Source organism: Passer domesticus, chromosome 3, assembly GCF_036417665.1.
Source record: "Passer domesticus isolate bPasDom1 chromosome 3, bPasDom1.hap1, whole genome shotgun sequence".
NCBI classification, from domain to species: Eukaryota; Metazoa; Chordata; class Aves; order Passeriformes; family Passeridae; genus Passer; species Passer domesticus.
Genome location: NC_087476.1, coordinates 56066705 through 56354767, shown reverse-complemented (window position 1 = coordinate 56354767; position 288063 = coordinate 56066705). Strand labels below are relative to the sequence as shown.

The 288063-nt window shown below is 38.5% G+C and overlaps 1 protein-coding gene across 7 annotated transcripts; it reads right to left on the bottom strand.

The window, feature by feature from the left end:
* Nucleotides 1-96034: 96034 nt before the first annotated feature.
* Nucleotides 96035-236368, bottom strand: EYA4 (EYA transcriptional coactivator and phosphatase 4). Of its 7 annotated transcripts, none has more exons than XM_064413226.1 (19): nt 236049-236368; nt 218422-218523; nt 161630-161679; nt 141153-141277; nt 134953-135030; nt 129248-129314; nt 127174-127316; nt 126888-127031; nt 125963-126042; nt 125392-125572; nt 119731-119867; nt 118227-118310; nt 110250-110339; nt 104172-104230; nt 103903-104063; nt 101733-101847; nt 99940-100061; nt 98571-98671; nt 96035-96996 (listed from the first exon to the last, which is right to left on the bottom strand). In XM_064413226.1, exons 2-19 carry the CDS (start codon nt 218452-218454, stop codon nt 96916-96918), a joined length of 1851 nt encoding a protein of 616 aa, XP_064269296.1. In that variant the 5' UTR covers nt 218455-218523; nt 236049-236368; the 3' UTR covers nt 96035-96915. The 7 variants fall into 7 exon arrangements, with proteins under 7 accessions (XP_064269296.1, XP_064269293.1, XP_064269297.1 ...); XM_064413223.1 differs by having other exon boundaries at nt 134953-135045; nt 236049-236367; XM_064413227.1 differs by lacking the exon at nt 98571-98671 and adding an exon at nt 98711-98811 and having other exon boundaries at nt 125410-125572; nt 134953-135045; nt 236049-236367.
* Nucleotides 236369-288063: the final 51695 nt, after the last annotated feature.

Here is a 288063-nt window from a genome sequence, read left to right as displayed (position 1 = left end):
GTTTGCTTCCTAGCAAATGTATAAGTTACAGGTATGTTGAAAACTTTTCTTACTGTTGCGCTCAGTTGCTTCTGACAGAAAACACACAAACTGCAAAGAGATTTCAATTCTCATTTAGTTAGAAGTTTTGGTGTCGGTTTCAAAGGAAGCAGGAGGAAATGCAAATGTGAAGGACTGTTCATAGGGCAAAATCTACACAGATTGTAAGAAAGTATGGTGCAGGCATGGACATAATTTTCACTCTATAGATGTGAAATGCCTGTCACTAAAAACACTTTCTGACTGGTACTCTCTGCAATATTCTATGAAAAAAAATGGGCTTAGCCATTGTCCTTTCTATATACAAAATTCAACGTTACAGCAGTTCCAAAGGGAGATGGCTGGAGAGGTAAATGCATTGGGTGCCTGGTTTGTAAAACCCCTGAAAACTAGTGTTTAGAAGGTGAGATGTGGACCTCAGTCTGGACACACCTTCTCCATTTCAGCAGCTTTCCCAAACTGCATGTCAGCCGCTGACCTGTTCCTGCAGTTCTAGGTCCTGTCACAACTGGTGGCATCATGATTGCAATAATTTCTGGAAAATGTCACAGCAGATGCTAGAAACAGAGAGAATTACCAGGTGAAATGTGTATATTCATTGATTTGTTCCTCACAGCTTGGTCCTGGCAATCTCTTGTATAGAATGAATGGAAAAAATCATTGCTGAGGATCTTTGGATTTAAGGTCTGTGATGCCCCTCTACTCACAGCCCAAAGTGAGCAGCACTTTTGGCTTGCTCAGAGGAATATTTCTGTAAAATGTAACAGAGGCTGCTCTAATTTACAGCTGTCTGCACACTTCTTAGCAACCACCAGGCAGGCCTGCTAGCTTTCCCATATGTTTTTCTTCCTCCTTGCAGTCCAGCACTTGGCAGAAACTAAGGCTTAAAGAAAGGGAATGGCTTGGAGTGATCCTATTCAGAGTCAGTTTGCTTCCCCTCAAGCAAGCAGCCTAGAAAGCTCAAAGGAGAAAGGAAGGCTAATAACAGTAACAGCTTGGTCTGGTGAGATTGGTGTGATAAATACCTGCAAAATTGCAGTAAATACTGAGAGCCAAGAAAAATAGTGCTGATGTTGTACAAAATGAAGAATCCTTTGGACATAAGGAGTGATGGAAGCACAGGAGGCTGTGGACCATTTTGTTTGGAGAGGCACAAATCATGTACTAAAATACCTGCTAGACATAAACTCTAGCAACAGTTTTAAAATGCCAGCTATTCAATGATTTTGTAGTGACTTTCAAGGGTGAGTATAATTAGTTCTGTAAGAAGAGAAAATGATGTAAGGAAACATTATGCTGAAGTACAGCCTTCAGTGACTGGGGCTGGATACCTCTGCTAACTCAACGTTATTGGTTTAGAAACAAATAAATCTTTAGATTTTCCTGTGAAGAGGTGAAAAAACAGCTAGAAATTATTGGAATATATTTTGTGTAGTGTGAAAAAGACAAAGAATTTATTTTTTCACTTTAAAACATCCCTGACTTCAGGAATTTTGTCTTGATTACTTCAGGTGTAGTTTATTTTATTATAGATGAATATGAAGATTGCTGAAAGAAATCTTATGGGAATGCTTATTATTGTCTTATCATCTAAGTACTTTGAATCCAAGCAGTCTGGAATCAAATGAACAGCCAAAAATTTATGTGCTTCCTCTGACTTTTCAAGTTCAGTATGCCTGATATTTTGTGGAATATTAATACATTGATTAAAAAACCAAATCTAATAGTTTTACAGTTTCCCAGCTTCCTGTACTTCTTTTCTAAGCAGCTACTGCTGCTGTCTAGTTCAACACAAAATTCTAGGAACAAACAAAATCTCTCAATCAAATGCAAAGCTAAACACTGCAATCTGTTTCAAGAAAAGGAGAGAAATCCATGAGGGGATCCTCATCAGCAATGGTTTTTAAGGACCTTGTTGAAGAAGCAAGTGTGGAATGAAACAGATGTAAATTAACCTGTACTTAGGCAACGGAATGTTCCAGATGATATCTAGAGAACCCATGATTCTTTAAATAATTTTTATCATTCTAGAATATAAATGGAAAATTAGATTGTAGTTTTTAAAAAAGTATAATAAATTCTAGGGTTTGATAGCATAGGTAAAAATCTGCTTGGAGACACACCATGGTGGTATATTGAATGTGGTTTTTGATTTTTTGAAATAGCTGCTGAAAAGAACTTTTCACTTGATGTTTTATATAATGACCTTGTTGCCACCTTCATTAAGTCCTCTGGCACTTCTCCAGAGGATTAACCTATGGTAATCAAAAACAGCAGAAGCCTGTCACTCAGGCTTTGCTGCTCCTTACCAGGTGCTTGCAAGATGAGCAGCATTGCAACAAAGTCTGAAAACCTCTCAAATTTGGATACGGAAGCTGTGCTAAAACACAGCTTTAGAGAATTTTATATGCCATAAGAGTAAGTGAACAGCCCTCAGCATTTTTTGAGTGAGAGTTCAAGTCATATCAAATCAGAGGAGCCATCCAGAGAGGATGCACTGGCTATTAGCAAAAGGGAGTTAACAAGTGATGAAGTCAGGAATGTGCTGATGTCTTTAAGCTGAATGAGGGGGATAAAGTGTGGGAAGTCACAGCTTTCTAAAGACAAAGCCACTGTTGGGTTAATTAATTGGGGTGGGATGTTGGCACATTGCAGAGAGGAAAGGAGCTTCATTTGGTACATGTTCTAAGTTCTGAGCAGCAGTTACAAAGGACTGTGGAGCTAGAGGAAGGAGAGAAGTGTTTGGTACAGTTCAAACAGGCAGGAAGCCAAAAAACTTGTCAGATATTTGTGAAAATAGGTTGCAGCTGCTAAGGCTAGGAGGGCTTCACGGTGTAAGCAGCACTCTGGGATTTAGGGAGAGCCCACACGGACTGTCCCCACGATTTCTGACAATGCTCTGTCTGCCACACGTCAGATTTCACAAGGGGGGACTGGGTTTGATAAAATGAAATGCCACACAGCAGGCTTCCCACAGTGTGGCATCTCCTTCTGGCCTGACAGTGCCAGGTGAAGGACTCAGATTTCTTTTGAAGAAAAAGAGTATGTGCCTGTTCCTCTGTGCTTGCAGAATATGAATCTTCTCCCTGATATTTGTCTCTACAGCAACATCCAAGCAAGGAGTTTGCCTTTAATGGCAAATCAAAAGAGTTAATGTCACTGCAAGCAATTTGCCCTGATACCAAGAAGTAGTGGCCATTCAACTTACCCTCAAGAAACTTTAAAAGGCTTGGTGCTTGTTTTCCTTTCAGTACCATACTCTTTCTCATTCTTCCTCTTCCCATGTTCCTTTGTAAACTTTACACTGATAAACTTTATCTCAGAGCTTAAGTTTCCTGCTAACTTTGGGGGAGGAAAAGATAGTATTTCCAAAACTAATTTCTCTGACTGCCTAAATACAGATTTAAAAATTTACATGTCCGCAGGATTGATCATATTAACCATCCTAAATATATGATGTACTCTCCACCTCTAGAAAGAATACTCCTTTGTTTTGGGGAAAAGGGTAATTTTTTGAGACAAGACAAAAAATCACCAAGATTTTGAGGGGGAAGGGGGTGGGGTGTCTTCAGCTTGCATAATATCTGTTAGCAAAAGACTTGCTAAGGGCAGGACTTTGAATTTTAACAATTTTATATAATAATCCTTATAACTTTTAATGTACTCTTTTTTGGTATTTTTAGGTGCTTTAAGATGAAAATACTGTTTTGTGGAAGTTTCAGTGTGTTGACCTGGCCTCAGGTAAGCACCACTATAGCACAGGTTTTAGCTTTCTCCTCTCAAAAATGACTGTTTGTTTTTAAGAGGAAGAAGGAAAAGAAAGGAAGAGTGATGGTTTGTTTCTGTTGTTTTACCCTCATCTTAGTCTACAATATTAAAGTAAAGCAGTATCATGCTTATAGAAATATTGGCATCTGCTTACAACTTTCATAGGTTGTACAAGGCTGGAGTCAGTGTTTATTATAATGGTTATGCCCATCCTAAGGCTTTCCATCATCCCGTGAAATTGGAACAAAGTGTGCTGAAGGTAAAGGAAAGGATCCTCTTTTCCTGCTTTAAAATACAGAAAAAGCACAAAATGAATCAAAGGGACAGTTGCACTTCACTGTGTTTCAGTGCTCACATATTGCAACTGTTTATTAATATTTTATAATATCCTAAATATAAGTCAGGAACTTTAAAGGCTGTGGAGATGAATTCTCATACTGGTGCCTCAGCTGGAATGTATCACAATACCTGATTTACTCCAGCTGAAGATTCCCAGTTTTGGATGAGGCTCAGATGTTTCACCTCAACCCTGTGTTTGGCCCTGAGAGCTACTTTGTACATTTATAAACTTATCTAAATGTGACTAATGACATTTCCACATGCCCATCAATGCATGTTTTCCTTCTCTCTTTCAAACCTGCTTAAAGTGAGAGACAAAAATCCAGGAGAAGGACTGCCTGCCTTTTTTATCTAGCCTGCCAAGGGGCACAGACAGGAGAATGTAGATGGAGCTCCTCCTCCCACTTTCAGGACAGAAAATTAAGGCAGATCTAGATGGAGAAGCAGAAGAAAGTGAAAAGGTTTTTTTTTCCTTCCCTCCTTTCCTTATTCCTCTTCCCTTTTTAAAACATCTAGTCTCCTTGAACTGAAGGACTGATGTTTTTATCTCCATTTTTCCCTCCACTCCATCATGCAAAGAGTTATTCCAAAATCACTTGGCAGCTGTAAGACAAGCTATTTCCTAACCCTCAAAATAACTTTTGTTTTGAATAGTTCCCAACTCCTTAAAAATGCATCCATATGTATGCGTGTTTTGCATGGGAAAGAAAACTTATAGAAGTAAATATTCATGGTTAATGATTGTTAAAATCCTGCTACAATTATTATTAAATTTGGGCTTGTTCTGTATGGAAAGTTCTAGGTGTTAATCAGTATGAATTTGTGATGTACACTGTGTAAGCACCAAGGAAAGAGGCAGTCCTAATCCCAAATTTCTGCCATCTAGACAGAAAGGGTGTGAGTCTGTTAGACCCCCAAGTTCAAAACAGGGAAGGAAATTTTTTCCTTGCTACAGTCTGAAAAGGCCTTTTAAACAATTTTTGGCTACTAGCCACATAAACAGAAACAGCAAGGCTGGCATACACAATACAAAATAAAACCATGGGGGTTCAGTTTGCCCAGTTTTGCTTGACAGCCTCACTTCACTAGCTAGCTGAGGGTCAGTGCATGTTGTTGAACACTTCTGTTACCTTTCATCTGCTCACAGGCTGCCTGAGCATAGACTTGCCAGGACTTTTCTTCCTAGCAGTGCTCCATAGTAAGCTCAATAACTTCTTTTACACTGTGGTTGTAACCATCCTTGTCATTTTCATAAAAACAGAGACAACTTTGGTATTCCTCTCTGAAAATTCACTAGGGGCATTGCAGCAGGAGAAATTATACCAGTAAAATAGACCTTGGACAAGAAAAGACATCTATATTTGGTGAAAATCAGGGAGTAGCAAATAAGGCTGGCCTTTTTTTGCATCTGGACCTAGCATTTCTTGTCTTTTCCAAAGCACAAAAAAGTATGGATAACCCTCCCAACATTTCCACTGTAAAAAGCATCTCTCTTCTTCAGGGCATTAAGTGGAGAGATTTCTTGCAGGAGAATGAATGATGCAATAATAATAAAAAAAAAATATTTAGAAATTGCTTATTTCTCAACAGTTATCATATTTTTCTTCTTAAACTAACTCTTCCTGCCTAAAGAGACCCTGGGGATTCCCAGCCTTCCTTCCCCTTCGAAATGGAGCTGTGAAGAGCTGTTGTTTCTCTCCTTCCCCTGGGTTTGTTGATGTCTGAGGCCTATCACCCTCTTCCTTTTTGTGAAAGCTGAAGAATTTGAAAAACTCTACACTACACAAGGAAAGAGAAAGGCTTCCATGTGTATCAGCGTCCTCTTCACAAGCATATTTTAAAAAAATTCCTTTGTTGCTGATTTCAGCAGATCTCCAGCCTACAGATAATTTGTTTCTAATTAGCTCTTCCCAATTCACTAATAAATAAAATATACACCTCTTATGAAAATGCTAATGACTTGATAAGGCCAATTCAAAGGAAGAAGCAAAAGAAGGTAGAGTTCATTAAGAAAATACAAGGCCAGGAAAAAGAGTATAGAGATCAGCAAGTATTTGACTGTGATGCACCATTAGACTGGAAAAGTTGAACCACTTAACCTCTGGAGGACTTTTCCAACATGAATTTATCCCATGATCCTAAAAATAATGGACTTTCTCATCCTGCAAGATTGCCTCCAAAATAAAATGCCCATTTAATGTCTGTTTTTTCCCCTGTAGTTCTCAGAAGTCAGCACCTCTGCTTGCTCTTTTCTTGTCTTTCCAGCACTGGAATTACAGCAGTAAAACCAATCCCCTCTCTGCACATAACTTGGGCAAGGATTGGATACTTAAGGAAGATAACAGATTTGATGAAGAAATTCAGAAACGCAAAACTGACAAATGAAATAAACAAGTTTATCGTATTTCCTGTATGAAAGCATAAAGGGGAAAGTTTCAAAGGAAACAACTTTCAAGTGACAGAACATGTAAGAACATGTGATTTAAATGAGTTTACAAAGTAAGATTTAAATACAGGCTTTTAAGTTGGCTGGATGATCTCTACTCAGTTCTTTAAAGATCCTGAACTGTTTTGTTCAATGACAGAAATGGTTTAACTTTATTAATAATTTTATTATGTTAGTTAAACAAACCAAAACATAATGAAATAGATAAAAAGAACAAAAAGAAAACCTCAACAACTTAAATCCATCAACACCCAGCAAAGAAGCCCCAGACTATCACTCGGTCTGGGTCATTAAAGCTAACATCAAAATAAATTAGGAATTAAGCAATGCAGCTATCAAATTAAGACCAGGCCTATTATCAGTCTTCCTTCTTTGAACTCCTTTTTGGTTATGATGATTTTGCCTCCTGGAACTGCATCAAGCAGTGGGATCACACAACAGACACCAGGAGAGCAGACTTGACAAGCCAGTTGTGGTAACTTGCCTCTTGCAGAAGCTGTCTTTTCAGAGCTCCATGGACTACTAACACAAACCATAAAAATGGTCCTATTTCAGCTCTTGTAAATTTGTTAAATATTTCTTACCGAAGAGAAAGGACCACGAAGCTCAAGAGATGAGGCATGAAAAGGCAGCAGCGCCGTGTGAAGGACAGGCTGGCCTTTCTCTCTCCAGTGAATGTTTAGGATTATTTCAAATGGGGGCACGTTTTGGCTGTGGTCATAGGTCCTTTCCAGTTCAGGTAGATGGGATCTGCCCTTGCTGTTCCCCAGCTGCTTGTCACCATTCTTCTGCTAGTATATAGGCTTCTTTCAGGTGTTCTGATGACTCACTGTGTGTGAGCAGTTGCCATGAAATGGGCTAAATAAGCAATCACACAGATGTGAAATGACCCATTTTATTTTGTCTGTCCAAAGTAGTTCTGGGTGAGGAGTGGGCCCTAGACAGTTTGCCATTCCTTGTGTAGGACTGAGCACTTGAAGCAGTGGGGTGACGGCGAGGATTTGGGACTGGCGAGGCTGGAGCAGTCATCTGTGTAGGGAACAGCTGAAGCTGTTCTGAAGCTGAAGGAGGAGTGTCCGCAGTATAATCTTTTGTGATGGGGAATTTGACCCTCATACAGACCTGTAGCAATTCCAAAACAAAAATTCAAGTATTTCAAAAGACTGGGAGATTTCCCAGCTAGAGATAAATCAATGGCTAAAAAGAAATCCAGAAGACAAAACAAAAAAGAAGGAAAAATATGCAGTTCATGAACTCCAGCTTTCACAGCCATCAAAACTCTCTTAGAATATATCCTGGTATTCTATTCAAAAAAGAGACAGTGCTGGCAAGTTCTTTCTACTAGTGGACTCACCACAAGCTAAAAAAGCTTTGGTAGATGTAGGCACAGTCTCTTTATTGACATCCTGAACTTCTTTTCCCCAGGATGCCTGTGGAGAGATAGAGTGACAGCAAAACTCCTGACTAAGGGGCTCCTTGGTCTCTCCTTAATCTCTTGCAAACAGCTCTCAGTGTGCTTGGTCCTATCTGCCTCCAGACCTATGAACAATGTGCAAGCTCTGCAACTTTCTCTAGCTGGCTTCAGATGTGGTTCCCTTGGTTATTGCCTATTTTGGGCAAATTTCTACTAAACCAAAATTTTGGAAAATATCCTATTTTTGTGTTAGAGCATATATGTCTGGGATCTTCTCCTCCAAACAGCAGAAATGTCGACACAGAACACCCGCATTCCTGTAGAAGCCAAGATGGCTTTATCTGAGTGACAAGGTCCAGGGATGATAGTATGTTGCCAGGTTATGTAAGGTCCAGTTCACATATCCAATTAAAAAGAGGGCTTTTGTCAACAACTGACCACTTAATGTTCATTTATCAGTGAAGATATAAATTAACGAACCAGAGAGCTGACAATCATCTTTCCATTTGGAAGGCACGTAGCACTGGACAGCCGTTCTTCTGGAATCTGTCTCAGTACAGAAATGCTACTTTAAAATTTCTGAGATGAAATGCAGTTAAGCAGTAAATTTATCTCACCCTGGTGTATCATTGCTCTCACCATGTGTAATGTTCATTTCCTCTCCTGGAACCCTGATGTGCAGCAGCAGGTTACACAGCCCTGGCTTCTGTGAACCCATTGGCCTCACTTAGGATACATGTCTTCATTTTCAACAATGTTGTCATGTTTCTTCCTAATCCAGGCCACTGTGTCTGCTTCTTAACTAACAGGAGGTATTTCCTCAGGACAGTTCTTGTCTTCATTAGTATGTTTGCTGGTTTATCTCAGACCTGCCAAAATAAAGAATGCATAATAAATTTCAGAATAAAAGCCCTGGACTTTTTAAAACTTCATCGTTACAATGGAGAAGTAATGTCCAAGTTTTTGACCTCTTCTGTTCCCTTTTGGAGGCACAGTCTGAACATGCCAAGAACTGGAACCAAAACAGCCATTAACTAATTAAGATTTATTAACTACAGTCCATGAATGAACTCAGAAGAGACACCTCCTGTGCCTGTCTTCCCCACCGGGTGCTACACTTCTGTTGTGAGCCCAAAAACTGAATGAGTCAGGGCAAAATATAGCCCTCAGCAGTCTCAGTAAAGGGGCAAGTCCCAAGACCCATGTGAGTAGCATGACAGCCAGCATTCAGTCTTTCAAATGCTAAAGCTGTTACAGTCACATCATATCATAAAAAAGCTCTGCTGAAACAAGTTTAAAACCCTCAATGGGAAAGCACAGGAACTGGGACATAGAGGGCTTCAAGGAGAAATTTTTAAAATGAGCTGTGGCAGCTCAGTCCTGTAGTCCTTTTCTAAAACCCACTCATCTCATAGCCAACGGAAATGTCACCTGAGGGAGGACTGTACGCTCCAGTCTGACATCAGCAGCGTTCTTGGTATTTATAGTCCTGTAAATTATGGATATGCAGCCATTTATCTTTCCTGGAGTAGATTCAAACGTGGTGTGAGCTCACTGGGATTACAGCTGGGTAGACTTGGCCCTTTTTCTCTTATACAGATCTTACTCCAGAAAAGCACTTAACTCTTAGGGGAAGAATAATCTGATTATTTGTGCTGGAACCTTCATGTTTGAATCTAGGCATGTATTAGACTTAAAGGGACCTCAGCAAGGATGTGATTTGTCAGCTTATTCTCACTGATGAATAAAAATATATTTTTTCCTGATTGCATCTGAAACTTTCAGCTTTGTATATAACCATTTTCTTTCTGTTTTATACTGATACTAGCATGCAAGGGCAGCTAGATGTCTCACTAGAACAAACTTTTCCTTTCCCAACCAGGATCAGCTAGAGTCTCTTAGTTATTAACTGTATTCTCCCCTCAAATTACAGAACATATTAAAAAAAATCAGAGAGAGAGCTTCTTGAATGGCATCACAAATAAGTGACACTGCTCCTCCTCTGTGTAGCTTGTTCTGAAAAATTATACATAGGGTAAAACCACCTATTGTCATTTGCATTGTTGGATTGTTTCAGTCCATTTTGTAAAGCATTTACCACAAGAAAGTGAAAATCTCTTGAAACAGAGAGCAGTCACTGTTTTCTGTGAAATTCCACCCACTCATGATTTTTGTCAGAATATCTTCGCTGAAAAAGAACTGGCATTTTCCATCTTTCTATTGACTATAATCAGTATTGCATCAGGTTTTAGTAGAGGGTGAAATTATGTTACTACTTTACAAGCCAGCCAGCATGATCTTATTGACCTTTAAGAAATATATATGTGAGCATTAAACAGCCTAACAACCCTGAGAAGTGGTTTCACCCCCAGAGAGTCACGCTCTAGGATGGATAATGAATAAAGAGCTTATCAGAATCTTTGTAACATATTAGAAACATTCTCCAGATTACCCATAAAATTCATTAGAGACTAGTGACCCGTGCTGAAGTCTGATAAGACAGAAGCTCAAGAAAGAGTTGAGAAAAACATGATCCATCAGAGTCATGGAAATCAAGGGTTTGGAGTAGAAGTATATAAGTCTAAGTGTATAGATAGGGAACATTGCTATTTGGAAAAGATAACGAAAGAGCAAAAAAAGGAACAGGAAAAAAGTCTTAGTTCTTAATGCTGCAAATATCCAAGGTGAGAGCTTCAGCACTGAATTGTATAGTTTGTTGGCCATATCTTTGTTGATAAGTACAAGAGGGTCAGGAATCCAAGCATTAAGTACAGACTTGTGTCTGCCCTGCTCAGGGCTCACCCCACCCCTTGCTGGGGGGTGATGGGCACACAGCATAACAATTCTGTGAATCCCCTATGGCCCTAAAATACAAATGTCCTTTTCTAAATGCTTTTTCATTTCAGGTGTCCAAAATATTGTCATGGACACCTAACTGGTGCTTTAGAGTGTGAAAGGGAGCGCAGGCATGATATAACCTGAGGTGTTTGGGAGTGGACTGAATAGACGGCAAAATGTACCAGTGCACAGCCCAGGAGAAAGACCTCTGGAGCAGTTTAAAACCAAAGTGAGGGAATGGGAAAGCAATGAATCAATATGTATGATCAAGGACCTGTCTTGGCCTTGTGTCCAGCTATTGGTAGCTCATAAACTGGTCATTCTTTCAGAGACCTCTCATATTTGAGTGGTTTGCGATAAGCTGTAAGTTTAGATCTCTAACTAAGAAACAAGCCAAGAGGGTTATGTTTCTATAGAGTAACTCTGCCACCACAGAAGGGGGAACATTTGCATTCACCAGCCAGCATGTACCTGAGTGGGACTGCCTTGGGATCAATTGGAATACAGCATTTTTACATGGAATATTAGGTATGGACCTAAATGTTAGGCAGATGGTCAAGGCAGAGGGCAAGACTGCCCTCTTGAAATAAAGAAAGAGAGGGGTCTTGGGCAGGAGCTCTTAAAAGAAATTCAGTATCTCTCCATGATGTCAATGGAAGATGAAAAATTTATTAGCAGTAGTTATAGAAGTGTATGTCTGGAAACACATGTAAATGCCAAGAAAGAAAGCTTGTAATTGTAAAATGCATGAAAAAGTAGAAGCTGCAAAGAGATCATTAAAAGCACAAAATGATACTGCTTATATATAACTGTAAAATAAACATAAAAGTGCCTAATTATAGGATTTAAAGTTATCAGCTGGAAAAAAGAAGAGTAATTTTCCTGCTCTGCATTTAAGTTAGGAAGAAAATTCATCTTGGAATCATTAGTGGTGGTTAGAATTGCTGTATTTCGTGAGGAATTATCAACTCTGATAACTAGATGATATTGCCTTATATGCTTTGAGGCCTCTGAGCCTCAAAAATACATTTGACTTTCAAATTAATCTTTGTCACAGTAAGAATCATTTTGGTTAGCATTAATGAAAGCTTATTACAAGCTACCCTTAGAACTGGGATTTTGGTGACAATGCCAGACTGCACAATACAGGTAGTGAAAACAGATGCTTGGCGTCATTAAGAAGCAACAAAATTACACAGAAGTAAGATCCAGATGCAATTTCAAAACCAAGCGTGGTCATGCTTGTGGAAAACTGAAAGTAAAAGAACCCCCATCTAATCAAAATTTTACTTACAGATTCTTCCCCCTGCTTTTTATTATGTTTCTACCAGTGGTGCTGACTGGACATAGGGGTGCAGTATCTTTCATCTGAAATAAATGTTTTTCAGCAGTGTTGCTAGTGTTAGACTAAATGACAAAATTTTATTTCTGTTTCCCACTTTTCATCCAGAGAGTGAGTGAGCCTTTAAGGTATTAATGATTTTATTAATCTCTAGAGTTTCTCTTCTGCTCTAAGTAGACCTTCTTCCTTAGAAAGTATCATTTTTGAGAAACAGACATAGAGTAATAGAATCATAGAATAATTTGGGTTGGAGATGACCTAAAAGCTCGTCTAGTTCCAACCCTTTTGCCATGGACAGGGACACTTTCCACTAGACCAGGTTGCTCAAAGCCCCATCCAACCTGGCCTTGAACATTTCCAGGAATGGAGTATCCACAGCTTCTCTAGGCAACCTATGCCAGTGTCTCACTAGCCTCACAATAAAGGATTTCTTCCTGATATCTAATCTAAAGCTGCACGTGCACCAAACCAAAATAAGCCAGAACTATCACAGAAACCACCAGTCCTGAATCGTCCTGTCCCTGCTGCTTGATTAAAAAAAAAAAATTATTCGTTTTCTCTTGCATCTTTGGAACAAAAGCTGGAGATGTTCTTGGGGCATGAAAGAGTAGAACAGGACTTTCTGGTTTATTTTCAGCTGTGACCTCTGCTAATGTTGGCTCAAAATGCTTAAGTGAATATAAAATAAAGGCCTTGGTTTTAGTCTGCTCTGTTAGAAACTAAATCCATATCTGCCTGAGTATATGGAAGTTTAAAACATTCACTTGAGGCATCTTGACTTGTTTTTTTCCTCCTTCCTTATCACAAATGCATTCACTAAATGAAAGGGCACACTTTTGCTGCCAGTTTTCACAGTTATGATTCAATTTTCACAGTTATGATTCAATTTTCACACAGCTTCCAGTGGAAATCCCGGACTCATCTCCGTGGACATGAAGTAAACAATGTTTGCCTCAGTGTCTTGCAAAGCTAAGTGGTTAATGCATTTAAGCAATGGCTTTGGAGTTAGAATTAATTCTCACCTTCTCCACAAACACATATCTGTAATTCAGTACAGGCACCATCACTAAGTGCAGGGAAACCTTTGATTTAAGGGGAAAAAAAATTAATAAGAGTTATTGATGAGCAACATGACAACTCTTTCAGTGCTATTTAATTTATTTTATAGAATCAAAGAATGTGAAGGGTTGTAAGAGACCTTAAAGATCATCCAGTCCCACCCCCCCTAGTATGGGCAGGGACACCTCCCACTAGACCAATTTGCTCAAGGCTTTATCCAACCTGGCTTTGAGCACTGCTAGGGTTGGGGCATCCACAACCTCCCTGGTCAACTTGTTCTAGTGTCTCACCACCCTCAAATGAAGAACTTCTTCCTAATACCTAACCCAAACTTTCCCTCTTTCAATTTGTACCTGTTACTCCTTGTCCTATCTCTCCAGTTCCTGACAAAGAGTGCCCCTCTGGCTTTCCTGTAGGACCCTTCAGATACTGGACGACTGCTATCAGGTTTCCAGGCAGCCTTTCCTCCCAACTTTCTCAGCCTGTCTTTGTAGAAGAGGTGCTCAGTACTTTTACCAGCTTTATGTCCCTTCTCTGGACTTGCTCCAAGAGTTCCATGACCTTCTTGTGCTGGGGACATCAGAACTGTATACAGTACTCCAGGTATATCAGCTTGAGGTTTATCAGAGAGAAATTTATCAGCTTGAGAGAGAAACCAGGGATATTGATCAGCTTAAGAAAAGCTATTTGGCTAAATTTATATCTCTAAGCTAAATTCAGGCTGTGATGTAAGCAAATATATTGGCTTATTGATTTCATATTTCTTACACTGCTCAGGTTTTGGTGTACAAAATATGTTTTTCTAATGTTGAAAGAAACAAAGTACATAATTTTTAGTTCATAATTGTCTGATTATTGTTTTGGCATAAACATTAGTAAGAAAAAATATTGCATAACACAATATAATATAAATATACTGGCCAAGCTATGTGTTGCTTTCTTAAATTGAAGTTCCTTATGTGAATCCCTATCCACTAACAGAAATGGGAGGAATCTTTTGACTAGAAGAGAGACAGAACTTATTCCTGATGTTCTTAAATTATTATTCCTATGAGCAGATGAAATGTGATCTTTAAAGTGTTTTACTTATCAGGATATCGATACTGCAGTTTTTCAATCTGTTTTGTGTCCAGATTTCTGAGTTTGAATCCTGCTAAAATTTCATGGCATGCAGACAGCAAACAGCCAGGACCCAGCCCCTGGGTTCAATCGTTCAATCTGTATAGCAGGTTATCCCACACACAGCTGCACTGACACAGCAGTAAGAGTTCCAAAACCTAATCCAAATGAGATTTCTGGATATTTTATGGACATTAACTAATTTGATCCTCCCATTTCTTTAATTGTTTCCAAATTTAAATAATTATATTTGTGCTCATTTCACTCTTAAAATCTGTGTTCTGGGAATTGTATTTTTTGAACTCTTGCAGAATTTTCTAAATCTTTCAAAAAACTGCCAGAACCCTAAGTCAAAATTCCCCCATGCCACAGCTGCGTGCCGTGACTTCATGGCAATCCAGCCTGTTTCCAGGCTGAGGGCATAACACTGACAGACATTTTGCTAGAAGTTAACCTCTCTTTCCCCAGTGCCTCTGGCATTCATTCCAGATGACAGACAGATGCAAAACGGCTTCAAACTTGTTTTATTCTCAGTCACTGGAGGACAGTTCTTGGGATTTGCACAGATGACCTCTCTTGAGTTGAGAACATCTGAGGTCCAAACTGCAACAGCCAAGGACAGGTTTTTAGCCATTGCTGGAGACTAATGAGTACTTTTCAGAGCACCTTTTTACACCAGGTGCTGTAGACCCTCCATCTGGCTACAAAAGGACTGTTACATTACCCAGAGCAGTTCCGGTGCTGTACAGTAACCACACCAGGTGAGGTCCATGAAGAGAATGTTCAACTCCAATGGTATGATCTGTTTAGAGCCTTAAAAGATGCAGCTGTACAGCTTGCAGTTCTGGAATTAGTACAAGTAAACTGTAGGGCACCTCTGTATTGACTGCAAGAGGAGCAGAGATCCTTAACTTTTTCATTTTAATAAGTATAAAGCAAATTATAAACAGTAAAGAGATATTGAGGTACTTTCATAATTGAGAAACTCAATAGTCTCAAGAGTCACGAGTCCTGATACAAATGTACATCACTCCCTGCAATCTGCTGCCCCTGCAGCACAGCTTCTTGATCCAGCCCACCACAAACATGTGCTTAACACTGAGAAACAGTGGAGTTTGCATATTGTTGTTGCGCCTATTACAGGAGCTGCAAGATAATGATTTAGTACCATAACTGACATTCATTTGTGGCGTATAAAAGGCCATTTCTTATCCTCTGTTCCCTGAAGGGCACGACCACACCTGAGCCTGATGTAATGCGTGCCCTGTTTTGTGAGAAAATACTGGTGAACTCCGTTCAAAATTCAGATAAGTGTCATTCTTTTTGAAAAAATTTACCTCTATTTTGGTCTAGAGATTTTCTAGTAACCTGTTTTTCAGGGCAATAGCAAACATGAGACTGGTAGCAGAGATTTGACTGAGGTCCCAGCCACTTGTAAAGTTTTCTGGAGGTTCTCTCCAATATGCCATGAACTATCCTTTTTTTCTGTCACATATACTCAGTCACATTTACATTTGGGTACAGTACAGGCCAGTATACTAACACAAGTAATTTCAAATTACAGCTCTTAGTCTTTTCTGGCTCTATAGTATAAGTTCCAATGCAAAATGTACAGAACACCCACGTAACCCATGGCTTTTAGATCTCAAAGTAAATGTTTTCACATAATCATGGATTGCATCCAAGCAAATGTCTGTAAGATGACATTTCTGGAAGCTTTTGCATCTTTACATTATATTTAGTTTACACAATATACTGTACAATTGGAAAAAGTGGCCATATGAGCCAGACCAACATTTGACCTCTTGTAGAGTGCCTTTGAGAACAGGCTATTTCTCTACCCTCCTCTACGCTAACACCTTTTACATCAGACAATTTCCAAATCAGGAATTTCTTTGAAGTTTCTGGTCTTTCTTCCATAGTTTACTTTTCAAAACATCACAAGGCTAGTGGAATTCATGTATTCATATGCTGGGGGCCCCCATGCAACCCAGCCTGGATCTGAGTTACCCTCTCTTCTTTACACCCACCTTCTTTTCCTCTCTTTGTGAAGCAGTCCTGTTCCAGTCTGATTCACTGGAAGTCCTCAGGGTTTGTGGGTGGAGCTGAAATTTGGATCTCCTGGCCCTATCATCACGCAGCCTTTGTCCTTCAGGTATTATCCACTGTTTCTCAACACAGCTCAGCACAGCCATTGTGCTGGAGCACCTTTGGTGTTAAGGGAGACAGGATGCTTGTCCCTGTAAAGGCCCACAAATCTACAAAAAAAAAGATCCAAAAAACATTTAGGGGAAGGGAACCAACACACTTCTACTGGAAATGTATCGAAGGACAAAATTCAGCGCTTTCTATCATCTATCTGGCTTTCTAATACTATACATGCTGTTTCCAGGGCTTCTGTGAAAATAGTCAGTGAGCTGTGCTCTCTGTGGGAATGGCTGCAAGGAGGGCATAACAAGGGGAAATAATTTCCTTTGGAGTGTTTTCGAGTATCCCATGAAGCCTGATCCAAGCCCCACTGCAGGCATTGGCAGGCCTGCCGGAGAGACTTTAATACTCATTGCATCAGGCTTCAGCCTACTCACATGTCAGCAAAATTTTTTTCATGTTGCTACAGCAGTTACGGAAATTGCTGTGGTGCCATCTGGGAAGAAGGAGAAGAACATTTTCATTTCCTGAGCATAGGTAAAGGGACTTTTTTTGCTTATGAAAATCCAAGACGCAGTTATGCACACATAACTGAAACCACAGCTTAAGATTTAAACTTTTATCTTTTGTTTTTAATTTTTCCCATATTTCTCAAATATATAATTTAGTGAGAAGAATCAAAGAGATGGGGCAGAGATCTCTGACATTTTCAGTTGTTTGGTTTTTTTTTCAGTGCAGTACTCCCTGGCTTGCAGAAAACAAAATGTCTGTCTGATAGGAACCGTGACTTTAGATTAAAGGAAGGAGAAACATAAAAGGTGGATGAGACAGCAAATTGCAAATATGAGGTGTGTGACAAGCAAAGGAGTTAGCTTTCTAAGGAATAAGCTGACTATAGGACTTTTCAGAAGAAGGTTATGAGGGCGGCGTGTAAAATATTTTTTCTTGGTTTCTATGTCAGATATTCATGCATGTAACATTTGTTTATGCCTGCAAGCTGATTCTTATTAAAATTAAATTTACCTTCCAGTGTCAATCCTTATTTTGTCCTCTATCTTTTCAGTGCCAGACTCAGCTATTCCCTGCAGAATGTCTTGTGGGACAAGGTCCCAAGGTATCAGTCATTCCAGGAATGGCTCACAGCAGGAAGAGTTGTGCTATGAAGCAGGTTCTTCAATGTCCCATAAAGATAAGGCATCAGCCTCCTCCTCAGAAACTGCATAACACAGTTTATTTTCTCAACCAAATCAACTATTTCCATGAAAGATGAATTTGTGTGTATGTGTGTGTGAGGCTGCTGCTTGTTCTATATTTGTTACAGTTGGTGAAGAGGTTCAGTAGCTAAGGGCAGGGGCAGAGACACACTCACATGCATCCCCAGGGTGTTTAAGACCAGGCTGGACAGAGCTTTGAGCAACCTAGGCTGGTGGAAGGTGTCCTTGTCCGTGGCAGGAGGGTTGGAACTGGATAATCTTTAAGGTCCCTTCCAACCCAAACCGTTCTATGATACTATGATTCACAGAAAAGCAATTTGTGGTGTGATGTTGGAAACAATTTTATTAGAAAAACTGGGAAAAAATGGACTTTGTTGCCTACAACTAGAGATCTAGTACAGCTTACATCAAATAACTTCACTCTAGCAAGAAGGGTAGATTCAGACAAAAATCATGCTGTGTCTCTTCTTCAGTAAACATTCAAATTTAATAATTGTACAAAAATTTTAGATACACAAACCAGAAAATATTTCAAAGAGAACACCACTAAGCAATGTCTTAGTCAGGAGAGGGCTTTTAAGAAGATGGGGTATTTATATGCTGTCCTATATACTGATAAAGCTGTATGATTTCATGCACAATAACTGCTCTATGCTATATCACAATTACCAGAGTGGGGGATGTGGAGCTTCTCATCAAATCATTTTGTGTAAGTGTACATTTAACAGGAAAATAAGATAGTTAACAACCTTTAAAAGAGGTTTAAGTATGTTAAAGTAATGCATGTCTTTAAAAACTTCAGGAGTGGGTTCTTTATGGGAAACTGAGAATTTAAAAAGAAATGTTTGGAGTAAAGTCAAAATATTATGAGCAGTGCTCTGCACTAATGACACATATCAGCAGTATTTGTAACCAGAAGAACAATGTGATAAATTTTAATCGCTAGGGACCAGGCTTTGTGGGAAGTGCCTAATACACAGGCATCCTTTATAGGTTTCCAGTTATGACCTATGTCTGAAAGACATTTTAATGATAACTACGGAAAGTAGATGGATTGTCTTCCCGGAGTGTTGAAGGTCCTGTTTGTTGTCATCCGCAGCTTCTATAAAGACCAGAGATTTTCAAAGGTACTCTTCTGTCCTGCTATCAGCACGCAATACCACAAGGATGGGACTATCTAAGATAAAACACGCCAGAGACATGTAGTCCTCAGGATTTCCTGTGGGAGTCTGACCAAAAGAAGGCAATATTAATAAATATAAATTCTGGAACATTATTATCACCAGAGCTGTGTCATGCAGCTTACCCTTGAATTCTTATAACCTCTCTAGTTTTCTCAGGCAGTTCAAGTATTTAACTGCAACTGGTCAGAGTGTTAGACCTCCCCACTGGGACAATGTTTTCAATTACATTAAAGGCTCAAAGCCTTTGATAGACATGCCAAAGCAAGGAGTTTAGCTTGCTGAACATTTTAACTCTTTGAACTAATGTGGGATCTGGGAGTCCCCATACTCCTGGACCTTGAAAATAGATGCTTAAAAAATAGATGTGATCTGGAAGAAGATTAGTGCCAAAAATCTGTAACAGTCCTCCCTTTGAGGATGCTGTTGCCTCTTTTTATTTTCATTTTCTTGGAAATGGTAGTTAGAGGGAGTATAACAAACAAATAGTTTTTCTTGAGGAGGATGAATTACACCAGTGAAGTCCCAGTCAACCAAAACTTTCTCTAAATATCTGAAGATTTCACCTATTTTTTTAAATCTTCAGAACTATTTTTTGTTTCTGTGCTCATCACCAGGGCATTTCTCAGCAGACAAGCAAGGATACCAGTGCTTGGTGGTTAGCCTCCTGCTCCTAGAAGGAAAAAAAAAAAACAAATGAAGGAGAAGGCAAAAAAGGCTTAAAATACACTGATCTTGTGGGATGTTTTTTTTTCCCAAATCCTGGTATGCCATTCAGCATAGTGTGCAATACCATTTTGCTTACAGGAACCTCTGGAACACCTTTTCAAGTTTTACTTTTCAGAAATTCTTCTCAGTCATTCAGATTACACAACTCTGGGTATCTCTGCCTCTATATATTAACACTCAGGTTTTTATAAAGAGACAGTTGTTTCAGAAACTCAGGCAAACATTAGCTCTGTTACAGTCCTGCCTTATATATTGATTTGTTATTAACATGTGGACAGTGGGGGTTCTGTGACCTCGAATGCTTCAGGATGGTTTCCACTGACTCCCACTATCTGCACTTCCCTTCTAATGCAGAACAAATCAGGAAAGGCAAGAAACAAAAAGTAGTCCACATCAAGTCATGCTACCTCAGTGGAACAGTAGCTTCTGAACAGAAAACAGCTTAAAAGACAGCTGTGAGTGGGTGGATCACACTCTAAATTGTATCTCAGCTTTGATGGGAATATCTTTCTTCATAACTTACTAGAAAAGAGCTGATTAAATATCTGCACAAGTATATTTGCAACAGACTTTGTCCTACTAATAACAAATGGGAAGTTAGATCCTTCCTTTCAGACAGTGTGATATTTTTGCTGTTCAAATCAGAATATGCTATTCTTTTTGATGAAAAGAGCAGTGGAAAGCAACTAAAAGCATAGCTCTAAAATAAATACAATACACATCAATGCTTTCAGAAATGAGCTTTCATGGTTTTTGCTTTGACAAAGTTCCTATGAACTCTACAAAACATAAACAATACCTCATTATGAAACACTGTTATTTCAAAGCTGACATCACATCTGACTCAAAGTGTGCTTTTTTGATTGGGATTAAATTCAGTTTATTTAAAAATTTTAGAATAACTCCTTAGTTATCTAGAACACAAGATAAACATAACAGACATAACATTTATCTTACAAATAAAAATGCTGATAAATATAAATTAGATAGTTAAGAAATTTCTTTCTTTCTTTCTTTCTTTCTTTCTTTCTTTCTTTCTTTCTTTCTTTCTTTCTTTCTTTCTTTCTTTCTTTCTTTCTTTCTTTCTTCCTTTCTTCCTTTCTTCCTTTCTTCCTTTCTTTCTTCCTTTCTTTCTTCCTTTCTTTCTTCCTTTCTTTCTTCCTTTCTTTCTTCCTTTCTTCCTTTCTTCCTTTCTTCCTTTCTTTCTTTCCATATGGGAGCACTTTTTGCATGTAATTTTCACTATTATGCATGTTAAGATGATCAAATCTCACCTGCTTATATGGGTTTTTTACATTTCAGAGAGGGAAAGATAATGTGGAAGAATATAATCACACCCACATGCCTAAAAAATCAAATTCTGACCTATACATGAGAAACATTTGGCATTGACTACCTTTCAGAATAGCTTGGGAAAGTTCATTTTAGATTGCTAAGAGCAGTGCTGTCATGAACATATCATCTGTCTTTAGGTGATGGTTAAAAATGTGCAAATCACCAAAGCCAGTTATTGGTTAGGCCCAGTCCAGCTAGTAGCTCTGGCTATCTTATTAGAGTCCTGCTTATATTCATGCATGGATTTACCCTGCAAATTAGGAAAAGTGTTGTGGTGGGCAAAAAGAACTCCTTATAACCCACACATTAAACAAACCCACACATTATACAATGAGGAACAAAAGCTATCACCTCTGGGGCTAGATTTGTATTTCTGGATTTGTTCAAGGTTTCTTAATCTGTGCTATGGAATCCTAGCACTGTCAAACACCAAAAATCAATGTACAGTCTGAGATAATAAGACTCAGAAAATTTGCTCCCTGAATTGGGGTAACATGAACCCTGCACTTTCAGGTGTGGTATGGCACGATGGTAAAGATTTCCAAATTACATAACTAACATACTCCAGGAATCCTCACATCTCACCTCATTTAATTAGTTAGATGCTACGTTAATCAAATACCAGTGTGTGTTTGCTGTAGTCTCTGAGTTACTAATAAAATCCTTAAGATAAAGCAAAAATGATGTGAGAAGAAGTCAATGCTTTATAGCCATAGCGAAATGTTTGCTTCACTGTTTGGGCAATTAAAAGTTGTTAAATCCCAGGTTGCCTCAAAGACCCATTCAAATGGTTCCTCCCAGGAAAGTCTAACTGAATGTGAATTGCTTAGTGAATCCCCAAAAAAGATCTATATTCTAAGTATATTCTGATGACTTGAGAAAGAAGGGAAGAAATTTTAAAGCATGTAAGCAGCATATTGAGACTAAGAAATTAAATTAATGATAATCTCAAGCAGCCAAATTTGTCGTTAAGTTCCCCTGGTTTTGAGAGCATCACCAGCCTGTGAGTAAACACGGCTAATTTAGCACCCAGTTCTCATGCTCTTGATTCAGACTGAAGTTGTTTTTTGATATGCCAAAATATACTGGTTGTTTTTTCTTTCTATAAATACTAAAAATTGAGTAAAAAGAGCCTTTACTTTCAGGGTATTTAAGATTATAATTCAGAAAAGACTACTCATAGCAACCCATAGATCTTTACCTTTCTCCACTTTGCTGTACATACTGAAGCATGGAACTAGGCAGTGAGGGGTTAAATAATAGTGGTGCAGATGCAGCTGGACCGTGTTACACTAAAAGGACCAGCTAATGGGCATAAAGGAGGATTAGAAAAAGGAAATAGATGAAACTGCATTGAATGCTGGCAGGGAAAGTCTGGGTTTTTGTTTAGGGGCAGGGACTCTTGTTTAGGCTTTTTTATGAACCTCAGATAATAAAGGGAGTTTGCATTTGTTTGTTGGCTGCTCTCTGTGCTTATTTTTTTTCAAATATTTTGAAATTCCAGAAGACTATAAGAGATAAAGTTGTGAAGGTTTATTGACAAATGGATTCTGAAGTGTTTAAATATGAAGATGCATCTTTGAATGTAGGGTTTCCTGGGTCAAAGGGGTTAGTTTGATGGAGTATTATACTAGCCTGGGGTTGACATATCTTTCAGCAGAAAAATGGTGGAGAAAGAAAATAGAAGATATCAAGAGTGGAATTATGCTTGTAGGAGGTTCAAGCTCTTGCTCTCTCTTCTGTGTGCTTTCTTGCACCTGGCAGTGTTTTAACAGCATGTAGGTAACCATCTACCTTCTCAGATGCTGATCTGCACTTGAATTTTCTTGGGGGAAACTTAGCAAGCAGTTGAATCAAAGAATCCCTGCATCACATTCTCCTTTTTCATGGGAAAGTAGAAGCCTGATGGGAACATGTATCTTTGTTAGTTTACAGAGTCACATAATCACAGAATTGTCTGAGTTGGAAGGGACCCAGAAGGATCATTGGGTCCAATTCTTAAGTGAATTCAGTTTTTGTTTGGATGGGGCGAGAAATGGGGAGAAAGCTAACATGTGGATACATGAACATTATTTCAGCAGTCTGCTCATCCAAAGTGTGCCTATAATCATTCTTACAAGTATTAACTGGTTTGAAGAAACCCAGAACTGTTGAGGCATATCAGTACGACAGAGGAATGGAGATGCTCTTAACCCATTTTGATCCAGGCTAGTTCAGGCCCTGCTAGATGCTCGCAAGGGGAATAGTCAAAGCTTCTGTGTACATGCTTCTACTCAGCTGGGCTTTGCAGCTCATTTGTTTGTGGCTCTAACTAGACTTGCTGTCCAACTAAAAGTGGTGCCTGATTATGGTGGTCTTGCCCATCCTGCTATTCCTCAGATTTAAAGTAATGCTGTGTTGCTGGCACAACACAGCATTTTTTTCCCCCAAAGATAGTTCTATATCAGATTTACCAGCATGAAAAATTTGCAGGTTTTCAACGTCCTCAAAAAAACACAAAAACCACACCAAACTCTCAAACTCCTGGAGGATTTTTTTTCTCTTGCCCTTTGTCTTTCATCACAAAGAGGAATAATCTCTGCATTCTTGTTGAGGTTGATATAACTTTCAGACCCAGATTCATAATGTCTTATCTCCTAGAGAGTTTCTGACTGCAGGTGCAGGTAGATAATAACTGTGCAAATCCAGTCCTTGGGAAGAATCCCTACAATGAGTTGAACTTCATCCACCACCACCATCCCCTCCAGGGTGGCTGGGAGTGGTCTCCAACATAATGGCTTCCAAGTAATACCCAAGATGAGAGAAAAGGGGTAACATCTGTGTCAGGCCCCTGCAAATGGCCAGGGACAGACAACAGACCAGACTTGTGTCTGCAGGAATGGTGCCTGGCACTGATTTACTGACTCAGATCTTGCCACACAAGTGGGGACACAGACTGCAGAGTCCTCACGCCCTTTGTCCGTATAGTTCTGGTATTATATACCCTGCACAGGGGTGTAACTTGGGGCAAGCAAATTCAGTGTAAATGAGACTGACTTGCCTCAGCCTCTCCCTTGCAGCAGAAACAGCATCTGCTATTGCTCTATGCTTTAAAATTCTGGATTTATGGATCCTGTCTTTGGCAAGGTCACCGAGATTGAAGGGACTGAGACAGACCAAGCCTCTGCAGGCAGCTACCTGCTTGTGGCAGGCTAACATGAACAGTTACAGCTGACTGAAGTCCTGGACTCACGCACATTGGCTTATTGCAGTTTGTGAGAGGTGAGAGTAATGAGCCTATGCTTTAAATCCATCTGGAGTTTATATCCAAATTCCCTCTTACTCTGATAACTCAGTATTTATTACAGTCCTAACAGACCTCCTGTTCTGTGGCTTCTTCCTGGAATATCATGAGTCTACATAATGTTGCTGTCAGGGGGATGTTCTCCTCCTCTACCTCAGTAACTCTCAGTCCTTCTCTAGCTCACTCTTTGGGACTGCACTTACCGTTTTCCCACAGGACAGCATTTAATTGCTCCTTGATTGACCTTATGCCTTGTCCCAACAACTTTGCCCCTGAGGTCATTTTACCAATTCATTATTCTTGGTGGAAGAGAAAAAAAAGTCCTTTTTAATGTCTAAGCTTCTCTCCCTATTATTGCAGAGTTAATTACAAGAGAATGATTTAGTTATTTATGACCACCTTTTAAATATCAGGTAGCAAAATGTTCCCTGAAAATAATGGCTTCAGAATACCTCCACTGCTTTCTGCTTAGAAACTCTATCTTTCATATCCAGAAATAGGTTAAACATGATTTTTTGGACAGAGATTTGAATATTGTGCTGGATCATTCAGACTTTCCATCATTCCTATTGCACCATTTGCTGTAAAAGCAACAGGTTAGTAGAGCCAATTCAAATCTGTGATCTTTGCATAAACAATAATTGTGCTTTTTGGGACAACACATCTTAAAAGGTTCAGAAAACTTGCTAATCAATCACAGAGATGACTCATGCTTATAAGTACTCTCCTGAAATCAGGTGATGCTGATAAACATACTCTAAGAATGTTTATTAACAAGCCATTAAAGGAAAAAAAAATAGTCCTGGCTATAGAAATCATTTAATCATTTCCACATGAGTTATTCTCCATAAAGCCAGAGTCACCTATCTTCCCTTTTCCTACACTCCAACCCTGTCCCCTAGCTTGGGGGTTTGGTGGGGGGGGGAATTAGACTGTCTTGCTGTTCCAGTAGTCCATTAGCCCTTCATAAGACATTCATAAAAGAAGCACAGAACTTTGTGTGGTCAGAGCAAACCACCTGCAATGTTTATATATTTATTTTATGTGCAGTTTGTTTTATCCAGTGCTAATGTTCATTTGTCTGGTGAGTTGGCACCCCTCTTTCATTTGAGGAAGTTTCTTCTGACTTGGCTCATTTGTGCAGCTTTCCTTTTACAAATAGTCACTTGTCGGAAGTTTCAAGGCAGTATTTGTAAAAGATCTTCAAAATAATGATGAATGGTTAAAATGAGCATTAAAAAATAAATAAGTTCAGTAACTATTTATCAAGATTACAAACTAGAAGTGCATTTCCTCCAGCTAATATGTGGAACACTTCACCCTGGCACAGATAAATCATGAATCAGCCAAGGGGTTAGTTAGGGCTTCCAGTTTCTATTAGGTCAGCTTACTAAGGGCTGGATTTCTGAAGAAGTAAGGGGTTATTTCTTTTTTAAGTTGTGATAATTAACCTCGGGGTTGCAAAAAGTGGCAGAAAAAAAGTGTATTTTAACTTTTGTCCCAGTAAAACAGGATCTGAAACTCTTCTTACAGAATATTTTCTCTCTGTTGGTGAGAAAAATACCCACAAAAATACCCACAAAAAGAAAGGAAGAAGGATTTTTCTCAAGTGAAGGGCTATGATCTGTAAGAAAAAGCCTTTCCTGTGAGCAAGTGAAGGGGGTGGAGATTTGCGCTAAAATAAACAACAAAGTCGGGTCTTGTGTTGGATGTACTGACAAGGTTGCAGGCACTGGCTTTAAAATGTTTCATCCCGAGTATCCAGTGTCTCCCAGAAGGACGAGCAGTAGGAGGAAGTGTGAGGTTAAGAATTCAGGGAGATTGGATAGATAGTCGAAAGCCTTGGGTAGACAGTCTGAAATTCATTACGAGCGTGTATCCCGGGGGTCACCACAAACATCCTATAAACATCAGTGAACTTTTCTGCAGTCCAGAGCTCCAGGAGCAAGCGTGGTGAGTCATGAGATGTCTCCTCCTCTGAACATGTGTACCCGGGGGGACAAAGAAGGAGATAATGATGGGTGCTCTCTGAAGGGATTAGAAGTATAGATTTCTAATCTATTTTTAAATGTCTCTAAACTGACCAGCCAATGTGATCTGACTTTCCAAATGTTGAGAGCACTCTTTAAATCATGCCTCTGCTAAGTCAGGCTGATGAATACCTCTCAAGAAGAATAATCAGCACTGAAATTTCTACACATGTCTTGGTAATCTGGCAGAAATACGTATCTATGCACATCTACACTAATACCCTTTTAATGGTTAGGAGTGAGGGGAAAACACATGAATTCAAAGAAATAAAAAAAAATCTGGAGTAAAAGAAGGGTCATAGTAAAAAGTCAAAGCGAAAGGATTTTGCACTTCAGTACATGCTTTAATTACTGTGTCCTATCCTATTCAGAAGGATTTGCAGAGTGACTCAGTGAAAAAGGAATTAAGTGCCCTAAGATCTTACAGTGAGGCTATCCAGTGGTGTAAGCCGACATCCTCTCGAGTAACAGAGTTTATGTGCAAATCCTGGATTGAGCATACATGACATCTTTGATTCTGAACACCTGCTTCAGCTTCCCTTCAAAGAGCTTTGGGTGGTTCAACTTTCTCTTGCCATTTTTTGTAACATTTTTCATTTGCATAAGCGTGTTACAAGTTTAAAAAAAACCAGTTATGGCTCAGTGCTGTAGCAGCAAAATAAATATAAATGGAAGAAATATATTCTAAAAATGTTCTGTAGTCCATGTTGCACATAACCTTCAAACCACTGAGCTTTAGCCTTGAAGAACTTTGCATAAAATTAATTCTGCTGAGTGCAGTGGGACAACTTAATCTCTGAAAATGGTGTAAAATGTCTAGCACGTGAGTGAGTGACTGTAGGGTTTGGGTCTGATATCAGAGACCTCTTCTGCACCAACAAACCCAAAAAGCTCTAAGTACATTCGTATTGCATTTTGCTCAGGTCTGAATTGCATGCCACTTAGATTATTCCTCTTGCAACAGTCTGCCAATTTGTTGTAATCTTGTACAGACTTTTCATCTGAAAGTTCATTTTTGCAAGTACAAGATGTGGGAGCTAAGATGATATATTGAGGCATATAAGTAATCAGGAAAAAATGCAGTTCAGCCCATGTATTCTTTGGAAATATGTATAAATATTTACAAATTACAGAGTTAAATCCAACTCATTTTGTAAATGAAGGGATATTCTGCATTTTTATGGGAAACATCAAAATCCAGGAAGCATGGGAGCAAAAGACATAAAGTCTTTTCCAAGGGACATTCATAAACTCTCATAAAATCAAACATCATGCAGACTGCAACCTTTCTCCTATTTTCATTGTGTGCACGCCTACGCATCCGTGCATTTGTGGAAGCAACTTTCATACAAAAACTTTTTTTTTCTTTTTTGCATCTACCAATTACTTTGTAAACAGCTTAAAGAGATTGGTAGGGACTGCTCTGTAAAAATGATAGCACATCTGCAGCACAGGCAGTTAAAGTCAACAATTAATTAATTGTTAAGGGCTCTGTTCATCCAAACGTTTGGCTCTGTATTTACTGGATGATTCATAGCTTGTGATCCCTAGTTTCCAGAGAACTCAGTCTGGTCCTCCATTTCAACCCTTCCCCTGCTCCCCGTTTACACCCTTCCCTGCCCACACCCAACTACAGAGAGCCACAAACACGGTTCCTTACAGAGTTAACAGGGCTTTATGGCAAACAGCTCGCCCAGAACTCCACCCACTGAGTGTATTCAGCAACCACAGGCTGCTGAAGCCTACCAGAGAGAGAGCCCTCCTTTCCTGGTGTCAGTAATTCACAAGTATTTACAAAACAAGGCACACACACACACACAGAGGCACGTGGAATCATCTTTTGTGTAGCTTGTTTTTGGTCGGTTAGACTTTAATCCCTCAGTGTAAAGCAGTGCCAGCTGGTTGTAGCAAACAGATTTTACACCAACCTGTATGAAGTTGTGCTGCGGTCAAGAGAGGCTCTGGCAGTCTGGGAGGCACTTTGTGTCCCAGCTTGGTTCTGAGCCTCCAGATAAGGGATGTCATAGTGATTTGCTTGAGTTGCCTCCCAGGGAAAGATCTGCTATCTTCCAGTGCATAAAGGACAAAGAGAGACCATTATGTTTACAGTGAATCAAATATATTCAAAACCCATAGTTCTTAGGGAATCTTAAATTCTTAAGGGAAGGTCTTCCTTAAATAAGGAGTGCCAAAAAATTGCAGCAAGAATAACTAGAGTTAAAATGTTATTTGCTCATTAATATTTTTATTATTACTAACTTGCAAAGCTCCCCTGGAGTATAATAGCAGAGCATTAAACGTGTCTAGCAAAATAACAAGTACCTATCACTGAATAATTAAAGTTGTCACTGAAGAAACAAAATGTAAAACCATAAACAAACCTTGAACAAACAAGAAATAGTCAATGCATGATGATAAAGGGAACCAAAACATCTCAAATCTTTGCCAGAAAGCATCTACAGATGTGTTCTGATGTATGATAAGAAGAAATAACATTTTGGAGTCACAGGCCCTCAGTGAGGCTCCTGCCTTCCAGCGTGGTTAAGTCACAGGGAGGTGCAGCCAGCTTTGCTCCCGCTGTGGGTCTCAACAGGCCTCCTGGTGAATTATTCAGATTTTTGAGGGCTATTTCTGGTGTGTGGGACAGAGTCTGATTCAGCTTCACAAATGAAGTGACAAAAGGAAAGCTGTACTAATTGCTGCCTCCTTGAGGCACTCCCTTCATTCTCAGATCCAGGCTGCTTCTAAAGGCAGCCACATCACAGAGCCCAAACTTTGCTTGAGTAATCCAGTTTAGACATCACTGATGGGAAGGGACTCATTGTTTTGGTATCTTTTCATCTTGAATTTCCAAAAGGGAAATTTCCAGAAAGTCAAGTGAAAAGACAGATTACTACTATTTTGTAGTTGGAAAAGTTATTCTCACCCTTTCTTCAGATACAGTCTTTCTGGCTCATCTTGCAATTTACTAGTTTGCTAGTTTAAATATAACGTGAACATCCACAGGTAATGGCCAGCTGCCATTAATCCAGGCATTTTACTAAAAGTTTCCATAACTTAGCAATAGTCACTTCATAAGGCATTACCTAAATCCAAAATCTAATTGCTTCAGAATCAGATGACAAGTTGGTAAGTGAGGATTCACTGCAATTATATAAAAAAAAAATTAAAAAAAACCAAAAAGGAAATCAGAAAAAAAAGGTAAGACATCTTGTTTGATTCATGAGACACTGATAGAGCTGACTGTGGTTGTTCTACCTTTTCCACTGTATCTGCACAGTTTTCCTTATGTCAGGACACACAAGAAGTCACTTTAAAATAAAAAAATACCTGGCTGACTGCTGAAAAGATCATTTGTCAAGAGAAGAATGCTGTGGAGGGAAACTCTGACCTCTAAACCTGCAACAACAACAAAAGCCAGTGTTTTAAAAAGTTATTTTGAAGCCTAAATAAACCTTGACAGACTCCCCTTAAACTTCTTTTACAGTGATTAATTTCCAGCTAGGGAAATATTGACTCTGAGAGAAAATGAAAATATTTCCATCTTCTTTCTAACAGTGCATTATAAGATCATTTGACCTACTAGATAGAGTGGAAAATCACTATCTGTCTTGATGTTATTAGATGGATCAGGTTTCACATCTCTCTCCCTCTGTTTTCCTTTGCTTCCCCTGTATCAGCGTGTCGTCTTCCCGTCTCTCTCCCCTTCAGTCTGGCTTGAGGAGGCAGAGCCCTTGGTGCTTAGTGGCAGGGTGGCTGCCTTTTTTGTGGGATGATCGTGAAGATACAAGGGCCAGTCAGAGGCTCATGGAATGCCATGAGGAAAAAAATCCACCTTGCCCAAAATATTAAATGTATATGGTTACTCACTTTTGTTCTGATTATGTTTCCTCTCCCCGTGTGGAGGAGTTGTCCTTTTCAAGAATCAGAGCCATTTGTCACATCACCCACACACCCTCCCCATTTCCACACAGAACTCCCCTTATGGGTTTGGCTAGATGCTGTAAATTACATAGGAATCTTCCAGAGGGCTTTTGATCATAATGTCTATGCATATATGTATAGTGCAGCCTCAGATTTATTAGGAGGGTAAATAAATTTTAGTCACCAGCCCCAAAAATTCCTTTTTAACTACCTTGAAATGTGACAAATACCCAATTAATTGTGTGGCAATACTGCCTCCATCATACTCAGTTGGGCTCTAAAGTGCTTTTGCTGACCTCTAAAAACTGAGGGAAGGAGGAGCAGGGTGCACCAGCCAGAGATGGAGAGAGAAGCAGGCGCTGTGGCAGAAAAGCTCCATTGTTTGTTGTATGCCCCATTGAAAGTTTTCTTCAGGAGGGAGCTTAAAATACATTTCTAAAGTGACTAAAGCCATTGCTCCAAAAGCTTTGGCAGCCTTTGTGCATATCCTATTACTTGCTTGGCCCCAGAGACAGCAGGACATAGAGCATCTTCTAGAAAAAAAATATATGTTTGATCCTAGCTGTTTCTAACAGAATTAGCCAATTCAAACAAGATTAATAATAATAATAATAAAAAATCTAGCTCAGATCTCTGTGTCAAAGAGACACAGAGAAAACATCAGTCAACCGCATGGAATATCCTTCAAAGTGTCCTTGGAAGGATGTGAAATGTAAGTTGCCCATAGCTCTTACTTCCGTAAAAGTGGCTGTAAATGACTGTGTGCCACTGCCCTGAGGATTTGCCTTGTCACTCTTCCTTCCTGCACCAAACCTCTGGATGGAAAGAGTTACTTGATTTTTCATGAATCTGGAGAAAAACTGAACTTAAAGATTCTTGTTAAGGCAGCAGACTCAGTACAGATACTTGAATAATACATTCACCTCTCCACAGCACCCAAAATTAGCACCCAGCTGAATTCATGTGTAGGTAATTACACAGAAAAAGAAATATTCTTCTGTTAGAGAATCCTTACACAGGGTGAGGTGCTGAGTTCTTATCACAGCAAAGCTTCTTGATGTTCACTTCTTCTCAGAGTCAGGTCATTAAGATAGGTCCTATTCTTTAAAATCTTTTCTTTAGAGGACTTTTTTATTGGGGACCAATGTAACAGCCTGTTCCTAGGCACTCTCACCCAAAATATATGATAAAATTGCATGGTTATGGCTCCTTTAAAATATTTTCCTTTGATTTTCTATAGATTATAATGGCACATTTTCTGTATTTTTATCATGACTTACAATACTTAGCCAAAGGAAGAATCTTTGCAATCTGAAGTATTTGAGTTGAAAGTTGTAACTATCAGCCAAAAGGTGAAGACCCAAAGCCTGCATTACTGAGAACTTCTTGGTCCATTGATTGCAGTGCTCTTGTGCCAATTTACAGACCATAGTCTGCAGATGCCAAATCAGTTAAGTAAAAGCTGAATTAAATTAAAAATTTGCACTTTCCTGACATATATAAATATGTATTAAAAATCAACCGACAGCTTCTGAAGATTTGGCTGTACACTGCATAAGGATATGTACATGGAGAGTTAATGAACTTGTCAAGACTGAGTAAATATTTGTTTATAATTGCAAGTAGGGCCCAAGCCAAGTATTTTTTAGGTCTATTAGGCAGACTGAGTTCACAGCAGAAATGTTGTGTAGGACTGTTCTTCTCATCCCTCCACTTCCACTGTGCTCACTTCCCTCACTTTGGGGTTCTCCAAAGGTTGTTTCAGAAGATTCTCTTCTCTTTATCTTTGAATTCTTATAAGTTGCAGGTAGCACCTGTCATAATTTTCCTTTGAAGATAGAAGTAGTCAAGCCTCAAAGAAAGCACTGTCAGTGCTAGGATCTGCTGTGACCTCCATAAAAAAATCCATAAAATCTCTCTTGCCACCAGCTGTCGCTCCACCAGCTTTCTTGTTTGAAGCCTTGTATGAATGTGGACTTCTAATGTTTTCATGAACCAGAAAATGCATGGGCCTTCAGGTCTCATCTTGATTCACTTTAAAGATTTCTCATTCACTTTTACAAGGATAAATAGAGGTTCTTTTCTTACTGAGTTTTCCACTTTTCCAGTTTTCCTGAAGAAAGGACCAGAGACTTCTATAGGAGTTTGGGCTAGCACCTACTACTCTGCAGTGGATCATCTCAGTGCACCTCCTGTTTGTCCTGACATGGATTAGCCAGGGGCAGAAATGTTTTACCCAAAACCAGCTACCACAGAGTCATCTGTTTTCTGGGACAGGCTTTCCCTATAAATATAAAAGCTGCCTGGCAATACTGTCCCTAGTAGTGCTTTCAAGATGAGACAGATGAATAAGGGCAGGGAGGTCTTGCCAAACTTCCGGGAATCCAGAAGGAAAAGAAGTTTCATATGTGATAAGGAAATTAGGGCATGTCTGCTACAATTTACCACTCTGCCTCATTGGAGAGGGGAGCAAGGAGTGGTTAAACCAGAAGGAACAATGTGTATGAGGAAATACTCAAAGCCGGATGCTGAGCTGGCAGAAACCAGCAGAGGACCACTGGAAGAAACTAATTGATTGATATCAAGCTTGGATGCACAATTAGGATGGAGTTTTCAGAGCTGAGATTCACTATTGAAAATTGTCAGTTTTGTGGGGGCAGGGGGAAGAAGGCCTGCCAAATAATTCATGGAAGAACTTGTGCTCTGAGCAGAGCCAAACTATGCACATGTTCAGCAGTTTCAGATGAGCCAAATTCTGGAACTCTACATCTCCCACTTGCAAACATCAAAATGCAGCAATGATGCTTTTCATTATCTTTCCACCTCAAAATCTGACTTTTTGGTAAAAAAGTGAATTACCTGATAGGACCACTCAGCAAGACAGATATTCTTTTTTGGCAGCAGGATGCTGCTGCTTCTGGGCCCCTTGTAAGACCCAAACCATTTCTTTAGTGAAGATGTCGCACTCCTTCATAAGTCTGGCTGTGTTTGTGTATTGTTAACACAGCTGTATAGCTGCAGTAAGCACTTGATGAAGAAAAGTAAAAGTAGACATCTCTCATGCATGTGTATTGCCATTACATGAACATTAAAATAATCTTTCTTGTTGATTTTTATTCATATTTTGCTGGAAGTAATAATAAGTGGTTTTCATTTGGTTGTTAGAAAAGGACCTCCTATAGCTGGAGAAAAAGAGAAGATTATCTTCAGCAGTACTGAAGGTATATTTCAAAGGCAGACACAGAAGCCACATACTGGCCAGGATTTACTGCCCTGTCTTAAAAACTTGCTGCCTTCTTTCCCTTTTCTCTCCACATCTTCCTTCCATTCTTCTTCTGTCTTTACATCTTTTCCACTTCCTATTCTTCACAGCCAGCTTCCTTCCTTGGCCACCTTCATTTCATGTATGTAGACCCATCACACTAAAAAAAGTGTGACTTCCCTTAAGGTACCTAAAAGCCATACTCCGATGTTTGCAACCTACAGAACATTTTCTTTCCAAGAGCAGAGTGTAGTTTCGATTCCTTCCTCTTTCATAGGCAGCTTTCAGAGAGAAACTTTATTGCACCTTCAGATCTGCACCTGTAGAAGATGGTATCAGAAGGTACCAAAATTCCTTTTGCCAGCCCGTTTATCACAAACCCCTTACAAGCACACGCACCTTCTGTGCACTGTGTTTTTTGGAAAACTTCTCTATGTTTTGTTGTATTATTACTCCTATTGGCACTATTACAGGTATTATGCAGTGCAGCCAAGGGCCCCAAACAGAAATTCAATAATAAGAGCTTTTTTTTTAGTAGACACTGCATAGATAAAAATCAAAATGCAAAATACTGTAACTCTTCATCTGCGCAAAAACAAGAGAAATAGCATGAAGCAGTAACAAAGAAAATAGGTTTTTCATAAATTATAATAATTGCCCTTCTTTTCTGATCACTCCTGTTGCGATATGTAAGCATTCTGGCATGAGCAAGAGTGAAAAAGGATTTAATGAAGAAAACCTCAAGCTGTTAAAAGTGATGCTGGATATATAGCAGGAAAGGTGAGGAACAGTGCAGCCAACTTCATATGTTTCTGGTGCTACTAAGGTTGCTTAAAGAGACTGTGTTGACAATAATAACAGTAATAATACTCTTATTTTCTCCCACTTCCTTATAGTTTAAACTGAAACCTAATAATGATGGAAGTGTTGGAGTCCCAACAGTGGCATCATGTGCTATCAAGGGCACATTTCCATTCTGGAGTTGAGGATGTCCACTGGCACAGCAACAGGTTCTCCCAGGCAGGGCAGCAAGAGACATGAGCGACAGGACAAAGCAGAAGGAGAAAGTGTGGCATTGTGGAGCTCCCTGACAACCCACTCTGCTTAGGGAAGGAGGATGTATGCCAAGGGGAAGGACAAAGGGAGGCTGAGTAGAGAAGAGGAAGATAAGATTTTCTGCCTCCCGTTGGTAGAACAGGGGAAAGTAGAAGGGGCAGATGTAGAAGAGGAAGAAGAAAAAGCCAGGGAATGTCACAGAGGAGGCATAAAGTTAAGAACAGGACAGATTTTACAAAAAGGGAAACTGTGAGCCTGGAAGTCAATCATGCTTGAGAAGACCATTACCCTGGCTGCTCTCTCATGCCCACAGGCATGAGCCCACAGTCATCAGCATTTTCTATTCCTCTGAAGCAGGTCCTCTGGCAAGGCCTCTATTTACTACCTTCTAAACCCATAAGGAACCTGAACTATGTCATTTCTACTCGCTAATTTAACCACACTAAGTTCACAGAAAGCATTTTGTAAGAGGGACGTGACCTGGCTTGTTAGCACCACATGTTGTAAGATAGAGAAAAGGATCTTTCATACTTCAGAAGTCTTGTTTCTCAATTGCTGGTCTCTCACTTTTTAACTTCTTTGCCGTTTTGAATGGATTTCAAAACAAATCAACAGACACATAGAGTCTTTGGTTATTTTTGGCCAGAGTTGGATAAATGAATAGTCCAGAAAGTTTCTGACATCGTGCCAAATGTCTATGTGCCTAAAGTTTAAGAGTCATGTTTTCCAGGAAACCTTGAAGTTTGCCGAGATTTATGCTTTTGATATTGTCATCCATTACTGTATTCAAAGGAGTTGTCTGCATAAAGGTTGATAGAGGGCAGTCAAACCTTTTGCACTGAACAAATTATATCATTAGGTGTCTGCTTGTGGGTCAACTTGTTCTCAAGCCCCAAAAACTAAACACAGCTGAGTTCTAAATCCCCTGACAAATGAAGGCTGTGAGCAAGGATCATGAATAACATATGGCAAATGGAATTTCCAAACACCACACTGCCATACAATATACACCTGATAAATGGTTGTCTACAGTGATGCTGTTGAAAAAGGCACTTGATGCAAGCCTCATGCATGGCAGAGAAACATTAACAGAATTCTGCAAGATATTTCAAAGCTGGCAAGAGACTTATATGAATGTGTTGTCTCGTCTTCCCTTCCCCAAGTAAGGACAACATCCTTGTTTTCTTGTACATAGGAACAAAGAGAGGTATTAATTTGACTTGTCATGCCTGAAGCCTGTGGGACAAGGAGTGTTTAAAAAAGAACAAAGACAGGATTATGATAGGGAGAAGAAAGAAAAAGACAAGATGAAGAAAAGGACAGCAAAATATTACTCAAGAGTAACTTTTAGGTGCATTTGCAGCTGCAAAATTTAAAAGATTGCATGGCATTTTCCTAGATGTACTGAAACTAATTTTGTCCAACTAAATAAAAATGTGAACACAAGAATCACTTTCCCTGATAATCTAAAATGCAGCCAACTCTTGGGCAGACATGAAATTAGATAGCACACAAAAATCACTGGTTTTATAAACAGTGTGGGATGCTGCATCTAGACCCACCTGGGCATATCACAGCCCCAAAATCAAAATGCACCACAAGAATTTGGCCAGGACCCCAGAGCAGTGTGCAGAAAGGGATAAGGTAGGCTATTGATTATAGGCAGGCGGTTAAAATAGATAGTTTGTTATTTTTCTAGTTGTTTTGGGTTTTTTTAGCAGGAGGGAGGGAATTTTTTTGGGGTATGTTTCTTTGATTTTGTTTTGGTAGTAATTTATAGAGTTGTTCATAACATTGGTATCCTTTGAAAATTGATCTTTATATATTTTTATGTGTTTTGTTTGTTTGTTACTGCTGGCTTGAGGTGCTACTTACTCTGAATGAGATTCAGAAAAGAATAGTTATAATAGTAATAATATAAATGCTTAAAAGGTGTTATTTTCAGAAGATGTGTAAAAAATTAATAATTTTTTATTGAATTAGACTAATTTTTTTTAGCTTAGAAAATAAGTAGAAGGATAACTGGGATGTTCCATTTTCAAGGTTTCTCAGCACTTTCTTTGAAGTTTTCTTTAAAGCATGAACTAAATATAATTAGAAAGTGATTAAGCAGTATCAGGGACAGAAAGTAGTGGGTACATGCATTCAAATTATTTTTTAGATGCATATAATTTTCAATTTTTCATTATAGTGATAAAATCAGAAAACAGTAATTAATTTGCATTGATTCTAAATTATCTTTTTTTAAAAAAAAATTGTCTATATCTTTAGAAGGAAATCTCTCACCTTATTAATAGCACAGGGAAACACATGGATTTAGTTCTAAGTTTCTTCCAGTTTTTCATGTAAACATTTGCATAAGTACAAATGAGAAAGTTGCACAAGGCAAAAGTGGTAGTGAAGGGGAAGAGAATAGCTTTTCTTTTAGCCAAAATTGCCACCAGGAAAGCAGGAAAAGGCCACGTACCCACGGATTGCCCGTGTCAATTACAACTGGCCACTTAACTGATGTTAATGGGTTAAACCAGCGGTCAGACAGCAAGAGTCACCATCACCGTGAGACCGAAGTTACCACTGCTCTGGCTGATAGGTGTCAAGTTCAACTCTCACAGATTGCCCAGTGTGGTCTCAGAGCCAAATTTTCAGATGTTCATCCATGCACAGAATAATGCACATGTCACTCAGGGCCTGTGCTTGCTCAGACAACACCTCCATTAAGACTTCAGAAGAGAGATTTTCCTGCCTAGAGGTCATGTGGAGTCTGTTGGCAGACTGGTGTGTAGTTCAGGGCATGGCTAAGTGCAGCACCATTCACAAAAGGCAATGTGTTAAGGTAACGGTTTAAGAATCACTAATTCATGAATCTAAGTCTGATAATTATTTTTATTGCCACTGCTTTTACAGTTTCAACTAAAATGTATGGATGTGCAAGTCAGAATTGCTTGGGGAAATGATACATTAGTCTAGATTATGTAGGAAGTCAGATTAGATGATTGCAACACTTCCTTCATGACAGAAAAATTCATGACACTATTAGATGTTTTGTTAAATTGGAGTCCAAGTGATAAGCAAAATTAATAGATTTCTGTATTTCCCTGGGTGGTCTGTCCATAACATGGGAATATTTGTGTTTCTGTGCTCTGATCTGCTTGTAGATGCAATATATATGTGTGTGTATGAACGTAATGCTGATAAATAAATAACCTGATTCTCAGACTGATTACTTAAAAGCCCCATAGAAGATTGAGAAAATGTTCTTTACCTACTGATTTTGTGCATAAAGTAACTCTTAATCAAACTAGCCATTCTAGAGAACAAAACAGTCCCTAGCATTTCAGCGGGACTGTCTGCATGAGTAAACCTTTGCAGGAGTGGTCTCTAGATGTTGCTTAGAGTTGCAAAGAAGCTTAAGTGCTGAACATGTCTTCTGTGGATGTTTCTTTTTAGCCTGCTTCTGGCTCTGTACCATCATGATTTTGTTGCAGGAAACATCTATGCTAAACATCACTGTCAATTCCGAGACAAGAGACACATTCAAAAGCACATGGAAGCTTTTTTTGTTACCATAAGTTGCCCGCAGAGGGTCCATTCATTCTGTTTGCTTGTTCCACTGTGTAATAGCTCAACTCAAGTATCAACAAGATAAGCTTTTAAAAGCAGAATATTCCCAGCTGTTGCGGTCAGGCAGCAGCAGCAGGTTCCTATCTGAGGACAGCAGAGCAGCGCAGTGCACTCGCAGCGATGGCAGTGTGGAGGGGAAGCATGTGTTCTCTGTACACAGTAGCGAAGGGTCCAATAGACAGCAATTAGCACCAGCAGAATGAAGATGAACGGTCATATACATAACCTTAATAAAAATGTCACAGAAGAGAAATCTCACACCATATGGATCCATGCTGAACTTTTTTTTTATCTTTTTTTTTTTTTAGGAGCAAGACAGCTTCATTTCTTTATAGTCTTTTTGCATTAGTTTCTCCCCCTAGTTTTTTGCAGCCTTCTTCCTCCCTAAGCATTATGCAGATGCCAATTCATGCAATAACAAAGAAAAATAGATTTTTATTTCTGCATTTTTAAATACACACTTAATTTGAGATTTTCATCAAAAGTATCTTCTGCTCAACCTTAACAACCTGAGTAGGTTACTTGAATGTCAGTAGATCCCATTTCCACTCACCTTTGAAAAAAATTTGCAAGGTTTTTATTGCTGCTGAATTATTGTATCTTGACGGTGGGTATTGCTTGTTCTCCGGTCTTCTACTTGTGTTTTGGACATAGCAAAGACTATAAGTTTTATCAATACAATCATCACTGTTACAAATAATAGTTTGTAAAAAAATTTAGCAGAAGTCTTTGAAGTACAAAGCTGCCTTTATGCCATCCTGGGGGTGTCATTTCTGTTTTCCACCTTGAGGTAAAAATCCATAGGCCAGAAGGAAAAATGATCAAGGAGTGCTGGAGTAGGAAGCAAATATTTTCCCAGAGGATCAAATAAGAGTTTTGTGCTTATTCTTTTCAAGTCATGTCTTTGTCTTTCCCTGATTAAAACAGAATATTACTGATGTTTTACAAGCTCTATTTGAGGTCTGACAGAAATATTTTGATACTTTCTGCCTTTTATCTACTCCCAGTAATAAGACTTCTGCCTTTAATATATAGCTGTGAATTTTGTTTATATCTTTAACAGAAGATAGGGATGGATGGGACCTTCTGAGGTTTTCTAACCATCCCCTTGCAGGACATGGGATTGACTGTTCATAGGTGGAGATGTTTGTTTGAAGGTCTTCTGTGAAGAAGATTTCTCTATCTCCATCTTTCTTCTCCAGGCAAATAAAGGTGACCACTGTCCTCTTTCTAAAACAATAATATTACCAGAATACTGAGGGGTATCAGTCTCCCATTTTGCAAGTGAGCCTCATCTCTTTTTGTTATGTCTATATGGAAATCAGGTTAAGCCTTTCCTCTTGGTGACATCCCCTTGCATGCTTACAGACTGTAGTCATGTCTCCCTCTGTCTTCTCTAGATTAAGCAAATTCCTTTCATGCCACATCCTCTGCATCCTCAGTAATGCCTTTTAGGCTTCTGATTATTCAATTTGCTCACCTCTGGATTCTCTCTTTATTTGATTTGTAGTCTTGAAGCACAATGCCCATAATTATGGGCTGAGGTGTGACAGGAGGGTTATTTTACAAGTCTTGAAGACTACATTTCTGCAGGAGCATCACATCTTTTTTTCAATAGACAAGAACAAACTTGTGGTATCCTAGTTCCATTGGTTCGTCAAGAAAAAGCTTGACATGGCAATAGAATGACTGATCATGACTTGGAAGCATTCAGAAGACAGAATTTGTGGGAAATACCTCAATTTTACACAGAATTCAGTCCTTCCAATACTTAAGTTATATGAACTATTTTACCTATGGGAGCATGCCCATTGAAATGAATGACCATGCTCATGTGTAAAAAATTTTATTGCATGATAGTGATTGAAGGATTGGGACCAAGATATTTCAGAGAAAACACAATGGAAAACTCCAAATGGGAGTCTGGATTTCCCTTGCCTCTTGTGCCACTGCTTTTCTGTTAATCTGGTGTAGTATTTCTATGGACAGATAGACCTCATCCAGTCCTTGGAAGATTTCTTGCAAGAAAGGAAATCTAGCAACTCTTTATTTACAGAATGAAAACATTATTACCTCAAGGAACAAAACAAAACTCAGAAATACCCACAGGACTACAAGTGTAGAAAAATGTTAGTATGAAATCTCATCTTCCCCCTAGTCCCCCTAGTTTAGTCTTAGTGATGACAGCAATCCACTTACAGCACGCACTAAGACATGTCTATCTTCATTTAACTGTGCTCACTTGTGGTCACACTGCCATACTCTCTATGCAGATGGGAAATGGACGCATGCTTACAAAAAAGTGTCTTTAACAATTTTAAACTGAGTGAATAATTAATCATTTTGAGCTCAAAATCCATAGAAGTTTCTCTCCCTTCTCCAACCCCTTTTTGCACATTCCCTCTATGATCTGAACATTAACGCTTGGGGACTATTGACTTGACATGATTCAGAGGTGGCTGGTTTGCATCAATATTTCTAAAATCCTTCTTATTATCTTGCATATGTCAAATTGTGATAAGAAGAAAGAAGGATGAAGCTATTTATAATTCAGAATGACTGATACCAAAAGGTATTTAAAATCAAATCACAGTATGTCAAAGTTTACTTTTAAATAAGCTTAAACAAAAGACACAGTTTGAAAACAATTAGTAAATCTGACAAAATTAACTTTGACCTTACAATCTTATAAATGCCAGCACAGCTTTTCTTCCAATGTCAGTGTGTGCCTGTGTGTGTATTTTCAGCAGTGCAGTAATTTCACAGCAAAGAGCCATACTGAGACTTAACTCTCAGGCAAGAATTATGCTTCCTTGCTCAGGAGCTCCCCTTGGGGAAATGCGCTATTTCACTGCTCCCTTAAGCTGGAAATCCATGTGTACAGACAAGTCAGATTAGTGCTTAATTTTTTTCATTATTTCTGGTAAGCAGACATTTTCTCCCAGCCCAGCCTTTCAGTCACCTCCACTTCTCAGCTCACAGGGGGGTTCTTTTTGTTTTTCTTTTTTCTAATTTTCCTTAGTCTTCCTCAAAAAAACCCCAAAACAACCAAGTGAAAATATAGTCTCTGCCATGCATCCAGCCTGGGAATGGAAAATGTAAAGACACAAAAAAATGTGTGGGTGAGCTTGTAAGCCTGCTAAGCCAGAAGACAATTCCCTTTTACCCTTAGTTTACCAGTCCATCCATCAGGGCCGTAATGCCAGCTAATGCCTATATTTTCTTCTTTTTGTCCAGATTATCTGCAGAATTCCCTGAACAGAACAGTTTGCATGTCCACCCTCTAGAAGGAGACAGTCTTTTCTGTAGTCTGAGAACACCTAGAAGCCTGTTCTGTATCTCAGCTGACCTTCACAGTTTTTTTCTTACCAAGTTAATTCCTTGTCCAGCCACCAGGCAGCAAATCCAGTGTCTTCCTGGCATTTTAGGGGTCTCAGTTTTTAGGGATCTGGACTACTGGATAATGCACATTTTTGCCTTCTGTGGTTCTGGGCAGCTGTTTGTGTGTTATTGAGTAAATTCTAAGCCCAAGGACTGAGTTCATGCACCTGGCAGTTTGTTTCAGTCCTGTCTTCCAACTTCAAGCCAGCTACACAAAGAAGATGTGGGGTGACAACCCAGAGGGTCACCTGAATGAACTCCTCAGTGGAGGACATGGAGCCTAGATCCCTGCCCCTAAAGTGGCACATTTCAGCACCCAGGGCTTGACAAAGCCCAACAGCTATAGGTGAAATTTCTAGATGGTCTATGGAGCATCATGGCTGCACTGGGGTAAATAGTGCCCATGGAGTAACTGCAAGGGAGTCACTTAATAAGGGAAGACCAAGAGATGTTATTTACCTGGTATTTCTGTAACAGACAACAACTATATCCAAATTGGACAGACAGGGATCTGAAGGATGAACTATTCAGCCTCTAAGAAATTGTCTAGATGGATGCAGCCAGAGAGTTGTGGTCAATGGCTCCATTTCCAGATGGGGGCTGGTGAGAAGCAGTGCTGCTCAGGGCTCTGCATTGGAACTGGTTCTTTTTAATATCTTTAATATCTATGATGCAGACAGTGAGACTGAGTGCACCTTCAGCAAGTTTGCAGATGACACAAAGCCGAGTGCTTCAGCTGACATAACAGAATGGGATGCCATCCAGAGGGACCTGGACAAGTTTGAAAAGTGGGCCCATGAGAATCTCATGAAGTTCAACAAATCCAGGTACAAGGTGCTGCATTTAGGTCAGGGCAATCCCAGATGTGAGCACAGAATGGAAAAAGAAACCATTGAGAGAAGCCCTGTAGAGAAGGACTTGGGAGTTCTAGTGGATGGAAAATTGGACAGGGAGGTTTGCTTTAATCTCAGATGCTACGAAGAAATTCTTAGAGATGAAGGTGGTAAGACACTGGAACAGGTTGTCCAGAGAAGTTGCGGGTGCCTCATTCCTTCAAGGCCAGGTTGGATGAGGCCCTGAGCAACCAGATCTAGCAGGTGGAATCCCTGCTAGATCATGTCAGGGGGATTGGAACTAGATGATCTTTAAGGTCCCTTCCAAGCCAAACTGTTCTATGATTCCATGATTGTATTCCTCTTACGTTCTTTCATCCAGAACCAAAAGACATTCTGTCAGTAGATTTTTACTGAGCTAATACAGACTTAAAATAACTTTTCCTATGCAGAGGAATCTACCACCCATCTTTCTCCACTCTTACACATATTCCCTCTTTGCACACTGGGGTACACCAAGCATCTGGCGGTTGAGCTGTCTGCTGTCTGTCCACAGATGTCTTTTTCAGCATCTTCCTAACATTTTGAAGTGTATTCCTTGATTGTCACCCCTCCCTGGACATGCTGGTGGGATTACAGATGATGTGTGGACATAATTTTTCCATTGCTGGCAAACAAAATTTTAATACTCCCACTTCAGTAGTCTAAGAACTCAGTTTCGAATATGGCATGCAATTCATGAAATCCATCAGAACAAAATGCCAATTTTGATTTGCAATTGCTTAAAAACCTACACTTTTATAAACTTTCCTTTAGTCCTGCTGGCAATTATATTCCTGATCTCTTTAGAAAGTAGGCTTCTATGCAAGTTTTAGAAAAAAAATTCAATGTACTGTTTTAAAAATTTTATAAATCAAATAAAGAGTTGACCAATTAATTTAAAATTAATTATACTTTGCTTTCAGTCCAAAACTATGTTTGTGCTACTACTGTCACTACTACATAGTGACAGTCACTTATTAATGCTTTTGTTGCAAGTGTGATACCTCCTGGCTCTATTTATTTTCAGAAGACAGCTCCAGAATATGGGCTTTCATTTACAAGCAAAAAAAAAAAGTCACTATAGCACTAAAAATGATTTTGAGAACCTAAATCAAAGTCTAATGGGTTGCCTTCTATAGCCTGGAGACAATGTAGAATTACAGCCACACTGTGTGAATCACTTCATTCATCTCTGTCTTTGCTTTGACTTGCTCGTTGTTATTTATTTACATACTATGGGCCAGACTCTCTCCAGTGCCAGAGCTCCACTCAGCACAGTTTGGAGATGGGTCATAAGGAAGTCATTAGAACTCTCTCCAGTTTTGTGAGCACTCCTGGTCTCTGCACAATTTCCCTGTTTGCCAGGCAGTCCTATGTCACATCTCAAGTGAGGCTCCTAATGGTGCATTAATTTCAATGTGACTTATGGGTATGCAAAATCCGTGGCACGTGCTTTGGGTCCTGGCATATACAGTTGTAAATAAAAGTCATCTGACTTTTTGATCTTTACAGGTAAGTTTTCCGAACCTTCTCGGTGCTTGTGTGTGACCAAAAATGGCTGCACGACCATTTTTGATGAAGATACTCAATCCAAATAAATAGGGAATTATATGCAGCCACCAATGATGGAAAACAAGTCACAGCTTGGTTTGTTCAATACCTGGGGCAATTGATCTGGAGGCTTTCAGGAACTTCTGTATAACACAAAAATCACTTGGAACAAGGAGACTTTGGAAGGTCCTTCCCAAGTGAAAAGATTAAAAATTATGGCAAGGTGGATATCACTACTGGAAACCATTTTGTTTCCTTTCACTTGGCATCAAGCACCACTGCCCATATTTTTCCCATCTGTGGGATGTTTGGAGAAGAGCATGGAGAGCTGCTGCTGCATTCTGAGCTCATCCCACCCGCTTCAGGCACTCCAGATAGGTGTCTGGTCGCTGTAGATGCTCTCTGTAATTGGAGAAGAAACATATCTCCAGAGAGTGTCTGGCCACTTGAGATCATCACCTACTTTAAAGAGAGCTGAAAACAACTTGGATCCTAACACATGGATTTCTGTGAAGTGTCTAAGGTTAAGTGAACAGCTTTTTAACTATTTATCTTCACATATGAGTACTCTTATGGAAAGATAATGATAGTTTTCCCTCGATGAATTCCTTTGTGAATTAACTTGAATGTTTATTGACTTGAGACTTGATTGTTTATTGTCCCAAAAATTGTTCTTGCAACACTCCTGTTCAGTGACAGGACCTAATGGACAGATAGGGAACTAAGGCCCCAGGGGTGGAAACATAAGTTTCCATGCACCTTCAGGGCCTAGCATGAAATGAGTCCAAATTTTTCTTACTCTTTTTTTCTTTTCTCCTTTCTGTCACAGCAGAGTTCCCTCTGACTGAAATTTTTCAGTGCACCTGTAGCTAGACCTGCAGTGTCTCCTCAAACATCTCTGCGCTAGAGGCTAGGGCAGAAACCATGCACTTCCAGCAACTGTGTGTGAAGCTGATCTCTCAGGGGTACAGTGCCTCAGTCAAACACAGCTCAAGTAAACCAAGGGACTGCTTGCCAGGTGATGGGGGTAGTGATAAAGATAGAGAGATGCTCATGTACACACGTATGGACCTGTGCCCACCCATGCACTTGCCAAGCAGTCTCATTTACTCAGAAAGTCTTGCTAAGACACTACCATGTATTTAGCAACCTGTTACAAGCACAGATTCCGTAGCTGGAGTTTCCTGGACCATTGTATCACTAGCATTTTTTACTTTATGACTGCTTGATACAGGTGCAGTTTTAAAAGTCCTTTTATGAATTTCAGTTATGGAAGTGTTCTTACATCAGATTTCAAAACCTCTGAAATATCTCAATGTAGTTTTATGTGTATCTGATTTTTTCATGGAGTATACTTACTTATTTGTGTAAACAGAGGGTTAGACAGAACTTTTTGCTTTATATTTTCCTTGTGGACTACTATTAGCAGAAGACAAGACAAGTGCTTTGCCAGTGGGATCTAAGGCATTAGGACTGTAAAACTCAGTTTGCTTAGGTTCTCCCCACCTGCCGAAGTCTTCACCTCTTCTCTGCCACTCCCCTTCCTCCAGGTGCTCTTCTTTCTCCTGCACATCTTGCATCCACCATTCAGTTTCATTCTGTACATCTGCCCAATCGAGAACCCTCAGACCTTCCTATATCTTCCCAGTTTCTTTTCCTAAATAGTCCTTGTGCACTGTGCCAACCCCTGACTTCCCCCCGCATTCCTAACCAATTTTCTGTTCATTGAATCTCAGGCTACCCTTCCAAGATCCACGTCCAGTCTTCCTGTGACAGTGAGAGCCCAGGGGACTGAGTGTCACCCTACAAATCTGGATCCCACCTGCTGCTCAGGTCATACCAGTCATGGAGCAGCGTTGCTGGGCAAGGTCCTGATATTACTGGGTAAGATGCAGGGATCAGCTGGTCTGTACCGACCATTTCTTCTGTGAATAGGTCATAGAATGATGGAAACATAGAATTACTTGTGTTGGAAAAGACCCCAAGATCATCAAGTCCTACCTTCAACCAGACATAATTAGTGAGAATTAATTTCTGAGAGAATTTTAGCTGCTAAAATCCAGCTCTATGCTCAGTACACTTAGTCTGATTTTTCAAGGCAGTAGAATCTTGTTAGAAAATGATTCATGCTTGATCAGCACAAAGGACCCCTTCCCTACCAAGCCTGGATGCTTCCTGGAAAGTAAGGGGGCATTTGGAGAAGTAACCCTCTAAGAAAAACACATCAATCCTAGGATGAAATTGAAACCTTGTCAGGCAACGTCCATAAACTTGAAATTTCATATTAGATTAGTAATGCAGAATTCATGTTCAGGCGCTTCACCTTATTTTAACCATCTCACCCAGATACCCATTCCTATGGCCAAAGAGGAGAAATTGATTCCTCCAGAGAGTTATTAATCCCAGCTCTAGTGAGCAAACAAGTTAATCCCCCAGCCCAGCACAGGCAGTTCTGCCACAGAAGCCTGAGCCAGGTACATTTCTTTTTGTGGTAACACTTACCCTAGAAACTTCAGTAAAGAGAGATGAATGTGAAAGTGTTTCTCAGGCTTACTCTTCCCGAAGGAAAATTGCACCTAGCAGAGCTGCTGTCTCAGAAGCTGTGTCAGTCGCCACCAGCCCTGCAATGCAGCTCATGCAAATCACCCATGGCTGGGTGATCCTGTAGGTATCATTAATATTTTTGAAGAACTGTTTCCTAAGCTGTGAGAGAAACATATCTGCTGCCTGGGTTGCCTCCTGGATTGTAAATCATATGGTAACCCCACGTAAATGCCTTATAGAGCTTTTAATGAACTGCACCCCATAGGTGAAAGCCAACAGTAATATTAGAAATGGTGTTTATTTTATAGCCTAGAAACTGCATTTTAAATGGTAGTCTAGGTTTATATGACAGTTCTATTAAATATAAAATAGACCAAAGAAAGCCCTTTACATCTGCTTTTATCTGTGTCTAAATGGCATGCCCAGCTCTGCAATTCCTCAAATGAGACATTTTTAGAACTTTATTTATGTTACAGCCATAACAAACTAGCAACTAGAAAACTATAATGGGCACAAACGGCTAATAAAAATGAGATTGCTGAAAAATACTTCTTAATAGCAATTTACAAAGGATCCTGATAGAACTGAGGCTGCATTTCCCTGGAAGTTTGCCACTGCTGTAATCACAGCCATTTGGCAACAGGTACTCCCCCTCTTCCATCTTCTGTGACCATTTCTCTGAGAATGCTGAAATCCAAGTACCCTGAGGTTATTCCCCCACCCCTGCCTTTAGGCGGTGGTGCCTACTAATCCATAGACATCCTCAGGGAATTCCCTTTTCTCCCCTCCCACCGCGCAGCCACCGTGCAGAGGCTCACCTGGGGGAAGAGACATCTTAAGGGCTGTGTCACTTGCTCAGTGGGGAGCAGGGCAGCAAGGCACAATCTCTCCCAGGTGTGCAGAGTGCCCTGTTTCCTCCTGAGACCTGCATCACTTTTCTGCTGAACTGATATGTTTATACAAGCTGGCTAAGATGAGCAGGTCAAACGTTTTGTTTACAGACTGAAAACTATTTTGCCCCAAGCTCAGTAACAGGTCCCCAGGCAAAAGATTGGAGTTGAACTCATCTCTTCTGCAGGGCAAGTTTTGTGGGATTTTGACAATATCCATGTGGCCATTTGTGTGTTGTTAGGAGGAAACTTCCTACCACCCAAGAAAAAGAGGCCTTCTTCCAGATGTGCACTTGTCTGCAGCAGACCTTCTCACTAGGCAAGGGAGGCAAGGGCAGGACGGAATGTTCAAGTAAAGGTCAAAGTCCTTGATCTAATTGCAGGTAGTGATGAATACCCTTGAATATAAATTGATGTCTTGACCAGTTCAGCATTGTATCTATGTAAGGAGCAAAGTTCTTCCTAATGAGATTTTATAATACACAGACAAGAGCAAAATTTAGAAAAAAAATCAAAAAGTTTTGAATTAGCAGGGGCTGAAAACACTATATAGTCCATTAGAAAGAGAATGGTGATATTAAGGTAAAAAAATTGCATTATGTCAACTAAGACATACACTGGAAATTGGGTGTTCATGACACTCAGGCTTACGGAGTGAGAGATTGTTCAAACCCCGGGCAAAGCAAGATTTAAAACAATGTGGGAAGCCACTTACCCAGCCTCTTCAGTATTCCTACCAGAAGCACTAGAAATAACACCCACGTACAAGGAATTTCAACCCAGCTCCCCCCGATCGGACTCACTTCTTTCTGCAGTCTTGCACTCTTAACTCATCCATCATGCTTGCTCCTAGTTTACTTTACTAGCAATGAAAGCTATACATTATGTCCTTACAAATTCTCTTTTTGCCCCAAACAGATTCAGCAGGAAAGTCTGAACTATCTGAGACTGGTGTTATGTACAAAATAGAGCAGACAGAGGTACAAAAGGAACTTTGAAAATACAGGTACAGGTACACATGCAGTATGCACACAGGTTCAGGTATAAATGCAAGTGATAGATATTTGGTACACTGTGAGGCTGCATTATTGCTGGGATGTGCAAAAACTCAATTTATTACAGCTCTGGGGCTGTCAGCATGCATAGCTACCCTTCACACAGACCACCTTTGGATTTTGCACTGAAAATGAAAAAATTGACCAAAGACTAAACAAAGAGAGAAAACTAGCTATTAAACTACAAACAAAATTGTGGCAGCAAAAGTGGTAGCATCTGTTTAGGACTGGGCTAGATGCTAGATGTGGTTAAGCCTCAGCTGTGGGTAGCAGAGCTTCCACTCTAAATGCAGGCAAACCTTTTCCTTCTTCTCTTGTTCTTTTTGTTTTGTTGTTGTTGATGTTGTTGTTTTGTTTTGTTCTGAGAACTAAGGAAATTAACACATGTATTTCCCCTAAAAATATTTAGCTAATGTGAGCACTAATATAGTTTCATAGTCTGTTGACTGATCCATCAACATAGACCCCAGTTTATTTGAACTGATCCTAAGAGAATTACCAAAAAAGAAAGGATAAGCAAAATTTTGTTTTTTTCATTCTCCAGGGTAGCTGATAAGAATACTTCTGTAAGCAAGATAAGTAAGATCTGACCCAAAGAAACACATTTGGCAAATTCATGAAAACCGGAAAGTCAGTAGTAGTTATTGAGAAATCATAGTCATGTTTTTAAGTTGTCCTGCTGAGGATTGCCTTTAACCACATCTCCCCTCCCCTTTCTGTCTCCCCCTTCTCCCAGACTTTTGTCCCAAGTAGTTAATTGTGAGTAAAATGTTTGTACTGGGTAGACATCAAAGGCACGGATTTTAGAAATTTGATTTTATATAACGCAAGAACCCTGAACTTCAGAAAAAGTTCATTTCGTCAACTATCACTAATCATCTGTGAACCTGGTGCTCTACCAACTAAAACACTGTATTATGAATAATGGATTTTCCCCACATCTGAAGTGTAAGAGTAATTGCAAATATGAATACAGGCAGTGATCATGCTTTGCGTGATTCTCTTTTCTGCTTTGGAACAAAAAGTGCAGAAATGAGCTGATACCTCTGCTTTGGGAAACAGGTAGCCTGCACAGTCAAAAATGTAAAGGAAACCCTCAGTAAAAGTCTGGGCTTTTGGGTTTTTTTTGCACATGTGTTCCAGCTGTTATTTTTTTGAATCTTCCTCTTCCACTGTTCTTCATCTTCAAAGTCTCACTCAAATTATGTCATTGAAAGCAGAGAAGAAAGGCCATTCTCTCCCATTTCTGTGGCAAAAAGGGTGCTAACACTTTAGGGAATGAGCCTTTGGTATGACTGGAATATTTTCATTTTTACTTGAATTGGTGTGATTAGAACATGGGAGGTTGACCTTGAGCTGGGAACTGCTGCATTCCTGCTGCCTTCAGCAATGCAGAACAGCCACTTGGTGACAGGGAAACGAGATGCATTTGGAAGCATCCACCCCTGCCTGAGGAGAGCTATCCTCCTTCTTTTTCAGCAGAAGAAACATTTTCTTCAAATGCCAAGGATACATACAGAGCATAAGAATTCACCGCCTCATAAAATTGTGTTTAGGACAATAGTAGACAAATCCAACATCTCAAAATCATTAGAATGGGAACCCAGAAAAGCAATTTTAATTAAATTAAAATTAATAGGGCCATACATCATTAATAAGTGAAAAGATAGTGGTACAAGACTTCTGAAAAAGGAACAGTAGTGATTTAAAATAAAAATATCATAAGATATTGGAGTAATATTTTCTATGTGTAAAGAGTTATCTCTTTCTTGGATAACAGAAGTAAGAAAAATCAGTAGTGCAAGAAGGAAAATAAGTCAGTACTACAGAAAGGAACATATTGCTCCGTTCTTATCCGTGACAAGCTGTTTTTCAAATGAAAGCCAAACAAAAACTGGTCCTAGAAACATAAAGGCATATTTCACAGTAAAACCAAAGGAAAATTCATGTATCTCCTGTAGGGATACCCCATGACTATCAGAAATGAATGGCAAAATTAGGTACTTGCCATGCCACATGAGGATGTCAAACTTCTCTCTGCAAGAATGGGAATTTTATTGGTGACAAATTGCATTAATTCTGTCATATGCTCTAATTTCATATACATCAGTATTTTACCTTTAATATCAGCCAGAACACATCTCCTGTGAATGTGTATCTACATGAAGAAAATTACACTCTTCATTCATTTCCCAAGTCACAATTTTGTTTGCATTGCTTTCCTGATCAGCTCTGGAGTGTGTGCTTGGTTATCTTCTACAGATTCAGACATCTATATAACATTCCAGTTCAAAGCAAGAGACTGGAGTGAGAGATTTTTGGATTAATAGTTGTCACTTTTGTTTTGTGATGTTTTTCCATTCTGAAAGTATTCATGTAGAATGTACATCAATATTTTCAAACTGGGGTCCAATTTCTAGATCCCAGAAATTTCTCTCATGGAAATATGGATGCTTACATAGATAGCTCAAGCTGCTCCTGTGTGGTATAGGTTTGGTTTTCATACCTACAGTAACTTTGTTCCCTACAATTCTTCAAGAATTTTCTCATTTCATGTAAAAACCCACTCTTGCATTAGTAATAAACAAACCTCAAAGGATCCAGATTGCATTTATTTGAGTTTGAATATATACCAGAACTTTTTGTGTCTAAATTTCTTGAGGGAAAAACTAGGTTGTCTCTTATTAATTGGTTGAGAAACATTAGGGGAAATTGCATCAGTCTTGTCTTCATTTTCTTTACTACAAAATGGAGTAAAAAATATTTCTCTGTCACTTGAAGGTCATGAAAGATTGCAGAGACTGGGTTATCCTACCCTGCACTTCTGAATTGCTTCCAGTCATCTTATTTTTAGAAACTAGAATTAGAATAAGAATATTTTCATGTGTATGCAACAATTTAGACAAACTCCCTTCACCATTTCAAGGTTATTGAAAAGAGTTAGACATGTAGATCTTAGGTTGACCATTAAAAGCATTAGGGATTAACCAAGCCATTGTCTGAGCACATTACCAAAAAAAAGAGAATGAGCATATTAGCATGAATTTTATTTTAAACTCTTAAAGAGGATACAAGCTGTAACCACTTCAAGTGATACAGAATGAAAATGGTCTCTAAGTCCTTCCTTCTTCTGAAACTGCACTTATACTGAAAATGTATAAACATGTATGTTGTTTACAATATATGCAAGTCAACCAATTTCTCTCCTAGGAGATCATGGCTTATTTAAGGTCAGGAAAAAGTTGTCGGGGAAAATAAAAAAATGCAGCCTAGAAAGAGCAATTCTCTCCACCTGCATTTATGCAGTTGAAGTTAGGTTTAATCTCTTCTGATTCAAAGCACTCTTTCTAACTCCTACGTTGAAACTAGTGGGTGCATTGGTCACTCACTAGGCACCATAAAGCTGTCCTGTGAGCTTGGTTCTGCTGTGCACTTCAGGGAGGGCCTTTAGGGCTGCATGTTAAATCCTAAACACAACTTTTTTAAAAGATCTGGCTTTTTCACATAAGCACAAATAAGCCTTCTCAGAGCTGGTAGCAGTTGGCCTTTCCTGGATGCCCAAATGATGTTCTTTCAAATTCCAGCTTAGGTTTCCACTGGCTTACAGCTGAATCCCATAGGATTGTTTGGCTGAATATGATTTGAGCTCCAGCAGAGTGCTTGTTGGCTCATGCTTCCACTCACTTTACCTCTGTCAAACCTCTCATGACTATTTGTCTTCTAAGCAATCCAGATGCTGCATGACCATCCCTGCAGGGCAATGGTGTCACCAGCTGAGGCTCACAGCCTAACTCTGACTGACTGCACGGGCATTGTCAGATTGTCAGCATCTTCTGCTTCTCACCACTTCACTTTTTCACTAATGGTTTAAAAAAAAAAAAAAAAAAAAAAAGGTCTTGGTGACTAGCTGGATAGCCGGCGAAGATAATAAAGATATGAACTCTTACCTCTCCTCCCAAAAGATGCAAACTAAACCACCCATTGATCTGGGAGGAACTCATTCGAAAGCCAAACCCAAGTGTTTACACATCAAGTAAAACATCTGCAAGTGACTTCAGCTATAATACATGATGGGAGGGTTTTCTGTGTCCCAGATAGCCCTGAGTTCAACTTTCACCAAAAAATCAAGGATTGCTCCTGGGTGAGAACCACCACCTCCACTTGAGTAACTGGAGGCATCAGGGGTTCGGGGCTCATGCACTGAGGTGTTCTTCTCAGTTTATGCAAAAAGGCCCTGATGTCCTCTGCATCACTGAGCAATATTCTCTCAAGCAGTGGCTTTCCATATTTTTAGAGTTTTAGAAAGTAGTGTTGAAGGTAAAATGGCTGTGTACAGAGAAAGATTATATTCCAATAATCACTTCAAAGAGAATGGGGGGGGGGGAAGGCATGTTTCTAATTTCTATACAAAAACAAAGGAAGTAATTTCTTTCAAGGTTTTTTATTTGTTTTTTTCAAATTGCACAGTGCTCAACTTTTAAAATAATAATCATTCTTGACAGCCATTTAATAATTGTTAGTGATCTATAGCTTTATTATAAAGTACTCATCTAATGATGTATTTCCTTTACCCTAAGGGCCAAGTACAAAGCAGGGAAATTATCTCGGTGATACTTTTAATAACTTCCTGTGGGATTGCAAACTCTGGCTGAAGCTGTCTCTGCAAAAGAGTTAATCATGTAATTTCACAGATTAGACAACACAGGGTTACTAATGAGAAACTTCAGTTCAGTGATAAACTCTTTTTTTTTCCAAGAATATTTTGAGAGGCCTGTAACCTTTGGCTGACACCCAACGAGGCTATTAGTTTAACCATGGGATGCACTACCAAATGTACAAGAGTCAGCAGAACTTTTCCTTCTGAAAATTGCTTGTAACTTTCTGTGAAGAAGCCTTTGAAAACCCAGAAAGAGTAGACAGAAGGGAAAAATCAGGCAACAAGGGGCTGACTTATTGGCTTCCGATAACTGGCATGGCTTCAGCTTCCAGTTTCTTTTCAACAATGTCCGCTCACTATAGCAACCCCAGATCCCATTTAAATGTCATGCTGCCCTCTGTTCTATAAACATGTATCATCCATCACTAAATATTTAGATCTGAATTGTTGGAGCTGAGTTCTGTGCCAGGGGTAAGGGGATTAATTCCTTTCAAGGCCCTCACATGATGGATTTTTCACTGAAGTAAACATCCGAGAAGAGCTCACACTACGGCCATAAAATATATAAATAAAGTTTAAAGTTTAATTAAGTCAACATTATTTAAAGTGGTTGTCATATTTTATGGTGAACTCTCTGTGTTTATTTTGTATGACTCCTCATAAATAGTCTCTCCCTTTCAGACAAAAGGCACGGCTGGGTTAAAGTTAAGGGTCCCATGCATGGTACGGGAAGGAGGATCTACCGGGCTGGGGGGATCCAAAATGCTCCATATCGGGTCCTCTGCTATCTCGTGTCTCCCTAATGAGCTGAGATGTTGTGCAGACACAGGAAAAGCATGGTGGAGTTTACAGCAGACGTGACACAGGGAAGTCCTTTGAGTGGCTATCTGGGCTTGGCGGACGGAGAGCCTCCGCCAGCCCAGTCCAAAGGCTGCTGCTGTTGGGCGGGCAGGCAGCAGGGAAGGAAATGGGGCTAGGAGGGGGCAGGTCAAGAGGGGCAATCCCCCCTCCTCCACCAGCAAAGGGATTGTTCCGTGTGCTGGGAGAAAGCTGGCATTGCTCACCTCCCTAAACAAGTCCCTCAACCCAATAAGGTGTATGTCCAAGAGGAAAATTGTATTATGGCATTATGTGGCCAAATCCTTTGTAATGCAAAAAGTAATTTTAAAGGTAAAAGAAAATACGTGGAAAAATTCATTGAAGTGATTGTTAATCAATGCTGTCCTGTAGGGAGGTCTTGTAATGCCCTGATAAGGATTCCTAGATAATTAGATAAGCACCCAGTGAGAAAGGCTGAACCAAATGCCTGAGCTCCAGGTCAAACCTGGGGAAAACTTACATTCAACTTCTGCGTTTCCTCAACTGCCATGGGCTGCTCCTGCCCTTGGTCTCTGCCTCTGCTGCCCTTCTTTATGTCATCTATGCCTTACATCCTGGTTAAGTGACTTGCTATTAGAACAAACACAGAACTGTTGTGAGATGCTCATATGTATGCAGGACGTGCTGTGTAAGTTTGAGGCCTCTTTTTTTCTCTTTTTCTCAGGATTTTTTCTATCTGTAGAAAGGGACTGCATCTATCTCTGAAAGGGGACTACAAACATTGCCAAGACAGTAGACTTCAACGACAGAACTAGTAGCAGAGGTATTAGCTGTGGTTTGTCGCTGTTTTTCTGTTACACTGAGAACAAGGCATTTGATATTTCTTATTCTCACTAATGAAACTGCAATAACAGTATTTTTTCTTGTTTAACCTGTGTCAACTGTAAAGTTTTTGTGACAGGGCTTGTCTTTTACACTGTGTATGCAGCGCTCACACCAAAAATGGCCAGTCTGGAAATAGTCACCTATGGCTGCTATCATGCTGCAAACGTGCAGAAGAGCGTATTCCCCCTTTTGATTCCAGTTAGTTCTCCCTGAGCTATATTTTTTCAAATGTGTAAGAAGAGACAGAAAAAAATGTTGGTGAATGTTATTCCTGTCTCTATGTGCGCTCATTTTTCTGGTACCTATTTATGAAATAAATATGTGCATGTGTATGCATGTCTGCATATATACATGCACACATACACCTTATTAATTCTCAAATACCCACATTTTACCTATGAACATGGACACTTTCACTCCAAGTTAAAAGCACAGGTCATGCAGTGTTTGTGAGGGGAAATGCAAGGCATGTTCTGTCCAGGCAGAACACATGCAGAAACACAGACTAAACTGAACTGAATTTATCAGACAGTTAATTCTCTTTCTAGCAAATGAAGCCACATGATGAAAGATCCCTCTGCTTTCATTCTGTATCAGTACTCATTATGTTGCCCCAAAATCTTTAGCATTAGGTAACATGATCATGCTGAAGGTAGTAAGAAATTTAATGAGGTCTTAATCTGCATGACAGGTTAAAAGCTATGAGAGTTTCTAAGGCTCTATGTGGTATAAATGGAGTGCAAACTAATATTATTTGATAAGATAGGAAGAGGCCCAGCTGAAGGGAAAATATTTCCCTACAGGCTTTGGACTTTGGTAAGAACTTAAATTGTTAAAAGTGAAAAGATACAAAGAGAAGGAAAGAAAAAGAAAAGAAAGAAAGAAAAGAAAAGAAAGAAAAAGAAAGAAAGAAAGAAAGAAAGAAAGAAAGAAAGAAAGAAAGAAAGAAAGAAAGAAAGAAAGAAAGAAAGAAAGAAAGAAAGAAAGAAAGAAAGAAAGAAAGAAAGAAATGAACTTCAAAGTACAAAAAAGAAATGTCATCATTCCAGAGCAAGCAAACCTTTTTGAAAAAAAAATATAGAGATGGAAAAATGTTTAATTTGAACTTCATTTACAAGCAGTAAGGATTTGTTTGAAAAACAGTTAAGGAGTGTAACTAAAAAGGTTGTTAGTGGCCAAAAGTCACTATTGCTACTTTTAATGGCATGGAGGGAAATTCAGCCTGTGCAAAGAACTAGCACTAAACTTGTTCATTTGGTAAGTTCTGTCCCTGTGTTTGTCAGCCAGAAAAAGTGGCTCAGAGGGCCTGAGACTTTCTGAGCTGCCAGAATTGGGAAATGGGAGGCATATTTGATCGCACCAGCATTTGTCACACAAGATATTTATTGCAATATGCAATGATATTCATGTCTCATAACGTCTGTTGCACTTCCCTTGAGGAGGTTCCCATTGGTGGGGGATGAAATCACCACCCTGGGGCTCAGGCACTGGAAAAGTCCTACAGAAAGCACTAAGCAGGGCTGGCATGCAGGCATTGTTTTAGCCTCACTGCCTGACGTCAGGATGGATTTAGATCCTAACCTACTGGCTGCACTCCTGACAAGCTGCATTTTAATACATCACTCTGCCTTCCAAAGGTCAACCAGATAAGCCATCCATAAAATGCACTATTAGCGTTAAATTCCTCTCTTCTCAACTTGTCCCCCCACCTATGGTGTCAGCTGCTTTGGCAAATAGCAAATAGCACAGCAAAGGCATGGTGTCTCTCCTGCTGTTAGTTTTGCATGTATGAATGTAAAAAGTCTGTCACTTCGTTTATATCCCCAAGTACCTTGAAAGCTGAGAGCACAGTGAAGTATTAATTCCATTTCTGAAATATAAAGGTGGGAAGCAAATATATTTACTATTGGTATAGACAAACATATACATTTTCAAAGTAAAACCAAGCACTATTTTGCTAGTATTTTTGAAGAGGTGAGTGGAATTTACAGGAAAAAAAATCCCATTTCCGATAAGTCAAAAATCCTTTTTTCTCCTTTTGTGGCAGATATTAGATATGCCAATGCCTTGTTCAATTAAGGGCAAGTGTCTGCTAGGAGAATAATCCTCTGGAAGGGAGGAAGAGTTCAAGTAATTGTTTTTAAAAACAGGAGCATAAAGCTATGAGATGGGGAAGTGGTGATTAGGCAGACTCTTTGTCCAATTAATATTGCATTTATAAATCTGTGTGAAATAGCTCCAGTGAGAAAGACTGATGACAACTTTTCCTGGTCAAGGGATTCATCATGGGCTGGAAGAGAAAGGAATATGTCTGGGAAAGCTTGTATATGGACATTAGTTCTCAGTTTGGCATAAGCACTTATTGGCTGTGCTGTGGATATTAGCTCTCTCTTTCTCCTCGACCACAAATGTGCTCATTGTCAAACAGGCTATATATATTTGTGCAGAAATGTTTATTTTTGACAAATCAACAGTTTTTGACAACAAAATAAAACAAAAACCATTTTCACTGGCGAATTCTTGGGCAGTCCTCGCAGTCAATGCTCCCAGAATTGCCTTTACACCGTCAAATCATTCCCACAAGCACAAAGATGCAGTTCCAGCTACTAAATGGAATTTGCATGTGTATGTCAAGGGGTAGAATTTGGCTCTTGGCCTAAAACACGTGGAACACTTTTAAAATAGAAAGTAATTTAGCAGTGATGTAAGTCTTTGCAGTTTCCCTGTTTTGTCTATGCAATATTCAGTTTTATAAAATGGTATGAATACGTGAAATTAATTTATATTGGCTTTTATGGCAGTGTGTGTCTGTCTAATGAGACAGTCGACAATGTCACCAGTTAGCTGACATTTACCAAATCTGTCATCCCTCAATTGTAATCCTTTCATTCCAGCAAAAATTATTGTAATTGTCTGAACTCAGATTGTTTCTTATTTCACTGCTTTCATGCCAAGGGAATTCCAGTGATTTCAGCAAAGCTACCCTGGCATACAACTAATGCAGTGAGCTAGTAAATCAGACTCTGGAAGGAATCTTGGTCTACTGAACAAGCAGGAATTTTGCCATTGATTTCCAGGGAACAACATTTCCTTTAGAATAAAAATATCTCTTTGTGGAGATGTAAAATAATAATATCAGATATGTACAATATAAATAGCACTTTATGTTTCTTTATACAGAAACAACAGAGAACTTTTAATTTTGATTTTTATTTTAATTCTCACCAGTAAGTATACTTTGGGCTACAAATATATCTGGAGAATTCATCCAAAAAGGTATAAACAAGACAGCTTAAGTCTTATACAAGGCATGCTGAAGTCAAAGCTTGGTGTAGCTGACCTAGATATTTCTTCAAGAGGAGTGTGAAAATAAACAGTGAAATGAAGTGTTTGAGTTTTACTTGTTTTTTGGCAAACAACCTGGCCCTGATTCACCTCTCACTTAATTGTATAAGTGCTATAAACTATAAAGTTAGATCTCATAATCTGGAAATAATAGAAGAATAAAAAAAATACTGTGGAAATTGTAAAGAATTCTTGACCATGAGAAGGCAAACTTGTAGCTTATCAGTTTCTGGTAGGGACTGGCCTTCTCTAAGGTAGTATGAGGAGATCCTCTGGTGTACTTTGAATGTGTTTTTTTTGGTTTTCTGTTTTGTTTTTTTTTGTTGTTTTATTTTTTGGTTTTTTGGTTTTTTTTTTTTTTTTTTTTTTTTTTTGGGGGGGGGGAAGGGATTTTTAGTTTTTTTACTATCTGTGAGTAAACCCACATATGGGGAGTAAGATCGGAGTGATTTTTTAAGAGCTCATTGAACAGCCCTACCAAAGGGCCCACTGGGCTGTCTTAGAAGAAGAGACCAGAAGATCTTGGTAAAGTTCAGCAACTCAGTGAAACCTAAGGGAGAACGACGTAACTTTACACAAATACACTAAAAAGGAAGAGGAGAAATACTAGGAAAAGGAGAAGTTTAAAGAGATGAAAAATATTGTCACAAGCAAAAATAGTTATAAACAGTCCAGGAATTAGTTTAGGCTTCAAAGAAGAAGGTGGTTTCTGGGTCAGGTTTACATTAAGGCAGCAGATAAAATGGGAAGGTTCAAGGTGAAGCTGGAAGTGTGTGCTCTGACTGTGGAAGATGGGGCTTGCGAGAATGAAGAGTCACTCTGTGGTACAGGGCAAACCTTTTAGTCTCAAGTTTCTTCTCTAAATCAGGAGTAGTTCTCCTGTTTCAAAAAGCTGGTAATAAGGAAGCATTATCATCTCCTCTCCTATGAAAAATCACTTTAGTGACTTTGCTCTGATATCTGTGTAGCCTCAGAAAACCTATCTGCCACCAGAGGGGTGAGGAATTCTTAGGGAAACAGGTATGTCCCACACACATACATGCTCCACTCCTCTCCGTGTCTGGGATGCCTCATATAAAAAGTGTTGACAGCTGCAGTAGGGATTTTACAAGAGATTGCCATTCATATTCCACAAGGACCAAAAGATCCACATGGGAATATTTAATATAAACAGTAATAGTTTCCCACATCTTTGTTTAGAAAATAGCCTGAGGATTTCTAAACTTTAGAATTGTATTTATTCCAGAAGAATGGTTTCACTTATAGCTGTATAAATCTTTCCTTTACTTAAATGTAAAGGAAGGATTGTTGCTTGTGTCTGAATATTTAAATACAATATTACAATACCTAATCATACTGCCATACTACTGCCAGATAGTACAGGTAACTCTCATCTCGTGTAGTTTTACTTTACAGGGCAACACCTGATCTGCAGGGACATTATCTGTCTGCAATTACAGTGTGAGTCCTGCCAGACTTCCAGGAAACACAGGGGGGTTGTTTAATTTTCTTAATAAAACAAGTAATTGGAAAATATTTCCCTGAGACTTCAATGTTGGACTTGCAAAGAAATCTTGGGCTGAAAAACGAAAATCCTGCTTCTAGCTGGGCAGGGCTCCTAATTCCATGATCAGGCTGTGGAGCTCAGTACTCTGGAAAGCCCAGCCTTGCCATTAAGTGCCTAAGAAGGAGCTGTTAGATACTGAGCTCTCTGGAGGATCTGCTCTGAAGTTCCAAAAAGCCATTTCTCTTAGCTTGCCTTTGGAATATTTTAAATGTATTTTTGGCCTACTTAGCACTTTTAAACATTCCTAACATCCTTAATAAAGCCTACTGCTATATCACTCTTGTCACTACTAGCCACAATCTGATAGAGCACATGCAACCTCTCCTGGAATTACCAAATGCAGGGGAGGGGAGCAAAAGCTATCTTTTTGTTAAGAAACAGCAGTACAGCACTGCTGGCTTCTAGCACTTATATGTCAGGCTGGGCAATAGCTATGAGACTGGAGTACCTTTATTTCCTTCTTTTTGCCTGCTAATTTCTGAGATTTAACTGGTTGTGTGTGTCAGCTCTTCTCCACAGGCATGTGGGCTGAGAGTGCACCAGATATTAACAGTTACTGGATAACGGAGTGCTGTATTAGGTATTCTTGAATCATACTCCCCCCCCCCTCCAAATATCTGTATTTTGACTTTATATTTTCATATCTGTACACTCTCAATAAGTTTAAAAGTGCTGATGCTCTTTCCGGTTACATTGGTTGAACATTTGTGTCCTGTTGTGTTCCTGGAAACAAAAAGGATGGATGAAAAACAGAGGTCATAAACTGCTGCAAAAAGCAGTGCCTGTTCTTTCACACTATTCATCTTCAGGAAATAAATAATACCTGAGTTAACAGTAGTGAATTCTGCGAACAGAATGTGAATTCTGAACAGTTTATAAACTCATGGAAAATTTCAAACAAAATTAAGACATCATAACCCTAACAGCTGTATGGATCTGGCAGGGCTTTTTTTTTTTGTGTGTGTGTGGGTTTTGGGTTTTTTTTGTTTGTTTTGTTTGTTTGGTTTGATTTGGTTTTTTTGGTGTGTTTTTGTTTGTTTGTTTGGTTGGTTTTTTTTAAACTCATAATGTTTCAAGAAATGGCTGATGATATAGATTGTCAAGTGTGTCACAGATGACACAGAGTGGCCAATGTGCATGGTATCATCCAGTTTAAGGGAGATATACAGAAGCAGAAGAGCCAAGCACTCTTCTGTTTGTAGTTCATGAGACCATTACAAAAATAGAGGGATCACCTGTTTGAAGTCCAAGAAAGAAGGCTCTTTTACAAGCTTGCTGGTTGCTGGATTTTCTTTCTGAGAGTTCTGAGAAGTATACTGCTCTGGACTCAATTCCTTGATGTCAGAAGGAAGGGAACAGAAGTATTAAGACGTAAAGAACCTGTTTCACTCTAGAGAACCTAGAGATACTTTCTTCCTTTCTACACAAATGATATGTTGTGCTCCCTTCAGAAAGACACGTTAAGGGAAAGCAGCAGGATGATGGGTGTCTTCCCCACCAGTGCAGTCATTGAAGAGAACTAAATTTAAGTAGGTTACCTCTACTTAAGGTTAAACAGTAGTTCATTCTTTACAAAGTCTCAGTTTTTGTAAAAACAATGTTTATATGAGGAGGATCAGAAATTCTTTCTTGAGTTTTCATACAAAGTATGCATTGTTCTGATTTATCCATTTCCTGGAATACATGAAAGATAGAATAATACAGCTTTGTGGTATTTTCTAAGAGTTAGGGGAAAAAAACAACCCAAACCAATAAGTAATCTAAGTCTATTCTGTTAGATGTTTAATTTCATTACCTAATGTCAAAGTTTGGAGAAAAGAGTTAATTTCCAATTCATTAATATTTACTTTTTCAGTAATCAAGTGTGTTATTTGTGCCGAAAGAAAAATCCAAAAATATAAGAAAACATTCACTGAAGGGGATACTTTGTAAAACTTTGTCAGTATTGGAAATAACTGGTTTCAAACTTCCTTTGTGAAGTGAATTACAGCAAATATATTCTCTTGTTCTAGTTGTTTCATCTTCTGAAATTGTGATATAACTGCAATTTGCAGTAGATGAAGTATCTGTGTGTTCAAGACTACAGTTTCTTGACCATGTACTTGACAAAAGTTTTCATAACTGGGCTTAGCTACTTTGATTGGTTTTATGCTTCCCTTTTGCAGCCTCTCCCCTTATTCTGCTCTCTGGACTCTTAACAACTTTTCTTCCAAGCACACCAATATTTATGGCGTGCCCTAAAGGACAATGTCCCTTAAAAACATATTCATAAAAGTTAGTACAATCCCAAAGTACAATGAGTTCAAAAGAAAAACAGTCTGGAAATGAGGTTTAAGATGAATACTTTAGAGTTGTTATCTGAGGTACACTGGCAGTCTCTAATGAGACATTTGTAATTTAATTGTGTCATGGAGCAACTATAAATTCCCCCAGAGCCCACATCCAAGTTGTTTTTATAATGAAGATAAAGTAACTCACATACCAAAAATCTTTTGAATACACTATAACTTCTTCCAAAAAGCTAAAGAGAGCTTATATCCTATTTATGTCACTACACTCAATTGCATAACAGAGCTTACAACAAGTAGGATAGAGGGCAAGAGTCAGTCTATAATAATTCCATACTCTATGATTCTTTACATTTCTCTTTTAATCACATAATAATCTGGGGGAGACCAGTTCATATCAATAATAGAAAAGAATATGAAAATAACAGAATTGCAAATGATCATTCTAAAGAATCTTTATGAGAGATGATATTGATGCTTCCTCCAGGGAAGAAAATGCTCTAATACTGCATGACTAAGCCATTCCTACATCAGATTTCTGTGGCTTTGGATGGACATTTGTATAGATTGTTATACCTCAATTAATACAAAAATACTGCCTACTCACTCCAAGTTCCTAAATAAATTAGAGCAAGCTCAACTTTTAGATATGGAAATAACTTGTGCAATTCACCCACTTGATCATAACAATGAGCTCTCTGGGTCCCTCAGCTGGAATAGTATATTTCCTTCTCTTGCAGATTTAGGCAACTTCTTTATGCCATGGTTTTGTTTATTAAATTGTGCAGGAGATAATCTCCAAAGTTCCAACTTACTGGACAACTTCCTCAAGCATTGAAAATTATTTGAAATCAAAGCAGCTTCTAAAATCAAACTTAAAATTTAACACCTATCTAAGCTTTCAAGTTTTAGGCAAAGTAAGAAATAAAGCCCAACCATTTACACAGCACTGCCAAGCCCATCACTATACTATGTCCCAAAGAGCCACATCTGCAAGACACTTAAATTCCTTCAAGGTTGGTGACTCAACCACTTCCCTGGGCAACCTGTTCCAACTCTTTCAGTGAATGATTTTTTTCCTTGTATCTGATATAAACCTTCCTTGGTGCAACTTGAGGCCATTTCTTCTTGTTCTGTAGCTCATTACTTGGGAGAACAGACTGACCCCCACACCACCACAACCTCCTGTCAGACAGTTCTAGAGAACAAGAAGGTCTCCCCTGAGCCTTATTTCTCTAAGCTAAACACTCCAGCCCCCTCAGCCACTCCTGACTTGTAAGATTTGTGCTCCAGACCCTTCACCAGCTCTGTTGCCCTTCTCTGGGCATGGTCTGTCACCTCAATGACTTTCTTGAAGTGAGGGGCCCCAAACTGAACACAGGATTCAAGGTGTGGTATCACCAGTGCCAAGGTGACAATCACAGCCGTGGTCCTGCTGGCCACACTCTTGCTGATACAGGCCAAGATGGCATTGGCATTGTCCTTCTTGGCCACCTAGGCACACTGATGGCTCATGTTCAGCCAGCTTTTGACCAGCACTCCCAGGTCCCTTCCTGCCAGGAAACTTTCCAGACACTCTGTCCCAGAGTGTAGCATTGCCATGAGTTGTTGTGGTCCTCTAGGGATAAATGAAAACTGGCCAGGAAAGATTACAACTCTTTGGCAATTTTGATGTGATTCTTCAATGCCTAATACCTTGTGGAGTCATGTACAGGCCTGTATAAGGAATATGGAAGATGAGGAATGCAATAATGACTGTATTTCATATTAACTTTTAGTGAAAATAGAAGGACATGCTTTCTAGTCAGTGCAATTTGTTAGGGATCATGTTGCAAATAGCTAAATAAAATTTTAACACCTTAATTTTTCAGGAAGTTAGGTTAGAAAATACAATTGCTTTTCAGGCTTTAAAAATCTAGAATCCGTGGAGTAAATATCTGCATTGGGCTCAAGTGAATGGAGACAAGTTCTAATGCAGCTGGAATGGATAGGAATTTTCAGGAAATACAGTCCAGTATACACCAGGAAAGGAATGGGTTTTTTCAAATAAAAGTTTGTGTGACTTGTTGCTAATTCCAAAGAAAGAGGTTACAGCTTGCAGATGAGGCACGGGCTGTAAACTATTCAGGATGACTTTCATTGCTCAGAGGGTATAATTAAAAGTATGAAGCAAACTGCCAAAATCTACAATAGAAGTGAATAGTATACACCAGGTCAAAAGGGATCTGGAGTCATTTCTGGAAGAAGAGACAGTGTACAGCTGTTAGCTTGAGTTTTTAAGGGTGAAGATGATCAGTTACTATATGAATTGATTGGTATTTCCTGGACATGTCCTGTTAGAATTAAAAGTCTTCTCTTGGAGCTTCATGTGTCATTGTTTGTTTCTGGCAGCTGCATCCACTCAGGAGAGAATGTCTTCCATTGACTGGAAGTGTATATCAATGCATAAAATTTCTGAAGTTATCAGAGAAAACACCTTGTGGGAAGGAATTTTCCTGATTTTTCTAGGACATAATTCAGACCAGGCAAAAAAAAGGACGGGTAGCTAACTCCACAATTGGGAGTTTTGCCTAGTGCTAACTCCACAATTGGGAGTTTTGCCTAGTGCTAACTCCACAGTTGGGAGTTTTGCCTAGTGCCTGGATCTGGGAGCATGGATCTAACCAAATGAATACACATGCCTATGCAAATAATATCCAAACAACTGCATGCACCCTTTCAGTCTGACTGGCTCTACAGTCTCTGTAGTGTAATGTAAGAGAAGGGATTACCACTTCTGTGACAATTATGAAATCACTAGAACAACTGATGTGATTTTGAAAAGTGTATTTCCATACTGCTGGCACAGAAGAAGACATGCTCTCGAGGAGGAGGTACTAGGGTGAAAAGAAATTGTAAGCATTTGGATTTATTGGAGTAATCCTTGGAGCCCTCTGTATTAACTGAAACACTGAGGGCTCACAAACTCTGCCTGCTCCATAGCACAGCTTGAGCTCCCACTTACTGGAGCTTTAAATCACTGCTGCACCTCTTCAGCAAGGCTTTCTTCAGGAGACATAAGCAGCAGGTGTGGGAGAATTTGTAAGCCTGGATTACACCCACTCTTTCTACTGTCTTTAACATGGAGCAGCAACCCACTTTCACAGTACCAAGCAAGGGAGACCAAGGGTGAAAGCTGAAGTTTTCTTGAATACTGAACAAGTTACCTGGGACACAACTGCAGTACAACATGAGATCTGCTGACACCAGAGCAGAAGCACAAAGAAGGTCCTAGGCTTCCTCTGCTCTCACTGGCACTGTGTATCCAGTGCTAAGAGGAAACATCTACTTCTGGATTAGTCCCAAATTTGCAGGACTCTGGGAAAAAAAAAGCATCATGCAGAAACAGCTTCTGTGGGATAATCCTGGTGCTATGCAGCCACTCTATTTTATACCTCGTTACTCAGAGGGGTTTATAAAATTTACATCATATTAGTATCCAACCTATATATGGAAAAGGCCCATGGATAACCAGTTTTGCTCCTAGACTTTTTTTTCAGTATAATCTGAGTCACTCTTTTCAAATGTAGAAGCAGTAGAAATAGAAACAGAAATTCTAATTGGAATAGACCCAGGGAAGTTGCCTCAGTCATCTCTCCACTCCCTCACAGGTTTTCCTAGGCTCTCCATAAATACAGCAGGAGATTAGATTAAATCTAATTTTAATTTAGATTAAAACTGCTCAAAGGGGTTTTAATCTAAATATTATCAGAGATTTAACAGAAGTCCAAATGTTTCAAAATTTTCCTGCTTTCCATACCACATGGATTACTAGTGGTACAGCTCTGTTTGGAGTAACTTGAACTGCAGAGGTTAAGACTCCCATGGGGCTGGGTCACATGTAGAACCATTGAATGCTCTCAGGGATTGATTTTTAAAGGACTTTATGATTTGTGCAAAATGCTTCTGTCCCTATTTTCTGTCTACCAGTGTCTATTCTCTTCAAATATACTGTTAATGACTGGAAGAAGACACCTCAGAGGGGCAAACAACAGAAATTACAAATTGGGTTGTCAGTTATCAGGTGGGTGGCTGATGCATGACTGTTACTGCTGAGCTTAGCCTGGCTTTTAGTGATTGGTGTTGCCTTGAATCACAAAGCCTTCCCATTCTACCCTATTTCCAGAATAACACATGTTAACATGACATTAAACTGTGTATGGATTTCCCTGATTTTCATTTGTCATTCCTTATGCCCAGAGGTTTAGTTAATTGTATTTTGTGGTTCATGACTGACCCTTTATGAAGCAGATCAAATCTAGATTTCCCTGGAAACACCTGGCAAACTTACCACTAGCTTGAATAGAGCTGGGATCAGTTTCCCATCACTGGGATTTTGAGGACTTTTTGTTTGTTTGTATGTTATTTGGTTTCAATATATACATATCATGTTCATGGCATGTCTATGGAACATTTTCTATTAAGAAAATAATGCCTTGGTATGAATCTTTTAATAAGTTTTGGTGGTTACTTTAAGCTACAGTTTCTCTTTTTGAGAAAAGCGTTCAATGGAAAATGTCCAGATCTTCTGCACTGAATTAACCAAACAAAAAAAACCCAACCAAAAACAACAATAAAAAACCAACAACAACAACAAAAAAAAAAAAAAAGGAAAGAGAAAACCTGTAGAAGAGACACTAAACTACTGCAAAGAGATTGAATGTTTCTCTGGTCTTGGTTCCATTTCAGCTCTAAGCACTCTGGCAAATCTTGTATCTTAAACACTTGGCCCACTGCCTTGGCTGAAGAGATGTTTTTGTGTGTTAGGCCTCCATGTTTAAAAAGGTATTTGTGTCAACACCAGGTGGCTTTGGTTGTTTATTGATCTCACAAAGAAGAGATCCTACCAAGTCCTCTAATACTTAAAAACCTTTACAATGAGAAATTTTTCTAGATATGATAAAGCTCCTAAATTTTCACAAGGAACATCAATACTATTTTATGGAGCTGGTATTGTGTGACGGTAAAACTTTACTTAGAAGGATTATATTAATCTTCACTTGAAAATGCTTGATTTTGGTACTCCAGTATCCAAGATTGTTAAGGGTTTTTTTTTTTTTGTTTGTTTGTTTTGTTGTTGTTGTTGGTGGTTTTTTTGTGTTTTGTTTTGTTTTTTTTAATCTTCCTTATTTATTTTGTCCCATAGTACAGAGAAATTGAACAATTCTGAAAAAGCAGTCTGGAAAAACAGTCCAGCTTGACAGGGCATTGAGATTAAAAGATCCACAAGAATACTCTTATTCTGATAGGCTGATGTCAATCCGCTTTTAATTTACAGCAGTTACTTATTTGTCCATTTTAAGCATAGTCTATATTCCTACATGGGATTTCCTGGTCTAGAAACCAAGTACAGAACAGCATGCTTCTCTCAGGAGATGTCTGATCTGACGGTAGACTGTACACATGTATTAAATCTGACGCTTTCAAAGTACATCAGATTTTGTGCCTAAGTATAAATGAGCCATATAGATCAAGCACAACTGAAATGATACTGCCGAGAGTTGTTGGAGTCACTGGGAGGACAGGTACACCAATCTGCTCTCGCATGCCAAGGAGGCCCAGGGTTCTGAAGCAAGAGGTAGGAGGGAGCACAGATATGATTCCCCTGGTCTGACAAATGCCCAGGAATCCTGAACAAGTCCAAAACTCACTATTATTTTTCCTAGATGACACTTCTGAGTGAGTTTTCGTAGTGGCCTTTCTTGCTGCAGTGCTCAAAGTCTCTTTGCTGGGCTGATGTTTTTGGGGACCTGTGAGGCTGTGCCTCATTGCCTAAACTCTCCCTGAGCAAGTGGGGTTCACAGGTTTCTGCTCCTCTGACACAAGATCTGCTGAGGCTCATGGTGACTCCCCAGTTGCTTCTCTGGGGTGGGGATTAGGCTGTTGTCTTCAGCATGGGAGTTTGTCTGTCAAGAGCCCAGGAGTGCTGCAGGAGGAAAACCATGGAGCTAATGCACGCTGCTCGTTTTCTATATTTCTTCCACATGATTGCTGGCAGATGTGACCCGTGACAAATCCTTGAAATATGGCTGTGCAGACAGAGATGGGACAGATCCAAGGGTAAAAAGCCTGTGCTTGGGAGATGCTGTGCTGTGACAGATTGCATGAGTTCAGATGTATCTCCCTCCCATCTCATGTTTGCCATTGCTTACTTAGAGGAAAGCAGAACTGCTGAAGAGAACGGCTGGGCAGGATTCATTTCCTTACTCCCAAAATCTATGGAGAGGGGAAACACATGCTACTCCAAACACTAAAGCTCTCCTAACAATATGGATCATTTGAGACTGAGGAGTGGAGCTGAAATGACAGAGATAGTTTGTGCCAGAAGTGCATTTTTTGTGAATGCTGAAATCCTGACATTCCTGGCTAGCCCAGTATAAATATGGCCACCCAAGTGCTGTGCCATTACTTGAGTTCATCTGCGGAATAGCTGTTATGTGGTTTCTTTGGCAGCCCAGTGATTCCTTGAACTGAAAGACAACCATGGCCTCTTTCTCTGTGGCTGCTGCGTGGGGGCCAGCGTTATGAAAAGACCCAAACATGCCATGACCCTGTGAGAGCACATGGGCCCGCACATCCCTGTCAGCGTGTGGCAATTCAGCACTTGAAGATTTCCTGCACTGGAGCTGGCCTCTGTCCTCCCTGCCTGCAGGGCTACAGCGAGACCTGACCTGGGAACTGATTTCCCTGTCCTCCCTCTTAAAACACAAACAATTTCTCACAAGTGTAATGAGAGGAAGAGGCAGCACTTTTATATTAAGCGTACACTTGGCTGGGTGTGTTTATGCTTTGTTTCTAAAGACTGGACTGGGCATATTAGTAACTAGGGCAGGACAAAGTTCAGTTTGTATGATGCCAGGAGGGCTGTGGGGGAAGGTGACCTGGAGGTTGATACTGAGGCTCCTCCCTGGGAATTTTATTTTTTTAATATTTGCAGTTTGTTGTAATCTCGTCCCTCCCAAGGGAAATAACTTGCTCCACTCAGGACATTTCATAAGACCCGAAGAGAAGTTCTTGCTTTGCTGAGAGACAACAGAGAGGAATAAACACAATATCCCATAACAGCAAAGAAAAATGTCATAAATTTCTATTCAGAGCTGAGGTAGGAATTTTTCCAGAGAAAGAGGAAGCCTTCTCTCTATTAAGATCTGGCAAAAGAAAATGCCAACACCCCTCTTTGAACTGAAAAGAAAAATGGCAGAAATGAAGTGGAGCCTGTGTACTGGGAACTCATGGGCTCCGGCCCTCCTTCAGGTGCTTGCCTAAGCTTTTCGTATTACTTGGGAGTATTTTAGTCTCTTCAGCCATAATATAGGAGTCAAATATCAGCCCACACTGTTTTTATGGTTAATGGATTGCACTGCTGCACTGTCAAACCTCAGGGGTTTATTAAACATATAGCAGTGTGGGAACAGGGGGGTGAAGGGAGTTTCACTGTCTCACCCTAGTGAAAAGGCAAAATTTAAAGATTATCAAAAGTATTTAGAAATGTAACCTTCATTTATTTAGGTCCAAGTTTATTAACCTGAAAGGATCATTACATCCCTGACACTAAACCCCTATCGGGATTAAAAAAAAAGAATTAACTGTAGTTTAGGTGTTGGGACTGCAGCGTGACATTCAGAGGTACAATTCACCCTTTGTGATTAGGGTTTACACTTCTGAGCTGCTTGGGCACAAATTAAGTCTGCTACTCAGCCAGCACGTACTTGGGGTGGAGGGCCAGCCCTGACACCTCACCTTAAAGCTCCCACAGGCAAGATGAAATGCTAGCAGGGAGCCAGGGCTTCTGTCCATTCTCACAACTTCCCTGGCTGGAGCAGGGCCAGCCTTTCTAACCTCTGACTACCTTCTTCAGTCCAATCCCATGGCACTTTCCCTTTGCTCAATGCTGTGCTGCAGCCTTGAGATAATGGGGAGGTTGCCAGAGAGAGCAGGGCCAGCTCAGGGCCTGCTTTGTTGTTCTCCAGCACCAAAACATTCACTGCCCAGGGTCCTTCCAACACACTGATCTCCAAGAGGGCCATGTGTCCAATGCCAGGGTGTCAGGACTTAACTGCAGGTTGCTTTTGGACCTCTGAGGCTCTTGCTTGCCACCGAGTCATCAGCAAATTCTGGCCTAATCTGAGCCCCTCAGTGATGTTCTCACCTGCAAGATCCCAGTCAATGTGGAAAATGCTCTTGACCCCCAAAGAGATGAACACGAGCATGTCAAAAAAATCACATCTATGCAAGCAGGCATGCATGTATCTAAGGATATGTATAAACTTTCCCTTTGAGAGCTGTGGTGGGGATGGAAAAGTTTGCAGGCCCTGCAATGGAGCAGTGCCGTCAGGCGAGAGAAAAATAGGAAAGTACAACAGCTGCAAATCCTCATACAACATCTCACTTAAAATGTCATGTGTGCTACTTGGTTTAAATTGTCACCCCTCCAGCAACCACAAACAATGCAGAAACAGCAGATGTGTTTTCTATTTAGAATTAAACAGTTTATTTCAACCACTGTCATTGTTACAGAGGGAAAATAAATAAATATCCATGTTAATGTAAACTTCAAAAGGTACTTTCTGGCATGAATGGCTATTCTGAATCCAGATTTCACTGAGAAAACTATAGTTTGCCCATAGATTTATATATATATATATTTTTTTTTATTTTTCTAATAGGGATGCTGGCAGCTCAGCACGTAGTAAAATTTAGACTGGTCAAAAAGATTTTTTGGCCAGATATAGCATCCAATAAGTCATGTCATTTGGACTTAATGGTCCAGAAAATTTAAGTAAACATCATAAATGTCTTTTGTTATTAAACTTTCCATTGAAACATTTTGTTTAACTCTTTCTTAATGGAGAGTAAAGATGACATTTGGGGCATATATTTACCCACATGATAATCCTAGAGTCACCTCACTGAAATTAAAAGATTGGCCATATTCTCAACCTAGTCAAGCACCCAGCAATTAAAATTATAGCTGGTGTGAGCATGTTTTCCAGAGAAGTTAAACTAATGATGAATTTGACCTTTAGAGGTCAAGGTCAATTTAGTGTACAACTCTTAGTTTTATAGTTCTATCCCTACTTTGTAGGGGCAAGAAGCATCTGAAGCAAGAGTGACCATATGAATATTATTAAATCCTTTTTTTTTTTTTTTAAGAGGAGACACTCTTTGCAAGGGCTGTTACTGAGTAATGTGGTTGAGATAGGCGTTAGGAAAATACAGTCGTTTTGTACAAAAAGCAAAAGTACAGTTTCATTTAGTCATCAATGCCCTCTTACACCAATGCTTACATTTAAGATACAAAAACAAAGCAGCATTCTGTCTAGTTGTGAATATATTTTGTCTAAATGAAGCTTGATTTGTTTCCACAGCCCAAGGAAGGTTCCAAAGCTGAGTATCACTGTGTTCCTCTGTGTGTGACACGGCCTTCACCAATACCTTTCTTGTGTTTGATTTGCAGCCAATATTTTAGGACCTCACCAGCCAGCTTGTTTCCAGATTTTATATTTTCACAAAGAGTTTTTTGTCTTTAGGCAACCAGAACCATAAATGTTCCTGCTACTCCTCCTGACTGAAATGGGCAATAGAGGGGCACGTGTGACCAGGAGTCTGCTGCAAAGCTTTAACTTCCAGTAGTTCTTTATCGTCATGCAGCATATTTAATTCAATGCTTGTATCTCCACTGTGACCACAGCCCTGCAAATCTGCAGGTCTTCTTGGTAGTTAACTAGATGTCTGCGGACAGTGCAGTCCCCATGACAAGCCAAAGCCTGTGTTTCAGACTTTGTGCATTTCAGAATGAATACAAGCTGCAGAAAACACTGTGTAACTCACCATCCTCCAGGCTCCCAGTAAGAAAGGAGCATTTTGAGGGTGACAAAGATTCTGGGTGGTTAAGGTCATCAGGGATCTTTAATTCATCCAGTACAGGGGTTGACCACATATGCACGATTGAGATTCATCAACATGGAAACTCAGTAACACTCTTCACCCCATGGAGATCTGATCTAATTCAGCTGTCCCTTACTCAAAGATCAGTCTTCAAAGTTTGGGAGGGAAGAATAGGAAGCCTCCCCTCTAGATGGGATGACAGGGACCAGTGGAGTGTTGCAACAGGATTCCTTTCTCACTTCTCTGAGCAATTGCCCCTAAAATTGATATTAAATTGCATCCCTTTATTACTTTAATATATTAGGCAATAGAATTTTTCTGTGTGAGGTACAAACACTTTACCTTCTCATCCGCTCTGTTAGCTATCCTGAGGAGAGGTAACATGCAAGTAGGCAAGGGCAGAGCTGATTTCAAGGAAGCACAGTTCTGATCTCATCACTGGTACACGCTGACTAAAGTTAAATGTGCAAAAATTAGTGAAATCTCTTGGAATTAAAACATCAAGGCTTGGCTGAGCTTCGGACATCTCTGTTAGTGATCTTCTGTCAGCCCAGCCAATTTGTCTGTCTTAACTCCTTTTCTAGTTTATGGGAACTGAATATAGATCAGAAAGAGTTTTCTGAACATTATATTGCACCTAAACAGTTCTACTGAGGCAAAAGATCTGGATCAAGATTCCTGAATAATCCATGGACAGACAATTTCAATGTGCAACAACAATATCTGCAGGAGGAATTACACAGAAAAAGGTAATGTTTTATTTCTGTCCTGCTTTTGTGCCAAGCTAATTTTCAAGTGTAAATGATCCCACAGAGATTACATATTTACCCAGAACACGAAATACACTCCTTTATTGTATTGAACTGCACAATTAAAGAAACACGTAATAAAAATGGAATGGACAGAAATCTGCTACTAAATGGAACTGAGGAGCTTAATTAAGTGCATCATTGAACAGCAAAGGTCTTTAGTTCTTAACACCAGCTTGACTGTTCATACTCATAATCATCCATAAAATCTTCTAGCAGTTGGATTGTATGTTTGCATATATTTCCTGTTTGTTTCTATATTAATATTTTTCTGCCTTCCAGCATTTAGTGGGCTAAAGTTTGAGTGAAGGCTTATGGGGAAAATTACAGCTAAAGAGGCAATGTATTTTTTATATGCTTCTGCACAATTTAAAATTGATTTGCAGCAGCCTAGACACTTGAGCAGATAAATCTGAAGCCAGTATAATTTTCTTATTGTTTGCTTTTCTTTTCATTAATCCTTATATGAAATCATTTTAGCTCATCACTCTTCAGGGATCTTGAGGTCAGACCAAGGAAACTTCCAAAGCAATATGAAGTTCATACTAAAACAATTCTATCAGACAGAAAAGCCAAGTGCTAATGTTATCTACATGTCAGAGAGTATGGATAAGTTCTTACAGCATTTCTTTGGCAAAATGGATTTGCTTCCTTACTACGGAAGTCATGCTATTGCTATTAGTCTCAACAGAAACAAAACCAGATTTTGAGTCAAGTATTTCTGTTTCATAAGGGGAAAAAAAAGAGCTAGAGAATAAGGAAATACAAATGTCTGATTTGATTCTTTTCCTCTTTGTAAGCTGCCTGGGAAAACAGGTTATTTGCTGAGGCTGTTTTATTTTCTTAGCTTGTTTGCTACATTGAATTATGCAATTATTTATGTGTTTTCTAGAGATACTTTGGCATATTTAACTGTGCAACAACATTTATTCTGTATAGAGATCGTGCCAAAGTTTGTCTGTCTTGATTCAATGAATAACTCTGAGACTCCTGTTTCCAAGGTCAACACAATTCAATATGCAGTGTACTTGATCATTCTGTGATATCAAATAAAACATTTAATATTGCTTTTACATCCTTTTCTCAGTGAACATGGACGGTGGCAAATTTATTCAGCATAAAAAATCATGACCATAAAATTGGCCAAACAGTCTCAAATTTATTCAGTTCTCTTTTTTTTTTTGTTGTTGTTGTTGTTGTTGTTGTTGTATGTAGTAAAGCAAAATAATCTGTAGTAGGTCTGTAGCTTCAGACTTACTGAGCTTCTGTCTCAATACAGGGCACTTGCCTCTATGCAGGTCAATCACAGTTTCTTAAAATCATGCCAAATAGATAAAGGTATCTGTGTGGCAGACTTAAGGGGTAAGACTACTTTATTCAATGTAATATTTTATTTATTTTATTTTAATAACTTACCAATATTTAAAGTCAGATATAAGTATCAGGATTCCCCAAATGCCTTCTTTAAGGTGTTTTTCTGTATGGTGAGAGACTGTCTTAAAATAAGGGCAAGAACTGCTTTCGCCACTGTAGTGTTGTTTCAAAGGAATCAAAGGATGAAACCTTTGCTTTCCACCTAGGAAGACAGGCTCTTAGCCCTCACACCAATACTGAAATAACTGCTTAAAATTGTTGTTTCTTCTGAATCCTGAACCTGGAATCTTGACTCATCTTGCAGCCTCATGCCTAATTTCAGCCTTTTGTATCTGTTTTTAGGGACTATAAGCATCCCTTCCTGGCAGGGCTGACAACAGCCATCACACCCCTCACTTACTTCTCCTATCTACAAGAACTCTGCTCAAAAATAGAAATTTCCCTTATATTGAAATGGGTTCCCAGACAAGCCAGAGAGAGCAGAGCCTTATGTACCTCCTAGGAATGAGGTAGGATAGCAGATGGTCAGAAGCAATGGCCACAACTTATACTGAATATCTACTCCCTCCTCTTAAAAAAATAGAGAATATAACTTGTTTACTGACTTCCTTTATAGACAATTTTTAAGTAGATTAATCCAGACATCTTAAGATATCTTTTTCCCCAGCTGATGATGGGAAACAAAAGTTTCATGACCATTTCTGTACATGCCCCTGTCACAGTAAAATATCTGGCTTTGCAGTGGAGGAAAATGTCCCTTGTGAGACAAGGGAAGACAAAGTTGAAGGAGATGAAAGTAGGAATGAGGAACAAAGAATCAAAAGACTGCAATGGTTAGCATTTAAAAAATGTTCAGTGTAGGAGGTGAAAACAAGGGATGATGCATATGATGATGGAACTTGTCATCCTGTGAATTACATAAGGTTATGAAATGGTTTTGTTATCAAATGATCAAATTAATTAGACTCTAGTGTGATGCAGTGATATGATTGGGAGGGTTGTATTCTGTGACTCTGCAGGTCAGGGCCAGTAAGAACCCCAGGGCAACACCTATATTTTCCTGAGAATTTTTTCTCTAATGGACAAACTGTATTCTGGCTGCTTAAATTGAAAATAAAATAATTGTTGTCAAGACTGAACCATTGCATCTTTCAAAATAAGGGTAAGCTATGCTCAAATGTCTTTCAAAATACGAATGGAAAGGGAAGGAAGCTCTAAGTGTGAACAGTGTAAAAAAAGCTGCCTCAGATCTCATTCAAGAAAAAAGAATTGCCCTCTCTGCCTGACTTTCTGGTGGCTGCTGTGCATAATTCGATGTTAACTGCTTGTAGTTTGCTCATTGATTTGTTGTACCCAAGCTTTTCAGCTGTATAGATTTATATATGTAAGTACTGCAGCAGGAGACTTCTGTTTTACTCAGCTTACTCTATGGTCTGACCGAGCTCTTGTTTCTCAGCATCTGGCAAGCCATCGTCACTCCAGGGAACATTAGCAACACCCACACCAGTCATGACAGATTAGGCACAGTGTTAGGATGGTGCTCATTGTGTTTCATTCGTCAGGAAAGTTGGCCTCAAACTGTGCTTAGAAATACATGCAACTAATGAGCATGACAATGTAGTGAAGCATTTAGACTGGCTAGCCCGACTGAAATTTTTCCTTAATGAAATGAATATTTTGGGTTTTGTGGTTGCCATTTTCACCCATTCCATTCAGGCTGTGACCATGTCACTTACTGTATTTTTGATTGGCACTGTCCAACAGACTGTGGGATCACAGGTATCTCTGAACCAAGTCAAAGTAGGCAACTTTGCAGTGACTTCTCTTGGACATTATCCTGGTCTGAAAAATGCTGTCTTTGCTATTAACATAAAGATGCTCTCATCAGAACTAGTAAAGTCTTGAAAGAGTGAAAGAAGTGTTAATTCCCAACTTGATACCTCTTCAGCTTTAAGATAGAGCACTCTATCTGGGGTGAAAGGCCTGTTCAGTGTCATGTCTTCGGAGCTTACTGGAACCTGTTTAGCTTTTTAAAAGCTCAGGGAAAAATACTGTTTCATTGCAAAGTAGACCACAGAGGGACACAAAAAAGATAAGATGAACTTCTGACTTGGAGGACTGATCTCCCACACATCTATTAATTTCCATATGTTATTTTTCACTTCACCATTTCTTTATATACATAACGTTGAACACTAGGTAAAATCATTAATTAAAAACTAATGAAACAATTTGCGTTTTGTACTTTGCACCCAGTTATTTGTACAAGGAAGACTTGTTATTTCTTTGTGCATATGAAATACAAATAACCTTTCCATCTGGGTAAAACAGTCAGGGACAAGAGATCCTTGAGTTGGCATGTAAAATGAAAAGGAAGGGGAGAGAAGCCAGAGGAAGCAGTCCGGTATTGTTTAGTCACAGCAGCAGCAGCCATCCCACAGGAAGCATCTCTAGCCAAAAGGGAGAGGGGTGGTCCCCTTTCCAAGGCTCTGACCCTTGCAGTGCTGCAGACCTGTCTGCAAGGTGTTGAATATGCTGCTCAGGAATGCCTGAGACATTGGAGCAAAGCAGTGAATTGCAAACTGTGACTGCATTGGCATGGGGCAGCAAAATCCTGCAGGCTTGGTGCTGTCTTTGAGGGGACTGACAGGATGCAGATGGGCAGCAACCAAACAGCTTTCAAAAGCCTGATCGCAGCCAGCACTACATATTTCACTGCTCCTTCAATTCATGAGGACTTCTTCATTGCAGCCTTCCATCTGATTCACTCAGATACTGTATGCCAATCAAACAAAATCTCCCTTGTTGCTTACTAACACAGCCAATGTTAGACACAACAGTCAGCCAGATGCAGATGTGCGCTTCCAACAAAACTGGACCATGGGTTTTGCCCCATACTCAGAAGGAGGAGGATGATTCTTCAGTAGTGTAACAGGGACAAACTAAATCTGTGTTTGGTTTTTAAAAAGAAAGCAAAATTATGCAGATGTCGAATTTTGTGAGACCAGATGGATTATATCTGGAAGTGTTTATAATTTTTAATATTTTGTAGCCAGATGTTGATGCACAGGCATTGCTGGTTGCAGCCATAGGAAGCTGTGTTAGAAGCTCTAGCCTTTGTTAAGAAATTACAATGTTTTGATCCAGTTAAGATCAACTATTAGTACAGAATTAGCCAACCACTGCTGTAAACTGTTAAAAAAATAGGAAACAGATGCTAAATAGAAAGGAAGCTATCAGCCAGAGCATTCCTGATCTTTTTATAAAATGTAAACTTAAATACTTTATGTGTCCTTTAATGAACTGCTATAGAACAACTTTAGTAGTCAAAACATTTGACAGGATTACACAAATGCAATTTGTCATTTATTAATATTTCCACAGAAGTGGTGACCCTGGGAAAAAGGGCACCGGGGTGGCACATGCCAGGTGATAAATGTAAAGTGTTTCTGTGGCTAAAACTCTGTGCAGATCTGATACTGGTAAGACTGATGGCATTTTGATTGTAGGAAAGCAGCAGCTTTTATCCCTCAAATAGACTGTGTCTGTGTCTGCGGGGGAAGGAGCAGCCATATCTACATTATGTGGCAACATCTACAAATGTTAACAAGTATATGTTAATTGATCATGTTTGCAGGAAGGATGACTGAAGCAGTGCTCAGAAATTGCAAATAGAGTAGAAATTTTTCTGTGGAAGACCACGCTACTGCTGCATTGAAGAATTAACTCTGCTTTTCAGATTTTTTTTTTTTTATTACTTGCACAACTGAGTGATCTGGTCCTGCTTCATTTTCTAGCTGAGAATGGTGATGAGTGGCAGGCTGATGCTAGGTAGTGCAAAGTCTGCTGTCCTCCTCAGAGGTGTGACCTCTGTGTCAGAGGAAGAAAGGAGCTGGATGAAGATCCTGAAGTAAAAAAATAATCTGAGTTCCCCAGATCTTCCTTTCTTTCTGTAAAATGGGGATTATTATTCTGGTTATCTCCTGCCTGTTTTTCAATTTAATATAAACCAATAATGATAATTATTTTCTAGATGTTTTAAAATTTAGTCTAGTCAAATCAGAATTCTTTCCTTCAAACCACTTCATGCAGATAGACTTGATTCTTTTGAGCGAATTGAACAGCTGGACCTTCATGGGGAAAACACAAGCAAGTTAAAAATGGAAAAACATCTTGAAAGTATTTCTTAATGTGTTCTGGAAACCAAGTCAGAAGGATCCTTACTTACAGCAGGGCTCTTTTGCAAAACATTTCTGCAGAGACATTCAAATTGCTGCCTGTCTTGCTCATTTTCTTGCACAGCTCTTGCACTGGAGTGAAGCAGTGAATCACAAACTGTGATTGCATTTGCACAGGATAGCACTCCTGCAGGCTTGGTGCTGTCTCTGTGAGGACTGACACTCTTCTGCCCATGCTCTTGCAGACGAGGAACAGCTGCAAGAAGGCAATGGGATGGACAAGGCAATCTGATCTACATAGAACCCGCTAGGTTTCCTTCATCATCTACATGGCTCAGGGAGAAAGGCAAACTCAACAGTCATAGACACGACTGCACAGAGTATAAAGTGATTTCAGATAGATTTAGATTAAATACCAGTAGAGGGAAGTTCAGAATAACATTATTTGTTCTCTTTCTTGACACATAGGCTCGGTTACTCCTTGGTAATCTGCACCTTAGCTAAGTAGTCCCAAGGTAATTCAAGCCCACCATCCCACAGCATAACCATGGAAGGGACTGACCATCCATGTACCATACACTTAATGGAAGGGGTCTCACAACCACTCCCTTGTTGTGAATTGTCCCAGTTGATTCACATTTTAAAAATGCAGTTTCTCAAACAGAGTAGCAGTAGTTTGTTAAAAACATCGGACTCAAGTGCTGCCCAACAAAAATAACACTCTCTGAGCTCTCCTCCCCATTTAGCATGGTCTCCAATGTTTATCAAATGAATTCAACACAACCAAAAATTGGATCTTTTTTTTCTTTGTCTTTTTCCCAGATTAGATGTGATTTGCACATGGGACTAAGGGAAGGGATACCTCCTTTGAGTGTATTTTAGCAACCAAATAGTTTAGTCTTTTGTTCACAAACAAGCTGCTGCTTCTCTTCTCCCTGTCCTTGCTTTTGGAGGCTATCCCAGATCTCAGCTCATGCTAACCAGAGCTATATTACATCTGGCACTGTCCCTGTGATTGCTCAGGCAGCTGGAACAAGTTAGATTGCATTGTTTCCTATGACTTCCCCTTGCATATCAGTTGCCATTACTCCATCCCTGCTGGAGCACATTTCCATGTATGTTCTCTCCTTCTGTTCTATGCAAACTGCCAGAAGTTTTCACAGTTTCTTCACTTCCACTGTGAAGCACAGAGAAGACCAAACACCCAAAAGCAGATGCTAAGGTAAATGTAGCAGAGGCTTTTGAAAAAAGCAATACAGATTGCAACTAATGCTGCTGTCCTACTGCATTTCCCTGTTCAAGACGAAGTTCCCTGCACTTCTCTTTCCTGAGGGAGGACAACGTGAGATGCTTTTCAATCATTCTTTTTTTTAGTTTACAATTCTAGACACTTCCAGTGGCCTAAACCCCAGGTCATGTAAAACAGCAGCGATGTTAGCAGGAAGGTTTTGGCAGGCAATACTTTGCAAGGGGAAGCTCCGTGAGACTGTTACACGCAGTGCTCATTCTCTTGAGAGTGCTGATATGAAGCTGTATCCATGTAAATCCAGCCTGGGTAAGCCATCTTCTCTGTCCTCCTGGAGAGCTGGGAATGAATCAGACATGGATTAATTTCCATGATAAGACACAGTCACTGTGTCTGTCATTTACAGTTTGTTCCTTCCCAGGCAGGTGTGGCTGCAGGTCAGAGACTGAGCCTCTGCCCAGGTGAGCTTTGCAGAAGGTGCTGCCATAGTTCAAGGTATTGTTTCTCTGCGACAATGCCATTGTCTAAAAGCCATTTCATCACTCCAAATCACACCTCTGGATTATCCTCCACACCACATGAAGGATGTTGTTTTCCTCTAGAAAGTCCATGAGCTGTGGGCTGGAATTTATATTTTCTAATTACAATCATGTATGGTTACAAAAGAAAGAAGGCATTGCATTTGACGTAGCATGGGTAATATGGAAGACGTATACATTTTTTATGAAGTGCAGATACAGTCTAGCCATTAATTTCTGGTCCAGCTCTGGATTACTATTGTTTATTTGTTAAGTGCCAACTATGTGCTCAGAGCTGTGGAAGACTCAAAATGAAGACAATCCCAGCCCTTAAAAACTTGGATCTGACATTCTCCAAAAGTCAAAAAAGGGTTTAGATCAGGTGTTCCAGTTCAGACTCATCCTCATTATGAAGTGATGCTGAAAAAATCCAGATGCTTAATAAAGAATTGCTGCATTTTCTAGTAAAAATGTAACATTTATTGTAAATGACTAATTTTTCTAATGAATATTTTGGAAGTGACGTTCATATAGAGAAACTATAAGCTGCAATAAATTGCATAGGGGTTGCCTGATGTTTCTGGAGACTAAAAAGAATGGAAACTCCTGACTAAGATGATGAAAAACTTTCAGACAAGCCAGGGAGTGAGTGCCGACATGGTGTAATCTTAGGCATCCATTAAAGACTTCAGGCTATATTATCTGGGTAAGTGCTGGACAGACATGGAGTGAGGTACCAGAGCCTGTTATAGCAAATAAGTGTTTAGACTGTGAGAACAGCAAAACTCATATGTTGATACACACTGGTATGAACTGAGGATGTTTCTTTTTCTAGCCATTCTTCCTGGGGGGAAAAACATCTATGAGAAGAACGACCTACCTTTTCTTGAAGTGGGTAGGTGAAGTGCAGAGGAAGGTCAGGAAGGAAGGGGTTAACTTTCTGGTGGGTATGGCTGGGTTAGCACTCAGTTCTTTGCCCGAAGGACATCAATCCTGTGTACTGCATTGCTCATGTATGAGATGAAACACTAAGCCATAGAAAAGTGGCACAAAACGTGTCTGCGTGTGTGCAGCCTTTACCTTCCCCTAAACCTGCACCTTGTTCCTGTGGGACTGTGGGCCTCAAACACCTTGCATTTAACATGGAAAACACTCACAGTGGTTGATAGGAGGTACACATTTTTCACATGTGTAACCTGCTTTAACTAGAAGCAAAGGCCTTGGTATTCTAGCCTCAAAGTATTTATTCCTCATTACTACTCCCATGACAAATAAATCCAGCTGACACGTGGGACACAATATAAAGCCCAGGGAAAGTTCCCATTGATTATCAGGCTTTCAGATCAAACTATCACCAGATAGAGAAATATTTAAATTTTTAAAAAGAATTATTAATTTTAAAAAATTATGTCAGGGAGTAAAGCAAACATCTATTCTTGGTAATTTTATTCCATGTTTGGGTGAACATTTTGTTCAGATTATTTTTCCACCTGTATTCCCTTCTCTCCTCATCTCCCCAAACTGGTCACCTCTGATGTTGCATTAACATAACTCTGTGTGGAAAAATCACATTCCATTGCAGATGTCTCTAGCCTGAAGCAGGGTGAGTGACACACCTGTGTACTAGACCTACTGCGTTGTTTAGCACGATAATAAATGAGTGGATGTGATTTGTTCAAGGAATGTGTACAATTACAGGCAAATACTGTAAACCATTGAAAAGCCTTTCCACCGTGATAGATCCTCCTGTCTTTACTCAGACAATATTCCCACCACTTTCCTGTCTAAACACAACCTTATTTGCAGTTCAGGTTTATCATAGGCAGTCGGGAGGGAGAGGAAAAGGGGAGAGGTGTTTGCTAGTGCTAATATGCTGAAAAGCGGCTCCATGGTGGAGCTAAGAGTGGAATGACCCCTGGTGCTTTTGCTGGGAATTGCTGGCCCTCAGTTTAGCAGGGAACTGCACTTCCAGCGGCGTCCCACAGACGGTCCCGGGCGCTGGAGCAGCGGCGGGCACAGCGCTAAGCGCGTTTCCCCAGCTTTGTCTCCCAGGCTTGGTTTACTTCAGTGGGGATGGTATTTGTAATAGCTGAACCTAAAGGTGCATGAATTTCTGCTGATTTCCAGCACGTATAAGTGTCTTTTTGGAGTGTAAAATCACGCTGTTGCTTCCTTTAAATGCATTCTCCTTCGGGAAGGTGGAACAGGTGCAGTGAGAGGGTGGGCAGGGCACACGCAATTACTGATTCCTGTCTACCCTGCTGTTAATGATGGTGCCACGGATGTCCTGTGACAGCCCGCTCAGTTTTCAGCTTCAGACACTTCTCCGTGCCCCCCAGGCCCCCGCTGCATTCGGGCTAATCTCGCTGTGTCACCTCCGTGTCACTTCGCTCATTCCAGCATCATTCCTACCCCGCGGCCCGGAGCGGGGCCTCCTGTTAATGCAACACTGCAGCCTCCTGCTGCCGTCCGCTCTCCGAACCCGCCCTGGAAGCAGAACACGGGTGAACCAGCCCCGGCCCCCACGCAGCGCATCCCGCGCTGCTTTCCCGCAGCGTGCCCGGGGGAGCGGGTGCGGAGCCGGGAGATGGCAGTGTCTCCCCGCCCAAGGGCAGCGGAGCTCGCACGAACCACAGCCACAGCGAGCCATCTGCCCGGGAACACGCCCAGCTCCGCGTTTGTACAGCCCCTTCTTGGTAAGATGGCGCAGAAGGAGAAGCTCGATGTCTGGAGGCTGGGGAGCAGCAGTGGGAGCAGCCTGTGGCATCAGCTGAGTCATGGGTGGTGATCCGCCGGTGCTTTGCCACAGTCTGGTCCCTGCAGTGAGATGCAGCGGAGCATCTCCTGCTTCTCCAGCCGGCACACTGCCTGCCCGCCCCGCTGCCACTCCCTGCTCCTCGCACTCCGGGAGCAGGACCTACACAGGCACAAAGCAGGCTGAAATTACTCTCTGCTGGTGGCACCGAGGAATGAAAAGCTGGCTCAAAGCAGCAGTGTCTGCTTGGGATCAACCCATATAAAAAAAAATAGGGGAAATAGGCTGCAAACGTTCATAGGCTTCACTAGGCAAGAAAATCACTTCGCTGTTCACCTGCCACCCATGATGGTTCATCTCTGCTACAACGGGCTGAGTGACAGGAGACATTACTCATATTTTTTCTGGGGGGTTCAGTGTGAAGCAAATAAGGGAGGCTGACTTTGTCCATCTCAGCACTAGCCCATGGCTGAAGAATACAACTGCTTTCAAGCATCACAGTTCAGAAACTAATATCCCAAGTACTCAGCTCATATCCCAATGGCTGCTGCAAAAAAAATGACTATATGGATGTGAAGCCCTGATCTGTACCAAATGCTAGCCCTGTCCCAACTCCACTCTGTGCTTTTCCCATCCCAGTTTCACCCCCACAGCTCTTTGTGTGCCGGTTTAAATTTGGCAATAAGAAGGGGCCACACTTCCCAAACTCTTCTCTTCCATTAGCTGGTCCCATGTCACATGTCCTGCGCTGCACACCCTCAAGTCTCAGGGACTCACAGGGTGAAAGTAAGTGGTCCCTGGGACCCTTTCGTTTATATTTTCTTGAAGAACAACAACAATAACAGGTTTTTTAAAATATTTTTCCTTCCTTCCTGAAATTATGTTTCAAAGGCAAGAAATTAATCTCCAGATTTGTCTTCTTTTATCAGTTCCTTTACTCCTCTGAAACATCTCTGGCCTCTTAACTTAGTGGTCAGAGCATGGTGCTGATAATGCCAGGATTATAGGTTTTATCCTTTTATGGGCCATGAACTGAAGAGCTGGACTCAGTGATCCTTCTGGGACCCTCCCAACTCAGAATATTCTGTGATTCCACAGATAGTCCAAGTCACCTTTGAGAAACAGAATTGGCAATTAATTTCCTGATCAATACCAGGAATGTTTCTATCTGAGGCTACTAGTCTGCCCAGAAAGTGAGTGGATGCATTAGTCTGTGCTTCCACTATTGTTTGTTTGATGTCTGAACTGGCAAAGCTTTTCACAAAATTATGTGCTAGAGCATCATGATAAGATCAATTCTCCTTCCACAACAAAAAGTTGTAATATGTTTTCCATTTGTGACAATGTGTTTGTGTCAGAGACTGCACAGTGGTGAGGCCAGAGGACCTAGGGACTATAAAACATTTATCCAAAACTTTTATGGATGCCTTCTGTCAAGACAGTTGCTCAAAAATTTGTTATATCTATGAGTACAAATTTTATTCATTGTTTCAGAACACCTAGGTATCTGCTACTACCAATAATTTTCAGTCAGCTTCCAGAATAAAATGGAAAATGGAAAAATGTGGTAACAACTGTGAATTTTGTAAAGTAACCCCACCAGTGTTGCTATTGAAACACTGCAGCTGACATTGGTTTGCTGTTCTTTCCACCAATTTTACCAAAATGATGAGTAGTAATGTTGTCAAGAAGTCACTATAGCTAGAAACCTTTGGAGAAGGAGGCATTCAGTACGATCCTGTTTTTTAGGAAACATCTGAATATATCTGGCCTCCCATCTCTCTTCAGCCCAACAGCTGCTCTTGACCAATTGAACTGAAGTTTGCTGAAAGATGTACCAGCACTGGCAAAGTCCTTTGGAGACCATCAACTGCTGTGAATATGCTATGAATAAGCCTATTTAAATGGCTGAGGTCCAAGGAATTTGAGAATACCAGATAGCTGTGAGGTTGTCCTATCAGCTCCATTTCACATGTTTCTTCTAGAATGAATCAATACAGAGAAAATTTGTGACCCCAAACAGGTATATAAAAACAGACAGGGTCACAGCTTGCTTAAGGTTGCTGATAATCTGTTTTGCACAAAGTCTCTCTGCAGGAAGAGCATGGGAATGCTGGCTCTTTTTTTAAGCCAGGCAGAGTGCAGGAACATTTTGCAGATAGCTGAATTACACACTCTCAATATGCTATGACCTTAGTAGAAAGGAAACTCATTCATGGAAAATACTGTGTTTTAATCTTGGCTTCTTTGAAAATCCGGTCCTGTCTCCAGGGAGCTCATGGAATGTCTCCTGGCATTGTCTCTATGGCCAGCTCATTGCCTTGTTGAGCACAGGGTGGTAAAGTTGCAGAGATCCCAATCTGTCCATTTATCTCTGCCTGTTCTAACATTGAGAGCTGGAAAAGCCACACACACTGCACTGCAAACTCTTTGCACCACCCTGCTGCCATCTCTGAAGGCTCTCTTCTGTAGGCAACAATAGGTCTGGTCTGGTTTGCTGATAAATTATGCAGTTTGTCTGAGACATAAATTTGGCTTACAGTGGAAGCATTTGCCTGGCTGAGAGGCATACTGTATCAACAAATGCACTTACTGGATTGCCTGCCATCACTGAAGTCATCGTCTTGCAGCTGAGGCCAAATGTTACACTGCTCTTCCCTCATCTCAAACAAATCACAAGACTGCTTACACAACTCTGAGAAACTTTCACTGCAGGCAGCATGCTGTGGAGCTGACACTTGGGTAATGTTACACACGTGTAATCTCAGTTTATTGGATGACCATCAGCTTCAGAGATAGCAATTCCAGGAGGTTTTCTCAAGTAACTCTCAGACACTTTCTGCCTCTCAGTTAATGGGTCAAACAGCACAATCTTCTTTCCAAATGGTCTCCAAAACATTATTGCCACATTATAGGGTGGTGTCTGATTAGTCCTAAAGGTGTACTAAGCCTGAGACTAAATGGATTTTTACTCCCTTGCCATGATTTAACCCCAGCAAAGCCCCATGCAGCCACACACTCACTCTCCACCAGCTGGATTGGGGAGAGAATCAGAAGGGTTGAAGCTGGAGAACTCATGGGTTCAGATAAAGGCTGGCTAACAGGATAAGCAAGAGCCATGCACACAAGCAAAGCAAAACAAGGCATTAATTCCCTGCTTCCCATGGGCAGGCAGGTGTTCAGCCATCTCCAGGACAGCAGGGCCCCATCACCTGCAGTGGTTACTTCGGAAGACAAACTCCATCACTCCAAATGTCCTTCCTTCTTGTTCTCCTAACATTATATACCAAGCATGATGTGATACGCTCTGGAATATCCCTGTGGTCAGTCAGGGTCACCTCTCCCGGCTGTGTCTACTCCCAGTTTCCCATATATCCCCAGCCCCCTTGCCAGTGTGGCAGTACAAAAGGAACAAGAAAAGGCCTTGGCTTTGTGTGAGCCCTGCTCAGCAATAGCAAGATCATCTCTGTATTATCAACCCTGTGTTCAGCACAAACCCAAAACCTGCCACTGAGAAAAAAAAAATTACCTCAACCAAAACCAGCACATCTCTTGACCATTAAACTTGCTGAATCATTATGAAAAGGTAATTCTTTGGCATCCCTCAATCTCAGACTGCAAGGACCATCATAAGACAGCTGAAAATCTGCCTAAATACCTGGACTCAGTGTTCTGTGTTGACTGGAAGCAGCTAGCGCACTCATTGGTAGAATGAAATGTTTAACTTTGGTTTTAAAAGAAAAACAATAATCCTGAAATAATGCAAATGTTTGATTATAATTAAGATAATTTTTAATGCACAACAGTTACAAAGCCGACTAGGAAGTGCATTAGGAACTATCCTGAAAATAAGTTCTAAAAATGCTGTATAAACAGAGATACCCCATCAGCCAAAGTCAAGAAAGGGTGAAATATCTAAATCTTTATTTCATCTATCCCTGGCATCTTTGCTGAATGCACAGCTATGCACTAAGGAATATTCAAGGAAATTAATCTCATGAAAGGTGGGAGTAGGAAGAAGGGACCAGAAAAAATGCACTGCCGTTGCCAAGTACAATTACCCTTTTCTGACATGCTGTTTGATATAGGTAGACAGGCTAGATCTCCTGGATGGTTGGTCTAATCAGATCTGATATGGACAATTTCAGGGGAGATAGGTTTATCTGAAGAAAAGATTGCAAGCAGGCAAGTGGAGAGTAACCTTTCCCAGAGCTACAGATTTGGAACTCCTATTTGTTCTCCAAGCATCTGCTTACATCTGTAGAAAATAAGGCAGTTGTCTTTCCTTTGGTCAGCCTTATTGCACTGAAGAACCCAAACATAAATGATGGTATGTGCGTTTTCCAAACCAGTCGTTAATGTTACATAGTATTAGGCTGCTGTGAAAAGGGAAGTAGCAGATCAGCCATGGAATTGTGAGCTGGACCATGAGAAAAGCTCTGCATTGGGGAGTAATCTACATGCTGAAAACCACTGAGGAACTCTGGATTAAATACAAAGGTGGCGAAACAGGAAAGAAACATATCAGCCAGGATTACATTAGAGAGTCTGCTGTGTTATCCAGTTTGATTTTCCCAACAAAGCAAATACCAACACATTTGTTTTGTATTTTATTGCTCTAATAAATCCAACACTGTGACAACAGTTCTGGCTTCTTCTATTCATTATGTTATCCTGAAATCCACAATGATAAAAACTCTGAAAACACCATCTCTCCGGGTGACAGAACATCATGGAGACAGATTGTCAGTTTACTGCTGTGAGAGTCAAGAAAGATTTCCAGTTACAATGCTGGGAGTATAATGTGATGATTTATCATGACAGTATTTTTCTTGTAATGCATCCCAATACTGAAATCCATGGTTACCAGAGATAAAGAGGTTCACCCTCTTTTAATTCAGAAATATGCCAAAACAATGTCATCCACATCTTTATGCACCTCATCTTATTAAAACCATTTAAAAGAAACTGCTGTCCCAGAGCCCAGTGGCTGCTTTCTATAGCCAGATGTTTTGTTCTGTGGTGTTACTGTATCACCACAGAGGTCACTGCTATTGCATCACTGCAGAGATCACCACCACAGAGTCTTCACAGCAGAGACAAGATTCCTTTACTAATCCCAGTGGTCAGTTTGAGTGCCGAGTGTCTGTAGATTTGCATACTTGAATGAAGGACCTGCTGGCTCCGATATCTACAGGTGCAAGAAGAGATATTTAAACTCACAACTACCATTGGAATTACAGGGAAGATTGAAAATCAGTGAAGACAGCCAGCTGAAGAAAGTAATCTGTTCTCCAGATTTTCTAGCATAAAACCACACAGTAGAGTCTGACTGTTGTTCAACAGGGGTGGGGACAAAAGAAAGCTACCAATTAGAGATTTATATGTTCTACCCTCCTCTATGAAAGTGGTCAAAATACCAGTTAGAAAATCAGTATCTCCTTCTGCTCTATATGTAAGGAGTGTTATTTCCTCTTGAAATCCAGAACCCTTTCATTATAGACTTACACCAATTTCTGCACATGGAGCAGAATGGAAAATTTCAACAAGGATTAATGAAGTCTTGTGGGGCCCTGGCCAGAAAATAATAGATACAGGATTTATCAAGAGGTAAGGGCAAAGAGTTGAGATTAATTTCAGGTGTATGATTCATATCCTGCAATGATGTGTCAACAAAAATCACTTAGTGCCTCAGTTACCAGTGTGTTAGAACAAAGTAACAGCATCTTTCTGCTCAATAGGGAAGATGGAAACTGTGCCTGTCTCCCCCAAAGCTCTCACCTAGGCTTGCTCAGTGGTAGAACATTGCAGCTCTTGATGGGGTGTAGTGGGACAAGTAGCATGAATGGGATTTACCTGAGAAGCAGAAAGGGAATGCAGCAGCAGAACTCACCTGCCACTGGGCTTCCTTTGCTCCATCCTCACTGCCACATGCCCAGGGAATGACTCTTTCCGTACATGTGCCCCACTGCAGCAGTTGCCAGCAGCCAAGGGGGAGGCCGTGCAATATGTGATTTATGGTGAATTTGCACTTACTATTGCATGGCACTGAAGCACACAGACTCCACAGCGTTTTGTGAGGAGATTGCTGGGTGATGAATAGGCTGAGAAAGGCCAGGCAAACAGTATTATTGTAACACTACATAAATATGGGGTTTTTTCCTTTAACACTAAAACACCTGATTTCCTTTAGCGTTGTAAACACGTCACTTTATTAGGTCTGGGAGAGCTGATGAATTTAAAGTAATTTTCAGCAAACAAGTGGCAGCCTCTCTGCTTTTTTGATGGAGGTGAAGGAAAGAAATGTTTATCATGAAAACATTATGAAGCAACAAAAGGGACAGGAGAAAGCTGTTGTCTGCACTGAAGTTTCTTATAGACAAGAGCCACCCAGGTGGTATTAGTGGAAAACTGTTAGAAAACAGGAGAAAGACAGGACATAATCTCCTTTAAACAGTAGGCACAGTCTCAGTGTTTTGTAGATAATAAATTTAGCTTTCAGGAGGAAGTTCAAATATGCTGCATTTACTAGTTTTTAAGAATGAAAATGAATATATTAATTATGTACAATGTTACCGTCTGCTAAATGAGGCCATTTTGGCCAGGGCTTGGCAATTTCTTTGCAGACACAAAGTTTAACCCAAGGCTTTTCAACCATAAAATTGCTGCCCTGTAAAAGGACAGATAAATGTCTAAGCAAGTGCCTCATTACTGTCAGAGCAATGATTTATTGTTTCATTTTACTGTTGTGTTTTCCTGGTTATTAGAGTGAAGGTTGAGTCAGCCTTTCAATTATAAGTAAACTTCCTTTGAAGAACTGCAGTTTAACCAGAGAAGAAAACTCACTTGTAAGCATTTAGGTAAAGAGGAAAAATAAAAACACTGGCAAGTGCTTGCATACCTTTTGGGGTGAGCAGTTCTTGACCTCTTGAGGCCCCAAATTAGTTGTTTCTTTTCCCCTGTGAATAGATGCCTCCTAGCTAGGATACCTGCTCCACCAAGAACCAACTTTGTTTAGGGAGGGTATAGAAGCAACTCAGAATCAGCAAAGCACTGGGAGCTGCACCCCTTGCTCCCTGGGGGCTGCACCCAGACATGATGCTGCATGGGCCGTTGCCTCTCCCCAGTGGAATGGTGGCAGGCAAGGTTGTGGTGGGCAGGGCGAGGGGCCAGGTGAGTGGATTGACTGCTTCCCTTGAGAAGGGACCACTGCAGAACCGGCTGTTTCTCCTTTCAGCTGGTTAAGGGGGTCAGGTGGCTACACTGCATCTGTTTTGGCCACCAGGCAGTTCCATGTTGAACATTACTATGTTATTCACCAAGACTATTCAGAGCTTGCAATAAATTCATTTTAGCTCCCAGTGAGTAACTGGAGAGGCTGGGCTTTGCTAATTACCCTACCTCCATCAACTGCCATGCGCCAGTGGTCTGTGGTGATTACTGAGAATCGGACTGCATTTCATAAATCAGTGTGAATGTGCCATTTGACTGGAACAGCCCTTCACACTTGGCTCCATTTTTCTTCCTCTCCCATTTTTTTTCCTCCCTGTTTTGTTTTGCTTTTAAACATGAGTGATCATGAGGCACAGCTCTCATTAAGGGTTTCTGGTTTGCATGAGCTGCAGAGGCACAACACATGCTCCAGTCATGGCTTGTACCATAAAACCAATTCAAAATAAAAGCTTTCCATGTGAGAAAGATAGCATTTGAGGCTAATGCATCCTTACAAATGTAACACTATAGGCTGCTCATGGCACCAGACATCTCCAGCACAGAGCAGTTCCTGAGAGAGCTGCTGGGTGGGAGTCTGCCAGCCAAGGCTACCCCAACACCACCCCAAAAAAAAATCCTGCAAAGTCCTACTGCTAAGTGCCAGGAGTTTGCTCCACTATCCAGGAGGCTCACAATACTGCACATGATCTCCTTATGCTTATTCTTATTTTTCTTTTCTTCACTTATTTTTCGTCTTTTTTCCCCCCTAATTTTACAAACATTACTCTTCACAATTGGACCAAATTAGAACTATTTTGAGTCAGAAAGCTAAAAACCAAGACCCTAATCCAGACGAGTTGAAAGCATAGAACAGGGGCTTGATGTGTCAGCTGAGAGCCACAGTCACCAAACTCCTGAAGTGGCTCAGACTGTTTTTCTGGCTGATGTGGTGGGCCCTTGATTCACTCTTTCTCTAAACAGGACTAGAAATGTTCCATTCATTGACACTGGTGTTTGCACTCCCAAAACACATTTTGGTTTCAATGAGTCAACAATTTCTAATATTTTCCAAATAGCAATAGCTCAAGTTGTTTTTTTGGTTGGTTTTTTTTTTTTTTTAATTTTTTTTATGTAGAAAAAGTGTGTGCTTCCTGGTGAAGGGCACAGCAGATTGTGTAGTAGTGTAAGAAACATGAGAATGTGAATCACTTTCCATTTGCCTCTCTGCTGCACTCCATTCTCCCAGACACTATGAGCAAGGCAGAAAAATGGAATCTAATAAAGCTCCGTTCTAGCCTGACTCCTTAATATAATTCCTATAAATCCTGTCCTTCATACCTCTCTGCTCTCTTGCTTCATGTTCACTGAAGTATGTGAATTTCTAATAGCCTAATTTCTAATATGTAAATTTCTAATAATGTTTAGATGGATGTCTGATGCCTAAATTATCCACAAAATTTGAGAAACCTTTTCTTGTGTACCGAAGGAGTTTCTTTGCTTGTCCATTTAAAAAAATTGATTTATGAAACTTTCTGGTGTTTTCTTCTTTTCTATCTTTACTTCCCAACCAGAAAAACAAATTCTTCATATTTTAATAAATTCTTCATTTATTAGTTATTTCAAGTTAGAATACTCAGTCCTTTGAAAATTAGACCTTGAAATTTGTAGAGAAACTAACATGGAAAAACAACTTCGTGATGTTTTGACATTCTCAGAATTCCTTCTACTGCCTGGGCTTTTGGAAAATCGAAAAAGTTTTCCCAAACTTTATAAACATTTCCAAAATGTTTCAGAATCCATTATTTGAAAAAAAAAAAGAAAATTTATCAAACAAGTCAACCCTAAAATGCTTTTTTTTTGAGGAGTAGTATAGGTAATGGATAATGACAAAGAAGCATTTTTGCACCCAAATGAGGAAGAGTCCACCTGCAAATGTTCTCAGTATGGTATTTTTGCTTTAGTTCATCACTGTGAACATCATGTGCAAGGCACAATGATAGCCATTTAGAGCATTGAGTTTCTCAGCAATGAGACATGAGGGTAATGTTGTGCTGTCACCCAATTTCTGACTACCTTTTATGTCACTCTTCTGAAATGTTACTGAATGGTTCTTCTCTGGAGTCACATGCAAACCCATTTGGGAGACACTGTAAAACTGTTTACTATGGGTTTGTCTGCTCAGTAAATGAGATTTCTTTGTATTTCATCCACTTGATTTTTGACAGATCTTCCTTTTTGTTCCTAAAACTGAGAAGGCAGCAGATGTTCAGACAGAACAGCTGTGTTTGTAAGAGACATGCTTTAATCTAACCCCTTGCAAAGAAGTCCACTACTTACAAGCTGCTTCTTGTAGGCGGGTGAATCACTGTGCCTACCAAGGTTCTGACACTTGCCACATAGTTCTCAAGACTGTAATGTCACATCTAAATGTGCTGACAATTCTGTGATCCCACTTTGGCCACAGTCTGCAGACTATGGAGGGACTGCCTCAAAACAAAATTCAGTACCTCACTAATATAATGAAGTATTGCTCTCAAAACATTTAGAGTTTTATGAGGGTGGTCTTCAACTGGACAGGCTACTTGCTCCTCAGTAGCCCAGTTTGTCTCCTGAACAACCTATGACCATAAAGGTGTTAGCATAACATTAGTGAGTGAACTGGCACGGGGATTTAGATGCATACACTCTGTTTCTACATCATCCAATTGGTTTTTCCGTATTTTGTCTCAAGGACACTGCAAGAACTGCTAATTGTCTCTGAGGCTGCATCTGGAGCAAGGCACAAACCACAGGTGAGCCAGTGTCTACCAGACCCATATATGGGCTCAGGGCTTCTCCAGGCATGAGCAGCAAGGGCAGCATGGATGTCAGAGGCCCAGCTCATACTCGGCTCCTGTAAGAGACACTGCATCTTTCAACCACAAACCAAACAACTTACAACATTGTATAGTGCAGAAAATGACACTTCCAAGTGTATTTATTGAGAAATAGTAAAGATGTACATAATTTTACAAGCTTTTAATTTTAATTTACATTTTTCTTAAATTAGGTAGGCCCTAATAAACTATAATCTGCTAATACATGACAGAGACCCTTGTCTTCAAATCTCCAAAATGCTGCTATTGCTGGGATTTTGGCTAATGTCACTTCAGCTCCTCTTCAGCCATACTAAATACCATATTCATTTACAGCATATGCCAGGTGTCAATCCTATAAAACAGAGATGACTTTTGAACTGAAACCCTGGATCTGGATACAACTTTACCTCTAAAACCTAGTCTTTCCTATCGTGGGTCAAGCCTATATTCTCCATAAACTCTGCAGTTCTGACAGGATGTAAGATGTCATCTGCCCCAAGATGAAGAGTGCTTGTATGGAGGACTTTATTTGGCCTCATCTCCCTTGTCAATGCTTACACTGGAACACACTCTGCATCTGCTTCAGATGCAAACACTGCTGCTCACACTGGATTCAGATGGGAACAGATCTGGGAGCGAGCTGCTACCTATATCTTTGTGCACAATCTCCAAAGGCATCTAAAAATAAGTGCAATTTTTAGGTTTTTCTGCCCTCTTACTGAACTGCACAGAGTTATGTCTAAGATACTCTCCTGTGACTGTAATCACACAGTATTTGTATTTTGCCAGCTGACTACTCAAATACTTAATGAACATTCAGGTTCTGTACAGAGAACTGCTTTTGCTTTTTCAGCAAAATTTTTTATTCTATATTTCATTTGCCCAAAATACTTGCAAATGGGGCCTTGTGCTCAATCTTGTTGTTGAGGAGAGGCTGAAGGGAAGGTAGTTTCTGATTAATATGCTTCTGAATTAAAATGCACTCAATGTCAAAGTGACCAACCTTCAGTTTAATCTTCTTAGGCCCATCTGGAACAGTCTGGCATGACTGTCTCTGCCTTGGTTATTTTCTCCTCTGTTTTGTTCATGCAGAAAAATATATCAGACTAATTTCTCTCTACAAGGCAGGCATGTACTACACGATTTTATTTAAAGATATATAGCAATTTTTGCTTAGCAATAGAGTATTCATTCTTTGAAATTTTGTTTTAGAGTTTTAGTATTGCAAAGCCTTTTGAGCTACATCCTTGAATTTTCTTTGGATACATGTCTGTGTGGATTACTTGTTTTAACAATTAACTTCCGCTATGGTGGCACACAGAACCATGTCATGCTCTGTTAAACTTCCCTCCTTTACCTCCATCTCCTCTCTAGAAGTCCATATATTAATTGAGCCATATCTGCCACAGAAAGCTAAGCACAACTCCAGTGAAGGCACTGCAAACCTATAATAAGAACCAACGGCTGTTGCTGGGCTACTTTTCGTTCTTTCATTTGATTAGGAGAAGAACATTAAAAAGCTGAACAAATAACTTGAGAAATAATATTACTTCATGCATTTAAATAACAATATGACATGTCAAAAAAAAAAGAAGAGAAAAAAGCTAGTTAACCAAACAAATTTTTTGTTTTGTCACATCTTTTACATTGAAATTTTTATGTAATGCTGGAACTTGAGAAGGGGTTCAAAGTTCTTTCCCATTCCAGTAGAAAAACTTTTTTTTCCTATCTGAAAAAATAAAATAGCTGTACTACAGATTTTTATGACATGTATTTCCAGGTACTGAAAATATAAAGAAGATATGCATAATTATTTTTGTTTTGGACACACAAATCTATCACGCAAATATCTACTTAGTCCACAGTGACTTCATATGTGGCGAGTCTCATGTGATGGCTTTAAACTGCCCAGTGATAAAAAATTATTGTTAGTTTGTTGTGTGGTGACTTGTATATCCAATTCCAACACAGCAATGAAATCCATTTTTATGAATTTATAGAGGAGTTTCACCTTGGACTTGTAGCGGCTTTGGGCTTTCACCTACCAAGTAACTTTCTTAAAACCTCAAGAAAGTTTAAATGAACTAAGTTACTACCTGGTAACTCTGGCATATGATGGCTTCAGAGCACAGAGAGAAGATTTTCACCTCAGTGCTGACTACTGTGCTCGTGCAGACATCCTGGAGTTTGCCTTTAACATCTTCTCTTGCAAATATCTCTTCACACAGTCAGTGCACATTCAGCCTCAGGTGTCTCCATATACAGTGTTAAAAATTGAAAAAGCAGTTTCCACCTTCTGCCATGAGAGATGAGCCACTTGCTGTTATTACAGAGTGCTCAAGCTGCACATGGAACATTAAGGGCCCTGTGTGCAATATGGATCTTGCTCATTTTCCATAGCTGAAAGATAGAATGTTCAAAACTTGCAAGGTAATTGTTGCTGTATGGACTGTAACTTTTAATAGACATTATGGAAGCTAAGGTGATATATTTCTCAATGTTTCTTCATGAAAATCACCTCCTTATCCTCTCCTCAGATGCCTGGCATGCTATTGAAATTTCTTTTGCAAAAACATTTAGGGTTGTCCCTGTGTAAGTTGAGAAATCAAACATGGATGAGAAAAATCATGCTGACCCAAAACAAAATACACGAAAATGTGGAACAGAATGGAAAACCTATCAAAATGCTTTTCTTTACCAAAGTGGACTATTCTCCTGAAATGGCCGATGTCACCAAGCCAGCAATTTCAGCAGCTTGTGTTGACCCTGAATATGCTAAATGCAGCATAATTTCTACATCTGACAGATGGGAACTTCTTTAGTAATTTTTCATCCCTAACGAACTTGTGTTTTATTCCCCATCTGGGATTAACTCCATATTTTCGCCTTCCAGTTATGCCACCTGAACACTTTGTCTGCTGGGTGGAACTTTTTTCTGTTCTAGACAGCAGATGCACTCATTGTATGGCTCTCAGTGGACTCACTAATTAATGAATGTGGCTCTTAGTTCTCTTGCTGGAGATCACGAAATGATGCTGAAGGTGTTAAACACTATTTCTTCTTTTACCTTTCCAGGTAGCGGTCCCCAGTATCAACCTCCCAATACTTTCTTAATTTTTCTCAAAAAATCAGTGGAATTATTCAGAATCCAAATAAAAACACAAACTTTCCTTTATTTATTTTTCTTACTGCAACAAATACTTAAATTCTTTGGTGCAGCCCTGCTCTTTGATTTCTTTGAATTTCAAATTTGGTCATGTGAAAAATTATCACAAAGTTTTTTTTGTTTATCTACAGAGTTTTTAACCAAAATTACATTATAACACACGAACACAATCTTCTCTTTAAGGCACAACACATCATATGCACATTCTCTTTGCCAAACTTATAAAAGAGACAATATTATTTAACCCTTTCCCTCCCCTGCCCCCACCCCCCCAAAAAAAGAAAAAAATTGCATCCACTTCCAAAATCAGCTGCTAATAAAGTCACAGTAAATTATTTTCATCAATAATTTACACAAATTACATGTCTAGACAGGATTGTCATTATACAGTCTGAGTGCATTCCAATTCAGATTTTTTGGGTTAGGTAGGCTAAAGTCTGGTTCAAACCTCAGTGCTGAGAATATATCCCATTTTGAGGAATGTTGTTGAACACCACCTTGTTGGCTGGAAAATGCGTTTTGGTGCTTTGCCAGTTTGAGTCCTTTGTTCACTCCTGTCAGGGCTCACTTGGTGTGTACCAGCAACCTCCACAGTTTTAATTCATTTAAAAACGTTGCATATATAAGACCATAGAGCTTTCTTACGTAGCACTAATGCTTTAACTCCATTCAGCAATCTGAATTCTTCAATTTGGAATTTTTAATTCCAAATATTTCTTCCCTTCTTAAGACAATTCATATGTGTAAAGCCAGAGGCATTGAATCACACATAAAAATTCAGTGTACTTGAAATACGTATACATATATATATATGTATGTATATATATATATATATACATATAAAAGGATCACCAGCTTTAGAACACAGTTACAAATACTCTAGTTCCAGTGCTTGATGGAGAGCCAAGAGGTCCGAATGACTGGATATCCTCCAGAAAGGCATGTTGTGCTGTGTTTGTCAGAGGAGGGAAAAGGTCAGGAAAGAGGAACACTGTGACACAGGGCAGCATACCACACACAAGGATAGTTAGAGATTACCAGCACCTATCCGGTGTTTCTGGATTGATTTTTGCTATTCAAGTACTGACAAAATAGATCTGAGCTACTGCTCAATTGAAGTTAAAGTAATTAGATGATAGCCTTTCTTAACAGTTTATTTGGAAAATGCCTGTTACTTAGTAAAAGCCACTTGCTTATTGTTAGCATGCAGGCCTGTGCAAAGGAGCATTAATAGTAAATAATTTGATGCTCCACTTATTTGACTGCAAAATACTGAATCATTTAAAGAACTATATGACTTCCATGAAAAGATGCTTCTCACTCAACACTTCAAAATGGAGCAGAATTACATTTTTTCTCCATCCAGGCAGAAAAAGAAATGTATTTGGATAAGAAAATAACACATTTCTAGTTTAAGAAAAGATAATTTGTATTGCAGAAAGCATCAGTGTCTGTGAGAGATGCAGGTATACACACTATTCTCCTTCAATAATTCATCAGAACAGAAAAAACCACACACTTCCATGTTGTGTTTAGATCTATTTGAAATGTGCTATATTCATCCATCTCTCTGAATTCTACATCTATCCATGCAATATAGCCAATATTAAGGAAAAAGCATGCCCAACCAGAAAGCCCACAATCCAACCACCACTGTTTAGCAAAAATTATAAAGGACCCATCACCAGTACTGTACCTATATTAAGGAACCATTTGGAATGAGCATTTTGGTGATTTCCATTTTGTTTCCACTCCAACTACAAAGCTAAAAGAGTGCTTAATTTTGCTACATCTAGCACAACAAGATTTACGTAATTGGTCCTGTACAGACATTGTGAGGAAAAAAATCAATTTCTGCACACTTCCATGGGTTATACTGGGAAGCACAGCACAAATGACTATTTTGATGTTTCTGAACATTAAAAATTTTTCTGCTGAAATTAGACTTGAATTATCATGAGGAAACTAGGAAACAATTCTTTTTTGGAAACAGATTTGGTGCATGATCTCTACATTGTGTTCTTTTTCCTTTAGCAGATATGTCTTTCTTGAAGCAAATTATATTTTTATCGTATTTGCCCCAGTAAACTATGGATCTTCATATATCTTAGCAAAAAAATTTGCACAGTCCTTTAGATGTTTTCCACATTCTCTGTAACACTTCTCTTGAAGCATTCCCAATTTCAGCATTTTAAGAAAAACACCACTCAACCATCATATCATAACCCTTTCTATCTCTTCTGTTTATCTTTTAATTTGCTTGAAGTTTGTCAGACATTTTTTCTGCATTATTTTTCCATCTGTTTTAAAAATCTTTTTTTTTCCCTTTCCAAAGTGAAGCAAAGCAAATGCTAGAATCCAAATGGTTCGTTTTACTCTAAGTGTTGATCTCATCATGCTCTTGTTGGCTTGCATCTGTGGACTGAAGTTATTTGTCATTTTGTGCAACACTGACAGAAATGCAAACAGAAAGGCTTGCATTAGTAGCTATGTATCACACCAACATTTCAGAAGACAGGTTACCTTTTTTGCTGCCTGTTCTTCTTCTACACCATCCCCAATTACAACATATACTACTTTTCTGCCAAACCTTTGCATTATTCGTTCAAAGCAACTTTCTTTTCCTGGAAGATAAATGAGATAAGAGTTCAGAGTGAAGTTACCTGATTAGCTGCATGTTCCTCATCTCGGCCATCTCCAATCACAACATAAGTTATGTTAGTGCCAAATCTGGACACTATACGCTCAAAACAGCTCTCTTTGCCTGAAAAACAATGCACTATTTATTCAAGCTATCAAGTGAGTTATGGTGAAACCTTACAGAGGATTTTTGCAGTGGTAAGACATTGCTACTACTACTTTTAAAAAGTTCCCAGCCTTGGGATTTAGAGCCAAATCTGGTAAGAAGCAATGGATTCCCTTAATGATACCAAGATGTTTCAGGTAAAACTAGATCTCTTAATCATTACAGGAAAGCCACTAAGACAAAGGAATTAGCAGCACTGCAAAAATGAATGTTAGCAAATGAATAATTGAATTTAAATATTTTCTTATGATTGTAATAATATTCTTACAAAGAAAGTCGAAATTTTAATTCTACTGCAACAACGAGTGATATAGAATGAAAAAGCTTTATTAAATGATGACTGAGTTGTGCCTGATGCTGCTAGAATATGCTTTTTCCTTGTGAAAATAATTTATGAAACATATTGCTATGCCTTTTTCAATGAACTGACACATTCCATGCTATAAAGGTAGGTATAGAAATGAAGCATTCCTGAAATGATGATTAGTAAAATCTGCAAAATTATCAGTCATTGTATGCTGCATCACATTTCACAGGAATGACTGCTTCTCTTGGTTTACAGTTTTGGATGCAATTTCTAGAAACCATACATTTCCAAACAAAAATGCACAAAAGGCACACAGTTGTGAACAGAATGGGGAAGTGCCCTTTTGTTATCCAGCAACACAGGTTCTGTTATTAACAGCTGTCATTCCTATCACTGGCATGCTATGCCTCAGGAAAAGGTTTGTGAAGCTATGGCCAGGCTTGCATAGACCTGAAGGTCAGAGCACAGGCTAATTTAACAGAATTTCTGCTCAGATTTGAATTCACAAATTTCTTCATACTCTTCTAAGATTTTTGTTTTCTGCACTATACTGAGGAGTTTCTGAGGCTTTTAATAATCATCTCTATTCCTTTCAGCATAATTGAAAATAAGGTGAATTTGGAATTCTTTGACATAAACACATCTGAACACATGCAATGCCTAAATCTTATAACTAAAACTGCTAAGTGTTAGGGAAGTGTTTTGGAATACATCCATTACTGGGAAGAAAAAAATGTTATTCATTGCAGTCAGAATGGATGAAAGAATAATTTTCTTACCTATTTTGGTTGCACTGTATATATTTTCAATAGGAAAAGCTCCTCCTAAGCTGTATAGTAGAACTTTTGCAAGTGCTGGGATAAGCTGGGTTGTTGTTACCAACACGTTTACACAATTACTCCTAAAATGAGAGAAATAGTTTAAGTTTAAATAGTTTTAAAACAGTACCCAAATATTGATGAGATGAACCATCTGTGGAGAGCACATTAAGGATCCCTCAACATTTACTTCCATTCACACAGTACAGCTGCTCAGCACCATCACTTACAGAAAATGTACATAAAACCACTGGTGAAAGCCTTTAAAAATATGTAGGCCTGATTTGCAGGAAATATTCCACACTGGTTTATAAAAAACATGTCTTTCAAGGTGCATTGAAAGCATAATTTCATGCTGGCAATTAATGGTCAGTAGCTACCAGCAAAATAAAAGATTTAAGAGAATGCAACCAAATCATGTTTGGTTGCTCTTTTATCTATCTTTTATCTACACTTTTCTCCATAATGGCATTGCTTTCTTCAAATTTAAAGAGTAAGAATATGTCTGAAGAGAGGGAGAGGTAAGAATGATCATGTTAATAAGCTAGCATTGAATGGTGAGGATGAAAACTTGAATAGAGAAGTTGTGCAGGCCAGAGAACTCAGAGCTGAGATACTTTTGGCACTCCCAGGCTGGAACATGAGCATGGCCATGATGAGGACATGGAGCCGAAAGTAAATACTTGTGACTTTTCCTTCTGGCATTTCCAGAAATTCCAAGCAAGACCTTAGACTGCTATTTTCACCTTTATTTATCTCAATTTCCCATTATAACATATCAGTAATGTTTAACTGAGTCACAGGTAGCTTCTGAAGGTTTACAGTTGTACAGTTCTTTGAAGACATGACAAAAGGCTATTACTGAACAATCCTGAGCGAAGGATAAGTTTTTCAGACTCATCCACCAATGCTCAAGTGGCCTTCATTACCAAAAGTCTCTCTAAAGACTAACAATTCAGAAAGAAATGCAGAGCTAAATACAACAGCTTACACAAATTTGTTACTTTTTTTCTCCTGAAGTGCTTCACATACTGTTAAATATACAATTAAGAGATAAGCATATTGCAAAAGTTGTTATGTTGAAATCAAGGCTTTTGTGTCTTTCCCAGTTTGTTCTTTCCGCTTGACACTGACTCTTTTCCCAGACATGTTCAGAAAGCAAGACGATTTAATGTACTTTTTTGTCATTTAAAACTAGCATTTTTTAGGATGTTAAGACACATATTGCATGGCATACTAAGCGGCAGCAGGGTTCACAGTTTTATTGTTTCAGAGGAACAATACATTTTATGTCTCAATATTGGGAACTCAGACTTTTAGTTAAAAGAGATTTTTGCTCTTGTGAAACTAAGACATACAGGTTTGCTTGAAAAGACAGAAGAAAAATGCCCTTATGTTCTGGTATCTGTACAGTATTTAGGTTGCATTGTGGATAGGCACAAACATTGGAGGACAGAACAGAGAGCTGTGGAGTTCAGAGAATGCTGTCCACAAGGTAATAAATTAAAAGCTGTCTCAGAATTCTACAATACACTTTCAATGTACACACGTTTGAGAAGACATTTAATACTATCTTTAGTAAGTGCTGGAATCACGACAAATTAAACCACTTTCCACTTTTCCTGTGTTCTATTCAAAAGTCATAGTAGACCTGTTCTGTTTTTTAAAGGCACTAATTTATTGTAATCTAAAATGTAAAAAAAATATCCATTACATGTCTAAAAACTAATTTTACAGCAGACTCAGATACATACCTTGTGCTGATAATTGATAATGATTTAAGTGCATTTGTAAGCCAGGAGTCTGTTAGAGCTTCAATCTCTGCTCTTAATTGCAACCATGCATCTCTTTTAGCGGGACCCAGGAGTCCTTTAATGTAAGAAAAGTGAGAAAAATAGAATTAAATTCTGTATCAGATAGGGTTTATGGTCATTGTTTCTATTTTAAATTCCACTACAACTTGAAAAAAAAATATCAAAGAAAATCTATTGTCTTCAATAATCAGGAAATCATAGATTTTATTTGTACTTCACTATATCAAGGAATGTCAGATAGTATTTCAGATAATAATAATAATTAGTTGAATTTCTTTATGTATCAGGCTGCATTTCAAAGTATTCCTTTCAGAAACATATTTTTAAACCAGCTCCTCCCACATACATTATTCTCATTATCAGCGGCAGTGACAAGGACATCCATGTCATTGGGATCATAGGTGAAGATGGTCACAAAAGAAGATACTTTAGAAACAACTGTTTAAAACTGCCTTACTTATGACTCTGCAAGTAGTACACATACAGAAATACATTTGTTTGCTGATGGCTTGCTCTTCATGTCCTGTTGTAGTTGGTTCCTTTTACAGCATTTAGATCCTGAAATGGCTGCACATCTTATGTTCTCATATCTCAGTTGGTCCTTAAAAGTTAGTCCTCAAACATCTCTTTTTGAGTATAAATTGTCAGAGATTTAAAAATACCCAGCCTATTGAATGTTGAGACATGAATTTGCTGGAACCAACATATTTTAAATGTAGATTCAGAAGAGCAGAGAAATAGGCTTTCTGACCTTAGTATCCCTCTTCTCTTTCATACCCTACAAGTAATGATGACTGTCTTCAAAAATCAGAAGTGAAATAATCTAAAAATATATGGATTATTCTTGCCTTCTGATAATTTCTAGCAGCTCTTTTGAAATAAACAAATACAGATAAGCTAAGAAAATCATTAAAAAGGCTAAGATGTGGAGGACAAATGAAGAAACCTGCCCATTAAGGGTGGTTTCTATTTCAGATGCAGGATATGTGGGAGACAATAAAAACCTTAATCCAGTGCACCACATATCTGCACTCTGTTTGCAATGTTTTGTTCCTCTCAGTGCATTTCCCTGTGCAGTGCTCTTGGACTTGTTCTCTTATCACTGTTAAAGGTTTTATGAAACGCAGCAGCTTCAGAATCTTAGATGCGTCAGGAGATACAAGAAAACCCAGTAAGCTTTTGGTTAACACTGTTTAAAGAATTATTAATATATAACAACTCTATTCACAACACCAATGAAAGGCAAAGTAGGGCAAGTGAAAGTCAGCCCTCTACTACCACAATTTGGTCCTATTGCTTCACTGTGTGGTAAGGAAACACTGAATTGCTGAGAGTCAAAATACATGACTGTAGCAATTACTGAAGACTCCTAAGTATTCCCTGTTCTCACAGCCTATTGTTGAGGGGGTCAGTTGACACATTTCCCTCCTCAGAAGCAGACTGCCTGTCTCTGCAAGGCACATAGAACTCTCCAGAACAGATTCTTTTGGCTCTGCTGCCTGTTGCCTACAATCTGCTAGTGCTGACATAAGCGAGTCCATGAATTAAAGCAGTAACAGCTAAGTTCTTGTCCCAAATGATATTTGGACTTACTGGAGACAAAACTGTGTAAGATCCAGTCAACAAAAGGGGCTATTGGCATGGCAGTGATAGAGTTTTCTTGCATCCACTGGTGAAAACTTTCTACTAGGTACCCAGCAGAAAGTTTAGAAGTTTAGTGTTGTTACCAACCACATCATGAAAATGTAGGATGGAAATGGCCATCCACAACCAATTTGTGCTGTGAAACTATACAATAATGTCTTTCCTAGAACAACAGCAAATCTGAGGTAGTTTAAGTAGTTCAACAAACCAGTAAGATTAGGAGTAGCTGGCCCTGAGGGAGAAAAATGGGCTCTGTGGAAGCTAAATGGAAGCTTGCTTTGTTTTCCCAACTGCATTTCCCCTGCAAAGCAGCATGTGGCTTTGCCTTTATAGTCAGTAGCTTTCTTCAGTCATATCACTCTCCATTCCCTCTGGGACTTCCCAGCTTCCTTCCCTGCGAGGCAGCTCATCACCATGCAGCTCAGACTGATCAGCATTCAAAGTTGGTTTTGATAATTGAACTCACCTCCTATGTTGTTCTTGTAAGTATTATACAACTCTTTTACTCTTCTGTAACGGAAAGCCAGCTTCCTCATCCAGTCAACCCCTCCTCTTACACCTGTTGGCAGACAAAGGTTTGCACTACTTGCAGCTGCATGGAAGCCATCAGTTGCAAAACTGTAGGTACTGCAAACACCCAAAATACAGTAAAAATAAATACAATGTATTCCTGTAAATGCTCAAATTATTTCATCTTAAAAATAAATTAAAAGAAAAGAAATTTCTGTATCTTACCTTAGGTCTTGTCCATTATCATCTGAAGAAACATCATCTATATGAACTTGATCACATTCCTGTTAGAAAGAAAAGAAAGCAAACCTAAATGACAAATTTATCTTATGAGAGAGTGCATTCTTATGGAAGCGTCCAAAAGGTGTGTGGATGCGGCACTTGGGGACACGGTTTAGTGGCGAGCATGGTGGGCTGGGCTAATGGTTGGACTAGGAGATATCAGAGGTATTTTCCAACCCAAATAACTCTGTGCTCAGCACGGGCTTAGTACGGATGAAGAAATGACTGGTGCAGGCCAAGGGCTGCACCAGAAGGTGGCAGCCTGTGCACACGCAGCGTCCTACTGCCATCAACTTCTTTAAAAGAGTAAACTTCAACTTCAACACAGTGTAAATCACTAGTTAAAACATACCTTCAGAAAAGCAATATGCAATTTAGAGGTGATTTTTAGGAGTAAATTTATCTTAATTGTAAAGCCACCAGAATTGCAAGTCTCATTTACAGCCTCCCTAGTACACCAATACTTGAAAATCACATAAACTTTATTTTCCCACTCCCTAAAAGCAATTGATGGTGAACTTCAACAGTTGTAAAACTTATCTTAAGTAGTTTGGACACTTATTGGGTTTTTATTCTAATTTATGTGAGTGCCTTTGGATGGAAAATCACATATAATCAGCAATCCTACAGAATTTGATTATTTCCTGGCTTTGGAAGGGATGGAAAGAACTCGAAGGAACTGAGGTACATTGAAAATACGAATTCCCCTCCAAGATGGTTTTACAATTGGACAGCTATCAAATATTCTTATCTGCACAGTGGTTAGAGCACAAAGATAAGAAATTGTGGTGAAAACAAAAGTAAATATATAAGCCAAGCCATCATGCATTATATAATTGTTTTCAATAGTTGCTGGAACTAACATCTTAACCCAAAGACACACCTGAAATTCAGTGTCCATTTAAGTCAGTACTTAATTCAGGCTCTCTGTGGCATGCAGGGGTATGTCCTTCTAGGTTTCCAGTCTTTGTCTCATAACAAGGGTAAATTGTACAGATAAAGGATAAATCTGAACAGAGGAGTGATTTCCAAATGTGTAAGACACAACTTCCTAGAGTGTGAATTTAAGGAATTATCATTTCATCTTTCTACTTTGTTTGCTTTCCAGTGAACAAAAACGTCAGAGATTTCTACTTGCATAAACTAAGCTGTTAAAAAAGAGGCAATTATGTATAAAAAAATACGTATAATTTAACTTTCAAATACATAATTTCATTGCATCATACAAATAATAATTTAAAATATTGGGCCAAAGCTCAAAGAAAGAGTTACCAAGCTCTGCTGATGTGGCTTATTCCATTAAGATAGGATAATAGAGCTGTGTTCAAGGAAGAGGAATGAAGCATTCTTCCCCTCACTGGAGAAATAAATTTTTTTAGATCTGATTGAGGAGATTATCTATAGAATACTTTAAAGAAGCTATTTTTGCACGTAAATAGCAGATGAAGAGAGAAAGCAAAGGGAACATGGCAGCTGAAATAAATTATTAATTTCTTTATCTTTATTCATCATTTGCACTCCAGAAAAAAATGCAACTATGCTTCACCCAGTGTGGGATAGGAACTCAAAAATCAGACAAAAAACCTGACTTGTAAAAATTTTGACTCTGTATGTTGCAACATCTGGGCAATATCAGGCTTCCTAATCACCTTCACAGATTTTCCTGGAACTAGTAAAAGTGTTAAGTTTAAAAGTTTAAAAATCCTGTGGATATGAAAGTATACTAATTAAATGGAAGGCACACAAAAGCCTTGATGGATAAGGAGTGTCTGCTGCTGTTTGGGTTTTGTTAAGCCTTTCAGCTACATTGTTCCAGCCTTGAAAATTCTAGGTAACTGTTCTGCTGATAATGTCATTATTAAGTTAAATATGAGTGGGTGGCAAAAGGCTCAGCTGTTTAATTTTTTTTGGTCTCACAGTTGGTTCATTGTGATTCTGTGATTGACTCCAGAAACAGGATGAGGGGACCATGCAGTTTTCTGATTACTCACCCCTTTGTCCCTGCAAGAAGGTTGTTAATATAGGAGTCAACATATATGTTATATAGGAGATCAAACCCAACAGCACTGTCCAACTTCCTCTTTTCCCCCTTCCTCTTCTCCTCTGGATCTATGGCTCATCTCCTCTCTACATGCTGGCAGTACACATTTTCTGACCAGCAAACAAGCTCATGTGCTCATCACTCTTTTTTTTTTTTAACTTTGCTTTCTTGTTTACTTATCTACTTCAACTAAAACATTTACCTTCTACAAATCCACTTACATGGTGTAGAAAAATCTTGCTATAAAAAAAAGAAAAGGCAGGCAGTTTGAGCAGATTTGAGATAGTTGTCTACTTTTCTCAAAAGAAATAGGAAACTGAGTTTGCTTTTAGATGACACCAAAGAGTTATGGGAAAGAAAGAAAACTCTCTGTCAATTTAAATATTAAGGTAAAATACTTTTTTCACATCAGCTATGGTACTGGTAAGCTCAAGTCACAGTGGCTGTCAGTGTAATGTGAAAACTAAGAAACATAAAAATACATTTCCTATTAGAGCAAATAAAGGAATCTAAGTATAATATCTAGCTTTTGTTTGAAGCAATACTAATTAAAATTATATCTGAATGCAGTAAATTCTTTGCAGCAATTTTTAGAACCTGAAAATTTGAGAGTAAAGGATCAGTACATCATCCATAAAACTTATCATCTTGGACCAGACAATAATTTTATTATCCAGTAAAAACGCTGACTTACAAAAACTGCACAAAAACTGCACTATGCTTTCTTAGGCTATACCAACAACCCCTTTTAATATCTATGCTTCAGCCTCTGTTAAAACTAGTCTTACCTGCCTCCCAAATTCTGAGACATATCTATATCTTATTTTTAATTTCTCATTTATATTTCTAGTGAGAAAAAAAGGACAAAATCTCCTTTAAAATATGATAGGATAATGATAAAAATTGAAATATAATTAAGTTTGTTTGAAACTAATACTCTTTCTTTTTATTGACCTGAGAGTGGAATGGAATAATGGAGTTGGAAGATTCATGTCTGAGTTACTATTTGCAATTTGCAGAATTTTTGTGTGTGTAATAGGCCTTACCAACATTTCTAAATGCTGTCTTAAAATTAATACTGAGATATGAAGAAAAACTCAATTTTATTCCTCACCTGGTTGAAAAGAGAATGTCTTAGTTTGGCCATTATTATAACTCTGAGTCCCATCCCTAAACGTTGTTTAGACACATGAACTTTCTGGAGCACCAGACTCCTATTTTCATGGCAAAACACCAACTGCCCTCCCAAGTGATGCTTCTCAAGCTAACTAAAATTTATACCCTGACAATGCAGTAGCTGGAGAACAGCCTAGCCTGAAATAAAAGTGCAGCTTGGCTGATTAGAACCCGGGTTACTGGGTCAGCAGGGAATGTCTCAGCAGATCGGAATTTCTGCATCAGCAGTCACTGCAGTGACACGGATTTGCATAGAGGAAGGAAAACTTTATTTTTGTAAGTGATAACTTCAATAACTTGGTTATTATTCCTAGAACCTGCTATGCAGTGTTTGTAACCAAGAAAGACGGGAAAAAAAGAAAGTGGATGTAGTGACTGGAGTGAATATTACAGGTCCACAGGTTCAGTAGTACTATACAGTTGTCATGTCCAGAGCCACAAGGTTTACTGTGGGCTGAAGGTGAAAGCAAGACAGAAGGTGTGGAACCCGAGGGCTCACCACTGAAAAAGTGACATGATGAATGGATAAGCAATCTGTCTGCCTAGAGAATAAAGGACTGTCTCAGTTCCTCCAGTGAGAACTGAAGGTCTTGTGTCTTGATGGCCATGATCATCAGCAGCTCAGCACTCATTTCTGCTCCTCAGGGGGAGGACAGAGAGAGGAAGACAGAGAAAGAGAGATGGGGAGAGGAGGGGAGATGAGGGAGAGAACCCAAGTCAGACTCTGAGAATTCTCAGAGCTCATTACACATTCATCATGCAGATGCACTTTAATATTCAGTAATGCCCATGTGCTCTGCAAACAGATTTAAACAGACAGGTTTATCCATCAGCATATTAAAGGATGCCTCTACATACCTGGGCACTTTATCCTATTTGCCAAGAAGATAGAAAATTGCTGGTCTTCTTGTACATACTGAAATGCATGCTTACAACTCATTTCAGCACATGAACTTTGGAATTTTGGTAATTTTGTGAGAGTTTGTTTTGAAGCCAAGATGAATTCTGCGCCATAAAGTATTAAATTTCTTGTAGAAATTGTGGTTATTAAATATTTATATATAAATTGCTTTTAATCAAATCAAACTGATTGATTTACGAGACTCTCTAAGACAGCTCCCAAGTAGTATTTTTTTATTTATCTAACACTGGAAACTGTTCAAGCTCTGGAATGAGCTGGCATATGAGTTTTTGGACAGGGGTATTAAAACCATCCTATGAAGATTAGCCAAAATGTAATGATCCACCTATGACAGCTGAACTTGTGATCTACAGACAAAATAAATAATGAGAGAAAGGAATGAAGTTTCAGTGGCCATAAGCAATAATGAAGAGGTATGGAAAGAGGGAAAAGCTCCATTTTGCTGAACTCTTCCACCTGAACCCAGCACAACACTGAAGAACAGATTCTACTGAATGGCTTAAATTTCGTTCATGCCATATAAACTCTGAACATGCAGGGGGGCAAAGGTCTGCTAAAAAGAAATTTAAGAAATGCTTTGAAAATTTTATTTGGAATCTCCCCTGGTATAGGGCACCAGAAGGAGACATTCACTGAACGGACTTGCATTGTCAAGAGATGTCTCACCAGGCCTGCAATAAAGCACACACTGAGAAAGGCATGTCCAGGGCTTTACTTTCTTTGGTTTCTGCTGCTGCGAGGAGGAAGTGCAGTTCAGGTGTGGGGTGAAATAGATTCCAGTTCCTTGATTTAAAAAGAGCTAAGAATAAATGAGATCTGCAAGGGATGATGAAGACAACAACAAACTGGTACCTTCTGCTTTTCTTACTGCCTACTAGATGAAGGAACAAAAGACAAAATCAACATCCCAGTGGATGGAAAAATTTCACTTTATTTTGTCTATTGACTCACCAGAGACCTTTCTCTGGGATTCTAAACAAAACCTCGAAGTCTTCCAGCTCCCATTCATGGCAAGTATCTGTCCATGGAGGGAAGTCTGGGATCTACTCTGAGTAAGAAAACAACCCTTTTAGACCAGCAGAAGGTCTGAAAAACCCCTAGGTTATTTTGAAAACTCATTGACTTGACACACATGGTCGTAGGCTGTCAATGTCTATGTTAACAGACCCAGACTCTAGGAGTGAAATAAAAAAGCCTGTGAAGCCCAGCTACAAGCCTGCTTCCCAGACCACTGCCCCTGTGAGAGTCCATGTATATGCTTCTGACAGGTGAGCTGCCCACAGAGGGCACTTCCTAGAACGGGGTCCCTCCTTTTTCTGACCAATTGCCAAATTATACTCCCTGGGTACATTGTGACAATACATTGATTGCCTGGTTACCTTGGGAAGGGAAATCACTGATCAGAACATCTATCACAGTCCCAGCTCTCTGATGCTGCATTCTTTGATGTAAATGAAGAATATTCTACATTTGAACAAGTAACAGGGGACTGTAGCCAAAAGGCTGCTGAGGTGTGCCCAGAGAACAGTCTTCTGGTCAGATGAGGCCACCCACTGAAAGCAAATGAATACGGAGAACTTCAAGAGAAGAATGTGAGGCATGTATGTTACCATCCTGGAGATGACAGCAGACAGCTTTACACACGTGGAAACCAAAAAAGATGGACAAAGAAAGGAATGGGTAGTTTGCAGATTCTCTCTCATTGAGTTTCACAGAAGGACTCTGGTGCCACCGCAAGTCAGTGTCACCTGGCAAACCTCTCTCTGATTAGAATATGACAAACTCAAAAACTACATAGGCAGAAGTGTCACACACAATTAACACACAAAGCCACAAAGTTAAAAATCAAGAATAACAGTGCTAGCATTCCTTTGACTCTTACCTCTAAATCGTTAAAAAATAAATGTGTGTCAGCAAGATTAAAAATCATTTCTTCCATTCGTAGTCCAAGGGTCACTGCCATGGGTGGATCCTTAAAAAACAAAAAAACAAGGTTAGCTTGTTATATACCTCTAAGTTATATTAGAATTACTTAAAAATTGATGTATATAAAGTGTTTCAAAAAATTAACACTGTAAGAAATTTCACTGAAATCCTTTCAGTATTAAGCTATTTTAATATAATGCTGTAATAAGACACTGCTGAGAAAATTCAGAGAGCTGTGGATATGAAAAAATCAATTTTTTTAAAGCCGAGCAATTTGCAACCTGGCTGAACTGAAAGGAAAAAACCTGGTGGCCATAAACATATACATAAACATAAACAAATATAAAGAAGACTGCAAACAGGGACGGTACTTTTCGTAAAAAGATGTATGTAGCAACATACATTCCCGTGGAAAGCATATATAAGTTTGTTGTTTGCTACAGGTCATCCCTTCATTGCTGATGAAACACAGGAATCCCGTCCCTGGATAAGATTAATTCAAAATGTTGCATTTGTTTGTAGGTTGTCTTTCACACTCTCAAATTGCTCTGCCTCAGCAAGACACTATAAATCTCCTGATCTGCAATAACACTGTCTGAGAGCATTAAGTGTACAGCTAAGGCAAGATAATGAATTCAAATTTTCTAGGTTTGTTAGGAGAGATGTAAAGCACATTTGTTTTAGAGTAATGGTCCCTGGTGCTTTGCTGACACCTAGTAATTAGTTCGATTGTTGCCTTAATCATCTGCCTGAGTTTATGTGTTTCCGTTAACTTTTTTATGCTTAACACAACTGCAGTGAACTTTTAAAACACTCTTCTCATCAAAATATGAAAAAAATATTTCATCTTTTAAACTCTGAATGACACAAGGAAGTTTTCAGAAATCCCTTCTTAAATACCTTGAGATTTAAGGTCTAAATATTTACCAGCATGTAGCAACAAAATCTCACAAAACCTCAAATGATCATTTGTTAGCATTAGGATGAAAGGCTTCCCAACCAGGATCAGACACTCACTACTCCAGGGCTTTGCAATGACGGAATAAAAGATGGCTTCTGCATTCAAGCACTTAATAACTAATGGTAAAATCTGAAACACTAACATACTTTGACTGTTGCTCATGAAAAAGGCATACTTGAAAGGGAGAATAGTTTTCAAGAAGTTGTAACGATCCAAAGTTAGACCCAATTCTCTAGCAGTGAAAAGAAATATTTTTATGTTGACCCTTGAACTGGTCTAGACTACCTTATAGAAGCATAAACCCAATACAGTGCCCAGGAACAAAATTTTATCCCTTCCGTCTTCTGTAGTAATGTTCACCAGATTTGAAAGACACATGGCTGAAGGCAGCACCAAGTGCAAAGGTCAGATTTCCAAGAGGATGATTAAGGAACACCATTAACAGATTAGCAAAACTCATGTTAGGCACTGACAATACAAATCACCAAAATACCCTGGACTCATGAAATTCCTCATCAAGCCATAACCCTTTTATCAAAATGTCATCAGATATAAAAACGTCTGTATATTTCATTTGCATTTATTTTCTGTGCATCACAAGCTATAAATCTTTTCTCCCTACATACAATATAACAGAGAGTATTTGCAACACACTTTTTAACCTCAATTCCATGAACACAAAGGCATGTGCATAATTTTATGCACTCATTATTATTTATATAAGTTATTCACTGGAGTGCTTCCAAAACTGGAATCTCAGACATTTAATTCTCAGCCTCTTTTTTACCCCTTCCTGGGTAGAAGCAGACTTGAATGCAGGAATTTCCTATAACCTTTTCTGCTATAATTAGATTTGTTTTTACAGAAACTACCAGCTATGTATGACAATTTCCTGCCTTGCCTAGTAGAGTTGAAAGATATAAATGTGACAAAGCTCTTATGATTTTGTCATTAATAATAGTTTTGTGACCAGTTATGCCTGACTATTACTATTAAAATTATATTTCCTACATTCTTGTTTTGACAAAGGCATGAGAAGGCTATTGCTAGGTACAGTATGTAAAATAAAATAAAGCAAAGCAGAGGGAATTAATTTCATCTTAGCATAAAGTCACTCTGGGATCTCCCTGTACTTCTGTTAGGGAGAATTGCTGGAATTGAATTCTCAAGATATGAACAATTCTTCCCTTAATAAATTGGCCAAAACTTTTCCCTGAAACTGTTTAACAAGAACTAAAATTTATGTTCTATCCAGCTCTTGCTATATTAAGTTATTTCCTTCACATTAAAAAAATAGACAAGAAAGCAGATTTGTAAGGGTCTCATGGCTTTATAATGTTTGCACAATATGGAGGAACATGACAATCATCATTTTACTGTCTTTCAGCTTGAAGCAGAAGCCGCAGACTGATTCAAGTGGCACAAAGGGCTGAGTGTTGAAAAGAAAGCAAGAAACTTGCAATTGATACAGAACTTAGCACAGCAAATTGAAAAACTTAGTAAGAGGCAGACTGAACTTCTGTCAAAATTGTATTTTGTGCTACTCTGCACAAGCACACACAATAGAGGAAAAAAGGATTAAAAAAAATATCTGAAAGTTTTCCCCAGATAATTCACAGAACAAAGAACAACTCTTTGGCCCGCAGAGGTATGATGTTAGCCAGATATCATTAGTGTGCAGAAGAATCAAGACCAGCTACAACACTTCTGTACACCTAAATACAAATTACTTTAGTTATGTTAAGATGAAGGCACTAAACTGGAGCCAGACTGTCTGTCTGTGGACTTCTGTACCAGACTGGTCCATCCATTGGAATGCCTCCTGGGAGACTAGATAAAAATATCCTGGGAGGACCAATACTTAAATGTTTTGATCAAGGGGAGAGTAACTGGAATAAAGCCCCAAAAGCTCAGTGTGCACTAGTGGAAGAGATGTATTTAATACTGTCTTGGAATGTCAGGTTTCAGCACATGTTCAAAAGAATTTCATTTCTTGGGAAAAAAACTTCAAACACCAAAGTGACTTTAATAAAACCTTGGAAAACAAAGAGATAAATAGACTGCCAGGTAGAGTCATTGTGACAGGAATTTGCATGCATGAAGCCTTAAAAATAAGCAAGAAAACACGCAAAATTTTAAGAAGTTATTTTCAATGGGTGGCTGTCCTGCACAGACTTAAAACAAAACTGACCTCAGGAAAAAGTGGAAATGCTGACGTTAAGTACCAATGTTTTAGCCTAAAGAGACTTCTCTATACTATGTAGGAATCTCAGATTTAAGTTCAGCCCTCACTCTCTCATAGGGGACACTTGTCCCAGGAGAAATTCATGTGGGTGGTGATGGAGGAAGAGATCACATCTGTTCTTGATAACCATAGCTGGTGGCTGATGAAGGGAAACTCACGTACTCCATAGGGAGTTTCTGTTCCACGCTCTCTAGAAGGCAGGAGGAAAATCAACTCAGAGGCCTCAGACAAAGAGGGAGTGAATGGAGAGGACAACTGGAGGTGATGAGAGATACACTATTAATACAGGTGGACAACAGAATATTTATGAGTGAATTTGGGAATGCCATCATGGGTGTTAATGGTGACAAAGCTTTTTTGTTTAATGACCAGACAACCAGACAGTCAGCAGTAAAAAGCTTCTGAGCCCTTTCCAAATAACTGCATAGGGTATTTAATGAGGCTTCCTTGACAGCTTTCTGTCATTTCCAATGTTATAAAAAAATGGCAAAGTATGATCGTCAAGTGTGGATTTGTTTTGATTTTTGCACTTGGAAATCACATTCTCCATCTTCTAAGCTCACAAAGGAATTTTATTCTTCTTCTAAAGAGTTGCACTTTGAGTCACAGCATTAATCTGGGAATCCTTGCCCTCTGGATTGACCTGGGAGAAATGAATAAATGTTTGGAGCTAGAAAAACTCCAGCTTAATCATCTTCAACCAGCAAGAATAACTGGAATGCAATGGAACAAAGAATACACACTGTTCAGAGGGAATAAGAATGTACCTCATAAACTTTCAAGAGATGATGACATCTCCTAACAGATGTCCTGTCACATCAACCAATGCTCACTTAAGAGCCCAGCATTGTAGAAAACCTTATCTGTCAACTGGTGCTCAGCTGCAAAACCCATCATCCTCCACACAAGTCGCAGTGTAACAGCTCCAATGCCAGTGCTCACAATTTGCTACTGCAATAAGTAATTAAAAATAGAAGTGTACTGGTTTCACAAAGTACAATGCAGATGAGCAAATGAGTGGAAAATTGAGAGGTGATCTTACTGCTGGAAGGCAGCACAGCTTTCCTGAAACCTAACACAGGTGTAGTGTAGTTTTTATTCTCTTTCTATGTTAGCCCAGTAGAATAACCAATATACCAAAAGCCAGAGAGAAACAGCCACAGCTAGAAAACAGCAAGGCATGGAATACTCTCCTGGGAAAGCTTTATATTTTAAATGCAGAAGTGATACACTGGCCAAATTCTGGACGAACCTCCCCCAGTTCGGTTGGGTTTAAAGCTATACTCTACTGGCACCCAGATAAACAGCAGCAATTTGCCCCATTTTGAAAAAGATGCTTACAGCTGCATCCTTCAGCAAATCACTAATTCTGTTTTAGCATGCTTATTATAAAATTTTGACATCAAATAATTATCCTAGAAAATTTTGGCATCAAATAATTATCATTCCATGCAAAGTGCTGAACAAATATATACCCAGGAGAGTGTCCATTCTCAGCTTCACAAAGCCTTCCTTAGGCATAAGTCAGAAATCTGTTGTTCTCTTGACAAATACACAACCTGAAACTTGCCTACTGGATCCAGGCCTTCCAAATAATCTCTGGCAACGAAAGTTCTCCTTGCCTAAGGAGATGCTGGTTTGACTTTCCTTTTTCTCTTCTACTCCAACCACTTGTTAAACTGTAGAAATCTTTTGAAAGTGTTTATTTCCAGACACTCTAGTTTCCAGCTCTCTAGTGCTCCTGCACTCACACGTGGATCCCTATGCCAGGCCATCCCTATGCCTCTCACTGCATCCTTGTGCAGCCTGAACTGCAGCAGAACAGAGAGATTAAAAGACTAATTCCTGATATTTTTTTTTCACCTAGCACTTGAAAAAACAGGGAAAAGCTGGTGAAAACAAGGAATGAAAGTTTTTATGTCAATGAGTAAGTAAGAAAGAACTGAAAGTCAATATCCTTCTAAGTGTGAAGTGAGAACACTTGGTAACAGAAGTTGCCTTCCCTTAAAGCAACGTTTGCATTAATGACATGCTATTCTCATGTAAAAAATTAAAAATGGGAGAAGGGGAAAATTCTGCTTGTCCTGCAAGGGTTTTTTTTTTGGTGTAGTTTCTCTTTTTTTGTGAGTACCTCGACTATTTTATACAAAATGGGCTCATGAAATATATGTGGAAGAACATGGTATTCACAGCTGAGCATCTGTGTGACATTAGATGCCTTTACTTTTATAAATCAGACAGCAAATCATCACAGTTAAATAATTTACTCTCTCCACTGTTTTACACTACCCTGTTTCTTTTTTCATTGTTAGGCAACAATTTTATACCACCTTTCCAAGACAAACAAAATTTTGAAAGACCAATGTGGTAACAAGACTTCTGCTGACAGCCTCACAATTCTTGGAGCATTTACTCTAACAGCAACCCAATTCTCATAACAATCCAATCTTCAGTCTAGATTAAGACCTTGTGTACAGATGGAAATCACATGCAGAAAAGATAAGGACCACATGTGCTAAACATGTCATGTACCAGAGCTTAGTGAAGTCTGTCTGTGGGATCGTTCACTTCTCCCATTTCTAACCTCTTAGGCACTTTAGGCTGAGACACATCCCACCTTAAATTTAGGCAACACTACAATGACATGCAAAAGCTAAAGCTTGCCCACTATAAGCTCTTCCTGCATTCCCTTTCCTACTGCTCTAGCTTCCTTGCAGTCAACAATATTTATATTTGACTTGCACTGGTAATAACTCATCACACAAGTACTATGTAAATATGGCAATGGCAGCCACTGCAGCAAGAAAAAAGTCTATTACTTTTGTTTTATAGGGTTTGGAAATAAATATATTTCCTGACTTGTGTGGATGTCACCTATCAGCACCAGGAAAAAAAAAAGAGAGAAAAAATAAAAAAGATAAAGAGGATTTTACACAAGAATTCTGCAATTACGTACCTTTTACTTCTTTGTCATCCATGACACTTGATATTTGTTTACTGATGTTTATCTCAGTAGTATAACTACATTAATTTCACTAACCCTTGAGACACTTTTGGTTTATACAAGACTTTATCTGCTGTCAGTACTACTGTCTGTTAATATGCCATTACTAATTTATCAATTTATCTGTTGCTGTTTCCAAGACAGTTTTCAGAGTTATCCACAGATGTTTTGTGAGCTACAAAATGTGCTCTGATTTCTAAAACTATGTGTTACAGTTGATTTAGGAAACATCCAAAAGGCACAATCAAAAAAGACTGAAAGGAATAGCTTTATCACTCTGCCAATTCAGCAAGTCCTGTGGTAGTCTATGGGCTACTCTCAAAGTGATACAAAAGTTCATGTTCAGCTAGGTTTCTCTCTTGTTTTGATAACCATTCGTTGGAAATGGCTCTGACAAAGTCACTGTTGTTACAATGTCTGAAAAACAGCAGAAGAGGATTTTTTGACAGAGTACTGAGAAGTGCACAGATCTGGCACTGGGAAGCTGCAAAGCAAGGGAGGCTGTTTTTCACAAGACATGAGGAACTATCCTTATCTTAGCATTCCAGAAATTCAGATTTTGCACTTGGCCTCTGACTTTTCCTGTTAACTTTCTTTTTTAATAACCACAAAAGGTTGATTGCATGGAAGACTGGTCCCCCTCTGGTTACAATCCACAGGTCCTGGCTTTGGACATTTCTAACCCACTGGTAGGTGAGGCGGTTGTGAGAAGCATTTCTGTAATGTTCTGTTTCTCATACCCTTTTCTCAAGCATCTGATTCTGGCTGGAATAAAGGTGCTGAAAACATGCTGAACAAGCCCCTTATCTGAGGGGGACATGGTTATGTTCTTAAAAAGAAATACCTTTGCATTAATTTCACTTGAACAGCACAGCACAGAGAAAACAACGTATGTACATACCAACATCCCCTTCGTCCATTTTCCTCCTTCCACATATTTGTTTGATTTTTTGCTTTATCCAGGCCCTTAGCTGTACTTCTTCCATTAGTCTGCTCCTGTTGCTACACACCAGACCCTTCTCACCTTGTCCAAGCAGGAATTCCCTGGACTCCCAGCACAGGTTTTGAGCTCCTGCAGTCTGCCATTGCCTCTCTTTGCCTCCCTCACTCTTCTTCCTGCTCTCCCACTCACTGCTCTGTGACCTGAACTCCTTTTGGACTCATTGGAGGGAGAGGATGCTTAAAACTACTTGGGAGAGGGTTTCACTCCCCAACATTACTCACCCCAGAACCAGCCAAGGGAACCAAAAATTAAGTGAAAAAGGTGGGGAGTCAAAGAACAACGTCTGCAGTTGGCATTGAAATAAGTCAGACTCTTACTCATCCTATTCATAAATTTCCTGGTAAATTCACCCACCAGCCCAGTTTATTCCTTCTTCCTCTACTGTTCCAGATTCTGTCAGTTTTTTCCATTTGTGCACTTCATCTATTATCTCCCTCCAATGTCTCTTCCAATGCATGTCAGGAACCTCATCCTTGTTCCTCTATAAATTCTCCTCTTATTTGCAGCATCTGCTTCAGCCCTGCCTCATGTACTGTATTTAGGGTCTGTGTCTCATTCCTCTCCTGGACTTTTTCACATTAACCCTCTGAAAACGGGGTTTACTCTACACTTCATCTCTAACTTCACCCATAAGGGCCATAAAGAACACAGAGGTGAAAAACATGTACATAGTCAGGCCAGATAGCTGCAGAACTGACACAAAATTCACAGCTCACATACCTTGCCATACTTCTGTGCATAGGATCCTGTAAGCAGCGAATGAAAAACTATGATTGTTTCATCCAAATCCCAAACAAATACACGCTGAAAGCAGAAGAGAGGAAATATTATGTACAAACAACATCACAGTCCCACCACCACACCACCCAGGAAGACTAAAATTCAACTGACTCTAAAAGTTTAACCAAGTACTTATTAACTGAGCAGGTTTTCTCTGAAAATCAGCAATAGCAGTGTATCATGCATGGTAAAAAGTCAAAAGGCAGTAACTTTTTAACTCTTCAGCTATTTCTTATTTGTTCTCTAAAAAAGCTTTCCACAAAAGCTCTGTAATACTGATTTCAGAAATGTGATTGAGAATCAAACTTAATTGTTAAGGATAAACAGTACTTTAGGATACTTCTCTGCAAGTCTAACTGAGTCAAGATTCTTTTTATTTCTAATGTATAACTAAAATTTTGGGTAAAAGAGCTATATGCCATATAGAATTTAAATAATACTGTAGATAAACAGATTATTTTAACTCAGTTTCATTCATTTAATTTCACTCGTTTTGATTCTCACTGGTAAAAATAATAAATAAAAAAAAACCCAATCAACCAAAAGAAACCCTGAAACATAAGAAGTTAGTTTTTTCATTGGAAAAATTAAATCATTTGAAGACCAAAAAAAAAAAAAAAAAAGAAAAAGAAAAAATAAGTTTCTGTACAAAAGCAACGGCATTTACACTCAGATCCTGGTCCTGGATCCTGCTACCTGGATCCTGGTAGCAGCCCACCCTGCTACCCCAGGCTCTGTGGTCAGCCAAGTCCCAGCAACAATTTTGTTTTGTATCCAGGGCTGGTCAGTGAAGGCAGGGCAGTGGGGCAGGCCAGGGCTGCTGGCTCTCTGTGCTGCTCTGGTGGCAGCAGGGGACACACGGCACTGGCAGGCAGCACAGCACATCCCTGGTGCCACAGCTGGGGTGAGACACACACACACACACACACACACACACACACACACACACACACACACACACACACAGTCTGCTTCCTCCTGCTGCTCCTGCCACTGCAAGGCACAGCCATAACTTCACTGAGGTCAGCTCCTCACTGACATCTGCTGATATAATTTACAAACACAAGCACAAACTGGCGCCTAAATATTTAAAAGGCTATGGCCAGGTGATCCTGCACATTTACACTGCATCCATAAATACATGTAATTAAGCTGAAAGACACATTTGAGATTTCTTATTTCAAAAACTAAAAGAAAATGTGACACTTTTGAGTACAGGCCTGTGGTTCTATTGCAGAAGAAACTGACAGACACATAATGCAGAACAGTAAGACTTCACCGTAGATTAAAACAGCTACTACTCTCTGTTACATTCAGTTAGTAAGACTGAGTCCATAATGTCTTCTAAAATGCTTTAAGCTATTTTCACAGCTGCAGTATTCAGAATTTACACTTCATCAGAAGAAACCTCCACATTAGAATTCATCAATTACCACAGACATACCTCCAAGTCACTGTCCGGAGGGGGTGATGGATTATTCTTCCGCCCTCTACCCCGAGACTTTGACCCAGAACTCCTACATGTTCTCTCATCAAGATCTTTGATTGGCGTGGAGGGGCTCTGCACTGTGTCAAACTCCCCTGTAGAGGCAACCATTCATGCCAAAATTAGTGCTGGATTTTTAAATAATCAACTTTTTTCCCTCGAAGTTCAACATGTCTGTATGCCAATGACAAGAGACATGTAAAAATGTTGTACAAAAAAATGATAATGGGGCTTGTCTTATGTAGATGGGATCAGCAGATGCCACACACACACTTTTGGCCTTACCAAGGAAACAGTATAAACCTTAGCAGAATAAGACAAAAAATTAAAATGACACATACACATGTGCATATACACAAATACACACAAGCCCAGGCAAAATATCAATATATCCAAGACAGGGGTATTTTAGAAGTCATACTAATGGTTTCTCAAAACATGAAGTGCTTTTTAATTAAAGTAGTTAATTTCCCATGTTTTCAGTTCAGCTAGACTTATTTCCAAGTCCTCCTTTACTTTTACCAGAACACACTTTGGCACTAATCCATGATCCAGAACAGCCATGCAGCTTCCAGTTTCATGTTCTCCTCCCATGTCACCTGCTCTTTAGTCAAGTTCACTTTTTTCTTCACCATACCTCAGCCCATAAATTGTCAGAGGAAAGTCATAATATTAAATGCAATATTCCAGTTAGTACCTGAAAGAGGATGAAGTTATGCTTGCTGTGTTCTGATTGTCTTTCTCTAAGTATGAGAGGGCTTTCACAGAGATGTACTGGAAGGGCCTTTGACCTGGTATGGCATAGCTGGTCTTTACCACACTCAAGCCCATCCCTGACTTATCCATTTAATGAAGCTTAGCATATTCAGCTTTCAAAACTTCTATCAATAAATGCAGTTTGGCTAGGTTCCTGAGTGCTAAATGACAAAAAAATTAATTTTTTGTCCTCCTTTTTCATTTATCCTATTAATAATGATTTGATTTTTCTCCAGTAAAGGAGGAAAGGGTACGGCTTTGATCTGACATCTATGACAGATTTTGATTCAAGAAAGTCCTTGAGCTGTCTGTAATTGAGCATTCCTGGGCCATGGGTAATATTTGTTAAAAGTGCTCATGATGGCAAATATGCAGAATATATTAACACTTAGTACAAACATTTGCCAAAAATCATCCATGATGCATCTGATTTTGACTTGGAATCTGATTTTTCTTTTTTAATTTTTACTAAAGAGCATCAGAGGGTGTCCAGCAGATGAAGGAGACTGATTTCTCTTCTCTCTTCTGAACTTGCAAGAACCACATCTGGAAAAATGTGCAGTTTTGGGTGCCCAGGTAGAAGAGAGATATTGTCAAAACTGGAGTTAGGCCAGGTGAGGGTCACCATGACAGTTAAGGGGGCTGAGCATGTAGTAAAAGAGGCTAAGTGATTTTCATAGAGATGTGCAGAGAAAGGACAAGACACACAGGCAGAAATCCCTAAAGAATGGGGAGAGTACACAGTTCTTGTTGACTACTCATTTCTATTCCTGGCATACTGTTGATGTCAGCAAGGTCACAGCAATCAATAAGGATCACATTATCTTGGCTCTTTCCCCATAAGAACAGCAAAATGTACTTGGGTAATTACAAATGTACAAGAGGCATCCAAATCAGAATCCCTATGCAGCAAAAACCTACAATGACTTTAAAATAAGTTCTGAGTGTGCAAGAGCTCAATGCATAAATAGTTTCTTACATTTTTCTGGTGGAGTGGAAAAATTGTATGAAACCAAACCCCCAGAAAGGAAAAGCAAAAACTTGAAGATGAATGTTTACATTCTTACCACAAAAGTCTTCTTATTTATAACACTTCAACACATTACAACAAAATCAAGACTCATTTCCACAGTAATGTATTAAAACATCTGTTCTCAATGACTGTGTTTATTCTAATCTACCAGAAATAAAATATAAAAAAACCCCTGTTCTAAATCTTCTCTGAAATTACCCAACAACTGAAGTAAATAAATCTGATTTTCATTTAGCATTAGCCATTACCAGTTGCTCTAGGCTTCTGCTTGTGTCAATGCTGTATGTGATTGCAAAATTATCTATTAATCAGTACTGTAACTAATCGCTGTTCCTTGTAAAATCTAGGTATTTAAAGTCAACTTTATTTCATTACACTAATCTCTAAATCAGAATGAGCAGCTGTCTCTTACTTGAATGCAAGGTATGCATCTATTTTAGAACTGCAGAAGTCAGTGTTGCTTGTTTTTTTAAACAACTGTAGGCTTAATTGCTTGATTTGCTTTTTACCTACAGCAGTTTAAAGGAGAAAGACCACTTTTCTTATCCTCTGTTTGCTTTAGAAATGAGGTCAATGCTGACAAAATGAAAACTTATTAAAAATTCAACCCTGCAACATAAAAGAATGTGAGAAATTCTAGTACCAAAGAGTATTGAAAACATTACCATCATGAAGAGCTCCTACTGCAGCTCATAATAGACAGAAATTTTTATTACAATGTTTGAAATTTTTTAGCTTTTTCAATATTTCACACATGCCTAATAAATATACTTCATAGCCTCTTCCCACTGGGACTGTGAGCAGATCCAAGAAAACAGGAGGAAAAAAACCCAGAATATGGAATGACCTCTTTATCACAGACGTTCTTACACATATTCATACATTTGTCCAATATGAAGCTTTTCATGCTGTGGAGACCTTGCAGCAGCCCCAGTTAGAGCACAGGAAATTACAGCACCAAGCTACAAAGGGAATTACAGGACCACATTGCAAATGGAGGTGGTCTTTCACATCCAGGACATTGTTTCTCACCTCTAGTTGGATGATGTGAACATCCCCTCCTCCTTGTTAAAATACAGTTCTATGACTTAAGAATGAAAAAAAAGAGTTTGTGCAGTCTGAATATAAACCTAATGCTATCTCCCAGAGTAGGCAAAAGGTGCAAAGTCACCTGCAAAAGATGACTTCATTGTGGGTACCAAATTAAGCTTTGCTGCATCCCAACAATGGAACAAAAGCTAATATTTTATGGTGATTTGCCTCCCCTAACCCTGGATATAGGATAGCAAGGTGCCTTCACAAGAAGGTTTTATCCAGGCCTGTATTGTCTGCTAGAGTTTTGTTTGCCCCAGATTAAATGTACTCATGTGTTCATCAAATATACTCAAGTGTATTTATCTCCTGAGACCTCACCTCCCAGTCCATCTGAGCTATCCCTGTTTGAGATGAAGTGCCTCAGGAGACACCTATTTATCTCACAAATACTCTGTGCTAATTAATGCATTTTGAAAAAAATTAATTTAAGGCAGGCTTAATGCAAGCTTGGAAGAGAAGTCCCTAGTTTAAGGAGCTGAGCATTACACAAATGTGGAATGGATGAATTTCTGACCCCCTTCATACTTTCCTTATGGATTGACTTTTGTTACATATCCTTACCAGACAGAGCAGAGCAGCCAGAAGACAGCTTCAATGTTACAGGCCTGCTTTTTTTCTTTTTTTTTTTTTAATATGACTTGTAGTGTGTTATTGTTCGTCATGAATAGCAGAAAGAATAAAGTCTGCTTCAATTTTCATCTCATTTTCTTTAAACAGTCAATAAATAAAATTGTAGTGGTATTAAGTCTTGATCTGATGGGGCTTTATTACGCAAATGAGAAATTCTGTATGTGCAGTATAGAACTAGAGGCTTTGATTCGATATTTGAATTAACAGCTAGTAGAGCTGCCAGAAGAATTAAGTGCCTTGCTGTGTTTAGTCTCAGGTTTTTGGTGGAGTAAGTCTTAAGGACTTGTCTGACAGCAAGTGAACACAGTGAGTGCTAAAGAACTGCAGCTTGATCTATGATATCTGAAATGATCTCCAAGACACTGCCCCTCACCAATGGAAATTTATTTTTACTGTGACACAGAAGGGCACAGGCATGTCATGCATTCAGAAAGTGGGTGTTCCACTCTCAGCAGAGGGCTGCATGATCACTGCAACCCTTCACAGAAATAAGGAGCAGACGGGGGCGGATTTGTTAAACTCTGATGCACAACCTATTTAACAAGAGAATAAGCTCATATGCTTAAACAATGTACAACCAAGAAAAACCTTTACCGTTTCACAGATGTGAAGCCTATGAATACTTTTTCAACATGTTCAAACTATTTAAGATTCCTTTTTTTTTGCCAATTCTATTCAATACCAATGGTACTTGTAAAAATGCATGATACATTTACACAGCATTTCTAGGAAACAGATACCTAGGGGAGAAACAACATGGGAAACTGTCTGATTTTCTCAAATAAGAATATGAAGGAAAAACAAAGCAGCAAGAGAAAGTACACAGGACATACACAGTTATCAAAACATGCAACTTGTGAGTACACTCCTTACTCTTTTAAAAATTCTTTACATTGATTTGTGTCTGCTATAGATATCCTCCACCTGTTGAAATTTCACTTGATTTCACATTACCTTTAGGTTCTGCCTAGATTTGCATTCTGAGACCGCTGAATAACATTGCACTTTTCATTATAAATCAAGGGAATATGTATGTCCCCATCACTGTTCCATACAATATCCATATTCATACCCATATCTAACAATACTCCACCCCAAACATACACCCACAAACACATGCACTGTTACATTTTAAAAACCAGCCTGAGGAAAACATCTGAGTAGGAAAAATTTCAACTAATTTAGTTAAAATTCCAGTATTTTTAGCAAATTTAAGCAGTATATATTATGTGTGAGTCCTTGCTTAAACTTTTCTACACAGTGTTACCTTTCCTTTGTACAAATTCATTACAATAATACATTAGATTTTCTAATGTATTTTTTCAATAAGCTGATGCAGTTTCTAGGAAGATCTATGCAATAAGGTGATCTTGTGACTAAAGCAAAAATTCCTTCTCTCTTCAGAGCTTAATCCAAAAGCCAGTTTGTTAGTCTTTTTAGAAACGGCAGACGCTGCCCACGCTGGCTGAGTGATGCCGGTCTGTGAAAGAGACCGCTCTAAGAGTGCTGAAGAAAAATTAAAAACTGCCACTACCCTCCAGGGATGTCCAAGGAATGCAAGTAGCAGCTACTGTGCTGTGGTGGCTGTGCACAAGAGGGCAGGGCTGGGCAGGCAAAGGGAGCCTCCACATGTCTCCTGATAATGCTCTTCTTGCAAATTCAGCTACTTCAGTACAATATTTTTTATGGTGCTAATAACTAATTCCCCTATTCTTGATTACTTAAATTAGTGAATTAGCAAGCATGGCTTGTACCCATTTGAATGAAGCCCATGTGCTCTTGCCAGCAAGGCTGAGGTATAATTAAATAAAAAACAGTATCTTGTTTAAAATTCCTCACAACAATGCCTCAGACTGTGTAGGTGGGAACAGCACTGTCCCACTGCCAGTGATACAGACAACCATCTCAGTCTGCAAAACGCTTTCTTTAATTAGCAAACAAACTGGACAGGTTTCCTAACTAAACAGTAAAATAACTTATTTTGGATGATTTACATGACAAAGTTTTTTGAAAGGCACGAGTGTAAGATGTCAACATCCATGCAAGCTGAATATGGAAATAATTTCTTTATAAAAACAGCGAATAAAATACAAAAATTGTTTCACCTGAATGTAGATCTGTACCTGGTTGACTAGTCAAGCCAGGGAGAGAGTCCTGTAATTGGTAGGTTGATGATGATGAAGTGCCATCAGCCGTGTTGTTTGAGGTCATATATGCACCATATGTTGATGCTGAGTAATACTGTGCATACTGATTTTGGCCAAAAGCTGTGTATGACGAATAATCCTGAAACAGCAGATGCAGCAGAGAACTCCATTACATACAGTAATGACTGATTTTTTCCCATTAAATATTTCTAACTGTACAGTCATATGACTTTTGCTATTGTTTTGAAGGCTTCGTTTAGCTTTTTCTAAAATTTTTAAATTTAAGACTATTTGGTGTCTTTTAATTTAAATATATATTTAAAAGACTACAGGGAAGCTGCTGAAATATTTAAGTGCTAAAATATGTAACTAGGCTTCCAGTAAGATTTTGATCATTTTCCACAGAAAATAGCATTAAACCACAGTGAGTTTCATTCAACATAACAGATCTAAATTAAAATAACATGCTATCTCTGGAGTTATAGAAGTCCTTTTGTAACTGGCAAAATAAAAATGGTAATATTCATACCTGTTGTGAACTACTGAAGTTTGTAGAATTTGAAACAGAGTTGTTTGAATAAATAGTGGATGATGGTGTGAAACTAGAACCTAAAATTAAGAAATATAATTAACTCTGAGAACTTGTTAGTCAATCAAAATAAAATACTAATTAGAATATTCCATGTGAAGATGTAGATGAATCAGAACAAAAAACCACTTTTATTTTCCATTAGAAGCATAAAACATTGTAATGAAACTTTAGATCAAATTAAATACTACTTCCATGCATACATTCCTCTCCACACCACGCAAGGAAGATATCAACAGTAAGTCATCTCACCAATTTAGAAAGCATTTTTCAGTTTATTGCATTCTCACCTCGCCTCAAACACTGTTTTTCTCTTTTACCTTCATTTCTAATACTTTAGTGTTTGCGAAACAAAAACCTTTTCAAAAAACTATATCCGGGTGTTTTTAATCTATCTGTAATGAGGCATGTCCTTGCTTTCAACATAAATCAGACGATTCATATTGCAGTTTGTAATATGCAAAAGATTGACCATTGTATAAGAGGCTTAAAAATTATCCAAATAAAATAGGTTATCAATGACCACTGGGTAATCAATTAATTTTTAACTGAATAGTAAATGACAGAATAAATATAAATTAAGGAGAAATTGTAAAAAAGTATGTTAATCCAAGGAGAAACAAGTATCAAATGATGCCATACTCAGGAACATAAACAACAAGGAAAAGAAACTTGTATATCTTAGTAAATATAACAAGTGCTTCCAGTCCTGCCACTAAAAAAATTAGTGGATTTCACTCCACTACAAAATCCAAAAGAAGGCTCAAGTAGGGACTGCATTCCATGCCCGGATCTGAAGTAACAGATGATCAAAAGGAATAGCACCAGGAAGAAATAGTTTTAAATTTTAGAGGTGGCTACTCACCTGGCATCTGGTAGGAGTAGGGTGTTTGGCCTGGCTGTGGGGTGGAAAACCCTGGGCTGTAACTGAGGCACCCGCTCTGCAGAGGAGATTGGGTCTGCGAGAGCCCACTTTCCGTCTTGATGCCTGGCAACATTACACCCAAATCTGTATAAGAAATTAATTTTCAACTGATTCTTTAAAATATTTTGTTACAGTTGGGAAAACAAAAAAAGAGAAAGCAAAAGTGACGTTCCAGTCGGCATTGCTTTTAGTCATAGGTAAAGAGAAGTAAGAAGTGGTCAAATACCGTAAGTGGGCAAGCTGTAGGGCTGTCCTGTCTGTGAGTAGGCTGTATAGACCGCTGGCTGCTGCATTCCCGAATACTGCGTTTGTCCAGCATAGGCAGACATTGTTTGAGCTGCTGGTGTAGAAAGAATGTGCGGATAGGGCCTAAATATCAGGAAAAATAGCATTACTGTGGCAACAAATACTTTGTATGTTGATTCAAGCAATAAAGTAAAGAAAAAGGTTTAAAGATGTCCAAAGGCAGTTCATTATTCTGCCAACTGCTCCTCTTCTGGGATTTATTCCATCCCCCACTGAAATAAGCTGAAAGACACTCTGTCCCACATTCCCCAAGGCACAGTGAATATTTTATGCTGTCCCATCACTACAATTTAATTCTTAAGCTAATGTGTCCACTTTTGGGTGGGCTGTGCCACTGCTTCATATCTTTATATGGATTTAACATCTTTCAGCCGAGACCAGAACATTTCAATTAGAAAAGCCCCCACACCTTTTTAATCCAGTGGAGGGAAATTTGGACTAGAAGAATAGGGGAAACACAGAGGTGAATGTTGGAGCTAGTACATTATGTCATCTGTGTAGGTTCTGCTTCAACAGACATGTAGCCTCTAGCTTCAATGGGAGATGAATCCTACCCATGGAGAGTAGCATAAAAAATACAGACACCAATACTTTGGTAACCAGATGGGCTTTAAATGTTCGGAAAATATGGCCTAGCAAAATAGAATGGAAATAAAAAATGGTCTTTTATTTATGAACACTGAGGTTTTATAGAGAGATTGAATAAAATCAAGTTTAAATTTTTTTGCCCTCCAGAGTTGAAAAAATATACAGAGAAACATTTTTCTTGGATTGTTTTGTAAGTCAAATAAGACTTTATGGACCAAGAGTTGAATAAACACACTCTGCAGAATTACGCTAACTGAAACCTGGCCATTAAAAGCCATGACTAAATTTCAGATTCCAATTTTTAAATTTTTTTCTTTCTAATTAATTCAGTACAGTTGGCAGCATTTACTATCAGAAAAGGATTACTCATTGATTTAGATGCCAAAAAATTGTAACAGTAGATTGAAAATTCTATTAAACCTTGTAATGTATTTGGCCAAAAGTACCTAATATAATTTGCCAAAACCTGTTCAAATTGAAATGATGGCTCTTATTTCAGGCACCTACTTTCTGTATTAATAAATTTTGGTGACCATCATAAGATTGCAAATTTGTTAAAAAAAACTTAAAAGAGCTTAATTGGCTCTTGAATCTTTAGATTCAATGTTTTCTCTGTACCAAAGTGACACTGATAGCTGTATCAAATAAATGGAAACAAACAGATGGCATAATGGAATCAAGAACCCTCGTGCACAATACTGATCACAGGACAAGCAAACTAATATGCTGCCAACTGCAGCAGTTCCATACAACATCTTTGGTGTTTCTTCCAAAAGTTCCCACTCCTGGATTTGAGTGATTGTCCAAGAGTCAGTTTCCCCCCACCAAAAAAAAGAAATGCATGAAGAAATTTTCTATTTCTAACAACATCCGTTGGCTTAAAAATAATAAGATTAAAAGCTAATCCAATTTATTTGATTTTTAAATCTTATGATATCGGAGAGGAACAAGGAAAGGGTGGTTCATGATTGTGGAATGTTTGGAAGCGTTTGGCAATGCTGGCCTTGGAAGGGTCAGGGACAGGGTTACCCCCCAGTATGCAACTTGTGCATGCAATTGTGATTTCTATATATAAACTGACTTCTCCAAAATATATCTGCATATATTCCCCACACATGCTGTTAATATGCTGATGTCTGGGAATGCAATAGCCTGATTATTTTACTTCTGTTGTGTGCTGATATTCAAGGGTGTTTCTTGTGCAGCAATACTGCACGAAGCAGGATCTTACTCTGTAGACACACGAGGAAAAAAAAGTTGGAGAGGGAGCCAGTACCGGAGCCAGTACCGTGGCTTAAGAATTTTCCTTTTCCTCTGTTTCTCCTGCTGAACACTTGTTTGCAACAAACCACAAAACTGCCCACAGCCAAGGTCTATGAAAGACTAGAAGAGGTGCAGACACTAACTTGGAGGGATATATCTGTGGAGAGTACTGGTGCGCTGATCTGGGACTGTAGCCACTACTTGTTATTACTGCAAAACAGAAAACAAGAGTACAGCAGTTAGAAACACCATGAGACCCACACAGTCACACAGTGTGAACTAAAGCAGCAACATTAACAGAGAAGCCTATTGAAATGGACAGCTTTTCAAGGAAGCAGATGTCACCAGTACCAAAACATTAAAAAAAAAAAAAAGTTAAAAACTTCCAAATCTTTCTCTGGTGTGCAGAACTCTTTAGTTAGCATGGGTATGTCACACTTTCTCAACTTGACTAACACGTTTCTGAGTATATTGCAGAGGCATGTATTTCATACATCACCCGTGATCCCCACACTGTTGATCTTTCAAATTTGCAAGTTGTATTAAAAGGGGTAGTTAAAAAGAATCTTGTGATCTAACATATTTCATGGGATTGAAGTAACATACACATACCTTTATAGTCTCACATTAACAAGAAGTTCAATTTAGGAAAAGCATGCTTTATATGGTTGTGACTAATTTTAGTTAGTTAGGTGATGGAAGATACTGCATTGAGCAGTAGAAACCAACTACCATTCCTTATAAACAGGCCAATTAGAAGATAACCCTTAACAACAGCATTTTTATTTTAAAGTATGCATAAACAGTCCTGTTCAGTAGCCATCCAAATTGTGTGTATCTATACTATTCACAGCTGCATTCTCCAAGAAAGCTAACAGAACAATAGCCATAACCCATTAAAATTTCATCCAGAAGCAGTGCTCACACTGGATTAATTCCAAGTGTTTGGAAGTTTCCCTTTCCTTTAGCCATCTGTCTTGACTAAGACAGATGTATTCCAAATATATGTACTCTAAAGTGTTGAACCAATCCCTTCAGAGCAAATCCATACTGGGCAAACATACAGAGTGTCTTTATTAGGCCATCTGCTGTTCATTCACTTTTCAAAAGATTAAAGTAGTACACAATGAAGCACTGGAATTTCTTTAGTCTAATCAATCATAGTTGTACTTCAAAGTGTACCCTCTTCCTGAGTTATTCCTAATGGTAGTAGAAATGAACATTCAGAATTTTATAAGTGACAAATAGGTTTAGGTTCCTAACTATTTTATGAAACATGATACATTTCTACATCCAGCCCTAATTAATGTCTCTCAGATCTACTGCTTTGAACACACAGAGAACTTCATATTTTTAAAGATCGTTTAAATGCATTTAGAATGTGTAGAACTTAAAAGGAAAATACAGTAGAAGAAAAACAATTAACTTCTTTCTAAAATGTGCAGTTAAGTATGCCTTGAAAGTAAAGAATTGGATAATAACTTTTAAAACATGTGCCATTAGATTTCATAAAAGAGTTGCCGTTTGAAAAGATATTGAGGGTTTGCCTGTAATGGAAATCTGCTAAATTTCATTTTGTGTGGATATTGTTTTTGAGGGTTTTTTTGAGAATGCCTTTCCGTGGTTTAGAGCAATCTGCTACAGGTGCAGACAGCTATTCCAGAGTCAGACAAACCTATAGCTGTTTCTATCAATGTAACTGGTTCACAGAACTCCAAAGAATGCTCTTGGTTATTTAAGGGTTGATGAGTAATTAATCTTCCCTGTTGCAGCTCTGTGACCTTTCTAACGACAAGCAATAGCAGCAGAGTGACCTTGGAGGTTCTCAGGGCAAGGAACTTTTGTGATCCATTATTGGCTTATCGGATCATTTTAGCCGTATTGCTTTTTTTGTCTGATCATTTGCTGGATGAGAGCTCAATCAATTAATCACTTTGGTTAAAGAACATTTAGCATGACAATCCACCTTATGTAATCTAGAAAAAAATTAATTACTATTCATTTAAATCAATTGAGCTATCAAAACCTAATACTTTTCAGTAAAAACTATCCTGCCTGTCTTTTTATTCTTTCTGCATATACCTTCTTTCTAAAATTCAGACAATAAAATAAAATAAAATAAAATAAAATAAAATAAAATAAAATAAAATAAAATAAAATAAAATAAAATAAAATAAAATAAAATAAAATACTTTTGGAATGTGTCTGGTTTTAAATTTCCTTGTTTTTATTCCCAGTTTTCCCTGATGATCCAGTTGTAAGGAAGAGAAAGAGGCAAGACTAAAAAAATCCATTCTTTTCACTGTTTTTCTGTAGCTTGTCCCTGCAATTTGTCCTGTGAGATGTTTGAGAAACATTTCAGGGTGTAAGGCCTATCATAAGAGAGCATTGTGACTGAGTAGAGCCTGTGGACCACACCTGTATCTCACAGATTAAACTACTAATTCTAAGGGTTATGAAACTTTAGATACCTCATAACATCTCCTCTCTGAGGACTGCTGGCAGTGGAAGAGGTGGTGGAGGCAGGTTCCTGTGGGTTTTGTGGTGCTTTGTAAAGGGGCTAAATGCTCTTTTGTGTTGCTTATGTCAAAAAACCATACCAAAACAAAATTGTTTCTTCTCTGAAAAACTCAAATATTCCTAAGACTTCACTACGTGAAATTACCAAAGGAATGCCCTTCAGGGCAGGTATAAGACCCTTGATCTCTCCAGTTCCCATTAACGTTGTTTCACAAAGGGGCAAGCTGACAGCCAGCTCCTACCAGTTACTCTCTTAGTTCTAATGGCCAACGTGGTTGTGGAGGATTTAAATGATCATTAGCTGTTTTAATAGCATGTGTTGGGTTCAGTATATTAATATGGGCTGGAGTTTTGTGTATTTTCATTACACATCTGGAAAATTGTGTGCAAAAAGGTTAGGTTTAAAGGACCTGATTTAAGTAACATCACAATCTCTATGCACAAGGGGACCAAATGTAGTCTAAACAGCAGTGACATTCCCTAACTTCACTTCCATGGCCTTCAGAAATTGCTTTCTACATCTGTAAACTGTACTCTATACCCTGTGTGTAATAAATACTAAATAAAAATGATGAGAACACTAAAATGATAAAACAGTTCTCAAATTAATCCACTATTGTAAGCGATACACACAGCATTACAGTACAGCAGCTGCAACAAATTCACAGTGCATGAAACTCAGTTAAGGGCTGTGCGCCTCTCCCAGTCCTGTGAATGCCCACCCCAGCAGGAGCATGCTGCAGAATCAGAGAGCTGCAAACTAATTACCAACTGCTCCTCTGTGAAGAAGAAGGAGGAGGAAGGCGGGTGCACAATGGGACTCCTCACCTGGCTAACCCATGCCCAGAGGCACTGGTTCTCCCAGGGGCAGCTCCCCAGCACAGGGGAACCGCAGTCCCGAGCACGAGCTGCAACACATGGGCTGCAGCCCTGAATAGGGCCTTGCCAATCCCAGGACAAATGCCACTCTAAATTCAAGAGATCTATGTGCCTTACCTTTTCAGTGAACAGTTCACAGAATCAGTTTTCTGTGAGGTCTAATCTGTCTTTCCTGTTCTATACCTGACACAATTTGTTTGACCATCACTTACAGCTGGTCATTAGGGACAGAGATGACTACTTTACACCCCATGTGGCTTGTTGAGCCTTCTGCTCAGTTCCAGGACAGGTCATGTGTTTTGACTGCCTTTGGAGCAGGGAAATCAATTTTAATCTGCAGAGTGTTTGAAGGAAAGGATTTCTGCATGGCAGACTCTCAAATGCATCTCAGCACCAGGAGTTCTCTTTTCACCCATGTCTCATTTCAAAAAATACAGAGAAATGCTGGCATCATGACTTTGTCATAGATGGGAATAACACATATATGTCCCTCATTTTCAGGAAAAAACAAACTGTTCAGTGTTGGGCTTTGCTATGCATTTTTCAGTCACAGGTGGCTCATTTGAAACAACATCTGTCTACTAGTCAGCATTTACCGTTTGGCAATCCACTAAACTTTCCAACTAACCAGTTAGGCTAAAATCTCAGAGAAATCCTGGTTTTGCTGAGCTTTTACTGCTCTTTAAATTAAAATTAGAGGAAAATTGGAGGAAAAAAATTGTCTGATTTTGGAGTACAAGTAAAAGGCAAGCACGAAAGTAACATATTCAATCTTTGTGAAAGGCTGAGTGCATTATGAGGGCAGCTCTGCGTCTCGCTCTGATGATGAAGACTGCATGTCACCCAGACAGGCAGACTATTGATTTCCCACTGAGAATGACCGTACTCATTTACTGCTTGAGTTTGTGCACTAAATTGAGAATCAGGTTCATATTTCTTTTGAGTGCGCAGGTGGCTAACAGGCAAAAAAGGATTATGCAAGGCTCAAATTCCTGCCTTTTTTAATCTTTTTTTTTTTTTGAGGCACCAACTTCCCAAACATCCAAAGTGTAGAGATCTCAAGACTTCTTTTGATCTCAGTGGAAGCTGATGGTTGAGTGGCACCTGGGGAAATCAAGCTGTTACTTAGCTATCTAAACCTGAGCTGAAGGCTGCAAGTCATGGCACTCCAATGTTGCCTTAGCCATAGAATAGAACTCAGCTGCCTTAAATACATGGCAGAAGCTGATAAAACTTCATCAACAATGAAAAAATCATATCTAGAGTTGGATATTTTATGGTTTGTAATCATTACCAATAAAATTTTAGCACTGAGTGAAAACAGAGTGAAAAAGAAAAGCTAAATTTTAGCCCAGACTATTTAATTTTTATGGAACTTTTTAGCCTTTAGGCTGAGGTTCCTCTCAGTATAATTATAATGAGGACAATGAAAATTAAAATGAGGACATTTTTCTAATCAGAAATAGTAGATGCTTTAAATCTCACAAAGTACTTTTTCTTCATACACTAAATTAGTAATAACTACTTTTCTGAATAATTAACTTTTGGGATTAACTGATTGATTACACAGAAACATTATGATTTCCAATATATTTTAAATAGGGCTTGACTACTTAAGTCTACCAAGGTAACAGTAGCATCAGTGTGGAGTGGTGATTTGTGGCTTTGGTGTTTCATTTCCGTCAGGCCATTACTGAACTCGTGTTTCCATATGCAAAACTTATTCTCCCTCCTCTCCTTTTTAATATTATTATTAGCAGGATGCAACTTAATGATTAGAAGGCTAATTCTCTGTACTTTTCCACAGCTCATCACATTTTAACAATTTATAGGAATCTACTTAAACCTCTGTTTGTTTGAATTTTTTGAGAAGCAATTGAAGCCTATGATTATTTAATGTAAAACCATGTTTTTGGAAAGAAAGTAGCTCATCCCAGTGGAAAGAGATTAACACAGCAATCAGGTCACTGTTTAAACTAAATAGGAGTAAAAAGATTAGCACTGAGGTATAAACCTTAAGATTTGAAACTGCTCAAATTAGCATGGCTGTTACAATCCCATTTTTTTTCTAATATCATACAAGACTAACTCTGAGAAAAAAGATCTACATTACCATAATAACAGTATTATTTTGAGACTTTTGCAAACAGCAGTGGTCTTAGGCATAATTATTAGGCATTCTTTAAGATCACACTTCACATAAATTCTGAATAAGACCACACCTCACATAAACTGCTGAGTTGCATTTACAAAAATGAAAAAGCTATTATTATTTCTACTACTACTACTACTACTACTACTACTACTATTATTATTATTAGGTATAAAATACTATAACATTTTATAGTAGCTTTGTAAAGATTGCTTCTATGCAAATGTTCATTAGTGATTGTAATTAAATGCTGCATTAATGTCCATCGAACAAAACATCATTTTATTATGGCTTTACCTGACCCAGTAAAAGTGTCAAGCGATGCATCTCCAGTTGTTGTTGCTGTTTCACTGTTGTTCATGGGTTCTGTTTTGACTGCAAGAAGAGACACTACATAGAAGAATAAGTAGACATGAGATTTTACTTCTGGATTTGCACTGGAGTCCTCATGCCAGTCTCACTATTGGTAGTCCAGCTCAAACAAGCACACGTGCAACAGCTTCAACCTTTGTTCTAGCACCATACCAAGACAATTGACAGGAATCTGACAGGAATGCCCATTTATCTACACAGCTCTGTACCTGTGCATTCATTCAGCTATTGGTTTTAGCAACTGGAATATCTTCTGGGAAGATTTCAACATAAATTTAATTGATTCCAACGATATCCTAAGACTAGCATAGAGGAAGGAAACATTAGCTGTCAAGGGATGTGGCACATAACAAAAATAGTTTTGCCTGACAAGTAAAACAATTATAATATAGTTTCATGATAATACAGAAGGAAATTACTTTCACAGTGCCAGCATGTTGCCTTTCCCCTTCCCCTTTTACAGAGTCTGTGGGGGCCTTTTTGAGCTAGGCCACCAACAAGCAATTTTTCATAATTGAAGAGAGAAATTTCAAAGAAAAAAAAAAGAAAAAAAGCCAAAAACCTAGAGTAGGACACAAATGGCAGCCATGACAAGTTAGCTTCTTAATCAGAGGTTACCAAACAGTTTAGTCTACTCTAAACTCAAATTTATTTCTTAGGGATCATCATGTAGTCTTACCATTCAAGCTGTACCTCAAAGCACAAAAAGCACCACAGAGGCAATACAAATTTTTGTAATTAAGTATGTTACATGGACAGAAGATTTGGCATGGACTTTTGTAATGGAATTTGGGAACCATCCATCCAGTTGATGTGGTAAGAAACAGCAGCAGAGAATGTGCTGCAGCTCCTATTAGCCTGTCTGACTGGCAAATGTAGAAGCTTTAACATAGTAACATAATTTCTTCATGAAGGTAGGTTAGGGTTGGGCATGGACACTCATCACACGCTTATGGATTGCACAGGCTGGTGCCCAGGGCCACAGAGTGAAGAGGCAATGAAGACCTGCACAAGCAACCACCTCAGTTGGATGCAGGCATCCAAATTCTGTGGGCACAGCCTGGGATTTGTGAAGAAGCCTTTGCAGTGACAGCCAGCCTGGCAGAGCCCCCCAGCAGGTCTGACATACGCCAAGGAGAGGCGTCCTCTGCCAGCTGGTTACCTGACGCCTCTGAGAGGCCTCAGCTAAGCTGACCAAAGCTCTCATCTGTCAACATCACTGCATCCACGTTTGACTGCACTGGCAACAGTAAGGGAAAGGGGGGAATTTCATGTTCCGAGCTGGCAATGTATTTAAAAACTGTGGCACAGATTCAAGTCACCTAAATCAAGCGTATAAAAGGTGCCTACTAATCTCCCTTTACGTTTAGCTGAGACAGAGAGGAACTTCCAGAGGTTGATTCAGTCCAAGTACGACCTGAGCTGCCCTCAAGCTCACTGTCCCTCATACAGTCTGAAGAGGAAAAGGCAGTGCATGAGATAAATAAAGGATTTAGTTTCCTCGTAGGAAAAAGGTACAGAACAACACTTACAGACCAATTCTGCTATTCTTCTCTGTGTCTGTGAGCAACGTCAGTTGCTCATTAGAAATTGCACAGCCACCAGTAAAGCTGCCTGTGACAAGCCCTGTGTGAGCTACCTCTCCTACAAAATCACATCCCATTTCCAGTCACACTGCCTAATGGATCTTACTTCAGGAAGTCACATGGGATGCTGCTGATGTCTACAACTGTACAAGTGACCTGTGCTGAAGTCAGAGGGACACCTCTTTGGATCAAGCAGGAGAAATTGGGATGCATTTGTCTCTGTGACTGGTAGAGTGCCCTGCAGCATTACTGGTGCACCAGTGCCAAACAAACAAAGTAATACCTTCTGGTTTCAGTTGTACAATCGTATCTTTCCATCTACTCTCTGAGATTAAAAACTCTTTGAATGTGTCTTTTGAATAGAAACTTATTTTCATTATTGTTTCTCTTTCATAAAACTACCATGTCCAAATAGTCTCACTGAAAGCAGCAGGATATTAATTCAATATGGAATCATCAGGGAAGAATTTTAGCCACATCTTTTCAAGCTGTCATGAACTCCTCACTTTGCTAGCTATTATATTTTCAATTAAAAAAAAACCAAAACTGTGACAAAACCAACCCAAAATGAAAAAAAATAATTCTTAAGAGCAATAGAGTAATCAGGCATTCTCGTTTCTATAATTATTTGAGAAGAATGTGATTTTATTTTCGTCATATCAATAAAACACATATCAAGAAAAAGTTCAAGGGTAATTTGTCACAAAAGGATGGCCCCCACTAAACCTCTCAGTCATGTGGAACATGTATAGTTGCCTGAAGTATCAAAAGTATCTAAATTAATTTATTTGCTGATTACTGCATATGGATGTCTCTATGTACTTCTGCAAAGTCTGGGCACCTACCCACATGAAAAAAGTACTTTTTAGTACCTTTATCTCTTTTTGCTAAAGAAAGTATTTCACTATTGTCCACAGTGAGGTACAAATGTTCAGTATTGCATCCAAGGAGATAGTATATGTTTAACTGAACAGAAACTTCAGTCATGAATTGAAATGTTTACTTTAGAATTGTGTCTTGTTCTGGTTAATGCCAGCTGCACTGCACTGCCATCAGCACGAATAGACACAATCTTTTTTCTTTCCCTGTCAAGAAAATAATCTAAAACAAAAGAAACACTCTCCTGCACTTAACTTGAGCAAAAACATTATATTGGCACTATTTGTTGGAAAATACTTATAGAAATTGTTTTTATATGTGCTTGACTTTAAACAGTTCTACTTTTTTACATTCAGATTTCATGACAGTAAAGAATTCATCAAGGTCCTTCCTCAGTGTAGCTGGAGATTTTTGCTATTACCTATTTTTCCTTATGTTGTATGTCATTACATAAAGAAGGAAAAAGGCACAAAACTAACTAAAAAAAAGGAAAATATTCCAGCATCAATACAAGACAACGAATTTTTTTTGTTTAATGTATTGAAAGAGTGAAAATAAAATGAAAAGCAACTTCTAACTGGAAAAATATTTGAGTGCTGCTAGCAGTTCTGTTTTCAGATGGGATAAGCAAGCAGCTGTGTGCTGCTTAGTTGCCAGCTGGGCTTAGACCATGACAACGCAGTGACAGAGTAGAGCTACATCATCATGTGCTGGGGCACAAGGTGTGCAAGGAGACGCAAGAAGCTGGGCTTGTTCTGTCCTAGGAAGAGGAGGCTGAGGGCAGAGCTAATTGCTGCCTGCAGCTATCTAATGGGAAGGTGCAAAGATGACAAAGAACAAAGGCACACTCACCTCAAAAGGTGCCCTGGGAAACAACTGGTGGGAACAGATACAAGCTGCACTAAGGGAAAAGTCCAATTAGATGTAGGAGGAAAATTCAATGCTGCCTTGAATGACATGATCTAACAGCAAAGTTGGCTCTGCTCTGAGCAGTTCTTGGCCAAATGACCTCCAGGGATCTCATTCAAACTTCACTGTTTTCAGGCTAACTCAGAATACAACTCCCAACAAGCAACAGCTTCTGCAATAGACCTTGATGAAAGGACTTAGCAGATCAAAATGACTGCTATTCTGCTGACCACTTTTTTATTTTCTCTAAAGCATTCCTCTATGTTAAGGACTGAGTTTTAGGGGGAAGAGGTGCTAATACTATGCATGAAAGAGGACAAGTAAGCGCAACAGAAGTTACAGCAAAACAAATCTGGTTTTAAAGGATCATGTGAGACAATAAACCACACAGCTTGTCATAGGAATGATTTCTTCTTTCTTTTAGCAAGCCTTAAGAGTTTTCCTGGGAATATACTCAACCAGAAGCACAATTCTAAATATTCTACTGCCTATGGAAAATTAGATTTAGTACAACTAACACATTGTATTTCGTCCAACTAATAACTAGTACTTAAATTGTTACCTTCCACATTTACCTGAACATGCTGAACAGTTAAAAGAGGCAACAGCACAAGTTATCTCAGTCTTCCTTAAACCTAAAATCTTGTTATTCAGCAGGAGCATCCACATGGAACTTATTTTAGTACAAATGATTTTTGTGCTCAATTCAATTTTTTTTTTTGTAAATTTTCTTTGCATATATGTTTTACAAATGGCAAGCTGATTCTGAAGGATTTTTTAAAAGAACAAGTTTTTGAAGTCTTCCTAACTTTAGTCCAAACCTGCACAACTTAAGCACCTTTGTAATGACTTGTAGAGAAACACAGTGATGCATGTTTATATCTATGATTAATTCCATATGTACTGTAACGATGTTACATATAGAGTTATTATTAATCCTTACAACTTCTGACAATTAATAATACCTGTCAAGAAACTCATAAATGAAAACAACAGCTTGGAAAATTTGGCCAAAATTTTGTAAAGTGGCAAGTTACATGTGGCAGCACATTAAACATAAGCTTTGATTAATAATGAAAGTCTTAGTAGGAGTAAGAATACTGTCAGCCTTGACTCGTGCTCAGGTAATCATGCAATGCTTTACTTAAAAAGAAAAGAAAAGCAAATGGGCATTCTGTGAAAATTCCATCAGTCTGATTTCTACCAATGCTGACTACTGGCAATTGCCAGCAATGCTGAACACCATGAGACAATCCCAGTCACTCAGAGCATGTAGACAGCTAAGCTAATTATAAGCGGGTTAAATTCTCCTTGCTCATCAAATGACTTTCAAAGCATTGTAAGGTAACTGCTTGTTGCAACTTCCTTAACAGTTTTCTGTCTGTGGGAAAAGCCTTTGAGAAAGGGTAGGGAAAAAATGCTCAGGGTGAGGGGGAACCCCAGGAGAACGTTCAAACTGCGTAAGACCAGAGCAAATGGAGAGAGATGTCACACAGCACTCGTGGGGACACACCACACACGCATGCACTGTACCAGGGCCTCTCATACTTGTTGCAGAGGAGGGAGTACTGCAACTCAGCAACCAGTCTGCAGTATTTAACACAGTCATGTTGTCTCCTGAGAACAGGAATGGTACAACAGTTCATTCTCCCAATGTCTGTTCAGTGTAAATGAATAGTCTTTAAGGCAAAGCAGTATTTTGGCACTTAAATCAAGCCTTTTAACTGAACTGTATTGGTTTTGTCAGTATTATTTTAACTGGTTTATTTATTCACGTTGTATAATATAGAGGCATCCAGTTACTAGTGTTCTTTAATAGCATGCTGGAAGTTTTCTCTTCTTTTTATGCTGGAATAAGGATTCTGTTCAAAAATAGGATTCAGCCCTTCATTGCATAGCCCAGTTACTCTCCCAGGCACATCCACTTCTTATTGACATTGACATACTTTTATTTAAACAGAGTAAGTGAATAAAATGCTGTACCTTGTGGCCAGAAAGAACAAGCAAAAATTTTTTTTCTTAGTACCAACTGTAAAAATAGACAGTAATGAATAAACTCTAAAAAAGGAACTCTAGCTTGACTCATATCCATGGTGTCACTTGTACTGTGTGCACCTCAGGATGTGGCACACTGCAGCCCACTGCTATGGTAGAATTGGTTATCTGAAAGCATTGGAATATCTGTACTGTAGTTGCATGGCAGTGTTACAGTATCACCTACAGCAGTAATGACCAGTTACTGCTGAGGAAAATCTAACAATCTCTTATTACAAACTTTAGTTACCTCCCAAGAAATTAAATTTATCAGCAAAAAAAAAAAAACCTCTCATATTTCCTAAGTCTAATTTTGATGCACTTTTCTTTATAATGATTTTAATTTAACATATGTGCATGTAACTCAGGGTATAGAGTAAATTATTATTCATCAAGGATTTCTATGACACAGAAAATACAATTAATATTGTAAGTTACCAACAGGTATAAGCAAACACTTAACACTGTGTTCAAATCAACCATTCAAAATTTTTTCTTACTTCATCTTTGCTCCTTGTTTCAATTCTGCCTCTTACTTCAGTTGGTGCAAATCAAAGAAGTGATGTTAGAATTAGAAATTTACACTTGTATGACTGCCAGTTTTTCATAATTCTTGCTGGATTTATAAATGGGCATATAGTCATTCTTGAAATTATGGTAAAAAATGTGTAAAACCTATCCAAAACTTTCTGTGTGCCAGCTGTGTCTTATACTTACCTCCTGTTCCATTTGTTGTGACTGATGTGCTATTGAGATTAGATTTATCCAGTTTGGAACTACCTGGTGCATCACTACTTCCAACAAGATTATGAGGACTGGCTAGATCCTGCATTTCCATAGACCTGTTAAAAAACAAGGTGACAGTATTAATGCATTGTGATAGTATTCAAAAGAATCTGCTTTTTCTACAATAACTTTTTTTTTTTTTTAATATGGAAAGTTTGCAATGCATCCAGATTAACAAATCAGTGCAGGTCTTTGCTTGACATCTTTGCTTTTTACCAAACCTAGGAAAGTTAACAGCAACAACGCCACTATTTTCCACTTTTCCTTTAGATATTATGAAGTGACATGGGCTAATGCAACTTCCCCTGAAACACACCACAGAGTTTGTGCATAAGAAAGCCAAAACAGGAACTTCTGCCTCTCACAATAAGTATTCCAACCACCAGCAGTTACTGCATCCACACTGAGTAACAGGAACAGCCCATACAAGTGAATGAACAGAACTTTCGTGCACATCTGGAAAATTCTTCACTCCTACAGATGTATATATTCTTCTTGGATCTCTTGATACTTGTTTTCTTCTGTGTAATTTGTGGGAAGCTTGCAAAATTTCAAGTGGATTTCGGCTGCAATGAGTTCCAGCCTCGCAGTTACACCGGGGGCCTGCAGATGGCTTTCGTGCAGTGACAACAGATCTGCCTTTCCAGACAAAGACAGAGCAGACAAGGAACATTTCTTGTTAGACCGGTAATTGCAACCCAATTTGTAGTCTGTGCTCGCCTACTCCTTCTTCATTTATATATTAATTACACTGATTTTTTCCCCCCAGAGAAACAATTTTGCTATATATAAGCAAAGTTGCCAGCCCACGTGTAACAAGAGAACGATCTACCATATGTATACACCAAAGGCCAACAGAAAGATTGACTTACAGAGGATGTGAAAGCCCTATTACATTGTAGAAGGCTGAGATGGAGAGGAAAGAGATGAACAGTTGGGATGGTTCAGTAAAACAGCTCCCAGGTGTTCATATTCTGACCGGGACAACCAAATCGTTAAGGGCAACACCCAGCGCTGTAAGAACTTATTTCAAGTTTCACTTTGAAACTGCCTATCTTCTGTCCTCCACAGATCCTTCTCTGTGGAAAAACAAACAAAACTCCACTACCTTTCCATCAAATATGGGTCTTCTGGCTGAATCAGGATTTTTTTCCCCTCCACAAAATGAAATTATCAGAATTTTGTACACCTAATGCTGCTGATCTCCTGGATGATTTACTCCCTCACATTATATTCATTTAACCCAAGACAAAGATTCAGAGCTTTCATGTGTTGAATATATTCGAGAAAATGTAGGAAATACTATATCTCAGCCAGGAAAATAAATGGAAGCTTCATCCAAAGCCACATGAAGCAAAGAATCCCACTTACTCAAGCAAATGCTTCAGTCAACCATAAGATGCACTGGCTAAGCCATTGGTAGGAAAGCCTGCCCAGCAGCACTCCAGAAAAGCAGGAAAAAACTGGTATTGCTGCAGGCCATGCATCAGTAGGTAAGAATTTTACAGCCATATTCAAGGAAATGCAGAGGTATAAACTGAGATTTTAACTGCATTGAACCCGATTTCTTCATCAAATTGTATATACATTTCTACACATCTGTCAGCAGTGCATTATATTTATTGTCTACTGGAAATGTGATCAGTGTTAGATGAAATAAAATGAACTCAGGTTGTTTACAAGTCTGCCAGGTTTTGTTCAGCAGTTTCTGTACAACTATAGCAGCTAAAGGTTAAAAAAAGTCTATGGGTTTCCATCTTGTATGTATTTAAGGGAGCAGAAGAATGCTACACAAAATAAACAACGTGTGTTTCATTGCATATACAGCGTAATGCTCCCCACGTGTTCACTTGGCAGTTTTAAATATCATGATTTCCTGTTGAAGTATGATCAGCACAGAGATACCTAATGGGCAGATCCAGCTTAGAAAGTTCACACTTGCTTTTTCCCCTTGGTTTGCATGAAAGTTAGAATAATTTCTTTTCAGACAGGCATATGTCATTGCCACAGATGCAAGCACTTCAGCAGCATTTTAGAAGTAAAATCACTGGTTCACCTATCTGTTTTTTTAAGAAGTATCCATTTTAAGCACTTTTCACAGTCAAATGAATCACGTTTTCCTAATCAAATCAGACCCTTTTTAAACCAGAAAATTAGGTCCACTAACTCTCATTTTCTTGGCAAAGAATATAAACAATCAAATTTTGTAAAATGAATACTTTTTCTTCCAAACAAGCACAACAGCTTCTGTGCAGAGAAGTATTTTTATCACCCTAATTTATTTTCTGTAACAAAAATGACATCCCATCTGCAGACATGGCAAGTTAATTAACTAAAAGTATTTTTAAAGTAGTGCCTTCACAAATAGATATTTTTTCTGCAGGAGTAAAAGACATCTTGTACTTATTGGTAGTCCATTAAGAATAAAAAGGATATCCAAACCAATAAAATTTTCACAAAACCATGTGTATACATTGTATTATCCTGGGTGCTTCATCCTGTGTGAACAAGCACAGGGATTACTTTAATATATCCCTATGTGATTTATTTACAGAAGTGCACATGTTGCCTTCTGTGTAACACATATAATTCAATTCACTTTTCTGGATATATTTAGTTTACCTTTAGCCTGAAAATTTCTCAGGAAGATGTAACACTTACTAAAATCTTATCTTCCAGTGAATGGAGGATTCAGGAAAAATGCTTAGTAAAATGGACAAAATAATCCAACATCTTGAATTCATTTTGTTAAACTAAATGTTTATCAGAGTCCTGCTTTCACTGACTTAATCAGAAGCAGGTTCAGGTTCAGTATGTGCTTTCCTGTGCAAAAAAAAAAAAGAAGTTTAAAAGAAATCTCTGAAGGAGTAATTAATACTTCTAAGTTTATGCAGCTATTTAGTAAAGACTGCTTTCTAGTAAATGCAGTGTGTTCTAATTTAGGTGGAATAAATTTTATTGTTAAAGGTGCTTAAAAAAATACTCTGTACGATTTTACTTTACATATTCTGTTTCCCTGCCCGGCACATAACTGAACTTTAATTTTTCTGCTCCTACAATGTCTTCAACTGCTTTTTAAAATAATTAGGCAAAAATCTACATCGTATAAAAAGATACATTTTGTCAGGAAATGGAGTGGATAAGAATAAATTTTAATTATCTCTTGACTGTTTGAATTAGGTTTGCATTATTCCCAGCTTCTGAGCAAAAACCTGGAACCTGGCAAGACAGATTTTTCTTTTATTCTGCTTTGGCTGTGCTTAAAGTTCTTTGAAAGTTGGTATTTGCACATGCTTATTGGATCATTGCAGAGGCTTACTGGAAAAGTCTCTAAAACATCCCATGTCACAGAACAGTCTCCCAGATCTCAGTGGGCTTTTACTCCAACCTGTGGACAACCCTACCCAACAGAAGAAGGTTTGAATCAAAAATATATCCATGTGGGGATTCTGGACCTTCCCCATTACAGCATATTCTGCTCCCCAGCTTGAAGTTACATCTTTTCAAGGGTTAGCCTCTGCTCAGAAGTGAATTAAGGAACAGTATCCAAAGAGATAAATTCCACCCTGTTCTGTCCCATCTTTAGAAGTGTGGATGAGCAGTGCCCCAGCCCACACCACCAGAGTGCACAGCCCAGCACCATAACCCAGCCTTGCACAGAAGGTGTAAGCAGGACTGATTATGACTGCCCCATGCGACAACTGCATCTCTCTATTTCTGTATAGCTTACACTTGTGTTGTTTTAAAGGCAAAAAGCCCAAGTCTTCCTCCTACAGTTGTTTTTAAAATTCCTCTTTTTTTTCCTTCCCTTCATTATGATCACATATTCATTTATGCACTGCTTTTCTTCAGCAGATGTAAAATTAATTTTCAGAAAATCTGGATTGATATAACTGTGTTATCCATCTACATTTCCAGTTTAACTATTTATAAGGTGGACTAAGAACTGGGTCCTTCCACAGCTTGTAACTCCATTGATTATTTATTAATTCTACAAGTAGAACATATTTATATAATTTTCTTGAAAGAGATCATGTTTTAAAATGTAAACTTTTGTTTCATAATCCAGTTCAAACTTTTTTACCAACAAGACCAAAAGTATTAAATAGTTAATCAAAGAGTTATAAAAGAATAAATATTCTAACATGAAAACGAAGTACTTTAAATCCCAGCCTAACCAGAACATTTTACAAATACTATTTCCTTTGTACAGAATTTGAAGCAAATCCAAATGACAGGAGAACTGAAAGAAGGACTAGATGGTGGCTATTTAAAATTGCATTATTTAATTTAGTTTGTAAATAATTTTTTTTAAAGTATTTAAAATTCTTTGATAGGAAATTCAGCACATACATTTCTTTAGCAGAATCTCATGAAACTTCACTGAGGCAAAAATGCATCTTCTTCTTCCTACTATTACTACTATTACTATTATTGTTAGGTTAGTTTCACCCCTGCTTTCCTAGTATCCCTCCTCTTGTAACACCAATTCTTAAACACTCCATACTTTCTCGCAGAAATGTGGAGTCTTGTCCATTTAAGTTATCAGCCAGCCTGGAGGTTCTGAAATTAAGCAAACTTTCCCTTTATTTCAAATTAAATTTTAGTGCAATAGGAAAGTTGGATAACAGAACTGTTCAAACTTGGCTAAATCTGTTTCCTAATGGTATCACATCTCAGATCAACTACACTGTTTTGAAGACAAGTGGATTAATGTTTCTATTTTTTTTTTTTTTTTTCCATTTCCCAAACAGATTTTTTTAGGCAGATCTTTCAGCCATGTTCTAAACAGGACAAGTAAGCTCATCTCTCTTTCACATGCAGTCTGAACTAGCTCATACAAGCCTTTATTCTGACAAAAACAATCAAAATGGATGCACATGCACAAATGTCATTCTACATAAAATCTGCAAAAAAGTTAAAAACAATAATTTAGATAACAGCACTATTATAAAGGCTTTTTTTCTGATGTTTTGGGGTTCTGTTTTTTGGGTTTGTTTGGTTGTTTTTTTTTTTTTTTTAATTACATTCATAGTTAAACCAGATATATTTAATGTTTACTCGCCCCTACAAGAACTGTAAATAATGCAATTAAAAAGAAGTTAGACCAACACTTCAAAGGCTACAGTGGGCAGTAAGAAAGAGGGAGGAGAGAGAGAGAGATTCTGGATGATGGACAGGTTTCCAGGGAATATACAAATTCATGTGCACTAACACAGATACATCCAATCTTACAATTCTTTGGTGCTCAATATACACAAAAACACGTGTTTAAGTGTATACACAACAAAAAACTTCCCAATACCTTTCCACAGAAGACCTCCATCTACAGCGCAACAAAACACACAGCCAAAAAAACCTCCTCAAATGAGTAATATTTCAAATCGTTTCATCAACCCCAAAATAAAAGATAATATTTTCTTTTCCATGTGCTTTTACACTGTTTATGGCAGTCTGTCATTTTTTTTGTCACTGTAAAAGGTAATGAAGGAAGAGCACATCCAATGAAATAAATCTGTTCCATTGAGACAACTACCCCTCTTGTTTTCCCTGGCTCATCAAGCCCACCTATAGATCTTCTTAAGCTTAGTCGATGGCCAAAATAGCAGAACTTTTGCTATTCTAGGCACAACATCCCAAAAGCTGCTCCTCCAACACACAAGTTCTGAACGCTTGCCAGATTTAAAAACAAATGATAGTACTGGACACCAGCAAGACCTCCTTCCTGCTCTCCTTGAGGCCTCCTTTCTTGACTTGTAAAGCAATAACAGTGCTAAGAAGCAGTAAAATAATGTCATGTTATATTGACAAAATCAGCAAATGCTCCTCAGAGTTTAATTTTATTACTATTTTGTTTTAGCAATACAGAAAACAAGTGCTTACCTTTTTGCAATCATTAGGGGATAGGAGGTGAATTACAGCTGTATAATTTCTGTTTCTTATGTGTTTGGAAATACAGTGTCAACATTCATATTAAAAGAGTAATGGAAAGAGGCAAAAGTAAAGTCACATTCATATTCCAAGAATAAAAATACTTCCATTAATTTACAACCAGTGTCAGAGGGTATCAAAGAGAGGGAACCTTAGTGAAACAAAGAATTAAAACATCCAAGCTTTTCTACCATGCCAAGGAATACCACATCGGTATATATAAAAAAAAAATAAATCACAAGGTTGAGCTTTGCAAAACTGTAAGTATAAAGTAAGGGCTGTACCAGACTCCCTATGGACTACTCATGACAAGCTTGAGTATCACCATGCAGCTTCCCAGCGCATGAGTTCAAACTCACAGGAAAAGAACCCATACCCAGATATTGCACTAACTGCACTGTGGAGAGGAACAATAATTTGAGGAAAATTCAAAAGTGCCTGATTTTGTTTAAGAGCTTTTTTTGATCTCGAATAAACTGCTTGTCTTAGAGAGGATAGGACTCCTTAGGTAATTCTTTGGGGCATAAAAGGGCACAAGTTGTGATTCTATCTCAGTTTTGCTTTCCTACCTATTGTTCTTCACCTGGCTATTCAAACCTAATACCAGGAGCAAAAACCCTCCTGTAGACAGTATTACTTTACAGGCAGGCAGTGTCAGTGCCTGGGATGCACTTGATGCAGAGGGCTCAGCTGAGAAAGTGGGCGAGCAGGTTTGGTGACAAAGGCCGGCATTGTAGATTGCCCCTTACACCATTCACAGCTAAAGAAAAAGACATTTCTTTTAACAGCACTGCAGCATCTTCCCCACCCCCATTCCCATTTCCCCAGTTAAGCTTTTACTATCACCCTCCGTTTTTTGACCCTGTGCACCGTGAGCTTCTCTGTGCTTCCTAACAATTAGGTGTCAGATATTTTTTGTCTTTATTAAATCTATGCTTCCTGCTTTTCTCACTGCAGGAACAACTGCCAAAGGTTGGAGATTTTGTTGATCTAGTATATGGCTACTTCTTTAGTAATAAGCTGATATTAATTTTTTTTACTGAAAAAGATACATGTATTTGTTCTTTGTGACTCTAATGAGAAGATATCACTAAATACTGTGAAAGATAATTGCTTAAAAATTCAAGTTTATTTTTGTTGGAAAAGAAAAACTGGTTATTTTCTTCTTGTTCCTGAAAGTGAGAAGTTTAGCTTTGCTCTTATGATGATTAAACACATCAATTAATTTAGACAGCTTGGATTGTTGTGCTACATAATTGCTGAAAACCATTATTTGCTTGAAAGTCAGTAACTGCATGGCTCCCCTTGTTTCTGATTGACTGAGATATTTTATTTCAGTTTAATGTCATTTAATGTGGTTTCCAGAAAACCACAGAAAACTGTGTATTCTAGTGCAGTTCACTCAGCCACAAATCCACATTACAATAATTTTTCACTGCTTTCTGACTTTTATTGGCAATGAATGTCATTTCCCTGTCACAATTAAAAGACAATGCAAAATTAATTTGGATATCCACTTTTGGATATAACATAGAATACCCAGAAGCCACTTCTTGATTCTCCTGTTGGACATGTAGCTGACTTGTCCAAAGCCAACCACGATTAAAATAAGTAAATAAAAATTAAGATAAATCAGGGGACTGGAACTTACTAAGTTATTTACCTCAGCATAAGCTTCCAGCTCACATGCTCTATGCTCAGGAGATTGTTCAATTACAAAACAGATTCAGAGCAGGGAAATAGGCAGGCTGACACTGAAAAAGCAAGCAACAGGAGGTGCTTTTTTCCCATATGCTCCTATTCCACATCATATCTCCACTCTCAAGTTAAAAATAGGTTTGAGTTGATGAAAGCAAATGATAGTTTTATATGGGAAACTGTTCCATTCTGATATATACACTAAAGCACACACAAAAGGCAGAGCTATACAGAATAACACCTTCCGGCCAGCTGGATCCCAGCCTTTCAGATATCTTTTCTGGGCTATCCTAATGTGAGAGCCACAGTTTTGATGGGATGCGACTTTGGCTCAGGGTTTACACTCCAGTCATTGGAGGAAGTATCTGGAAAGAGGCAATGTGGTGTCTGAATGGATAATTCCCATCTTCTCAAGGAAAAAGGCAGCTGGTTGGAGAAAATCACTCCAGGAGCCAGAGAGAGAACATAACTAGTGTCAAGGACCAGGGACTGAAGGAATAGCAGAACGAGGGGCTGGGTGCTCAATTCTTTTACTCCACATAGAGACAGGCCCATCCCAAGCCTGGGCATGTGAACAGAAAACATAAAGATACACAAGCACCTGCTACTTTACAAAAAAACCCCAACCAAACAAACAAAAAACCACCACAAAGAAACAAAACAAAACAAAACAAAACAAAACACAACACTAAAGTGGGTTTTGGAGTCCTTATGCAAATATTTAAGTAAATCAAAAGTGATAATGACAGCACAGTTCCACAGGAAGCTGACAAGTATCCAACTTACATGAAATATAAACTACCAGTTTACAGATACATAAGATCTAAAGGCAAGTCTTTGGCTTACAGGGCCACATTTTCAAAGATGAGTTCACCCAACAGCTTCTGATCACTTCCAGATGTGACAGGCACTTGCAAATGCTGTGGTTCTGACAACATGATGTGCTGTGTCATAAACAAATAACAAACACTTCTGTGGAGATGGCTGGAATGCAAACAGCAAGCCTGTGGCCTTCCCCCCTGTGGCGCTACTTCTGTACAACAACTGCTCACAGTCACATCTGAAAAATCTGCTGGAAATTTCAGATCCCTTCTACATCTCTGACAGGTGGACATAAGGAACAGGTAACAAACCCAGTGGCTGAAGGGTCTCGCAAAGTCCTTCTTTGGTGGTTTTGAGTCTGATTTAAGCAACAGACTATTTCTCATAGATACAGAGGAATGTGAAGATGATCAGCTCTGCCAATTACTAGCCTGTTGCTATTCTGTCCTTTGTAAAACACAGCTTTCAATATGACACTGCTTATTGCAGTCATAATATTATGAATTTAAATATAATAATGTCAACTGTATTCATGTCAGACAATATTTAAGCAAATATAAAATTGGGAAATCAGGGATGAAGGGCTGGGAATCTTGCTGTTGGCTTCAGTGGAGCCTGGACAGCATGATGTAAGTGTGAACTCATATTTTCATTAAAAAAAAGAGTAATGGGTGGGTTGTGTCTGACTCACCCTATTGAGATGTCTGTTATATTTCAAACTAGTTATGGTAACATGGTTCTTCTTCACCAGGAAATGTCCATAGCAAAAGAAGCTCTTTCAGGTGTGCTGTATGAAGAGTGACCATACCTCATTTCAATGTAATTTCTTTAGCCACCAGTACAGGGGCCTTGCAACAACTTCACCAGCTTCCAGAAAGGATGAGTTATGATGACAGACTACGCAGAATACAGGAGTTGCCAAAAACTTGTAGTTTTCATGCTCTATTCATATTTTAATGCAAACATTCTGAAACTTCTCTTGGTAAATACAATATACAGAGAATTACTGGCAAGCAGTCTTAACATGGGAAACATTAACACATCTCACTTTTAACAGTGAAGTTCCCCTTGTAAGTTAAACCTGATCTGAATCCTGGCTCCCAAGACAAATATTCTGTAGTTTACCTCATGTGGAGCACATTATGTTTGGCTCAAAAACAGTTTGTGTCAAAAGCAATTATTTCTGTTCTCTAATCGAAGCCCCAACAATGAGTTTTGGTTAGACTATAAAACAAATACATGCAACTTGCTGACTGCCTGATGCCTTAACTGCTTCAGCATCTGATCACTGTAAGGGGTAGCTGGGCACAGCCATTCTGGATGGCAAGGTTTACTAGGTGTGCTGCACACATCCCTTGTCATTTTGCACAGGATGACCTTATTGCCTGGAAGTATCTAAAAGAACTTTGAATAAGTAATTATACTCAAAACAAATTCCATTATCAGAAGAAAGAGAGACAATGATGCTCTGATAAATGCACCGATGCTGGCTGTTCTTTACAACTGATATAAAATGACTACACTTCATTTTGCTTTGCTGTTTGATTTCCCCAAGTTATTTTACAATTTGAAACTTAAAGCATACACACCTTTCTCATTTGGGGTGAAGTAGGTGATTTTTCTAAGAGTTAATAAATACGTGTCGCTGAGAACTCTGGGGCACAGTTCCACTCCCTTGAATTATCCCCTTGGGCCAAGAGAAGGAACAGGTAGCAGCTGCAAATCTGTAACACCTCCACTTCCAGCTCAGCCTGCATGCTGATAACCCAGCCCCCAGGCCACGGCATACCTGCCTGCATGGCCAGAGCCACAGGAGTAGCCCTGGGAACCAGCCTCTCTGCTGGTTACCCTCCTTTAGAGCTCCCTCTGTTCAAAACATGGCTTACACCAAATGGTTGGATCTCACCAAGACTTCTGACATAGTGCTTAGCCTTTTAAAATCATTAGATGTTCACTTCTGTCAAAGTACTGAGGGAAAAACTAGGTGTCATGAAACAAGCCCACATCCACCCACGTCCATATTGCAGATGCAAGACTGCAACTTTACTGCATTTAGCACAGGTTCCCCTCTGGTTCCCCAAGAACTTGGTTTGTGAGACAGGGCAGGGCACGAGATGTTCATAATAACATGACTGCTTTGTATGATACATTTATTCTTGTTTCTCAGCAAATGTTAAAATATTGCTGTTGGGAAACATGGTATAATAATGAAATGCTAAGAGGGATGAAAGTGCTTCTCTGGTACTATTTTGAGAAAGTCATGAAAAGCACTACATCTTTGAGAGCACAGGGGTTTATTTTCTATTTAATTTAATCTACATAATTAGAAGGAAAATAAGACATAAGCCTGAAATAACATAGGAATAAAACATGATCTTATGTCTAGTCACCTGCCAATTACTTCTACACTGAAAAGCAAATAAAATCCCAAAACCCTTAAAAATTAAAGTGACAGAGATTTAGTTGTAAATTGAAACAGAACTTAAACGGAATTCACCAAACAGGATGTCCTCCCTCTCTGCCCTCTTCTGCACTCACGCCACACAATAAATAATTCTGTTAAAAAGTTGATCCGTGGAATTGCTTTATTTATTTGGGCACTGCATGTGCGTTTCTCCATAGCTCTGCCAAACATACCTTCCCACAGACTTGTTGCTTCAGTCCTGGGCCTCTCTTAAATGGCAGACACAAATCCCCTGTGAATTAGATTGAGACCATCATGCTAATTTTCACATTTAACCAAAACCAGATTTAAATTTATGTTTTCAAAGGTGGATGGCTAGTGGAAGGCAAGTATATTTCATGCTTTAAGAGGAGGTAAAGTTACTTCTGCTCTCCAAATGACATTAAGAAATTCCCAAAGAAATTTGACAATAATACGAACTCAGATCACAGTAAATTATATCACTTGGCAGCTAAACTGGAGAACTAAGTCCAGAATTGCCAACAAAACTCAAGACACACATTTGGATATATGGACAGTTTTGCAATGACTAACAGAAAGGAGCCTGCACAGGCATCTTGTGAGACCTATAAAGAACCTTATCAGTTTGGGGTTTTTTTAATAAAAGTGTTCAAAAGGAGAAGATAGAACAGACAGACCATCTGCAATGTAACCACATAAAAGACCCTGGGGCAAATCCAAACCCATTAGCAGAAGTGCTTGACAAATCTGCCAAAGAGCCAGATGCTGCTTATGGAGGAGCCTCTCCCTCCTTGTCAACTGGATCCTCTGACTTCTGCTCCCAGAGGAGAGCAACACTGATTGGTGCTCAGACTAAGCTGAGCGTGGAGGGAGCTGAGGTACAGAACTGCTCTCTGATAAGGCTGTCTTAACATAAGGAGGGGAGGCAAAGGCTAAAATATTACAACAGGCTTAACATGCATTTGTGTAATGTGTGGAAGATGCAGATGGTAGGAAAAAAGAAAGCAAGCTTGCAATTATTATTTACAAGTGGTCTCATCTTATTTGCATGTGGTCTCTTTTTATCTGGATTTTTTTTTTGTTCTTTCTTGTCCTTAGCTGTGATAGAGTTAATTTCTTCTCAGTAGCTGTTGCAGTGCTGTTTTGGATTCAGCATGAGAATGTTTTGGTTTTGGTAAGTTGTGTTTATCCTAAGTCAGGGACCTTTTTCTTTTGTATCTCATGCTCTGCCAGGGAGGAGGCATGCAAAAAAGGCTGGGAGGGAGCATAGCTGGGAAAGGTGACCTGAATGGGCCAAAGGGATATTCCACACCATGGAATATCATGCCCAGCTTATGAACTGCAGGAGTTACCCAGAAGTGGGGATTATCTGGGTTCTGGGACGGATAATGCCAGGGTCTGGCATTAGTCAGCAAACAGTGAGGCATCACTATCAGCAAACTATTGTGCATCACTTGTTTGTATTGTTTTTTCCATAACTATAATTATAATTATAATTATAATTATAATTATAATTATAATTATAATTATTATAATTATTATTATTATTAATAATTATTATTAGATATTTTACTTTGTTTCAATTATTACACAGTTTTATCTCAAGCTACAAGTTTTACTTTTGGTTCTTCTCCCCATACCACTGGGGTGGGTGTGTGGAGGGTGAAGTTGTGTGGTGCTTAGTTTCTAGCTGGGAATAAACCATGACAATTCTCTTTTTATTTCCTACTTATTTTTTCACTAATGACTGATCAGGGCCTAGTAGGATGGTAAAGAGATGAATTCTGGTATGTTAAATATGACCACAGCATAATAACTGCGTGGTGTTAGTTAACTGTTTACTGAGTACACGGGACTGACTGACGACATTTAAAACGTGAAACATCTAGAAATTACACTTAAAAATATTTGAGAAAAAACGTGATTTGCATAAAAAGCAAACCAATCTCAGAACAGGAGATTTGGATCTCAATGGCCATTTTCTTTTTATTGTCTACATTCTTCTTGGAATTTTTTCAGCTATATTTGAAGTGCAAAGTAGGTGGAATCAAATACTTTTACTATTCAGGCTCACCAATGGTAAAATATATTTAGAGTATACAAGAGGTCAAAGAAGTTGGAACAGAGTCTGAATTAGTTCTCCTATGTACTGAGGTAATGTGATATTACAGAGCAAAAAATAGACCACAGGAGAAAGAAACAGAGCTCCTTCTCATTGTTATTACATGTGCTGCACACATAAGAAGAAAAAACACTGTTATTTTATGGCTCAAAATCCAGTTAAAATTTTAGGATAAGGCTCTAAGAAACTACTCGATCAAGCAAAAACATTCATAGGTGTAATCCTAGTTTATCTTTCGCTCAAAACCAGTATTTACCCTAAAATATTCCTGCAGATTAAAGAATTAAAAAAGTTTGATGGATACATTAATTAATGCAGAAATCCTGCTCTCTTTAGCAAACTGAAAAAACACAAGGCACTTTGATCTCCAAAATCTCCAGATTACTTCCACTAACACTTCTGTTAGAATCTTGTATATCCAATTTTTTTTAATGTGGTGATAAAAAACAAAGAAACAAACAAAACCCCCCAAACAAACAAAACTCCAAAAATGAATGCAAACAGACAAAAACAATATCCTTTAGGTTTTGTTGCTTTCATTCATTCTGAAGTCTGACCCATCACTGACTCAGGTTAATGGAAATCTTAACAGTGACATGATCTGGCTTGGGATCACAGGGATAAATGATTATTAATATCACAGAAAGTATGTTATGCCCAATATTAACAAAAAACCCCAGGAATTTTTAACAGACATGAAAAATAAAAAAGTACATTACTTTTATTGTTATAAGCTACAGGGAGCTGTTAATATAAATCATTAAAATACTTCCCTGTGATGTCATCAGTTACCATGTATTTGCACTCTAAATAGATTATTGTAATTTCTGTAAACATCTCATATAAATTTTCAGAACTCTTTCGGGGCTTGATCCAGAGCCAACAAAACCTGACAGGCAGACAGTGACCAGCTTCAATAGGCCTTGGGTAATCAGAAGACTGAATTTCTGCAGTTAAAGAATGAGAACATCAGTGCTCAGAAGGCAGAGAGACAGCACACAGACTGATCTAAAAAAAGGAGAGACTTGCATTGCCTGAAAACTACATGCCTGAAAATAAAACCGACGTTGCAAGGCACTACTCCTTGTAGGAGCTGTAGTGCAATTGTCATGGTTGCTGTGTGTCGCTCAGTTACACGTTTGTGAAGAATCATCTCCCAAACACTTTGATTGATTCCAACTGCCTAAGTGGCACGCAGACTAAATGAGTGCACAAAACTTTAATAAGGACCAGATTTGTATAAAACATTGTCCGCAAGCTAAGTCTGTGTGTCCCAGAATGTAGTCTTTACAAGAAATCTTATTCCACAATGTAGTTATTTTTAAATTGGAAAATTGTTGTATGTTTTTTGTCAGTCACTGTCTTGACGGAGTAGTTTGGGCTTGATCCTGCCAAACATTTCTCTTAGGTGAAGTGCTTGTAACTGTAGTGGCCTCATTGACATGAATGCTACACTCTGGCATATACCATCCCTCTTGTTGACTAGTTTTTCTTCCAGTCCCCAAAATTACTTGTGACAATCTTTCAATTTAATTATTCTGTCTTTTCATAGAAAATTTGTTTTGCTGTGTCTGTTTCTCCTTATAGACTGCTCCAAGTCCAAGAAATACCAGAAGCCAGTCAAAACGTCTTTTTTCCTGGCTAAAGATTAATCTTATTTTTGCAGGTATTCCCTTCTGGAATTGACCAGTTTTGCAGAAACGCTGAATCTGTAAAACTGAAAGAAATGCTTTCATTGCCTTTGATCAAACTGTGTATCTAGTGGGTCTTGCAATAAATCAGCAGAGCAACAGGTGATTGCTGGTGGAGTCTGCATGGTTTCCCAGGAGAAGAGGCATACAGTAAGACATCAATAGAAAGAAGTTCAAATAAATGGAATTTCAAAAGTGCCTACCTTACATGTCTACTTCAGGATGAGAGGAATCTCACCTTCAAAGTCTAAATCAGAGTCCTGTCAATAACTAATCTCCTCAAACGAAGCCCATTTATTATGTCATTATGATCTACAGATTATTCAATATGGGATAGATTGGAGCTACACTTCTGACTCAGAAAAGCATACATATGGTTCACAAGACAACAAACCCTTACCTTCTAAAAATCTTCTAAGACATGCATGAGAAGAAAATTAGGGAGCCTAATGTATTTAAACAACACATATGAAATCTGGGTAGACTGGTTTGCTAATTTTTACTGCACAACAAATATTATGTATTTTTAAAAATTATAATTAATGCAACTTTCCGCACAGTTTCCATAGCTGTTGCTGGCTTTTTGTGCTCAGCAGCTCAATTGCAAGCTCCTCTTTACTATGTAACAATAATTCTTTCTTTACCATGTAACAGTAATTCTGTTCATCTCTAGAACTGCAAATGAATGGGAAGGTACTGCTGATCCCACTCCATTAGGAATGGGTACGCAGACGGTCAGCTGTTTTCAAAGTCATGGAAAAGGCATGAAAGCCTCATCACAGAATCCGTCAGGTGCCTGTAAAGCCTGGATTTGGGCTCAGGGGTTGGAGTGTTAGATCTGGTAAATATGGGCCAGCCAATGCCTGACTGAAATAATGAACCATCACCCTGATCATTCTGAGATAAGACTGTTAAGGTCTTGTTGAGGGAATTAGTTGGTGGAAGAAATCTCAGGTGTATTTTAGTTGAAATCGATGAGCATGAAATGTGATTATCTGATTGTCTGGAATAAGATGCAGAAGATACATGTTGCTTTTAATTTTTTTAAAGTATATGAATGGTTGTGGAAACACTGTCTGGCAATGCATACATGAAGCATTAGCATAGCTCAGATCCAGTGAACATAGTGAACATTGCATCCACAACAGTGAGCCCAAACTGCAGAGGAAACAAACTTTGGTCCAGAGAAGTGAATAGGAAAACTGCAGTAGCTCTCACTGACACTCAATACCATCTATTTACTGGGGAACACATTAATGACAATAATTGTTTCTGGATGCGTATGTGCACTCTGTATCCTGACCAATTAAAAACCACGAGTAGGTATCTAAATGAGACCTGTGAGAAAATGTGAAAGCCTACTTCTCATTCAAAAGTTTTAAGAAAGACTTTTAAGATGAAACAGAAACAGGAATTAGTATCTTTTAAATCTTACTTTGTGGTGCACATAGAAGCGTGGGTGTTGAAGAACAGAAAAGCAATAATCTGATGAACAGCTGCAATCTATGCTAGCAACCTCACTGAAACCCATATTGAATTGAAATATTGGAGGCCTTTTTAAACACATAAAAAATCCCCATGAGCTTTTTTGGACAACTGCTTTATCTGGCAACTTGATCTGTGCATATGATTCAATATTTGCCAGTGATCATCACTGGAGAATTTGTAGTTTGGTAACACATAGGGATGAACCCTATCTAACTGGTACCAATGCAGTAACTGTAGTGCCCCTGATTGACACTCTTCTTACAGCATCTGATGAAGTTTTAAATGGGAGGATTTACTTAAGACTGGCTTAATTTCCTTTTCCTTTGCTTTTAGATTTTTTTTTTAAAGTATGTAAAGGAAAACTCAGGAAGTATGGATATTATTGGAAATACTGGATCCACAGGTTTGTAGTAAAAGTCATGCAATAAAGTGGAGGGCTTCTTGCTCTGTGGGGCTTAATTTTAACTTACTAATACAAAAATCTATCGCCCTTCTGCAAATACATGAGTAATGTATTTTTTGACACTGTGCATCCTAAGTATGCCTAAGTTGATTTGCCAGCTAACTTTTATCCCAAACTTACGAAACTACTCATCAAAACCTTCAAGCTTTCCCTTTCTTCCCATAGATAGCTTCATCACAACATAAATATCATAGCTTAAAGAAGGAAAGTATGTGAAATATCCAGCCACTTTCCTTTGCCTTTCCAGGAAAAAAAGAAACTGTGTTTAAACTGTTAGAAAAATCTCTTAATTCTGCTGCAGTCTTCCATCCTCTCCAGATGGTAAAAAAACCATTATTATTTTTCCTATAATCAGTGAACTTTGAGGAAGCAGTAGAAGACCCTGCTGAATTTCCATTTGCAGACTTCCACTCCCTCATTTAATTTCTCTCCTCCCTATTTCATTTTATAGCCCAGAAAAACCAATAGTTACTCTCATGCCTCAATTGCAGACATGACTTTGGCGTTACAGTGGAATCTCTGGCAGGCCTGGTGGTATGAGAAGGAGAATTTGGGGGCAGGAGAGATGCATTCATCAAGCAGACTGCTATGTCAAAGAAAGATGCTACCCTGGGATGTGTGGCCAAATAGAATATGCTGTTGCTGAGTGTGAGCACAAGTCTTGGACTTCATATTTAGCATTTAACCAGACTTCAGAATAACACATATTGTAGCATTTCACATAGTATGAGGTTTTAAGCGTAGCTTACAGATTTTAGGGTAACAGAATTATTCCTTATTAGAATTAAAATGGATTTTTTTATTATTAACGTATTTTGTTGATAACTGCAAACAAGCTAATTCTCAAGCACTGCATTAGACTTCAGCAATTCTTGTAAGACATTAAATTTCACGAAGGAGCTGTTCAGCACACTTGGGATTGATACCATTTTAAAGTTACCTGTCATATAAGAAAATTAAGAGCAATGTATGTCTGTAGACTCTGAAGACAAGAACTTCTCTCCCTAACCTTGCTAGTGAATTTGACACAGGGCCAGCATGTCAGGATTGTTCATCACGCGGCTCTTGCCTGTTCCAGACTTGTGGTGAAACAGTTGGCAAGTCCTAAGTATTCACTGCCTCTGTATCACACAGCAACATCCCCAGAAAGCATTTTACATGATTGGATAACTATCCAGGCTTGCAGACTTTGGCTTTTACTACAGAATTATGAAGAAAGAATGCCATAATATTGATACAGCCACAACACCACCTTCTAAGGTATAATGCCACTACCTAGGTATAAAAGGAAGTATTCAGAACCCCTTCATAGGTATTTGACAAAAAAAAATCCCAAGAAACTGACAGAACTTGCAAGACCAAGTTGTTTGTGAATCAAAATGTCTGTCAGTGACATTGAAGAAGCATGCTTCCTTTTGGGTTTACAACTCTCCTGTTCACCATAACTTCGTTTTCAACTACAGATCCCTCTCCCTCTGTGTGTAGCAATCTACCTGTCTGTTAAGACAACAGGCACTTTCTCTAAAGAAGTGCTGACAAGATTGATTTTTATTGCAGGTACAGCTGGTCTCTTCTGAAAAGAATTTTTTGATATGCTGCATAGGTTAGTATATCCCTTAAAAAATTTAGCAGTCACATCTGCAGTTTGACTGCTTCTTTCTAAAAGACAAACCCAGGCCAAGCAAGACAAAGAATCTGCTGATACACACATGTCACTCCAAGAATTCTCCTGACAAGGTTCCCACACCCAATTTAATTACTTCCCTACTGTAAAAACACTTTCCATCTGCATTTATTGTAATAGTTTCAAATCCAAAACTAACAGACTATAAAGCTAGCTAAATAAATGAATGATATTGGCCTTAGGTCCCAAGCCAGGAGCTATTCTGTAAGGCTGTGTGTCTCCAGCATTCATTTTTATGCTGATGTTTCATTTTATGTGCAGTGTTTTCACTTAAGCCTTGTTTAGAGAAGAATTACCTTGCTCCAGGCTCTGAAGTGTGATGTGCCACACAGAGCCCTCTAGTGCTGCTCCAGCCCAATGTCTGTCAGAGATTCCCCTCCAAGACCAAAACTCACACAGCAACCAAAAAATCCCACTTCAGGCCGTACACACAGCATGGCATATGCTCAGGCTTGGAACAGGAATTTTAGTTCTATCTGATATAACCTCCAACTGAGGCTGAAAAGCTCAAAATGAAAAGTGTTTCTGTTTGAAAATGCACTTCAAGAAATGAAACTGCTTGATTAACTATTTGTAGCATGGATTCTCTTGCACATTCAGGAGAAAAAAAAATAATTATCTTAGTCCTCAGACACAGCACAAAGAATTTAACTATAGCCTGTAAGAAATTTCCTGATGTGCAGAGATAGTAACAGTACATTGCATTCTGGGTCCTCAGGTTTGTTGCAGTTTGTTTTCATCACCCTTTGATGAAATTACATCAGACTGGAATTAATGGATTTTAAAGGCTTGAATTACAATAGTCTCATTTGGGCAACCACGACACTTAAAACTACACACTTGTATATGAGGGTTATGCTACACTGAGATTCTCCATGGTGTCAAAACACTCAGAAAGAACTTGACCTTTACAATAAATTTCAATCCAAAGCAGCAGCATAGCAAATAAGTCTTTCATTTAGAAGTTGTGAGTACTGAAGGGCAAAGCAGTTTCCACTGAAGTCCAGGTCAAAACTGCTACTGACTACACTGAAAGCATACTTGGACATTGAACTATCTCTTCCCTTTTCTGTTCTAACCAAACTAAATGAAAATACATATTAATAACAGACATGAGCTAATCAAAGAAATTCAGATGGTGCACAGTGCAGCTCAAGGCACAGGTACTACAATGGCTTTGGATGCTGCAGATGACCCCCAGAGGATCCTGCTGCAATAATTAAGGAACATAGTTAAAATATAGGTAAGGATAGGTTTGGGGGGCAAACCTTGAATTATTTAACTTTTCTGAGTTTTAGTGACAATTTTAGTGAAATGTCAGGTTTATTTTGTGACTCTCCCCTCACAATGAAAGCTTCTGAGCTTTTATGACACTGGAATAGTCTTCTATAGAGAAGCAAGACAAAGACAAGGAGTACTCACTAAATATTGAAGAAAACTATTCACCAGTTTACTAACGATCAGGAAGATGCACATCTAAAACAGTTACTACTTCACTTGCTCAAAATCATCCATATACATACATGCATGTGCAAAACATGGAAGTTAAATCTGTTTCCTTTTTCCCATGTACATGATATTAGAAATGCCTGTGCTGGAAAGGAATGTATGGCTTCTTTCCAGCTTATGAACACAGCATGTTTTTCACATGTGAAAACAAAATGAAGTTTTGGTAAGGGCAAATTTTCCCAAATAAATAATTAGTTTTCCACACTTGAAGTAAACTATATTTTCAATAAATTTCAAGACTCAGATATGCAGAAAAGGGATAACTGAAGAAAGTGAGAGCTGATCACACAGATTTCCCTACACTATTTAATAGCTGGGATTTTTTTTTAATTGAATGTGACCATTCAGTGATATGCCATCATCTACACTCAACATCCCAGACTCTAGGCTGCATCTTTCACAGGGAAAAGGGAAAAATCCCCTTTCTAGAGTGAAAACCATTACAATTGATCCAACCACTTGTTCTTTGCAAAATGCAACTCTGGGGCTCTGATGTTACAAATCCACGGCACAGCTCGGCCTCGCTCTCCACCACCGCACCGCAGTCAGTCGGCGTCGGCCCTCCAGCACCATACCTGGGATTCTGCGGCTCTGAACCATCGGACTCCGGACACGGCTTCTTCACCTGCAGGAGCAAAGCACTGCTGGTTACTCTCACTTGAAACACAACTTCCTCTTGCTCCCCCCCATCACAACAGAACTTAAAGCAGATCCTGCTCTGCTCACTGGGATCTCTATAAAATATTTCCCGCACTTTACAGCAGCGGTTTGCTGTACTAAACAGTGTGTTTCATTATTATCCCATGAACAGCTGCCAACTGCACTTCCCCAGGCTCCATTAGTGGGTTAAATGTTCAGCTAAAATAGCTTGGGGAGTAGTCTTAACTAGGAACAAAGAAACCAAAGAACCAGGTTCCCCACTTTGAAATGAGAAAGCCATACTGTTCTCAGCTTGGCCAAGAAATGTTTCCCCAATTGATACTGCTTCTGTTTCCTGCTAAAGCTCAAAATAATAAACACCAGGTTCTGGGGCAAAGCGCACCATTAGTTAAATAATTCATATGGTATTTTTAATTTTGTGAATCTGCTAACTGTATGTTAACTATATTTTCCTATTGCACCAATGAATACATGCACTGTTTTCACTCATAATTGCAAGACGTAAGTACATAAAAGGAATTTTAGCTTCCAACTTGATCTCTGCAATACACTGCTGTAGGCTGATTGGAGGTGATAAAATCCATCACTGTCAAAAAAAAAATTAGAAAACTGTTCTCTTGCAGACTAGGTATCTCCTTGGGATCTTCATGATTTCCAGCAAAAGTTTAATTGTACCTTCTGGTAATCTAAATTACTTGCATTTTCAGCAGAGGAAAAAACATTTTGCTCGCTAGCTTTCTAATGCAAAATCCAGGGCTCTGTGGGAGGTTTCGAAGTTCCAGTTTTAAATCCACCTAGAAATATCACTCACTGAGGCTCGCTTGGTGTGAGAGACACAATTAAAAAAAACCATTCCCTTTACAAACAGCAAGTTCAATGACAACTTTCAGGATACCTTGCATCAAGAAACTCTTCTTTTTTGCTACTTTAAACGTATTTCAGAGGGGAAAAAAAGTGACTTTGACTCACTTCTATTGAAGTTATTGACAAATGGCAAAACACTCACCAGGCCCAACAGAAAAAAGGATTTGACTAATGGTAAATATTATATAGATATATAAGTTCGCTCAGCTGAATACCACGGAAAATCACTCATAGAGATGAGCCACTCACAGAGCATGAGACACAGTCAGGGCTCACACAAACCCAAACCTGACAGGCAGTATTTCATAAACATTTAGGTGCAAACATCATTGCTATAGTTTTGTGCTAACCCATTGTCATTAAAGTAGCATAACATCTGAAATACAGTAAAATACTTCAGATTTATAAGCATATGACCATCTGCCATGAAAAATGCCTTCAGTGTGCATTATATACAAACATGAGAAATAGTAATTCAGATTATTGTACTGTCTCCTGAGTGTGTCAGTGTCAGAGAGAACTGTTCAAAAAATATATTCAAAATCATTTAAAGACACTGAAATTACAACAGTCTCTCCTTGACAGGATGTGTTTAAATTCAGGAGCAGTTTGTCTCAACTGAGTTATAGAGATTTGACCAGAAAGGTAATATTTTCATTTTGCATATAAAATATAATTTAAAATGACTGAAAACATAATGTATTGAGAGCTATAAAATACAATAACATAAGTAAAATTAATTAGAAAAGTAAGTATATGCCTAGTAGCTATATAGTATAAACCCTAGTAGATCTTCTTTTTCCATGTCCCTTTACCATACTCTCACTTCTACCATATTTTTGTTATCTCCTTGCTCTTAAATTTACTGGCATTTAGACATTCCTTTCCAATTTCTTTTCTATTCTGTGGTTGCCACCAGTAGCACTGTCTCTCACATATGCACTGGGGCTCAGATCTCACTCCCCAGGTCTGCGAAGTTCAACCACTGACGTTAATCAGCTGCTGGAGAGTCTGTCACCCAGATATCCCAACACCTGGATTTTTCAAAGTGACAGCATGTCTTGTGGTGGGCAACTACCACAGAAGCCCAAAGATAGTTCCATCACACATTAACATAATCTGAGCACTTTTAATATGAAGAATATATTAAGACCCCTAGTTTTCGTGGGCAGGGATGATACAGTAATTGGATACTCACAGATGAGTTTTCCTACCATAGCTCACACGACTACTGCATTTTGTTTTGACCAACATTACAAAGCAATCTAAATATCTGAAAAATTATGCTTTATCCATATAAATTAACATTAAACATTTAAAAAAAAAGAACCAAAAAATTACCACCAAAAAACCTGAACTGATAAATGTTGATAAAAGTTGAAAGGTCATAGCAGAAAAGCCACTGAGCAATTGTATCAAAAATACTCACTTCCTGTGTGATGCAATAAACTAGGGAAGAAAAAAAAAAGACTATTTCTTATTTAAGAATATTGCAATGAAAGCAAAATGCTTAAAAAGTGAGAGTACTTCAGGTTTGTTGCTTGGCACATAGATGATGAAGTTTATCTATGATCATTATCTGAAGAAATGTGCAGAAGCATAGAGTATAGATTTGGCTTGTCCTCTGAGACTAAATGTAAACTTCATTGTATATCTTTAGGGTCCCTCTTTGAGAGAAAATATTTAATAAATAAAAATGTTATTTCTTAAAGGACGAACAGGCATGGGATTTTCTTTCAAGTGGCCATATGGAACGAACACCATTTCTCTTCAAGGCTACTCAAGTAGCAAAACAAATTCTGTTATTCATAAAATTATGCCACCCTTGAAGGTGAACAGAAAATCACTGTGAAAATGTCTGATCAAAGACTAAATATTGTTTCCTTTGTCTTCAGCTGCACTGTTTTACCTCTTAATCTGCCTTGCTGACTGTTTTCAAAATAATTAACTTTCACTAACACCACATTTATTTACATTCTCATGTGTTAAATGCTATAAAAAGAACCTTTTTCTTTACTCCTGCTCTGTTTTCCTTTCCCTCTCTCTGTTTACACAGGTTTTCTCACCGTTTTAGTTAAATGCATGTTGAGAATAATTCACAAGAGTAAGATTCCAGTTTTAGTTTGAATTCTGTTGAACTGTACTGAACTTTCCTACTCTGGTTGCCTGCTACAAATTGTTTGTAAAGTTTCAGCTAAAAACCTTCAAATACAAATATTTGTGAGAACAGACTGCCGTCTTCATGTTTTGAATGTCACGTCATTATGCTGCTGATTTGCTTCAGCTCCTGAAAGTTGGAGGCAAAATTCCAAAATTGAAAGGGGAGGGGGAGAATTACCAATACCCAGGAATTATAATTTCTGTAAAATGGTGTCCACATTTATTTCAGTTTGTAAGATTCTAAAAGGCCTGTTGTCACTCCTGTTGGCGAGCTCCTGTTGCAGTGTGGCTCCTGAATTTCTGAAGACCCTATCTGCATTGAATTTCCATCTCAAAGATGCTGGTGCTGAACAAGCCTCAGGATTACTTCTGAGTGCCTGGAGAACCCCACGCCATCAGGAAATTTGACACTATCAAAACTGTCCCTCTTAGTCTGTTCCATCTCCCACTGTGCAGTGCCCTGGGTACAGGGTACCCAGGCAGTACCCTGAAAGTTAAAAAAAACCACAACCCTGTAGAGTCAAATGAAGGGAGGAAAAAGAGAGAAAAAAAGAACAGGGAGAAGGAACAGAAATCAGGGCACAAAAGAAGAATGGGCTCTCCATGGTGGCAAAACTAGAGGAGAGCAGAAGCCAAATGCAAAAAATGTGACAGAGGCAGGGGTATGATGTGGACAGAAGAAGAATACTGGGACTGGCTGAGATGGAACACCACAGTTTGCTGTCCTCTCTTCTAGATTTGGCACTAACACCACAAACATAACCTTAAGCACTCATCAGATACCTGTGAAACTCATTACAAAAGTCATTAGTGACCAGTCTGAGCAGTGGACTAGTTCTGCTACTCCAACGGTACAGAAGACCTAATTAATGATCCAAGCTTATTTTCCAAGGGAAAATATACCTTGAACTTATAAGATTGTGTACAAATGTTACTTTTATGTAGAAAAATGAAAGTCCTATTTGGCTTAAACTTTTATTTAAAATAATCAAAGTTTTATACAATTTCTACCTTCACCTGTTCAAATATGAACACTGTTAAAAGTGTCTGATAATTTGAGATCACTGTGAAAAAGATATGCATTTATTAGGCAGCAAAGAACTGAAATAAAGATATATGATAAATATTTACATGATAAAGGATTTTATATTAATTGGGCTTTGGATTCTTCATGTTTAACAAAGATACAGTGAGGAACATTAAAAGAAAAATATAACTATGCATTACTGGAAAAAAAGACACCCCCTGGAAAGCCTAGGATGTCAGGTAATAAGATCTGCACCATAATGTGCAAGAAGCTGAATTTCCACAGGCCATATTAATTCTGGCATTTCCTTGCTTCTGATGTTTTTCTTTGCAACATTAACATCTTTTAACACGATTTTATTGGACCCCATTACACTAAATGTTAAACCATGAAATGGTCCTGCTCTGTGAGGTGTTCTCACACACACACACACACTGGTGGTATTAAACTCGTAATGCAACACAGGTGAGAAATCCCTTCTAACACTTACAGCTGAAAAATCTTGCCACATCAGCACTAAATTATTCTGGCAATGAATCTGCTGAGTTCCCTCATCTACTGCACCAATTACGGCCTTGAGATCCATCCTAAATCAGTAGGGTTGCAACAGGGCTGAGTAGAACCTGTGATGCTTTGGGTCTGGAGGAAGCAGCTATGCATGGTGGTGCTGTGGAGGCTCTAACATCAAGGAGACAAGAATGAAGAAAGAAAAGCACTTTTTGCAGACACAAGGACAACCTCAAATCACATCTTTGTGCTTCCTCAGGCTGTGTGATTGCTCTGGAATATGGGCAGAGCAAGTGCACTTCGACTGCCTGGATGTCTCCCTGCAGCAAATTGCTCTGGAGGAAGCTGACCCATCTCTGCTCGCTGCTCAGGGAAGGGACTATGTCTGTAGAACAACTCCAGGAGAGGATGGCACAGGCAGGGGAACTTGATGGAAATAACAGGTAGAAGAATATGACTAAGGATATCAGTGACACTGCAATGAGTATGAATAGCACAGAAAAGTATTTCTCCTCAAATGTTTTTTACATGCTCACTTAGATAGTGTTTACATGGAGTTTTATAACAGTCTTGACAACAAAAAAACCTTACTGGAGACTGTCTTTACAATGCCTTTGTACACATCTTTGCTAAAGATTTCCTCTGCTGTCATTGATACCACAAAAAAAATAATGTCATTTACTTGACCAACAAAAACAGGGCAAGGGTTTGCTTACAGATACAGTGCTGGGATTGAGTCACAAATCGTAGCCATGCAGAAAATATATGTGCTTTTGATTTAATTAAAAAACCCCACAACAGAACAACAAATATTCTTGAAAGTGAAGCAGTTTTTTGAAGACTGAATTCAAATAATACTCCAATTATGTATGTCCTGTGAAGACAAAATCTCAGTGAAGCTTCTGCAAAATCAAACATATGCTGGGTAGACCTAGAGAAACATATGAAAAGAATACTAAATAATCCCAAATTCTGAAATTATTTTTTCACAGTAATTCACTATTCTGCCACATTTACATAACTCTCATAAGTATATTACTCACTTAAATCTAGTGACAATAATAACATTATATAAAGTTTGTATTAAAATACAATATTAAATGAAATTAAAATGTATGTGAAAATGTAAGACGACACTTTTGTGCACAAGCAAATTTTAATTACATTTCTGATGTAGTTAAAACCCCAAACACCGATGTTACTGTTGAGTGAAAGAACTTGAAGCAATAGAAAATTGATTTTTCCCCCTATTTTTCACAGTGCAAAGACTGTACATAGCTGTATTTTATCTGAATCACACCATGAATTTGTCATATTTCAGCAGATCTGAAAACAAAAGTTCTGATTGTAATGGAAGAATAAGTAAAAATATGCTACATAAATTGTTCTAAAATTCACTGTTTAAGGAGTTTTTTGGTTGTTGGTTTGGTTTTTCTTAATAAAAGTCTACATGAGCTAGTTCCCGAGTGGAAACAACATGTCTGCTCACCACCTAAACCAGCTATTCAGGGTCTCTTCTATTTTCTTAGTAATGAAATCACTATGCCATCAACTACAATTGAAAACTCTAATCAAAACAAAATTGAGGTTTGAATACACTTTTTTGAAAATGAAAGTAAAGTGCAAATTATTTAAAAGTTTTGAGTATTAAAGCAGACTGCTGATGCTGACTTTTGCATTTTATGTAGCACAGCAGAGGAGACTTCATATTCAAAGACATCAGATATGTTTCTATGCCTCTAAGGGGTGAGAGCAAGGGATGGGAACAAGGGAAGTCACTGCTGTTCCACCATCACTTCTGTTTTCCATGCAAACCTTTCCTGAGATAGATTTGTTCTTGATGAAATGCATCATGAAGTTACAGTAGTAACTCTGGTCAGATCCACTAGAAGATGTACACCTAACTCTCAAGGAAAACTAATCCAGAAGGGATATATTTAGTATTAAATAACTACAGTTCAGGCATCTAAATTGGTCCAGGCTTGTCACATAAGGCTTCCTTTAGATCTAACAGAAAGATACAGATGCATTTTACTGGACCTAGAGTAGTCATCCACTTCAGGCAGAGGGGAATTACACCCAATTAAATGTGACTAATGGCTTCTACTCTCCAGTTACCTGCTGAAACGCAGGTAGTGGGGAAACACTGAGGAAATGGAATGGTGCTGTAAAAGAGAGAGGGGCAAAGCCTGTGTGCCTCATGACATCCTCCATGAAATCTTCTTTGTTGGCAACACTGATTTTAAAACAGAGAGGGATGGCTCCCATGGAAGTCACATGTTTTAGAGCCTCAGCTTCTTTGAACCAGTCACTGAACTAGTAATTTTAAGAAGAAGCTATGTCTTAAAAACCATACAATAATCTTAAATACTTCCACTTCTTGAGATGACAATCTTCATGACTCTCAAAATGTTTTGGATTTTCTGTACAAATTGCTGCTGAGAACAGTGTGGACAAACCAGGAACCAGTCCATAGACAGCCCAAAGAGCTGCAAAGAGGCACTGCATTTCATTTAGGTCTTATTTCACCAGGCTGGAATGATGAGCAGTGATACACTAGAGCTCTTGCTGGTGTGCATATTACATACACATTGAAGTTAATGGGAATTTAATCAATCCAGGTAAATACCTTTTTCATATTTCCAATGAGACTATAACGATCACTTCTTTTGGGCATGCTGCACAGTCTTACCATTGACACAAGCCTTTGTAAAACGTAAGTCAGAAAGCTTTGTATAAGTAAAACATGAAACTCCGTTTCTATTGAGAAGTTTTAGAGAATGAAGGTATCATTAAGGTGACATGATTGATAAAATCTGAGAAAACTTTAACTCTTCAATTTTCTTACTCATATGCTATCATTGGGGACTAAACATTCCTTCCTTGGTAATTTCTTGCTAGTGGAAAGGTTTCCTATGTGTTTGTTTTTGCAACATGACTAATGGGTTCAAACAGTTCAGAGCTCTAAGCGTTTTTAAAATCTTTTATACCTGCAAACATTTTTAAAACACATTTTAAACTGCCTTTGGCACAAGTGCACTAAAAATATCAGAGGGTGTAACAGTCAAGTCATAATTTAAGCGACTGGAACCTGTAAAGTACTAACTTGTACATTTTGAAAAGCATTTATGCATGCACTGTGGGAAAAATTGGCATTCTCTTTTTCTTTTTGTTTGTTTGTGTACAATGAAAGAAGGAAATTCACCTTCCCCTAACTGGTGGGTCAGGCAGGGCAAATGCCATACTACAATGGCACTTTTTGTTTCAGCCTGAGTTACCTAATAGCTCAGAGCTCACAGAATGCTTTTCACTGCAGCTGGGAGGGTGGGCCTGGCAGAGAAAAGAGAGAAGAGAAGAGAAGAGAAGAGAAGAGAAGAGAAGAGAAGAGAAGAGAAGAGAAGAGAAGAGAAGAGAAGAGAAGAGAAGAGAAGAGAAGAGAAGAGAAGAGAAGAGAAGAGAAGAGAAGAGAAGAGAAGAGAAGAGAAGAGAAGAGAAGAGAAGAGAAGAGAAGAGAAGAGAAGAGAAGAGAAGAGAGAAGAGAGAAGAGGAATTAGTTCCCCATTCCAATCTTCCAAAGGCCAAGGTTTGGAAACTCCACCAGCATGGAGCTCATTTATCAACAAATTCACAAATTCAGATTTGGGAAAAAATACTAATGCACTAACTCTGGTTTTCTCTCATTCTCTTTTCTTTCTCTCACATTATTTTCCTAGCTCTCTCCCTCCCTCCTACCCCCAGAATCTCTTAAAAAATTCCCACACCAACCTAAATACAAACCTTTGGCTTTTTTTTTTTTTTTTGACTTTTCATGTCAGCACTATATCTCAGTGAAGCTGAATCTGCAAGTATACCCTTGGTGTCTTCCTGGTGTCTTCCTGGTATCTCCAAACTGGCAATCAGCTAGAAGATACCATTCCTAATCTAGACATGGAAAATGCTTACTGCTTTCACTTCAGTTATGTTCACATGATGTCCTCCAGTTTTGTTGCAACCGCAGCATTTTTTTTAAGTGTTTGCTTTTTAAATATTAGCATTCCCAAATACCATTGATCTCTGCTCAGGCAAAAAACCCCCAACATACTGAAATGCAGGAAAACAGTTATGCTGTGCAATGCTTTCTAGATTTCACCTTGTGATTCCTCAGCTCCACAGATTATTGTAATCAAGCTAGGTATATCAAAGCTGCTTTGGAGGTATCATTTAATATTCAAAGGAATACCAAGTCATCTCCTGCTATATGCATAAAATTCAGAACTTCCTCGGAAAACCTGAACTTATTTTCTTTCCTCCTGCTTTTCAAAACCAACCAGGGCCAACAAATGCAAAGAAAAAAAGAGTAAACTTTGAAGCTGAAATTTAAAGCAGTGAAAGTCAGGAAGTTCAAAAGTTAATGCTCCTATGGCTGTGTTAACTTGGCCATGTTGCAAATAGATCATGCAAATACTTCAAGCTATTTTGTTAAAGGCCTATAGTACTGTGCCATAAAGCATAATAAAACATGCTGTTTTCTTTTCATGTGGAAACCAACTTGTATGAGGAACAGTACAGTATATTTCTACTGCTAATGCTGACTTTGCCACCACAAGTCAAGTATGTCTGCCTCAAGGCGCTTTTCTGTTCTGACAATGCTGGTGTCCCATTGGAATCCAGCTTCCCCTTAGTTCACCCAAGAGCTTACATACTGACCCCCGCAGAAACAAAGGACAACTTCTCTCCTGACTCGTTTGCCTCATCACAAAGTAATCTGTCTTTCCCCTTGAGATCAAAGAACACTTGTCACAATTTTTTCATCCCTCACTTACATGAAATTTAGACAAATGGCCTTGTCGATCATTTCCTTTCTGTACTTCACTATCCTGGTTTTTACCAAGGAGCATATTGATACCCCAATGCAGTAAACAAGATGATCTCACATCTCTCAAATCACCACTAAGATGATTAAATACATATATGTAAAATATTCTGATTTAGCAAAGAATTTATTTTACTCTCTTTGTACTCTTTTGTTTGTCTTCTGTGTTTTTAATATACATATTGCAATGTGCTAAGGTTAAAGGAGATCAGCCCTCAGAAAATGTGCCTTATTCTTGGTCAAATATGCTATGTTTTTTAGCTGCATTGAGAGCAGCTAACCCACCAACCCTGGGTCAATTTTAAGTAAGCGACGTCTGAAAAACCATCAGTTGCACTATTCTCTCTGTCTTGGAGAAGCATACTCATCAGCTGCATTCTTCATCCCAGAACTAAAGGGACTTTAAAGGATTTAAGGACAAGGATTGTGGTTTTGAACTATATTCAAAAAGCTCAGGAAGAGAAAAACAGCTCTAATGTGTTCACCATACCCTTACTCGATGCGACCTTTGTACTAATTAGTTTTCAAGCACTGAAGTCTTCAGAGAAGTACAACCTGTTTAAGAATGAATGAATACCTGACTCAGATCCTGGTCTGACAGAACGGGATGGAATAGTTTGGGCACACTGAAAGCATTGTATATGGATTCAGCTACATGACAACTTGATTTATTGGCAATCCAAAAGTTCCTAGGTTGAGGTTTGAATTATTCCAGAAAACATGGCAAGCTCTTCCTACAAGCTCTTCCAAGTTTAGCCGCTTGTTCACTGGTGCCAATTTTGCTCAGATACTTTTCAGCCAACTTTTCTTCACTTTTCGTCTTACCCAAGCTGTAGGAGCCAGATGTAATGGTAGGAGACCAGTTATTACCTGCAGTGTCTGCCAGCATAATCCACCCTGTGTGACCTGTCCGTCATACACATGTCATACAAAATTAGAGGTAACGTTGCACAGGTCCTTCAGAAAAGGAGAGAAACTACTGCAGATTTTCAGTACACTTCTCAGTGTGCAGCTAGTAAGAAGAACTCAAGTCACTTTTGTGTTTTTTGGATCCTTCTTCATCTCTCAGGAGAGACAACCATATTCAATTGACAGTGTTGTAAGTGACACAGAGCACCAGAAAGATGAGAAAATTAAACTGAACATTATTCACAGATAATTGACTGACTTCTTCATTATCAAAACGTTGATAATTTTTATCAGTAAAAATACCTGTTATCCACTGTGCTCCTTCACAAACCTGAAAGGCAAGAGCACGTTTATGCTGTGTGTGTGTGCAGAGACCTGAGGATGCAAAGAGGCTCTTTGTGACCAACTGCAATGACTGCAGAGTGACATCGATCCAGCTCTGCCAAATTCTGCATGGCTTCAGCAACAGCAGCCTGAGGTGACGCTGTATTCACTCCTCCAGCAAAAGGCATTCCCCGAGCAGAGGAGTTGTCAGCCTTGGGACAAGCCCACAAAGATTTAAGCTTAGGCCTAAATTGGATCATGGTGGTTTGGCCTGTTACTGTCAGTGCAACAATTCAGATTAATGAAGGTGAGTCTGAATATGCCTTAGTAGGACAGGAGGCTCAATTAATGCCAAGAAGCAACAGGTGGACAGAGCAATAAGACAGGTTGGAAGGAGATGAACAAGGTAATATGAGCAGGTAATATGAACATGATTTTAGCCCAGCACCTGTCTACCTGTTAACAGCTGGCAGAGTCTTGTAGGCATTGTGGAAGACGGGAATTATGTTAAAACAGTACTAAAATAAAATAAAACTGAAAAAAACCTGCCACAAAGCCCCAGCAATAAAAAAGGGTTCTGCTTTTCTGTGGTAGCTTTTCTCCTGGTAGTAGATCAAAGGTATTCAGTTATAAATATCTGACTTTTCCACAGATAATATCTATGAATGATCATAAACAAATAATTTGGCCTATGAAAACAGCCCAAGCTGAAGTCATCAGCTAATTGTACAACACTAGTATTTTTACACAATGCACTGAGGCTATTCCAATTAAAACCACCTGCATTAAGTGTATGCAAATGACTATGCTACAAATAATTTTTAAAATTGTGTTCAAAACTTTTGAAAAAAAAAGTGGAAAGAGAAGGTAATAAGTGCACATCATAGTCTAATTAGAGAATTACCAAGTAAATCCGTACACCAACAGTGAACAGCTGTGCTTTTTCCTAGCTTCATACATTTCTGTTCTCCCACATTACTGAAGCTAATTTGTTTAGAATTTTAGCAACAACTTCAAGCAGCTGTTCTAACAATTGTAAACTACATCAGATAACTAAGAACTTCAGTAATCTATTTCTCTCATAGTAAGGATGCAAAGGATTATTTGTAGTCCAAACTACTTGATGGTGAAAATGAAATAATAAGTTTTTTGTGGTCCAGATATTATCCAACTAGTGAAAAAAGAATTTGTTAGAGGTCAGATAAAAAGACATACAGTGCTGCAGTGTAAGATCTCACAAACACTGGCTATAAACTAAAGACCTATTCACATGCATTTGTATCATCAGGGAGCCAAATTTACTTTGTTTCTGGTTACTTTAATTTTCAGTGCCTTTGGAATACGTCAGTAGACATGTCAGTGAAAGAAAATGCTGCTTGGAAAAGAGTCCCTTTTTTTTCTTCTTTTTTCCCCCTTTTCTTTCCTTTTTTTTAGGGGTATACGGAAAAGAATAATAACTTAGCAAAGGCAAACTACAGATAAAATCCTTTCTAATAAACACATAGGAAAATATACTGCACATACTGTGCACTTTAGTTACAGGTGCTATTAAGCATCACAGAAGCAAACTCCTATGCTATGTAGTGAGACTACTTTTTATGCATATGATTTAGATTTGATTATTCAAATATTAATGAACATTTACAACACAACATTAATTAAAAACCCTGTTAATATTGTAGGGCTAAAATGTCATTCAGGGAAATTAATCATAAAAGGATAAATGATCAATAGTATTTATACCCAAGAACATGCATTTGGTTGTATACTTGTAACAACAACAGCCACAATTAGAAGTTACACTAAGAATATTTGATTTTGTTTTTGTCTCTTGCATTATGCTCTTAGCACTAGTCAGAATAGCTGTATTTACAGCATAAAGTATGTAAATAAGCCTCAAACTATCAGCTAATAATATATTTTTCTTTATTAACCAAGGGGGACAACATCAGAGGCAATACAGCTCTTAAAATACTGCCATAAGAAGGAACCACTTGACAGATCATATTTCAGCTCATATGTAGGCCAATTTTGTCTCTTTTTTCAGGTTTGAAAATTTGACTGGTAATATCTCACTATAGATCTTTAGTATATCTAAAGAGATTTTATTTATTATTATTATTATTATTAATACTGTTATATTAAAATGCATAATTTGAAAATATTTGAAAATATAGTTTAATTTTAAAGGTGTTTTATATACAAAATAGTTGAACTAGTTTTCCAGAAGCAATCAATTAACTTGTCGAGGTTTGTTTTTCCAAATTCATACCATTTTGTTTATATTTGCTGTCCTCCAGTAAATTCTTTAGCCAGCAGGCAATTACTTGGAATAAGGAATTCTTCCAATTTATTTTGGATGGTTTTATATACCCATCTCAAGTATTAAATTAAAAAAAACTCTTTAGTTTAGGAAAATATAACAACCAAGATTCCCTAAACTCTCAAAGCATTCAAAACAAAAATAAAGAGACAGCTTCACAGTGAAGGATGAATTTCACGTACCCAGGGCAATGCCCAGGAGTTACAATAAAGTACAATAAAGAACATTTTTAATGCATCTGCAGCCATTCTTCCCACAAGACTTCGCGCATTCACCCCTACTCCAGACAAGTGAGCAAGTGTCCTTTGTCTCTGGCTCAACATGCCAAATCTCCTGCATCTTTCGACTCTCCTCCCTTCTCTCCTGTCTCCCCGACCTGATCCTAGAATGTTTTGGCCACGAGGTTAAGAAAGATTCCCCCATTTATCACAACCTGCCAAGCACAACAGGGTCACAGTCCCAGCCCCAGCACTATCACTTAGCTAATCCAGCCGCGGCACAGGCACGAAACTTCAAAGATATTTTGCCACGGGCAAAAGTTAGTCCTTATTTGCTTTAAAATCCAAGTATCAATCAGCTTCAGTGGAGCTAACAGTTTGAATGTTCAGAGCAACATGGACATTTGGTTCTTAGCTGTGGCTGTAATTGAATGCAGAGCTCACCTGGGATAGCAGTATAAATACTTCAAGCACAGCAAAAATCTCATAATGGGACAATTCATTTTATCCACGAGAACACCCTTGCTGAAAAGAATTGTTCAATCATTCATGTAAACACACAAAAGCAACTTCTGATGCATGTGTGCAAATAAATACAGATAATACACACAGAATCTCTGTTTATGTTAAATCACTTCAGATTATTTTACCTTCCAAAGGTTTTACTATGAGTTATACCAGATGAGCAAGCAAACTTATGTGATTGTAAAGGTCATTTAATGACTTACAAGTCTTGACTTATGCCTGAAATTAATGTGAAAAACAATTACAGATTTACAATGAGAACAAGCAAAGGACTTTTCTTCAATATCTAGGAAGCAATAATTGATTAACCCTCGGTAAAATAATATATGAATTTTACTATCCTGGGATTCTGGGATTTCTGTTCAACCTAATGCAAACAATACAATAATTAGGCTTTTTAAATCAATCCAGATTCTTCTTCAATGTGTATTGTTAACTGCATCCTCTGGGGCTGAAAAGGGATCCATCTTAAAATCACCTTTTAAAAAAATATTTACCTTTTCTGCAGATATTTACTAATAATTGAATACTATTTAATTATGTATTAATTCAGAGCAATGAATTAATATTGCAAAGAGAAATAAACCACATAGATATTATCTTTCCTGTTAAGCTATTACTGAAATGTATATTATTTATTTTTTCCAGCAATATGATTTAAAATATATTTAATAAAATAAAACATAAAAAGGAAGCAAGTAGCATATTAGTTATAGCATTAAATTCTGCAAACTGCTTACGTAGCTTTTGTACATAAATTTAATACAGCCATGCTCTCCTTTTATTTAAAAATACTGAAACAACATGTTAAAATTTTAATCCCTTGTTAATAACATTTACTAAATAAGTTTCACAATTCAAAGCTTAAAACTGAACAAAGTGCTAATTATTTCCTATATTCTCCCAAAGCAAATGTAAATTTAATAAAATTTATGTATAGCTATTCACAACAGAAAAAAAAGAGATAAAAATGATAGGTAAGCTTGTGAACAAGACAGTATGCAGTGTGGTTTTTCATCTGCTTTTTCTATTTAACAGTATGTTCAGACATTTTCACAAACCACATTCTGTTTAAGAAAATAACCTTGACTTCTAATTTTTGTAACAGATGAATTCGCTTCCTTGTATGTGCACTCTGACACGCATATATATGTTTGTGCGTGATCACACAAACATACAAACATACAGATGTTTTCCAAATCCAAATTCAAGTTCCTTTGCCTGATATTATCCACATTCACACAAGGTTGCTGCTATTTGATTTGCTGTACCATTTAACAAGATATACCTTTGTAAGTCTCAAATTATCTTGGAAAAGTGCTTTGGCAAAAACTATTTTTTAATTTGGGAATTTAAAATATTACTTGGTTTATATACCCTTTTCAAATTTACATTTGATTTACTTTAGAAGAAATTGTAACGGCACAAAAGTTACTGAGACAGCCAAAAGCTGTTTAGCTGAAATGTATTTCAGAAAATAGTGAACAGACCAAGAAAAGAAAGATGTAACTGGATCCTGCTGCTTGCTGCTTACCAGACCACAGGCACAAAATCGAAGAACTTACTGGCTGTAAGAATTTTTATTTTTCTTCCAAAGAGGTTCCCTACCTACTACAGATCCCTGAGGCTGTAAATGCCTGTTTACAGCTGAACCAAACTGCCTTGCTCTTTCTTCCTGGGACTTTGCTTGCCGCTCTAGGACAATAAAGCAGCACTCCCAGAGTGAAGCCCGGCTGAGTTTCCCTGAATGAAACAGACATTTAAGGAGCAGTAATCCCCACGGCAGCTCCCACCGTGGCCCCTGCACTGCTGCTCTCACTGCTGCGCGGACCCCACGGCAGGGAACAGCGTCTGAGTACAACAGCAGTACATGCACATGGGTTCCCTGAAGAAAGCTTTAATCACAATTTATTCACAAAAAAACCCGGCCTGTTCAATTGAAAAGTGCAATTAAAATGATAGATGACATTACACAGACAGCAAACTTTGGAGGAGGTAGGACAGATGCTTTAGTATATTTACACTTCAGCATTATTTGTTCCAAATGCATGTCTAATCAACTTAGAAATTAAACAAATGGATTTGAATTAAGTATTAGGAAAATAAATTTATTTTGTAGTTTAGAGAGAATTAATTTGAATTCAGCTTATGTCTAGACACCTGTCTCAGCCTACTGGCCTTTAAGTGTCTCTTACAAATATGTTATCGAATAACACACCAAGGAACTGCTCACAGATTTGACAAAACGTGATATTTGCAGCACATTATAGAATGACACATTTTATTTCTTACAGTACTTAGCAAGTGGTAAACTGTAGTAAACAAAAGCTGCTCCTGAAAGAGCCTGATGAATCCAGTCCTATGTCCTATCTAAACTCCTGCACTCCAGAGCCATGAAAACCTTGTTCCAAAACCAAGTTCGAAACTCTTACTACAGAAATTAAAATCAAATCTCCTTTTCAGAACAAAATCTGAATGGGAATTAATACTCATTTTATATTTCCCATTTTACCATTAAACAACATTTGCATCAATATTGCAAATTAAAATCCATCATAACCTTACCTTAGCAGTCTCTGAAGAACAGAAACCAATTCCCCAGATATGCAAAGTCAGTTTCCAGAACAAAAAAAAAGAGAGAGAATATCTGTTTCGTTTCACAATAATTAACTTCCACTGCAGAGCAGCTAAGGTGCGTAGGCAGGTTTTCGGGACCAAAAAGCTTTTGCATCAGTCGGCCAGGATTTTTTAAACTCAGGAAAACTGAAGACACTTTGTTCTTCCTTGAACTGTCATGCCGAGCCTAGCACAGTCCAGTTACTTAAGTTAACTAGGAGGAGATCTAGATAGTAAACAAGCTTGGCTCTGTCCAATGGCTTTCCACACCCTCCTGTTTATAGTAAGATGACTTGCATTCAGAGGTCACCCCATCAACAGCTCCTGTCTTTCAGTGGGTATCTAATGTGCTGCATTTATCCCAAGGCCCTTTTAATGAAACCACCTTCCTGGTCCCTGCTCGCCTGCTGTCGCTATGACACATCTGCTCCTTATTGTGCAAAGCCCTATTAAGTGTTAAAATATACAGAAAAGTCATACCTGGGCATATATTCTGCAAGTAATTCAGGTATTTATAAGTGCTTACCTTGTCTGTGAATATTAGCAACAGAAAGACTTTTTAAAGATCAAAGAATTTTGCCAGCAACATTCATCTTGTGAATAAAAGAAATTCAAGAGGAAGGAAGATGGATGTCATTGTTTGATCTGGATTTAAAACTTTTACAAATACTCCCCAGAAGGATAATGCATGTGCCTGTGCCAGATAATATTTACTTGAATATGTTAACATGCTGAAAATAAGAGATGAGGAGTGTCCTCGAGCTCTGCTGTAAAATGATACAGAGCCAAGAAAAACAAGGGTCAAGTGCCAGGACCCCAGTGAAAACACCAAGTCAGTTCTGGACTGAAAGAATACATGGAATTGATGGTTCTTACAAAACACAGTACATCTGCAGCAGTGTAGAGCCTCCTAGCTCTCATTTTTTAGGCATACAAGTGCTACTGGTTACAAGAGGTTTGTGATCCAACTGGCAATTGTTTTCTTTATACAGAACTGCAATCCAAAAGAATAAACCACTTGAAAATTGCCTATCACAACAGATAGATCTAAATTAACTGTATCTTACAATGAGGAAAAGGAAATGGTGTTTAGTATTTTCCTTCAGAAGTCCTACAAAAATAAGAATTTAAAATTTCTACCAGTACTTTTCCTCACTCCTTAGCCATCAGGTAGCATTAGGAATTTCAGTCTTGTTTCAGTGAGGATGTGAAACTGAAGATGGCACTCTCTCCCCATGCAAACACAAGGCTGACTGCTGCTCAGAAATGCTCTCTGAGTGAAAGTTACACCTGTAGCACATTTTCGGCACCATTTTTTGTCACCACGGCAGCATCAAAATGACAGACAGCAGCTTGGCTCTGCTAGAGCTAATAAAACATGATTGATGAACTGGGCTAGAAAGCCATGTCAGTTCAGATTAGGATATTTGTGCCATCATTTGACAGGTTCCACGCTTTATTATTAGAATGGACTGTCAGGACTATAAGGGCCACTAATAAATACATCCATCCAGATTCCCAGATGCCATTTTTTTGTACTTAAACCTACTAATGAAATTTAAATATGAAAGTTTTTTTCATGTGAAATCTCACTCAATTTTTATAAAATACTTGCTCTTAGAAATACAATATACTTCCTTAAACAGGTGTCTGTCAGCTGCTATAATCTCATGCACTGAAATCCAAGTAATCCTCATTTTACTGCATTGTGTGGTATAATGAAGGCCCACCTCTTTGACAATGAAAACCCACTGAAGCATATTTAAAGTACTGGGGAGAACATAATCAGCTTTCAGATGTCGTTTTTGACATTAGCTTTGGCCATAAGCTCATTCTTAACTGCTCAAACAATACATCAGATGTGGAAGGTGGCTAATCAAGATTGGTTGGGGTTTTTGGCATAAAAAGAAAGGAAACAAAGGAAAAAGCTATTGCAGAAAATGCTGCCAAAGAAGACTGAAAGCACCAGGATGTACATGAACAGGGGGCTCCAAGGCTCCAATCCTACTTAATGAATTGCAGAGAACCCTCAGATTAGTGGAGAATCATCACAGTAGCAGGTAAGGAACAACATTTGTCTCTTCCTCTCCCAAGCATCAGGCAGACAAAAACCAGCCTGGGCTTGGACTCCACCAACAGTTAAGGAGCACACCACAACTCTCTCTGCCCTCCTCCGTGTGCGGGAAGTCCTCACTCAGCAGCTTCAATCCAAAGCAGATTGTTTGCCACTCCCTGCCACCATTTCACCTCTGTATTCCTGTCTTCTGTCACACACAAACACCAAGAATGAAAGGACCAAAGAAACAACCACCAGCCTTTCCCCTTTTCCCAGTTACATAAGACAATTTTATTGATTCTCAGGTGGATGCCTGGAGGCAAAGGACAGTCCCACACACTTGTAAAGGTGTTTATCACATAGCGGTGATAAAAAATTTCTATGCCAGAATTTGGTGCACAAACTAGTAGTGTCAAGAGACGACCAGAGAAAATTCTTACATCTACAGCATGTGCTGCTTTGACAGACCGACTGACAAGGAAACCACTGTTCCAACATCCCTGAGATGGATTAACTTCTCCGCAAACTGAGATTCCTAAGGGGGAGATGTTTTTTATTGACACATAAATCAGAAGCTTCTTCATGCTCTTTATTTACAACATCATTCTAAGGACACAAATGTAGCATTTCTTACAAACAAATGTAAGAAGGGAAAACAGCAGACATTAGCAAAGAAAAATTGCAGTCACTTCAGAAAATATGAAAGCATGAAATGTTAAGTATTTTGAATTTCTCAAATAGTTCTCCAACCAAAACTGCTTGGTTCAGAGCCACAGTAGTGAAAATTACTTCTGATATTATTTTCTTCCTGTTCTAAACTTTGTATTAGATTCTGTTGTTCACTGTTGCCTGCAAAACAGAGAACACCAAACCAAAAAGAAAACCACATCAGCAAGTCTTTACATTTTAAGAAATGTCATGAACTGACATTGCCAAGTTGCAAGTGAGTTGCTTTTTTACTATTCCTTCAGATTTCATCATAGGATGTGAAGTACTTCTCAATGTATGTTGCAGCAGTGCATTTTGTTACCATTGAGCAACCTTCTCTAATACATCCTGAGAACCACCACAACCACTTCACATTTTGAGTCAGTATATTTATCAAGCAATAGAATGACAAAAAGCACAAAAAGAAGAATGTAAGTAGAGATACTTTTGAATAAAGGGATGCCTTTGAGATTTTGGGTTGATCAACAGTTTTGTAACTGAAGATCAAATTCATGACAAGTCAGTATGTTCCTGAATTCTTTAGTGGATCTTGCATTCAGAGGGTTTGAAGATGCTTTGATCAAGTGAGCTGCATCCCCCTCTGATTCTCCCCTCTTCAAGGTCTGTCCACATTTCCCTGGCTGGCTGGCTCTGGCAAGTCACCACAGGCCCTGGGGGTGGCAAATTTTAGCCACAGAATGATAATGGTATAATGGCACCTCCAACATGCCTAGCTTTTTAAAAAAAAAACTTACTCAACTGCTTTTCTTGTTAGTTTGCATTTTTAGTTCTAAGATAAATGACAAATTCCCAGATCCAAACTTTTTCAAGAACTTTAAATTAGATTTAAATTCACAGCTTTCTCCAAGATGGCTTTGTTGACTTGTAACTTTTGTTTTGTTTGTTTCACCTGAGCTGTATTTTTGGCAATTCATCAGACTTTACAGAAAGAAAAACTACCATTTGAATTTCATTTCATGAGTGCCTCCCACCTGCTCTGGGACTTGTCTGTAAAATGAAGGGATTAAAATAAAATTATTCATATTCTAATACTTCTATCCCTACATGATGCTATATCTATTAGACTCTCCAGCCACTACTAAAGCTGTGTTACGTTCTGCCTGGGCACTGTCCAGCCGGAGGCTTCTAAGAGCAAAGTCTGTGGTTCCACCACAGTCCCCACCAGTTTCCCTCTCCTTGTTCACCTCAGCTTTGCAGAGGCTCTTCTTGGATAGAGAGAACAATAACAAAACAGTGGATACTAGATGGATTTAAGTACATGCACTTTTTTCACAACTGAAACTGTTATCAAAAACTAAAACCCGAGTAAATCTCAGAAAAGTGATTGAAAACAGATGGAAAGATCTGTGATTCTATGATCCTAAATCTCAATAAAATAGTTGAAAAACTGATGGAAGCCAGCTAAATTTTAAGCTCAAAGAAAAAATAGACATCTGATCATATCAGATTTTCAGTGCTAACTGAAAAAGTTTATAAACATAAATAAGAATTACACATAGTAAACAGAAATTTATAAGAGCAACAAACCATACATATTTACAAATAACATTCCTGAAAGAGCTTTAAAACACCAGTTTTAAAATAGAAGTTTAGAGATCTTTCTATTTTGTCTTCTGTTTCCTCATCTGCAATTTCTGATTTATTTCTGCAGTCTTGCAATCAAGCCTTTAAACCAAAATATCAAGCCTTTAACTTGAAACATTAATGACCAACAAAATAAAATTGTTGCAACAAAGTATTTTGCCTCCCTCTTCCACTTCCACTTGTTTCATTGAATCTTTTTCTAAAAATTACTCATTTATGTGTCATTTACATCTACCATTTTAAGTGTCTGTGATATTAATTCTCATTTGAAATAAACAAAAAAATCTGAGTTTTACAAAATGCATGTCAAGTTCAAGGTGCAGCCTTTCTAAAAAGATTTTTCATGTAATTTCTTATTAGGAAAAGTTGATATATGACATCCTATCTCTCTCAAAGGCATTCAAGGGAAAAAAACTGTAAGAGATTCAAACCCCTGCTAATTATCATGTGTTTTTATCACCACATTTTCTAGGGTTACAATCAAGATGAGTAACGTGTTCTGTGATCAGTGCTAGGCACAAATATGATCTCAACCCTGGAATCTTAGTTTTATTTACGGCTCTAGAGTCAACTCTAGTATAATCTTCCAAGTTTATTTTATGACCAAATAAAAAGTTTATTTAAGTAAGTTCAGGAGAGACTGTATGTGAAAGTTCAGAAGGAATTTCAGTTTTTGAAGTGGATCTCAAAAGCTGCACGACAAGGAAGAGGTTGAACCATTTCAAGATTTTGACTTGAACTCCTTATCACGAGGCCCCATTTTCTCACCTTTTAACCATTAAGTGTTCAAAGACACTGAGTGAGAGTGTCTGTGTGTCTGACTGCTCTCAGTCAAGTCTCCTGTTGTAGGTCACATCCAATCTGAGAACACAAAATGCAGTCCATCTGTATCTCTCATGTTTTCACATGTGTACAGTGATCTTTGCCTGTACTGAGCATTTTCGGCTTTTCTTCTGCTTCTGTGACAGAACCAGCTCTCCTCCCTCATCCCCCCTCCCTCCTAGCACATATGACTACTACAGAATGAACCAAAATGATGAATGCCTGAGCAATGGCATGATGAATTTTTCATATAAAAGAAGAGCTGTAGCCTTGCTGTAACTTACTGTTTATTTTGAAAGCTGGCTGGCACCTCCATAATGACCTTGGACCTTCTCATCAGAAAGCTGGAGCAGTATCAGGTTGGAGACATCCAAAGCAGGGATTCCTATGCTGTGGTATGCAAACCACTTCAAGGTGGTACTTTTGTGCCGGGGCAGGGAAAAGTGGGAGCAGCAGCAATAATCCCGACCTTTCTGGGCACAGTGCTAGGACTCACACTGTTTATTTGTGCCTGGAGCAAAATCCAGTGTGGTAGGGGAAGTGCTTTTTGCATGATGGAAAAGATGGTGTTTAGGTTCTGACTTGGGAGACATGGGAATTAAGGAATGGCTGACTTTGAAAAAGATCCGCTATATGACTCTTTCCTAGCAAATAAACTCTTTTAGGCCTTCTTCAGTTTAAAGGATTAATAAAGTCAGCAGTTTTTACTGAGGGCACTTCCCTTCATATGTAAGTATGTATGAAAAATTCCATATTCCTTTTTAAAAAAATATAAACTTTCAATGAAACAAGGTAAAATTTATGCACACACTAAAACTAAATTGGTAAAAATAATAAATATTAAAAAAAAATAATAAGAAAAAAAATTTGCCAGTAGAGTAACCCTATTAAAGACAACCAGAGAAAAGTTCTGGTTTTGAGTGAATTATCTTATCTTTCATAAATTTAGGGAAGTCAGTCACCTTATATAAAGAAATGATTTTTGCTGCATACAAAACTTGAAAGGGAGCCTTAAGTAACAAGTAATAGCAAACATGAGTTACATGGTGAAAATTCTTGGGTTTCTCGATCCCAGGGGGGATATGTAGCTTACAGATCAGTTAACTCAGCCTTTACTGGAAATAGCTTTTCTCAGGCAATTACCAAACTCTGTCCTACCAATGTCCTTTAGCATTTTGAACAAAAACTATACCAAAAATAAGAAAAATAAATTTAACATTTTTGGTATAATGTTTTTATAGCTTTTATGCAATATGTTACAAACGTTTTTATAAAGAATCCATACTCTGAAAGTCCTGCTGAGCCATAACGACTATTGAGGTCTCAGTCTTTTCATATAAAGAGGCTAACAGTTAAAAAAAAAAATCCTCTGATACCACACAGCCATCTTTCTCCCAAAGTTACAGATGGCAATGTAACTTTTAGACAAGTTAGTATTTTACATTTTTTAGATGTACATCAGATACTAAAATAATTTCTTAAAAGTGTATTTCTAACAATCTTTCACCATAAATAACTGATAAATTTTCTATATTCTTTCTTGATCTGGGTAAGATGGTGCTGACAAATTTGTTCCCTTGAGTGTCTATGTCTTTTTACTCATCAAAGGAGGATTTAGACGGAAGTTTCCATTTTTGCCTTTGTTTGTGTTGGCAACTTTACCAATGGGAATTACAAAAAATTTCACAGCCTGGCAAAGGGAGGAAGTGACATCTCTATATCCCCAAATTATCCAAGCTTTCAGCAGCTTGCTCCTTTTTCTGCTGTGCTAAACTATAGCCTTTTATTCCCTTCTCTTCCAGTGGCAGCATACTGCTTAAGCAAAATACAATCCTCCCTCTCTTCAATTTTATTAAATTCACCCTTTGCTTTAAGCTATTCCATGCTGAAGCCTAAGTTAACTTTTTTATTCCTAGGAAACACAGGAAAGCACAGGGTCAATTCTCTTTTTTAGAGGCATTCATCATTTTTTTTGGTGGAATGCACCCCTGTAATCAGGAGCAGAATGTGGATATTTTTGCCAAAATATTAAACTGATCACTACAGTGTAGAGAGTAACTAACTTAGTGTTACTAAACACTACAAGCTTTTTAAATTTGTAAAACACCTAAGAATTCTACACTCCCTCAGTATTTTTCAAACACACAGATTTGCAATTGGAAATACAATGGTATTAATGACTCCTTATTGACAACACTTTCCTGGAGCAATGTATCCATCTAAAATTATCCATGCTAGAGTAGCAAAATTTGGCTTGCCTTTTTTTTTTTTTTTAACCTAGTATTTCTGTGTATAAAGAATTAACTTTCTCTATATAAAGTTTTATCTCATTGCATCCGGTTTTCTTCTCACCACACTTGCAATTCTGCTACAGTCAAAGGGGTTGCACTGTTGTGAGAACAAAATCCGGTTCAGGATACAGATTTCATCACCACCCTCCTCAAAAATATAGTGTTTCAGAGTTTTTTCCCAACGTCAACTTCAAAGGTGGATCATCTTACACATGACTAGAGCTGGAGAGCAAACATCCTCCATCATCATAACAAATCTCTCAGCATCAGCACAAGCATTTGGAAGAACTACTTGTTTTATATCATCATCTCTATTTCTAGACACAAGTGCAGAAATGCAGATAAGTTGCTTTTATCTACTAGTTAGATCTGCACATATAAATGAAGAATTAAATATCACAAAACATAGTATTTTGTAACATGATTCAGCAGCTTTAATGAAATCAGGTTTCTGTCACTGCCATGAAAACTTACTTACACAGTGCTTCAAATTAAAAAAAAAACATACCCACAAAAAATGAGAGTTTTTAATTGTATACTTTAAAATTCATATTTTCCTAAAACTTAAAAAATGAATAAAATGTAGAGATTTCAATGTTTTTTTTATTCTGTAGAGAAAGAAGTGAATTGAAATGAAAGAATGGACACACAAAATGAAAGAATAAAACTTAGTAAATTTTGCATGCAAACAAAACTTTGTCCAAACTGTGAGCCAAGCAATAAACACGAGTGGAATACAAGGAAAAACCACTGATGGTATTTTTTTGTAGTACCTGAAAGCAATTTCTCCTAAACTTTGAAAGTAATGTGGTGATTCTGGTCATTGTGCCTAAAGGAGAGTACAAATAAACCTTTTTCTTCTCTCTCAGACAGCCATAACTGTATTTTGACAATTTTTAGGATACAAGGAAATGGTTAGGAGATACATATTTAAGCAAATGACTTTTTCAAAATATTGGTTTCTATGTCAATACAAGTATTCAACATAATCTACTAAAAAGCATATGCATGTGATTATTTCTTCACATGTGAGTTGTTTCACTGGCTTTAGTAAGTGTTTAATTCATTCACAGTGTGCAGTTAGGCATACGTGTAAATCACCACAAGAATGGAATCTGAATTAAAAAGTGTTCAGTTTCTACCAGGAATTTCAGTCTATTCTCCTATCCAGATTTGTAATACTTGTTTTCAACAAAAAACGACATGGCACTGTGTATGTGCAATTAGAAATAAGACTTAACTGCTCACATCTATTTCTAGAGATGTACAAACACCTTGAGATATTACTAAAAAAAAGTATATAGTGGATGAAAATATTACTTCAGAGATTTGAAACATTTCAAGCACACATATATTAATTCAAAATGAATCAGCTATAAATATCTTTAGTTTTAGCAAGAGTTCAAGGGAATATTAGAAAATACCACGGAGTATTTAAAATAACTTAAGGTGCACAGCAGGGAGAGAAAATATGCAACTTGGCAATGAAAATATGTAGCTAAAATAAAGCAGAACTGTTTCACTACAAGAAAAATGGTATCACCTATTCAGAGTGGCTGACTGGGAAAAGCATGTATGCAAAGTTTATGGTGATTTGGCCCAAAAATGTGGCATCTGGACAGAGCAGGGCATAACCCTAGCCAGTACTCTGTTACTGGGTGTAACTGCAGCTCTGCTTTCTGTCTCTGCTGTGGATGCACAAATGCTATATTAAAACAACTGAGAGATAAAATGAAAATTGACACAACCTCCCAAGTGCATTAAAAAAAATTATGTGAATGCCTGGCTATGCCTGCACAGAAGGGTAGGGTAGGAAAACAGACAGTCCCAAGTGCAGTCCTCTTGCCCAGAATTCCTGCGTGAGAGTGGAGCAGGAACCACAGCCAACAGAAAAGGAATAGACCTATTTTTTTTTCCCTCAGTGAGTGCTGCGCTCCAGAGATGGCTGAGAGCTCATTTTAGAAGATACCAACTGTGATATCTCTGCCTTCAGCCTCTACTATGAATTAGATTACCAGATTAGGTCTTTGTATAATACAGGATACAATGAAAGTCTTATGACAGTGGATGTTACTGATGATTTTTAAAGTAGATCCAAGGATCTGCCCCTGGTCCAGTGAAGTTATGGAACAATCTGCCAGGACCAGAAGTTCAAACTTACTTCTATGGATTTGTTGTTGTGAAATAGAAATATTTCTATATGACCAAATGAAAACTATTTCATATTTGTGAATGTTTTATTTTTCATTAAATAATTTCAGGCATAGAAACATCCATGTTCTCTAGTGGCAGTGAATTCCAAATCTTTATTATGTGTTGGTAGAAAAATATTCCTTTTTATAAGGTTGAAATATACTTCAGTTTCTCTTCATACTCCCTATATTGCAGCACTTGTCCCACTGTCTCTATTGTAGTCATTATTGCATACACATTACTGCAGTCATCTGTCAACTATATCCGTCACAGTCCATAAAGGAGAGTTGGGGGTTTGAATATCTTTATTAATTTCCATTTCCCATATCTGAATTTTGTAATTCTTCCAAATCCTTAGCATGTTGAGCAAACAGAACTGAACATAAAGCACGAATTTAATTTCTCCTTTACTTAAAAGAAACCCAACACTGTGAACCTAGAGGCTGATACTTAGTTTTTAGTTAAACAAAATCTAAAGTTCTGGTTTCTGTAATAAGATTTACCATATAGACAAAAAGGGAGTGACAACCACAGATTACTATGTTAGTTTTTCAAGCTCAGAGGGACACATTGACTCAGAGCTTGTTATTGAGAGAGGAACACAAACAGGACCTGGAGGTGCACCAAGTTTAAGAATAACCTAAGCACCAGCTCAAAGAGGAATTCTGGGGAGGAGAGGGACAAGTAGCTTGAAACAGCTACCACCTCAACAGAATGTAGGGAATCAAACAGAAATAAGAGCTGAAGGAGGTTTCAAAGAACATATGTGTGAATGAACAATCAACCTTGAGCATTTGGAAAACATTAACTCATGCCTTCCATTTGACACTATGTGCAAAGATCATACAGCTCCCTACTGCATGAAAAAAAAACCCTCTGTGTCTTGCTTTCTCTGGATCTTTATTGTATGAACCTCCCCAGCACAGATAAGGATGAAATCAGGGGCCCTTTAAAGTTGAAGATGGAAAATTGAATTTTTCATTACATCTTTGTTTTTCTAATAAAATATTACAGATTTTTAGATTTCAGATCTTAATAAATAAATAATCTGAGGAGTTCTTCATCAAAATTAAGTTAAACAGAAGCCATTTTCTGAAGGCCAGAGAGCAAATTCAGATGGCTAAATAAACTCAAAGGGAATAAAAATGAGAATGTATATAATAAAGAGGGGATGTGCTAGCAGTAAAAAGGCAGAAAATGGTTACTACAAAAATATTACAGTCTGGAAGATTTTTTAAACTTACCTAGGAATTTTGGGCACTAAATCACAGGTTTTTTCGACATTTCAGTCATTAAAACAGTTTTCATAGTCACTTCTTGGCTAAATAAAAGCACATATAACTAATTTACTTGACATGAAAGAGTTAGACCTGAAGAGTGATCAGAAACCCTAAAAATGTCATATTTGGGTAAAATACAACTAAAACTCACTAAGTTTGAACATAAATCAGGATAACCATTATCAAAGAATGGCTTGATTTGTAAGGGACCCTAACAACCACCTAGCCCCTAACCTGCTGCCATTGGTGTATTACGATATACAACAGGTTTCAAAGAAGCATCTTTCAGATTTTGTCTTGATGTTTGAATTCTACAAGGTTGGAAGGTTATAAAGAGCTGATTCATGTGCCCCTCCAACTTTAAGTTGGTCTGAAAGTCTACCCAGACAAGACTGAGGAGGAAAGGAGGCACCAATATCACTCATGCAAACTGCCCAAAGGCATGGTGGATACGGCTATCTTTCTGCAACTCTGGCTTGCTAAAGTGATGGCCAGTTTCTTCAAAGGGCTATTAGAGTACCTGGAAAGGTAGCAGAAATAATGAAAGGTATCAAAACATTCTAGAAGACTTGTGTCTAACATATGCAAATAACTGTCAGAGAAGCCACATTTCAAAGTACAGGCATTTTCTACCATTTAAATATTTTTTATTTGCTTTCAAGTATGTTAAATTATATTTTTAATTACATGGTTCCATACCAACACCAAAACTTACTATAATTACTGAGTGAATAGAATTTTTAAAAAATAGTGTTAATGAGACATTATTAAACACAGACCAAGAACTTCAATTTTTAATATCACACACAAATAGGAAGAAAAATTTCTAAGCATACCTCAAGACGAAGAAGAAAACTACAAATCTAACTATACCCAATAAGTGATTGTCTTACAATTCATAATGGATAACACCTTGCAATTATTTGTTTTTCAGAAAATATTTTGTTGGCACATGCACAGAAATGAGCTTTCCTAGACACTTTTCATTTCAGCTTAAGACTGGCAGGAAAGCACAGGAAATAACTTCCTTCTATCTCTAATATAAAGCAATTCAATTAAGATATGCAAAAGTGCAAATTTTTTGATTTTCCAATCCATATAATGGATAAAAAATTAGAAGCTGAGCTGAGCTTTACTAGTCAAACTAATATTTTGAAGGTTTCTGATACATGGATGTTCAAAGGCATCTCAGCAGGAAAAAAACCTAATTGTCAATTTGAACTAATTTTTTCAGAGGTTAGCAATTAATTTAATTTGTAACACAGGAAAATCCTCTTGTATATCTTTCAACACCTTTATGTATCCAAATGGCCTTGAAAATCTGTCAAAATATGATGATTAGTTCACTTAGTGTCTGCCATTAATAATTCTCTTCTCTAGTAAATCCTTTAGACTTGGATGAAAATATTTTTGTAATATATTCAAACTATTTACAACTGGCTTATTTTAATAAAATAAATTAAATATTGTTTTCCTACATTTGGAACCCTGATTTGCATAAAAACTGCAAGTTGATCCAAGTAATTAGTTCAAATTTAGATTTCTATAAAATAAAAAATGTAGTATCCTTGTTTTTAACAATATTTAAACTGAAAATCAGAGGTTGCATAAGACTGCAAAATTAGTTCTTTTTCAGGAGTCATGTGAGACAGGTACATATTTCTTGAATATATTGTCAAGGAGAAGGTTTCTAATAAAAATCCTATTTTAAAATACTCATAAAAAGCAAGATAAAGTCTTGGGTTGTTTTTTTTCTAATGGGTGGTTCAAACTGCATTTAGAATTGCTCTTTAAAACACTGATTGAAATCAGGCAACGCTGGGAAGCAGCATGACTTGAGTTAATTCTACAAAGTCTTATACAAGAACAAGAAGATTAAAATTTTTAACATCTGATCTTCCACCACTGAAGTCAAGAGCAGATCTACCATGGATGTCACAGGCCAGATCCTGTCTCAACTCTTGGGATACCAGAACAGGCCTTAAGACTGGTATGAGTGATTCTACGGTCATCAAATAGGCAAATTTATATCCATAGTCATTCACGGATTGTAGATTACATCTTTATATGTATCATTTCTGAATTCAAGTTACTAAATATGTTTCAGTTTATGAAAATGTTGCTGATGCAAGGTAGGGTGAGGAGAAAGAATAAGCAGCTAAGGCAACTAAAAGGAGCACACATTAATAGGTTAGTTATCCATTCCTATAGTAACTTACACCTCCTTCTGGCTCTTTGGTATGTAAATTAAAGTGACTGAAACCAATTTACATTCACATGTATACAGCAGAAACTGGGTGGAAATCTAGATTGGCTGAACTTACAAATTCCAATTTCTTGGCAAGTTAGATATCTCACCTAAAATCTCCTTATCCATTTATACATTAGGAAATGTGGACAAACCAATTATGGAACAGACACAGACCCCGCGAGATCAAAAGCAGATCAGTATGCAAGCGTGATAAGCCTAATGAAAACATGGTTTCAAATGGCATATTTTATACTCAGTAGGAGCCAACTGGGACTACAGAACATGGAAAAAAAGGTAAACGGGTACAAGTCTAAATGCAGAGAGTTTAGGACCGCATCCTGTGGGGAGCAAGCATTTCTCAGCAGTTAAGGGAAGGCTAAGTTAACAGCATGGGGATTGTTCTGACTTTGAGCCAAGGCAATTTTAGGGGACTGCACAGTGTTACGACTGTCCTCCCCAAAAACCAGAATGTTCTACAGAGCTGCACTCTTCCAAGTAGAAGGTGTCCCACTGGCCAAGGTTTAATTTTGCAACTTAACAATGATATTAAACATTTGTCCGGATCTCAGTATGCGCCTGACGAAAGAATAGGATAGAGTGTTAAATATATAAAGGCTAGCCAGTATTACTCTCAAATCTGTCATCTAGTGAATGCATCTGGGAGAAGCTGGACAGAAAACTACAACCTTTAAAATAAATCCACAGATCACTGAAATCTTGCAATAGTAGTTCTCCCTGGACGCTGCAGATGAATTGGATCAGCAGACAACTTTACAAACACAGACACACTGGGTGTGGGTGCACACCCACCCTCCAAACCAGATATTGCCAAGCCACTGTGCCAGAAGTGCATTTTCTCTTCTGACTGGACAGTATTATTTTTATGTGCAGTTTGTTGAACAAAATAGTCTCCACAGCATTTGGATAATGAATCCTTTAAACAAATCTAAGTTTGTGTGTGTGTGTGTGCATGTGTGAAACTGACTTCTTTGAATGTTCCCAGCCCTATATTATAATACTCAACTTGCTCCAAACCCTACAGCATGTACTTGGAAGACTCCTCCAAGCATCAGTGAGCTTTGGATCAGATTTTGGAAAACAAAGCCAACTTAAAGTTTTACTATAATGCACACATGTATGCAGGAATCCACCAGATGCAGAAAATAAACCTGTCTGCTGACACACAGTGGTACATCCTGCATTTCAACAGAACACAGTGACACAAGGGCCAACTGGCTACTGAGTTCAGTGGCTCAGAACCAAGTGAAATGAGCCCCTCTAATGAAACACAAGGTATTCTGTTTGAAAGCACATGCAGATCCCAAATGGATACACACTGTGCTAGCAGGGTGAGTCACACTGCATTCCTAGAATGTGTGATCTCCCTGCAGTCTGCTTGGGAGACTGTGCTATTGCATTGTGCCCTACGAGCTTCTCAGACATCATCCAAATTAATGTAAACTTTTCTGCAGTCAACTCTGTTTAAGAACCTAAGTAGATATGTTCAAGATACCAAAAAAATATGCATTTAGCTGAACATCCTGCCTTCAGAAGATGCTGAAAATGTCTGAGAACAAGGAAATCACATAGTGATGTTTGCCCAAAATATTCTCCAATCCTCTCATCTTCAAATGTTAACTATTTAAACTGACACTTAAAAAGAGTCATTCTTTCCATTGTCACCCAATCTTTTTTCACCATTTCACCTGTTTCCTATCTTCAAATTAAAACTTCGTCCATTGAGAACCTACCGTCTCCTCCCAAGCCTGTCAAATGTCCTCAGCAGTTCCATGCAGAACACTTCTGTATGCCTTTTGAAACTATGTGAAAAACTGATCAGCCAGATCTCTTTCTCCTGAGAGGGTCCTAAAACATCAGTGACGCATGAAAATCTTTTAACTCTCTTCTGTACAATTCTATAAAAGAGGAATTGGGGGGCAAGAGGAAACCTAAAATTCTTACTGGATGAAAAGTTCATTTTGAATTACATATACCAAAGCATACACTATATGTCACATATATGGAGAAATTTGTAAGAATTTAATAAAAAACAAAAACAAAACCCAAGCCAAACTTCTTGTAGTAAAAAAAAAGAAAAATCATCAAGAGTTTGGCATGTTTCAAGTTTTGATGTTTTTTGTCAAATTTTTAGGATTTACTTTTAAATGAGACAAAGAATTCTTTTCGGCTGAGATATGTTTCTTTCTTTGTTTTGCATTTTACAAAATTTTACTGAATCACATTGCATACTCTACTTATTTAAAGCATAATATAATTATTCTGTATAATACTTTTAATTACTCCTATCATATATTATAGATTCTACAGAACAAAACAGTCCAAACATAATTGCATTATGTAAACAACTATGTCCCCTTAGATTCTATGGAAAGTACACAAAAGAGTGAAAGCTGTCCTTTCCAAAATCCTTGGCACTTGAGAATACTATGGGACACAAACAAGAAAATCTCTGGAATGCAAATGATTCCTGTTACAAATAATTTTCAACAGTCCCAAAATAAAAGGAAGTAATTTCAGTCTGTTATTTCTATCTATTTCTGCTCTTTCCACTGCTTGATGCAAGTGAAAAGTCGTCATGAGGTTCAGCTGCTGTAATGGCACATTAATGTGAGTTTGGGAGGGATGAAGAAACAAAGCCACCTTCTATCACATCCCTAGCAGTGTAAAGAACTTGATTATAAATCTCTTTATCCTTTCTAAAAAGCCACATAGTTATGATGTGACTGTTTTCTAGGAAGGAAAGGTTACATAAAGGTGGTACTAGAATTCACTACCTTCTGCAGTCACCATTGCCAACAAAGCTGGGGAATTCTTTGGGGACAAGTGCTGGGTGCCACTGAAGAATGATAGTTACCTCAGCTAGGACTCAATGATCCTTGCAGGTCCCTTCCAACTGAGAACATCCTGGGATTCTGCATTTGCTCCTTCTCTCATTCAATGAGGCCCAAATGTGGGTTGTGCTATCTGGCTAATGGTAGCATACAAAAATTGCAATCAAGAGCTGGCAGGCTGTTACACTCCTCAGCATGAACAGCTCTTGTTCTAACTTTGGTCTTTTGATTCTTTCTGAAGCAAAATGATTTTTCAACAAGACACAATGAAGGGAAACCAAATACTCATGAAATTCTGGAACTAAAACAAATGGCAGTTCCTTCAAAACAAATACAGATGGCAGGTGAGCCCAGCCCAGGAGACCAAAGAAAAAAACACTCTATGAGCAGCAAATAATCAACTCTGGACTTGTGGAACCAGTTTGAAATTGGCAAGTGAGTGCACAGTGGTGTTCTGCTTTTTAATGGAGATAAAGGCAAAAAGGTTCACTCCCCGTACAAGACTTGTGGAGCATTTGTGGCTGGTACCCTTAAAGACCATTTCTCCTATGCCATCCATACTTCCTTGATAAACTTCTGTTATGGCCAAGCACAGAAGTCCTTATAAACAGCATTCATAATACAAACATGAATGTAGTCCACAAGAAGATGCACGTTACAACAGAAGGTGGGAGAAGCTGCATAGCATATGAATAAACAAAGGTGTGACATCACAGACTAGCCTGAAGTCTCACACATTTTGGGCAGAGCCTCAATAAACTATAACTACCCTGCTTACCTCTAAAATATAGTTATGTTAATTAAGTACAGAAATAAGAATTTATTTCTTGAAGAATGAAGGTGGCTGGTTATATAAGGATTGAATCAAATGAAATATTAAAAGAACAGTTACTCAACAGAAAGAGGACTAATATTCTGCCTTCAAATTTGAAACAGAAATCAAACTCAACACAATAAACATCATGATAGCACAAAAACCCCCATAACACAGCTTCATGAAAAGCACTGCTCTTCTAAAGTAGGTCTTTTCTTAGAAACAGACCAGATGCAGCTCCCATTTATTATTTATGGTGCCTTGTGTCCATGTCAGCTCCCGATTAATAATTAAAATTAATCTCATTAAGGCAGATTTCATTACAGGATAATTTAATTAAATGATGAATTGGCTCCCAGATGTCACCATTTGTGCCATCTTTTAAAAGATGCTGCTGATGACACAGATTTATAAGGGTTTATTCCTAACCTGAAAAGCTACATTACTTGACAGATTTATAGCAATTTTCGTAAGTAAAGCACACAACATGAAATATAATTCGCATGAGGTGAGACAGGCACTTCCAAGTATAAACAAAGGTATGTTGGATGGTATGGATGTCTCTGTGTGGCATGAGGAAGTATAAGGTTTGTTCAAAGGAACTCTAACCTCAGTACTTGTGAGGATGCTACATATCAGTATTGTAAGCCCTTGTGCTCTCTTGTACCACAAAGCAGCTGAGACAGCTGCAAAAAAATCTATTTCAGATACTTTAATAGAAAATTACTCTAAATTTGCAAATTCAGTGTCTCAAGAACTGCAGCAAACAGACGAGTGAAAACAAGAATTGTCACTGGTAGCAGAGGAATATTAACCTGGCTGTATCAAACTTCCCACTACCTTTTTCATAATGCTATGCAGTTTTTCTCTTGATAATTAACTAAAAAAAAAATAAATCTGGTGGAATAGCAGCTGCTAGTGAATCAGCACAATCAGAACGGGCCTGACAATGAAGATGTTTCAAAAACCACAGAGCAAACAAAACAAAGAGCAAGTAGTGACACCAAATGCAGGTTCAAAACAGTGGAAAAGTGTTCTCTTTAATATTTCTCCAGTGCCCTATATGTCAGAGTAACAGTTTACATTCCAGAAAACCTCACAGAACTTTTTAAAAAGTCTTAGTGTAAGGAAAAATGAAGAAGTAGGAAGCTGAATTACTAGGATGCACCACTCCAATATGTGCATTTGTGGGCTAGCAGTGCTGCTTTTAGGCAACTGCATTTTCCTAAGGCATGACCAGCAGCCTACTCTCGATCTGCTACATATTACTACTCTACCAAAACACAATTTAGTATATGAAAAACACCATATATGTTTAAGTTCATGATGACCAAACAATTTTTTAATATGTCACACACAGAGAATAAGGCACAGGGAAGGCACAGTCAAAGTCCCCACTTGAATCAGCATTCTGTTCACACCAGAGTGCTCCAAATAAAGGTGCAAGTTATCCTTCAGTATTGAAACATTTTGGTCCTGATAAAAACCACTCAAAATACTTTGAATGCAGAAGTTGTACTTCCCTTGGGTACCCTGAACCATTCAAACCATCTGAACTCTGTCACAAGACTGCTGTTAACAAAGCCCTCAGTGGATGCACCACCACTGCTCCTGTTTCTTACTGGGAATAAGCAAGGTAGCACTCACTCACAGGTGATAGATCTGGTAGCTGTTTTGATCACCAGACAACCTTATTGAACAGCCTGCTGTCTGTTACCAAAACTGTAACCAAAAGTTAAATCTTGAATATCAATTTCAGATTTTTAGAATTAAGTAAAATCTTGAGTCCTAATTTACTTTTTGGGCTCCATCTACAATCCACAGAGGTAGAATGACAATGCCAAGGCAGTCAGCATGCTGTAATCACCTACCTGGTCAGGTGAAATGGGCTTGATTGTTAACCTCTTAATTACCAGTTAAATCAGTGATCCATCACTTTGTGCTTTGTGGCTTGGCTTCTCAGCTAAAACCCACTTGGCCCAGTAAGGTGCCTAGGGAAGACTGGCTTTTTTTTTTTTTTGCTTTTTTTTTTTTTTTTTTATGCTGGGATAGTGTACTCCAATAGAAAAGTAAAGAGAGTTTACAATAGATATAAACATATTTAAGCTCTCAGTCTGACTGATATGCAGCAAAAACGTCATCATGATGTTCAATTCTCATGTCCCAGAGGAATGAGAAAATCTCACAGATGGACACACATGCAGATAAATTCCCCAAGGGCCTTAATATCCTATGCCTCATGAAGTCATAGAATCAGAAAATATCCTGAGTTGGAAAACAACACTGAGGATTACCAAGTTAAAGTACTGGCCATGCACAGAACCACACCAAGTGTGACACCATGTGCCTGAGAGCATTGTCCAAATGCTTCTTGAACTCTGTCAGGCTGTGACCACTTCCCTGGGGAGCCTGTTCCAGTGCCCAACCACCCTCTGTGTGAAGAATCTTCTGCTAATATCCAACATAAACCTTCCCTGACACAGCTTCAGGCCATTCGCTCGGGTCCTGTCACTGGTTACCCCAGAGAAGAGATCAGTGCCTGCCCCTCCTCTTCCCCTCACAAGGAAGTTGTAATTGCAATGAGGTCTCCTCTCAGTCTCCTTTTGTCCAGGCTGAGCAGACCAAATGACCTCAGCTGCTCCTCATACAGCTTCCCTTCAAGACCCTTCACCATCCTCATTGCCCTCCTTTACAGCTTCCTAATGGCTTTTATGCAAAAGTGAGACAGGTAGTGAGCGCAGTAGTATCCGTCAACATCTAAAACTGCACTGCTAAAAACCCCTGCTTAACAGGTGTTATTCTTCTTGATGTTGTGTCTCCTATTCTGCACAAAGCCAATGTCTTAAATTGAAAAACTGATAAAACTCTCCTGGCTTATCTCCATGAAGCATCATGGAATGGTGCACCTTCAGTATTTTTGCAAATGTCACAGATTCTGCTTTGTTCCTTATCAAAATTATAGAAAACATACAACTGCTCCTCCTTATTAAAAAAAGGGAAATTACAGTACTACAAAGCAGATTTGGAAACTGCTTTTATACATATATCTATACAATGTTCTGAATCATTAAATATCTGTATGGATTTTTAAAGCATTAATTCAAAATGTATATTCAAAGATTACAGAAACATGTATGTTCTACAAATCTCTTCTAACCTTTTCTTACTATTTGCGAAATTAATTTATCAGTCCTTTAATACCTTTTGACTAAATTCTCAGCAACAAACTGCTACCTAAAATGGGAAATACAGAAAATCACTGTTTAATTTTGTCAGTTCCATGGTTCTTCTGAATGTTGTAGCATCTTCTTTTCCTATAGCTACATTTTAGATATTATAATATAATATGTATCTCTTTATCAAAGTTACAACTTCGCTGCAGAAAACACTACCCACAAAAACAAAACAAAACAAACAAAAAAAAAAAGACAGGGGAGGCAAATATGTCCTTATTTTCTGAAATTCCATGGCTTTATTCCTCTGAAAAATGAGAGGGGAAAAATTTTCACTTAATTGTTCTTCTGGTTTTAATATTGTTGAAAATTGATATTGTATTGAAAATTTTATTAGTAGTTATTAGTAGTTTTACAGAAAAAACATAACATTCCATTTCTGGGATTTTCACCACAATTAGACTTGTTAAAGCAGTTAAAGCTGCTTCTTCATGTGTCCAGTTTCACACTCTATCTGCCTTTCCACACATCCTACCAGGCAGGGCTCAGCACACTGCTTCCAGCCTTTCAGCTACCCCAGGCACTGCTGTGTACTCCTGCTTTGTACCACTGTGTGGTGCAGGCATGACCAGCTCTTTCAAGAGGTAACCTCTAAAAAAGTGTCATTGCAAAAGAGAAAAATAAAGGCAAAACAAAACTGATATTCTAGATTGATGGCAAACACAGACAAAAAAAATAATCTGTTACAGGGCAGTTGAAATAAAGGTAATGCACAGAGAAGTGTTTTTCTATATTTTATTGTGCTTTTAAGATAATGTAGTAGTGAGCAGACAAAATTATATTCTTTCTTCTCTTTCCTGAAGAAGCCTTTGGCAAAGTGCTTTTGTATTCACCAGATTACACAGCTTCTCATTTTCCTCTGGCACAAAAAGAAATGAAAATGTGATGTATAGTTGCATGCTCAGGGCTATGTCATCCTATTTTCTTGAAGAATTATCAAGTGCTCCCTGTGGTAACCTTACACTAAACTAAGAAAACATTTTGAGGTATTATGGTGGAGTTTTAAAGATGATGATACTTAAACACTGACCTAACTGCTGTTAAATTAGGAGAGAGTGAATTAATCCCACTTATTTGAGCCTGCATGAATCAATGGTGTACTTTGCCCAGCCTCTCTACAACTCTGGTGGTTTAAGAGAGCAGCTAATTGACTAATTCAGTCAAGTCCACATTATTGTAGATCAAAATGGGTGGACATCACTAGTATATCAGAAATTATACTCTGATCACTAAACTAAGGTGGAGCAGACCTGAATTTGTTTTCTTCCTTACATACCCCATTCAGTCTTGATTCTACCTCTACTTGTATTTTTCTGATGGAAAAGCCATTTCTCCAGCAAGGAATGACTGCAACTGAACACAAGCAGAAACCATGCAAAGACACAGGGAGAGCTAGGAGCCCACAGCCACCCTGCCTTCAAACTGGTAAGTGAAGTTATCGCTGTCTGTTGCACAAAAAACATTTTATCCTGATAATAGAAAAATTCAAAGAAGAGAGATGCCACATTTTAGACAACACACCTGAGTGATTTCTTGGACCAGTCAGACAAGGACAACAGCAGTTGATGCTTGGTACTTCAAGCTGCTTTACAGGGAGAGATTTAGGTTTGTTAGGCATTCCCTGCCCTTATTCCCTTCAGAATCATAGAATTAGAATGGTTTGGGTTGGAAGGGACCTTAGAGAACACTTGGTTCCAACCCCGTGCCACAGGACTCCCCAGGCCCTTTGAGGCAAGAGAGCAATGCTCACCAGTGACATGAAATAACACTGTCACCCAAATGAGATATTTAACTCTTTTCCACCAATAAACTGACAGAGTCATGAATTAGAAGGAATAGAGGTGGAAGAGGAAGAACAAAAATACTGGAAAAGGAAGGGCATGTACTTTCTTCTGTAATCCTGCTCAGTCTCTCAAAGCTCTATTTAAAAAAGAAAAGCTTCTTTCACCTCTTGGGAGCTTTCCATCTCCTATGGATATTGATTATAATTCCTTTTGATTTTATCTATCTCCCTGGGAATAATTTTATTTTATACTATATATAGTTATGGGACCATGACTAAAAATATTGCCTTCTTAGCAATTTTTTTGAATGTCTTTCCTGAAGTTTAGCAATTCAGCAAATAACTGAAATTACTTTAGCATAAATCATCGCTTAATAGAATTGTTCATAGTACCTCAATTCAGCAGCAGACCAAGAAATTAGTAGATATTTGTTTTGATATTAAATGTTACAGACAGAACACTGCATCCACTAGACACAAAGTGAAACAATAATTCATTTACATTTTGGTGTAAATATTTTCCCCTCAGAGTAATTTTTTCTTGCATCCATCAAACAGTAACACCAGAATTTTCATTACAGTCTTTAGCAATGTTCTGTGAAGACTCAGAAAATGTAATTATTAATGAAGAGTTGAAAGTATGTTAGGGTGATACTGATGACCCAAATCTTGAAAAAGTAAGGACTGGTATTTTTATTTTAGAATTTTCTAGTAAAATATATGCTGCCAAAAATATGTCCTGCTTTCTAAGAATGAACTCACAGACGAGTGAGCATGAGAATTTAATTCAAGAAGCATTGTTCTGAGTTATTTTTTCTAAAACTGTAGTTTTGAGTCAGGTTCTTACCATTAATCCCTTGCCCCTCTTGCAGGACTTAGGTGAATAGCTAAGGCTTTTTCCCATTTTCTGCTCAGCTGGGAACTTAGGCAATGCTTCTCCATTACCACAGTCTCATTCTGAAGCGACTTTAATTCTTAATGCCTTAATCACTTGCGCTTATTAAATTATTTAAAATGTGCTCTGAACAACAAAAGAAAGAAGGACCTTCCTTTGCAGCTAATGAAGCAAAGGAAAGTTCTGGTTTCGCAAAACCTGTCGTGTTGAATGGGCAGCTGAGGAAAGATGCCCTTGAAAGGTTGTTTTATGCCTTTTGCCTTATTTTTCTACTTACAGAAGAGGGAAATAAATAAAAAAAAAAAAATAGGTGAAACAAAAGCCACAACACAGAGGTGTCATCTTGTAACAAATTTCTTCCTGAGAGGAAATAATTATTTTTCCTGGTTATGTTGACTTATAATGTCTCATGGTCGTCTTCACATTTAGTAGCTCTTGCACCACAAGGGTTACAAAAACAAGGCTACTGCTCCAGTGTGACCACAGCACCTCATGCCCTGAAGGTTGTATAAGGGACCTGTGTCTTCTCTACTGATATCTCCTCCTAAAAAGCTGTAAAACAGGTAGCAGGTAGAAATACTGGAGGAGTCCAAAGCCCTTTCTTTGCTACCAGGTACATGAGCTACAAACAGGAATCTCCAGCAGAGGACAGGTTTAAATATACAAAAAAGGGCCAATGACCACATAGGGGTGGCACATGGGCATGGCAGGAGGACCAGTGACTGTGTCAAGCCCTTGAACAACCTGTGCTCTAGAGGGCTGCAAAGCAGTGTCCAAACCCACACATTAACAACTGCTAACCAGGGCAAGCACATAATCCATCTTACCTGCCAAAAATTTCCTTTAATGAGACTAAACACAGGGGTGGTAATGTTCAACCAGCAAGCACCACCAGCCTTCATGGAGAAAGTCCCACATTACCACAGAGAATACTGGGACCTGGGAGGGGTGGTTTAGTCACTCTCCTTTTTGTAGTCTTCCCCTCTGCTCCCAGGCTAAGTTTCCCTTCTAAGGCAATCTCTTTAGCAAAGTTTATAAAGTATTAAATATTTTTCCAGAAAAAAAAAAAAGCTTAAAATGTTAAGATGTGTCTGTGTGAGCAATGCAATAGATTGTTAAATATGCAACAGAAAGGCGGTTTGGAAGAAATTTTACAACTATGAAGTGAGCATAACCTCACCAAGACCACAGAATGGTTTTACCAAAAAAAAATTAAAATTTAAATGACTTACCAAAATAAAAAGGCAACTTTTTTCCCATTCATCTAAAGACCCTTTTGGATATATGTACTTTGTAATATTCTATTACATTGCCAAGTATAAGAATATTTTGTGTGTGTCATGAATATAGAGGCAAATCTTCTTGATTATTTTTCATTTTTTGCATTAAATACCCAACAGAGACTTCAAAGGAAACAGTGGAACCTACCAGAATTCTCAGAAGTGACAAGTAACATGCAAACTGCAGAGTTTATGTTATTTGAATAACCTCCCAAAACTAGACACCAAACAAATCTTGAAGCATATTTGAATTTCATGTACATACAACTACTTAAGTGTGGTAAATATAATAACATTTGCAATTTTGTGATTTGTGACCTTTTTTTTTCCTTAGTAGAAAGGCAACAACACTAAATCAGCAATACATTATTACTACACATTATAGAAATTATCAAGGGTGAAATCAAATTTATTGCAGCTGTAACACTTCCAAAAGAGAACAAGAATCTGGACCTGTGCCAAAGAACACACTTTGGGCAGTCGATCACATGATCTTCGAAATAACTAAATTAATTTTTGTTGTAGAAAAACCTAAGCTGTACTAAATACCAAAATTAAGGCTATGAAAGTGATTTCCAAATTGAGAAGAAAGCTTTAAATTTCTTTTAAGAGTATCCACAGCATCAAGTTTTGTAACATGAAATGCAAATATATTTTCTATCAATGACAACCTGTATTTATTAAAAAAAAGGGATTTAAATGATTAATACCATAAATATAAAGCCTGATTCAGCTCACAGATGAAAGCACTTTATCAAAATCTGAAATCATCTACAGCAGGAGGAGACTTCCAGAAAACAGGAAAAGCAGAAAAAAACCTGGTTTGTCTTCTAATATCCACCCCCAGAATGTCCCAGGTGGGAGATTACAGCCCACATGCCAGTTACTCATGGGCTCCAATTCAGAAAAGCATACCTACTCAGGAAAGCACTTAATTAAGCACATGCTTATATGCTTTTCTGAATCAGATCCATAGTACCATAGGAAATGGGTATAACAGACATAAAATGCATGAGTAAAAGTAACTGGGAACTCAGCTCCAGAGCATACATATTTTTTAAGATATGATCCGCCGTTTAAAACAGACCAGCTGAGCATACTGCTCTGTAAAACGCAGCATGGACAACAGGAGACCTGACTATAATCAGATCCCGGGACCCATTTGGTATCTTCACGTGCCTAATCCACTGCAGAAAAGTGCTGGGAAAGATGCAGACCCCCTTTTGTTCATATTATTTAATTTTCCAACAGATGGACATCTTTGGGCGTATTAATAAAATGGGGATAAATGGCTGGTGGCCAAAGAGCTGTTTGTCACATGGTTTGAATGTACTGATGCACACCCAGTTACAGCAAGCACAAACAGGGAGGCAAGGAAGGAGAAAAGTTTGGATGTGTTGATCAAGCAGCAGGGAAGATGTCAAGAACGACATTCCTTTTTCACCAGCAGCAGTACAGACCAAAAACTCTGCATTTTCCCTTCCTTTCAATCCTGCTCCCTGAGAGCTCCATCCAAAGCTGCAAAACAAGGTGGCCACCAGCAAGTGAAGTTGCTCAGCAGTTGCTCCAGGCAAAGTGGGAAGATGATCGAGGACACACAAGGGGCCAGATGGATTAAGAGCCACTGGCAAGGTCTGAAAAATGCCAAGTTTAGATATGCTGTCATATCTGCATGTGATTATAGACCAGCAGGAAAACCCTGTGGTCTGCAATGGGGAAACCCAAGTCTTGGAATGGTAATTATGCCTATGTATGGGAATATCAGACTCCTCATTTAGTTTCAAATAACTGTTTTGCTAAAAAGGGATAGCTTTTACACCTAGTTCACACTGACTTTCTATCACTAAAAAATAATTTAAAGCTGAATGAAAGTATGTAACAGCAGAACCATTCAAAATTTTACACTAAGAGCCACAAAGTTCAAAAACGTGCTGCTGCCCACAAGAGCTTTGATCAAAGAGATAAAGGCTGGATCTGTAATCTCCTTCAAAGCAAGAGAAATATAGTTTTAATATATGCTGCAGTTTCATTCCTTGGCAATTTTTATTAACACTGAAAAACAGCAGAAATTTTATTTAGTATTGGATACTCTAAACTTTTCATTTCACAAACCAGAAGCTACACAAACTCTCACAACATTACTAACATGTTTTTGCAATCAGTCCATCTATTAAAATGCAGAGGGCTTTGTACAATTCAATTGCGGTGTTATTAAGCGTACTTATGCAAATCAATCTTGAAATTTAACAACAAGGTAATGAGATATTATTTTTTAGTTACACTTACCAAATCATAACATCATGTAAGTAAACCAACAGAACAGTTTTTTGAATGGGCAGCCTTCATGAACTGAGATGCTGACGGCCAACCTAACCCTGTGTAATGGAAAGGTGTGCATAACCTGAGCAGAATACCAGGGCTGCAGATGTACTTCAGAGAGAGAAGCAAGGTTCTCTTCAAGTCACAGCAACATGACAAGTAGGTAGGACAGAAACAGCAGAGGGCTGCAAGGTCTGTGCACCAATTAATGCATTGCTACCACAGTCAGAGTTTCCGAAGGCTTTACTTATCATCATGCAACAATCACTGAAGGATCTCTAAAGGATCACGTATCCAGCCACAAACCCATGCAAACAGGTGGCACACAACCTGTGTGCTTTTAGCATGGCAAATAAGGATGCAGAAGTTCCTCCTCTCTGAATATGAAGACTATAGTCTAACAGCTTCTCTGTTTGAAGTTGTTTCCTGCTGCAGTCCTCAAAACCCATCACATCCTACAGCCATACTAATTACAAATGTTCTGGGTTGGATTTTCATTTTTCCTCATTATTCTCGTCAATTAATTCTTTGCACCAATTTTTCTTACTAGCCAAAATACAGACATAGCAAGAATTTACAGATGCATCCTGGGCACACATGCTACTGCAGTGCAAAAATGTTTTTCAAAAGCATTTTAAAAAATTATGTTTCAAAAAATTTGCCAGATTTTCTCTCATCCTTAGGCTGAACTTGCTCAAATGACAAATATTTCCAGTATGAACTACAAAACAGTGGCACATAAAGTACACACACTTGCTTGTTCCATTGTATAATACAGTGAAGGATCTGTAGGGCTTGCTTTGGTTACCATGTATCTTGCTTGTTTACTGTTACTTTGATGGTCAAGAATTTTCTACTGAATTAGCAGATGCTTACTGATTTATCAAAATTCAATATTTAAAATATTAACATACTTCAGTATTTAAACAGTGACTTTTTTGTTGGAGATGTAACAGATATTAAAACCAATTAATAAAAAACTATCTTCAAACCATGTCCTCTAAATATTATACAACAAAATATTTACACTAACAGCAAGTGTGAAAAGCATGTTTCTTTATATGGTACAGAAGTAGACACGGACAGAAAGATGGTTGGGTGGAGCAGACACATATTTTCTGTGCTTTCTAATTACACCACCTAAACCAGAACCCTTTAATGCTAATTGTGCCACAATGATTTTCACTTCTCTGCACCAAAAAGGCACATCTTAGCTGCACATCCCTTGCGTGGGTACTGAGTGAAGAAGGCACAGCAGTAGCCTCTTGTGTTCTATTAAATACTGTCATTAGAATACTGTGTATATTTGTAGCTTTCTTCAGGCAACTAAGAGAAGTACAAAAAGCACAAAAAAGTTGAAGGATGGTTGCAAGCCCAGATGACATTTCTATAGTTATGTATCTTTTTGGTGAAAAACGGCACCAAATACTACACACTGCATGATACCATTACTGCACTTTTTGTATTCACTTTTTATTGCTGTAGAATAGTCCAGTCTGTTCCAGGAATGCAAGAATGATTTATTCCATCATTTACTTTCCATGTGGAAGGCAGCTACAGTTTCTCTTAATTTCTAAGATGGATCTTTTCTCCCTTTTCCCCTTTAATCTGACATCATTAAGTCTCTGACTTACAGGGCATTATACCTTCACAGTATGCACCACAGGATGTTAAATGGGAAGCCCTGGGAATAAAGCCAACTTCCAGTGGAGTTCATGTATTCAAACTCACAAGCATACCTTAGTGTGGAATTGGGTAAATCACTCATTGGGCTTCTCTAATTTGAGTGGAGGCATTTTCTCCTGGAAAAGCAGAAAAATCATACATGCAAACTTACCAGGTGACACTACTAACTTTTATAGATGAAAAGACAGTGTAGTCTTTTCCCCCAGCGGGACAAAGTTTACTGTAGACCAAGAAGTGGAAGAAAATGGCAGGAACTTTTTTGGTCTTTGCATGACAGTAACCTCCCCATGCAGCCAAATACAAAGGCCTTATCTCTGTAGCAGTATTTGTACAAGGCAAAAAGATGACTGCAGCAGTCCCTATCACCACATAAAACACCCTGCTTTACACAAATGTACACACAAACCTTCCTTCCCTGCTTTGCACTGTGGCATCTGTTGAAGACCATTTTCTGACCCTAAATTAAATGGGTAACTGTTTATGGTCCCCTGAGAAAGACAGAAGGAAAGATATGAAAAAAAAAATCCTATCTAAAATAAAGATTAAGCAGCTGGACATTTTCTCTGCATATACTAGCACATTTATGCCTCTAATGAACTTCAAGACTTTTATAATGGTCTGATTGTCTGAGACACATTTTTTATTAAGATTAAGCTCAAAAGCTACCACTGAGCAGCAGCAGAATAGCAGGGATTTATTCTTCCATTCTCTCCCAGAAACTAATAGTAAAGGATAAGTGAATAGTAGGAACAGACAAAGTAACCTCCAAACATCAGACAATGTTCCAATGGCTTCTCCTAAATGATGTATGTTTCACTTTTCAAGTATTATTCACTTTGATGTTTTACTACAGCAGAAGCACTGAAAAGTATAAGAAATTAAGAGTAAACACAGTGGCTTGGTGAAACCAACAGCCAAGGAGTCCTGTCTGTATTATTCACCCTAGCAAGCAGCATTGCTGCATTTTATTTTTCTACATTACTATATATACTTGGTTGAAGTATCCTCACAGTATCATTTATACAGTTGGTTACCTTTTCCCCCATGGAGGCTATTTTCCATCTTTTGCTTTCTTTCAGCACTGAAAATTTGCAGGATAATCACCCATAACCCATAAATTTCTATGTCTACTCTCCATTGATGATTTCCTCTGTGAAAATGTAAATTTTCCAAGAGAACTGAGGTAAGTATTACAGATGTTGATATTTATTCTTATCTTTTTCTGAAACCATGTTATGAGCAAGCATAATTTCTGAGGACTGTGAAGCACTCATCTGAAAATTTCAGATGTTTTGAAATGCCCCAGTGTTCCTGGTTAGGCACTGCATCACTTATTCACTCAATACCTCAAGAACATCTCCTAAGACTGCTGGAAATCACAGGACAGCTAGTTGGTCAGCTCCTGCTCTTGGCATATGCCAGATGGATTTCTGTAACTGGTGATGTTAAAGAAGCTGGGCTGCAGCTCTTTCACAACCATCTGGCATCCTTTCTCTTCAGTGCACATTATGTTAGGTGAAACCAGACAGCAAGGAATATAGCACTGCCCCTGGGAAAATTATATTTGTTTCACAGCTCCATACTCTTTCAGGTAAGTATGCTGAATTTTGCAACTTGATTTGCAGATCCACAATCAGGTCATACCTGCAGTACTGACTGAGCATTATTGCAAGACCAGTTACAAGTGGAACTCAATGTAGACATGACATTTTACAGGGGTCTTTTTGACTTTCATGGTAGGCATGAGAAATTCATTCAACCATTAAGGAGCATGTAGTACAAGCTTCCTGACCATTATAGTCTGGTTTTTATTATTATATATTTTAGCTTGTTGACCACATCAAGATTTCCTGAAAAAAATTTTCTGAAAAAATACACAATTTCCCATGCACCACAGAACATGAAAGTAGTCATTAGCACAATCTAAACATACTTTTTTTTCTCCTGCTCTTTTAAAGTCCTGACATAAGCTTTTTGGACAGCAGCTCTGCTTGGTACCCTACTGATGGGCTTTCAACAATAGGTAAATTTTACAGCTGCATAACTATGTTGGAATCAGGCTCTAAATTTGCATTAAATTTTTGTAGATGTAACTGGTTAACTACAGCTGCATTGCTACAAAATTTTCCAAATGCCTATATTCTAAGCAATTCTAAGCCTTCTTTTATCAGTACAGAGGTATTTAGACAAAAATACGAAGCAGATCTATAGACTATCAACTGGAAACAAGTCACTTCTTCAAATCTATTATATTTGGTAGGATGTCTTGTTAAGCAATTATTCAGTTTTATTTATCACAGCTCAACACCAGGACTTTCAGCAGAACTCTTTATATGGTTAATGTCCAAAACAGAAGATATCCAGCAGCATCAGAAAAGCAGATGAAGTGTAACATTATTGCAATACATCTGCTTCCATAGACATGTTTTAAAATACAGTTTAATTACACTAACTGAGAGATTTTCAGTAAATAGTTCAGTATAAAGTTCTCAAAATGCTAGCTAATTTTCCCCTGCTAAATCTGAAATTAGGTATTATTTCAGCCTGGGAAGTTCAGGTCAATCACGTGTTTGCTTTTATCAAGATTGAGTACTGTTGAACACTAGTACTAAGGAGAAAGAACTGAAGAGTTTATGAACAATCAGCCAATGGTGCATCACATAACTGCCCTTGATCCTACAAGGACTATTTCCTCTACTCCTACTTTCAGTTTGTAGTTACCTTCAGATTAAATCTATTATCTTGCAAGGAAAATGTACAATTTTCCTTCAATTAATTAAACGCTGGATTCCTTGACTTAAAAGCAGGTTATGCATGAAATGCATATGAAATCAACTTCTCGAAAGCCTATGATTTTCATTTGTGATGCCCCAAGGAGTATGGTTTAAATGACCATTTACTACAGTTATTAATAAGCATTCAATTTGAAATGACAAATGCACTCTTAAACCTTCAAAGCTATAGGATAAGGTGATAAAATCAGTTTTATTTTTATGAAACTTCTAGATGCAGGTGCTACACTACAGAAGGCACAGGTTAATCATCAGTTTTACACTGATGCAGTAAAAACCCATGAAAACTCATTATCAAAGCTGTTTAACCTGGGCAATGAATTTGAGAACATGGCAGACAAGGAGTTAGAACACAGGATAAACAGCAGGGTATCTGCATGTCCATAGCCCACCAAAGCTCCAGCACCACCATAACCACTATTACTACATGGAAGAAAAAGTACCTACAGAAAGCTGTAGACAAATACATTATTTAAGATTATTTAAGATTATTTAGCATAAGCTGAACTTGTGAATGTGCTAATAACTTGAGCTTAGCCTGAGTAATTAATCTCTTGAAAAGTAGATAATAGATAGATATTGGAAGCTGATAACCAGTAGCCCAGGGTGTGTATTAGAAACTGATTAAATGTATGTGAAGGGAAACTGTAGCTGGATTGAAGGTCCTGAACACTTGTACCCCTGTATACAGCATCTGACTGACTGTGCACAGCATTCACTCTTCCTGCGTGCTGGACTTCCCTGAGAACAGAGCCTCCTGTGTCCAGTGCAGCGACGGCTGAGTGAATCCAGTTCCTGAAATTAAAAGCGTCCTGGAATGGTCCGTGGCAACCAGGGTAAGCAAGAGAAAGCAAGGGAAGCTCAGGTGCCCCTAATGCATCAGGGCCTGTCAGGGCCAGACTGTTTACATAAATACAGTTAACAGGGGTTGAAACAAAACAGAGGATACCAATATAACGAACCATTAACTAGAGAACACATTGCTCCCTCTGATGGTAAAACCCACTGAATGATAGAAATACTCCACACATTTCATTAAGGAATTATTTTATTTCACTGTTTCAAAAATTGTCATACTATCAAGTTTATTTCACAACTGAAAGAAAACAAACCAAAAAGGAGGAGAGGAAATGACAGCCCACTCCACTCCAGCAAAGGCCTGAACTGATGGGAAAGCAATGTGCTGTATTCAAGGCACAGGCTGCTGGAAGAATTTTTACAGAGTAAGAATCGTTGAATGAATGGATAAAAGAATAAGAAGAGATTTTCCTAACTGCTCAAGAGCCACTATGAGGATCACCATTTAGTGAGAAATTCTTTCTCACACTTGATCCTATCTGGGTAGGTAAAAAACACAAATCCTATTTGCACAGAGTCAGTAAAAAAGATCCCTGAAAAACAGTTAAAGCAAAGATTACTGGACTTTGGACTACAAGCACAGTTTGACTTTTTATTGGATGGAATTTAGTTTCTCCACTGCCATGCCCAGCAACACAAGGCTCCCAGGCTGTGGGCTGTTACTATGTAAATCCCCAAAAGCTCAGGTGGCAGCCCAGCACAGTTCAGTGCAAGTCGTGAGTAGTCCCACAGGGAAGGTGACTGCATGACAAACTGAAACTTGAAAACCTGTATACTTTTTTGTATACAGGACCAAAGACTAAAAATTTAAAGCTGTAAGGTTTCACAAAAACAGAAACAATAAAGACCTGAACTATAAAAGATGCTCTTTTTCATGACAGAAATCCCATTAGTCACTGCTTCCAATACCAAAACTAAAGAAACAAACAAAAAAAAAAGTCAAAAAATCATGCTCAGCTAGCATTAATTTCTCTGCTGTTATCATACACAAAAAAAGAGAGGGAGAGAGGGAGAGATAACAAACTAGATTTGCTGCCTCATTAAGAAGAGGTTTGTTCAGTCTTTGCTTAGACACACCTGGTTTCTTAGTTTCTCAGCTAGACCTTGCCTTTATAACAGTAGCACTCCAACACGAATCTCTGGGTCTCTCAGATGAAAGCTGCTTCGTATTTGGGTTGGTCACTCTTTGACTAAAGGACAATCACTGCTGAAGTCCAAGTGCTGACACAAGACAAAGAATGCTGCCATGACAATATTTTTATATAGCATTAAGTGTTGCTTTCAAGAGCATGGAGGAGCATGAACAATTCTTAAAATAAATTATTTAACTAATAATTAAATAAACAAATAAAAAATATGAGTTTCACATTGTTATTCCAATGGGATCCTCCAGGAAAAATTCTGCCTTAAGTTATATTATGGCAAAACTATTTTCATTCACTGCAGCCAAAACATTTCAATGATTTTAACATCTTCTTCACATTGCTAAAGATTTAACCAAATATAAAAGAGGACAAGGATATGAGTGTGGTTTAATGGGTCTCCATGTGCCCAATATGTTTAAGACACACATTATAAAATAGAAAATTAGATTTTTTGCCTAGCGTCAATTTATTATTTTGAAATTATTTAATACTTCTCCCTGTCATTCTTTTCTGAATACAAGTTGATTTGCAAGTCAACCACTTGGATATGTAGGTAGAGCTCAGATAAAAGCTACTATAAGGAGAAGAAAGAAACCATGACTGTTACATGATGCTAAATAAATATTAGCCACAGTCACAAATCATTCAGATGTATTTGCTAGTAAAATATTTCTGAAATTATTGCTTTTATTTTGTACTGTATTTCCAAGTCTTTTCCAGAAAAGTATTTAAGCACATGTCTAACTAAAAGCACATGAAAAATCCCATTGATTTAAGTGGGCTTAATCACATCCCCTAAGTCCCACACATTCTTCAGCACACTGCTACATCTGGACTTTTTATAATAATCAAATGAGTAGAAATCTAATGTATGTTCAGTGTAAACCATGCTTTTCATGTGAAAATGTAGACTTAGTTATTTAATAGGCATGAAGGCACTGGGCATTCAGCTTTGCAAAATGAAAGAGCTAGAGAAGATTGATTTACTGTCATGTTGTTGAATATTTTGCTTTAATTACAAAACCCTGACCCCTTTTTACTGAAGAAGAAAGTATTTCTGAACATGTTAACTTCACCTGGACACTGTCAAAATCAGAAGCCTAAGCTGATGCACATCCTCTGTGCTAAGGAAACTTGTACTTCCATTTTGCATTCACAAATGTGTCAAATGTGGACACTTTCAGAAATTTTGTGAGTAATTCTAAGTCAAAATTCAATATTAAAATCATTTATCAGTATAGCATTTATAAATGTGGTATTTTAAATGCCTGAGCAAGTATTATATCATACAAGCAGAATTCATCTGCAGAGCTTGGAATGTGTCTGTCAGATTCTGATTTATTCTAAAAAAGCACCATGTATAGAGAGAGATAATACTTTAATTAGACTGACTCTCATGTTCCAAATCTTATGTATGCACACATAGATACAAACCTTTTCTTAGGTGAACAGGTCCTTGTGGAGGATTCAAAGAAGGTCTAAACTGTCCCCATTTTCAGGCCTTGAAGACAATTTTTTTCTGCCTGAAAATTTTTGTCATTATTTTTTTCTAGTGGTGTTATCTGTTACAATACAATAGAAGTCACCTCTGATATCCATATCACATCAGGGCTGTAACATCACTAGTAATAGAGAAGTTCATGCTCCAGGAACCCTGGAGACCCCTGTACAGAAGACACTATCTACCTTGAGGAAAGTTCATGTAGCTTATGGCAGTGGCAATTTTCCCAAATAGTTCTATCCCTAAAATTTTAGTCAGGGGCCTCTCTGGAGCCAGAAATACCAGCCATAACAAACTATATAGTAGCTATGTGTCAGTCCTTGTCAGCAGTCCAAGGACAGCGTGTGACAGCAGAACATTTTCTTTTATTGGTTTTCCTTGTTATTAAATAAAGCCCATACAGTGCCTTTCCACTTAAACCTCTACTTCTGACACAGTAACATCTTCCAGGAGACAGGCAGAGAGCTGAACCAGAGGAAACATGACAGTGACAATGACAGGAGCACTTCTGTTTGCTTGCCAACCCCTCTTCTCATCCCATCGTGCAAGTTTACAATCCATGGATATTATTCTGCAGAATTCTCTTGGACACATTTTTAAGAGATGGAGTACTTAGCTTTTAAAAGAAACATGCTTTCAAATTAGAATTTTAATAAACTCAGAAAAATGCACATTTCTATTACATGTATGTCAACAGTGAACATTTGTATCTTTCATGCCAAGCTATTTCTCCAATGATATTCAATTCACACAACACACAAGTCTACGCAGTTTATTCTGCATGTCAAAATGCATTAATTGCTTCTGAGTGCTGTCTCATTAGGTCTGTCCCATTTGGTAAAGGACAGAAATGAAATATATATGAAACTACTATGTAGTTTGATAAAAGTGCCTTCAAATTTAACAGTGGTGGATTATTGTATAGAAATGACAGAATGCTGAAGTGGTAGAGCACAAAGAGCAAAAAAACCTGTGTTCATAGAAGTTTTGTCATATGTAAAGGTCTTACAGCTGAGAGAGAGCAACATTGATGTTTCTACCTCAAATTCCTGTTAGATGAGAGATAAGGAAATATGGTATTACATTTTATTTATCTACTGTAATTCAAAATGGGTGATAATTTTGGATCCTTTATGGCAAAACACCTCTCTGTGTCAGTTACTGTGTCTGTAGAAAGGAGGTAGTAAAATACCTAAACAATTCTCAAAAAATATTCTGAAATAAACCTTAAAAAAGACAGCCTGGTTTTCTCTTACTATCTCTTACAGCTGAGTTGAAGTTATGGCATTTTTCTTCAATAACTGATTTTAATTAAAAGCAAACAATCACTCATTAAGAAAAGTATTTTTTTTCTTACTACATCTGTAATTTCTTCACTTACCTATCTTAAATGTTCCTTGCTTTCATAACTGAAGTATTTGTGCATGCTGCCAGCATTTTATGACCAGCAGCTAGACCAGATGACTTCCAGATATCTCTTTCAAGCAACATCACTAACCTGAGAAGATGAATTACCTGTAATATTCCAAGTCCTACAAATACTGATTTAACAGAGATAAGAACTACAACATGCTATGCTGCAATGCAGAACAGTGAAAGCATTTTAAAATTCAGATAAAGAGTTAAAACTAATTTTTATTTCTCCGCAATGAGCTCCAGCCAAAGTGCTCGCAGGCTGCCCACCCCAGATGTGAGGAAGATTAAATGCTGCAGACACAGGGCTTGTGCAACAGAAGTAGCTGCAGCTGAAAACTGATCTGCAAAGGGATCACATCTGACAGCTTCACACATTAAAACACAACAAAAACGGGGAAACAACACTTTCCAAAAAAGGTTGTCAAGGATAGTCCATCTGCAAGTGGGCCATAAATGCAAGTAACAGATATAACAGTCTGTACAATCTGATAAAAAACAAATAACTTACCCAGGGCACAAGGGAGATGATTGTCCAAATGTCACAAAAATAAAAACCTGTTCATTCAGGTTTAGCTTCACATCTGCTAGTGTCCTGTCCTACAGCACTGCAATCTATTGTTTAATTCTAGGTTAAAATGAAGTAATCTAAATATGCAGGCTGTTATATAAAAGGGCCAGGGGATGAAATTACACCAGTTTCTAATAAGGCCCTTTGAAACCCTAAACTAGCAAGTTAGCAGCCAAATTGTTCTTCTTCTACTAATACAGACTGAACAGAAAGTGATGACTAAAAGAGACAAAATAAAGAATGCAAACCTGTAGTTCTCAAGATCCTAAGTGTGCCTGCTATACTGAAGCACAGCAGAAGACTATTAAGGTGCTAAAAAGTTATAGTTTTATTTATCATTTCCAAGACCAATCTTGAAAACTTTTGTCTCCTTATTGCTAGACTCTTCATGAATACAAGATCTGTAAAATTTCCTTCTCTTATATTTCAAAACAAATAGAACTTATAATATCTGTCCATGTAAGACCAATTGATGTTGTTTTAAGTATTCTTTCACTTGGTAAGTAGTAGCCTGCACCTGGTGACAAACCTCACACCAGAAAATGAAAAGCACCACTTGGTTATTTTCTTCCATCTGTGCAATACCTGTCTTACTATTTTCCTCTTTTTCACTCAGAATACTATCAAGGAAGCCTTCCCCTAAATTAAAAGAAAATCCCATGCATGGATGCACAAATATATTCTGTGTCTGAATTGGAAAGGAAAAGAGAATTGTGAGCTTTTTTGGACACACACCCACCCTAGAAAGTACAGCAGCATGCTAGGCCTCATCCCAGACTGCTCCATGCCAGCTGCAAGGATCCACTGGATCTCAGCTGCACCTGATGGATCCCAGATCACCTCTGCATCAGCTAGTAAATTGCATCATTTTCCTGCTGGTCTTCAGAACAGAGCTATTCACCTATTCAGCTGTGAGCAGAGACAGGAAAGCCAAAGTCCAATAAGCTCTATTCTGATTCTGACTCATTTTCTTGCTGAATGATCTTGATTAAGTCTTGATTCCCTCACCTCTGCCAACCAGGACATGGCAAAGGAAAGGGGGCACAAGAGGTCTCCCAATACAGAGGCTTTACAGGACAATTAGGCAAGTAGACTGACTTCTGATCAAAAACAGGAAAATCAAATAAATTACTGACATCGTGTGTATGTATGAATATATATATTACATCTAATCAAGCTGGCATCTCAGAAAACAGCAGCTGCTCAATTCAGTCAAACACAACACTTCAGAGGCTCTGAGAACAAGGGAGCACAGATTTCTGAAGCAGTGTGTGGTCATGCAGTCATTGCACTGAGACAAAAGGGGAAGAATTTATTTCCCATGTGGCAACAGGGATGCTGTGGAATTCCTCTTAGGTATGATGATATAAGTTTCACCTAACTGATATACTTTCAGGATAGGAATCACAGAACCAAACATTTCTTATTGGGGTATTTTTTGAGTTAAAATAATTATAGCGATCTAAAACTTACAGACAAAATGGTCAGAATAAAAGCTACACTATAGTACATCATGCTTCAGGAGGATGATCTACTCTCAAAGTTAGAATAATTTCCTTTCTTTAAATAAAAACCTGAAAATTATTCTTGTTCACTCTATCAAGGAACTGTGCCTGTCTTCTTTTCCCAAGGATGAAAGATTCTTTAACAGAATTCCCAGGGAAATTAATTCAATAAAGGAATCTTTCTCTACAGAAAACTCAAACACACCACGCAAAAGCAAACACCTTCTAACCCATCTCAGCTGCAGAGGAAGGCAGTCTTTAAAGTAACCAAGGACTAGACTGTTCAAAGCCTAGGTATCAGCACAGGTTTGAACACAGGTCTCACACTCACGCCTATTCACACAATCTAATACACATGCAACAGAGGCTAGATCCTTATGCTCCATGGATTTTCATGATCTAAATATTATTCATTTAACTCTCAAAAGAAATTTTGAGGCTGGAGTGAAGTACTTATGCTCCCTGAACACATAAAGAATTAGAAATCCTGCCTGATGGGCAGAAACTGCCCAGAGCCAACCAGTATAAAACACATTAACCAGTACAAAAGAGCACAGCTGCACTTCAAGCAGATACATCTGATACCTTCTTAGAGTTTAAACCACCAAAGCCTCCTGCTTCCTGGGATCTCTAGCCCACAGACATGCCCTGTGCCTTTTAATGAGCTAAGCCAGAGATGCTATTTTCTTTTTTGAAAATTGGCTAAGAGAGGAGGTTAACCATGATGTAACAGTGAAATGGCTTTTGAAGTTGGGAAATGAACGCTTAGTGCCTGCTCTAGGCAGACAAGCTGCACACAATTCCCAGGATTGTGCCCAGGCTCTAGGTGAGATTTTAGTCTCAGTGCCCACCTGGATACAGGGAACAATGAAATGGCTCTGCCACACATCACCTTCAAGTTCTGACACTGTTAGTGAAGAGTAAGAAGAATAAACTTGTCTTGAATCATGACTTTCTATGACACTAGCATAAACACAAAAAATCCTACCTTCATATGCAACACAGAACAGATTTCACCTCAATTTGCAATCTGCAGACCATTTTCACATGTAGCATAAAGCTATGCAGGGATTACGAGAAATACTAGAGAGATTATACTATGATGGGATAGTAAAATTGCTTTTAAAATATGAATTTATCAGGCATCCAGTGTTGCAAAAACATTTTAACTACTATGGAAAGATGTTTTTGCAGTAAGCTAAACTGGCTCATCTACCTCCTATTAATAACCACACTATGAATACTCCACAGAAAAAGTGTTTCATAGACTGACTGTAAGAGATGAACTTCTGCCTAATCTTTTATGACCTTTATAAAACTTTATTAAATTATGAAGCCATGTAGCTTTTACAGGCTCTAAAGTTTTGCTTGGGAACACTTTAAATACATAAATGTGCGCAGCTGTCCCAAGTAGTGCCACCATGGGGACTTAAGACACTGTTAAGACTTTCCAGTCCTGTACCATTTAAAATCAGTAATAAAACTCTAGTCCAAGATAAAGTCTCAGATAGGAGCTACCCAGCCAGGAGCAAAGTACTGCTTATTAAAGAAAATTACTGACATTTTAGAAACACTGCAACTCTTCCCACTTACTTGCACTTTTGTTACCATAAAAGTCTCTAAAAACATTATATATATATATATATATACATACAAACAGGTTTATTGAAGGAGGTCTGTGGATAACCTCCTTCAGCATGTCAAAAATAGAAATACTAAATCCCTTTGTTCATCTTTAGTACACTAAGTCCAAGCTGAGAATTGTAGGGATCATGGTACTGGCAAAATGTGTCCCTGTTGTAAGCAGTAAGAAACAGCAGAAAATTAAGATGCTAAAAAGCCCAATACACTGGATGGCAAGCCCAGATAGTTTTGAATTTGCTCAGAGCCTGCTGTCTCCTCAGAACTGCAGTCTGATGGTGAGGAGATCTGAAGATGATATCCTTAAAGGCAACGAAAAATAAGAAAGAAAAATGAGAAGAAATGTCCACCTCATTTTTCCCAGAAATGTCATCAGTGAAAAGAAGAATCTGTCTCTGACATGGGACAGGGGAACAGACTACCAATTCTCACAATCCCCTTGAAATCCAAGAGAATCCTGAAAAAATGTCAACTGTATATCATCTGCCACAGTCTGACCATTTGAAATATTTTGTTTCTGGTTTTTGTAACCCTTGAATTGGAAAAACTGACGGACCACCATGGAGATACATTTTAATGCAATTATTTGAACAAGGCATATCACTGTGCATGTTTACAACATTTTATTCTTCCAATGCAGCTTAATTATATCCCTCCAGCAATTGTAGTTCCGCAAAATCTTACATAACAAAGATCTTGTTCCTTTCAACGGGGAAAAAATATTAAAACCACTCATTTAATGTACAAACTAAAAGGTTTAAAACAAGGAGCTTGGAAGAATTCCCCAGCTCTTACTATAATTTTCAAATCCAAAGTAAAATCTTTTCACACAACTTGGCTGAACAGAGTTCAATTTATTCCATTAAATTTAGCAACATTCGTACTTACTGACTGTTCACTTAGATCCTGAGAGTCTTCCATTGAGGTTATTCACCTTTCTTTTCCTCCACAAGCAGAAATTATCTTCCTTTCAATTTACAGCTCAGTGGTCTAAATTAAAAGAGAAGATTAAAAAATGACATGTTAGTCTGTGTCCTCACTTCTAAGATAAATCTGCAATAAACAAACACCCTGACTGAGGTTGCAGTTTCACTAAAATCTGAAGCAAAGTTCTCAAATGAAGACTATTTTCTTGTAAAGTGCTTCAATACTTTCAGTATTATTTTGGCAACTATCGAAAATATACCAACAGAAACAGGGACTTTTCTTTGTCTCCTTCAAGAGAAAAAATAGCTCTGAAAACAAACCAATAAAGAAGCTAAAATGTTGAATACAGGCAGCTGTTTAAGTAGTCAACAAATGATAACCCCTTGAGAGAACATCTTATAAAGACAGTTATTGAACAGAACTGCTTAATACACATTTAATGATAACCTCTTAGCCATTAAGTGTCTGGCATAAAAATAGGTTATTATGCAATTATCAGCATGAAGTCTCCCCTCTAAGGTTCATTAAATTCCTTTAGGATTAAATTAAATACACAAAGTGGTTTATAACAAGCGGCTCCCTACAAAGTGCTAAATGACAGACATTATCTTAATTATCTGCTATGTCTATACCTTCTCTAATAGGGTGAATCATTCTCATGAAATATGGAGATCTTCAATAGGAAAATTCTATTTTCCAGGAGCTCTGCCTGTGAATGATCATGGTAACCCTAACTATAAAGCCACACAATTATATTACAATCTGCATTCTCAGAAAAGATTCATTTTGAAGTTATGCGAATTTGCATAACTTAGAACAAAAAAAAAAGTGGCATGGATATTTCATATATGGAATAATATTATTAAGCAAAGCTCATGTTACATTAAAAAATCCAACAATATGTAAACACATACGTTAAGGAACCCAAACATCCTGGATTTGCTTATCAATATTACCTACATTTGTTTATCAAGAAGGCATCACAAGGAATAACCTGGGACTATGCTCAATAATATAACCATATTATGGATCTCTGTTTTAAATTCTGACCAGCAAGCACTAATAAATGCAACAAGGGTAAAAAATGTACAGCTGGATTGACACTTGCAGAATATTTGAAAGGAACCAGAGTCATGGAACCTATGTGGAACAAGCCATGGCACCCACATATTCTCACCCACTGCCCTGTATAGCCCCATGAATACACCTCTCTAAATCTCAAGTGCCACTTACTTGCCATACCTCCACTTATTCCCCAAAATGTCACTCTCAAACATTCATTTTGTTTTGCATTGGATATTTTCTAGAACACACACAAATGCATCACCCCAGTCTACTTTGCTTTCAAGTTTCACCTGGATTTTTCCTGCCACCAAATGACATCCTCTTGTCTTTCTTCCCTCTTCCCTAAGTTTCAAAATTATTTTCATTCACATTTCACCAATTTTTGCCATGATGTTACATAAGGAAAAGACAAATTTCAAGGAAACCATGTTACATGTATTTCACCATATCATGCAGCTGAAAATAATTTATGCTTTTCAAAATGTTTTTAGTCTCCTCTCAATTTCATTGATATCTTTCCCCACAATGCGTTCACCAAAACTGTAATCACTTCCCAATGATTTTCTGGTCAATGTGGAGCCCACAATCCTCTATTTGTAAATATCTTCTCTTTGTTCAATGAAGCTAAAAGAGGAGGCTTCTTTAAAACACACACTACAGGCAATTTTCAGAAAGGAGAATGCCATTAACAATGGATATTTTAAAAGAAAGCAGCTCTGCATGGCATTGCCTGCAGCAGTCCCAACCAAAGGAGGCAACTGCAAACACAGAGATGATTCTGACTAAAATGAAAATATTCCATTAGTAACTTAACATCTGCTTTGATTTAATTAAAAGTTTGTAGTATGTTCATGTTATTTCACTGGTAAGATTACTCTCAGAAAAAAATGATCAAAATAAAAAATTTTTGGGACATTATTTTAGTAGTTTCTAGGTATACTGACTAAAAAGTCAGTACCTGGCTTGCATTCAAACAGCAAATGCTCTAATTCTGTCAGTCAGTCACTGAAGGTGGCAAATACTTCACTTTCTGTATAAAACTCAATGATAACTCAACTACAGAGCTACACCAGCACATACAGACCTGTATTTCTTTCCCTATTGATGGATGCTTAATCAAAGCACTCTGAGATCAACCAACGGATGTCACATTTTTCCAAAAACAAGTGTATCAAAATTTTAAATCCATCCCGATGACACAAATCCAACAGGAGTTTTACTAAGAACTGACAATGATTCACCCACAGTATGTGTTGTGTCCCAAAATTCAGGTGGGTGTATTCACTGGAATACATCATCAAATAAGCCACTTGTATCAGTCGCCTTCTAAAAAAGACTAACTTTCATGAATTTTCAAAGTTACTTTACTGAATTGCAAGACAAAGACAAGCTTCTTTAGATCTCTGTAGAAATACAAAATATGTTTAATACATCATTTGCACGAACGTGCTAAATTATACGTTTCCATGGCACTGCTGTTCATCTTTACACTGCCTCAAAATTCAGAAGTTCTTACTGGAAATGGAGCTTTTTGAAATAAAATTCAGAAATAATATTTTATCAGTATTATTCTACCTATCAACAGCTAAATTCTGCTTCATTCTGAGCCCATTTAAAGCGGCTGATTATAACCAACTGCTAACACAAAGATTTTTATAATGGCAGTTATGCCAATTGCACTTAGACCAAATCCTTTAGGGTTTAGTTTTATAAATTTGTAAAAGGGGAGAAAAACCATTAGAGAAGTCAGTGATTTAAATAAGACCAACATTACTCCCTAATAAAGATATAAAATTAAAGGATAATAGTAACCTCGTGCTGTTTTATGAGGCAATAATCCAGTTACCAATTCAACCTTGTAGTTTATTCCATCAAGAGAACCAGATTAAAAACAGAGGGAGGGAGGGCACTTTTATCCCTATTATATTGCAAGTGTTTCTAACTGGGTTTAAATATTTTTAAAACTGTTGTTAAAAGTCTTAAACTCAAAGACAAGCCAGAATGAAGAAAAGTGCCTGTTTCTCCTCTTTATCCACTCCTTGCAGATGTGGCTTTAAAACTGATGAAGTGTTTTATGCTCCCAGATAAAAATTTTACCTTTCTAAGAAATGTCTTAATTAGGAGGATTCCTGACTTTCCTCATCAACAAATGCACTTAAATCTAATTTTTTATTTATTTGTTTTTATCTGGGGGAATAAAACACTTCATCAAATTTAAACTGCAACTTCCAGGACTTGACCATGAGGAGAAACATGTGTTTCCTTCCAGAGATACACCCATAAGTTAAAGAAAATAAACTACTTGTGGATCTGCTGCACACTGCTTTATAAATGACTGAAAATGTAATGCAATTTCATTTTCTATGGGATGTCTTCTATGATCCTGCGCTGCAACTTCTACAAGCTCAAGACAGAATGTAAAGCTTGCGGACCCACAGGTAAAAACCAGCCTTAAAGCACGTGACATTTCCCAAGAGTATCTCAGAGACTGCTTCAGGCCCTCCAGTTGACCAGACAAGGATGTGGATCTCCATCATCTGGAAGCAGAGTTTGGCCATCAGACAAAAAAATCTCCCCATTTCACTTCAACAAAAAAACCTGGGAAGAAAGTCCTCTCTTTGGCCACTAGGAATTGGTCTTCTGAAATGAAATTCAGGGGCAGGGGGAGCATTATCCTCAGTTTCTACCACATTTTTTTTTCACATTATAATCTTCTTGGGCACATTTTCACACTCATTTTATTCTGTTTTATGTAAAGAACACCTACTTCTACTGAGATTATATCACATGATGCTCCCTAGCTCTTCTGAGCTTGTATCATGTGATGGTCTGGCAATATAGTTCAGAAAGTTCATAATCCCAGAAAAATAGGCTATACTGTTTTACACATTTTGAAATGTGTTGGTAATAAGCCTAGCAGAAGGATGCTGCTGTGGTTTACACAATTCATTCAGCCATGAAAAAGAACTCATTTCTGTCACAGACACAGGCTGGGAATCAAGATGTTAAGAGAGCAGTGGCTACAAATAGAGCAATTTCTCATTTTCTAGTGCTCCACTTCAGAAACCTGTGATAGTACTAGTACCTAGTGCTGATAGCTGCCACTGAATTAAAGCAGGATGTGAACCAGTAAGTGAGGATGGGTCCAGGGTCCAAACTCTCACAGTCTCTCAGGCCAGTCTCACTTTGTGTTTGCACCACTCCTACAGAACATCTGAACAGAATAAATCACATTCAAGACACTGTGAAAGATTGGGCAAGGCAGGTAATGAGAACATTGCTTTAGAATTTAGAACAAGAAACTAGTGCATGCACACTGCAATCTCATTAAATTAGATTATTTCATGCTATTTGTTTCCCATGAAACCCATTTCTTTGAAGGAACAGGGGAAAGGGAATGGGCAGTAACAAACAGGCCCTCCCTAATATTCAGTAATTTCCTACCTAAGAAAAAAACCTTCTGGTTGTCTGCATGCCTGTCTTATGTGGAAAAGATAAAATATAAATGTGAAAAAAATAAAATATACTTGATAAAATAAAGTATGTTGAAAAATATTTTGAAAAAGATAAAATATCATTTTAATTTCCTAAATTAAAAGGAAACAAAATGTTGATTTATTAGAACTTCAACTTTGTCTGCCAAACAAAGCCATCCTGAAAGTATGACCTTTTCAGGGACATGTATTCTTCCCTGAGGAAAACAGGCAGGTGAACAGAAATATATTCAGAATTTCTAAATTATTTTAATTCTCAAATTTTTTCTTCTCTTATTCCAGAAGGATTCTTGACGTAAGCAGAAATGGCTCAGGAATTTTGCATGTGTATTTAGGTTTTAGCTGAGGCCCTTTCCTTAGCTGTTGTCTACTATCTGGTATCAATATGAGTGAAATGATCCTCCTGAAAAACTCCTATTTCATTCTAGAAACAAATCTTGCTCCACAGACTAGAGAATTAATGAGAATATAATCTTTCCCTTCCTCTAATACTTTTTCCCTTCCTTGGGCCCTCCTCTTTAGAGGGTTAAATATGGCTGTGTTTGGATCAGTTTGATTTCAGTCCACTTTTAGCTTGCTGAGAATGACAATTTTACACTCAGAGAAGTTTTAGAGCATTCTGGAAGCCTTCGTAGCACATCCACTTCTCACTTCTATATTAGTGACTTCCAAAAAATGGATCTCCTTCCTCACCCAGAGCCCTTGGTATGCAGTGGAGAGGACAGCAAGCCATAACATCATGTACCACCAATTTTAGCTCCAGGCATTTCCAGCAAGCCCTGATGGAATGGAATAGTCTTCCCTGGGTTTTGTGTTCTGAAGAGCACCTGCCTACATCGATTTGCATTTGCAGATGCATTGCTTAAACAGAGAAGGCAGATTACACCTTATTCTGAATAATCTTAATTATGCTGGGATTTCACAGAAGAACTCATGCAACTTAACACAGATGAATACCCTTTTTTAGCCACATACACTGTTGTGAATGGGGAAGGAATACAGGAGGTATTTCTAGGATGAGCTGAAAAGCAAATGGACCCACCCAGCTGCTTTCTCTACAAATAGCCCTCATTTTCACAGTAAATACTTGGGTGACAGTGTATGGATCACTGTGCAGGGCACCCTTTAGGATCCATTCAGTGTCCTCATCCCAGCACATACCCAGCATGGACATGCATAAGAACGTGCATATGTTTAATCTGGGTATATGGTATACATCCTAATGTATATAGAAAGTGTGCTTCTGGAATTAATAAGCTTCAAGGTGCGATGTCATACATTACTAGATTTACAGTCTTGCTACAATCCCTGCTGGAGATGAAATAGTGTTTGTTCCTGCTAACACAACATTTATTTTCAGATCTTGGGTTAGGATGCATGTTAAGAACAGGCATGGGATCTTCAACATCCATCACACCTTTACAGTTCTGAGCTTGTCTAGTTTCCTTTTACCTTCTCCCTCTCCTGAAAAAAAAAAAATACAAATCGGTAACTGTGACATAATTTGTTATTTCCATCTTCCTTTCTGAGCATGTGAATTCATGCCAGACATTAAATACAGTAATCAAAACAGCCACAATTCATGCCACCAAACCACAATACACTGAAAACTCCTCAAAATTCAAATCAAATTTTTGACTTTCATGCAAGTCACTGTACATTTGTTAGACACAGTCTTGAAAACTCTGCATGGTCTTCAATGAATATTTGTATAATTGTTGTCAGTTTAATGTAATTTGTTTCCTCGAACTGATTTTGCTGAAGGGTGGCATTGCTTCTGTAGCATTTGTGGACATTTTATTAAAAAAAAATTAAGATGGTATTGCTACTCTACATCAGGTACTTCTGACTTAGAAACAAGTCACAGCACCACAAAACCACTTGGTATCAAAGCAGCCACCAAGACAAAAAAAGCAGAGCAACACAGACCATGACGTCCCTGCATCACTTAGGTATGTGAACCAGGTAAGAAACAGAAAGGGTCTGTGACAGATTCTACCATCATACAACAGCAAATAAAAAAGGGGAAAACAGCAAGACTTAAGCAGAAGACTTCCTGGCAAATGGCAAACAACTGCAAGCACTGGATCTCATTTACTTCAGTTTTGTAAAAGAACATGTTGGCGCAGCACTTGTCTTTTGCAGCTCTGGGTTCCAACTTTACAGGTACCCAAATATGACTAAAACTGATTCCCCTACTCTTCCTACCCCTCCCATCCCATACCTGTGTAATGAATAACTTTTTCAGTATATAGAATTTTAACCCCAACAATACCTCCCTTATCCTAGCAACATACAACACACTGTGAAATTACTAAGATAGAGACCAGAGCTACAAATCCACTGATGTTTGGGGGCTTCCCAGCTGTGAGAGACCGCTTCACTCATGTTTAGATAAGGCATGCAGCTACACAGACCTCATCTATCTCATTCCAAATTAATCAATTACAGAATTTTCCAGAGAGAAATGAATAAAACAAATGCTGATACTGTTTCTGGTCTCAATTTATAAGCAAATCTAATCTAGAATCCCACTGTGTTCCCCTAAAAATAAAGAGAAAAGGAAGGTGGTTCCCAGGGAAAAGAAACAAAACCCAAACAAGTTATGCAAAGATGCCTTTCAAATTTTCTAATTAAAATTTTTGTTTTATTTTCCTACCAGATGGCCATTTCAGTGTTTTAAACAACTAGATTTTTTTAGGGAAAAGGATTTTTGGTTTTACTACAGAGTATTTTGTTTAACTTCTGAGACAATTTTCTTCTCTTTTTTTGTAGGAAATAGCTGTGAACAAACCAAAGAAAACATTTCAATTATTTATAAACAAGCCATTGAAAACAGAAAGTCTATACTTGGTTAGCTAGAATATTTAAAGACACACTGTCAACTTGAAAATATTAATTATTTCTTATTCCCTCTCCCTAAAAACATGTCTAATTTACCTCTACACATAAAACCCTCAAAAACCTTGTAACACAAAATAAACATAAAATAACAATAAAGGTTATTTCTAAACTAGAAACAATTTACAAGAACCTAAAAATGAGCATATTCACAAGGTAAAAGCACACAGCAGTTTTATAAGGCTGAAAAACTTAATGCAAAGAATCCAGCCACATGGTATTCTGAAGGCTGTGACAGCATCCTACCTATTCATCCCACTTGCTTTAAAAATCATGCCACAGTTTGAAGGGTCTATGCAGCAGTATGAGGATGCAGTTACTGTAGAAGTTCAATCACTTGCCAGGCATACTAGAAACATCCTGATGAAGAAGGAAGTTTGCAGCATGCCCATCCTTTTTAGGTGTAAGTGTCATTGCTCAGCAGCTGCTATTCCTGTTACTGCCAAGTGTCTCACATGAAATTCTTGAATGGAACATTTGAAATGTCAGAAAGAAATACAAAGTAAACTGAAAAGAAGCCTGGGTACTTTGGTTCCACTTTGGTTCCAGTTTGGTAGAATAAATGAAGTGTTTTTTCTTAACTAAAATTGTCAGTAACTCCTAAATATTGCATTTTAGAAACTGTTATCTTTTCATTCTGTGAACAGTGGAAAACAAAAAGTGTGAATGCAGAACTGTCCCAGAATATGGAACTCCTTCTGGTGCCAGCATGCAGCTCTGGTGCTTTCTGACAGAACGGAATAATTATTACTCACCAAAACTAACACTGCTGCACCCCAGCCATCAAGTCAAACTGAAACCATCAGAACACAATGGCTGAAAGTAGAAAATTTTCTATGGACCACCTTTGTCCAACACAAAGAAAATGCAAAACCCCATACCAGATATCCTGTGTAATCTACATTTTTATGCTGCTGACCCTCACATGAGCTGTCTGCACTCATTTCGGCTCCTGGCCCATCAGCAGTCCCCATAGGTAACTGAAATGTTGTGACATCCGTGGAACAGCTTGCAATCCTACAGGCAAATCTCTTTTACTATGAGCCAGCAGTAAGTGTGCCACACAAAGTAATTGTAAAAAACAGGTATTCTCAGATTTTAACTAAAACAACTGCTTTGACAATGCGTCCTTTACTGCATTTCCTCATTTACATATTTATTAGCTGTGATCAAACTGTGTTACACATTCCTTTGGTCAACTAAAATTTGTTAATTCCCTGGAACAAACATCTTCCAATGTTTAATTATTCCATTGGTCTTAAATCTGAAACTTCCAATTTTTTAAAGCTTCCTTTCTAAAGCTAAGAAAGGGTACAGCTTCGCATTAGTAGCTGCACCCATACTACCTACACAGCTAATGTAACCCCTCTTACTTTGCAGAGTACTTAGTTTAAGTTACTACTCCTTTTTTTGGCTTCAATACCATCATAATTTTCTATGGCCTCCATTTGTTGTTTATTTGGTTTTTTTTTTTAAATACACTGCTGGCTTGTAGTGAAGTACATACTGTTTGCTTGCTCTCAGTTTGCTCAGTGAGCCAGACTATTCTCATCAATCTGCTCTCGTCATTATTTACCCATCCCTCGGTCTTTGTAGCCGCAGCACTTTAGGCATTACAATCTAACAACAGAAGTTTAAGGAAGTTTGTAAGAAGAAAAATATCTTTTATTATGTCAGCAATTGTTCTAATAAAGGGTATTACTTCTTGTAGAACTTACTAATCTTGGCGTCACTGGTAAAATAATAAATAGGTTTTGATTTGATGATTGCCCCCTGAAAAACCCTTTGTAATAGCACGCTTTTTAAAGACTCGTTAACAAGTAACTATTTGTGAAATCTATGCTTTAGTTTGCTGCTTAATCCATTTCATTTGTGCCAAGTTGATTTTGTATCCCTCAACTTTATTAATCAAAAAGTCATGTCAACTCAAGACAGACTTACAGAACTTTATTACATCACTACACTTATCTTTGGAAATCAAACTTGTACTCACATCAAAAATAATATCACTGGTTTGGCTTGCTTGAGTGTTCATAAACGCATGATGTGGTACAGTATGCATATTTCAGTGTTATACGGGAACAACATAAAAAAAGGCATTTGGAACGTGATAGCCTGTAAGTTAATACTTTGTGACAGTGGAGACTAATAAAAAATAGTTGCCATAAATTAAGCACTTGTCTACAGTGACAGCTATGTAGTGGCCACTTCTGAGAAATTATTGCACTTCTTTCCCCAGGAATAGTGATAAAAGAACGCAGCCTGTCACGAGCGCTGCAGCCCTTGGCAGTGACGTCCTACTTCTGGTGAAGTTATGCTCCGCCTGTTCCCTGCAAGCCCAGCTTTTGGACAGCAGTGCAAAGATCTGGAAAAGTTCTGTTGTCTGGTATCACGTCTGAACTTCCTTCAAGAAAATCACAGTTATCCCCTCCAAAGGCCCCAGTGCTTTCCCTATTGTTTTAACTTGCACTTGTATCTGCCAATTATTGGCAGCCACTTCGATTTTAGTCAAAAATCCCTGCATCAACACAACCTTTTGATTAAAGATCAAGGGATGATTTTTGTAGACAATGTTTTCACTCTGAAAAATTTCACCTCTCCCACAGACTTGACCCTGCACTTCAGTTAATAGAGGTGGCAGATTAGGTAACGGAGACTGTGGTTCTGCAGCTATTTCTGCAGCACCGCTGCCAGGCTCAGCAGCTCGGGTGCTGCCACTCATTCCGACCTTCGCCTCGCTGCCAGCACAGCTGTTTGTGAACCACAGCAAGAGTGGATCCAACTCAAACGAGTGGCCGGCAGAGGCGGGTTAAGGGGCTGCTTTAGAAGCACTGCCACCAAATGTGAAACCACGGCTTCACGCTTTTCCGTCCTCCACCGCAGGAAACAGATGGATGTAGGACTTCAGACAGGGTTAGCCACACATGAAGTTACTGCTATTGATGCTTGTATGAACCGATACCCCTAGATAATGATGTAAAAACAGAGCAAAATGCTGGATCTCTTCCTACAGACCTTGCAATCAAACTATTTCAAACTTAATCCCGATTTGACAGCATCTTGCAAGCTGTTGTTCCAATCCTGGACTTCCTTCAAAAAGCTGGGCAGTTTCACAACTACCAGGGAGCAAACTCTTCTATTTCATTTGTTTTATGCCAAACATCTGACTGCTCATCTAGCCCTTGGAGAAATCAGACTATCATTTTAGTCAGAAAATTGGAAAACAAGCTGAAACATAGCTAACTAGATACCAGAAATTACTAGGAAACACATCATCTAGCCATTTCAGCTGAAAGACCTCATGTTGCAGGTAACTCCCAGACATACCGCTGCACAGTATTCAGAGGGTACTTTGAACACAAAAAATTGCTTCTCTGAAGGTGAAATTAACTGAAAAAAATTAATTTTATCATTATATTAGATCCTTCTACCATGCCAGATTAGAATAAACATAAAAATAGGTGGCTGAGTGGAAAAGTAGTTTTGTCTTCCTATTTGGAAAACCTACCACAGTTTAAAGCTTGCCTAGGGGTACCAAGAAATGTTATTTTCAAGACCTTATCCCAGAATATAATCACTGCATTTGTAAAAACTTCTATATCATTCAGCCCTATTAGTTCTCAACTTCCCAGTTCTCTGTGCTAAGAGGACCAGAAGAGAAATGCTAGGTTGAGTCTGAGCTGCATTGCGAGAACTTGGCAAGGAAATGTGCATAAACTCCCTGAGCAGTGCCTGGTTTTGCGAGACCACGTCTATGCTGGGACACTCGGGAGAATTGGAAGAAAGACTTCATATGGAGCACGATGTCAGGATGCATAAACTGAAGTGTACAGAAGCTGGTTTAGCTGCTCCCTCAGGAGCAAGGTAAACTTCATATTCTGTGATGTTCTGGGAATATACTACAGTGAATAAAAAGAAACATCCAGATGGGATTTAATATGGACTTCATGCCTTTCATTGCCATTTCATTCATAGGCTTGGAATTCATGAAATGTCCTTGAACAAGCACAAGCTAATTACTCATTTCTTTGAGCAACAAAGTTTCCTTAATAGAATTTTAAAAAATACAGACAATTAGCAATATTTCTAAATGCATAATTTTCAAAAGTCCAGTTACTGTAAAAGGCATTTCTGTGGTCATGTATAAAATGCTACAAAAAAAGTTCGAACACAGGAGTATGCAAGTGCCTCAAAATGGAAGAAAAAATATATAATTTGGACACTTATACTTCACTCTCTTTTTTATTTTCCTAAGTATTGCAGGATCACTTCTCAGTGCATGTGATCTCACACACATAATGTATATTGCTATACCCCATGAGAAGAGGAGACTGAACTAAGAATAGAGGACTAGATACTCATCTGGCATAATGTGAGACCACTCCAGTAATTTCAGCATTCCTACTCCAATTTGCAACAGCTAAGGATCTGGCACAAAACATCAAGTTAAGTTTCCAATTACCTCATGCACCAGCATTGATTTCAATAGTTATATACACATAGAGGAGAATTATTTGAAAAATTGCAAACTCAGCTCTGTGTTTCTTTTACTTTTATGGTCTAAATCAGACCCTTCATGGTATTTTAATGTAGGTTTTTGTGGTTTAATTGTATATATGTCAAGAGCAGACTAGTTACTTGCTGATCTACCCAATTAAAAAAAAAAAAAAAGGCAGCAGTAATTTTTTTCACTGCTGAGAATGTGAGCTTATAGTGAGTCACATCACAATAATATTTCATTTTCATGCTGCCAAAAAATCTAGTGCATATTAACTAAATCACATAAGTAATAAGTTAACACCTATGCAAAAATCAGTCTTTGTGTGAATATTTTTCAGGTTGCCTTGGGAAGTCTTTTTTGTAATTTTCTGCTCCAAATTAGTCAAATTTTGTATAGCCCAGCACAACCCTAGTGCAAAGAGAGGATTCAGTTAGCTGAGGCAGACTGAGTTCTTCAGAGACAGCATTTAAATTGCATCCAACAGAACTGCCCTCCGCTGCAGTTCTACAGATAGCTGCTCAATGAAAAGTCACTGTAATAGTATTTAGGTCTAGGAAAAAGACATAGAAATTAATTTATGCATAGAAATCTTCCAAAATACTTCTTTTCAAATCCATGGTAATTGCAGCCTAACTCAAACTTTAGTGTCTACTACCCGAGCCTAACAGCCTAAAACCAAAAAAGTCTCACTGGCTTATGGAGTGAGAAGCTCCGAAGATAATCACTAGCCATTATAATCTTCCCTTGGAGAAATAAGGAAATTTTTAACAAATTGAAAATACAATGCTTAAACTTTAGTATTCCTCAGACAGCCATTAGCATTTGACATTTTGCTCAAAAGCCTAATGACTAGCCTATACAATCCTGTGACTGAGACTGCCCAGTGATACATTTCAATATGGGATAATCAATCATCAAAGTAATTTTCACTGTTTAACGTTAAAGCAAAAAGGCAGCCAGATATTCGACACATTTTTCAGGCTTAGAGATAAAAGGAAGAAAATTCTTTAACTTTTGCCTTTAAGGTCCTATACTACAGGCATCCCAAAAGCAATCCTTCTGGCAGCATTGCAAACTACAATGTAGACTAAAAATGTGAGTTTTACTGCCTTTTCAAATAGATTTTATTATTTATTTGACATGTGAGCACTCTTCTTATCTGAGCTTTTGCATTGCAAATTGCGTCCAAGTTCCTTTAACCACTTCTGATTTAATGACAGATTTAATAACACTGCAACACAGAAGTGTGGAATTGGCCAAAAATTATTTCATAAAAATCTGATTTCTGTACAGCAATGTCAAAAATGTCACCTAATACATACAAGTAAATCAGAAGCTTTTAATGTATATTGTAAAGCCTGAGTCTTTGATAGGTAAAACATTACTGACTTTTTAAAAGACCATAATTTATTTTTAATAACCATTTTTATTTAATTTTTCAAAGAGAAGCAGTTTATGCCTTCAGTAGAACCATGCCCTGAAATCTCAGGGGTGATAAAAAGGCCATGCCAAAGCTGAAAGGTTTCGAATATCAAACTATACTATTATGTCAGGGTCAGCAAGATCAATTAGCGCTTTTCAATGACAGAAAAAGGTTAAGTTGGACACACATTTACACAATATTTAAATCCAAAAAAAAGAAAAATAGCACTTATTAGGTGTACTTATAAACCTCTCCATCAATGACTGAATATCAACACTCTTCTTCCAGTTGCATATCATAAATGCCAGGGTTTTTTAACACAAAATGTCAGGAAGATTACAGATATATTAGACAGCAGAAATACTACTGGATTCTCATGTACAAAGAAAAAAGCAAAGACATCTGAGTGTTGCTGCTACCAGACTTGGTTTAGTGGTGAACTTCCAAAAAGCTTTAAAAATACTCCACCAACTTGACATATGTCTGTCAGTCTGATGTCCCTGTGTTTGCATTTTTCTGCAAACCTTGACAGTACCAAAAATGAAAGCTAGTGAGCAAATAAACCTATTCCTATGTTCAACTAAAAACCAAACCTAACCCCATCCCCCAATTGGAAAATACTGTAAATAATCTGTAAATACTGTAAATAGTCTCATCCAAAATCTGGGAAAAAAAAAACAAGTGCACGCCTTCTGCAACTAACAGCCAGAAACATGCACACCAGGAAGCGAGGAAACTTACGTTTCAGTTCTCAGTATCACAAGAATACTCACTGGAAGCACAGGTATGTTAGAAGTTAATTCGACACCTGTTAATTCAAGCATTGCCATCATAAATATAGCTTGAGCAAAGTAGCTGGTTATGATAGCAAATAAAGCCAGCATAAAATCACAATAAAAATCCACGAGATTAAAAAAAACCTAACGAAAAAGCACGCTGTGTTGAAATCAGTGATTTAGATTGGTATTGCACTGAGTAAAAGCAATGCAAGATTACTTCTTCTCAACGATATATTTCAAAATGTCTCTTTTTTAAGCCCGTTCCTTCAAGGAGCGATTTGAAATATTTACTACCAGACAGTACCTAATTTTAGGTTTTAAGTGCTTTAACAGCTCTATGAAATATGATCAGCAGCTGCAATATAGAAGTATGCTGAATAAACGCTCCTTATAAAAAGGGAGACCTGCTTTACCCTGAGTTAATAAAATCCCTACTTTCAAGAAGGAAAAAGATAACACAGAAAAAATGAATAGCTGTGTCCTAGAGCGTTTAACAGAAATTCCAGGAATTTCTTTTTTCTTTCTGTGGTAACTTTCGTATTTAAGAGAGCAAAATGCTGCTTAAATTTTAACAAGGGAGGATTGCACACAACATCGTCCAATGCCACCAGTTCATCAAGGAAACAGACAGGTACCTTTCCTTCCCCAAATGCCAATGTTTAACATTAATTCTAGGATTTGCATAAAGTTTAAAGAGTTGCATAAAGTTTAAAGAGTTAAACTTTAACACTTGCATCACATGCTAAAAATATGCCACATGATACTATCTATAGCTGTATTTCTACAGTTGCCTTGTTTGAAATATTTTAACTGGGAACTGCAACTAATTGAGAACCCACCAGTGCCTTACTCAATACATTGCTTGTTTAGGATTCATTTATTTCATTGACATTATCCATACAGAATGAATTTATACTGCAAAGTATTGTGAGGCCATTAATAAATACAAATCCAGCAAGAGTAACCTTGAACTAAATTTATTATCAGTACCACCATATACATGTAACAATTAATAACTGTATACAAATGATCTGAACGGAGATACAGAAAAGATTCGTCAACATACTCCACTTTCATTTCTATTAAATTTGATTGAAGGACATTTGGTAACATAAATACCACACTTCAAAAAAAAAAAAAAAAAGAAAAAAAAAATCAAAAAGAGCTGTTTCAGACATAGCCCATTAATGCTAGATGTCAAACAGAGAAAGAACCACCGGGAAGAGAGAGAAATGTCAGTCTGTATGGAAATTTTACTCACAGTCTGATATATATTGCAAGTATGCAAGCATTTGTTATTCGGCAGCATTTTCAGAAATGCCAGGGGAAGAGTCAAACCCACGGCAGTATTGCGAAACTTACTTTTGACTGTTAGGGAAATGAAACAAAGATACGGCATGAGCTTTATTGCAAAGTACATGCTTCTAACATCAAACTCCGAGGTCGGACCAGAAAATCTATTTGCCAAACAGAAAAGATGCCTTCTTTGTATAACTCCCTCTAAATCTAAACTGCTGATTGGTTTACCTTAGATACGCTTTCTAGTCTCCGCAAATGAAACACGCAAAACAAAACTCAGAAAACTGTAAAAACTGGTTCCTTACTGTTCTAGCATGACTTCACACTCAGACTGGAACCGGTCAAGTCGCTCCCTTGTCCGGTACAGCTCGAGTCGCAGGGTTTTTGTCAGTACCAGCTATTTCACACCGCCACGCGTGAGCCCAGCGCGTCCCTCCGTGCGCTCGGCTGCAAGCCCTGCCCGCGGCTACGGAGCGGCAGCACCGCGCCTGCTTGGCCCGGAGCGGCAGTTTCATAAATGTAAATGAAACTTTAGATGCCAACTACCGATTGGCAGCGGAGATGCCGTGGGATCCCGCTCTCCCTTCCCGGCGGAAGGCGCCGCGGGGCTGCTCCCCGGCCGGGCACGGCGCGGAGCCCCCGCGGCTCGGGAGAACCGCCGTGTGAAAGGCAGCTGGCGGCTCTCCGCGGGTATCTGACTTTGGAAGTGTCTGTAATGACAGCAGGAGAAGGAGATTAATGGCTAAGAGCCCAATGGTTTTGAACACGGAGAATCCTGTTACCTCCTCGAGGATCAAGTACGCGCACACACCCGCACACACACACACATCCACACACAAGGCTTACCCACGTGGAAACGCTTTCTAACCAAAACACAAGTCCCCGCATCGCCGGTGGAAAAGGCGGCGGGACCCCCGCGCCGGGGCTTCCCCGTGCCCCGTCCGCCGGCTCAGAGGAGACCGCGGCGGGGGCGGAGGCGCGGTGGGACGACCCGAAAATGCAACGTTTTGTCTTTAAACCACAAGAAAAACAAGACGGGGCGGGGGAGGGGAAGGGCAAGAGACATCCCCCCAGGGAGAGGAACAAAAACAACGGGCAGCGCTGTCTCCCGTCCCTTCGGACACTCGAAAAAGTGTCCGCCGGAGCCCCCGCGGCGGCTGCCGGCCGGGAGGCGGTGGGAAGCAGCGTGCCCCGTCCGCCGGCAGCCCGAGCGCGGCACGCCCGCAGCGCTCCGCCCCGGGGCAGGCGGGCAGCGGAGACCCCCGAGCGCTGCGGGCAGCGCGGGGCGGAGGGCGGGCGGCGGAGCCAGCGCCTCCTCTGCCGCTGCCGCCCGTGCCCCGCGTCCCGGCCGGGCCGCCTCGCCCCCGCGCTGCCCGGACCCTCGCTGCAGCAGCGGGGGTTTCGGAAAGGGACTGCCATCCCTACGTGTTTCCACGCGGACGCCGCCACCAGAAATGTTTCCTCACAGCCTCCGGTCAAGCCGCCGCTGGCCCCGCCGCCGGCCCTCGCAAGGGCAGGCTGTCAGCAGAGCGATTGGCGGCCGGCAGAGCTCCGTCGCCCACCCCAGGCGGGCCGGCAGCCCCGGCCGCTCGGGGGGCTCAGCCCGGGCCCCCCGTTTCCGCCGCACCGGGAGCGGGCGGGAGGCGCAAGCGGGGAACAATGCGACGGCAGCCTTCGCGGCTTGCTCCTGTCTTGGGGCTTACCCCAGCAGCCCCGGTAACACCCAGCCGAAGAGCGGCGAGGGCAAAACAGCAGGGAACATCACCTGGACTGAGGCAGAAAGTCAGGCTGGGCGTGGATAAAGTCGCCCCGTCCGCAGGGAAAACCAGTTTGGTTTTTTGCAATTAAACTCGCGCGGGGCCGGTGTAAAAGCTTGTCTCTGTCCCGCGATGGACGGCTCCGCTGCTCCTTCCCATCACATTTGCTTTACAGCAACTTTGTTTTTGTTGTTGTTGTTGCTGTCATCGAACCGACATGAAAACAGTGCTAAATAAACGCTAAATACAAGCAGACGCACACACCCCCTCCACGGACACATGCACATGCGATAGGGAACCCGTTTCCTCCACCTCCGAGCAGAAGGGGTGGGAGGGAGATGCGGGGACGGGGAAGTCACACGCACTCACCTCGCTGCCGGGATATGCCGCTACCTTTATTTTAGGGCCGCTCCTTATTTATTTATTCTCGTGTCTTCTCCGAGCCGAGGCTCCCCTTTTGCACTGTTCCTCTGGCCAAAACAGAACATCCCCCCTACAAGTCGTCCCCCCCACCCCTTTCTCCACACACAAATAAAGAGCAACTCGGAGCAAAACGGGAGGAGAAATTCGGGGCGGGAGCGGGGGGGAATAGATGGAGGAGGAGGCTGGTACGGGAGAAGCCAAACACTCCTCGCACTTCAGTGAGTGCAACTAGGTTGCCTCTCACGCACAGGAACGTAAAAAGTTTCCCTGGCAAGGGACGGGACTTCCCTAAGGAAAGGTAACCCCCTCCCGCCCTCCCGCCCAAAAAGGCCGTCCCGGGAGCGCGGAGGTAAGGGGCGAGGAGCCGGCAGCCGGCGCAGCCCCGGGGCGCCGCTCCGCACTTGTGCCGGGAGCTGCCGCAGGGCGCTCCCTGTGCCGGCCCCTGTCGGCACGGCAGCCCCGCTGCCCCGCTCAGCCCCGCTCAGCTCTGCCCTGCCCCGCGCTCGGAACACCGCGGCGGGCACGCACCGCCGGCTGACCCGGCCGCCAGACTATTCCAGTGTCCCTCCCGCGGTCCTCGGCCTCACTGCCCGGGGCCTGGACCTTCTGCCTTCGCTACTCCCTGACATCTGCAGTTAGTAGTGATGGGAGCAAAGGAGGGGGCCCTGAAGGGTAGGATTGATTAATGTCAATCCGCTGGAGTACAGGTAGTGAAGTCTGCACTTCATTTCTTCCCTTTGTTTTTTTTTCTAGAAGCCAACACTATAAAGTAATCCTGAGTTTGAATGATCAAGTATGATCAAGTGGTGCACGGCAGGGCTGGTTGGCATACCCTTTTGTAGGATACATTTGTCTCCTTTCTCTCAAGCTGGTCAGTGTGGATGAAGGCAAAGTCCTTTCCTGCTCTGAAACTGAACACTCTTCTCTGCAAGAAATTCAGCAGCTGCATTTGGTCCTCTTTGCTTCATTGTGTGGGGAAGCGGAAGAAAATCCCTAATTGCTTAGTCACATTTCATACTCTTACCCTTCACCTTGTGTTATCTTCTGACTATAGTTTCATTGAGTGGATTGAGTGGCTCTTGTTCAACCAGCTGCATCACCCTTTTTCTGTCAAGTTAACTTCACTCTCCAAAGGGTCTAAGTAAAAGATTTAAAAGAGGAGGCAAAAGTTAGGCCCTATACTTGGAGAGATATGTGAGAGAAAAGTCTCGGGCTTCAGAAGTCATGAATGTTAGAAGCTTTAGAGGTCAGCAAGTCACCTGAAAGGAGGGGGGAAAAATGTATGAATTTGTGAAAATTCTTTCCTACCTGTCTTCTCTTTTCTCACGTTGCATTTGGTGACACTATTTAGAGCTATTTAACTTTGCTCAAGCCTATGAATTTCATAATTTTCATTCAATAAATTCTACTAACATGGTCAACCTTTTCCTAAAGAATTTCAGATTTCACATGACTGAATCTTCATGAAAACAAGTCTGTAAAAACCCTGTGTTTGCTGTCTTGGTAGACTCGCCACTCAGAAAGAGAGCAGACTTGGAAAACTCTTTTTACCTACACAAATACAGCTAGAAAAACTTTTAAACTAAATAAGCGTCCAAAAGCCAGCCTTCAAATTGACATAGTGTAGGACAAGCCAGAAATAGGAAATTAATTTTGAAAATAGGAGTTTAGAGAGCAATTGGAAGGGGGGAAAACTCAGATTTGTAGGAATAATTATGATTGACAACACTGCCATAAACTAAGTTGTGACTAATGCCAGCACCCATCTTGCTAAAAGGCTCCTTCTGCGGGGAAACATGCTAACAACTCCTTCCTTTCCAGGGGACTTTGGTGAGTGGCAGCTCGGTGGTCTGTTGTGAGGTACTCGAACATGGTAATGAAGGTTTTGTGAAGTCTGGTTTCCTTCCACTTCAATGAAGTGAATTCCTGTTGTGGGGAACAGTCCTGTAGTAACATTGGTTGTTTTAATGGACATATCACTTTAAAGCAAGCTCTTAACCATTTGTTGCGCGCTTTCTTAAAATGTACAGCTGACTTGAAAAGATTATCTGTTTCTTTGTTCAGTGTAACTTCCTTCAAACTGAGGAGGTGTGGGAGGTCTGCACTGCTGGTGCATGGTATGGTCCCAAGAAAAATTTCCCAATAAGGAGCCCGGTCTTGATGCCATTGAACCATGCTGCTGTTTTGCTGTTTTTTTTGGTGAGGGTGGGCAGAGTCACGCTGAAACTGAGCGTCACACGTACCGGAGGGATTCCTACAGAAACTGATCTGATAATCAGACAATTTTTTTGCAGAGATTTATTACAAGTATGACTCACAGGCAGTAATTAAATGGTTATTTTGGTTTAATCAATGTCCTTAAGCTGAAGTAAATTCCCATGAGCTCAGTGGAAGTGATTTCAGAAGGCGGCAAATCCAAAATGTAGTAAAATGCATTGGTTCACATAAATTACTCTGTATGACCATAGAGAAGGTCACACTAGAAATAGTCCTAACAGAGCCCAAGGAAGGGCTGCAGGATCCACTCTTACACCAGAATAGAAGAATAATGCCTTATCCATTTAAAGCAACATGGGAATGTAAGTAGGCAGGATGTAATTATCTAGACTGGTATTTGGCCAGGCACTCCTACACTGGCAAAGACTGCCATAGGGTGTTTAATGCCCACAAGTGCTCAGTATCCTTGGTTTTACCTCTTAATTAAAGACAGCACTTGTGATCATATTCTTTCTGCTGGTTCAATACTGCGTCAGCAGAAGAATGCCACGCTGCACAAATACCATTTCATAGAGTAACCTGGAATTTCCTTGGAAGTCTTCCATGCAAATACTACAGACCCAACCCTACCTACCTTGTGTAATCTAGTGAGGTTACAGCCATAAGCAGTGTGGCTCCAGAGAATCATGTTTGCATATGTTGCTAAAAACAATGTGGGGTTTGGAATATTAATAAATAATTTTAAAATTAAACAATATTCTTTTGCATTGCATCTCAGTGACAACAAGGTTGTGTTGCTGTTTAAGCAAAGGGATTTTGGTAAAGTTATTCTGAGAAAAGCTGATGACAGCCACTATTTTGGCAATGGATCATTATTATGATTTATTTAAGTGCCTACCATGTCCTGCATCTAGATGAGGTACCTGTTGCAAATTTTGTTTTGCAAAAGCAGGGCTTTGAAATATGGTTTCTTATTTTCAGGTTCAAGTATGAAATCCAAAAGCATGTTAATTAGGCAAAGAGTGTTGATCTATATACTTAAGGTTATTATTGGTGCTTCATGGCTTTATAGTCATAAAAAGAAAGAATGAATGGGGGTTCTTTTGACCTGGTTATCAGATTTCTGGTTTAAAAAGAAGGTGACCCACCCTTTTCAGTAATTCGACATGCAGGGTTCAGCTGTGGGTTCAAAAACAGGTTATAACTGGCTAGTCATTGTGATCTTGAAATGCCAACTGTGCCTTTAAGTATGTTATATAACCTATTTTTTGGTTTCAGTTTTCAAGTATGCCATCATTCAATGTTACTTAGATTTTCATATATTTTTTAATCCAAACAAATCTGACCTCAATCATAAGGTTCCATGGCTCCAAATAGCTGAGCTTTTCTAATATTTTATTTTGAGTGCCTACGTTCAATACTTCATCACAGAGATATGTGCTGCAGACAGTGCCAAATACGGTGCCAGGGATGTCCTCAATTATCTTCAGTGCTTACCAGGAGAGGGCTCTGTTCTGCACACCGTGCTCAGACAAAGGCCCCACTGAAATTAGTGCAAGTTTTGTCTCTAAAGCTTGCTTCAAAGGAAGCTGGCTAAGTGCAAAGAAAAATCTGCATTGTTTCAGCTCCCTGTGCAGGCAGAATGAGGTGTGCTTGATAATCTTAATTTGTATTCTCCCATTTCACCAGTATGGTTTTTTTTCTTTCCTGTGAGATATCCGCTGTGCTTCCTGCAATGTACCTTTCCATCATGTTTCATGGAAGTTTCATGAAGGTTCATTTAAGTAATCTACGGAGTTGACCCATGGAAAATGTTGGGCCATGTATTTTTGTTTGATGATCCATGTGTTTCCTGGTCATTGTGGGATACAAAACCTGTGTCTGCACTGATCAGGGCTGGCACATGGATCTGTTAGTTTACTTCTTGTCACAGTTTTGTTCTCACCAGTTGGTATACTCCTAAAAAATGCCGTGGTCCAGTTCAGATTGTGGTGTGAGTCAAGGACCATTCCTAGTTCTTTGTCTAGTCCAGGCATCCATCCTATGACAGGGAATGAGAAAGCTGATAATGAGAATTTTGGCCTTACAGAAACACTGCTCTGACGGATGGCTTTAGGTCAGAAGAGCAATCTTCAGAAAATTTTGTTGTGCAGATGTAGCCTGAAAGTCACTCTCAAATGTGTTCCAGAGACAACATCGGGTCAGGTTGTTGGGGAGGCAGAAGAAATGTCAGGGCTGGCATTACCTCACCTCCAGAGCCTCTGGCACGGTGGGAGGACTGAGGGTGTGCCCCACATCCATCCATGTTTATTCTGGCTCTGGAAACTTGTTTCAGATTTCATTTCATTACAAATAAAATGAAGAGCAATCTTTGGATGATTTATAAAAATGTGAACATTTTAAGCTGTACCATTAAACATCTATGCTGCTGCTTAGTGTAATTCCCTTGAATTTGTTTTTTTAATCAGTCTTGTGTTAGATGTACTTTCCTCACTTCTGATTACTTTTAGGAATTTCCACTATCTTTTAAAACTTCTCTCGGGTTATTTTTATCCATTTACAAGATTCTTCAATGGAATAACGCTGAGATAGTCACCATAATATTACTAAAAAGCTATTTAAAACAGCTTCAAAATCTGCGAGATTTAAAACTTGGCATTTTGAAAATGGTTTTTGATTACAGATGTAGGTAGCATAAACCAGAGACTTCATTTTATTGTCATTGATCAGAAATGGTCTGGGTAAGTCAGTATTTGTGTGTGTTAGTCAACTTGCAGGCATGTTGAGGTTTCCAGTGAAACCAATAGCGAAGCATTCATCAGTGTCCTTGTCAGCAGGATAGAGCTTGTTATGCAATAAATTCAAATACAGATTCATACCAAGATCTTTTTACTACACTGTAACATCATGTTGTTGCTGTATTGCATTATAATATTATATATAGTCAGCAAGGAATTATTTGCCAAAAGTTTTTTAACATGTTTTATAGAAGTAAAAATGTCATTGCCAAATGACGCTACAAATTACGGTATATATTGCCATTACACTAAAAATAATTCTGTTACTTCCAGAAGCATGATTGAATTCAATTCTCCTAGTAGCATAAGATTAAATGAAGTTCAGGCAACTTCACTCATTTATTTGCAGGTGGTGTGCAATAGAGAAAGGAAACAGAGAAAAACTATAAAATGAAAAGCAGATTCAAAAAAAAAATTATGTCAAAGAGTATTTTTGGAAAACCTGTTTTATTTCAAAGTACAAGTTCCTTTCTCCTGTTAAAATGTTCTGTTCAAAGACTTCAGACATTTCTGAACATGTAAGTTACAGCTCCAGTATAATCTATAAGCATTTATGGATTTAAACTGCTAGCTTATTTGCAGCACTGTCAGAATGGTAGTAGGCAGAAAGCCAGGCATAGCATTTAGGGGCAATTACCCTTCCTTTATAGCGCATATTGCAATGTTTTCTTGCATTGGGATACTCCTGAGCAGACTCTTTAGGTGTTGGTTTCTGTGAGCACTTCATCCTGAATCTCAGATATATAAATCAGAAATAAAGTGGTTAAGTTGTTTTAAGGGCATTTAAACACAAGTTCTGGAGGTCTGTTTTGTACATGTCTGTTAGTTAAACCTGAGGTTACACTTCTTATTAAATCATTCTTTATGCACTGAAATCTTAACATGTCCAGCAAAAGGAAAGTTTGTTTTGTCCTGGTGGTGAAGTAATAAGTGTATTCTGAATGAATCAGTAATGTTCATGGTTTCTGCATTCTTCCAATGGGTCTAGTCTGTTTATGTAATATATTAGTAGTTATTAATATAGTTATTATATTTACATTTTGTTACTTATTAACATTTACTGTGGAGGGTAAATGCTGGGAGGTCCTCACTGCACTTGGTAAATGCAGAGGTAGGCACAGTCTCTGCCCTGGGGATCTTACCAGCTAGCCCCATGTAAACCACACAAAAGAAGTTACTAATATAATTTCTTCTGGCATGGTAATCCACTGATTGAAGTTGATGTAAAGAAGCACTTCAGTTCTAGTATTAACTGGAACATGCCTTGATCTATATCTGTAGGTTTTGTGGGAGCATTTTTACTGCAACTACTGGACTGCACAGATGAGGGGACAGTCTTTCAGCAGAGAAGTGGTTAATTGTTCAATGTACTTTCTGAAACCACCAGCTCCTAATTCTCAGCAAGATACTTATACAAAACTAGGTAAGGACATACTAACTTTGTTTTAGCTAGCATAACAATGCTGATACATCCAGACTGTGAGAACTACCTGAGCAGCACTTTGCCAATTTTCCCAAATTGGACAAGTAGAGATTATGTGCCTTCTCAGTCTTTGGCGTAAAAGAGCTTGTCAGACAGATGGCTGTGTGTGATTGAGTATTGATGCAATGGTACATGCACATCTTTCTCACCATTAGTTTGCTTTTGGACAACAGCTGTTCTGGGACAGGAAAAGGATGCTTTTAACAACTCCAAAGCAGTCCTGAGTAGCTTAAAACAGGAGGCAGAGGGTCATAGAGGTAAATGTATTCTCTCCAACCTTTATCTTTCCTCACTCTTCCCGTCATATTCTTCTTTTCCTAGTAACAAATAGTTTGCATTTTTTTAAGCAATTAAAACCAAATGGTGTAGGTTTTGCCACAGCTCTAAGTTGTTCTGAGACCTACAAGTGGCTCCTTCAGAACAACTTTGCTACAGCAGTGAAAAAGAGAGAGTGGAGGAAATGGACACTAGGGAAGTGGACCTCAGATGAGAACAAAGCAGTTAGTGTAAATCTCCACCTATAGCACACCACTTCATTAAAAGGCATACAAAGTTCTCTTCCTCACCTTTTCCATTAGCTGACTACACTTGGGACTGACTGTGAATGTGAGTGCTTTATTAGCATTTGAATGACCTGTACTTCTGTGTAAATGCAACTGAAGATTGAACTTCATGGTAAAAAAGGAAACAAGAAAAACTGAAACGCATATCCTAAAAGACCTGTGTTTCATTTTCACTGCCCCATATCCTGTTCTGGGAAAACTTTCCTTCACTTCTGACTTTATAAAAGCATATACACATCCTAAGATTTTTTTTTTAAATACACATTTTCATTATTCACACTTTTGAAGCTCTGAGAGGGACCAGCTTGAAGGACCTAAATTCTGGGGAAAGTTTTGTTCTGGAAACAATTAATTTTGTGGAGAACTATTGATGAGGTGATTACCTAAGAATTCAGTAGGAAATTGAAGAGGAGGCAATTTCTGAGTTTTGAAAGATCATTAATAACAAGTGAAAACAAGTCAGGTTTCTTCATGAATTGTTTACATAAGAGTAGTTGTTGATAAATGAGCTTCAGATTGGACATTAGAGGTACATAGTGTGCAAAGTGTAATGACAGTTTTACTGCTCAGAGCTTGTGAAGACTGAATAATTTATAGGCAATTTACTCAACCTTAGCAGTCCTTATCCTTATAGCAGTCCTCCTCATCATGTATCCTATTAATAATATTATCCTTTTTTTTAATGTATCAATTTGCCTTAAATTTTGTTTTTGAAAGCAGGCGACAATTTTTAAAATAATTGCACTGTATTATGAGTGGAATTTAATATTACTGACTTGGGGGTGGGAATTAATTAATAAATACTTTAATTTCTTAGTTAATATAAACCACATTTAACGATGCTCAGATGTTTGGTATCATGGCTTTGCTCTGAGAGTGTAAGAGTTAAGATATGGCAGTACCATGGTTGGCAGCAGGAGGAGATGCTTTTTCAGTTGTGTAAACATGCAGTTAGTTATGCAAACTCAGAGATGAATTTACTTTCATGAACTGGTAAGGAGGGCAACCAGTTCTGGGCCCTTTCTTCATCCCCCTGGTTCCAGATGATGGGACAAAGATGTTTTCTCTCATTCCTTCCTGGAACCTTCACTTCTGGAGATGAATGCTAACAGCATCTGTAAGAGCGCTAGGAGAAAATCAGGAATGTTCTTGTATCAAATTTGCTTTCACCTCTTCAAAAGTTCCAAAAAGTCTTGTCATGATGAAAGACTTTCAGGAGGAATAGATTAAGAGAGGGCAAGTGAGGTAGTAAGCTTGGTCAGGTATCCAGGACCCTTTTTACATGTCCTGTTTGGTATCATGCATAAAGTTGTAAATGAAGCACAATGGGAAACAGGATTTCTAAAAGTAAGTAGTACTGCTGAAGTAATTAATATTTCCTTAAAGGAAGGAATTATTACAAAAAGAGGCTTATTTCAGCAATTGCTGTCAAGTAGAACAATCTGGAAAAGCAAAGCAATTTTGCTCTGACATATCTGCTAGTTACATACCTATAGAGATAGACATGCCTATAGAGGGGGTAGATTTCCCCCATCAGGAAAAAATAACTTTCTCAGTCTCTGTAAGTAGAAATGTGACAAGGGTTTTTCACGTATTGTCACTAATATTTGGATGAAAATTAGAGCAAGCAAAAGTGATCTTCATAATTTTAATTCTAGGAAGTACTTGGCAATTTACATTCTTGCAAATTTTAGTGATAGAGAAACAGGCCTAAAGAAGAACAACAGGAGATCATTGGTGGGAGAGAGTTCTTGCTCTGAATTCTGCTGAGGTTCTGTAGTGTTTGCAGCCTGTATTATTCTCTGCAAGAAATGCCCATGCAAGAAGGAATTACAGTCTTGTAGCAGTTGAGTTTGGTGAAATTTATAATGCTGACATAACAAGGTGTTGACATTGGCCCATGCTTATTCCCCTTGTAATCACCTTCTCTTTGAAGTGACTCAGTGTGTGTCACATTTGTGTTGCAAATATCACACCTGTAGTTTGTACACAAATGCTTGAGAGATTTATAGACCTTATTATATTTAATTCTCTAAATTATATTTGTATTTCAGTTAAATTAGAACTTTATGTCAGTTTAGCAAGATTATTCAACAGCTTAGTAATACTTCACATTTAGTAGGATTTCCTTTGAGATTAAGTCACCATTCTTTATGTCCTAATTTAGTCCCTTGAGTATAGCCAGTTCATTTTCCGTCTTTTTTCTCTGATCTTTTCTTCATTTTCATTTTTGGCATCTTCCACTCACATTGTAACATAATTCCATTAGTACTTTCATAATGTAGAAGCTGCATTTAGTTAAAGGAAGACTTAACAGTTTTTAGATATTTCCTTGACAATTATACATCAGTGATATAAAGTGTACCCCTTATAATGTGCGTAAATATTTCTATCATTATTTTATGGAAAAAAAGGAAATAAGGCAAGAATAATTATTTTCAGAAAACTACAAAACCTGAGTTTGCAGACCTTGCAGAGATCCAGTGCTTTGGTTACCCAGGTACTGCATGTCATAAGGCTGTAAACAAATCCTCTGTTTACAGAACAGGCAGGTGGTGAATGCTGTCAACAAGACTTCTTACACCTCCATGGGAATCCTAAGTTAGTAATTGCCCTACTTCTTGGGCAAGTGGTAAATAGTAATTGTATGAGAAAAATGTCAAAAGTCAAGAAAAGAGAAAAAAGAATGCCACGGATATGTAAAAAATAAATCTTTCAGATATTAACAGTTGTAGTGGCTATTTCTTATAAACCATTTAAAGTCTATACAGCACTGAGAAAGGCTATATTTGATTTCTATAAGTGGGATAAATATGTTCAGTACATCCTCTAATATTCTTATTGAAGCTGAGCATTTTCCCCATTAGAGTTGCCTTCAACTGACTGATTAAAAACCATTTTAAAACCAGGAAGTGCTAATTTTTAATGTGGACAAAAGCTCTTGAAAATATACAATTCTAATTCTTAGTTTGATTTAATTTTTTTTCTGGTAAAATAATAATTTGTAATTTTATGAACACCAAAGGTCCAAGGTGTTTTTTATCCTCCATAAAATTGTTGATTTTGTTTTTATTAAATATAGAAAAGTTGTTTTACTTCTAAGGCTGTTTAGCCTTTTGTTTTCTTTCTATTTCCATCACCACAACACCTCTATTTTGCCCTTCAGCACAAAAAGTGCTTTATTTTCTATCCATGAAATGAAAAGTCCAACTGGAAAAGATTTTTATAAATTCTTGTGCTTAACCTTCTTTTTTTTCCCCTTCAAAGTCAGAGATTTAAAAAAGTACAACTAGTAAAGTCACCCTTAATTGTTTAAATATTAATAAACCACCTTTTTCTCACTTTTCACTTATATGTAGAAAGGTAGTGCCATCTTTAAACACCTGAGAGTTCAAAAGTGTCACTGTTGAGGGTATAAAGAGTTGTAAATGTATACAAGCTTGAAGTCTGTGGAAGCCTAAAGAGCATACACTAGCCAAAGTCTTCCATTTAACAGCCTCTGGTAATGTTTTTACATATATAAACTCACTATTAACTTCATGTTTTGCCATTATTTCTCAGAAAAATAAATGAAGCATCAAGGCTAGTGCAAGACAAGGAGGTGATCCAAGACAACCAGCACAGCCTCACTTATGGACAAGTCATGCCTACCCACAGGGACTGGCGTTGGAGCGAGATGGTCTCTGAGGTCCCTTCCAACACACACCATTCTAGGATTCGTGATACTAAAGGATTTGTTTGATAGAGAAAAATGATGGAGGCAGGCTCTCTAAAGTGATAGTATAGAAGACATTATACTGTGGCTCTGAAAGTGCTTTGATGTTAAACTGTATTTCAATCACTTCCACTATGTAAAGAGAGTGGTCCTTTTATTGGATTGTGTATGAGTATCAACAAAAAATGCATGGGATTAAACAATGGAACTATCCTAAGAACTTTTCTAAGATGTTTTTCTTCACCTGTTAAACAATTGGGTAAAAATTCTGCATAATCAGTGCCTTCAGTGTTCAGTTGTCCTGAAATTAGAGCACTTTTACCTCATATTGCAGAGGTCCTTGCATGAGAACCTGACATTATACTTTCTGTCCCTTGTGGTGGCCACTACCACCAGGTCCCATGATTCAGGAGGGTTATTTTTAGTAGAAGTTTCAGCAAAACCAGAAGATAAGAAAAGGTTTAATAACTTTTCTGTACAGAGCTACTGCCCTGACAACCATAATGAGGTGGCCAGTCATATTTACCAGCTATTTGGAGAAGAGGGTACTGAGGACTTAAAAAGCAATAGAGGAGTATAAACTGGAAGATGAGCAAACACTGATCAGTAAGACAGTCTGATATTCTACCAAAACTCAGGCCAGACAATTCAATAGCTTTAGTTACATTACTTCTTGTTCTGTAAACAACCCCCTAAGTTTAAGTGAATCTCCTCAGACTGTCTTACAGAAGCAAAGCAGAATCTGGCATAGGAGAGAATTTCTTTTAAATCTCCGCTTTATTGCTAAATTCTTATTTTCTTGAAATATGTTAACACCATAGGACTATATTTATATTAAAAGAAACTTTATGCCATGATGCAACTGTGAAAACAAACTTCAAAGACATATCCTTAAAGTTGAAAATACTCGCCACAGATGGACTGCTCTTCTCTCTTTCTAATAAACCAGTCCAAAACTGCTTTGAGTTGTGAAAGGAGATAAATTTCACATTGTAAAAAGCACTGAAATTATGAAGACAAGTGCTAGAGAAGATGTTTGGCAATTTCTCTAGCGTATACTTGCAGAAGGAGAATAGGATGTCCTAGCACAGAAGGGAATGGGAGAAACATTTCACAAAATGCTTATTTTTTAAGTTTTTCTAGTACTGGTGAAACCTGAATTAATGGAGAAACTAATACTTTAAACAGTGTGGTTTTCCCCATGGCATATGATCCATAATACCTAGAAATTAAACAACCAAAGCAAGAACCATTTATCCAATCATCCAAGCAATCATCCAAGGAAAGGAATTAGAGTAACATAGAGCTCTGAAAAAAGACATCAAAACCCCACCGGAAACACAGGATAGGAAGTCCTGGGCCACTTGACAAAAATCAAAGACAGAATTACCATTGACTTCTGCTGGATCAGAATTTCACTCAGCATGAACTTAGAGTAAGCAAAACTAAATTATGTATATGCTAGCTAGGCCAAGATAATGTAATTTACACTTGAGAAAGTGCCATGCCATTGATACATTGGCATATGTACGGTGCAAATACCATTTGTATTTTAGTTAACATAGATCCCTCCATAATTACATGAACAGTGAAATCGAAGGCAAGTGCAACTAAAGATAGAACTGTAGCAAAACTTCTGCGTGAATCATTTCTGCAGTCTAGGTTTTATAATCTCAATAGTAAGAGACAACTCAAAGTCCATCACTATAGTGGTCTATCTTAAATATACCTCCATGGCAGAAGAAGTGTAGGCAGACCACTTAGAAGACCAATGCTCAGTTTTGTCATCTCAAAGGAGATCTCTTTGAGGAAAATCTCCTTAACAAAAAGGATCTCCACCAGTCTTACAAGAGTAATTAAGATAGCCCACAAAAGCTACTGGTTTTGTAAGAACAAGTACTAAAAGTGGGTAACAGCTTAACCTAAGATCTCCACTGGGGCAACTGTCAGTTCTGCCATTCCTATTCAAGGAAAAACTATTTTCACAGGGTTGGAAAAAATATAAGGGTATAAGAAGTATTTCCATGCTACAATACTATATTTATGCCTACTATATTAGGCATAAATATAGTATTGTAACATGGAAATATCTTAGCATTCATTAACACCAAAAATACAAAATCATGGCATATATTTGCTATGTTGCACAAAAATCCACCATCAGTATAAAAATCCACTGCATATATAAAATGGGGTCTGAACATACTGCTGTATAAATAAACCTATCCATGGAACATGTTTGCTACAAGTTTATATACTATAACCAATAGGCAAGTGACAGAAGAATGGAACCAATAAAAATGTGCCAGTTTACTTCTTTTCCCCTCCTATTTTTGCCAGATTTTACCTGCATTTTATCCGCTTGCAGAGCTGTACTGCAAATATTTTCTGTGTGAATAATTGCAAATTGTCAGGATTTGCAGGCTAAGAAACTGTTGGCAGGGGTAGGCTTGGCTTTTGGATCCCATGAGCTATAACATGCAGTCTTTTGTGTTAAAATATATCTTAAGCTCTGAGGCTTTCTCTTTTTTCAACAGATCTGCATATCCTGCTCTCTAACATTGGCTTCTCTAGTGTAAATACATCAAGTAAGCACACACTGTGTTAGCCTATGAATTTATGGAGCAGAAATCAGAAAGAGGGGGTTTTAAAAACAGAATCACCATGAAGTACTTACCATCTATTAGAGAGACACACATGGTGAACATTCCACTGTATTCCAGTACGAGTGTTACATCTTGAAAACAATCACACTAATAGGAAACCCCGTTAAAATATTTTCCCACCACACAACCCTCCAGCCGGAGACTGTTTCAGACAACGGTTTCACTTTTTAGTAATTATGTTCTTAGCAGTCCCATTGTTCTAAACTAGTCCCACAGATATCTAATTTTTAGTGGGATAACGCACACTATTATAACATATCAGAATTTTTAACCAGAAAATTTCCCTCCAACTTTACAGACTTAAGGGCGCTGTGTCACCATATGTGGTTTCTTGCATATTTCTGACTACTGTATTCTAGAACTAAACAAACTTTGTCACACCAGCCCTATCCATGACAGATTTTCACTGCCTGGGAGTGTTTATGGACAAGAAATAAGCAGTCTGCTTTAACTCATCAGAAAGTGAGCCTAATGAATAGGCTTAAAGCCTCATCTGCTTACTAGCATTTTATTATTTGTTAAACTGTCTCATGGTCAGTGCCATTCTCACCACTGTACTTAGCTAATGGCCTGTCAACATTTCCAGTAGAAAGTCTTTTTGAGAAGTCAGTGGCTTAGCTGAAAATTTATAATAGTGGTGCCGACCTAGAATACTAGTTCCCAGATGTGGTTTGAATATTTTTATTAGAATTTTAATATGAATGCATGCATATGATTGCTAGTGAGGAATGTTAATGGTCTTATTTAAACCAGACAGTCATTGTACAAGTTTCAGCTCCCTATGATTTAGCCGGTGCACCTTGGGCTTCAGAAGCAACCTGTATTATTTCAGTTTCCACGTTCTTTGAAACAGTGAAGTGCCTTAAATCAAAAAGCCAGGGTTCTGCTATCTGTTTGAAACTGGGCCCAAGTACGCTCACAAGGGCCATGAACACTGCAATGGGCCGGTTCAGACAGCGCTGCCAAATTCCAAATTTGCAGCCATTGGGGACTTCCTGATGTTTGTCAGTCCTGTTCCAGTGTCATGCGGTGTGCAACATGAGCTGCTTCTTGCTGAGTGCAAACTCCAAAGTGGCGTCATGAGCCCTCTGGGGAACACAGACATCATCCTTTTTATTAAGGACCTGGCTGGGACCCATCACACATCCTGCCCACTTCTTATTTAAGAAGAAATATCTATGTGCTCTTTCCTTGCCTCTTCCCTTAAAAATTAAGTACCGTCGCCACTTCTGAATGCTTTCCTCCAGCTACCAAAACCAGAGCTGGTCAGGAAACTTCTTCAACTTTTATAGGCTCAGAAATATTTAGGAAAATAATGAACTGCAGCCACACTGGTCCAGTCTGACTTGTGGACTGTACAGGCCTATAGCAGCACATTCATCACAAAGCAGAGGCAGTTTATGCTAACAGGACCATTTGATGTGTCTTCCCCAGGTTAAACTGCATCCAGGTTTATCTGCACCATGAATTTTCAGTATGAACAAATGGTTTTGAAACTACTGGTTTTCATGAATCTGCAAGAAAAGCAGCTGTCCTAGGGATACTGTGATTTTCTACTCAAGGTTGCCCCTGACACAATCCAAGCATGAGCTAACATAGATCCCAGAGGTTAACATAGCCTGTGAAGGGTCTAGAAAGTGTGTATGAGGAGAGCTGAGGGAGGTGGATTTGTCTAGTTCTTCTCAAGAAGAGGAAGCTCACAGGGGGCTCATTGCTCTCTACAACTCCCTGAAAGGAGTTTACAGTGAAGTGGGGCTGGTTTTTCCTGCCAGATGCCTTAGACAGGAGACGTTCATATTAGATATTAGAAAAGAAGTTTTCACTGTTAGGGTGATCATGCACTGGAATAGGTTGCCCAGCTGGAGATGCTTTAGAGGTATCTGGATCTGTCTCTGGTTGATGTTGTTTAGTGGTTTAGGGGTTACGGTGGCAGTGCTGGGTTGACAGTTGGACTGGATGGTCTTAAAGTTTTCTTTCAGCCTTGATGATTCTATGATTATATGATTTTGGTAATTTAAATATGTGACTTTTGCTGATGTGAGGATTGTAAAATGAGTACTTAATTTCATTCCTCATTCATCTAGAAAAACCATGGCTTAGTAAAACAGTATTCCTGTAAAGGTGCAGTGACACCTCAAACTTTTTTATTTGGAAAACAGCAGCATTAGTAAGGCCACTGCTTAATTTTATAATGTTTGAGCCCTGATTCTGCTTCCAAGATCAAAGAGACGACAAAAGCTTAGGCAGGATAAGGTGGCATCAGGTGATGTTAGAAACAAGAATCACATGTGGATTCTTCAGGTACTCCTTATCACATGAAATGAAAGGGAGGACCCCTGGTGCTGGTTTGGAATTTACCTTTATCAAGACCTCTTTAAGTACAGAGTCTTATCTACTATGTCTCTACTATGGCACAACCTTTAATATTCATCATGGCCCTATTTCCCAAGTGCAAATAGGAAGCAAATCATAGCTGAGAGCCAGATGGGGATGTCAGGAACATGGGTCTGGAAGCTGGAGGGATTCTCTCATGTGACTACATGATATACAGATGATTTAAAAAGTAGAAGCTGTTATACAATCCAACAAAAAAAAAAGTCTGTATTGGAAGGAAACTAAAGGAAATGAAAGAAAAAGAGGATCAGTTTAAAAGGCTAACTAAGTAAATATAAATATTGTATTTTTAGAATAGAATAGCTGCAGTTAGACCTTCAACTTTAGCGCTCAGAAGTTGAGAGAAGTTGAACTTCTACATCATGCCAGGCTTGCTTGGACACCTTTGCTGTTTGGGGCAGCCACAGATGAGCAGTTGCATTCTTACCCTGAAAAGCAGGGCAGCCACATGCTGTCTGTGATACTGTTGTGCAATACTCTGACAGCAAGCATTGGGAGCCCATTCGAGTTATGGGCCCACATTTTGTCATCCTGGTTCACAGGCTATAAATAAACATGTAACTGATCCTTCTTCACGGAACAAACTAGATGCCTTCTGGTGTCAGCTTGAAGTTAGGAATGAGTTTGTCATTTTCTTTGCAAATATTCAAGAGTCCTTGACCAAATTCAGTTAGTAAGGGCAATGCCATTTATTTCTTTACTAATAAATGAATAATGGAGATAAATAATGATTTCATAGGCTCTTTTACAATACAGTTCTAATATTTATCTTTGCTAATTCATAAATTCAAGATGTTAATTCTTATTCAGTTGTGGCTTTTCAAATCTTAGAACTTTTTTATTGTCCTTAACTACATGCAAGGCATTTTCTTTAAGAGCCTTGGACTTTGGCACAGTCTAAACTAGTTGGAAACAGATCTCCTTCCAGGAGCATAACAGAAAATCCAGTTGGTTTAAGTGGACACCACTGGTGATGTGCTTCATGTTGTTGATGTTCAGTGATATTTGGTGATGTTCACAGTAAAGAGGAATACTAGATACCTATGGCATGTGGTAGGAAAAATAATTAGGAAGAACAAATGTGTAAAATTGAAATGCACTGAAGTTGAAACCCACATATTTTTATATGTAAAGGAAGTTTGTCCTTGGAACAAACTCCCTGAGGAAATAAAACCTGCACCATCTCTTTGCATCTTTCTAAACAAGTCTCGATGCTATAGTGGAAAGCATTATTTTGCTCACAAATTGCAGTTATATGTAATTATATAATTAGCATATATATATATATATATATATATACACACACATCCTTTTGGGGTCATCAGCTATCATTTTCCTGTCTAGATTTAAAGTTTATAAATCTTTCACGTTTGTGATAATATGGATGATAATAATCAAAATAATTTGATGTTTTAGTGAATGGTTAGATTCGTGTGAGAACAAAAACTTTAATACTACTTAGGTGTTTGGTTTTGTTCTGTTTCATTTATTTGAGGCACCCCTTTATCTTATTAAACTTGTTTAGTAAAAGAAATAGGGTGCCTTTTTTAATGCTTTTATGTTAGTTACTCAGCTAGCATTTATCCACAACTTTCTGAGTAGGCTGAGCATAATTTAGATTGAAGTGATAATGAATTAATGGGTATAGGATATACCAAGCAGAATCTTTCTATAGAGGAGGGAAAGCTTTGCATCTGGGTTTGTAGCACAAGGATTTTGGACATGCAGTGCAACCACAGTGAAGCACTGGTGGGAGTTGCAATGTAAAGTGAAATTCTGAGCCCAAACAAAACTCTGAACAATCAGAGAATGTTCTAAAGAAGATTTCCACAGCAGATCTGAAGATCAATCTCCACAATGCCTCTCAGGGGACAAGGCACACATAAAGTTGGTAGAAAATGGAGTGTTATTCTCCCTTTACAAAAAGACTGGGAGCCTTCTTTCAGGATACATGGGAATTAAGTAATGAGCTTTGAGCAGAATCCACTCCATGCCTTAACAACAACCCTGTTAACCAGCATTATTGCTACTCTTTCTGTTATAACAAACAATTACAGCGGGTCTGGAAAGAAAAGTAAGAGAAAACAAACAATCAAGTTTATCAGTCTGTTTTATTTTATCTATTTCAGTATAATTGCTACTGCAACGTACGTACTCTGAGCAGTATATAAAATGCTTTAATGACCAGGACAGGGAGTTACTAGCTAAAGGACAATTAAGTGGTTACCTGCTAAGTCGCCTGTTACACATTTACATCTGGAGGGAAATTGTACTCTAAAGGCACAGCCTGCAAAGGCCTCCTTGGCAGCACAGGGTGGTGCTCTGCCTAATCTCAAGCATCCTCGGGCCAAAGCATAAAAAGAAACTTTGGCCTTGTAATTCTTTCCATGGCAGTGCCCGCCTGCCTGAGGGCCTGGGGGAATTCACAGCAGGTGGCACAATGAGCAGGGACCATGATGTGTGGTAGGTGTCAGGACTTTCCAGGGCACAGATGCTTTACCCTGGCTGCAGGGCCACAGGATTGGTGGTGTCCCCTCCTGGAGTGACATACCTGGAAAAGGTATCTTCTCTTCTTTCTTTTTTTGACAGCCAAGGATTGGTTGTTTAATCCTTTCTGAAGATTTCATAGGAGGAGGTGATGTTACATTTCAGGAATCCCCCAGTCTGGAAATATATGGGAAAGTGCAAGAAACAGGATATTTTCCCTCAGAACTGTGCTTGTGTAGCTATGCCTCTTTTTTACATCTGTCACTGTTACTGCTGAGGTGCCCCCAAAGGCTTTGCACAGTCACATTCAGAGGCTGTGTGCAGCAGATTTGCAGCAGGCTTGACAAAACACATATGAAGAGATCCACAATGTGTGATGTTTAGCATGCCAGAATCTTCTCACATATTTCAGAATGCGCATTAATCTTTGTGCAGTGCAATAGTTTGAGGCTGAAATCAAAATACAACTGAGTGAAGTGACAGTTCTGATGGAACATTTACACTGAGTGGACAGCTATGGAGAGGAAGAGGAGAAAAGAACAAGTACCCAGAAGTTGATGCCAAAGTATCTCTGTGAAACGTCACTATCTTGCTCTTTAATCAAGTACTCACTATAAAAATTATATGTTGAATAAAGTGGAATATCTAAAGAGCCATTTCAATAAGTACAGTCTTAGAGCTGATGACTGTCATGCATCTCATTCCTTCCTTATCTGTAGTCACCCAGTGGCTTCAGTGCTTCCCATTCTGGGTTCAATATTTTCTTTTTCATCCTCAAGAAAATGTTACAACAGCCAGTCTAGAGGCTACACTGTGAGACAAAAATAAATATTTTAATATACTGGCCTAAATAAAGGAAAAGTTTGAGTACAATCAGACATATTGGCAGACCACCTGAGATAAGAAAGGAAACCCTGCTTTCCAATATTACTACTAGAGATGGCTTCATTTGAAAACCTGGAGTTGTTTTAAGAGGAGGGTATTCACATTCCAGTACAAACAGTAGCCTTGTGTATGAAATAGGCAGATAAAGAATAGAACCAACGTTGCATAAATATTGTAACCACTACTAATATCTTCAGTGGTTATAGTTTTGCTTGGCTTGAATATTTAATGGTATTAAAGAACTGGCTACCAGAGCAAATCTTATTTGAGAACCCAGTGAGGCTACAACTAATTTGCAAATCCCATTGAGTGTCATGAATGAGAAAAATAGCAACCTGCTCAGTCCTGTAAAAAAAGGTTCCTGGGCATATCCAACAGCAGATTTTTGGCTGTTTAGAAACTTTAAAATAAAACATTTAAATAGGATTGGGCAAAAACTGACAGACAGGTTCTTCATAGCTGTAGCTCTGAAGTGGATCCATGACATCACCTATGAATTTCTCACATCTATGCTTAGACCTGAAAGCTGGGCATGTTTAGATCTGAGTTTTTCACTGAATAAAAATGGTAAGTTCCAAGCTCCCCTACCCATTAAACTTAGGAGAGGTTTTGAATGCATTAATTCTGTTTAGTAATTATTTAACCAGGCTTACTAGTTCTGGGCATTGAAAAATCTGGATTCAAACAAAATCACAAAGTTCCTTTAGAAACCCTAACAGGTAATGGCATCTTTTAATTGCCTGGTTTTTTCTCCCCCAGCATTTAGTATCTACTTAGTTTATACCAGAAAATTCTTGGTGAAGAAAGAGGAGCTGGAAACTCACAGTGCTTATTTTAAAAAAAATTAAAATAATCCTTTCAAATGGGCATGACCTTAGGGGTTAGGGTTCCTAGAAAAACTGTTTGAATATGGTACAAATAGGAAAGCAGAACTATATTTTGTGTCCTGAAATTTAACTCCTTCTCAAGGGAAAACAAAAAGATGCTATGAAAGCAGGTAGGATTGGTATTGCTGTGCTGGGGGAACATAGGAAAAACTTCTCTTGATTCCAGTGATGGAAGAATTGCCCCTGGATCAGAAAAAAAAGTAGGCACAACTTTTTTTCTCTTTCTTGTACTCTGAGGCAGCCAAACTGTCTGTTTTCACAGTCAGTGAATTGCACAGAACTGCCTGTCTTCACTTCCTTAACCAGGAGTCTTGGGCTAGGAATGCATACCCTAGGAAGCTCCTTGAGTGCTTCCCTGCTTGCATTGAGGCTCTGCAGTATCCCAAATCAGCCTGCAAGGTTCAAGCTGGCCTTGGGTGCTGTACTCCAAACAGTGCACAACAGTGTTCTTTCAGAAGGGACATCCTGCCTTCTGTAACTCTGTGTCATTCCTTCTGCTATTAATGGGAGCTGCTAAAGAGGGAGGATAAATCTCCGAAAACAGTGACTACAGCGTGACGCATGTCCTTACTTAAGCAGTTAGGCAAATGCAGTCTGCTTTTCTCTCTTCAAGGGCCACAGAACAGCTGACGGACATTATTATTTCCCAGGGCCATCAGAAGAGAATCGAAAGATCCAACAAATATTTTCTTTTCACTCTATACTCGTTTCACTACCCAACTCCAGTGAATTTTTAGTTCAATGTCTCTGAAAAGCAGAAAGGAAAAGTACTCTTGTCATTATTGTTATTACAAATTGCAGTGATGTGAAGTCAAAATGTAAGCCAATCTGGAAGTCGTAAGCGTCATGAATTTTCACCTGACATAAAAGAACACAATGTTTTTTAAGTTTCAGGGAACAGATGAGAATTTTTCAAAACTTTATAATTTTTGTCCCGCAGGAAAATATTCAGGGCACTGGAAACTCTCAATTGGAACACCAGTTCAGTACAATATTTTGGGGATCTCTCGGGTCCAAAACTGAATTTCCTAATCAAAACTAGAGAGAAACTGAAGGATATGATGAAAAGAGAGTGATAGAAATCCCAGAATAGCAAAAAGCAACTGAATCAGGGACAGAGAAAGTAGGCTAAAGAGTCAGCTCAAGTTAGTGTTTACTTTTACAAAAATATAGATGGCTTGTCCTGAATAAACCTGTAATTGTCTCTTTTATGCATCTTAAGCATCCACAACTACAATGACAAGTCACTTTTGACTGGTTTTTCCATTCCATGGTGTTATGAATAGAGCTTCAGAGAATCTTGAATTCATGATGAGAACATTCATGAAAACAAGTTTCATGGTACAAGAACCATGTTTCCTGCCCAACTGCAGGTGTTTAATTTTTAAATTAAAAATTTATTGCAGCATGATAGTCTGAAGTATGGAATTTTTTCCCAATACTAAATCCAAATATTTCCTACCCAAAAAAAAAAAGAAAAGAAAAAAAACCAGGCAAAGTGAGCCTTATCAGACACCAGGATGGTCATAATTATGATTGTCAGGATCCTCAAAATTAATTACAATTTCAAGCTGTGACAGAGCCTAAAATAGCAAGAGCTGCTGGTGATCCAAAAATCACTCACAGCATGTCCAAGCTAGTATTTGGCAGGGAGCATATGCAACTTAAAAAAAGAACATAACCCTTTAGGCCCATGCAAGCAATTAAGCTTTTTGTGGAAATGTCAGGCCATAAGTATGAAAAGACCTTTCAATTGTTTATGCACAGCTTTCCTCTAATTGGTGAGAACTGATTTTAATTTTTGCCCCTTCATTTTTCAAATAAGACCAGATGGGCTTATGTTTGGAGGGCAGCTGTTCTGTCTAAAACAAAATAAAGAAAAAAAAGGAGATGATTCTTGCCAAGTCAGACTCCATGATTCTTACAGTGAGGGGGTACAAGTAAATGCCAATCAGCTTAGCAGCATTGAGAGATACGTAAGGAACTTAGCCTGAGAGCCCTGCTGACGACGTAAAACAAGAAGACATTTCCAGAAGTGTCTGTCAAACAAAGTATAAAAATAATCAGAGGCTGTTGGCACAAGTTACTGTGACTCTAGCTGATGTTCAAGTGGATGAAATTTAACAACACTTTGATAACTTTAATTTCATTGTTGCAGTGCTTCTTGCTAATGTTCTGAATGCAGTGATCAGTGAGGTAAAAATAAACTATATGACCATGTTTTATCAGAGGTACCTTAAAAAATTAATGGGAAGGATTTCTATTTAATTACAACAGCTGTTAATCAGTGCTGTCATATTAACCTGTGCTTTCTCTGCCACTGTCCACAGCTCTTTCAGGTGAAAGAGAGTGACTTAGTCCTCCTCTGTCTCCATCCAGCTTTCCTACACCTCTGAGACTAAAACAACGCACTTTAAGTCTTGAGAGGGATGACCCCAACACTGAATAACTACAAAATATGTCAGTAGAATGCAGAGCAAATGTCACCTACTGAGTAGGCAAAACCACACATGTTGCTCCTGGAATCTTGCCTTGGCTTGAATTCTCTAGAAGAATGCTAAGCCAGTCTCCTGACTTTCTAGGCTTCAATATGTAAATTGAGATCAGTATTTATCCAAGCATTGGAGAATGAGGAGCTTGCACTAAATGGTAGTTGTTTAAAATCCTTGGTTAAGAGACTAATTATATAAATGCTATGACATCAGGAATCCGTTTATGAGAGGAAATACGTAACACAATGTCTTTCAAAAATCTTTATGCAGTTCTGCTAAAAAAGAGCCAAAATGTAGGATCTCATTTACATTTTTTGGTGATTTATCATCAAATGTTATTGTGTTATTCGGAGCTCTTTCGAGAATTTAGATGAGTTAACTTGTTCAATTTGCCTCGGTTTTCCCTTTCATCTGTGGTCAGTCTTACTTGTTTGAATTGGAAGCGCTTTGCAGCAAGGACTATTGCAATGTGTCTGTGGTACCTAATGAGTTAATAATATTTTGGCCTTGTTGGCTCTGCCTTAACACATAGTGCTAAAAATTAATCAATTTAGTGCTTAGATTTACAACTGCAGTTTGATGGAAAGTTAGAGTCCAAGAGACAACTGATATCCTCTTGCACTGGCAGAGCCTGTAGAAAAGTGTTCCTCTCAGTAGGTCAAAGCAAGGAAAAAAAAATGAGTGGGGGAATGTGTGTGGTGGCAGTGCTCCTGCAACACAAAGCTGAGACAGGAGCATACATCTCCAAGAAACAAGTAATAAATGAGCACTAAGAATATCAAATAGATCCCCTTGGTTCCATGTGTTGATTGCAGTCTTTCAAACATAGCCTATAAGTGTTACCTTTATCTTCAGCCCCTACTGAATTTTGTTCTTTGTTCTGATTTCTTCCTATCACCTGGTGTATCTTTATTTTTATATATGAGAAAGATGAATATTAAAAGCAATCCAGGACACATACACTAATATTTTGTTGATGACACAAAATGAGGGAAATACTGAGTTTTTGTTCATATCACTATTAAAACTGCAAAAAGATGGGATCATCAGGATTCTCCCTGTAACATGGCAGCTGAGGATGGGTTATGCTTCAAGGCATCTTATGAGACTGGAGTCTCATAAGGATGATGAACCCTTTAGTCCTGTGACAACTAACCACAACAATATTCAGCGCTCACATTGGCACAGAGGAAGATTTGATCTCAGAGGTTATTAATTTGCCCTAAAAATCCAAGGAGATACAAGTTCATAACTGCGATGAGAAGCTGGCCAGTTGAAGAAGTAAACTGGTTGTTGTCTTGAATTAAATAATCGATTGCAGGGCTGTGTTTGAAATACCACAGCCAGTGAAATAGCACAGAGTAAAAGCATGACTTGTTCTTGTGGTAGATATAGTTGTGAGTGCTGTCTGGACAGTCTCTCCATTAATGCTTACATTTAAAGTATAGGAGGCAGTAGCACAAGCTGGGATCCATTCTGACCATTTCATCACAAGGAGTTTAGGTGTGCTCTGGAAAATGTGTCTCACCAAATTCTTAGGAAGGTGTTAAAGTACTGGCTGTGGAGCATCTTTACTCTGCCTAGTAAGGGTCAAATCTAGGAAAGAAAGAAAGTGTTCAGTCTGTCTTCATCCTTGGCTTGTCTGCAGAGCCTTCAAAGGAAGGGTACACAAACAAAGTCCATTTCACATGTACTGCTGAGAAACAATTGGATGGCAATGACTTCCACTCCTTTACACTAGTCCAGCCTGAGTCTGACACAGCAAGTCCAAAACAGAAACCTCTGTATCTCATTACCAAAACTCTGAACCATCCAACTCATTTGACTTCTCATTGTATAGACTATAAATAACTTGATTCCAGACATTGCCAGGTGGTGCAACGGGGCGAAGGCCACCACAGAGGAGCGTGTGCTCGAATCAAAGCCTGTATGTAAAAGCTTGCTTTCAGCTTGTATGTCTGGTGGTTTATGCTGGAGGTCACCTGCCAGAGGTGGTATTTTGCTGTCTTTTCAATGGGCGTTGGCTGCTTTTTGACTAGGGAACTTTGTTTCCCTCAGGCTTCAGAGGGAAAATATGGCCCCAGGATTAGGAAAGCCAGGGGGCTAAGCAATAGCATACAAATGCCAAGGAGCTCACTTTGATGATGTGGTTAAGGCTCCACAGGAATTCCAAGGCCAAATCCCATGGATCCTGCTGCTGGCACGCAGAGGAAGCATTCCCTCTGGCTTCCTCACTACTCTTAACCTCTTTTGCAGAGGCAGCACGGGTAGCAAGGTTGTGGGGCTGCCCTTGGCTCCTGGCCAGCACCTGCATACTGAGCCCTGGGCAGGAGGTGACCGACCGCAAACGGCTGGCTAGAGCTGCTCCCAGGAGAGCTAACATATTCCTCACCATGAGCTCTCACTCCCAGGAGAGCAGTGGTGTCACTGCTTAGTGCATTTGTTCATCTTCTCACCAGCAGCCTACTCATTCACTGTGTCCTGTGCTCCTGCTATGGCAGCCGTACCAGCTTATCTGCATTGTCCTGCTTAGTACCTTGTCTGTAATTATGTCTAAGGCAATGGATGCTGGTGGGAGGATAGCTCCCAAAGCCATCTTTCCTATTTTCAATACCTGCAGTTTTCCAAGGCACGTTTCTTTGCAATTCCTTTCGTGGCAAGCTTACGTCAAATTTGCCACCTTGGGGTTCGATATCCTGTGCTCTCAGCAGGCAACAGAATGGCTTAGGAGACTGCTTTCTTTGTTGGAATCAAGAAGAATTGCATTTTATTTTGCATTATGTTCATGCAGCAATGGAAACAAACGTTGTTGTAGTGGTTTGGATCATTTACATGAACACATCGTTCCTATGGAATGTACCTAGGTGTCCAATAAAGACAGAAGGATTCAGATACCCAGTTAGTAGTGGTTAAATTATAGCAATGGTCGACAGTTGTGTGTGCCTTCTGTCCCAGTAGGAAAGTACCTAAAGGACAGGACAAAGATTAGAAGATGAGAAAAAATCATACAGACAATTAATACAGATGCACCTAAAGTATCGCAGTACTAGCAGAGCAAGTTCTGCTTAGGAAGGCTTCAAACAATTACGAACAATTCTTTAGAAAAGAGCCACAGTTTACATGTGCAGTCAGTTGCTTTCTAATTGCTACAGCAGGCTACCACTGGGAAGAACAAAGGAAATATTTAGCACATCGTAAATTCTTCTGCAGCCCTGCCGAGTGGCTGGAGTTCAGATTACAAGTTTATAACCAACATTTGAGAGCAATTTCTCCTCCACTTTGAGAAAGTGGGTGGGGAAGCTGTTCGACACTTTCTTCAAATGCCTGAAGTAATGTGTGCTTGAAAGAAATGCGGGTTCAAAATTCTCTTCCACTTGTCTTTTGATTTAGGCTTGTAATGTACTGTTATATATTTAAATGCTAAAAAAAACCCCTTTGCTAAAAAACAGATGAATGTCCCATTGTTGTTCCTGTTGCTATAACTATTATCTTCCAACTTTAGTGCTATTGTGGGTGATTTTCTGGAATCTTGCTGATCAGTATTTGCTCCCTTCAATGCCTAGGGTCTAGCAAATGGTGCAGGGGGATGTGTGCTGGTAACTGGAGAGGAGGTATTAGTCTCCTTGAGTCGGTACTTAATCATGTCCATGTCTTGTGAATGAAGTGTTGAGGCTCTGACAATTGTAAAGATTTCATGGTCTAGCAGAAAATAAGCTGGTGCCCTAGCCAAGACAACACTGCCCTTAATTTGAATGCTAGGTGAATTCAGATGTTGCTTAAGTTTCTCCTAGATTCACAGGGATAGAATATTCTCCATTTAATGTTAATAATGAGAAATATTACTGTCTACTCAGCAACTAACAGTAACATGGAAGAGATGTAAGCAAGGGAATCTGCTGTTACTCAGTCTGGAGCAGTTTCAGTGTTAACCTCTTCAGTTTTCTGAACTTCTCATTAAAGAAAAAATCGTCTTAGAATTTGTGTTAGATGTTTGTCTACATGATATGCTAGCTTTTTTTTTTTTTTTTTTGTGGGTTTGTCAATAATGCAGTATGTCAGCCAGGATTACAAATCATGTGTATTTTCTTCCTGACTCCCCAGTTGATTTAAAAATGCAGCGCACTTGGAGCTGAAGAATTCAGACTCCTATATGTCTGTAGTCAAATTAGAAAAGAAAATTTAAAAAATGTGCGATTAAGTGTAGCTCTTGAAAACCACTTTTCAGTGTACAGGTGGTATATTTACATGTAATATATTTTTTACACTGCTGGCCTGACAAAAAGTTCATAAACATTCCTATATTCTACCTTAACAACTTCATAGTGATACATCAGAGACATTGTCAGGATCTCATTGAAAACAGAAAACCACAAAAAATACAAAGGAAAAAAAACTCCATTGGAAGCCCTCCACCAACCTTGAGTACACAACTCTAAAATAATACTGTATTTATGAAGCCTACTGTCAGTCACAACTTTCTGGGGATGTATTCCTGTGTGAATGAGAGCAGTTGGCAGTCTAATCACACTCAACTCTATAGAAGATATAGAAGAAGATATAAAAGCCACTGGTTTAGTATGGTCTGTCACTATTACTGTTACTCCATGACAATTTAGATTAGGTAAACTTTTAAAATAGTTTAGTGGCAGGAGATACAGCAAGTTTGTTTTATAAGAAGAAAAATCCCAGGGCTTGGCCATTGTGGAAGACTTAAAAGCTTGAAGCAGCAATACGATAGAATGGCTGAGGTGCTCTGTGGAAGTCTGTTTCTATTTATGTCTTTCTATCATCAGCTTTGCACTCTCCACCCCCACACACATTACTTCTCTTCCACTGAATAAATGGAATATTTCACCCATGAATACCGATCTTCTTTCACTAACCTAAAAGTGCCATACAATGCCTTCACACCTGCAGCATTTACAAACTGCAGGTCCTGTGGTCACAAAAGGAACTTAATAAGCACTTCACAGCTGAGATGACTGCAGGTTAGAAGCAAAATGTTTGGCTGAAACCTGAATTTTATCATTGCAAACCATGTAATTTTGCCAGCCTTTTGCTCCTACAGCCCATGGTCACAGCAAAACTATTTCCGTGACAGTAAAGCTATCTAGAGGGCATATTGTAAATGCATTTACTTTTATAGTTTGTTGCCAGTTTGGTAATCCCTGTTTAAAAGAAATTGCGGAAGTGATTTTAAAGGTTAAAGAAATATGCAGACTACAGGACTGGACATGGAAGGGCTGCCCCCACCTTCTGTTAAATGAAATGACAGATGGGTGAGACCTTATATCATGAACATAAATGGTACTTCAGCAGTTGATGTTATTGCCACTCTTTTTTCCATTCATGCTTCATCAGAACTTTTTTTCTCCTCACTATTTACTTGTTTTGAAGCACTTGAGTCTTCAATTGCAGACCTAAGCTTTCAAGCACAAGTGTGGGGAATGATGTGGGTTTTACTATGTGTTAACATCATGGTATCTACTTGCCTGAGTAAGACAAGCATGTTCAGACTGTGCTGATGACCTGCTTTTGGTGGGCATGTCAATCCCAGCATTTCCACCTGAATTTAATGTAAAGCAAAGCGTGAGTATCATGAAAAAAACAAGATAACATTGGGTCCTTTCATTACTTTCAAGGAGTGACACAGGACAGCAGCAGAGCCACTCAAAGGCTCTTAGATCTCTTTGTTTCATTTTCTCAGATGACCCTAAATTTCTTCTTAGTCTATTCCAACCTTTGTAGCTGTAGCCATATTTTGCAGAGTTGTAAGGTGAGGGGCAGAAATGTCAAACCCTCTAGAGGGTCTGTGTTGAACATCCTATTCCATTAGAAATAGAAATTGGGGCCCAACAGATTAAAACTGAACAGGGAAATATGTGCAAATAACATGGGTGGCTCTGCGAGTGTGTGAATGTATGCAGGAGCACATGAAATAGAGAATACCTATATAGGTAATTGATAGAATAGATATGCTTAAGTGTTTGGATTTATATCCACAGCCACACAATATTTTAGTCTGTTTATAATGTTCATTGCTTTTGGGAAATAATTGTGTACTTGTGCTTTGTGGCACACTCTGCTAGCTTACTCTTGTAGGCACCAGCAGCCCTTGAGCTTTTCCTCTGAGGAGATGTGATACAAAGCCAGTAACAGACATAAACCAGTCAATTTATGCAAAGAGATGAAGCACAGCCCCGAGAGTTGCAAAAGACTTGTGCAGGAGGAGAGTTTACTCTCCTCTGGGCTGTAGCAGGGTTTGCAAAGGTACATGTGCTGATGAGAGTCTGGGAAAGTCTTGCAGCTGGTTAGTGGGTCAGATGTTTTCATGTCACACGGGGCTTTTGGATCTTAAGTGTTCATACAGCTTTCAGGAACTTGAAGTCACTACTGTCTGCATGTCAGCTCACTTTTTCTGTTGCCATTGCTCCAAAACAAAGCTCATATTAAATGCTTTGAGTCTTGGCATAACACAGATCCCCCAAACCACATTTATCCCATGACCAGTGATGAGTGTGCAGTTCTATTGTTAGAAGCAAACCACTTCAAAACACCAAAACATATGTTTTACACATATTTTCAACCATTTTCTTTGTGAACAGCAAAATATATTTTTTTAAGCATTTTAAAAAAAGTTTTTAAGATCTCCATAGCAAGACCTTGGTTAGTTTTGTCTTAGACATGAGTATCTTTTAAGCAAGTGTGTTTTGACATCAGTTCTTTTTCTTGCCAGGCCTAGAAGTTCTGGGTGCAGTGTGCTCCCTGAATTAGTTATGATGTCACTAACACCTAAAACCAGGCATTTTTCTGTCCTGATTTAGGTGTTAATGACATCATCATCTGCTACAGTGGAAACAAACACCTAAAATTTAAGCCTGGGTATGTAAATTGAGGAATAGCTGTTTTTTTAAATACTTTGCTTTAAAATGTAGTATTTAGTCTAGACACAGATTATGTTAATGATTTGGGATCATGAATGTTCCATGTACAGGAGAATTGCTGGTAACCTTTAAGAGAAAAGAAAAAAAAAATTGAGGTTATAAAACATTTTTTTTACATACCTGAATACAAGAACTGCTTCTCAAATAAATAGGAGCACAGTTAATTTACTCATAGGGCAGAGTAATCTGATCGGCTTTATTAAAGTTTATCAGGGAAATATGAATCAAAATCACCTGAAAATCTTTAAAATTTTAACTGTGACTTCTGAAACAAATGGAGTCATGGCAAGAGAAAATGCATGAAAAAAGACTAATGGGGTTCTGTCTCATAAAACTTTGTGTTTGCAAAATACTCAGGTAAAATTTAACCCAATCTTCCACCTTGATCTGGGTGACCATTGTAGCTTTGGACATATCTTACACTAATTTTAAAAATCATCATATTACCAATGATGCAACTTCTCAAATTTATGCAGAAAAGGAAAGCTATGTGTATGGCATATTTTTTAGAGACTTTTTTACAAAAATACATCAGTCATATTCAGTTCATCTGCATGCTAGGCACAATCCAGTACCCTCCAATCTCAATAAAAAGCCCAAAACAGCTAGATTATGCCAGTTCAAGGGAGGACCAGCTCTGCACTGCTTGTTGCCAAAGGAGCAAGTAGCCTACATCAGAATCCGGATTCTAGAGTGGAAAAGCAGCTGGTTTCATCAGGGAAAGCAAAACTGTAGACCCAAAACACTATTCATTCTCAGATGACCTAAATAGGATTATGGTTGTTTAAGTGCAAAAATCTGAGCTTTCATTTTGTGTGACAGGGCTATTATGTCTACTTTGATCACAGATTTCTGAAAGTGTTTTTAAGGAGATTAATTGCAACTCCATAATTTACAGTAGAACACACAGTGAGTTGGGTACTGTCCTCACATGGGTGCTGCTTTTGCCTATCTCTTGGTTCCTCTGCTGAGTCTGCTAACTTACCCAAGATGAGTTTAATGTAATATACACACACAAACCTCTCTCAGGATGGAAGCCAGCAACCTGATGTATAATGAGTCAGGAAGTGGTAAACGGGAGTTGAAATCCTCTGAGATATAGCCAGGAAGTGAACCTTGGTCACACATCTCTTTGGTCAGATCTCAGACCACAGTATTACAGTATTAAGGGAGCATTAGAGTGGTTGGAATTCTCCCCCAGCTATTTTAAAGAACTTCAGAAAGTGCTACTATGTTTTATGGCTTACTGTTACTTGCTGCCGTGTTTTAGGGGTGACTTTGTACAATGTATTTTAATGAGCCCCTCAAGGAATTTAGCAGAGAGTTCCTGGATGCCAGGCAGGCTGAAGTGTGAAGGTGGAAGTGAGCAGCTCAGCTTTGTTTACTAAAAATTAGACATTTTCTGCACTTAGAACAGTTTTCAAATTGCTGAAGCATCTTTCAAGTTACCAGCTATGATGCCTCAAGGAGTAACTCAGAGAGTTTTCAGTATCCCAGAACTGTATGCAGTTCTCTGCATTTTTGCCTAAGTCTCTGTTTAAGTCTCCAAGATATTATGTGGGTAAGCGCAGACTGAGAAAACACCACTGGTTGAACACAAACCTCTTTTTGGTTGTGCTTATTTTACCTTGGTGCAAAGTGACACCTACTGTCCCTCTACATTTGTATTATTATCTGGAATTTATTTGTGATGGGTTTGTTTTTTGTCTAACAGTAGAGACTAAAATTTTGCAGAAGCGTTTTGAACATAAAAAATAAAGACAAGACCATCTCAAAAACATCTGTGTACATCAGCCATTAGTATTACTATTGTTCTTGGATATCCTCACAGCAACTGCATGCCTTAAAAGTTCTGGAAATTGATTGATTGTTCCCAAACTACTACATTGTTTTACTTGATTAACCACATATATTTTTTTGCCAATATGTCTGGCTACCTTTTAGAAGTTACTGCATTGCTGGCCATATTACAGAAACAGATTTTTTAGGGATTGGAATCAGATTTGGCAGTAAAGGGTTCAGTTGCAAATTCATAGGTGATCTTAAAATTTCATTTGACATAAAAGAAAACTCTTTGCAATGGAAAAATAAGAGCCTGGATTCTATTTAAAATGACATCTCCACTTGCAATTTTTTTTTTTGTAAGCTTTAGCATAATCTCTCTCAGGGACAGTGCTTACTGAAATTTTTGGTGTTTTTCCTGATTATTTGAGATCATCTTCCTGGGAACAATGTAACATCCTGTCTTTTGAAAAGCAGAAAAAAATCTGTACAAAACGGCTTCTTATTAGAAGGTCTTTTGTCCTTTTCTTTGGCTTTTTCAGTTTTTAATGAGTTGTTTATGTATCTCAATGGTTTGAAAAGACAGATGTATTTTATGTAATCTTCCATGTAAGCTTTTTTCATTTTACTTATAAACTACTTTACCATATTTTAAGATGCAGTTATGCTTTCATGGAAAATTCACGAAAAACAGAATGTGAGCAGTCCTTTGTTGCCCACCATGAAATTCCAGATAAAGTGTGTATAAATTGCAGTAAGTAATAAAATCCCAACTTATAAATAAGCCACAATTTTATTGTAGAAATAGCAATTAAAACTGTGTTGTTCTGTTTTATTTTTACTCTAAGACTGTAATATATGAGTTTCATTTGGGTAACAGTTACATAGTTAACAGCACACTCTCTGTTTTGCTCCAGGGGCAGCTCTGTGTATGAAGCTGGAGACCTCAGACTGCTTGGAGATAGGATGATGAACGGCCTCCTTGTAGGGAAGGGCTTCCAGAGCCCACCAGGAATGCCTGCAACCCAGGCATTACAGACTTGTAAGGAACAATGAAAGACAGAGATGCCAAAACTGTCAACCTTGTAACAGATTAAATAATTTAGGCCAGATGCCAGGCTGTAGATCATGGATTGCTTCTTTTTGAAGCAGAGCTTGACCAAAATGGTGCCCCATTTTTTCCTTTTTGTAAGCCTTTCCTCAGTTTACCATCAGATATGCTTTTAACTTATAGTTCTGACGTGGTTTGGGCACAGAGCCGTGACTGCATTTTGAGCCTTAGTCTGCAAGCAAACAAAAGACAAAACCATTGGTTTGGTGGTTTGAACAGATGTGAAAATGTGTGCCTTGTCTGTTGATTTGGAGCACCAATAAATTTGACAGCTGTCTGACCTGTGGCAGAGATCCCAAATGTGACTTGAAAATCACCAGTGTTACTTGGCATTTCTTCTCTGAAACAAGCGTTTCATACCAGAGAAGGATCGGTGTTGTTTTGACTTGAAATGGAAGCGGTATCCATAAATATCCTAAGTATATGCTTCAAAACCTCTATGTATTCCTACTCCTGGTTGGGAAAAATCAAAGTCTGGTGTCTGTAAAGCTCCCAAAGCAAAACACAGAGCAAACCAAGGAACACAAACTTGTTGTTTGTATTGTCCCTGGTGGCTGTGGTTAGAAGTTGTGAGTTGTTTCCGATTTTGCTGACTCTTCCTCTGTGCAAATCCTGCTCTAGCTTGTATTTTTTTGGGGTTTTTTTTCAATTGGAAGTAGTTAAATCACTCAACCATAAGTGACAAGCTTCTGTCTGTATTGGGCTCAAGAGCTGTTTAGATTTCATTATCATTCTCTAGGCCGGGAAGGGAAGGGAATGGAAGGGAAGGGAAGGGAAGGGAAGGGAAGGGAAGGGAAGGGAAGGGAAGGGAAGGGAAGGGAAGGGAAGGGAAGGGAAGGGAAGGGAAGGGAAGGGAAGGGAAGGGAAGGGAAGGGAAGGGAAGGGAAGGGAAGGGAAGGGAAGGGAAGGGAAGGGAAGGGAAGGGAAGGGAAGGGAAGGGAAGGGAAGGGAAGGGAAGGGAAGGGAAAGGAAGGGAAGGGAAGGGAAAGGAAGGGAAAGGAAGGGAAAGGAAGGGAAAGGAAGGGAAAATGCACTTTCACTTATCTAATTAGGGGCTTGATTTATCCTAGTGTTATTTTTATTTAATTTAAGCTCATATAATTTGCTGGAAACTCTTCACAATTATCCCATTGTGTTGATTTCAATACAATCATATGAAAGGGCTGAATTTTGTACAGTATTCTACAGTATTCAGCACAAAAGCAAACTAATCTGAAAACAAATAAATTAAGGAAGTCTACAGTTAACAAATATTTATAGAATCATTCTTCTTTATTTAGCAAAATTGTTTTCAGTTAGAACAACTCTCTTCTGCTTATGCTTTTTGGAAGTACTCCCAAGTTTTCAAACCATCACCTAGCCATAAGGAAGCTGTTGAGAAAAAGAACCAGGCAATGGACTATACTATAGAGAGATAAATTCTAAAATCACCACCATATTATAAAAGTATCTAATGAAAACATCACATAGTATGCAGTCAAAAGATCTCTTTGATTCTCTGGCACATGAATTAAAAGATGTATTGGTATGCTATAAAACACTACATGAAATACCTTGTATGGTTCTATCCTTTAAACACATAAAGATATTTTATAGTTCAAAGCATTCTGTCCACATAGGATTAAGTTAGCAAAGTGCTATTGTTTTAATGTGCACTTACTGCATTGTTTTTGTTGACTAGGAGAAGCAAAGATGAGATTCTGCTTTTACTCTTCAATTTTCCATGGTCACGTTAGTGTAGCTTAAGAAGAAGGTCTTCGTTTTCTGTGTGCTAGTGATAATGAAAACTGCTCATGAAACTTCAAGAAAGTATAGCAGTCATGTTTTTTTCTTTATTTCTACTGTAATTGTGAGAAATGGACAAATATAATAAAAGCAGGTCTTCAGAAAAGGAGTTTGCAGCTTCATGCTGAAATTTTCAGTTTTCTTCACTCTAGTTTAAAGTTCTGGTAAAAAGAAAAATGTCTGTTTGATACTAAAGTATGACTTCTATTCAACTAAGTTTTCCCCAGGGCTAATCTTGGATGTTCAGTATGGATGTGGGGAAGAGAATCCCACCTGGAGGAAACTGGGCAAGCTTTCCTAGCACAGACTGGAATTCTGGACTATAGCAAGGCCACACATTATGTTCACATCCCTTAAATGGCACTTAATTCCATAGGGCTGTGATAGAGAAGAAAAGCAGAAATGCAGCTTCTTTTACTGGTCATGTCTTCACAGACATGAGCTAGTGGCAAGTTTCTCAGCTTCTAATCTTAATCTGACTGTCCAAATGTGATCCTACTCTTGTCCTCAAGCCACATTGTCATGACAGTGATGCATGGTGCCTGAAATGGAAATCTCTGCTACAGCCTTCAGTCTGTAATGAGAGGATAAACTGTGGACATGATGCAGAACTGGAAATGGTAACCATCTTTCTATTTGCTCATCCATCACTGTGGAAATATCTGAACTATTTTAGCTTCCTTACAAGAAAATATTAATTGGTTGCTTTCTTGTTTAATATCTTAATGACAGAGTCAAAATTTGGGATTGAGGATTCTTTTTGTGGTGGTGGGTTGTTACCTATGGAGATTTGAGGAAGGTGAAAAAGCATCAAACCATGTCTTCAAAAAGATTTGAGGACAAAATTAGGAGGGACATTGCAATAAAAATGAGAATTATGCTGCAAAACAATGAATCCATTATTCTTTTTAAGAACAGAAGATTCAATAAAATCCCTAGAGACCACTAGAGCTGTAGGATTGTATCAGGATATGTTATTGACTGCTATACTTGGTCACATGCTAATCAGACTATGTGTGTTTTAAAGCCAATTTATAGTTTAATTTATGACAAATTGCACTACTTGTATGGTATTTTAAGGTGTCACAGACAGTTTGGATGTATTCCAAAAAGCAAGCAATGTTTTCTTCTTTCTCTAAGAATCAAGCAATGCACTTTTCTTTCCTTGATGAAAGATCCTGGCTCAACAGACTAAGCTGCCTTGCAAAATATATATATGTCTGAAATATAAGACGCTTGCACTGACAAAGAAAAAGCCAAAAATAAAATAAAGGCAGCTAGCTTGATGACAAGCTGGCATGTTCAAATTTGAGGCTCAAATTCAATGTGAATCACAACCATGTGAATCTTACTCTGTTTCAGAATTGAAGCAGAACTCAGATCCTGCAAACAGAACTATGTGGCCTTGATTTACACATGTGTGTAGAGACCTGCTCCAGTCCATCGGGTTGCTTGCTCATGTGCAGAGCTACATGTGGACTGGATTATCTAAGTAATGCCATGGAAAAGCTTTCTGATTTTTTTTCCCCTCCCTCCTGGTGACTTACCATTGTGACACTTTTCCTTCTTTTGGAAAGGCTACCAACAGGAAGGACTGTTAGATACCGTAAAAAACCAGTTCCTATGAAAATAAAATCTGGATAGATTTTTAAGCAATACTACAAGAACTATATTTACAGCTTTTAAAAATGCATGATTGTTTCTAAAGATGTGAGAGAAGGTTTTCAGTAGAAACAGGTCATCCAGTTTCTATGTCTGACTGCACTGGAAGCTGGGGGTGTAGGCAAGGAGAGGGAGAGGTAGAAGCAGATTGAAATAATAAAGCCACACAATAGTATTACACATAGAATTGAACATCATTAAATAAAGATTGCCCAAATTCCTACCTGCAAATGCTTAATCGGGTGTTTGTTACACTTCCAAGTGTGAAAGAAAAGCCACAAACATTTATCATGATTGTCAGTAAGGGCCCCTTCCACACCTCTCCCATGCTCTCCACTCCTTTCTCTGCATTTCAGAGCTGTCAACATGCATGCTTCCTCATGCCTCCATTTCCAACCATTAGTGTGTTACAGGATTGTTTTACATGGACTGCTTAAGAAGAAACTACTTGATTTGAGTAGGGAGAGAAGGGCTTTTAGGAGCTGGGAGCAGTCTGAGCCCTGCCAGCATTCATGACATCCTCCCTGAGCTCATACCCAGTGAATTCCCTCAGCACACACCGAGCCCTTCACTGCAGCAACCTCCACCAGGTACTGCCACCTCAGGGAATGCCATGCTCCAGCAGCAAGGAGTGTGCTGGAATGGCCCTGAGCTGCTGAAGTAACTCTGCACTGAATTCAAAGATCCCTTTTTCTCCAAACTGAGAAATGTGAGAATGGTCTCTTACCTCTTAAAAAAATATTAACAAAATTATTGGCAAAAACATTTGCTAATTTTTTATATGATTATTCCATATTAATGTCTTCCTACTACAGTCTTTGATCTTTTTTCTTGGGATTCAGTCACTGTTCACTGTCTTATTTTATCCCTCTTACAGGTTATCAAGGTTTGTTCAGTGACCATTCTTATGTTTTCCTACATTTTATCATATACTTAAATATGTAGTACAGTCCTCTCGGAGTCCATCAGCAGGGGGAGTGCTTTAGGAATAAAATTATTAATCCTCATTATTTTTAGCCTTAATTCCAGGCATTTATGCAAAGAAATAGCCTTTTGGACATCTGAAAATTACGCACTAGTGAAGGTAGGTTTTTATATCATATGAACGCAGTGGTGAGACTAACTCTGGAGGGATAGGGGAGCCATGTGGAAAGGGGAGCATGCAGGAATGATGAGGACTCATTCAGATCCTATCTCACTGGAAGGAAATACAAAAGAAACCCGGTAGTGAAGGTTCTATTTGTATTCTCCATTATTTCTGGGGAGCAAGTTTCCCCAGGTCCCCATCTCTCTCCTGAATGGCAGCCATAAGGAGCTGTGGTGTGTCCAGGTGACCCACACCCTGGCCACTGTCATGCTGTGGCAGCTGGAGCTCCCTGTGATGCCAGGCACTAACCCAGCACCTCCAGGGCCACCCTGTCCCATCCTGCTGTTCATGCCCCTGCAGCCACATAACCTTGGCCAACATCAAGTCTCCAGCATAATGAAGCTCAGCCCAGCACTTGGTGAGGGAAGGAGCTTCTGCCAGCTGCACCATGTGCTGAGGGATATAGTGTTGCCATAAAATCTCCAACATAAATCCCACAAATCTTCAGGGGGCCTTCTAGTCTTTCCTGAACCATTGCAGTGCAGTGCCACTAATACGGCATCTCCTACTTAAGTATTTCAGTTTTCAGCTCCATCAGTTCAATGAAAATGTAATGTGGATGCTACTTTGAGACTGAATTCTTTGTGGCACGTGTGAATGGAGGAAGGAGGTAATTAATGCTTAACCAGGTTAAGTTTTTTGTGATGGAGCTAGGAGAGGAAGCATGTGGTTAGGATTATAAAGGACTAATGACATGACAGTCCTCAGACACTGCCAAACTGAACTCCATTCACAGTTAGGCATGAGGTGATTTCTTTTATTTTAACCACAAGGAATCTATGCCTCCAATACATTTTTAATTATGAATAGATGATTTCACTTACTATTTGCCACTCCTGGTATTTAATTTATGCTGCTTCACTGCCATTGACTTTGTTTGGCAATTGCACAAGTAAAAATTGCATCTTCATCCTCCTGTGTGCTTTGTTTCACCACCACACAATAGCAGGCACTGTCCACATTTTGAAGAAGGTCTAACACAAAAATTGGCTTTAAGAGTAGCCAGTATTTCAGAAACTGAAATGGATATCTCTTACATGCACAAAGACAACTAAATGAGCTATCCTAGAGTTAAGTAATTTTTTGTAGCCGTCAATGTCTTATCTATTTAGGATTCAGGCAGTCAACCCTGACCTTTGTTTTGGTTTCCTTTCAATATCTGACCTTGGATTTCATTATGATTGGTACTTTTATATTGGCTAGGTACTGCATTTTCTTTTAATAACTGTGTAGACATTCTTCCATATATACAGATAGGTGCCTAAATTGTATTTTATTTTCCACTTCTGCTCAGCTTTCTGTAATATTTCAAAGTCTACTCTAGTCTGCGTAAGTATTTTCAAAAGCCCCTTAAACTATGCAGATAAGCATGAAACATCCACATGTCACCTCCAGCTCTGACTCTGACTTGTACTGTGGTCTCATAGGAAAGCAAACTGCTTGTTATAGATTACATTCCTTATTTTTCAAGGAGGACTCATAGATGCATTTATACTCCTTCACTGCTAGTGTTACACAATAGAGGAAGTTTTGCTGTCATTTCTCTTTTCATGCTAGGAATTTGTAGGTGTTGTCTCCTGTCTACCTTCATATGACCTCAGTGAAGAAAGAAAATTCAAAATGTCAGAGTCAACAAAAACTCATAAAGAAATCTACTACAGAACTGCCAGCCCACCAGTGAAGTTTGGTTCAGATTAAATGGAATAATTTTATACATTTCTGTCTATTTGAAAATGTTTCCATGTGCCATAAAATGGTGTCACAATGCTTCTAATTCTGAGCTTATGAAGAAGAGTTTTACCATTTTGCATACAGATTTGTGAAGGATGGCTAGTAAGGCTTCTCCCTAATTCCTGTTTATACAGATAAATCATTTGCTTTTCTGGGGCTCTGATCCTTAATTCCTTCCAGAGATTTCTTGTATTACATAGGACTAAATGTGCAAGAACTTAAGGTATAGGAGGTTTGATAGTCAGAAATTTAAGTGGGATGGGTGAAATAATTTTTTGTGTCTTGCTCCACCTTCCTGCCCTCTAAACATAATCCAAGTCTAGCCAAGCTTGTATGTTCATACTCCTTTTCAAAGGAAATGCAGAGTGAGACAGACACAAGTCTTTTCTCTACAGAATTTCTAATCTTGTGAAATATTGAATCCCAGAGAGACTGCTCTGATGGCTGTGTCAACACACATTGACAATGGTATGGCATAAAGAGGTACACATTTAGAAATATTTTGGAAATAATTCCTTTTGGCTCCCTGTTCCTTATTTTCTTTCTAGATTAATTTTATCATGTTTGTATTTTGTTCCGAATGCAATATTTCTTCTTCTCCATATTTTCCAAAATGACCCACCCTGCTCTGGGAGATCACAAAACATAGAGAAATTGGTGAAGGAAGGCCTGAATTTTTCATGCAACTTATAAAAGAATTTCAGTCCTTTGTTTCAATTCTGCTGAAAGTTCAGGATTAAAAAAAAAAAAGGAAAAATAAAAAGCCTAAGAGGACAAAACCTCCTTCCCTTTTACACAGGGGACCCAATATGATGAGACTAGCCATAGTGATACCACACTGCTGTAATTATCTGTGTGGAGGCTAAATAAAAGTACACAAGTGATTTTGAAATCAGGTATACCCCTAGAGAAGTTGTGTGGGCATGAAATCAGAGAATTAACTGACAATATTCAGAACCCAGTTTTACCCTAAAATGCATGGGGAGGCCACTTCTGATGCAGCCAGGCTAGCAAAGCTAGAAGTCAGCAGTCATGTCTGGAGAGCCTGGGGTCACAGGCTGGGCTGTGGGTCAATCTCTTGGTTCTGTGTCACAGAGTTACCTTTGTCCAAGCAAGCCTGGTGATTTTCATTCCCCTGCAGGAATATTATCAGTTTAAACATGGTTTTATGGTTAATAAGTACTCTTCACACCGGTGGTAAGAGCCCCCCAGGGCCTAACAAAGATCATTCTTTGTTTTAAAAGAATCTCATAAAGGTAGGTTGGTCATTCTGATCACCTAGACAGATGTGTGCTGTCTAAGCTCTGCCTACCCCCTACAGCCCACAGCATGCACTTGGGGAGTCCAATAATGTGAACCTCACTAATCATCAGGGTGTCACTTCAGGTCACACTGCTGCAGGCTGAGCCAGGCATCCCCATGCTGGGAGCAGGACAGAGTCCTGCACACTCTGAAGTACAGCAGAGCTGCTCTGCACAGTGCAGGCAGAAAGCTGGCCCTGAAAGGCTCTGTGCATTTTAGGGCAGCTGTGAGGGAACCTCCACAATTCCAAGAATGATACCCTTTACCCTTATTTATTTTGTCCCCCTTACTTGAAAGGTTCAAATTAGCTGCTCCATTTAGAAGTTTTTGGTGTCATTTTTTAATTTGAAAAGTTTTAAGTTTTCAAAGCAAAACTCACCAGGGTTCTGGAAATCAGATGCAAAGTGTTTAGGCATCAAATAGCCCAGAGACCTCTATATAAGTGGAGCACAACAGTGCATTTTTCCCATCTTGCTATAATTCCACTGAATCTCTGCTCTGAGACTCCTTTGTTTCACCTTTCCAGTCTTTGCAGTTAAAAATTTCCCAGTGTCAAAACTGCTGAATTCCTCCATCATCTCTTCCAGCTCTTCACTGCCTAAATCTTCCCCACTGAGATAATTGATTCACCAGCTACAAAAATCTTCTGTTAGCTTTTTGCTTATAAGCATCCAGGTTCATCTTTGTCTGCCTGATAAACCTGATGTTTTTCATGCCTCTAAGAATACATCTTCCCTCTTAGATCTAAACTACTCAGGAATACTCTTTCCTTTTCCCTACTCTTCAATCTAGCTTTGCCCAGCAACAGAGAACTGCCCCTTTCTGTTTTCTCTCTGTTTGATTACCTCTTGTTTTCAGAGTCCTAAGCAAATTTCTGTAGCCAGCAGTTGTTTCTCTACTATTTTTGCCAGCAGCTCTCATATTAACTTTCCTCTTCCAGCAATCTTCACAAGAGGTAATTTTTGCATGGCCAGTGACAAGTGGACTTTGGTTGGTGTTTTAAAAAAATCTCAGAAAATACTTCACTGAAGTAACTCTTTCAGTCATTCTGCTTACTTTTGAATGGCTGCTTTTGAGCTGAGGTGTGTACAAGAACATCTTTTTATTATTTGCTGTAACATTTTATAAGGAATTGTTATGCAGCTTGGAAAGTGGTGACACTAAATTATTTTGCAATGCACCAAGGCCACTGCAAGGAATTCTCTACTCATTGTTAGGCAGACACGTGGGTTGAACTCAACAAGGCGTTTGGCTAAAAAAGCTTACTGCTGACACATCTGCTTTATCCATCTATTGTGGAGGGAAGAACAGGCAGAAGGACTTGTGGGGAAGATGAATTATAAAAAACCCCAACCTCAAATGATTATTTTAAATTATTTGTGTTGATGTGAATGTAGAAGAAGATTACCTGACTCTCTGGAATTACAACACCAAAACGACAGTGATATATGAGATGAGAAATGCCTCCTAATACACAGACTCTATTCCTTCTTCTGCTGTGGTGCTGTGTGCAACAGACATGCATCCAAGTTTTGGCTTACAGAGCTGAGACAGAAAGTACTTTATTATTTTTTATTCTTTCACTGCTTGATTCATAGGCAGGCAATGGAGTATTTTCTCCAAGCTGGAGCTCATTTGAAAACAGACAGAGCTATTTTTTTGCATTGCATGTCACTTCAGATGTCTAAAAATATCTCTTTCAAATGTAGCACTCTTAAACATAAACCATTTATTTAAAAGCAACAATAAAGAAGTTTTAAGTTCACATGTTTAAAAAACACTAGAAATGCAGTGTTAGAAATAGATGTGTTTTCCTGACTTGAAGACAAAATACATCTTAAAGGCAAATCAGAGTAAATTATTTTGCATTACATTTAGAGCAAGGAAATGAGAAATATTTGCCATGTGCCATCTTACTTCTGATAGTACTCATGGGTTTTGTTCCATTCACACTTTATAAGAGGTTCATTGTATGATGCTGTTGACAAGAACAGTGATTTGTTCCAATAAGTGCTCGTGTTATGGGAAATACACACTGTAAAGTGCAGTAGACAAGTATGTCAGTTGAAGCTCTTCAGACCTGTAATCCTTGATATTCCAATTCACTACATTTTGGCATCTAGGAAATCTTATTAAAGCTCTTGTTTATCAAATCTCCCAGTATCTTTCCCTTAAGAATTTCACCTGCAAGAGAGGTTTTATAAGAAAAGGCTTTAGGAAGCTGATGAAAATTTGCTCTCAAGCCTGTTGAAGCCAGGTGTGTTTGCACAGGTTTTGGATCAGCCTGTCCACTGGGTAGAGGGGATGTTTCATTAATGGATAATTTTATGGTTGGTCAGGACCTTGACCTGACTACTTAACCTCATAGTGCTAGATCACATGCCCATGTCAGTTCCTCTGGACACCTCCAGCTCTAGTGACAGCTCACACTTTCCTATTTGATCCACCGAATGGGTGGGCCAAATAGAAGAGAAGAAATGGAGAAGGAAATCAGTCACTTATGCAAATCATTAGGAAACTTTGCATTTAAAGTTAGTTTGGGATTGTGCTGGTTTTAGCTGGGGTAGAGTTAACTTTCTTCACAGTGGTGAGTAAAGGGGCTGTGTTTTGGATTTGTGCTGAATTGAAGAGGGTTGGAGAGATATTTTTGTTATTGCTGAGCAGGGCTTACACAGTGCCAAGGCTTTTTCTGTTTTTCTGCTTTTCATACTGCCATGCTGGCAAGGATGCTGGGGGATGCACAGGAGGCTGGGAGGAGACACACAGCTGGGACAGGAGACCCAAACTGACCAAAGGGATATTCCAGACCATATGGAATGCTCAGTATAGAACATTCCATGTTTTATAAACAGGATGATATGTACCTTATCCTTCTAAGTGTTTAGGTAGACTTTGAAATTCACTTTCTTTCTTTTATCTGTTTGTGGGAAGAATTTACAAAGATTTGCACATTTTCAGAACACACAGTCTAGTTTTTATCCCATTTAATGTAACTGTGAATTGCATATACCCTTCTCACTCAATCGTATATTTTCCTTTTGAAGCCTATTTCAATTTTTACTTGTTCTATAAAAACCCACTTTGATTAACTTTGTGTTTCATTCAAGTCTTTATTTCAAAGATAACACACTTGCACTTAACACACTTTTTCCTACAGAACTCTTTTTGTGACAATTCTGGGAGAAAAATATTATTTTCACTGTTCCATTTTAATGCTTCTTTTGTCTTACTGTGGAAAACCTGATCTTTCAGAATACATTAACACAATTTTCTCTAATAAACAAGAGACTAATGTAAAAATCTGAATATTGATGCTTTGTTATTTTTTTACTTGACTCTTCTCAGTGGAAGAAGTGTTAGGGGCAAAAGCAGTATGTTTCATCACATGTTTTTTACCATAAGCATGGCAATATTTTACAAGGTATCCCTCAGAGTAATGGGGAAATTGAGCACCAGCTCTATTCCCATGGAACAAAATAGTAAAACTTTCTTTTGGAATTCATTGACATGTACGACACATGCAAAAGTCTATCTCAATTTTAGAAAAAAAAAGAAGAAGCATTTGTGTGTTTGTTTTTATTTGTTCAGACCTGGGACTGTGAAGCTGTACATCCAGAGACCTTTCATTAGTAAAATCCAGACATCTGATCTTGTCTGCCAGATCTTCTGAAAATTGCTAAGCTACTTTCATACGCAATGGGAATCTGAGGTGCTCTTTTCATAATGTTCCTACAAACAATGATGCCATTTCAGCTAATGACTGTTCAAATTGTAATAAAAAAAGCTGGATAGGACTGGATATTTAGGTACACTAGAAACCATATTTTATTAGTTGTTTGGGCCTTTTTGTATCAAATTATTAATAATATTTAGAGAGATAGAGAGAGACAACAGCCCTAAACAAAAAAATCGTTATTGATCTCAGTCGAAAAAAACCCAGGTTATATATCATCAGCCTTGTTTTTACCTATTCAAATCTTTACCCTTGGAAGAGTATCTTTTTCTGACTCCTTGAGCCTTATCTTCAGGACATGTTAGTTCATTTGCACTTACATAGACTCTCCTTTCAATAAAATCACTGGGGAGCTGTTTGTCCTGTTGCAATTACTGCCATTCCCACTGGTTTTCAGATTTCAGTAGTGTGGTCACAGAACTGAGAGTAAAACCATGGGCTCCACTTTTGAAGTCCTGCAGGCTGTGCAGTTTAGCCTCATAGATGACTATGGCATGGACATCAGCTTGACATGTAACCTTGAAATCATCTCCAATCTCAATTTGCACAGGGATGCATGGAATATATTTCAGCTCCTCCAGGGAAACAGGCTGTACCCACAGCAGTGCAGCCTGTTTACCTGCTGGCCACATAGACTGAAATTAGAAAACTGGTTCTCTCTGCTCTGGGGTTTAGTTCAATATGTGTATCTTGTACAGTATAGCAACAAGAACAATAGCATGTGATGATCTGGTGACGAAGATCATTGTTATTGCCTTTAATCATAACTAAATTGTTCCAAAATCAAATGCAACATGATCCAGTATGCATCCCTGGTTAAGCTGTGCTCATTACAGGACCATTTTAAGAGCATTCAGATGGGTATAATTTCAATGCTTTTTTTTTTTCTTTTTTTTTCCCCTAAAGTTTAATATCTAAGTAGGTTTTAGAACAGACATATTTCCCCATGCTGTCTTTTGTCCTCCAAGCATTGTTTGGCAAAGGCTCACATGTCTTCAGACTGGACAGTTTATTCTTGACCCACAAACAGGTGTTTTGACAACCTCCAAACACTTGTAATTCCTCATTAAAGCACTGTGAATGGCATATGTGAACAATAATGCAGCCTTTGTCAGTTTTTAGGCAGCTCTCATTCCTTTAAATTATTTCCTACGTGAAGATTTAATTTCTGAAATTCACCTTCAGTGTGTGTCATGTAGTCAGCCTGGTGAATACTTTATAAATAAAAAAAGAGGCATTATCATATTTATGGTTATGTGGCCTGACCAAAACTACTTGGAGCTAATGTAATTTTTTTCTGGGTTTTAATTGCTTTTATTAAGCAAACAATGATGAATGCATTCACAATATATTTATGAGTATACTATGAATTTCATTTCTTATTGAAATTAACTTTGAAGAATTATCAGTTTCAATACATGTGAGTTTTTAAAAATGTGTGTTCTCTAAACATAGGAAGGGGATTTGGGACAGGGTCAGGAGGAACCATCACAGCTTCTTCCAAACTACAACATCCTTGGTGAACTCAGAAACAAGTTGTTTCTGCCCACACCCAGTTCATCTTGTAGCAAGGCAACAGCAGAATCAGATCAGAAAATGATCTTCTAAAGAAAATCCCCTATGTCTTCTTGTCTACTGAGATGACTTCTATATGAAGATGTACTTAATTCACAACACCAAACATCATAGATTTAATGTTATTTTGTCATAAAAATAATCAATAATTGTATTGATAATAAATAACAGTAATAATATTTGATATTGTGTCTTGATTGACATGATTTGTACTGACATATCTTTTTAAATAAGGGCCTGCTTTATATTGCAGGCTGTATCTGACTGGTAGGGTATGTAGAATGTACCTAACTTTAACCAATTATTTAGATTTTTAAAATGGATCTTTTCTTCTTTAAATTAAGTACAAAAAAGTACAAATCCACTGAGATTGTTTCAATGAATTCCTTTCATCCTGGCCACATTGAAGGCATCTGCTTAGACTTCTTTAGTTTAGCTCATAAGAAAAATTTTGTAGAGACAGAGATTTGTTGATCAAATATAGATTTAGGCCTTACAAAAATTGATGTCAGGGCCTTTTTAAGAAAACAGCACTTTTCTTACCTTAAAATATTCATCTTGGAACAGTTAAGAAAAAACAATGTAATGGATAGAAATTATGCTTCTTCCCCATCCATGCTGCAGCTGCAGTCCCATACTGCTTCAGGTGAGAAGCAGATGCTGACAATATAGCATTACTCCATAGATGTGTGCAGGAAAGCACCAGGTGAGTACAGAGCACACTCAGAAAATCAGGGGAAAGAGAGGAGAAGAATGACCCATCTCACCATTCTCCTCTCTGCTTTAGTGCTATGTTTTGTGGCTACTAAATGAAAGCAACTGGAGGATATGTTAACAGGCATGCAGCTGTAACCCCCACAGAGCTTTAAAACATGCTGCATCAGAGCAACTTAACTTTATTTTGGGAGGTTATGGGATAAGTCAGAACCTGATCTCCATTACAGTTAGATTCCAGAGATATGATCTATTTCAGTGAGGGCTCAGAGTGGCCATATTATTGGAAGTGGGTGAAAATCCACCTGGATTTGGCGCTTCAGACATGCCTAATTAGAATTCTTTAAAAGCTGTAATGATTTTTAGAGGACTACTCAAGAGACATTAATAGTGTCTTAATTCTGTAATATGTTTGTTCCTGGAAATTGCATATCAGTTCTTTTTTACATGTTCTATATGCCTCTCAGTTTCAGACGGACCATTAAGAAAATTCAAAGGAAAAACAGAAAAGACTGCATTAAATTGCTGAATTTCTTCTTTGGAAAATGCTAGGAAAGAACTGGAGAATCATTGGTAGCAAAAAGTCTGTCTTGCCAGACTGGAATGTGGAAAACACAGTTTAAGTTTATTTCTGCCCTGGACCTTCTATATAGTTGCAGGTTTTATTTCTGCCCTGGACCTACTAAGCCATTGAATGTCTCAAGCAAAACATCAGGATCCAGATCCATCTCACCTGACTTTGTCATCTAGAATGGTGCTGTGATTTAAGCCCAATCAGCAACCAAGCCCCACACAGCTGCTCACTCACTCCTCCCCTAGCTGGACTGGGAGAGAATCGGAGGGGTAAAAGCTGGAGAACCTGTAGGATCAGATAAAGCAGAAGAAAGTATGAAGAAAGCAAAAGCCATGAGAACAAGTGGAGCAAAATAAAGCATTAATTCTCTGCTTCCCATGAGCAGGCAGGTGTTCAGCCATCTCCAGGAGGGCAGTGCCGCATCACACATAACAGTGACTTGGGAAGACAAACACCATCATTCCAAATGTCCCTCCTTTCTCCTTCTTGCCCCCACTTTCTATACTGAGCATTCCATATGGTCTGGAATATTCCTTTGGTCAGTTTGGGTCACCTGTCCCATCTGTGTCGCTTCCCACCTCTCATGCATTAGCACAAAAAGCAGAAAAGGCCTTGGCTCTGTGTAAGCCCTGATCAGCAAAAAAACACCAACCCAACATTTCTATATTATCAACCCTGTATTCAGGACAAATCCAAAACACAGCCCCATACTATGAAGAAAATGAAACCTACTCTGGCCAAAACCATTACAAAAGGGAATTTCTTCCCCAAGTTAGTTATTGTACCTACCAACACAGTCTATCCTTCTACAGCTAGAAGAAATTTCACTGCTCTTTCTAGATTCTGCATGAACTGTATCTCATCTAGCTGTATGCCTTTGATATTCTGTGTAGGTGCTAATTTTCTCCCAGTCTCCTTCCAAGACAAGCCCTGAGCATGAATGAATGGAGAGCTTTGCCTCAGGGTCTGCTCCATGCAGTAGGTATTTGCACACCAGCAGCCTCTGCTATTTCTGTAGAGACATGATTACAAAAGAGCTGTCTTAGACTAAATGCCCAAATTTGAGATGTCTGATATTAGACATAATGAATTCTAATACTGCATCTCTACATGCTTCTCACACTGACAAATAGGACTAAAAATAACGTTTTGTCTGCCTCAAATTGTTAGCATTTGACTGTGGCCTTTTAGTGCTCTTGTGTTAGAAATGTGTGGTTCTATGTAAACACATTAATAGTAATTTACATGTATAAATCACAGAATCATAGAATGGTTTGGAAGGCATCTCTGGAGGTGACCTGTGTCAACTCCCCTGCTCAAGCAGGGCCATCTGTAGCTGGCTGCCCAGCACATTGTCCAGATGGGTTTGAAACAGAGTTACTGCTATTCATTTTTCTATTACTGGTTAATCACAGTGATTTATATTTAATATAAATGTATTATAAAGAAATTTAATATTTAATTACTGCAATTAAAAAAAAAGGTAGAACAGCTTAGGCTAAGAATGTTCATTTTTGACAGAAAAATGGATTTTTTTTTTAAACACAGTAAGTAGAGAGTTGGTTGGGGTACAGGTAACAGACTTTAAATCCATTATGACATTACTTTGCCAGATCCTTCATTAGTCCTTAAAATCTCTTCATCTGTCCTAATTTCTTTCATATGAGCAGCCCTTCACTTTTTTCACTGCAGTGCAGTGGATTAGCCTTTCTGTGACCATGTTTTGATGCTATTTTCAGGATGACTGATGGGGGATAAAAGATCTGGGAGAATTGACACAAATTTACACTGTAGTTTGCTGGTACCCTTCTGAGTGTGCTCACAGCACACTGGTTGCTGTCTTGGTTAAATGCAGTACAAACCACAGGTCATTGCAGCACTGGGGCAGGTGTTCCAGGCACTGTGTTAATTAAATGCCACTAATATCTCTGCGAAGTTGCGTGCTTCTGGTTACTGAAATGATTAATGCAGGGAAATCTATAGGAATCCTCACACATTTTGTGAGATGAGCAGAAGCCTCATTAGCAAAGCACTGATTTCCCATGAGAGTTGGTGGGTGAGAGATGCATCGAACAACTGGCAGTTTTATTTTGGGAAGAAGATCATATTTTTCCCAGTGCAGTTCAGCATCTAATGGACAGTCACATATTTTTATTCCCCTGAAATCTACCAAATCTGGGAATCTGGAGCTACTTATGTGTCTCTTTCTAAGCAGCTCATGTATGCAAACACAAAATGAATGTAACATTTCTCGCTGGGCAGACAAAAAAGAGTAGGGGAAAAAAAAAAAAAGAAAAGTGGCATACCCACACCACCACCACTTCACTGCTCTCCCAAGATTCAGATTCCAGCTTGGCCAGAGATGAAATTGATAGCTCTGCAGGAGGAATGTGGGAATAATGGGCTACGGACACTGTGAATGAATTATGCACTGCAGGCACAGGGCTCCTCACAGCATCACTGTCCGAAATTTTATTTTTATGTGACACATATTTAGAAAATTGAGAAGGGCCTTGGAAAGTTGGGACAGCTGGTGAGCGCGTGCGGGGTGCCGGGGGAATGCCGGGGCTGTGCCAAGCTGATCTCCAGTGCGCCTGCCAGCCCACCACCCCAGGAGCAGCCCCCCGCCGCCGCCAGGGCCGGACAGATGCTATGCAAAGGCTGGCATTAAGTGCCTTTTACAGGATATTAAACCAGCATCCTAATTAGTAAAAAAAATGAATTGTCACTGACATTCTGTCGGCCCACTTGGAGCCCTCTCTGCTACTTTCTGGAGTCTGGTAACCATTAGGTACAAGAGATCAATATTCTTCTCAGTGCTGGAATTTGGGTAATGATTTCCAATAAAACCTATTTCAGACTGTTCTGACTACAGGACTGGGACAAACCACAAAACATAATGAAAGTAAAGCCTTTATTTTCTCCCTTTTATTTTCTCTTCTTTCCTTCCTTCCTTTTTTAAAAAAAATACTTGAATAATGGAAGTAAGATCTAGTGATAAGACACATGCATGCACACAAAAAGGAGGCATTTTGGTCCAGGCCAATCTGCTTAGCTAATGGCTGTAAACTGACACCCGTAATGAAATAAAAATGTCTCGGTGCAAGTGCACGGCTGTGCAATTGCTACCAACACCCACCCTGGCAGCCCCAGAGATGGGTGCTGGGGAACAGGCCCTTCCCCAGCATCAAGCTTTTCACTTCTGTTTTGCAGCAAATAAGAGGTTTGTTTCCAAAATGGGATTAAATAAACCATGATTTTGTGCAGCAGCAATCTGATGATTTAGACATGGTGAACAGTTCCAGCTCACAGCAATTGTAATTGACACTCCAGGTGCTTAGCACTTCTGAAAATCAAGTTTCTAGTACAATTCCCATTCTTTTTTTTTTTCTGACTTGAAAGCTTGAGGGTTTTTTGGATTTTTTTTTCCTTTCTTCTGGTCTTTGAGAAAGAATCTGAAGGGTGTAAGAAGATGACTGGTACTTGAGAAATGAAATTTCTGATCTATTATCTGTTAGTGAAGGAAATAATTTGCTGAGGTGAGATAGATAGAGATGTTCACATATATCTTCCACGTTGTCATAGTTTTATTTTTTGCCTTTGGCCTCAGTGTACTGCCTAGTATCTTTGTGTCCTGCAGTGCAGACATCAGACAGAGGAAAGCCCCTGTCCAAGTGTGCTAAGACTGGACTGCTGTGGTTAAAATGGTTTCCCCTGGATCTCCCTCACAGCTTGCAGTTGTCTGATTTCAATCAGTGGCAGTTCTCTCCACATGTCTAGCCATCAATCTTCTGCTGCTGGATGAGTGTGTCACAGCATGGTGCGTGTTCCAGTTAAAAAATAGCTTGCACCGCAGCTCTCTCTCCTCAGTCATTGATAAGTATGTCTTTGATATTTTTATTAAAAAAGAAAGAAAACACATTAAGATATATATTTTTAAAGAAAAAAAAAAGAAAGAAAGAAAAAAGAAGACCCAAAGGCCACTGAAGCCCTGGAGGCTGTAGTAACAGCAGGAAGCAGGGAGGGAGTTTGGGGTTATGTGATTGTGATAAAGGTAAGTTACAATTCATGTAAAATTTGAGGATTTCAACCTTTATTGCTTTCCACCCTGCACTCCTACAGTGATAAAAGTTCTCTGGACATTGTTTGAGTCTCCAGTGTTCATCTACTTCACACTTCTTCCTTCCCCCACAGTGAATAATAATTACTATTTGAAAACACACCTACTCAGGGATAGAGGGGGTTTTGTACAAAAACTAAGCCAAGCGTGTCATGGTCCCTTGCACTCAGTTTTGGACCTCCTGGAAAGGGAAATAAGTGACTGCTTCTCTGTTTAAATTAATCTTTTAAATTACAAACCTGTCTGCCAGTCCCCTCGGCCAGTTTCCCTCTGTGTGGCTGAGGTACATAGCCAGAAGCTGCCCAACAGAGGAAAGCGTGATCTGTCGTCGCACAAGTGTCCTTAGCCAAACTAAAATTACCTTCTAAAAAAACTGAAGCTACAGGGGGTCTGCATAATAATTCTGCTTGACAAAGCACTTTTCCATGACAGACTTCAAAGCATTTCATATAAGAAAGCAAGAATGTTATTCTTAGGTTTTTTAAATGGAAAACTCAGTCACAAGGCGAAAAAGCAAATTGTGCAAGGAGGCAAGTGACTTAAAGGACTATAAAACTCCTTTCTCTCAAGTGTCAGGGTTGTATTTAGAAGGTGCTCTACTAAATATCTCAACCATAAATGAGCTTTTACTGTTCATATATTGATGGTGATGATATTCACCAGTTAAAGAGGGATTGCATAAATAGTCTTGAGTCACTCAGGCTTGAGCCTGTTTTTCACATATGATGTAAGAGTCCATTCCATTTCTTGTGCCAATTGTTCTAATTTCGAAAGAAAATGAAAGGGGAAAGCAGCCAGCTGGGAAATAATCACATTTAAGAAAGGCAATTATAAACTAACCAATTGAGACATAACTATTTCTTAAGCTAAAATTAATGCCTCAGTGCTACATTGTCCCATTGTCTCTTTTCAATCAGCAATCTGCAGTGAAATCAATCGAAACTTTAATCTCCACATATTTTTAAGAGGCCTCCTCAGTGATATTAAATGAAGTACCTAAATCTGGAAAACTCACCCACAGTCACCCAATTCACTTTCTCATGGAAAGCCATGTGATGAAAGTCAAAGGAAATAGTTACTGTTAAAGCAGAATATGTTAAAGCAGAATAACTAAGTTCAGGATGAAAAATTTGCCACCTACAGTATTAATTCATAAGAAAGATTTTTTTAATGGTCTAGTTTACTTTTCATTGT

What these genes read in the sequence shown, in the direction of transcription:
- EYA4 (XM_064413223.1), bottom strand. Translation starts at nt 218,454, where the DNA reads ATGGAAGACTCTCAGGATCTAAGTGAACAGTCA. An exon ending in CTACAGCTTGCCCACTTACG is followed by an intron (nt 127,032 to 127,173) that starts GTATTTGACCAC and finishes TTTCTTATACAG; the next exon opens with ATTTGGGTGTAATGTTGCCA. An exon ending in AAGAACAGGCAGCAAAAAAG is followed by an intron (nt 96,997 to 98,570) that starts GTAACCTGTCTT and finishes TGACAAACACAG; the next exon opens with CACAACATGCCTTTCTGGAG.